This window comes from Antedon mediterranea, chromosome 4 (assembly GCF_964355755.1).
Source record: "Antedon mediterranea chromosome 4, ecAntMedi1.1, whole genome shotgun sequence".
In the NCBI taxonomy this organism is placed as follows: domain Eukaryota; kingdom Metazoa; phylum Echinodermata; class Crinoidea; order Comatulida; family Antedonidae; genus Antedon; species Antedon mediterranea.
The window spans coordinates 7,784,405-8,000,897 of record NC_092673.1 but is presented as its reverse complement, the minus strand read 5'-3'; the positions used below and the strand labels follow the sequence as shown (position 1 = coordinate 8,000,897).

The 216,493-nt window shown below is 33.1% G+C and overlaps 10 protein-coding genes across 18 annotated transcripts; 4 read left to right on the top strand and 6 right to left on the bottom strand.

The window, feature by feature from the left end:
• Positions 1-10,806: 10,806 nt before the first annotated feature.
• Positions 10,807-47,226, bottom strand: LOC140046527 (uncharacterized). Of its 3 annotated transcripts, none has more exons than XM_072091203.1 (37): positions 47,051-47,226; positions 39,950-40,044; positions 39,360-39,427; positions 38,553-38,651; positions 37,390-37,466; positions 36,669-36,938; positions 35,944-36,100; positions 35,560-35,622; positions 34,988-35,083; positions 34,369-34,410; positions 33,375-33,494; positions 32,294-32,386; positions 31,489-31,698; positions 30,862-31,032; positions 30,263-30,304; positions 29,157-29,231; positions 28,779-28,916; positions 28,568-28,651; positions 27,928-28,125; positions 27,387-27,578; positions 26,812-27,049; positions 26,395-26,494; positions 26,073-26,133; positions 25,777-25,884; positions 25,554-25,628; positions 24,999-25,269; positions 22,242-24,521; positions 21,918-22,095; positions 19,246-20,057; positions 18,443-18,581; positions 18,014-18,120; positions 17,400-17,699; positions 15,853-16,065; positions 15,387-15,535; positions 14,506-14,743; positions 14,276-14,322; positions 10,807-12,762 (listed from the first exon to the last, which is right to left on the bottom strand). In XM_072091203.1, the coding sequence occupies exons 1-37, from the start codon at positions 47,098-47,100 to the stop codon at positions 12,739-12,741; spliced, it is 7,680 nt and encodes a 2,559-aa protein (XP_071947304.1). In that variant the 5' UTR covers positions 47,101-47,226; the 3' UTR covers positions 10,807-12,738. The 3 variants fall into 3 exon arrangements, with proteins under 3 accessions (XP_071947304.1, XP_071947306.1, XP_071947305.1); XM_072091205.1 differs by lacking the exon at positions 47,051-47,226 and adding an exon at positions 41,188-41,201; XM_072091204.1 differs by lacking the exon at positions 30,263-30,304.
• Positions 47,227-54,316: 7,090 nt separating this feature from the next.
• On the top strand, positions 54,317-72,835 carry LOC140046526 (uncharacterized). The gene is made up of 11 exons (XM_072091202.1): positions 54,317-54,383; positions 55,082-55,357; positions 55,924-56,137; positions 56,641-56,753; positions 57,231-57,351; positions 57,954-58,033; positions 58,620-58,769; positions 59,470-59,653; positions 60,971-61,124; positions 66,846-66,937; positions 70,539-72,835. The coding sequence occupies exons 2-11, from the start codon at positions 55,122-55,124 to the stop codon at positions 70,575-70,577; spliced, it is 1,383 nt and encodes a 460-aa protein (XP_071947303.1). The 5' UTR covers positions 54,317-54,383; positions 55,082-55,121; the 3' UTR covers positions 70,578-72,835.
• Positions 72,836-73,268: 433 nt separating this feature from the next.
• Positions 73,269-92,929, bottom strand: LOC140046525 (dynamin-1-like). Of its 3 annotated transcripts, none has more exons than XM_072091199.1 (18): positions 92,674-92,929; positions 89,839-89,912; positions 88,679-88,828; positions 88,112-88,315; positions 87,654-87,752; positions 86,484-86,644; positions 85,821-85,963; positions 84,847-85,050; positions 83,874-84,012; positions 82,797-82,954; positions 82,194-82,260; positions 79,233-79,346; positions 78,732-78,841; positions 77,932-78,073; positions 77,573-77,719; positions 76,710-76,942; positions 76,120-76,248; positions 73,269-75,929 (listed from the first exon to the last, which is right to left on the bottom strand). In XM_072091199.1, exons 1-18 carry the CDS (start codon positions 92,832-92,834, stop codon positions 75,878-75,880), a joined length of 2,487 nt encoding a protein of 828 aa, XP_071947300.1. In that variant the 5' UTR covers positions 92,835-92,929; the 3' UTR covers positions 73,269-75,877. The 3 variants fall into 3 exon arrangements, with proteins under 3 accessions (XP_071947300.1, XP_071947301.1, XP_071947302.1); XM_072091200.1 differs by having other exon boundaries at positions 82,194-82,245; XM_072091201.1 differs by lacking the exons at positions 73,269-75,929; positions 76,120-76,248 and having other exon boundaries at positions 76,706-76,942; positions 82,194-82,245.
• Positions 92,930-96,552: 3,623 nt separating this feature from the next.
• On the top strand, positions 96,553-121,552 carry LOC140046522 (centrosome-associated protein 350-like). 2 transcript variants are annotated; one of them, XM_072091195.1, is made up of 25 exons: positions 96,553-96,614; positions 99,032-99,131; positions 100,857-100,900; positions 101,372-101,527; positions 101,794-101,851; positions 102,072-103,567; positions 105,098-105,201; positions 105,682-105,860; positions 106,296-106,805; positions 107,034-107,233; positions 108,036-108,164; positions 108,314-108,467; positions 108,856-109,136; positions 109,554-109,666; positions 110,249-110,597; positions 110,914-111,345; positions 111,644-111,831; positions 111,992-112,072; positions 112,495-112,855; positions 113,176-113,792; positions 114,093-114,422; positions 114,928-115,175; positions 115,694-115,854; positions 115,998-116,274; positions 116,403-121,552. In XM_072091195.1, exons 2-25 carry the CDS (start codon positions 99,047-99,049, stop codon positions 118,937-118,939), a joined length of 9,090 nt encoding a protein of 3,029 aa, XP_071947296.1. In that variant the 5' UTR covers positions 96,553-96,614; positions 99,032-99,046; the 3' UTR covers positions 118,940-121,552. The 2 variants fall into 2 exon arrangements, with proteins under 2 accessions (XP_071947296.1, XP_071947295.1); XM_072091194.1 differs by having other exon boundaries at positions 110,911-111,345.
• A 419-nt stretch (positions 121,553-121,971) lies between these two features.
• On the top strand, positions 121,972-131,937 carry LOC140046521 (inosine triphosphate pyrophosphatase-like). Of its 2 annotated transcripts, XM_072091193.1 has the most exons (9): positions 122,001-122,029; positions 126,472-126,537; positions 127,845-127,896; positions 128,343-128,407; positions 128,616-128,689; positions 129,294-129,325; positions 129,765-129,877; positions 130,430-130,506; positions 131,308-131,937. In XM_072091193.1, the coding sequence occupies exons 2-9, from the start codon at positions 126,478-126,480 to the stop codon at positions 131,453-131,455; spliced, it is 621 nt and encodes a 206-aa protein (XP_071947294.1). In that variant the 5' UTR covers positions 122,001-122,029; positions 126,472-126,477; the 3' UTR covers positions 131,456-131,937. The 2 variants fall into 2 exon arrangements, with proteins under 2 accessions (XP_071947293.1, XP_071947294.1); XM_072091192.1 differs by lacking the exon at positions 126,472-126,537 and having other exon boundaries at positions 121,972-122,101.
• Positions 131,938-135,732: 3,795 nt separating this feature from the next.
• On the bottom strand, positions 135,733-137,427 carry LOC140047972 (uncharacterized). Its single transcript, XM_072093005.1, has one exon. It carries the CDS (start codon positions 137,329-137,331, stop codon positions 136,201-136,203), a length of 1,131 nt encoding a protein of 376 aa, XP_071949106.1. The 5' UTR covers positions 137,332-137,427; the 3' UTR covers positions 135,733-136,200.
• A 12,482-nt stretch (positions 137,428-149,909) lies between these two features.
• Positions 149,910-150,572, bottom strand: LOC140047531 (uncharacterized). Its single transcript, XM_072092573.1, has one exon. The coding sequence runs from the start codon at positions 150,570-150,572 to the stop codon at positions 149,910-149,912; it is 663 nt and encodes a 220-aa protein (XP_071948674.1).
• Positions 150,573-151,299: 727 nt separating this feature from the next.
• LOC140047530 (uncharacterized) lies at positions 151,300-151,809 on the bottom strand. Its single transcript, XM_072092572.1, has one exon. The coding sequence runs from the start codon at positions 151,807-151,809 to the stop codon at positions 151,300-151,302; it is 510 nt and encodes a 169-aa protein (XP_071948673.1).
• An 8,033-nt stretch (positions 151,810-159,842) lies between these two features.
• LOC140046520 (multivesicular body subunit 12B-like) lies at positions 159,843-170,333 on the bottom strand. Of its 2 annotated transcripts, none has more exons than XM_072091190.1 (9): positions 170,206-170,333; positions 168,030-168,182; positions 167,519-167,623; positions 166,606-166,702; positions 166,064-166,193; positions 165,480-165,593; positions 164,494-164,573; positions 163,105-163,166; positions 159,843-162,060 (listed from the first exon to the last, which is right to left on the bottom strand). In XM_072091190.1, the coding sequence occupies exons 2-9, from the start codon at positions 168,117-168,119 to the stop codon at positions 161,953-161,955; spliced, it is 786 nt and encodes a 261-aa protein (XP_071947291.1). In that variant the 5' UTR covers positions 168,120-168,182; positions 170,206-170,333; the 3' UTR covers positions 159,843-161,952. The 2 variants fall into 2 exon arrangements, with proteins under 2 accessions (XP_071947291.1, XP_071947292.1); XM_072091191.1 differs by lacking the exon at positions 170,206-170,333 and adding an exon at positions 169,539-170,163.
• A 273-nt stretch (positions 170,334-170,606) lies between these two features.
• On the top strand, positions 170,607-197,333 carry LOC140047971 (uncharacterized). Of its 2 annotated transcripts, none has more exons than XM_072093003.1 (10): positions 170,607-170,684; positions 173,852-173,909; positions 174,546-174,651; positions 174,950-175,023; positions 175,234-175,300; positions 176,231-176,309; positions 179,766-179,909; positions 181,498-181,630; positions 190,131-190,218; positions 197,002-197,333. In XM_072093003.1, the coding sequence occupies exons 1-10, from the start codon at positions 170,680-170,682 to the stop codon at positions 197,082-197,084; spliced, it is 837 nt and encodes a 278-aa protein (XP_071949104.1). In that variant the 5' UTR covers positions 170,607-170,679; the 3' UTR covers positions 197,085-197,333. The 2 variants fall into 2 exon arrangements, with proteins under 2 accessions (XP_071949104.1, XP_071949105.1); XM_072093004.1 differs by having other exon boundaries at positions 190,131-190,288; positions 197,002-197,064.
• The last annotated feature ends 19,160 nt before the right edge of the window (positions 197,334-216,493 follow it).

Sequence of the window (216,493 nt, the reverse complement as noted above, 5' to 3'; positions counted from 1 at the left end):
AATGCTTCAAAATCAATTATTACTAAAATTTTATTAATCCAGAAACGAGCTGTCAGAATTATCTCAGGGGTAACTTTTCGTGCTTACACCAAAGATTTCTTTCAAAAAAATAAAATATTAAAAATTGAGGATCTCTATAGATTTAATGTTGGTGTCATCATGTTTCAATTAACCGCCGGACACTTACCACCTATAATATCCAGTAAATATTCACTCAAAATAAACAATACCACACTCACCAAACAAGACAAAAAGATCAGTATCACCTGCCATTTACTCGAACTAGTCTTAAAATGAATACCCTTGTATACACTGGACCTAAACTCTGGAATTCTCTTCCTTTATCTCTTAAAAAATCTCATAACTGTGCTTTATTTAAACGTCAATTTAAACTATTATTGGTTGAAGGTTCTTTGTAAATTCTTTTATTATTGATATATTTGATATTTCTTAAATAATTTATATAATCTATTTTTTACTTGTTTTTTTAGTTTTAAACATTTTAAACTTATGTGTTAGAGAAAAGATATTAGTTTAATTGTTGTTTTTTTGGAGTTTCTAATTGTGTTATATTATTTATATTTTATTTGTTTTGTTTTGAGGAGCCTATTCACCACAAGCTTTGCTTTCTTTTAGGCCCCTCCACTTTATATTTATATATTTGTAAAGTGAAATAAATAAATGAAATGAAATGAAATGAATGTCTCTGGCAAAATTAATGTTTAAAACATCTAAATTGTACATTTATGCCGGTAGGGGCAAGAGTGCCAAGCTTTACAATTATTCTTTCTTCTATAATTCTACGAGATGTCTCAGAACCATTACATACCTTAACACCAGAAATTGTAATATCCGAAAGGGAATGCTCATTATTACAAACAAGGCCAACAGCCATTAAGTCGCGTGCTACAATGCATAGTGATACCGGACCGACAGACAGACGGACTGACCGACATAGTGAACTATACTGACCGAAATTACTGAACATGTTTAAAAATGTTGAAATCTTTAAAAACATTTATATTTTTTTAATTTACACGTGCGTAGCCTGTCACTTTTGATGTGCTCGTATAACGTAATTTCGAGTTGAAAAGTAAGTAAAGAAAACAGAAATCGGGCAAAAAGAGTGCGCAATAACATTTAACGCGCAGTGCGCGCGCAAAAATTTGCGCACTCATGGCAATTTTGTAAACACTTAAAATTGTCTGAAACGTACTCTTATTTCATCGAAAATAAATTTTGAAAATTTTAGGCGCGCGTACGCATGCGTTACATGCGCTACGCACGTAATTGTATTGCCATATGATGATTTATGCCCTGAAATTTATGAGTACCAAATTTTATTTAATTGTGATTCATGGCTGTTAAGATATTACAAACGTGATTTCATTAAATCGTGCGTAGACCGCGTAATTTTTTATTGCGCACCGTGAAATCATAACCACATCGATTCCTGGCCATAAGGAATATTCTGTGAAAAATTGATTTAGCTAGATTAAACTGATATCAAGATAAGGTCATAAAGCGATAAAACGCATAGTGATACCGGACCGACAGACAGACAGACCGACAGACAGACCGACAGACCGACAGACAGACAGACAGACCGACCGACCGACATAGTGAACTATAGAGTCGCTTCCACGCGACTAAAAATGGGTGGCTACAGGTAATCCGGGAGTCTTTAGTTTAATAGACCTTAAATGTTCTACAAACCTATCACCTAACCTGCGTTTAGTTTCACCAATATAAAGCATATTACATTTAGTACACGAAATGCAATAAACTAGATTTCTAGTGGTGCACGTAATACGATCTGTGATAACATAATTACCAGAAGGTCCTACTATTTGGTTTGAACATGAAACGTAATTACATGTCGAACATCTATTTCTATTACATTTGAATGTTCCAGTTGATTCATTACCTTTGTTTTGTAATTTAGATTTAACTAAAGTGTCTTTAATGCTTTGATCACGTCTGTAAGCTATCATGGGTGGTTTTTGAAAAGTTTGCCAGTTAACGCACGAGGACACATTGCAACCTACACATACAAATGCTTGTGTCCTCACGTGTCATCCTATGAATAAGAAGGTTATTAACATTGTCCGCGATAACTTTTAAATTTTGACTGAAGATAAATCCGCTACAAAAGATATTTTTTAAGAACCTCCCATGATAGTTTACAGACGTGATCAAAGCATTAAAGACACTTTAGTTAAATCTAAATTACAAAACAAAGGTAATGAATCAACTGGAACATTCAAATGTAATAGATTTAATTTGAAAACATTTTAAGCATCGGTGATCAAATCAATTAGAAGCCTCAATTTTTTTTTTCATTTCAGTTTAAGTTATCAATTACCTTTAGTTTGGTTATACGAAAATTTTAAAACATTTTAAGCATCGGTGATCAAATCAATTAGAAGCCTCAAGTTATTTTTTCATTTCAGTTCAAGTTATCAATTACCTTTTAGTTTGATTAATACGAAGATATTTAATTGTCTCTGTAAGCTTGTACCTTACAGAAAACCCAATGCCTACGCTTAATACGATTTTATAAGAATTGTGTTCCTTTGTTAACTCCACCCACATATTGGTTGGTTTCACAATCGAATACGTTTTTTTTTTGTTATTTCTTAAATTATAGGTTTAAAATTCAAAAATCTGTAATCTCTAAATTAATAAAAGTAGTTAATAGTTGTTTGTATAAACTGAGATAAAGTAAATGTGTAAAACTCATTTCAACCGATAATAAACTTCTTTCTAATTTCATTCCTTTTAAAATCTTCACTTTTTCACGTAGTAGGCATAGATCTAATCATAATGTTGGTAGATATTTTCTCAATCGGAGATCGTCTAATCAATGTTTAGGAAGATAGTAAAAATCAATGGAACCAATAAATGTACAAACATTTTTTTTTCAAAATCTGATTTCTGACCATGATTTTATTCAATAAGTTTAGTACAATACATTATTACAAAATTATTCAGAACCCCATATAAATATTGACGTTATATTTATTTATTAGTATTTATTCAAATTCAATAATATTAAAACATAGCAGCAAAAATGCTGAATCGAGATTTAATTTGAATCAAAAATTGAGTGAAAAAATATCAAAAGTTTAAACAGTTCAAAAGTTATTATAAAATTCATTCATAAAATTAGATATATGAATATACAAAACGTTCATTTATAGCAAAATATATATATTATTGTACAAAAAAAACATACTTAAAAATCAAACTTTAATTTAAATGTATAAGCATTGTTTGTTTATCAATCAAAACCATCTACGGAACAGGTGGCGTTTAGATGCACAATGCGATTCAAGAAGAGGTAGTGTCTATGCCAGGTGTGATAAGGGGAAGGGTTTTTAGAAAAGAAGAGTTGGCACAAAGGCTTGTCAAATGAAAAACAGAGCCCACGACGTCGATCACTAATTGTACCCAACCCAAGGTAGATAGTAAAAAGACGCCATGACGTAAGGGTACGTAAATAATGGAGTTTATGATTTTTTACTTTTTTTATTTTAATAATGTAATTAACATGGGAATCCCACATTTTAAAAAAATGATCCTAAAAAATCAAAAAGAGAGCGTCACTGTGATGTATCCATCTTGTACAAGTATTGTGAAATATATTTCACAAGAAAAAGTATAAGATATAAAAGTACAAGATATAAAAGTACAAGATTAAAAAGTACAAGATATAATAGTACAAGGTATAAAAGTATAAGATATAATAGTATAAGATATAAAAGTATAAGATATAAAAGCACAAGGAAAGTGCAAGAGTGTCGACTTACCGAGATATGTATTACAGGTTACAGGTTGTCTTATCTTTACATGTACGTGTCCGGTTGTCAGCTTTATTCAACTAAATTTCAAGTACAACCATCGGATAAATAATACTAAAAGCATACTTGACAAAAGGTATTATAATTTTTTTTTAACCAAAATAATTCAACCATTACCAGTGTGTGTACGAGATTGTTCTTCAGCACTTTGAAAGCATTCAACAACAAGGCCATATGCATCGCTGCAGTCGCGTGCTCAAGCTAGTGTTTATTGCCCAACCGACCGACCGACCGACCGACATAGTGAGCTGTAGAATCGTGTTGTATGCGACTACACGCGATTAATAAGAGCATTGAACTTTCTCCAAACTGCTGGCTTAATCACTTTAACAAGTAACATGTGTTCTTCTCCTGTTTTCTATCACATTATTGCATCTGTCACCAACATTAGTTTTAGACCAGTTCCAAATGTGTAGTCTATTACAAACAAGTATGCGATGTAAACGTTAAATGTAAAATTGAATTGCGCAACTTTTACCATATTATGCTTTATATCTTTTACTTTATTATTCCATATTTTATCCCATACCATAGTCTTATTTAAAAACTCTATTTCCCATTTTACTTGGGAGATTGGCACTGTCGTTAATTTATTTATAAACTTCATAAAAACATGTTTTAACATTTGATTGAAATAATGCATTTTTAATTTCAACATTAACTTGTTATTTTTCTAGGTTGTGCCAATACTTCCTTCCATTCAATAGAAATATCATTAGCTTGAAGTATTCTATTATCCCATTATGCTTTACTAATAACGTGGGAATCAAACCTCTAAGACTTAAAATTATGTTATTGACCAAAATGTCACGAATTGTCCCGACTTTAACCAATCTTTGAAGTATAAAGATTTTCCGTCTGCCAGTATACGTTTATTTTCCCACACGGAGATTTAATTTCCTGTACATTTTGAGGATCTAAAAGTTCAATATTATTTATTTTCACAATCACATTAATCCTAATTATTTAAATAAAATTCAGGCATAATTTGTAATTGTTTATGCTCTTCAAAATTAAACTTACTCATCTCTAATGTACTTTCTATAGGGTACATGTCATATTTTGGAATACATGTCCACTTTCCTGGGTCTGGGCTTAGTAATCTCTTAACCCAGTTTACCTTTAATGAGTTCACAAATACATAAAAATCAATCATAATAACCCCTCACTCTTCTATTCTATTTATAAGTGTTTCCTCTTAATATTTTCTCTTTATTTCCCCATAAGAATCTATACAGTAACTTTTCTACCATTGGAAATATATGTTTCGGTACATCAATAATACTAGCATTGTATATTAATTTTGAAATTGCTAGACTTTTAATTATGATGATTTTTCCAAAGAAAGTAAGGTGTAGTTTTTTCCCATAGCCTCAAAGTATTCTCTAAGTCCCTAATTTTATCATCCCATTTTTTTTTCACAAATACCTTTTTCATAACCAGCATAAATTCCAAGAAATGTTACTGGCTTTTTCGTCAAAGTGACACAAGAGGGGTTGCTAGTTTATTCTGAATTTATTTAGCTTTAACCTCGAAATATTACAAAAAAGCATTAATTTCAATGGCAAACTATTTTAAGCTATTTTCACTAAGCTAAAATCACTGTCATCAACGAGCTGTGGTATTTTCCCAATTTTATCAATAACCTTATTCTCAGGTAATTCAATTCCCTTTCACAATAAATTACTTATATTCATTGCCATTATCTCTACTACAAGAGTAAATAATAGTGCAGACAACGGGCAACCTTGACATACTCCACATTCCATATTTACACTTTTTGAAACCCATCCGTTATTTTTAACCATACATCTAGAGCCTATGTATATTACTTTTATCCAATGTACAAAAGATAAACCACCAACCACCACCACACTTAACATTATGTTTTTATCTATTGAGTCGAAAGCCTTAGCAAAGTCTACAAAAATCATGGCTCCTGGTATTTGCTTTTCTTTCGTATAAGACAACACATTTTCAACCAGTTTAATATTTTCTCCTCCAAATCTCCCATTAATATATCCTATTTGATCATTACTAATAATAGACCTTAATGGATTTTTTAGTCTGTTTGAAAGAGCATGTGCCATTATTTTGTAATCTAAATTTAACAATGTAATTTGTCTCCAAAATATCTCTCTTCATTCTTGAATTAAAGATTTTTTACGCCTAACTTCTGTGAGTTACTTAAACTATTATTGTTATCTATATATAAATTTACGTAAGGGCAAAATTCGGTAAATCGCGCCTTACTTCTAGAATTTTCACTCGATGGTATGTAAAGTTGGTTCGTACTTTCGGTACTGATTTTAACCGCCTGATGTAACCCTGTTTACTAATTAAATTGAGTTAGATAATTAGTTATTGACGATTAAAACGAATTTAGGTTCAACGATTTGCCCCAAATAGGGGTGTTTTCCGATCGTGGTATACACTGTCTAATGGATGTCCATCTTGAAAAATACCCGCCAAAAAAATGCGAGGAGGCTTCGCATTTTTCTATCTCCTCCTACGATAATTGTTTTTAATAGCTGAAAACCGGTTGAACAGCTAGAGTACACCATCATAATGTTGAAGACAGGCCGATTTTCTTTAAAAAATACTATTTTGATAGATTTAATATACGATTATACAAATGTATTGATTTGCGATGAATGGAACATCCCAATCTCTCAGTCTGCCAGAGTTTGGTTTAACACAAGTACTGTAGGTAAATTTATGAGCCCTTGGTTTAACACATACGGTAGGTAAATATATGGGCCCTTTGAGAATAAACTTGCAATACTTTGACAATACTGTAAATACCTATTAACTATTTTTCATTTGAATCGAACATTTCTTACTGTGAATGTTCGTACTGTTAGATGTAATATAAAAATATATACAAATAAACTTTATTACTGAGACTGTGGATAGGCTCTACTGTTAGATATACAAATAAACTTTATACTGACAGTTCCTTCTCAACGTTTGTATTAATTAATAATTACCAAAAATATAAACGTCGTAGTGGTGTATCGTGACATGTACTTTAATATTTCAATCGATTATGACAGTGACAGTTTTAACAAAGTATTAAATCGCAAATGTTTTAGGCCTACTGTATTTAGAGGTATATTATTTATAGGCCTATAAAACATGAACAAAATATTTCGTTACTCAGTGGATAAAGAATATATTTAAAAATTGTTCCTCTTTGTACCTATCCGCTTTCCCATCCCTCAACCCTAATGTTACATAGCGAGGAGGCTTCGCATTTTCCTATCTCCTCCTACGATAATTGTTTTTAATAGCTGAAAACCGGTTGAACAGCTAGAGTACACCATCATAATGTTGAAGACAGGCCGATTTTCTTTAAAAAATACTATTTTGATAGATTGCTAGAGTACACCATCATAATGTTGAAGACAGGCCGATTTTCTTTAAAAAATACTATTTTGATAGATTTAATATACGATTATACAAATGTATTGATTTGCGATGAATGGAACATCCCAATCTCTCAGTCTGCCAGAGTTTGGTTTAACACAAGTACTGTAGGTAAATTTATGCGCCCTTGGTTTAACACATACGGTAGGTAAATATATGGGCCCTTTGAGAATAAACTTGCAATAGGTTCGGAAAATGTTAAAAACCAATTTCTATTATTTGAATCGGTAAACAGTTTCCATTTATTATACATTGATAATGAAACATGAAATATTCCTATTTATGTCCCTCGAGGTTCATTACAATTTATATTTAGTAGTCCCACGGACTTCCTCTTAGCCACTCCCCCGAGTGCTAAGGCCAAATTTATGATACCCTACTTTCTATGTAAGTTTAGTTACAGTTAGTTTTTGACGATAATACAACGAATTTAGGTTACACCCTTCGGCCGCGAAAACGTTTCTGTACAAATATGATACCGATTGGCTTTATTTCATTCAACAGCGACCATAATCTCGCCAATTACAGGATAGATAAACTATTTTATTATTGATGTGCTTATAAATTAAGACTCATGTAAACAGCTTGATTACATCATTTTACAGACAAACGAAACTTTTTTTTAAACATACTGTTTCAATAACTGAGTATAATACTGTATACGTTTTCATAAGTAAGTGCATATACATTTTCGTGTTTTCATTGACGAGATTGTAATAGTAACTTCAGTAACTATTACAGTACTTATTTATTATACGACACAAGACAATTGTATCTGACAGGTACGTACATTATTCTAAAAAATAAGTCTAGATAGATCCCTTAGGCGTCATAAATCACAGGCCAACAAATCAGTACTCATGACAGAAATTCGACCCAGTTTGGTTCACACAAATGTTTACAGGAATTTCAACACCACAACCGATGATTTGCCCTAAATATTTAGGTAGACTACAGTTTAATTTTTCACTGAATAGGAGCTTGAATTTCCGATTTCCATTTCGCAGAATGTCTAGGTCTATTTATTTAGTTTGGTTCTTATAATATATAAATACAATCAACTTTATTACTGCGGTTCCATCACCACCACCACGTGCCGCCCAATTCCCGTACATACATTTCCATTTCTCCCTAATTTCTTTAATCCACATAAATTAATTGTCCTTTATGGAATCCAGTATTGGTTTTGTTGTCTCTATTTCTGAATACCCCAATTAGGGGGACACTTCCGTTTTTGTTTAGTGTCCCAAAAAAGTCCCCGTCCGTGGATTCTACTGTATTCGAGAACCATCTGTGAGCACCCCTAGATGGTACGCGAGCGAAGCGAGCGTGCCATCTAGTAAGTGTAATTTAAAGAATTACACAAAATATCTTTTAGATATTCCCACAAATGACGATAGAATTCGACACTTAGTCCATCAAAACCTGGACTTTTATTCAACTTTATGTTAGATATTGCGTTTGTTAGTTCTCCTTCTGTTAATATTCCTCACATTTTATTTAATCTTTCTCCAAGAGTTTTTTAACTGTAGTATTTTGTAAATATTTATTTATTTCATTTTCTGTTTTTATTATCTTTGGATACAGATGTTCATAGAATTTAATTTGTTCCTCTATAGTATCTCGTGAACATCCGAAGTATGTTTTCTGTTCCTTTTTAAAATCATAGTAATGTGTTTTCTTTTTGCATTATTTTTATCTAATGCTAAAAAGTATTTGTTATTTCTTTCCTCTTTTTCAAACCATTTAACTCTTGATCACAGTGATAGATTTGTTTTGTGTATGTTTAATATTTTGATCGTTATTAGGTTTGCTCGTTAATGTGTTGACGTCCATAGTTAGGTTTAACTTATTACCATTCATCTTTTTTTTTTACTTGCACAGAATTTAGCTGAAAATTCTTTTATTTTTATTTTAAGTAGTTCCCACAATACGTCTGGTGTAAGATTATTTTTTTTTATTACGCGAGATTTACTGAATTTTGCCCTTACGTAAAATATAGATTCTTTTTATTTTTATGTTGTATTCTTCATCTTTAAAAACACTACAGTTAATTTTCCATATTCCTGGACCAGCTTTTTGTTGAATATTTAATATTTGTATAATTATATTTTTGTATAATATGTTATTCGACCGCATCAGATAATTTTATTTTATTTTTCTGTGTTATTTTTGGGGATTTTTCGTTTAACTCGATAGTTAATTTGCAATTAGATTTCTAACTCGAGTACAAGAGTTAAAGAAGACTTAACGAGCCTAGTGAAAGACAAGCTCATAAAGCTTTCATGTACCACTTGAGTGAGAGAGTAAACATTTACAAATGAATTGTTCACTTCAGCTAATCAGTACGAAGAGAAGATGCCACTTAAAATATATAATCCAAAATAATTCGAGCGTTACAAGTATGGTACTTGGGTTTTCCACTCGAACTTTTATTAATTTTTGTTATTGATCTCCGCCTACAATCGTGTACATGATCCTGTACAAAACAAACTTAAAAGTAATTATTCCATTAAAAAAAACAATAGACCTATAATATTAAAATTAATAATATTTATAATAGTGCACTTTTTATAATATGCTACCAAAATATATTTGCATATTAGCACAATCAATATCTATTACAATGCGAAAACAGAAATAGGCTTACCATCGGAAAACCTTTCCAAAATTCCACAGAGTAGAAATTCGTTTTTCCTGAGTTCTTTCTTTTCTCTTTCATGAATACGTTTATGGCATGCTATTATCATGGAGTTGTTATTATTATTATCTAATAACAACTCCCTGCTATTATAATATTATAAACTAGTGAAAATTTAACCAAAATATTTATTTATAATTAATTCTTTATTCACATGCCTTTCAGATGACACGACGGATAGAAGCCAATATTAAGATGATGGACGCAGCATTTTAGGTAAAAAGATAATCTGTACGACTCTTACAGGTATTTAAAATCCTCCCAAACATTCTCACATAACAACTGTCATGTATTTTAATAGAAGAAAGTACATTTAATGTATTTGTAACATATCTTTGAATCTCTTTTATTTTATTTGGTTGATCTAGATAAATGTATAATTTTTGTCTTTCTTTTTTGTATTATCCCCTAGAAACATGAAAAATGAAGATTAATAAAATCAGACTTTGAATAGGCCATTTTGCAGTTTTAACTGACAATTTAAGTATTTTTTGCTTGAAATTACATTTTAGGTAAATACATTTTTTTTTTCGATCTTGTTTTTGGTCAAAGTGAATAAATATTATCTGACATTAAAATGGCATATTCAACAAAATATAGAATAAAACGTTTTTATGGGGACAATATATCTTTAATATGTAATCAAAATAAAATTATTATTATTAAATTGTTTTTTGTTTGGTCTTGTAATAATACAACTAGATTTAGACATTTGTCACTATCAGAAGTTATATTTTAGATTTTTCATTATTTTTGCATGTCAATTTTTACTTTTTTTTTTTTTTTATTTATATTTTTTTTTTTTCTGACTGTTTGTGCTAATTATACAGTAGTAGATGGACTTTTGGAATCAGTGAATCTGTATCTTATAATCCTTTATTATCTTTTGGTATAGCAATTGACTCCATTAAGCCATTCTGGGTTTTTTATGCAAATTGTTTCAGTTTTATACCAATAGTATAACTTTGTTTTATAGTAAATTATAATTGTTTTTGGTTATCTTCAAATCACTACAATTACTAGTGGTTGCACTCACTTGTCAAGCGTTAAAATATATTATTCAGAGGTCATCAATCATTCACAAATTTTGACAAACCTTAATAATAATAATAATCTTAAAATAATACAGCCTACATGTAAATTGATTTCAAAGCATCTCTTTTACTTTATTGCAAAAAAATCACTAGAGTTGCAAAAATATACAGATTTATTATAGTACACTGCAGAGACATTTGATCACAATAACCTATTTAAATTTTTAAAAAAAACTACACCTCTGCATTATTTAAAAATCCATTCCCATAATTAAGCTCATCATATAAGAATTATTAAACATCAAGAACAAACACAACATTATATTACTAAGAAATTTTCATTGGTCGATACATCAATCTGATTAAATTAAGTAAATAAATATGTAAATAACAAAGTGTATGTATTCGATACAATATTTTAAACATAAAAATACCATTAGCAATTACTAAAAAAGTTGGTTATACATTACAAAGATTGTAAAATGTTGTTGATAATCGGCCAACAGTAGACACTACTAAATAAAGGTACTACATATGAACTAAAACAACAAAAATCTCAATAACAAGAAATAATGTGAATGAAACCATAACCGAATAAAACTACAGTAAAATGACATAAAATTATTAATAGAAAACTAAAATTATCCTGTCACCAAAACAATTATTAAATTAAAATTGTTTATAAAATTGCAGAAACCTTGGTGGTATAGAAACATAGAACCCTACATTTGAGAACTATTGAATTTACATTTGTTGTCATTAAATTATTCATTATTAGTAAAATTATCCTGGTACAGTTACAGATTACCAGCATTTAACATAGATAGTAATACAATATTTAGTGCTTTTTATGTAAATTATTATAAAATTATTAGTCTATAATGCACCCATTTTACCAGAATATGAAACTAGTCTTTATTACTAAATTAACAATACCCCACATCCCTATAAATTGAAAAATACAAAAACATGTTTGTTAAAATTCCTTTTTAAAACGGAGACATTTTTAGTACACTGTAACAAAAGCTATAAAATAAAACCAGGCTGTCAATCAAGTTCCACTCATTGCATTCTATTTTGTAACAACAAAAAGAGGGAACTCTATTTCACCATAGATTAAAGATTGCTTTATGATTCCACGTTCAATTGTAAATGAGTTACTTAGGGAGATTCATTCTATAGAATTGATGCTGCATACTCAAAAAAATCACTATTGTGATGAATATAACCTTTTAATCATTTTGGCCAAATTTTATATTAAATTACATTTAGTACTGAAGCTATATTTGTATTTATACAATAATTATACATGCACATATTTATCAGGGGTTAATTGTAGGATTGGGTAGTTTACATTGGAATGCACACACAAAATCAAGGTAAAAGCGAATTTATATTCATGTAAAGTTAATGGCTTTCAATGCAGATATGAAAACACTGATGTACTGTATATGTCATTGTCATCAGTGGATACAAATTCACTTTTAAAACTTACCATTAAAATCTATTTTATTATTAATATAAAACATAGGTAAACCATAACCTAAACTAATTGTATGCACAAAATCATTTACATAATATTAATTCTTTTCTATTCTATTACTATTATTGGTGGGTGCTCAAGGTGTTCAATCTCTTTCTTTTGGTCAATTTCAGAATACTTAGTTTCCAATTTCACTCTTTTTTCTACTTTATTAGACATCATCTGTTCTCATATCATGCTATTGTGGTCAGCCTGAAAAATTGAATAAAAAACTGTAAATATAAATAACTTGCAATTATAAGGTCATGTAACAATAATGATAAATTGGAATCATATTGCTGTGTTTTTGTAATGAATTTACATTAGATTGCCATACTTTATTATTGTGGCAACCGCACCCTTGTTTGAACACAACCTGAATGTGTTTTTTTCATTTGTTTTCAAAATGTAATGAAATAAATCAATGTTAAATTGAATAAAAAAGAATAGGGAAGACAGAAAATGGGATTTATGTATACAAAATGTCATTCTAAAGCATGGTGGGATTCAAACGCCTTTAAATCACAAACTCTTTGAGAACCTTGGCATCAGAGTATGAAAAATTGATTCAAAGTGACATCAAATTTATAAATTTCAATGGTTAATAGGTTTAAACACACCCGATTGTATTCCTGCAATTTGATTGGTTAATTACTCATGTCATTTTGAATTAGCCCTACCTAACGAAAAAGTGATATCTAATGGTGATAATTACCGTATATTTCAGTGTATAAGTCGCACCTGTGTATAAGACGCACCCCCAACTGAGAGTAAAATATCGGTATTTTTTATATCGTCGATGTATAAGACGCACCTTATATTTCATCAAAACAATGTTTTTTTAAATTGTAATCAATATTATTGTAATAATATATTTTGTGATATCTACAACGGCGTCCTTTATTTAGGTTTTTTCTTACCTAGGCTCGGCCGCGTCCAGCCTCAACAAGTTCTTTCTAACTTGTTATTCATGAGTTTCGCCGCAACATCGAGTGCATGACCGTGTGTGTAACACGCACGTGTGTGGGCTAGCCTCGCTCGATCATTTCGAGAGGCCGCACGTTTTCACGGACAATCGTATTCGATTAGTATCTATGTATCTGAGAAGTGTGTACGCTAGGTCCATGCTATAATCACTTGGAGAATATACTAGTCGAATACCGTACACCATGTGGCCACCAAAAGAAGGGCTTGCGCTTGGGGTACGGCGATCGTGCGTATAACTACTGTATAAATAAATACTATTCCAATCGTACGTAAACGTTTACAAATGAAATTTTATCGGAGCGCCATAATGAACAAATCTTTTCATCATATTTAGTATAACATCATGCTAAAATGACTTGAAAACTAGGCCTAGGCAGAAGCAGGTTGCTGTTACGTTAGTTAGTTACTGTAGCTAGGCCTAGCCTACTCAGGCCTAGAAAACGAGGTGACGATAGCCTAGGCCTAGGCCCTATGTACAATCTGTGTGGTGAGGCATTTATGTTCGGTGTATAAGACGCACCCTTAATTTAGAGGTCAAATTTGCGTGTCAAAAGTGCGACTTATACACCGAAATATACGGTAACACGCTTTAATGCACGTTCAGCTTTCTGTAACAATTTGAGAATTTTAGCCATGCGACGTTGTTGACTGATCTTGTTCGAAAATCAATACAATACTACTTATAGTACACCGAAGTATAATTTTATATTTTCTTTAAAAAATTAATGAATGAACTTACCTGCAGGTTACCACGAGCCTGTTTCAGAACATCATGCGTTTTTGCTACTATGGATACAAACAAGAAAAACTTATTTATTTATGCTTTAGATTTAGGTATTGGTGTTTCATTTTACAAATGTAAAATAGATAAAGTGTTTTAACACTTCCTCTATTTTATTTTAAAAAATAAATAAAAAGCATGATGACATAATTATGATTGTTTGAAATTAAAAATCATTTGAATATTACATTGATTGTAAATGGCAGATTCCATTCCTTCCTTCATTCGATTGGTGGATTCTAATGTCTTCAACGTTGACTTCATCACTTTGTCTTGGTACAGTAATTTCTTTCTCAACCTGCTCAACTCATCTTTAGGTGGTAGGCTTGCACTCCAGAATAAAGACAGATAATGAACACACTCTTCTAAGTGTCTGCGAAGAGTCTGTGTACCATGTGACCATCCAGACAGAGAAGTTTGAGTTCCCTAGAAAATATAACAGCATAGATGATCTTTCAACTATTGCTAATTCCTTACTTGAGGAACGAAGAGATATGCTTACACTTGCATATAGCAATAGGTTGATTTTAGGAATTTGCTTCCCCAATACTACAAACTTTGAGAACTTTAAGGTCTAATCATTGCTTAAAATTCTAAAATTTAAGACGCAAAGATACAGGATGTCACCTGTACCCAGTTTGGTGCAAATGTTTAAATAAGCATCACAGTTAGATAATAAATGTTATATAAGCATAATAGTTAAAAGTATGGTTTTAAATGAATTTTATATCAGCATCTTATTTATCTTAATCTTTAAAAAAAACAAATTGTAAAATAAGCATTAAAATACTTAATTTATAATTAATTATTTAGCAATATTACCGTCTGTACTTTTAAAGGCATTTTTGTATGTTTTTATTGCTATAATATTGTATTGTGTCTTTATGTTGGATTTTTTAGTTCTGCCCATATTTTGTATACTTTTATATTTTGCTATATTTTGCAATGCTTTCAGCCTATGCTGCCTTTTTATACCACAAAAAATAAAAAAGTAAATGTCAAGTTGAAATTAGTAAAATATCTAATAACTTATACCAATAAAGAATTATGAGAATAAACTGATCTGTACCTCTTTTGTCAATTTTTCTTTCAAATGCAACTCAAGAGCATTTAACGATATGCGAGATTCATTCAGAAACGCCCTCAAAGACTCGTAGGTTGGCAAAGTTCCAATAGCGTACATTTTGTCCGTGCTTCGTTCATGATTACTAGCTGTACCTTAAAACCAAAAAATGTTTTCAAAATTAATGTTAGTAACTCCACTTCCTCGAATGATTGTAAAAAATGTAGAATTTCTGCTCCCAACCAGTCTTCCAAAAAGAATTGTTGATCAAGAAAGTCTATAAGTGCAAACATAGTTTAATCATTTATATTGTTAGAGTATATGTTACATTGCTAACAAGAATTTTTGCATGCTAATACCTATTTAAAATTTTAAAAAAAATTTAACAATTCGTTATAGGTACGATATTTCATAGTACAAAAATGGAACAAAAATGGATACTTCATCAAGAATAAATTTAGTTTTTTTTTACCTTCTGACCCAATTAATGTTGGATCAACCATGATATCAGCATCAAATGGATGCATACCAAAAGATTTTTGTGGACTCCTAAAACTGGCACCCTTTTTCCTTGATGAACCCGACGTTTTTTCTCTGATATCGTCTGTTGATCTGTACAATGCTGGATTTGAGTTTCTCAGTGGGTCTGTAGACCTTGAGGGAGATCCTTCTGAAGCATTTTCACCTTCAATTAAAGTAAAAATATATAAATATAGACATTCTCGGATAAGTACTATGAATGCGTGAATAAAATACTTGGGTGTACACTTTAAAGAAGCCAGTACATCTTTTAAAACGAGTAGGGGGTTACCCAATTGTTCAGTTCATACGCGGTTACTCTCTTGAACAGAATGAAGAGCATCGAAGGTGGCTGCATTGATATGAACGCCTGGGATAAAAAAAAACCTAAAAATCATTAAAATTTGTGATTCTTTGTCTTTATGATCGTTAAAACTGACCAATCAAATGGTTTACAAATTACGTTATCATAGTTTGTGAACAAAATACATACCAATAATAGTTCTTTTAATTAACCTAATTTTACAACACGATGATGTTTTTCACCTTTTAAGCTCTTATACTTCAAAATGTGTGCAAGTCATACTGAACTATATAAGATATTAATATATTAGTATAAGCATAGATTAAGATATCAGCGAAAACATGTTCTATGGTAGGTTGCAGCATCAAAAACATGTTCTATGGTAGGTTGCAGCATCAAAAACATGTTCTATGGTAGGTTGCAGCATCAAAAACATGTTCTATGGTAGGTTGCAGCATCAAAAACATGTTCTATGGTTGGTTGCAGCATCAAAAACATGTTCTATGGTAGGTTGCAGCATTAAAAACATGTTCTATGGTAGGTTGCAGCATCAAAAACATGTTCTATGGTAGGTTGCAGCATCAAAAACATGTTCTATGGTAGGTTGCAGCATCAAAAACATGTTCTATGGTAGGTTGCAGCATCAAAAACATGTTCTATGGTAAAACATGCTGGTAGGTTGCAGCATAAAAAATCCAGGACAATTTCTTCGGTTTGCAACACTTCACGTGAGCATGTCCCAGCAACGCTCATTAGAACCAAGAAAACCATGAACGATTTTTAAACTCAACGTAACTCAATGTTGACTGGAAAACAGGCTTTAGGGAGAAACATTGTTGAAAAGTGCAAGTCCAGGTATGAACTCAATATGTTTATTCATATTCTATAAATGTGGTATTATTATAACCATTGGCAAAGTACAAGACAATGGAAAAAATTATAGTTGTTCCAATTCCTTATGAATGGAATGTGAGTATAAGTTATTATCAATAGTTAGACAGTTTATATGCTGATGATATTATTAGGTTACATCATGGAGGAAAAAATTATCTTTTCTTCCATGAATATACACTGCAGTGCCTGCAGGATGTCAAGTTGTTACTATTGTATAGTATAGAAATGTATAAATACAGTTGTTTACACATTTTTGGTGGATGTTTATACATTTTTCCAAAAATAGAATTAAGATCTATTACCATTGAACAACTGCCTTGTTACATGCCTCCTGTTGCCGGTCAATTCGTCTATAAGCATTTTATCACTCTGCTTTTTATCCTTACTGTTGATGGTTACCGAGGTAACAGATGTTTTGCTACTTGGTGACCATTTTTCCCGCATCACCTCCTCCAGTTTTTGTCTTAAAGCATTATTCGTCTCGATGCTCCGTTCTAATTGGACACGGAGACGACGTATTTCATGCAGTAGTTCTGAGAGATCTAAACCGGAAGCATCTTTTATGTGGATGTAACCTGGACCAGCAGAAGAGCTTTTTGCATCTGAAAAATGAAAGTTCAAATCAAATCAACTTGTTTGATCCATGACTAAACGTACATGGAAAAAATGTGTTTTGGACAGAATATAAAAAATAGTATTAATAAAAAAATTGATGTATAGACAAATTTGATATATGATGGTGTACTCCCATATTAAACTTTGGCGTGGAAATGGAGGGAATCTTTTTAACAAATAAAATTTGTATAATACATAAAAAATACCAACATTTAAACACAATTTTTTGTTTACCCAACCCCAAGCCTATACCAAGTTTGTAATTGTTGGGTTATAACACTTTCCAAGAATTGGTACTTACCTTTCTGATGCAGTTGTTCAAGAATGTTAAGTTCAAATTTAAGTGAGCCAACAAGGTCGATATTCTCTTGTAGCTGTTCCGTCAGATGTTGATTTTGTGCTTTTAACCTAATAAATAAAATAGAATATTATTGCACTACTAATAAAATAGCAAGTAGCAGTAAAATCATAGTTTTGGGCTTGATGCAAATGTCTGCAGGATTTTGAGTTTATCATAGAACATATTAGACATATTTTAAGAACAAGTGTTTTTTTAATGATTTACACAGTTGTCGTTATGCATGTTTCTTTAAATGTATAAACTAAACCTAATTTGTGTTCAAATTTATCCAATATTACTCGGCCTTTTAAAGGAAAAATTAACATTTTATTGGATATAAAAAGTTTTACTACGTTAAGAGAAAAATTACATGGCTAAAAATGATCTTACTTTTGTAATTGTCGTTTGTTTTTCTTCAGTTCTTCAACAATATCGTGAAAAGCAGAATCTTTTTCATTTAAACGTTCTTTAAGTAACTTATTCTCTTCCGTTAATTCTACATTACTCTGATATATAAATATATCAGTATCTAAAAATAAAAACAACCAATCATAAACACTTGGTTTGCTCGTGTTTGATTTTGAGACTTCATTCATTCATTGTATATGTGTCTTGTGAGTCCTTTAATCATTATCATCACTAGTTGCAGTTTTTGGCCTAAAACTTGGTTGACTGCACTAGAGAAGCAACGCAAGGATGTAGATGCAACAAAAGCAAGTTGACCAATGACAACATTGATATATAACTAATTATAGTAAACATTGCATAACTGTCAAACTGCGATTGGTCAAATCACTTACGTTGCGCTCTACGTCCTTGCATTGTGTATGAAAGCAAGCATTAAAGCTGAATATCAAACAAATAACATTTGATACAGTTGGCATACACCTGTTGCAGCATAGATTATTTGTCTTTCAAAGGAGTGTCTATAATTGTTCTACTCTGCGTTCAATTTGATAACTGCCTTTTCAAATGGTTTAGGCCTTGTCTCGTCTCTCTTTATAATAAAAATAATGAATATTTCATATTCATGCAATGGGGAAAATAATTAATTCTGTGAAAGATGAAAATATAACCTTCCACCTCATGGAATTATTTCCCCATTGCACTCATAAACATTCATTATTTGTATACTAGTATCTACTTTAAAATTACTAATTCTAATCTAAACTCATCAAGAATACTATACATACCTCCACCACCGTTGCTTAACTCTGCTAGTTTGGTCTCCAATTGTTCTCGTAACCTATCATTGACGGTAATCGACTCCTCCAGTCGTTTACGTAAGGCTCTTATCTCTTCAAGGTGTTGCTTAAGGATGGCACTGTCACTCATTCCAGAGATTTTCGGTGAATCGGCAAGCAAGTGCTTATAAAGATCCAGTTCAGAATTTAAAGTTTCAACTTGTTTTTCACTCTGATGCAGCCTTGCTTGTAATCGTGACATATCTGGTTGTGAGGTTATCATTTGTGAGGTTTGTGTAGATGCAGTTGTTGCATCCTTGTGCGCCCAAGTGACACGTGTTTGAACTGCTGCTTCTGAACTATCATCCTCATTCGTTCTACCAATGGTTGTTCCTCTTTTCAATCTGGATGAAGCGGACATCTTTGGTAGATGACCTCCCTGAATGTCTATTGAGTCACTCAATTGCTCAAATTGATCTTTAACAGTGTCTTGACTTTCTCCCCCATCACTTGAAGCATGTGCACTGCCCACCAAATGCTGTAAACCGCTGCCAACAAAATGCTGGTGACTTCTGCCAACTCTCTCCTGATGACTGATGTCAAATGGAAGATCAAGCTCTGTATCAGTGGCGTCGCCATCATCTCCAGGTTGCATAGACTCTGTATTTGCTGTTGTCTGGAATTGCATGGATGAAGTGTCCTCAGTTTCAGATATAGGCCTACTGTTGGTGGAGCTAAAGCTTCCCATGGCCTGAAGATGCCTTACTTGGCGACGTAATTTTGTAATCGTCTCATTCTTTTCGTGAACTTCCTTTGCTATTCTAAAAAATAAAAATATTATTTGTCTCAACATTTAATCTAAAAAGATTATATAAATTAAAACAGGGGTGTTTAATAATGAAACCAGAGTAATAATGAATATTATGCCTGCAGGAGTAAATAGATAAAGAAGCTTATGCCACATTGACACAGAGAAATAATTTCTTAACTAGATTTAATTCGTCACTATGACGAATTATAGGTTATATGCATTGATTTAAATAAAGATAATTGATTTTTAAAAGATATATTGATTGATTGATTTTCTCAGAATCTTTAATTATTTATAATATATGATAGGACCTTGCTAACGCGACCACCATAGCCGGTATCACAATCCGATCAAAGATCCATATGCGTATAATGTCATAAACCACATTTGTTGTTACATAATAATAAAGACATAAGTTAATTTTTATCTAGATTTCATTATAAATCATGTGTATAATCTATACACTAAGAAATAAATTTGAACAAACAATACGGATAATAAAAAAAAAATCTTATTTCGTTTCCCAAGGTGAGACTCGATCTCGGTACCTTGAATGCCATAGACACGAGCACAGACCATCGAGCCATACACAACTGACTACAAGTTGTAGAAAAATTCCTCCGTGTATTTACTATGCAGTAACCAGTTTGGTGCAAATAGATTATTACATACCGCAATGGCTTATAATTTTTTACTATGATGACATCTTTAAAATGTAAACAAATGATGCACTGTCAAACTATATACTTTTAACTTTAATATATGAACTTTGGAAGGAAGAAAGTTAATGTTAAGTTTGTTATTTTGGCCTAAGAAAATGTCATAATTTGTTTGATTGTCGAAATTATTTTTTTTAAATTTAATATGCAATTAATGACTTAATCAACTTTTGTTCTCTTAATTTGATAATAAATCATACATATGATACATACACTTCAAGAAAATGAAATAAAAAATAGGTGTTCCCCTGCATTCTGACGATATATATTAATTTTAAAATTTAGCATATTTTCACCATTTTGTTAACTTATACGTGCGTAGCCAGTCACTTTTGACGTGCTCGTATAACGCAATTTCGAGTTGAAACGTGAATCAAATATGATGATATTATTAAAGAAAGATTGTAAAACAGAAATCGGGCAAAAAGAGTGCGCATTAACGTTTAACGTGCAAAAATCGGCGCACTCATGGAAATTTTTTAAACGCTTAAAAATGCCTGAAACGTACTCTAATTTCATCGAAAATAAATGTTGACAATTTTGAACATTTTAAGCAAGCGTTATATATGCGCTACGCACGTAATTGTATTGCCATATGATGAAATATGACCTGAAATTTATGAGTACCAAATTTTGTTTAATTGTGATTCATGCTTGTGAAGATATGATTACAAACGCGATTTCTTAAAATCGCGCGTAGACCGCGTAATTTTTGATTGCGCATCGTGAAAATATAACCACATCGATTCCTGGCCATAAGGAATATACTCTGAAAACTTGACTTAGCTAGATGAAACTGATGCCAAGATAATTCACGGACAAAATAGTGCTAAGGAAAGAATAAATAAATAAATAAATAAATAAATAAATAAAGATTTTGACAGAATGAAGAGGTTATATGCATTAATGCATATAACCTAATTACTGAAAAGAAATGACAATTCTGTTGGTATACAGTGGCTGGATATCAATGGAGCTTTCGGTAGCACTAAAGCTTCCTCAGTTCAAGAGAAAAAATATATTTATATGAAAGGAAATTTGAGTCAGAGCTCTTAATAAAAGACTGAAGTAGTGGTTTGAAATCTTGGTAGTTGCTTTTAAAGAAAAGGAGCAATTTGCTGTAAAAATGGCTACCCTCGCACTGTATTTACCTTTCAAGCTCTTTTCGTGTTTCATCAGCAGATTTCTTGTTCTCCCCCAACAAATCTCTTAATTTCTGATTTAGTTCCTTCCTCTGTTTTATTTCCTTTTTCAATTGTTGTATTTCAGCCTTACGTCTGTTTTCCAAAATGTCTCCTCTGCTTTGATCAGATGTTCTGCTCATATGTTCTGCATCAAAAGGTAGACAAAGGTACAATGTACATTTCATGTTTTATAACACACAGAAAATAATGTTAGTTAGTGATTTCTAAAACTGAGAAGGAAATTTTAAAATTTAGAATAGTAAAAAATAGCATATATAAATATCATTTTACCTCCTAAAACTTTTCCCAAGTCTTCAGCCATAATTTTGCTCTTTTTTACCTTCTGTCTAGCCTTCTCCATTTCACTGGGTGAGTTATCCTTCTCCTCTTCTCTCTTCTGTGAAATCTCTTCCATGGCAGACAGAGCCTCATCAATCAATCCACGCAAAGTGCTACATAGTTGTTGGGAATCTTCTAATTGCTGCTTCAGAAGCACTATTTCTGCCTCATTTTCCTTGATCAGTTGTTCATTGTGGGCCAATAAACCAGGAGGAACAGGAATATTGGAATTAACCTTCTCAACAAGATCATTATTATGTTCTTGTAATGTCATGTTCACATTACTTGCTTCTTCAACTTGATCTCTTAGACTTTCAACCTCCTGCTGAAGTTTTTCAAATGCTTGTTGATTTGCAACAAGTTCAAACCATGCTCCACCGCCATCAAGGCTGGAGCTATCTGTCCTGCTTGGGCTTGCAACTCGGGCTGGACTAGATGTATTGCTACGATTGCGTAAACGGCTTTGCAGACTTCTTAGAGCTCTACGACTACGCTGTAGATGGAGCTTAAGAGTGTCTACCTGACTTTTAAGTTCACTAACATCATTAGTCTGGCCAAACTCACTTAAAGAAATGTCTACCATGTGACTTCTTTCAGAAGGCGATGGGCTGGTAGAACCAGACCGATCATCTGGAGACAGCAAACTAGCACCCGATAATTTGCGAGAAATATTATCAAAGTGTGCTCTCAGTAAGTTTGAATCACTGTGATACCTCTTTGGTGTTCTTGGCACCTGAATACCAGCATCCTGCATTTCTTGGCGGTAGCGTCGAATACGATCAGACTGCTGCCTTACAGTACCTTCTGTGGCTTGTAATTTTGAGTTCAGTTGTTTGTACCGTTTTTTTAAGTCATTAAGATCACAATGAGCTTGCTCCAGCTGTTTTGTCAGAGTACCATAAGCAGTGTCATCCAAAGCCTTGACTCTTGTTCCAACCCTAGTCTTTAATGGTGAATCTGTTGATAATTCCTTCTGAGTTTCATCCAAGGTGTCTTTCAGTCGTTCAATCTCTTTTGCCATATCAACAATTAGCTCTGGATTAAAGCTTGGTTGCTCTCCTTCGCTAGAACTGTTAAGGTCAATATGTCTCTTTAAAAGTTCATTTAGGTTTTCAGCATTTCTCAATTGCTTTTGTAAACGTTCAATTTCAATGTGAGCACTAGGTGGTGGTCTTGAGTTTTGCACTTCTTCCAATTCTTTTTCTAAAGTTTGGAATTGAGATTTCATATTTTGTAGTTCCTTATTGTACCCAATAAGCTGTGACTTCAATTGCTCATTCTCTGCCTGCAGTTGTCCTAATTGGTTCTTATCTGGAGACCTTTTCTTTAAAGCTTGTTGAAGAGCTTTATTCTGGGTTTCTCGTTCCTGAATGATTTCTTTGGCTTGTATTAGTTTTTGCTTTAATATTGGAACAAGGTTAGCTGAGTCTGTATTAGCTGAAGCACTTTTTAATTGTTTTTGCATTGCACTGCTCATTTTTTCCGCTTCTCTTAATTGGGATTCCAATCCATCTAGCTCATCCTGGAGTTCTTTCTTCTGGTGTTGAGCCTTGTGAAGTTGTGATGCCAGCTGCGAATTTTCTCTTTGAAGAGTTGTCATGACATTTCTTCCAGGCTGTATAGGAGACTCCGGTCCAATTCCTAAGTGATGCCGTAAAGCCTGATTCTGTTGTTCCTTTTCTTGTAGTAATGTATCTTTGTCTTGTAAAAGAGATTTAGCCTGATCAAGTTGCTGCTTCAGAACTGGAACAACATGGCTGTCAGTCTCATCAAGACCATCTCCTCTACCTGGACTAGAAGCAAGTCGTTGTTCTAAGATTTTAATTTCTTGCTCCAATTCTTTGTTCTTATCTTTCAGTTTTTCGATTTCTTTCTTTGATTGTTTAGCTCCACCAGTAAGTGTCTCTTCTTGTCCTGGAATACTCCTAAGATCATCATCCAAACTTCTTCTGTTTGCTTCAAGAAGTTGCAACTGAAGTTTCATAACTTCCTCTTTCAGTTCTTTTGGTGACATGACATCAACATTACGAACGCTAATGATCTCCTCCACTGGTGGTGGTCTTGAAGATGCTTGAGATTGTGCAGTATTTATTCTGATGACATCAGAATCAGCATCACTACCAACGCCGCCACCTCTTTGTTGCAGGTCTTTAACACGTGACTGAAGGTCAGCATTCCATCGCTGGCTTTCTTCCAATCTGTCTCGCAATGCCTGCAGCTCATTTTCATTGCCTAGATTTCAAATATAAAAAAATAGTTTTTTAAAGAAATATTCATATTGATTTACTTTATTATAAAGAGATTTTAATATTTTGTTTTTTGGTAAGATTCTAAAAAAATTATCAAGTGAAAAAGAGAATTGTATGATGATGGTTTTCATTGAAAATGTATAGACATCAGAAGAGCACTTATATATTTTTATTTATTTATTAATTTATTTAGACTAACTAAAAGCGTATGCTGGCAATCAAGGGGCCTTTTTTATGAGTTATGCCAGTGACTATGTATGACAGTGGCTGTGTGTATACTAGTACACCAGGGTAATATATATCTACTGAAGATATACTCAAGACAATCTGTCAGGTAATCATGGAAGATGTAATATCACAGATTAGCAGAGTAGATTTCAATTTCATTGAACTTTCTTAGTCTTTATTGCCACAATTAGTACCATCCTTTAAATATTAAATTGATACTTATTGAACTCACTAGTAGTATGTTCACTATCCAAATCACTTAAAGTTTGTGAGCTGACTTGTCTTTCCAAGTTCTCCCTCATTCTATTGTTCCGCTTAAGTGCTTGTTCCAGCTGTTTTCTAAGTGACTGAACAGCAGCAAGTTCAATCTCAAATGCATCATTGTGCGTTGTATTCTTTGAGTCACCGTTGTGGGTTATATTCACATACAGTTGTCTTTCAGCTTTAAGTGCCTTGTTTAAGTTCTCCATCTCTCGCACTTGAGCTGCCAACGCTTGGTAAAGCTATAATCAAAAATATGCATTACAAACTTATATCTTAATTCAGTCAAATGTTTAATCAATTAACTTATCTTACTAAATTGTTAATGGCAGTCAGCTTAGATATTTCAGAATTTATCAATCAGGAAACATCTATTGGCTGTTATCGAATGATATCACATGATTAAAAATGGAACCATGAGTAGTTCATTTCAAAAATAGGGTTTTAGCTAATCAAGGAGTATTCATTTTCATTTGGGGAGAACCACCATATTTGGAAATCACTGACTGAGCTGTGTGTTTCTTACTTGATCATTTGGTGCCTGTCCATCAATAGTGTCATGTGATGACATTGTATGCTTTGGTTGTTGAAGGCGTAGCTCCTATAAAAAGAAAGCAAGCATTATGGCAAACAAGGTTTGTTTTAATCACTCTAAAGCCATTAATATATTTTCACACCTGGTTGAAAGCCTAACACACAATGTTACTTGGGCTACAAATTTGCTGAATCAGTCAAATATTTCACTGTACCTTAATAATATTGTCTTTAACTTTCCCAGCATGCACCAACGCATCAATATGATCTTGTTTAGCTTCAAGCTCACTTTCAAGTTCAATAACTTTACGACGCAGTTTGGCCTAAAATAAAGCAAAAGAATAGATTAAATAAAATCAATTAAATATTTTAAAAAAAATTAAATAAAAAATATTTACATGTTAAGTGGACACAAATCTATAGAGTTTTGCTATCTTGTATCTTCATTCATTTAATTTAATAATAGGGTATAAATAAATCATGATCATATACGGATAACTAATTTACTTACCAATTCTAATTTAGCCTGCTTATGATCTCTCTGATTCTGTTGCAGAGCATTTATGGTTTCCCTGAAAGAAATTCATTATCCATAAAATACCACATAGATTGAATGGCCTATTAAGTCGAAAGTTGGCTTATAAACCATGAGTAACAATCAGTTAATGTTTATATATTGTATGTTGTGATGATGTATGTATTTTAATTTTAGTAAAGAGGGTCCCTGAAAATCAGTTAACACACTGGGCTAAACTGTTGAAATAAGAACAAATTAAAGGGTATTCAGACTGACTAAATCAGAGTTAGCAAAACATCTGACTGATATTGTTTACCTTGCTTTCTCTAGCAGGTCATTCTTGGTTTCCAGGTCATTCTCTAGCGCCTTCAAGTGATCTTTACTGACACAGTTAGCTCTTAGCTCATTTAAAACAGCTATAAATAAACAATAAATAGCATTATAAAATAGGCTGTCTATACTATCACAGCTTCATTCAATGCACTGGAAGTTACAGATAAAAATCTCCATGCAAGATGTGTAACAAAGACAAATTTTATATACTGTTGCTCTTGAAAACTGTTTTAATAGAGATTGCTATTTCTCATTTATAAACTTATTTATCTACAAATATAAATCAGATGGAAAGTTGACAGTACATTAAAAATAAATTACGACAAAGCTTTTTCATTTCTTTGTCTATGAAACGTCTTTATTGGACAATGTTTTAGGAAAAATAATTATTCTTTCCTACCATCTCTTGCCTTGATCTCGCGTCGCAATCGACCAATCTCATTCTTCATCGCATTCAGGTCTGGACTAGCTGATGGAGGTGGTGTAGAGCGTTGCATATCTTGGAAGAGTTTGTCTTTCTCTTGTCCACTTTCCACCAGCCTTTCAATAGTTTTATCTTTCTCTGCCATAGCAGCACGCATCTTACCCAGTAAAATACTTTGATCTTGTTGAGAGCGCGCCAAAGTATCTTCCACAGACTATGCAAAAAAGAAATCATAAAAAATATTGAAGTTATGATTAAGTTTCATTTCACTTTATAACTTTATTCAAAGAATTAAGTAACAATTTTCTAGCTGAATCGAAACAGAAAAATGGAATGAGCTTTTGTTTTTTTAGTTAAGTCAACCTAAATGTTGTCAGATTTTTTAGTAACTTTGTTTATTTTGTTAATTCTATGGATATGACGTTCGAAATAAAGAGAAATGAATGAATGAATTATTATCCACAGTGACCATCTTGTATGCTTACACACTTAAGGGTGGGAATTTACATCCATCTGTAAAAGGTTCTAGTATAAAATAAATCCAATTGTACCTGAATATCCATATTTTTGTTAGCAATCTCCCTTTGTAATGCTTTGATGATTTCATTCTTATCTGCAATCAGTTTATTATGGCGATCATGCAGTGCTTTGATCTGTCTGTCTTTGTCTTGCAGACTGCCTAACAGGTCCCGTGTTGCTTTTTCGTTTGCTTCAGCAGCTTCTGCTCTCTCTGCCACCATTTCCTACAAGAGAACGTCTTATTGTAAGTATGACGCGGCTATAAAGTTGAAAACCATAATGTTTTGCGATAATACTTGTAGTAATCATCTATTCCTGGCTTAAGGAAATAAACTACATCAATTTGATCACTGATGTTTTAATTGTATTTTTACCATACTAAAAGACTTTATTGATTGATTGATTTGGTGATACCATCATATCAAGTCAGTGTTATAACATCAGAGGCACTCACCAATTCAACTTTTAACACAAAAATCATGTTGTTACAAAAGATCTTGAAGAAGTAGTCTGGTTTATATCCTCCTAATTTTTCAGACTTTTTAAATTACAATAATAACAAACCATACATACCTCTATCAGTTTGTCTTTGTTTTTTAGTCTCTGACTCAGTTGTTTTATGATGGCATTAGTTTCATCTTCCCTTGGCGACCCATTTCCTAAACTCTTCATTTCTTCTGATAGCCTATCTTTATCAGCAAGGGCATGTTGCAATTTGCGCAAAATACTGTCTTTTTCAGCAATTGCACGTTGGTGAACTTCGTCAGCATTCTAAAATAAAACACAAATATCAAAAATGTTTTGAAAGTTGTGAAATTAGCATTTCCCGGTTAATTTGTAAAACACATTCAGTAGAATTTCTTTCTAACCTTGCATAAGTAGTGTGGGGAAATGGCGGATCAGGAAGGAGCAGGAATATTTATTGCAATTTCTTTAGACCTAAAGTAATATTTTATCAGTGTGTTTTTTTTAACCTCCTGATTTGCACTATATTCAGTTTTCAGATTTCAAATTTTGCTTTTTAACATGAGGCATACTAGATACATATGTCTATGCAATCATAGCAACAGGGTTTCACCCAGTGTGGTTTTTCCTTGGGTTGTTTTTTCCCAGTTTTCGACATGAATGCACTTTTTAATGAACGCAGCATCAAGAACTACCAGATATATTCTATTATACTCTTATAATTGACATGTTTATATTACAAACTTACATTCATAGCATCATTCTTTGCCTTTAGTGAGTTTGCCAGTTGTCTCGTTTTAGCATCCTTTTCTTTTACCTCACTTTCAAGTTCCTGAAAAAAGACAAAATGCATTGTCAGTCTCTGTATTGAACATAGAAAAAATAGAAAACGAAATAAAAAGTTAGAAATCACAGTAATAATAATTATCATGCTGTAGAATTATTTGTGTACAACTTACATTAATTCTGTCATTGCTATGTAGAAGGTCGTTGTTTAACCGTTCCAACTCCTTAACTCGTTCTCTCAATGCTTGCCGTATTTGACGAATCTCATCTTCCTTTGCTTGTACTGCTATAAATTTATCTTCTAATGCATCCTGTATTAGAGAATAGTAATAGTAGTATTAATAAAACACATCTTTATTCACAAACTTTTATATTCTATTGTAAAGCTAGTTTGACATGAAAAGTGCGAAATATGGAAGTGTGATGTGCCCAAATATGGTAGTGGGCACATCACATTTTGTTGTCACATAAAGTTTGATAGTGTAGACAGAGCCTAAGAGATGCACGATTATACTATAAATAGTACATTTTAATAAGAACATTTTGTTTACCTCTAATTCTTTGTCCCTTTGTTGTAAAATTGCTTTCAACTTGTCTACTGTTTTATCTTTGCTTTCTTTTCCATCCTATACAATAAAATACCAATTTGGAATATTATAGTAATTATCTTAAGTCGAAGCATAAAACAAACTTGTTTGAAGTTAAACAAACAAAACATTGAAAATATTGTACAAGAAAGAATTGTTAAATAAATTCTCCCGATTTTCTTATTATAGTGACAGCATTCTTGTCTGTTAAAGTCATTTCCAAAACTCAGTTTTATTGGCCCTAGAATTACATGACCCTACTCAAACATAATACACTTTTTTAGACTCTGAGCAAAGTAAATGCTGGGGAATAGTCCTGCGTGGACAACAGGGGCTGAGACGGACCAGTACACCGGGGGTAACCCCTACATTTCCTAATGATGAACACATGATTCTTTAAATGTGCACATGAGCCAGATGTGTGCACTGGACCTCCAGTTTTAAGTCCTTATCAAAGAACACTTGTTCTATCAAATAATCTCACATGCGCATTATAAAATACTTCTATGCAGTATAGCATGCTACTTCTGTGCAAAAAAACAATACTACATTGCTAATTCTAGTTCATGCCTCACTAAGGCTATCTATGAGCGATCATGTTAAACAATGTTATTGGCATCTTTCTGAACAAACACATGAATTAAAAATATGTGAAAATCAAAGTTACTTTAAAGAGTTTTAAAAGCTGTGCAATATAAATCAAATTATACAAAACAAATCAATTTAAACAAAAATAAATCTTTATTAGAAAACAAATATATAGGAAAACAAATGTTACAGCGTTTCCATTAAAATCGCTACACGCGCAGATGTCGCGGACGCAATCGGGAAGGCTCCCCGATTCATCGCAGTCAAATCGGCAAAGTTCAACCATGTTCAACTTTGCCGATTTTGTCGGCGATGAATCGTATACGCGTACCAAAGAATATTTAGCGCTCGCTTACTAGATCCCCGATAAATTCTAGCGTTTCCATAGAATCGCTACGCTCTGTCGTGTAGCGATTTTAATGGAAACCAGGCTTAAACTCTATACAATCCTCTAGATATAATTGTTTTTGAAAGACACTTACTGGAGGAGATGATTTTGCAGACTTGGCAAAGTCCACGTACTCCTAAAAACAGAAACACATTGTAACAACGCATGTTAGTCAAAGCTAGCTACACATATTCTATTACAGGTAAAATGAATACTATTACTTTAAACAAATAATAAAATCAAAATAATTTAAATATCATGAGTAGTGTCTGTAGTCGCATTAGTGGCACTTTGTGGTGTCATTAAAAAATTGTTACTTTGCAAATTCCAGGATCATGCTTAAAATAAAATGATTTAATTTTCACAGAAATGTCACAGTTGTGTTGCTACTAACAAGTCAACCATGTAACATTAACCATCTCACTGCTCTTCAATATGTTTTACTATACTGGAATTAGTAGGATTTGAGGTAATAATAAAATCTAAATATGTTAATCCTCATAATAGTTTATTTCAAAACAAAAATAGCACTATGTTAAAAAATGATAAACAAATAGCAACAGTTCATTATTAATAAAGCATCTATTATAGTTGTTATTAGCGTGATAATATTAGAAAACAAAATTCTAAACATGTTTTTAAAAAAATGTACTCAATTTGCAGTCAATGAAATGACATTCAAGTTTTACTGACCTTAATGACCTGATCTTTCTTCTGAAGAGCATCAGTCAATCTTTGATTTGTGTGCTCTTTGTTCTGTAGTTGCTGCTGGGCATCTTCCAATAGATCTTGGTAATGCTCCTCTGTTAATCCAACTCTTCCTGATATCTGATCTTTAGCATTTTGAAGTTGGTCTTTCAAATCCTAAAACATTAACACAAACTGGTTAACAAAAATGTTAGTAATTGTTGAATTACCTAAGTGAATTAGTAAACTTTATAGTGACATAATGTATCCATTATCTAGTGGTCAAGTAATTAAGGCCTGGCCATCACAAAAATGCCATATCTCCACAGGTACAAAGCTCTCCTTGACCATTAGTAAAAGTAGGGGTTACCTTTGGTCCATCTCAGCTCCTGTCGTTGTGAAAGACAAATGAGCATTGTTTGGTGGCTATGATGGTTATTTATCATATTGTGCACTGAGCATACTTTCTGCATGGTTTGTGAATGATACGCACATGTATTATTTAAATGGCAGACTGAATGCGGAGAAGTGCTGACAAAAATAAGACACTACTTCATTATGTCAGAGTTGGGAAGCATGCATTACACAATAGAAAACAAAACCACTTAAGTAAAGTAAATTATTTCTACATACCTGAATTGTTTTGTCTTTACTAGCCAACAGATTATCCATCTGTGAATCTCCACTTCCTTGTTCTTCTCGTAGACGAGCAATTTCATCCTGTCGTCTGCCCAAAGCTTTCTGAAGTCTCTCGTTCTCAAGATCTTTTGCTCGTAGTTTGCCACGCATTTCAGCCATATTAGTTTCTAAATCATCTATGGTACTTCGTTGGCCATCGATACTCTGATGTATGTAATCAAATTAAATAATGATGGATGCTATCACAAGTACATCACATTATTGTTGGTGCAGTACCCTCATTTACATTGAATCTAACCCTAGCCATCAGTGCAAGTTCAGTGGTCTGCAGGTATGAATGCCAAGCTAGTGATCTGGAGGTGATGGGTTTCACACTATAATATTACAAATACATACAGGGCCGTAGCTGCCAGTATGGTTGGTAAGGTTTTAACATGACCTCATTTTCTCAGAGGCCTTTGAAAAACCACAGAGATTGTTCTCTTTTCTTGCGATCAATGAACCACTTTATTTCTTATGGCTACAGCACTGCAAATTTGTTGCTTGCTTGTTGTGGCATATTCAGTACACTTACATCAATAATTACATCATAATATCACTATTCCATTACAATGTATGGAGCCTATGTAAAAGATTATTTCCTCTGTAAACCTCTGTCTACGCAATCAAACAAAAAACTGTGATGTGCCCATATATGGACATGTCATATCACTACCACATTCGGGATTATCACACTCATACAAACTAGTTTGATAGTGTAGACAGTGCTTAACTTGATCCTCTATCCCATCATACCTACCTCATGTCTTGATCTTTCTGCTTGGTGTAATTTTTCTCTTGCTTTTGCTAAGGCATCCTCTTGGTCTTCAATTTGATCACACAGATGTTTTATCTATAATTTCAATAATATTTATGTTATAGAAGTAATGAAAGCTTGTCAAGAAAAAGAGACAGAGGGGTTTATTTTCTAAAATGACACAATAGTTTACATGTAGTTGGATATTAACAGGAAACAGGATTCAACCATGTATTGACAGGACAAATATTGAATGTAGAAGAAATGAAATAGTGATGATGTTGATAGTGATGATAATTATGGACTGCGGGTGGTAATGTTTGACAACATTACTAATGACGACCTACAATGTGACATTAATTTCATTTCAGTTCATTACATTTTACAGACAAACATTTTTTTAAATAAGAAAAACAATATTAACTGAATGAACTGAGGATAACCCAAGAAAGTTTAATAAAAAAACTTATTTTTATTGGGGTCCCCAAATACAAAAAGAAATCATGAATTACATTAGCAATGATGATGCAATCTTTATGATGAAAAAAAGGATGATGGCAGAATTGTAATAACGTGATATAGACAATTGTGAAATTAATACAGATAAGGACTTATAATAATATGAATTATGATTTCTATAATTATGAACATGAAGAGAATAAACAATTCAACAACACTTACTATTTACATTGAAAAAATAATTTGGTGATCATGATGTTGGGATAATAATAATGATGACATAATTAATGATGATAATTATGACATCTATACTGATAATGACAGTGTTAATGATTGTGGGGTGTTGTATTCTATTTTAACTATTTTAAATAAATACTCACTCATGTAGAGTTCACTTTTGTTACTTTTACTTTTTATTTCTATTTGTACTTTTATTGTTTTATTTGCTAATTAGATATCTGTATTATAGGGTAACGCGTTTAAGAGCTTCGGCTCATTGCATACCCGTTTTGTATCAAATAAGTTTATAGAAATATTCTTGTGAAAGAAATACTGTATTATTTTGTTGATACAAATAAATGGTACGTATATAGTACCGCGAATGATGATGTTAACCTGTTTGTACCTCTTCATCCTTGCCCTTAACAGCTGCAGTCAGGCCTTGGATGGCACGATCTCGCTTATTAGCATTGCCCTCCTGTTTTTGTAACTCCCTTTCATTCTCTCGTAGTTTACCATTAGCCTCCTGTCAATTTTGAATCAAACATAAACATTTTTACAAATAATTTTATATGACATATGTAATATCACCGAATGTATTCACATATTATTACGTAAACTAAAGCTCTTTCTACACTATCAAACTAGCTTGACAAAAAAAAAAGCCAAAATATGGTAGTGATATGGTCAAATAAGGTAGTGATATGACATCATCATGTCTATATATGGGCACATCACACTGTTTTGTCACATAAAGTTTGATAGTGTGACAGAGCTTTAAATAAAATAGAATCCTCATCTATAGTGAATTCCTTAAGTAAATGGGTATTACCGGCACTGTTGACTGGTTTTGGGTGATAATTTTATTTTATTATGTTATATAAATTCCTCTATATTTTCAGTTTTCTGGTCTGTATGTATGATTGAATCCAAACTGATAAGCAACCCTTTATTGTTGGTGACTCTATCATATAGTAGGTTGTGAATAGATTGTTAATTTGTGTCAATAAATAATAGTTATGATTGTGGAAGTTGAGACCATATGATGTTTCCCATGTTCAACACAAGACTTAGTTTAGAGAGCATAGTTTATTTCACATCCTGTATGTGGCAAGTCATGTGCTCGCTGGTGTATATTGTGGCTATGAATGAGTTATAAGTATAATTCAAATCATAACAAATTCATAATAAATCAATTAGTTTATTATGTATATCATTAAGCCATTTTTTTTACACACCCTTAGTTCTTTAAATCAGGTCTTTTGCAACAATAACAAATATTATTGGCAAAGTTATTACACAATACAAATTAAATATGATCTAATTTAGCAGAAAATTGTGAATTGTATTCAATTATAGATAATCAATTGAATTGGCCTAGTAACAATAATTTATTGTACCTTGACTTCTTGTTGAGCTTTCTTCAATTTATTTTGCATATCCTATAAATAATAATAATAAAAATTATGTAAATATTATATACAAACACAGTTCTGAAAATTGTTAACTACCTCCACCAGAATGATGAGAGATAATGAGTGTTTTTTTCTATATATGTTATTTAGCAGGATTATTTAAAAAGTTTTTAAATGATGGTTTCATAGCTCTAAGGAACATGTGATTCAATTTTCATATGCCTCATATTGATTTATTGATGTGGCATTGGTGGAGGTTTGCGCTCTCTGAGTGCCTGTTAGTTTTGTCTGTGATATTTATTTGTTTGTTAACAGGATAACGTTAAAACTACAAGACGGATCTTTACCACATTTAAACTACAAGTAGATATGGCTATGGAAGACTCTATTCAATTTTGGAGGCAATCCTGAACAGGATACCAGTTCTACAGGACGGATCTTTACCAATTTCAATCCACTGTTTGAACTACACTTATAGTTCAGTATTTTAAACAATAGACATTTTTAATTCAGGTATGTAATTTCTCTTATAATATTGAGTTAAAATTAATAGAATTGATTTATTTTTAAAGACACAATTAAACAAAAATGTAAAAATTAATACCTTTATAGCTTTATCTTTATCTTTTAATTTATCTTGTAAGGCCTCAGTTGCAGTTTCTAAGTCATGCAGTCGTTTCTCTTGTTCAAGATATAGCTCCTTTAAAAAAATGTACAAATTGATTTGTGATTATTTACATTTATGTTAACCACATAAACGTACATATTTACCGTAAAAGGCATTTCTTCGACAACTTGTCACAAATAATATTGATTGGAACCAGATGAATTTATTAAAGTAATGTATTATTATTATTACTAGTATTATAGAATAAAATTGTTCTTTATAACATTTTATCCTATTATTTTATCACATAAACCAAACAAGATGAACACAATTTCTACTGCTTGGTTTCCACTAGAAATGCAACATAAGGAAGTGATTTGACCAATCACATGCGATAGGTTATTTGAACTGCCGCTTTTCATTGGTCAACTTGTTCGCATTTCGGCTACGTCCTTGTGTTGCGTCTCTAGTGGGAATCAAGCCTAAATATGGAATCTGCATCTGTAAAGGACATATTATCAAAGGATATATGAATCCATGGGTTACTATTATATTATCAAATACAATACCTTATAATGTGTTTTGGTGGCATCTTTATCAGATTGTTCTCGTTCCATGTTATCCTGTAGAGCCTAATATAAAATGTGAAGATAGATTAATAATTATTTGTATTTGCCATAAACCAAGATATAACTACAGTAATTAAGTATTACTTTGAAAAAAAATACCTAGCATACCTACTACACATATATTGCCTGCTTAGAGGTGAAATATAAAATTTCATATAGTCCCAAAGTTTTACTGGATTTCACTGTTTAAAGACAGGAACACAAAAATTATTCAATCAATATAAACAGTCCTGAGAATCTATAACATTTACTATCCTTAGAGCAGTAGTCAATTTTTCAATTCGCGTTTACATAGGCTATGTAACAAAAAAACAAGTTTCTTACCTCCAGTTCATCTTCAGTTTCTTTTAGTTTGTCTTGTAATTCTTTCAATTCATCTTCTCTTGGTTTCAGCTCAGCTTGTGCCTCAGATTTCTCTTTGTTAATTTGATCAATAACATCATCTTTGTTTTTCAATGCATTGTTTAATTGGTCAATTACCCTGTGTAAAAAAGAAAAGATAAAGCAATGAACATGCATTCATATAACTAAATGCAACAGCCATATAATGTATATGTTTTAAAGAAGTAGTGAATATATAACACTGAAATAAATTTGATTGGATGATTGTGTGTCACATGGCATGCAATAGTACGTACTATATAACAATCAGGCAATAGTACTTTTTTTTTGTGTACAGAAAATCTTCTCGCGTACTAATCATACTCTGTGTGAAATCCAAAAGCAGCATTGTCTGTTCTGTGCGAATGGAAGCATTGACGCACACAATGCGATCTCTCTAAACAAATAATTAATACTTTTTCATTCATGCAATGGTACAAAATAATTTCATTCTGGTACAAATCTCATTCAGTGAAATAGGCCCGGGCATTGCCATGGAAAATGGAATTTTATCTTCCACCTCATGAAATTACTTACTTACAATCTCACTCATAAACATCCATTATTTGTTTATTATGTGACCCACAGTCCTCCAATCAAATAACAAGAATCTACTTAGTGTATTATAACAGGCTTTAGATTGAAGAAAAGAAAACAGGATGCCTAACCTGTCTTTTTCAGCCAGTGCTTCTTTATTATTAACCTGAGCAGATTGTGTTTGAAGGTTCTTATCTGATAGCTGTTGTTGAAGCTTTTGAGCTTCCTCAAGTTTCTTGCAAAGCTCCTCATTTGCTGACTTTAACGTTTCAGCTTCTTCTAATGCTTGCCTTAAATCTTCATGCAACTTGTTACCATTCACCTGAGCTTCTTGTTTCTTCTCTTTTGTCATTTTTTCAACTATAGAGTCTTTTTCGTGTGCTAAACTTTCTACAGCATTTCTGGGGGGAAAAATATTATTTTTAATAAGATTGGTGGACTACAATATGAAAATACGAGACTGGGGCTTTCTGAGGCAATATGCATTGTTTGAATATCAGCATTTAAGAAAAAATGCACCTTTTATGGGAGATCATTTAAAATGATATGGAAACTCCTGTGATTACCAGATCTATAGCCTAATAACGAGAGAAAAAAATAACACTGCTCGACACACTTACTAACCAAGTGATCTAGTTTAAAGTAATTGTTTGTTAAAAGTTTTGAATCCGGCTCTCATCATCTTAAAATCACTTTACAATAAGAGATAATATTTCACTAGCACAGACTACAAAATAGGGTTAGCCCCCTTTAGGTAAAGCAACTTTAAGATGGTAATGAAGGCTACACCTGATTAATTCCAGGTGGTCTTTTATTAAAATCAACATCCACATTACTTGTAAATATACTTACGAGGCTTTAATAAGAAGTTGCTGCTTTTCTCTTAAGTCATTCTTCAAACTTTCCACTTCTACTCTCAATTCAATATTCTAAAATAAAAGTAACAATATAAAATTACAACAACACTATTATAAATTTCTGAAGCATAAAATTATTCATGGTTTGACAGGTAATTACAATTGGTTAAGGAAATTAAAACGTAGCCAGTAGAAAATGATACGTGATGGGGGTTTAATACTTCTTATCTCAGGTGAGGTGTAAAGGTATTACATGACCTGGCCAATGCACTAATGTATAAAGATACCTGTTATGTAAAAACTTGGTGCCATTGATAAAATTTACAACTTTATGTTTAACATAACGGCCTCCCACATTCTCTAATTTTGTCATGTATCGCTTATCTTTTAATATGTAAGAAGGGTGATGAATATTGTAATTTTAATTCTATTCTAACCCAATTTATCATACTTTTTAAAATCATTTACCCATAAGGAAATAAAATGAATACTGAATATTATTTGCACTTCACAGCATGTGTTGTATTGTAAATTTAACACAGAATCTTCAGAAAAACTGCATATTAACCAAGAATATCAATTTAACACAGAATCTTCAGAAAAACTGCATATTAACCAAGAATATCAGCCAGTATTTTAGTTACTTTTGAAATATTTAGGATTGTTATCAAGAAGACTTTGTTAGTAATAATTAGACAATAAATTACATATTTACATAGCATTTCTACATACTGTAATTCTAGATATTTTTGCTGAATGTAAATGCTACAGTATGTTCATGAAAAATCTGTATAAGGCATATTTCGACCAAATGTTGGACATAAGCTTGATAACAAGTTTGGCCTTCCATCGGACAAAGAGGGTCACTTTTCCCATACACAAGAGGTCTGCTTAAGGACTGTACTGTGTGTGTTGAATATATTTAGGTTTTTCTCTATCTTAATATGTGGTTATTATCTAATTCGCATGGGGGGAGTAATAAGTATAATAAAAGGGTTGATGCAAGTAAAACAAACTTTTTAATGGTGGAATGTCTTATGTATCTGAATGGAAAACAGATTGGCACAGCAATATATATTATATTTTGTATTCTTTGAATTAAGGTGCATGCACAAGACTATAAAACGACAACAAATGCTTTATTGATAATCACTTAACTGTTTTTGCATCATCATTAAAATTTTGTTGAAGGCGTTCTTCCATAAAGTAGATCCTAAGTTTGAGGCTGAAGTTCTCTTTCTTTAGCTCGGCTATTTGCTGTATAAAATGAAGATAGTTGTTAATTAACAGCTAAATAGATTCCTGTCATTTATTGTTAATATTGACGATTTTGAGTGACATGATAAAAAAGTAAGTGCCTAATCAATCTTGTCACTAGAGCACCGGCCGATAAAGCCTGGACAGAATGACAGTATAACAACAATGCTTTGCGTATGCTCCAGCAGCTTTGCGCATTCTTAAGCGTGCAGTGGCTGCCGCCTTTTTTCTGCCTTTTATCTGTTTACAAATTAATGAAGGATTTCAAAGTTGTTCCAATATGGTACAATTTTACAAAAAATACCAAATCACCACAAAAGAAATTATAATTCTAAATGTCAAATTTAAATAAAACTCATAAACATTATGCCATGGGAAATGAATTAGAATTGGTTTGGCCTTGCATCTTTTAACTTTGTTTATTTTAAGAAATTTATTATAAGAAATAAAGACTGAGACTGATGATAAAAATATAAAAAACTGGTGATGACTTTAAGAACATTATATTTGATTCATTTTGCAGTGTTAACCCTAATCCCTCCCACACACTCAGAAAAATCAAGCAGCTACATGGTACAGTAATGAATGTCACTAACAAGAACATACTATCACTGTCAATGTTAATTTTTTATCACTAGCATAAGTGTTTATTTTATCACAAATATTCTAATTTGTATCATTTATTAAAATAATGTAATAGTAAGGTACCTGTTCATAGTCTTTCATTGTGTGTGCTCTTACAGGTGATATCCGACCACTACCAATTTTTTGAAAGCCTACAATACAAAAGAAAGAAAGAAATATAATACCATTTTAAAACAAATAATACATTTTATCATTTCCTTGATCATCCATTATCAATAAATGCAAATACATACAGAGCAACAGCATTTAAATATTTCATTAATTATTCATGAATTAACTAACCATAACCTTCCCTAATTTTCCTATACAATTCCACTTACACAGTGTCTGGCAAAATACCCGTTTTTAGTTTAATTTTCAACAGCACTGAGAGACACTTTAAAAGTAAATTATCATCTCCATATACTACTGTACAATATTAATCCAATTTTAAAATTAAGGTTATTTTTTTCTTTTAATAAAATTGCAGGTACAGCAAGCCACTGTAAGTATGAAGATTAATGCAATGTACCTATTAAAATACATGAAGTACCGACCAAAACAGTCTTGTTACAAAACCACTTTTGAATGCTAGACTGTGTTTTGTTTCATTGAAGAATTCTCTAAAAGAGGGAACAAACATTGCTGGGCAGTAATAATATAAGCCTCCTTACCTGGACCGCCATTCGATTCTGAAAAGTGTTCGCCAAAATTTGACATGTTGAAATCAGGTCCAGTGGTTACATCTGGAAGTCTTGACAAGTTAGTACTGAAAAACATAACAGTAATATTTTGTTAAGTAGTAGGGATATGTTTCTCTTCTTACTATACGGTAAATGGTTTTACCATTAATAGTACTAATGTATTAAAAAGGATAAAGGCTGCTACAACTGTATGTAAATGCTATTATCAATTACTTTTTCCATACCTATTGCAAATCTTCCCTGCAATTTCTATGTATGAAATCTCTATTATAAAAATATAGTTGACAATCAATCCAATATCACATGATGTTATGTTTATGAATGTGCTCCATTTAATGCAATAAATAATAAAAGGGTCATATAATATATAGTCTTATTTTTGTTTTTAGATATAATCTCAAAAATATTGTAAATATTTATGATTATAATTAATCACATTTGTGGACTTTCAGTTTCAATTTGTTCATCTATTTTTTTGTTATGTTATTGAAAACCCTTTTATATTTAAAACGCATCATGCGCTCAATAAGTCCAAAAATATTAATTATAATTTTAACAAAATTAGTAAACATGTAATTGATGCACACACATGTACACGTTTTAGTATATATCAATTCATTTTTGCAAAATCATGTATGATATTTTCATAAACAACATGTATAGTATAATCCCTCTCTGTACAGTATGCACTTAACATTACTAAATCTGTCACATCACTACTTAAAATAACTCAATGCTATCTCATCAACTGACTTCAATTAGTCACAAGTAATTCTATCTAAACATTGAACAATGTACAAAAACATTTAATTAATTCATATGACATCATAACAATAAAAAAGGGAACATGTTTGTTCAAAATTGAATACAGTACAGTAGTATCAGTCAGCTCTTTCAAACAGGACTTGCTACAGTAAGGTACTGTAATTCTTGAACTACTTTCTTTGGACCAAATACTTTTCTGCTATAAATTGTATTTAAAATATATTAAATTTTTTAAAAAAACCTACTAAACACCACACTCAACAACACTACACAGTAGTACCATGCATCTAAACCTACAGACCCGATCCTAGGTGCATTTCACTGTGTACATGTGTGGCGTATGGTATTTGAAGGACCAAAAACAAGAGATTATAGAAACAATATACTTTTGGGCTAGCCAAAATAATTGTATGTATTTTACGTCTTCGGAGAGTCAAACTTACACAATTAAATTCGATTACAGAAATTCCAATCATGTTTAATGACACAAATCACTTTTCTTGATGATTTAAAACAACACAGTTTGTCATTTCAATTAATAACATGACGTACAATACTCGCAGCTAAGAAGAAACAATATTTCATATACTGTAGGTCTAGAGCACAGAATAGCAAATAGTTAATGTAGAATAGACAATTTCTATTCAATCTTGTTCTGTACTGTAGATGATGGCAGAAATTACAATAACTGTAGATATCTGTATTAATACAGTATTATTACTCTTTAATAATCTATATTCTGCCTTCTGTGTACAAAGAGACAACAAGCTGCTTTAAATCCAAGTAAATATTATCTCCAAAATTAAAGGATGCATTTCATTCTGAGATTCCACACAAACATAATTTTAAACACATGCTCCAATTAAAAAACATAAAAAATTGTCTCATCTACAGACAGATTTGTTTCTTGTTCCATCACTACAAAGCAATACATGTTGTAAACAGTAGGATGTGGTCAACACTATTATACAGAAACGTGATTCAACATCTAAACTCCTATTGATTGATTTTTCTTTCTAATTAGTAGACTGTGTATGCTTCGAATCGCTGGTGCATGACTGGTGTAAGCCTACACAGTATCTAGCATTGATTAACATTAATAAGTGGTATATTATTGACAGACGGAGGTTGGGCGACAAGGTATGACAGTGGATGAGTCACCTTCAAGATGCTACAATGATGAGAACAATGATGAGTAGGCCTAGTAGATAGACCACACCTATATAAATGTATACCAGCCTTCATCTCATCAAAAATATAATTTGAATATAATAATTTTATTCATTTGTCTGGTGCTGTTCATCTTACAACAGTATTTCCAAAAAATTAGATACCGTATGAGCTAGGCCAGTGTGGGTTCAACTTTGCGAGAGATCACATAAATTACATAAAGAATATAACATCATCCTTTGTAATTGTACAACCAGAATGAATACGCACTAACACAACAGTATTGTACAGTGTATGATTGGTTTTAGCATATAATTAAAAAAATATACAGCAATTTACTGTGATAGTACAATGTTTACATTATGATCTTATTCAACTTGCAAATGTTCAGCCAGTTACTATGATTATATAAACAAAATGTGAAAGTTTGAGAATACAATAAGAGACATTTTTCAATATGATTTAAATTTAATTTATTACGGATCTAGAAAGTATTTTCTTTAATTAAGTTCATCAAGGAAGCGTGTAGGAAAGATAATAACCTACTGTATCTATGCTGATTAATTCAGGTAATACAGTAATCATCAACTTGTTAATGCACAACAGGAAATAGTATGATACTTCAATGTAGCAATGAGTGTTAACTTTGACCCTCTAGGCATGGTTTGTCAAGTAGGATTCTCTATTAAAGTATACACTACTGTATATACTGACATTCATTATTTGTTTCGAATACTGTTTTTCTTATTCTGTAATAATACGTTAATATTTGGGAAGATATCTTTCACCCACACCTACTCCTTCATTTATAAATGCTAACATTGTGTACAACATTACACCTTAATCGAAGTATACTCCAGGGTCTTGGTACTAACATTTGGTGTATGGAATTGACCACTTGTGTCCATATGATATTCACCCTAAATTAGGAGATACTGTAGGTTTTATGTAAATTTAAATGGGAGAATATAACCTGCAACTTGCAGCCTACTGGCCTGAATTGTGCACAGGTGTAGACGACACATCCACAACTTTCTACTCCCCTAAGGGTGTCAAGTGCTGCCACCAAACGGTGCCCGTTCGTCTGTCCACAATGACAAGGGCTGAATGGACCAGTATAGTTTTTAAATTTTTCAAATATAACTTTACTTACATTTAAGATTTTGACATCTGAACTTGCATACAGTACATGTACAGTAGTACAAATGTACGTACAGAAGTGGCCCACTATTCAGAAAGTACATGAAACTGTATAATTGCTGTACCATCAATATTTTACCAGCTATACTGCAACTATTGTACTAGTCTGACTATAATTCCCAAGTACAGTAGTGTGTGAAACATGGTAGTAGTGTGTAAAACATGGTTTTATGCTCAAAAATTTAAAAAATGAACACAAACTTACATTCAAAATATCAATATTGACAACAGCTGGTCGCCTTATTACAAACGTGACCTTCCATTTTACAACCCAACCATAACAGACAGCTCAACAAATATTACTTGAAACTCAAAACTCGCGTTTCACTTTCCACAGGCAATTTAGAAACGAACCACAATAAACCACTAACTAGAGCAATCAAAATTAAGTACCTTTACTAATTATGTTAATTTATGTTAATCTTTTATAAGAATTTGTTAATCATTGTAGATTTGTTTATAGATTTGAGTACATCTTATGCTTGTCAAAGTTTAGAGGTTACTCATCAGTGTATCTTCCAAGTGAATTCAGCTATGTAATCAGTATTAGAATGCATTGTGGTTCAATACAATAGGATTCCCCTGTGGTGTGGAAGATTCAGGGAATTCCTCGCACATGATGCATCATTTGTAAACAAAGCCAATTAAATCACCTGTATATTTGTTATTAATCTAATTAAAATTTAATTGCATAAACAAGATGACACAATTGTCAAACTATCATCATATCATATTTTTTATTAATATTAAACTCATATAATCATGTTAAGTTTCCAAGCAAACACTCTCCAAGACCTGGTATAATAAGACTTACTGTACTGTAATACCTAGCATACAGTTACAGATAGTCATTTGAGTAAATGATCAATATACTGTAACTGAAATCATTACTATTATTATTATCTAATAAATTCTATAAACAGGCTCACTCACTCCATGGTTCTGGTGGTAGAACGAGTCTTCTCGGATAAGGACTATAAACTGTAAGTCCAGTGTACACATCTAGCTCATGTGCACTTTAAAGAACCTAGTACATCTTTCGAGACGAGTAGGGGGTTACCCCGGTGTATTAGTACTAGTACATCACAGCCACTGATCACCAACTGGGCCCTCTGGGAGACCAGTCTTTGAATAATATTTCAATTAATCAATCAATTGACATACATTGTCAATCTAAGTGTTTTATACAGACTTTACAAATTGTAAAATTAGCAAAAATGTTTTGTATTTTCATATAATTTATTGTACTGTTTGTAATTTATAAAATAGTCCAGTTTGTAATTTTATTTTCATAATTTTTTTGAAAACTTATTTTTATTGCTAAGTGCATAGATGTTTAAGCATTATGGGCTTAATAAGTCAACATTTATTATCATAAAATAATTTGTAATAAATGAGTGACTATTTACTTTAACAACATTTACAGGTAAGCTATTGTATTGTACAGTACTTATTTTTGTAAAATAATTTTAAAGTTATAGCAGACCCATATTCTATGTTTATGTTTAAATACCAGGGAAAAAAATTATTAGCAATATTGCTAATAAAACTGATGTTTGAGTCAAGAAACATAGATTTCTATAGTATATTTTGAAGGTTGTTTTGTATAGCTTTTTGCTATGCTACACTGGCGAAATTATTCCCTGAATACTGTTATAAATTATAAATAAAATTTACAATAGTATTTCATTTTGAATCAACATGATATTTTCATTTTCAAAATCTAAATTTGAAAAAAAAAAGCTTTAAAAAATGTTATGTTGACATTTAACTTTATTTAAATGTTAATTTTAAAAATATTATGTCATTCCAGTAAAGCTTAAAAGCAATGTACAATAAAAATCACGAAAAAATGAAGCAGGTGAAAACATTTGAAACAGATTATAAATAATTAAAAAATAGTAAACAAAAATTGAGTTAAAAGCTGCTGAATTGACATGTAGGTCTACAACTAAATAATACAGTGTGATAAATCAATTTCTAATTAACGTTAAAAACGTTCATTCATATAAAGTTGCAAAGAAAGCTGTAAAGTTGTAAAAAGAAAACACAACTGCTGCGCTGCGACAAACAGGAAAACACAGGCTGCTATACAGGAAATCACCCTATCCTCATTTCATTCGCGTCTAACATTTAGTTTAGTAAATTCAACAGCCAATCAGGAGGCTAGAAACTATGTGTAATTTCATTCAGTTAGCTTTCACCTCGCAGATAAATTTGATAACAATAAGTTTAAAATGAATCATGCCAAAGTTGAAAAAAAAAATGACAAACAAAACAAAAGGGAAAAATGTTTTCATTTACGCATTCAGAGTTTTATATTTTATTTTAAAACCCTTATTTAGATCAATTGTAGGACAAAATCAGAAAAAAATGAATTTGAAAATTGGAATAGAAACCCTCCTTAGGACCTATTAAGGCGATACATTTCAGTAAAATGAACAAAAAAAATAAGTTTTAACACTATGGTCAGGGAATTCTTAAGGTGTCCCCATAACAGGGTCTATTGTGTATATTATTATTTTTTTTTTTCATACGCATCCAACATTGCAGCAAGTAACAATACAGTAGCTTCCCAGCCTAGCATTCATCAATGGTTTACGATCTGAATAAATTAAAGAAAAGTACTTAGGTGTGTTAAACAAATAATAGAATGTGTTGTTTCATTGAATGGAGAAAATATTTCATTCAAAGAAAAATTGACTGTTCTATTGATAATATTCATTATTTGTATACTGATACTAAAGTAAGTACTAAAAGTATTATATCTGTGGCTAGAAATCATTTGAGCTATATTAATGGCAAACCTTTAAAAAACTACAACTGTACTGAATTTGTAAATTATTTTTGTACTGAGATTTAACAATACAATGATATTTCAACGGCTCTTTTGTTTGTTACTTTTTGAACCACAATAGATAGTCATTCAGATGTGACAACAACAAGAAGTCTATTCAATCAATGAGGTGTTAACAGTTAAATACCAAGTACAACTATTGATGACAATAATAATAATATCTTAACTATGTAGTTTTAACAGTTCCAACAGCAGAATGAAACTGGCCAATGTTTAAGCTCCAACACACGCATTTGCTACTGTATACACTGAGAAGATTAGGTCATAACAAAAAAAAAACCATTAGTAAAAAAGCCAATGAGTCAAAGACGATGTTGAGAAAAAAATCATTCGGGAATCAAACGTACAAAATCAATTCCTAGCAACAATGCTGGCCTACCAACAACCCATCAAAATGAATCGATATTAAACTTTATATCATGAGTTTGTGAAAAAGTGCATGCTTTATTTAGCAAATTTTAATTGCTCAATGAACTGCGTTCCACTGACAGAACTCTACTAGTACTAAACCTGGCAAATATTTAAACCATATTGATAGTTATGTAGGAGTGTGTTAGATGTTTCTACTTTATTGGAAAAAAAAATAGACTAATCACTAGTTTAGTTATAATAGGCCTAGTATATCCTAGTAGGCCTAAATAAAATAGGCCTAGCTAACTAGGCCTAGGGTCTACTGGCTGTTTTCATTCATTACAACAATTGAATCTTGGATACAACAGGTGAGGTGGCAATTAAATAATAATATTATCATTACATTATGATGAATGAATGTGAAAAGATGGGATGTGTTAATACTACTTAAGAACAGACCCACACGCTTATTATTAATATTATACCTTACTTAAATACTAACTAAAAAGATCCTCGACCTAGCCCTCCTTCCTATGCCTAGAGCAGGATCGCCTAGCCTATACAATAGATAGTATGGCCTATAGTTAGGCATAGTCTACTACTAGACTAGCTAGCTTAACATAGGCCTACAGTAGGATAGGGCCAGGCCTAGGCCTAGTAGGCCTACTACTAGCAAAGGCTAGACTTTTTGAATTATCATGCATCATTGTGATTATTTTTAGACATACCTTTCATCAAAATTGATAGGAAGGGTTGGATCTTCTGCTGTTGAATCCATTGTTATGAGTTCTTGTGTGATCCTATGGTCAAATAATTAACATTTCAATATTTTAAAAACATAGCCCTAGCTTACGAAAAAGTTACGGACAGATCAGAACGGTTTGATTTTCCCCACCTCCTCAGCTCCGCCGCCGGTCGGTACACAGCGCCATCCTAAGTATACAATTTCTAAAATTTATAGAGGGGGTAGTTCGGTTTTTGACGGTCAACACACACGAGAACAGTTTCCAAATATAGATAGAATATATTTGTTTATTTTGATGAAAACATTAATTTAAGCAATATAGTAACATATCCGACTGCTGACACAACTGATAATTGTTCTATTGTTAATTACATCTGGTGTTCTGAGGAAGAAGATTTTGTATACAGTTCTTTTTTCTTAAATGGGGATCGAATAAATGAATACTACGCCTGGCTGCCATTCACTTTTTCCTAATTGAATAATCAAAAATATTTTATAGAATATCCCGTATTACTATTAATGTATGTGTATTAGGAAATGCATTAGAAATAATGAAAAAATAGCTAGAACTAAACGAAAATGGGGAATAGAGTTGAGCCTAGCAATTAGAACATTAATTATCATTTTATTATTTTGATAATAATTATATTATTTCCAAAGCAAATCGTATGTTAGGCCTGGTTAAACGTGTTAGTTTCCATTGTTACATGTAAAACGGTCTCTTAATTAAAGTATTGTTCGTAGTTACCTTGAATACTGATCTACTGTCTGGTCTCCCAATTACAAAACTTATATAAGACAACTTGAGGGAGTTCAGCGTAGAGCAACTAATTATTTTAAATAATTTTTAAAGCTGATTATAAATGCAGACTTCAAACATGCAATTTATTGCCATTATGTTATAGGCGTCACTTTACTGATATCATTTTTATTTTTAAGTTATACAATTCTAATATAATTAATACTGACAATTTATTTAATATTCGTAATCCACAACGTAGCTCTTTTTCTGTTGGTACTCTTTTCGATATTCGTTGCTGCAGAACTGAATCTTCTTTTCAATCATATATCCCACGTGTTACCAGAATTTGGAATAACTTACCCGGTGAAATTGTTAGTTCTTTTAAAACCAAATTACTAAATTATCTCAATATTTATTTTTTAAATAATTTTGATATTTAAAATGTGTGTAGTTGGTCGCTTTCTTGTAGATGCTTTAATTGTAGAAAGTAATTATTTTTATTTCTTTCTTTCTGTGCTCTGTTCTGGGTTGACCAACTAACATAGGTGTTTAGCACCTGTTTGGACTTTAGGCTTGCCCCCCCCCCCCCCTCTCTTTATAATGGTTTTGTCTTCTTTGTAATGTGTATGGCAGAAATAAACAAGAAATATTTCTTACAAAAACGCCGCGTAACTTTTTGCCTGGACAGTTGTAAGAACAGTCTTCATTAATCTAATATAATAGGTCGGCCAATCAAAACGCAAGTGAACAATTGGGACTTTACTTGTGATTTATGTCATTGGCCTGTCAGCACAGTCGTTTCTTTCTAGAATTAAACGCACAAACTTGTATTGGGAATAATGTATGTGGTTATTACTATCGCATTTAGGTATTGATAATAATAATAATATGGCTTTTGAATATATAATTACTGTCTGTAGAATAACATTTATACATTTTCGGTTCGCGATGAAAAATTATACGAATGGATTTGTAATAGGTATTTATAATAATAGTATATGGGTTGTATTATTGCTAAGCTATCACCAAATCGCGTTATAACATTATTTCTCAGGGTTTTTTTACCATTGACCAATACCAAACGCGTATCGGTATTATAGTTTTTAATGAATCATTACATTAATAAAAATACCCAATCAAATCAATCGCGTCAGTGCAATTCCGACTTATGTTTCGATCACATAGTTCTGTGTCTACACTGTCCCAACTAGTTTAACAAAAAAAGTGTGATGTGCCCAAATATGGTAGTGATATGCCCGATTATCGTAGTGATATGACATCGTCATGTCTATATAATATGGGCACATCATATTTAGTTTGATAGTATAGACAGAGCTTAAGGATTATATTTAAAAAATGTTTTCTTACATTTTGAACGGAAGTATTTATTTGTTTATAAGCCCAATTTTCCAGTCTTAATTTTACATTTTGAAAAAAAGTATTTATTTGTTTATAAGCACAATTTTCCACCAGTCTTAATTTTACATTTTGAAAAAAAAGTATTTTATTTGTTGATAAGCCCAATTGTGCAGTCTTATTTTACATTTTGAACAAAAGTATTTATTTGTTGATAAGCCCAATTTTGCGGTCTTATTTTACATTTTAAACGAAATTATTTATTTGTTGATAAGCCGAATTTTCCAGTTTAATAATAATGACCCCTTCCACAGTGCTTATACCATATACATTTTACATGATATTGACCGTGGGTTCTTTACGCCTCTGATGCATTTGTTTTTATTGTACCTTTTTAATAAATTATTATATGTTTAGGCCTAATCACACCCAATTTAATGAAACGGTCAGATTTCGATTTCAATTGAACGAAAGTAGTACTGTATTTATTATTCATTGATAAGCCAAGGGTCCCATGGCGTTAGCCGATATCTTGAGCATTTGACTCTTGTGTCAACCTGTAACACAAATCATTCTTCAAAATCTAAAGAAAGAACCTCACACGTGTTTTTTGTGAGTGTTACACTATGCTCACGGAAATAATATGTGGACATTGCAAACAATCATAGGCCTACAGTAACTAGTGGATTTTTATTTACTTTAGCATGTAGAATAAAACTAGTAACAGTGGCTATATTAATAATTATACTGATTATCCTTGATGTTATCGCGTTTAATAATAAAATATTTTGTTGTTGATAAGCCCAATTTTTCACAGTGCATTTTACATGATATTGACCGAGGGTTTTTACGCCTCTATAGACACTGATCAATACCATAATTAATGTACTTTTTTAAATGAATATTGAAATGTTTCAACATACCCAATTCAAAAAAACGGTCCGTTTTCGAGTTCAATCTTTTGATTAGAGAGGTTGGAGTTTCATTTTGAACGAAAGTATTTATTTGATTGATAAGCTAAATTTCTAGTCCTAATGATTTGAGATTCAACGGGTTTTGCTTTCAATTGTATAATAATATGATTATATATATAATAAATATAATATTAAGTATAATTATGAATTCACCAACACTTTCCGGCCCAATAACAATGATCCCGGGCCCGAGTTTTTGTAGACCGGACTTACATGCACAGCCACATGTTAAGGAATATGAATCTCTTTATGATTTTAATATGGTTCGAAATGATATTACACAACAACGATTAGACAGCAACTGTGCAAGAGTCCAACTAATAAAATCGGAATGATCAATTAATTGAACATTTACAGCATAAGGCCCATACACTAGGACGATAACGATCGACGATAAATAGACAAATGTGCATTTTTAATACATAAACCAAAAGAAATATAAACAATTCCTTTGATGAAAATTATATTTTCACACGTCCAATCAAATGACGTCATGATTAGTAAGACCAATAATATCGTGACAATACAGCGATTTTATTGTTTTTATTTATCATGACGTCATTTGATTGGAATTTGAAAAACATTATTTTTATCAAAGACAGCATAAATGATTATCCTATAGGTCTAGAACGAAAACCTTTCTAATTTATTTTGGTTTATGTAAAAAAAAATGCATGCTATGTATTTATCGTCCGTCGTTATCGTCATAGTGTAATTGGGCCTTTATACAAAAAAAATAAATTGATTACGAAGTTACATGTCATTTTCACCTATCACCAAAAAACTAACCTTTTCAAAACTAATTAATTGTTACGAAGCCAATTTATATTATATATTTCATTAAAACTGAACTTTACGGTAAATGAAGAGTATGTATCAGTTAATATGAATAATATAACTAGTAGGTCTATGAACTTGCGTCCAGACACAGAACTGTGACATTACTATCATAAATGTTGAAACCACTTATAAAACCTTTTTTTAAAATAAAATATAATTGTGTTAGGGCCTGTTTCTGCTGCATAGAAAATAACCGGTTAAAATCGGTGTGAATAAATTAAAATCAGTGTGAATAAATTAACTCCATTTTCTTGGCAGCAGAAACAGGACACATTTGTGGTAACCGGTTAAAAGGCAGCGCAAAATAACCGGTTAAAAACACCAATTTAAATCGGTGTTAGAACGCCGTTTAACCGGTTATCGCTGAGCAATTCTTAGCTGCAACACGAAATAACGGTTATTTGATTGACAGTTGTGACCCCGGGTCAGATACCGTCGCATACGATGTGTGTGTTTTCCTCGTGGTTTTGACAGTCGAACGAAGAAGTGAACATGTATGTGGATGAATGAAATCACAAGATATGTTATTCAGTTGTGGGGGGAGAGAAAGTACGGGGAAGGATGGCAGGGAATAGAAAAGAATCACAGATAATAAATAAGAGCATTTTTGCGAAAGTAAAAGAGGAGTTTGGGGTGGAGTTCCGGGGACTACCCAAGCTAAGCAATTTGAGGCGTTAGTACACGCTCGCGAAAGGTATGGATGGTCCCCTATATAAACACCAAAACGGAAACAAAAGGAACTCAGAATGTTGCAAATACCTACCAAACGATAGTAGATAATGGTTAATTAATTATGAAAACCCAAATTTTATAGCAAAAATCATCCGAATTTATGTTATAAACGATGAATTTAGCAACAAAAACTTAATCCAAACGAGCGTATTTATGGCATGCCCTTAGTGCCTTTAATAGGAGAACAATGAACATTCTTACTTTGATCGTTTTACATACTATAATTTTTTAGAAAAACATCACATCGACCGAAAACAAAGGTAATCAGAGCCTTTGATAATATATTAAATATGATTTTATTAAGCATAGAAATGTGTTATTATTTATGTTAGTACATAAATATACGAAATAATGTTCAATACTCATTATTTTATTAAAGGCACTATATGCGTGCGATATTCTATGACTTGGATACTCTCGTTTGATTTAAGTTTTTGTGGCTAAACTCATCGTTTTTAACATAAATTCGGACGATTTTTGCTATAAAAGTTGGGTTTTCATAATTATTTAACAATTATCTACTTTCGTTTGGTAAGTATTGCAACATTCTGAGTCTCGTTTTTGTTTCCGTTTGGTGTTTTGTAGGACCGCGCTCGCGAAAGACAACAGTCGTTCACGTGGGAAGGGCCGTATGTCATCGCCTTTGTTGAGGATAAAAATTATCCTAGTTTAGGCGATCGGGCGCTGCACGACCTCCCCATCATGTTATTGAAGGCGCCATGAGAATTAATTTTATTAGCGATGTAAGTAGGCTTTACAAAAAACAAAACTTGTAGACCTGGAGACAACATTTTATTTTTTTAACATGTTTGAGTGAGATGTTCGGCAATATAATACACACGTGTGTACTCACGACGTCGATGTAAACAAACAGCCAACTTCTACTTCCGTCTGAGTGTATTGCATTTTGGGTAATGATGACGTTTTGCTCGACGACCACCCATAGATTTAACCGGTTATTTCGGAGCACAAATTGAGCAGAAACGCGGTCTTGTTATTGTTATCTATTTTTAATCTATTTTAAAATAACCGGTTAAATTGCGTTATGCAGCAGAAACAGACCCTTAGAAGAAGGCTAATAAACAAATAGATAATGTACAAACCTTTTTCTGGATTAATTAATGGAGCAGGCGTTCCTAATAATCTGCTGCTGCTACCTAGACTGATTGTTCACCTTCTGACGATAATTGATTGGACCCCCCACGGCACCTGATAACCAACAAAAAATTTACGAGGACTGTTTCAAATGATTTAATATCTGACGGCGTATTATTATAACATTGGCCTAGATTGACAGTCAAAGAAAGTCATTGTAAATACCTCCCTTTATGTTGACAGAGCCAAAATAAAGTTTTGACCATTATCGAATGATTATTTGACAGTGACTTATTATAATACCGGCCTGGTTGACAGCAAAAACGAAGTTATTATTTATTGATCAAGATTTTACAGATTTCCGTCTACATCTCAATAATACTGTATTATCAGCAAAGGCTTTCATATAGACTCTCTTCTCCCAGACGTTTTTTGGGTCCAGCAGCTACCTATAAATTATAGTCGAGTTTCCAAATTCACAAAACTGTCAGCCTTAGATACTAAAGCTACCGCTATGAAACAGCTTATTAATGAATGTGTCCTCCTGGGACATAGCTGGCTAGAGCCGCGGCGCGAAAAAATAAAAAGAAACAAAATATAAAATCTGTATTTGCAATAAGTAACAGGACTGATTTAGTAGCCTATTGTTGCGCCGTGGTTTATGTGTCCAAATAAATAACGGATTTGTTAAACAATCAATAATGTTTTTGTATATATAATTGTGATGGCACATCATATGATATTGCAGAATATCATTAAGTTCATTCTTGCTTCTTCAACTCCTAAAAGGTCACGGTAAGATTCAAACATTTTATTAGAATCATCAATTAGATTAATTAATTAATTTCAGCCCATCTTGAGTCTAAAACACAGAAAGTTAGTGTAAATCGATTTTTTACTATGTTTTAATAACACATTATAGTAATTATTCACGTTAACTAATAAATAACTGGATCGAAACAAAATGATTTACCTGAAAAAAAAAACTGTATAGGCCTAAAAGGCCCTAAAAATAGTCAAATTGTCTGAAAGACAACGATTCTTTTTTTTATAATTTAACCGTTGTCTTTTTATATAAGCGATTTTAAATATTTTTTCTACGAAAAGTGGATTAAAAGCTGAAATGCTTAATGCACAATGTCATTTTAGAAAAAATCGCGGTTTGGTCTTTTTAATCTTTTTTTAAACTAAAGGAAAAGAGAAAATATTGCTTTGAAATTGCTTTTTGAGTAATCCTGCTAACAAACAGACAAACACAATCGACTACATTATACCTCATTTCCTTGGCGGAGGTAAATAATTGCATACACGTAATAAAAGTATGCCATCTGCATTTTATGCAATAGTATACAAATAATAAATGTAATAATCAAAACAAGCGGCCAATGAAAAAGCGTTTTAACTAAATATCACGTGAATGGAGGTCGCGGATTGGCTAAGTCTTCGCTCAGCAACAGTAGCCAAGTTCAAGTTTAGGTCTTGGAGTTTTCCAGGCGAGGCGCGAGGTTCCCTTTAAATCGTTTGTGGCTGCATGTTGTTAATACACTGTACAGCTACAAATATTGTTTAAAAAACAGGTAGGGTATAATAAAGCAATAATGAGCTATTTAATGCGTAGACTATATGCAGAATTTTGCTACCGCCATGAAGTCATTCCGTAGCCTGTGGGCTAGTGGCAGTGTGTCTCATTCATTGGTCAGACTATATTATACAAACATGTACAAGCTCCATATTGAGTCGCTTAGGTCAAGTGTCGGTTTTTTTTAACCAGCTGTAGTTAGTGAGTAGGCTTAAATTATATATAGGTCAGTATATAGGTTTATAGGTTAAACCTGTCATTTGTTGTTGTTTAATTAAATGCATTGCAATCATAAATTAATGTATTATTATGTAGTACCAATGCTCTTTGTAGACATTTACAACAAATATTATGAATGCCGTATATCAAATACTTAGAGTTAGACTGATTATAACATTGTTTGATTATAATTAGAGGGGCTGAAATAGTGCCTACTATATTGCATAACTACAATCCATCTGACAAAACAAGAGCTAGCAAGAAAACAGTATTTATTGGTTCTTGATAATGTTGATTATCTTTATTATTATTACTACGATTCAATTCAATGAAAATTGAAGAGTGCACAGTCATAGTTTCGTCAAGTAATTATGTTTATATAAACCATGGAGTAAAGTATAAACCCTTGACCAGATGAAGATTAAACATAGGCATACAAACATCCACGTTTCTAAATGAATTAGTTTGTATTTATAGGTATATCAATGTGTATATAATATTATAACTGCTGTTAATCATGCTTCGTAACTCATTCCGTCTACTCAAGAAGGTCCGGACAACCGAACAATGTCGATCAAACGTCAAGTTATTGCGTCCGTTAAGCAACAGTGCGGGACTACAGACTAAAAAAGACGGAAACCGGATCAGTACCCCTTCATCAAAAAGCTACCATGGGGCTTTACCACAACTTGAAGTACCTGATGCAAATGCGTTTAAAGGTTTGCAAACCGAATTTCCATGTCTTTCGAAAAAGTAGGTACAAAAGAATGGAAAAGTAAATTATACTTTTATTATATCTGAAATATTTTATTACTGTAGTTTTATTAGTTTGCTTATACAAGTCTAAATAAATTGTTTATTTATTTAGTTAAGATCATATGGGACTGTTGACTGATTTTATTTTATTATTTCACCTTATTTATAGAGGGTGACCCTAAACAGTGTATGCTGACAATCAAGGGGCCCTCATGATGAGTTTATGATAAAGTGTCTGTGTGTAGACTAGTACACCGGGGTAACCCCCTACTCGTCTCAAAAGACACCAGATGTGTACACTGGACCTACGGTTTATAGTCCTTTGTTGGTCAAATGAAATGAAGTGCACAAAATTCTGGTGCATCTGGCCTTTAGATTTGTTATATCATATGTTAGTATAGGAAAAAGGAAAATTGTAGTGTGTACATTCTACCAGAATACTATGCATACAAAATAACCAATCTCATTAAATATTCACCCCATTTAACTCATAAACATTATCATTAATTTGTATACAAACTTTCTCAAACCTTTTTTTTAAATCTTGAATTATAATTGTATAGTGATACCAGTGGTCCCGAACCTGAATATCACAAAGTCGTGTCTGGTTTCAAGAAATTTCACTATAAGGAACCATATTACCTGAAGTACAACAATGCAGTGCTGCCCGACTTGCAGGTTGCCTATGAGACATGGGGAGAGCTAAATGAAGACAAGTCAAATGCTGTTATTATACATGCCGGACTATCTGCTAGTTCACATGCTAAAAGTCACAAGGTAAGATAGTGTTCAAGACAATGTTGTCAGAGTTGTATTTTAAACATAAAATGAGAAATCAGTGGTATAATGTTTGCATAAAAAAAAGAGACTTCGAGTTTTATTGCATATGTTCTTTATCTTTGGTTTCCATACGTGATGCATAGTTGGAAACAAATTGAATTATGTACCATGCCATACAGGACCATGTTGTCCTATGTAAAGTAAGGTTTACAGATAACCGTGTAATCAAACCTAAAATTAACTTACTTGAAACTAACATTATTAGGAAGAGACGACTTATTACTTTTTTTATTTACTATATCTTCAATTTCTGCTAATGGATTACTTTAGAGGATGGAACTAGTGGGAGAGTGTTTAGGGAACGCGCTCCCCATTTTAGACAGCCTAAATGAAACTACTTTTTGGCAGGCTAATAATAATTATATGTTAGTGTTCCCCATTTTAAAAATCAGAATGTAATAAATATCTAATAAAATTGTTTTATTTTTGTTTTGATAAAGGATAACCCTAAACCAGGATGGTGGGAGAAGTTTGTAGGACCTGGCTGTTCAGTTGATACAAATCAGTTCTTTGTTATTTGCACCAACACAATTGGAGGCTGCTATGGTACCTCGTAAGTTCTGCACAATCATGAAGAATTCACAAAAACAAAACAAAATTCATCTGGTTTCACATAATTTATGTTTGTATTTTTTTCCTTTTTGTAAACCATAAAAAATAAACTTAATATTTTGCAAACGTTTCAGCGTTTTGTTCATGCGATGCTAGTAGCCGAAACAAAAAAGTAAGTCTATTTTTTATGGTTTACCAAAAGGCAAAAAATATTTCGTATTTATTTAAACTTAAATTTAAATTAAAATGTTATAGAAGAATGTTAACCCAATTCAGTTTGTAAAGACAATCAAACTACTTTGACAAAAAAAGTGTGATGTGCCCAAATATGGTAGTGATATGATGTCATATGTTCAAATGGACACATCACATTTTGTTGTCACATGAAATTTGATAATGTACATTGTTATGGACATTATTGAATGATGATCATCATCACATTGATAACGTTTAATCACAAGTGTATTTTTTCTGCTAGTGGCCCATCATCAGTGAATCCACTGACTGGTAAATGTTACGCCACAACATTCCCACTGCCATCATTAGACGACATGGTTCATATTCAATTTCTATTACTGGATCATTTAGGCATAGATAAGGTAAGAGAGTATAAAGGTATAACAGCATAATGACAAAGTTTGTCAGTAGGTGATGTCGGGTACACTAGCATTTCCACGGATCGTTCAATTGGTCAGCCTTTTCATGATGTTGTTCATCAGTTCTGGTGATTTCTCCGTTGCCACTATAATAATAATAATATAATAAATACTTTATTTTAACACGGAAAAGCTTGTCACCATAAAGGTGTTCTTCTACAAGGCCGTGATCAACTAACAGTAATACATTACAAATTTAGAAATAACACATTTTAAAAATAACAAATTAGAGAACAAAAATATATGAACAGAAACCTTAATTACATTAAGAGTACAAAAGAAATAATAAATCACACCAATAATTTTTTTAAAGTATTTAAATTAGTACCTATTCCGATACTCTATGCCACCAAAACCACAAGGTGTTGCCTAAAAATGTTTAATAAACAACTATTGAGTACAGGTGAGTATGCATATAAAGAAACCTTAAAGACATAACCAAGTGTCTCCTTAATAGAGCTGTCGCCTGTACTGTAGTGTTGAAACATACGTTGCTTCTTGTTCATTTCATGGGTAAATGAATTTTGAATTATTATATATTTCAGCTACATGCATCTGTTGGTTCTTCACTTGGTGGCATGTGTTCTTTGAATGCTGCTGCTCTTTATCCAGACAGAGTTAATAGGTTGGTTTATTTGTTAATTCAGGCAGTTTGCGCATATGTGATGTCCTTGATTTAATATTTCATCTATATTTGGCCTTTGTTTAGTGTTCCGACAAATTGTTTTTTGTCAATTAATTTTTATTACAAGCCTATAGCTAGAATTGTTGCAGTGGGTAATCAAAGCTTATATTAAATAAAAATGTAGTGGAGCTGTAGCTTGGTGGTTAATGTGCTTGCCTTCCAATCCTAGGGTCTGAGGTTCAATCCTGACCTAATGCCAGGGTCATGACTCTTTCAACTCCACTCCCTCAAGCCTCAATTGAGACTTAATTTATAAGCATGATAATTATTAAATAGTTTAACCATCCTGTAATTGTTAGTCGCTGTTTGATGCGTAAAAGGGACAAAGATAGAAAAACAATTTGTGTGCCTGGTAGATGGAATTTGTCAGTGCTGGCTAGGATGATAAATAAAATAGTCATTGTTGCTTTTACTAGCACTTTTGTAAAATCTTAAAAGGGCACTTCATGAAACACCATTGCTATGGCCTTGAATGTGTATTACTAATATGACAATTATAATAATAATAACGTTATTTATTTTAAAGGGTTATTTCTATATCTGGATGTGCCAGATCTCATCCATCATCAATCGCTATGCGGTATCTCCAAAGACGTTGCATAATGACCGATCCTGCTTGGATGAAGGGCCAATACTACGGAAAGTCGTACCCTAAAATGGGTATGAAGCTAGCTAGGTAAGATTTATGGCATTCCATTCTCTGGAATGAAATATGGCACATGGCTTTCGTTATTTAGGCTATAAACAAAGTCTACATTAAATTTTGTTATACATGTACTCAGAAGAACATTCACTTTGACACCTGTAAATACCTGTATTAACCAACTGGTTTTAACTGCTGGTTGACTTTTATGAGAATCAACTGGTAATTAATACCAATTAAAAGCAATTATTGTACCAGTAAACCAGTTACTACAACCAAATTACAGTTAAACCAGTGGATTTAACTATTTTAAAACTAGTTTTTCAACTGGAATTTGTCCTGGTTTTTTTTACATACTGTAATCTGGGAACCATATTCTTTAGACATGCAGACAGTACTGCTTCGATCTTATTAGATCTTGTCAGTGCAGCTCAAGTTTTTAAAAATAAACATTAACCAACACGAACTGGAAAAATATATATATGAGTTGGTTATGTTGTTTTAAATATGGTGGAGTCATGCTTGTTATGATATTCAACTAACTTAGGAAAATATGATTCAATCATTAACAGCACATGTCTTGTTTTACTGAAGGTCATACACCCTCTATGCATCAAAGATAGTCAGTATAACACCATAAACTCCTTTTTTTTATTATTTGATAGGAAATAAATCATATATATCCCACCACTTATTTCTACTTAAAATTCTCCTTTTTCAAAACTATTTTTAGAGAGATTGCCACAATTACCTACCGAAGTGGCCCAGAGTGGGAACAACGATTCGGTAATAAAAGAATTAATGAGAGTGATGAACCAAGTTTGTGTCCAAGCTTTTTAATTGAAAGCTACATTGAACATCAAGGAGAGACGTTTTGTAACAAATATGATCCAAACTCTTTACTATATATCTCAAAGGTAATTAATACATCTATTTATTTATATCTTTAACCTACTGGTGTATCTTCTCTGTGCCCTCAATACGCATTATGTAATATAGCTGGTTCAAATGAGTTAAAAGGCATATGTTTTGTAGGAAATGGTCATTCTAAACACTTTCAGGAAATTAGAATGTATTCATGCAGAGTGGTGCTATTTTCTGCACTACATGGTTCAGGAGATAATAGTATGGCTTTAGTTCTAGAGGTATCATAGTTAGATAGACTTGAACTAATACAGTCAAAAAAACTACAGTAGTTAGATATACTTATACCACACAGTTTGTCTCATGAGTACATCCCCAACCATATACTCCATATCAAAGTGACAACTTCAGACCCATTAAAGTGTCCCCTTAATAGGGGTTTCCCCTGAATAGGGATTGATTGTGGTGTATATTTTCCTTGTTCATTTCACAGTAAAGTGTCCCCTGAATAGTAGTAAGGAGGGGTTTTGCGATATATATATATATACCCTTTTACACCGCCGAGCTTAAAAAAAAGCTGCGTCGTGTCCAGATAAATTTTCTTTTCACACCTGATTTATTAGTCCGTGTAAAATATCTCCCACTCGCACATATATACCTCCTACAATATTTTTTAGAACAATATGGTATCACATTTATAGTAAATAACAAAGTATGCCAATTATTTACTTTTATTGAAGGATGACCCAAACAGCAAACGTTGACACATTCAAAGTTCACTTTGTGGTATAAGCCAGTATGAAACATAAACTTAACAGACTTGTTTTGTCATAGAATGTACACATCAATGACTTGTAAAAAAATCCTTGTTTGTATTGAACTCCTGAATTGAATCTAAATAAATATGAATGCAGTCTATTTACACTATTATTGCACACGTTAGCCTGAAATATACAGTAGATTATCTTTATTTTGCAATAGCTATAGGTACAGTGAGCTATCTTTGATAGAGAATCAAGGTCATGTTTAGAGGGTTGGCCTACTTTGCTTGGTTTATAGGGTTGAGATTAGATAAGATACATTTATTTGACTAAGTTTAATACACATACACTGTTCCTTTTGCTCTAATCCACATCCAAAATCTAAGTGCTGCCTAGCCTTGTTTCCACTACTGTAGTACCAAAGCCATGCATTCTCTACAAACAGAAATCTCTGAAAACAACAAACTTTCTACCCCTAAACCTATAATCAATCCCAGAGATTATTCAGGGTTTAATGTTCTTTAGTTTATTATTTTGAAATGCTATTTAGTACTGTACATATGTCCTATATGTTTTGTTTTATTATACTTTATTAATTTTTATTTGAAGGCAATGGATCTATTTGATATGAGTGAAGGATTTGACTCTCTTCAAGAGGGCTTGGCTAGGATCACTTGTCCAGTTATGATCATCGGTGTCCAGACTGATATACTCTTTCCAGTATGGCAGCAGAGAGATCTCTTTGAACTCCTTAAGAAATCAGGTGAGTCTACTAGTAATAAAATCATGAAAATTTAAGAAAAAAAATCTTGCGATTTGAATAACTTTTGAAATAACTAACTAACTAATAACCAATCAATATCTAAAGCTCTGTCTACACTACCAAATATGATAGCGATATGACATCATCATGTCCATATTGTGCACATCACATTTTTTTGTCACATAATAAAGTTTCATAGTGTAGACTGAGTTTAAGAACATGTTCAGGCTTATTAATTTACCTGGATAAAGTCTTAAGCTCCTGTCTACACTATTAAACTTTATGTGACAAACCAATTGTAATATTGTTTACGATGACTTTAATGACGATTCGGTAGACACTATAAATGCAGTTCTATCTTTTTATTACATGCTGTTTGGTACTACAGCGTGTCCTGCACGCATGCGTATTCTACACGAGTTTGGCGTTGCCAGGATGTGTTTACTAAATAACCCATTTATAAACTGTACGACACTACATCTCCCTTCTACTGGATTTAAAATGCACACTGTGATATTGAAATAAGAGTTATTGTTTTAACATTTTTTTTACAAACTGCCAACTACTATATACAAACAACTTAACGCTTTCACTTTCTGAACTAATGCATAGCATTATTCCTCAACTAGCCTTTGAGGCCGTCTTGCTTGTCTACAAGATCTGCGTGTCTGTTGTGGGATCGGATCTTGTCCCACTACAACAGTATCATCATTATAAACCGGTTTTGGATTTACATGTGCCCTATTTGGCAGATTCACCTTTTTAAAATGTGACCAGTTTCTGGTTATCTTATTACCATCTGGGTGTTTAGCTGTAATTAGATCATGATTTCTATGTACAATGATTAAAGGTGTTTTACAGAAAGGTGTGGTGAACTTGTTCTTTTTTTCTTGCTTTACTAACACAGTGTCACCTACGTTGAGATTACATTCTGATATGCATCTCCTTTTTTCAGCATCATGCTTCATCTTAATTTTGTTTCGATTGTCAGTTTGTCGTAGTGACTCATCATTACTACTCTCCTCCCTTTTAAGAGATGGAAACCGAATATTAAGGTCCATACCCAAGAGGGCCATTGCTGGTGAAACACCCGTTGTACAATGTGGGGTCGCCCTATAATTTCTTAAAAAGACGTACATGTCTTGTTTCCAGTGTTCAGAGGTATATAATACTTTCTTGAACGTGCGCATAAAGCGCTCGACTTCACCGTTGGCCTCGGGCCACAATGGAGTTACTTTCCTGTGATGGAAACCAAGATATTTTGAAAATTTATCAAATGCATCACTGTTGAAGGGTGGGCCATTATCTGACCGAACAACCTTGGGAACCCCTAGCATGCTGAAAATTTTGTCAATTTTCGGAATCACAGCATTTGCTGAGGTTGAAGTTAGGAGCTCGACAACAGGGAACCGTGAGTAATCATCGATTACAACCATTACATATTCATTGTTAACATGACAAAAATCTATGCTAACCTGCTCCCATCTGTTTTGTGGTAAACCAGACATTTTGAGTGGGGCTCGTACTGACTGAGGAGTTGCAGCCTGACACAACATACACTCCTTTACAACTATTTCACTAAGTTTGTCTAACTTAGGGAACCAGACCTTAGAACGCAATAAATTCTTTGTCTTAACTATCCCCTGGTGCCCTTCGTGAGCGAGGTCAACAACTTTACGTCTTAAGCTAAGGGGGATAATGATATTTTTGCCTCTTAATAATATTTTGCCATCATCAGAACAAATTATTTCATCTTTTACATTCATATATGATTTGAGGTCTTCTAGATCAACATCAGTTAGGTCTTCTGGCTTCAACTTGGCCATATCCCAATTATCATTTAGCATAAACTTAAAAACACATTGAATCGTTTTATCAGACTAACTGAATGTCGGCAATAGTCATTGCATTAGGTTTAGCTTGTTCAATACACATATTTACATATGCAGTGGCACTGTCAGTCACACAGTTATTTACTTCATTACACTTATCTAATGTGTACCGTGACATATAGTCGGCAGGATTAGTCGAACCTTTTTGGAAACATACTTCAAACTGAAACATTTGCAACCTTAGTATCCAATTTTCTATTCTGAGAGATGGTTGGACCGTGGGTTGTTAAACAGTGAAAGTAGCGGTTTGTGGTCAGTAAAGACTCTAAATGGTTTGCCAACTAGAAACAGTCGAAAATATTGGCACGCCCATGCGATGGCCAATGCCTCCCGTTCAATTTGGGAATACCTTTTTTCAGTGGCCGTTAATGACCTATTACCACAGAAAACGACTTTGTCATCTTGCATTAAGATTCCAGCTAGACCCACTGAACTAGCGTCTACATAAACATCGGTGGTTTGTGTGTGGTCGAAATATGCCATAACACGATCAGAATTGAGCTTATCCTTGAGCATTTCTAGAGCTTTGTTTTGCTCTTCACCCCATTCAAATTTGGTGTCACTTTAGCCCCTTTCTCACAGAGTTGTGTGCCAGGAATATTGCGGGAATATACCATTACCATGCCGGTATGGTTTTCTGTGAGAACGGGTCGTCTTGGCATCATGCCGGCACCATGCCGGCATCGACATGACCTGCTTTAGACCTAGTAATATTCTAGGGATATTCCCCGCAATGCCAGACGGGCATTCTGTGAGAACGTATTGCCGTTATATTCCGGGGTTCCCCGTCGAGGCTTTGACACCTTGCGCAGTCAAGTGTATAACTTTGGCGCCTATTCAATTCAATTAACAATAATAATGTGGAACTGGAGGGATAATGAGATAAGAGAGCTGCTTAAAATAAGGGGACAAGAAGAAATTTGTAGCATAATCTATATAGGCCGCTAGGCTAGGCCATTAGCTCTTTGTTTGTTGGTGCCTGACCTTTCGTCGCCTTGTAAATTGTAGGCCTACAGCCTTCTAAGGTGTTTTACAGATTGCCGATGACGGCAAATTAATTGCTATACCTGTATAATATATGCACAATATACTGTACATAGCATGTATTGTATAAATATGCTATAAAGGAAGATAATAATCTGTAACTTAACATTCGCCGCCATATCATCGCTAGACAAAAATAATAACAATAAAGGACGCCCTCAATAATTATTTTGTCAGAGACTTTTTATTGGCCGAATATGTCCGACTCCTTTCTCACAGAAAGCCGGTATATACCGGTTATATTTCCGGCACGATAGTCCGATGAGAATGGGTATATGCCGGTAACGATACCGGCACGACGCCAGCACTGTACCGGTATATTGCAGGCACATCTGTGAGAAAGGGGCTTTTGTAGCAACTTACGCATAGGTGCTGTAATAGTGGCATAATTTGGAATGAACCGACTGAGAAAATTAACCATACCAAAAAGGGAACGCAATTCTGTAATGCATTCTGGGGCCTTTAATGCTTTGATCGCAGTAACTTTCCTAGGATCTGGGGAAATTCCCTCCTTGGAAAAAACATGCCAAAAAACGTGATATTTGACTTGTAAAATTCACATTTATCTTTGTTTACTGTAACATTAGAATCACGCAAACATTCAAATACAGCATTTAAAGCTTCATCATGTTCCTTAGTATCTTTACCAAAAATTATAATGTCATCACTTATGTTGAGTTGGTTCTGTACTCCGCTCTGCATGTTTTTGACTTTTTCATTGAAGATCTCGTGCGCAGCGTTGACACCGTAAAATAATCGCTTGTAACGATACAGTCCTTTGTGCGTAGAGAATGTACTTATGTTGCGCGAATCAGGATGCAGAAGTAGTTGTTGGTACCCGCTGTTCATGTCGATTTTGCTAAACACGGTAGCGCCTGTTAGCTTGCAAATTATATCATCTAGCGTTGGCGTTAAGTACCTCTCGCGTCCTATCGCTTTGTTTGCCTCACGCATGTCCACAACCATTCGCGTTTTACCATTGCTTTTGGGTACAAGTACGATCGGATTGATCCAGGTGTGTGGTCCAGGTGCTGGCTCTATAACTTCATCTTGCAGCATTCTGTCAAGGCATTCTTCCACTACGTTGGTGGAATGGTATTCTGCGGTGAATTTGATTAACAGGCTTGGCGTCGGGGTTGATGTGCAATTTGATTGTTGCATCTTTCATCTTACCCAGTCCTTTGAACACATTCTCGTATTTTGCGGTTATGTCCGTCATGGGTTGTTGTGGGATGCTACATGTTATGTCAATGATTCCAAGCTCTACCCCTGTGCTGTATCCGATAATTGGAGTGGGGCCACGTTTTACAACAACAAAATCCGCGAGGACAACCTTTTTGCTCGATTCCACCATCGCGTTGAATCCACCCAAAACTTTAAGGGGGGTGTCGGCAGCATAAGGATATATCTTCGTGTTCGCTTTACCTATTTTCGCCTTAAGCTTTTTGGCTACGTCTTCAGTCACAATGTTGACTGTCGATCCGCTGTCGATTAGCAATTGTAAACTAACATTGTTTACCTTCAGTGTTGCTTTTGGTAGCTTCGCTTTGGTTTCATTTTTTTAACGAGAAAAGATACTCATCCTCTGATGATTCAGCTTTTCGATCATCGCTATTCATAGCATTAACTGCCCTTTTGGAAGGGGGCCTACTTGACTTGGCTGCTACATTACTACCACTAGATCTACATACGCTTGCAAAATGATTAGGTTTGCTGCACAAATTACAAGACTTGCCCATGGCTGGACAGGAACCAGTGTGTGGGTAGTTACCTCCACATCTACGACAGGTATTGTTAGTTTTGGTTTGCTTGGAAGTGTAGCTATGCCTACTACTACTACCAGTATGCTTAGCCTGTGTCCTCTGCTTGCTGGTCGTCGTCGCCGCTGCAGAATAATTGACGTACTGGGGATTTCCCTGTTTGCTTTTAATCTCAGACGCTTGTTTTTGCGATGCCTCGAGTGCGCGCGCGTACTCCAAGATCTTGTCTAGCGTTAGCGTAGGATCTCGTAGAGCCGCACGTCTAAGCTTTGGCGAGCAACAGTGAGATATTATTTGCATTTTTATTTCACCATCAACGTCCGCAAACGAGCATGTCCTAGCATTTTGGCTTAACTGACGGAAGGTGTAGATGGCGAATGGAATATTCTTCTTGGGCTCAAAGTAGTTTTTCATTGCTAGTTTGGCCTCATCATAAGTATTGCCTGTATTTTGCAAAGTTCCAAAAATATCGTATACCTTCTCACCTGCATAGTGAAGCAACAGTGCTCTCTTCCTCTTGTCGTCCCGGATGTTCATAGCCGTGAAAAAATTCTCGAGTCGGCCTGCGTATTTTTCGAATTCTTGCGCATCGTCGCCGGAATTTCGTATTTTGAAGTTCGGGAAGTTTGCCAGTGTGGATTCCATTTTTACTTGATCCCATCCTCGTCGCCAGTGTAATATTGTTTACGATGACTTTAATGACGATTCGGTAGACACTATAAATGCAGTTCTATCTTTTTATTACATGCTGTTTGGTACTACAGCGTGTCCTGCACGCATGCGTATTCTACACGAGTTTGGCGTTGCCCGGATGTGTTTACTAAATAACCCATTTATAAACTGTACGACACTACACCAATGTGAGGTGCCCGTATATGGGCATGATGATGTCATATCACTACCATATTTGTGCATATCACACTTTTTAGACAGAACCCACTTCTAGGATATATATACCACATTGAAATTATACTTGTTTAATGCAGCCTTAATTCATGCCCGATTCATTATTTCTTCCTTATTAGGTAATGAAGCTGTTACATATTATGAATTGAATTCCATATATGGGCATGATACATTTCTATTGGATGTTAACAATGTTGGAGCAGCTGTGAAGGTAATATATGTGTATATATCTTTAATTGAGGTGGTGTTGGAGAATTAAAACAGAATGTTATGATTAATTATATTATACAGTAGGCATAAACCTCTCTTTAGGACACTCCTATTTACACAGGGACATTCCTGTGAAACAAACTAGGGAAATATATGCTGACACTCCGGCCAACCCCTATTCAGGGACACTTCTATTAAGTGGGCACATTTTTTGGTCCTAAAGGTATCACCTTATAGACTAGTCCAGATAGTCATATTTCTACTCTAATAAGATGCAGGGAATAATTTCGCCAGTGTAGCATAGCAAAAAGCTATACAAAACAACCTTTTTGCTACACATTTCTACAATTGTCAGGCCCGTAGCCAGGGGGGGTTTTTATGGTTCGGGCGAACCCCCCCTTTACAGCGAACCCCCCTTAACCGACTGCGAACCCCCATCCCCGACATGCCCAATACCTCACCCTCATCTCCAAAAATCCTCCAAATACGTGCCCCACAGTACAAAAAGTTGTTTGTAAATTAAAAAATTCGTAAACTTGTTCGTGAACCTTAATAATAATAATAATAATAATAAGATTTTTATAGCGCACATACCACTCCAGAGTGCTCAAGGCGCATTTAAAAATAGAAAGAAATAAATCATACAAATTCCTGACAAATAAAATGCAATTTCTTTGGAGGGTCCCCATCCGTTGTCGTTCTGTCGCGGTCCCGGACCCCTACCTAGGTGACCAAACAAAGGAGCAGGATACACATTTGACAACAACCAAGACAGAGGCACCCCAAAGATAATGCTGGCCAGGAAAAGGTATACAAAACAATTCTAAGTCTAAAAAACTTTAAGAAACCTCATGATTTCCATATGCCTTAATGAATAAATGTGTTTTTAATAATTTTTTTAAAGTATCAACAGTTTTGCAAAATCTTATAGAGCTCGGTAGAGCATTCCACAGACGAGGAGCAGTAACGGAGAATGCTCTGTCACCCCATGAGTGGTGAGACTTAGGCTGATGTAGAAGCAGCGAGTCACTAGAACGCAGATTACGTCCGGGAACATATGGCCTAAGCATGTCAGAAATATACTCAGGAGCCATGCCATTTATAGACTTAAAAACAAAGAGTAATATTTTAAAAACAATGCGGTACCTAACAGGGAGCCAATGCAATATTTCCAAAGTATTTGATATGTGTCCATATCTTGGTAATTTTTTAACAACTCGTGCCGCTGTATTTTGAATCAGTTGGAGCCTGTGGAGTTGTTTTTGTGGTAGCCCGTATAGCAAAGAGTTTCCCATATCTAGTCGTGAAGTGACAAAAGCATGAACAAGTTGTTTAGCTGCTGTCTCATTTATAAACTTGCGAATCCTTCGAATGTTTCGCAAGTGAAAAGACGACGCAGAAATAGTTTTTGAGATATGAGAAATCATAGTCATACCCACATCCATTTCAACCCCAAGATTTCTAACCTGCCTAGCCGGGTCAATTTGGGTTTCACCAATGTGAATAAAGCTTGGTGGCAGTTTTTCCAACTGCTGTTTTGATCCAAAGAGAACAAATTCTGTTTTTTCATCATTTAATTTAAGAAAGTTGTTTTTCATCCAGACACGCAATTCATAGATACAATGTTGGAGCAATTCCAAAGAAATGTCACTGTGTTTCATAGTAGGTTTAAAAGAAATATAAATCTGAGTATCATCAGCATAAACATGATAGCACAGATCATATTTACTTATGATATCCCGTATCGGGTGTAAATAAATAGTAAACCATTGCGGCCCAAGAACAGATCCTTGTGGTACCGAAAAGTTTAGAAAAGAAGCTTTTGAAATAGCATCACCAATACATACGTGTTGAGGTCGTTTTTCCAAATATGACCGACACCAATCAAGTGCATTTCCTTCAATACCAATATAAGTACTGGGTCTATTTAGCAACACAGAATGATCAACCGTATCAAATGCTGCACTTAAATCTAATAATACTAGAGCAGTTAGCTTTCCATCATCCATCCCACGTAGGATGTCATTATTTACACGAAGTAATGCCGTTTCAGTACTGTGATGCGCTTTGTAGGCAGATTGATACGGATCAAGTAGGCCATGTTTTTGTACATGCGACAAAATCCGTTTAGAAACAACCTTCTCAATTATTTTTCCTAAAAAACTAAGATTCGAGATAGGTCTGTAGTTTTTCAGAATCTCGGGATCTGAGACCTGTTTTTTTCAATGTGGGTCGAACATGGGTGACTTCTCTGTATGAGCGTCAACTAGCGATACGTGTCTGTAAATTTCTAAAAGCTGCAAATGAATTGCCGATTTTAACCTGAAAAATAAATGTTTGGTCCCTGCATGTAACATGATATTGACGCGTCTCATAGCGAACTGGGGCACGAACGATTCGTACAAAGGACACCGCCAGACAACTGCGTACCTATAATTGTTTAGATCACTGGCAGTCAGGCAGCATGCATAAAGTATATAGCCTTCCGACGTACATCAGTATTTATGTGTGACTATGAAGTATAATGTATCATAGAGGATTAATATAATGAATATTAATATTTTACACTATAATATCTATGGTATCAAGTACTGTAGTTCACATTATGGCATCCGATTATTTTTTTCTAGACCACCAGCCGATACGTACTAAAATGTATCAATATCACCTATTTACATATTTATATTCCTCAACAAATTGCTGTAAATAAATATTATAGATAGAGCTAGCAAATAGCATTTGCCTTCAACCAGTGTGCTTTTTTCGGGGCTGCTCCTAGATGTACGTTCACATTGAACTTGAACGCAAAACAAAATACGGAGTAAATGATCAAACAATCGGCGGTTCCGCACAGAGCACGCGCATCTAACATACGGCAACAAATAGTTATCGTCCTTTAAATTATCGACGTGTTTGAGAAGGAGGAAAAAAGTACGATCTTTTTGCTCATTGGTAGCATGCTGCACGAGAGTGTATTTTCCGGCAATCTAGGGGTGTCATTGAACAAAATTCGCTTCGCATCAGGCCCCACCCCCAAGGGGGGGGGGGGTTTACCCAAATATTTAGTGTCCGAACCCCCCCTTGACAGATCCTGGCTACGGCCCTGATTGTGTAGCAAAAAATACAATACAAAACTATGTTTCTTGACTAAAAAATCAGTTTGATTAGCAATTTTGCTAAACAAAATTTTCAAATGAAATTTTTCCCTGAGATGCTGTAGGCATTTCGTGTTAAAAGCGAAAAAACATGTGTTTTAGGGTAATTTTGGGGTGCTGAATTCAAATCTGCTGTTTACCCGGCTCAATTTTTAGATCTTCACCCTTAAAATGTGAAAAAGAAAAAGGCCGCCATTTCAGACTTAATTTGGCTTATAACTTAACTTTTAAGTGACGTAGCATGTTAAAAATGGTGTCTATATACCCATCTTTGATACTGAAGATTCCAAATATATTGTTATTAAAGTTGTAAATATTCTATTTCAGCCGTTTATAATTAATCAGGGTTGAACTCGTATAATCAATTCTTGCATTCCTAGTTGCAGTGAATGTGCTGTTGAATTTGCTGAACCATGTCAAAGTTAAAATTTACTTCTTATTTTTCAGGGACATTTGGAAACTGGCCTACCATCATCATCATCTTGAACACCTATTGCTAAATCTACTACCTTAAAGGTTGAAATATGCATGATATCCAATTTCCAATTGGATAGCTTTCTAAATGCTAGCATTGAGCATTGATGTCCTGCACACACTCGCACATCGAAATTGTTTGATAGCAAATGCTTACAGAGACAAACTGGTCACTCGTTCTTTCAAATCAAAATCATAACATTTTTTTTTCCACTGATAAAAAATGTTAAGATGAAGACCGACTTTCAATTTAGATAATGCAAGTGCTTTTTAATACTGTTTAAATCTTTTTCTAATGAACCTTATGGAGCGTTTTGTATTTTGGATCACCAAGACTAGAAACTATAGAGTATAAATATACAGCCATCCGCCCTGCAGTGGATTATGGTTAATTGTGGTAACTCTCGTGAATATGCCAATGGAATAATTACAGAATTTTATTAGCCAGTAGTTGAGAGCATTGTGTGTTTTATTGGACTAATGCTTTCATATACAGTTTAAAAGGGTTTGATATTTTTCTTAAGCACTATGATATTAATTTTAAAAAGAGTTAAAACTAACGGTCACATAATATTAAATAATTAGTACTGTACTGGTAAATACTTTACAATGAAATAGGTATGTTATGGATGAGCAACATTCTTGGGAACCAGGGAAGTTGGTGAAAAATTATTAAGAAATTTCATATCAATAATATTTTTAGGCCTATTGTAGGCATATAAGTATTATTTTAAGAACAAGGAAGCATTAAGAGTGAGGTTAGGCAATTGTAAAATAGAATACTCGTGCCTTATTAAGACCCACCTAATCAAAAAGTACATTTTTTAACATTGTGTATAAGCAACTGTAATTTATAGATTTATACTGTTTGTAAAAGCAATTAATTATATAAAATCATGTTGTTTTAGGTTTAATTGAGTAAAAGAGAGACAGTAATGTTGTTTAATCATTATAACATATTTATTTGTTTTTAGATAGTTGTATAAAACACCTAGAATGCTAACAATTATAGAAATTATAATAAATGTATGAACAATTTTGCAATAGTTTTTACATAGGTATTTCACAAAAATGTAATTATCATGAGATATGTTAGTTATAAGCCTCATCACTTATTCTGCTGGTATCTAGGTTTAAAAGTTTTCCTGGTCACAGACTTGATAAATACAATGGGTTTATCCAACGTTTATGTGTATCATACACGTCAAGACTCACTCGCGCATCTGGTGCGTGCTTCACTCTGGCCTCGCACTTTTCTTTTATTACACGAAAAATGTTTTTGTATTATTAAGAACATTAACATTCTAGAATGACTGATCCTAGGCCACAACAACAATCAAAGCAACATAAAAACCCAATTGGCCAGGTCATTGGAGGCCACTTTTGAGTGTTAAGGATGGGGTTTAGGGATCATCTCAAGCCACAGCAGCAACCTCAAAATGTATAATGGTACCGTGCATATATTCTAAAATAAATAGTACTAATTGTGTATAAAAATTAATATTTTCTCCTGCATTATTCAGGAACTCAGATTTGTTTGTGTACAGTAACTGTTTGCATAACTACATACAGAATCTATTGAAATGTAAATAGTAAAAAAAATGTTATTGCCCAGAAATAGTTTTTGGTTATAAAGAAATGGGTTTTGTCCAAGAAATTAATGGTGTACTGTGTAAACTAAAAATAACAGTATTAATTGTGTATGTTCTAAAGAAAATCATTGAATTTTTCTTATGATTATGAAGAAGCTTGCAGGTTTAATATTATATAATAATTATTTTGTTATTAAATAAGTGCAGCAGGAGTTGAAAGTTAAAAATATATATCAAAACGTGTGTATAGTGTGTTGGTATCTACAGTGCATAAGCAGAATATGTGAAGATATTGCTGTCTATGTACATCAAAGACATCGTCAAAGACATCATCAAAGACCTTTTATTGCTAGACCTCTACCCTAGTCAGATTGCTGCAATCATCAACTTGCAGAAAAATCGGCATTTGTATATCAAAAATTTGAAAAAAACATGAAAATCATTTTAATATTTTAATTATTCATTAAAAAAATTAAAGTAGCTGTAGCATTGAAACATAATGAATGGTTAATTTCACTACTACAGAAACAAATTTTCATAAATAGATTTTTTTTATTAAAATGATTTTCCATGTAATGATAGTTTTTGCCTGCTATGCTCTGCTTGGACCAACATTGTAAGCTACTGAGAATTTGTAGAGCAAAATTTGCACAAAGAGAATAAATATATATATACATATTTTAAATTTACTTTGTTTACTCATTTTATATTCTTTCCATGTGTCCTTAAATGTAAAACTTTTAGGAAGAAGAATGGTGACAGGCCAACTATGTAAGGGGACACTTTCCCATGAAATGAAAGAGGAAACAATGCAACACTATGGACTCTATGTAGAGCAGCAGATGCGAATCCAGGTTTATTATTAAACGGGGGAGCACTGAGATAAAATGTTAATAGTCTATTAAAAAATAGATATATATTAAAAGGTAGTTCACAATGTTATTTTAGCTGTCAGAAGAGATTATTGAAGTAGAAAAGGCAACAACTATTTAAAAGAAACCCCTATTAAGGAGACACTGTTGGGTTCTAAAATGTAAAAATAATAGATTTTATAATGACTAATAATATTAACAAAGATTTGTATATTTTTTATATATTTATTATTCACTTATCAAGTCTTATATAATTCACACTAATTTATTTACATCATCATACAAATAAACATATTCTTTATTTAAATTCAGATATTTTTAACTTTTAATTAGGGAATAAGTACTGTTACACCCTATATAAAACATGATCACATATACAATGGTTATATCCCTCAGATATAAATAAAATAACTCATTTCTAATCCAGATAATAATATTCTTAAAGGTTTTATATATATATCCTTGTTATTTGATTGGTTGATTATGTATCATTATTTTGATCCATCCTCACAAGTGGGTGGTACATTGCACGTTCGGAGAATGTTGGTGACTGAAAACCATTCTGTATACACTGTAGTACCTTGTTCCGAGCACTACTGATATATTGATTAATGGGCCTAGGGCCTTTCAACACTAAAAATTAATTATGTGTAATAATTAATGTTTTTCCTTTGTGAAAATCATAAACGTTCATTATTTAATGGTTAACATATACTTATATATAATTAATTCTACAATTTAATCAGAAGTAATATTTTAGAAGACTAGGACGCGAATTTGTAAAAAGGGTACATAAAACATATACACATATGTTAAAGGGTACATTAAACATATACACATATGTAAAAGGCTACATTAAACATATACACATATGTAAAAGGGTACATTAAACATATACACATATGTTAAAGGGTACATTAAACATATACACATAATTATGTTAAAGGGTACATTAAACATATACACATATGTTAAAGGGTACATTAAACATATACACATATGTTAAAGGGTACATTAAACATATACACATATGTTAAAGGGTACATTAAACATACACACATATGTTAAAGGGTACATTAAACATATACACATATGTTTTATAGTTATAATGTAATGCATTTAGGACTTTTGAGATATATCTATGTATATATTTTCTACAAATTACAATTGAGGAATGTATAAAAGCAAACTAGTACAGTATAACGCATTTCTTTTGTTTGCATTTTAAATGAAAGCTAGGATAAATAAAAAGTAATGAAAAAAAATTATAGAAAATCAGTATCAATCATGTACGCCAACATTTTGCAGTAAAACATGTACCAATACCCTCTACAGATGTTCATCTATGTAGGTTATATTTTGACAATATATATCGTAAATTCTGTTTAAGCTTCATCATTCATTCAAAATGTGTAATATGCAATGAATATAGGCTAAAATATCCATTCAAATAGCAATAATAAATTATAACATCTTTATAAATAATAATTTTTTATTTTGTATACTTGAAAATTTTAAATTTACAATGTACTCAAATGGATTAAAAAATCATAATAACGCCTTCTTTCTTCTAAACAAATTTGGACTTTGACCAGATTAATATTTATAATTGTACAGACTTGGAACATTAAAATTTGTAAACAAAACATTATTCACATATCTTTATATTTATAATTTAATATATCTATAAAACAAATATTTCAATATACATACTACGGCAACATAATTTTATTTTCAGTAAATGGCAGTTGCAAATTTTTCCACAAAAAAAAATTATTGCTAAAAATTCAGGGATGGGTTAAGGAATTTTGTGAATGGCCAGTTGGTTAAGAGGGGAAAGGGGGTTGTACAGTTTTCATTAGGGTCTTGCACAGTGGCCATTACAAAATATTTTAAGGTGTGAATATAGTCTTACCTAATAATCAGTAAATAGTAAAAGAGGGAATTATGACTCTGGGCCTCCTCCATCCACCCCTGGAACTGTAAATGAAACTAACAAATCACTTTATTCTTAATTTTTTTTCTACTTAACATAAAAACAATTTTGTTTGTGTATACTTTACCGATTCATTTAAAATATGGAACCATCCTCGTAAGCCCTGTTTAAGAATTTGATTAGGTTTTTTTAGTTAATCCTTCTAAACTTTGCTAACCTAAGATCTATCCTGGCTAACGCAAAACCTACTGAGCCCTTCACAAGGTCTACGGCCTAGGATGAAGCTTATCATCATCGGTTGTACAAAATGCATTTAATAAATAGGACCGCTCCTTTCGCTTGGTGCCCTAATGCAAAAACGCACTATTCGATGACCTCCTGTGTGTTTGATGTTGTTACAAAAAGGAGGAAAGGCAATCAAGTCATGTATTGAAGGAATAGGCTTATTAGTCATGTATGGATAAACACTATTGCATATTTATTATCTAAGAAGGTGTGACTGGTGCTGTTTAGTGGGCCTAGGATAACATGTTTTCTTATAAACGATGGACTGAAGTCACATCTTTGCATTTCTGAACATTGTTTATTTATACAGGATTATTTAAACATACTATTGTTTGGTATTCATAAAAAAATCATTTCACTTATCTTTGATGGCTTTTGATATGTAAAACATCATCTACAGAAAATTTATTAAACCATTTGGAAATGGCGCATATTCACTATTAGAAATAATATTATATTAGCACAATTATTGTATGACCTTTGACACAATACTGCTAGTATTAATTAGTATTAGGAAGGGTGTACTACTTTACATTCCTTCCTAATATGTAAATACATGGAAGTAAATGATTTATTGGGGCATGACCATCATCAGTTCAAGGTCTGTATTAATGTTCTTCAAATATTTTATCGAGGTCGTCCAGGAACTGCTGGTGGCATTGATTTATTGTCAGGTCGCCTGAAATTAAAATAAAAAATCAGTTTTTAACTTACATTTTATCAAATTTGCGGAAACAAAAGACAGCATAATACATAATTGTTTACTTCCTTTTTAGCATCCACATGTTATAAATGGAACACTGGATTTTATTGAGAGTATTTAGAGAACAAACAAGGGTTTAGTTTTTCTAAAGCCTGAGTGTGCTTACTTTGGTATACCAGGAGCTGGTCTATTTGGAACATCTGGCCTTGCTGGTACTGGTCTTGGAGGCTGCTGTTGTCCAGTGGGCCTAGGAGGTGGCCTCCTGCTTACTTGAGGTTGTGGTTGTGACGATGGACTGAAATACATAAAAAGCATATATCAGTTGTCAGTTTTCTACCATGGGCCAGATTGTAATTTATAAATTATCTTGCAGGCCAGACATAGAGCATGCATAGACTTTAAACCACTTGTTTTAACATTATTTTATTTATATTGGTTTTTTTACCAGTAGCTTTTTGCAGGTCATTTGAAATTGTGTATCCCTGTAGTATATGTCTGTTTTTAATATATTGATTGTTTTAAATAATATAAATATTGTATAATAATTTTATTAATATACATTTTAAAAATTTACTCATATTATTTCCATATTTTAAGTGGCAAAATAAAATTGAATCTGACTCAAACAGAATTTATCCCACAGATCCTTTTATACAGCAAAATCAATTGTGTTTATGCTGTGTAGGTATGACTAAATCCTTCTGACATGATTTTGGGCTTTTGATTTACTATTCGGAAGGTGTAGCTACTATTTACCCATTTGAGAATGGTTTAATGAGGTCGTCATTCTTAACTGGTGGTGGAAGCGGTGTTGAGATTGTCTTCATACTGACATCACCAATAATTTGTAGTGCCTCCTTTGTTGCCTGATACATCCGGACCATCTCATCCCGACGTTCAGCCTCTTCCGCTGACTCTTCCATCAGGCCGTTCTGGTCGCCAGAGGAATACAGATGAGCCAACAACTCTGATGTTATGAATTCTTTTGTCTAGAAAAAAATAAATTTGAATTACTTTCACTTTCTAGGTAATACACAATGAGATGAGCTTTAAAGCTTGGTTCCCACTAAGACAATATGCATGCAACCCAAGTAAATCAATGAATCACAACAAACAGTTTGGATGATCTGTCAATTATGATTGGTCAAGCATGCTCTGTCCCATGTCATTGTTGAACCAAGACTAAGGAACAAAAAATGAACTACAAAGATGTTATTATATCTTTATTCCATTATGTTTTAATAAGACCAAAACCAAAAAAAATTATTATCAATCAGCAACGTCTGTATACTAGTTTTATTGTGGTATATAATTATGCTAAAAATAATAACTACTTATTGAGTTTAATTTAACAAAATAATTTGTTTCAAAATAATTAAAAAGATAATAACTGCAAAGTCAGACACTAAAAAAAAATATTTTAAAATACATACAGAAATGCTATATAAACGAAAAATATCATAAAATGATATTGAACCCTCAACCAGAAGATGTTTTGTGTGCAATGCCTATGTTTTAAAATCTATATAGCTCTATTTGAATACATAAGGATAAGGACATACATGAAGGAGCACAAATGCTTAAAGAGATTAAATAGTTCAGAATCCCAAAAAACTTACATCATTAATCATAAGGAACATAAGAGTTTTGGGCACAAGATCTCGAACCTGTTTGCTGACAATTTTCATGTATGATTCCACTAAATTCCGTATTGTTTCCACCTGTCTCTCTAAGATAGGATCCATTGAACCGATGTCACCTACTTGCTATAAAAAGAGAATGAATATAAAATTGCATTTTTGGTTATTATACTACAGGACTAAGAAAGTCAAAATGTCTCTGAATAGTGGTTGGCTGTAGTGTTATTAACAAATATTTCCCTTATTTATATTTCAATGAATTTGAGGTTTCCCCTGAATAGGGGGTGGGGGAGGGGGTTTAATATTAAATATGTTGATTATGAATTTAAAGTACTTACTGCTGAAGTTTGTGTATCGTCATCATCATCTTTTATGGTTTCTGGATAAACACCTGCTCTTAAGAACGATGCCTTCCAACTATCAACCTCTTCTTGACTTTCGCATGATAATTCTAATTGTTTATAATCCTTATATACATTCCTAAAACAAATAAAATGTAAGCATATAGTAACTCTATTAAGAGCAAGCCAAGGCAGGGGCGCCGTTTACCGTGCCTAAATAGCAATATCGACATGGGTTCAAGGCCAACTCGCTCCACGTTCTGGTGGTGGAACAGGACTTCTTGGATAAGGACTAATATACAGCGTAGGTCAGGTGTACACAGTTTGTCCGTGTGCATTTTAAAGAACCCAGTTCATTACTCGAGACAAGTAGGGGGTTCACAAAATAGCCCCTGTTCAGGGAGATCACCACCTACCTGATAGGACAGCGATTAATTTACTAGTCTATAAAAATCACTGGATCAAGGATAAATTACCACTTGATAAAGGATAGTGGTCATACAGTATGAGAGGCTTTATAACTTCTTGAAGGACCATGGTTTATTTGACAATGCCAGTTAGTTTATTAAACCAGGACATGTTGCTTAAGGAATAGGAAATCAAATCTGTCAAATTGTGAATACAAACACAATATTTCAATTGAACCATTCTTCATCGGGAAATCCTGGAATCACCACTAATTCTTACAACCACAATAATTGTTCAGAAATATAACAAAATACTGTAAGGCTAGATAAAATATAACTTATAGAAAAGTATATTGTTAATGTAGAATTTAAATAAAAACAACTGAATACCTTTGATCTGGGTTGAACAGTGCAAATGCATGTTTCTTTGATAAAAATCCTTGTTCTAAATCTTTTAACTTTAAATTTTCCAATGGAAGATAAAATTTCTTTTCTTTTTCCTAAAAAAATATAAGATTTTTCATTAGAAAATGAACAGCAGTTTAACAGTGCCACTTAAGATTGGTGCTTTTATACCTATTCCAAGGGTATTGGTTCTAATCTAGACTATGTACCAGAATTTTCCAGATTCAAATTTATTAGGTGTGAATGTACACTATATGAAGGTTTTGTGATGACTTTAATTGTTCAACAATCACACTTAGGTTAGGGAAGTGCGAACTCAAAATTCTCCTACCAGAATAAATACCACTTTTAAAGTGAAATACAGGATTTTATAATACAGCTACAGTATATTATACAATGACTGCAATTATATTGGAATGGTTTTAAACTACAGTACATTTAAAACCCTTGCTTGTGCATACAAAAACGTATAAATAAGCAACTTACTTCATCATCCTTAAACCACATGACATTTTCGGCAGTGAGGACAAACCAGTAGTCACGTGAACCACCTTTCATAAAACTGATGTTGTGTAAACTAATCCATCCTTTACGAATAACCTAGTAAAAATCAAATTTAAAAACAAAATCAGTTTTGGTAATTACACAGATAATATATAAGATAATAAACTGTATCTGTTAAAAATATATCAGTTGACCTCCTTAGTTATACATTTTTTTCCCCAATATGTTAAGGCAGAAATCATGATTAGTGCACGAACATAACTATTTTAATTTGTTAAAGAATTACTAGATATACCCTAAATATAACTTACACTAAATAGGTGAATTAATAGACAACTTGCAATTTTTATTTATATATTGTTTATCTAATTATTAAGAATTAGATATAGTGCAAAGCAGTTTAAAAGCAAAATAAAAAAATCATGCAATATAAAGTGTAAGTGAAGAGGTAGTAAAAAGAGTCCACACAATTAACAAGTGAAAACAAGGGTGCCACAACCAGCCTCCATTAGGAGAAAACATTTAATCAAGTCTTAGTAGATGGAATTTAAGGTTTAATCGTGAAATAATTGCATACAAATTTTGTAATACATTTTTTACTTCTACTTCTAAAAAAAGCCCCGAAAAATCTGACCTTGCAAAGAGGTCACATTAGGTAAAATTGCTGATAAGGCCTGAACCCCACTTTCCTGACAACTAATTTTAGGTTTTATAATATAGCCTAAGAGATTTCAACAAAATATTTAAATTTTTACCTATATTATAAATATATAAAGCGTCTGCTTTATCTACGCTAACAATTTGGTCAAAATCTGATAATTTGGCTGACAAATAAATAAAGGTAATTTTGTAAAATAATAATGCAGAAAAGAATAATAATTAGAGAATAATTGAAACTCAAGTGTTTATATTATGATTCACTGATCCCGTCGTAAGATACCAATAACAAGTTTAATACACCAGCAGGCGTGGCAAACGACACATGGGGTCTGGCAATTTTGTTAAAAGCAATAACTGCTCAATTACGCATTAATCAGTGCTAGTACAGTAGTAATAATTGGAATTAGGCACATATACAATATAATATTATTATTTGTTAAATCTATCAAAATAGTTTTATATATACAGTACAACCCCTATTAAGGGAACACTTTTGGAACCTTACAAATTGTTTCCTTAAAATAGGGTCAGCAGTATATATTTCTCCTTGAGTTCCCTTAATAGGGGTGTCCCATGAAATACGATGAGTTCTGCTTTTTAAAAAAACCTGAACATTCTGAGACTTATTAATTTGTTTAGTTTAAGTAAAATTATTATCAGGTTTTTTATTTTATTCATATAAGTCATGGTACATAAATTACAAAATATTGCCTTAAAAAATAGCACAAACCATTTTATACAAACAAATAATATTTTTCAAAGCAAATAAATTACATTGCTATAGCAATTGTAATATGAAAAGCTAAATAGAAAAGGCTATAAAGCCAGAAAATTCAATTCTTGTAAAAATAAGTAGTTATTTCAAAATACACAGTAAGACACAATTATTGTTTTACCAATTTTCCTCTGTCTTCTTTACATTTCTTGAATTAAAAATGAATAATCAATTTAAGAGTTTTTCAAATATATCGGATTGTATGGAAGTGTATTTTGCAAAAACAAAAAATTAAATTACAAACCACATGAAAAAATAAAGATTAATAAAATAAGACTTTGAATAGGTCATTTTGCAGTTTAAAAAAAGTTATTCCCTTCCATAGAAAAATAATGATTTCATTTATTAAAAAAAACAAAAATTAACATTTAAATTTATAGTTTTTTCATGTAAATTATCAAATTCATTTAGTCAAAGTGAATAACTATAAATATGACATTAAAATGGCATATTGAATATTTCTGGGGGCCAATATACCTTTAAACTATCTGAGTTATGAATCAAATAATTAGGGATTTATGTGATGATATGACTCAGTAAATTTAACCGACCTTTGTTGCTCAGTTAAACCACCCCTACCATAGCAAACTTCGCTCATTAAAACTAACATTCGAGTTAAAATAACTATAGCGAGACATTTAATGAATGTCTAACATAGACATGTTTCGAAAAACTATTCTCATCATCAGAACAGAAAACATCGCTAGAGTACTTATATTTCTGGTGATGAGAATAGTTTCTCGAAACATGTCACATTTTAAGGCAGTTTGCCTATACATTAAATGTCTCACTATAGTTATTTTAACTCGAAAGTTTGGTGGAATCAATCATGATTTTATATCTAAAAAACTAACATTATAGCTCGGATAAGTGAGAGGAATTTGCAAAAGTGTTTGCACTAGACTTTTTCTGCTTAGTTTGTTGACCGAACAAAGCTTTAGGTATACTGTATTGTAAATTTGTTTTCTATTTTTTGTTAAGAATGAAATGATACCAGCATGGAAATACGACGTGTAGAATATACCTGAGTGAGTGAGTGAGATGCCTGTAGACCCTTCTTGGTTGTAGGTCTCTTTCTCACGGCTTGTGCGCTGTGTGTAACAGGTTAATAAACCAAACAAAAACGAAAATAAAGCATAGAAAGTGCAAAAGGGTGAAGTTATTAACTTTTGGTTTTGTTGGATTGAATGAGAAAAAACCTATTTTAAAGTTATGTTTTACTTGAATTTAATCCAGTGTAGTGTTGTTAAGGAATAAAGGACTGTCAACAACTCTGGAAGGGGGTAAAAGTTGCCCCATGTAATTAATTAAAATCAGGACACAAATTGAAATAAATTTATGAAATAAAACCTGAATTCTCAGAACTGCCGATGAATGGTAGTTTGGACAGCCAAAGGTAGGAATTATTCAATCAATCCAACAATCCCCGAAAAAAAGAAGAAATTAGTTATGAATAATCATTTGCAGTGTAAAAATCCATAACATTATTACAGCCATGCTTAATATACCTGATTTCCAACACCCTTCTTCTCGCCTGAAGCTTTTTTTTTACCTTGTGCACTGAAAAAGTCATTTCTGAATGAAGATACATTTAAACATAACAAATATGAATTGTTTCTGACATTATTCTCAGTTGATGTTATTGCAAAAGAACCTGTAACACAACAATCTATTGTTTGTCCAAAATGTGTAACATTTTATTTTTTATAACATTGTGGGATAGAATAGAGCCAATGGGCAAGGCCATTCTGTATCAATAAAGTAGCATGCCTTTAATATGATGGGCTAATTAGCCCAATGGTTGATAAATAAATAAAAAGATAAACAAACATTTTAGTAATTGATTGAATTGATAATAAAAAACAGAGAATTTTGGTTTATATGGCCAAGTGGTTTAATGATAAAATTTGTAACAATTAAGGTTTTCATGTAATAAGATGTGGTTCAGAAGTCCTCTTTTTTCCTTTCTTAAATTATTTATTTATTATGTTATTGATCAGAAGTAAAGATTGAATTGAAAAAAACACCTTAACAATCACTGTGAGTAGTCAAATGTTGGGAATTATATAGCAATTTTTAAAGCTTTTAAAGTTTAAATTAAATGAACATACTTGGCAAACCCAATAAAATCTTCATGATTTGTATTCATGTAGGAGAGTTGGATGTCCAGAAGAACCAGTACATTATCTTTCGTCCGCTGTTCTCGTTCACGTACGTGTGTTGTTATAATGCGTTCTGTTTCTTCTCGTAGCCTTGGGTATCTTGCCATCTACAATCAACAAAAATATAAGATAAAATTAAAAGCTGAATTTACAAGACATTATTGAAAAAACCATGAGAAAATTATGTTTGCAATAATACAGTGTAGTGTAGAGTTTACTTCTGGCCCATGGTTGCTTAGTTTTAAATTTTGAGGATCAGAAGTTTCTTCAGTTTTTAGTATACAATATTAAACTTTATAATTTAATCAAATAATTTCACAAGTCTGATATGGCATGGTAAGGGATCAGACCAGAATGTGAGAGCATGGGACCTGTAATATTGACTGTATCCATTGGTAAGTTAATTTACTCATTGCTTTCATCTAATCCTTCGAATGAGACATAAAGCTGTTTACATACAGTGTACGTATTATTTCACAGTGTGCTGATCATGATAGGCGCTGCACTGCCAGCTATCCCAAAATTTCGGCAGTTTCCAGTACAGCATGAAGATGATTACTGTAAAACCAGAAACTTTTGCGACATGAAACACAAAACGGTTACATCGCCCATTTCAATAAAACTTTCACAAATTTGAAAAATTAGGTACAAGTAAATACTGTATCAATTCATTGTGAGCGCGACCTTCGTGTTACAAAACATGTACACTCTACTAATACAGTGATTTGTGTTGTTTGGATGACCACGCCCAGGTTTCATTGTACAGTACTTTATTCTAACTTAGCAATAAGAATGCGACATCCTTTGTGTTTACTGACGGTACACAATAAAGCAAACAAAAAAGCTTTGGTTTTATCAGTAGTAGGCACGTGTGTACGTGTAACTGCTTGTACTGTAGTACTGTATTTTGCATACTCAATATTATCCTGAAAATTATTCGCAGCATGAAACTATCGCGAATTTCAGTCAAAAATTCACAAAAGTTTCTGGTTGAGCTTATGGTAATAATATTAAAGATTTAAATACCCTTTCTCCACAGGACCTGACAACATTATTTAGTTCTGTAACTACCATATCCACACACTTGAGGGCAGGCTCTTTTAACCTTGAAATTTGTTTCTTTGTGATGGCTTCAAATGCACTGTCTGGAGTAAAAAGGCCAACTCTGAGGATGAGAACGTCACAATTATAACTATTTATATAACATGCAATAAAATTTGGAACTACAGTACTACAAATTTGTTTAAATGTTTTACCTATTATACTTATTTAACAAGCTTTTTTGGGTTTATTTTATACAAACAATTTATTGTCATTGAAACAAACTGAAATCATACATTGTTGAAGTTAAACAAAAGTTACTGCAGTGAGAAACAGTTTGGCATGATTACTAACTCTCTCAAAACCTGAAACCCTGGGCTAACACAAAATAATTACTTTTCCATAAATTCTGGTATTCCGGTTTTGAAAATTAATTTTAATCAATTGTTAATGGCAATTTATGAAGCGACACACCCAAAAATCAAAATGTGGTAATGGCTTCTTAGAGAATTTGAGCGTTAGAGTTGGTCTGCAGCAGTCACCACAGTGTTTGATGTTCTGGCAGAAGCAGTAAAGAAAGATGTGGAATGGAAAGATATGTTAAGAAAGGATGAAAATCAGTTGGAAGGAGCATGATACAACATGAATTGATTGATTGTTTGACCACTTGGAAAAAGAAGAAAATAGGCTTCAATATATTGAGGATCATTTGGCCCTTTCAGAAGATTTTTAGAGAGAATTTTCCGGAAGTACAGCTTTGGAGAGTTATGATGGTGTTTTCGGTATAGATGATGATGTCATTGTTCTTTTAATTTGCATGATAGCAAACACAGTTAAGTTAACATACATGTTTTGATTTTCATTAAATTATGAAAGCTTAGAATGCAACATCTGGTATATGTAAATATATGTAAATACAGTATAGGCAATATAAGGTTGAACTTGAAAAGAATCTTACTTTACACCATGAATATTTTTAATAGTGATGCTGATTTCTCGTCGTAGTGCTTTTTCATCGTATTCCATTTTAGCAATTTCAAAAGGGAAACGTTTATGGAAGATATGGTTGATTTTTGCACCGGCAGATAACTCATCTGTGTCCACTTTATCACCTGACCCTTCAATAATCTTCTCAAAGCCAACACCAAACCCTTGTACCATTCTAATAAAAAAGAATAAACATAATCATGTATTCAGACTCTACTCGAAATTTGTTGTTTTTTATTATTTGTCAATACACATTACACATTATTTGATACATATATCATAATTTGTTGTTGGGTTAATTAATTTATTGGCCGAAGATTCTAAAAGTAATTCCTTTTTCAAATTTAGGTTTATTGTCCATTATAGAGAACTATCATAATTAAATGTCTTTGTGAAAGAGTGCAGCCAATATTTACATTGTTGTATTTCTTCGGCTCTTGCTATTTAAAATAATCAGAGAGTTACAACCTCCGTTCAACTTACAGCCAATTTTTGTACGGTATTACGTCTAGCAACGTTAAACGTTCTGCAGTTCTGTATTATAGAATCTAACTCTTAATATAAACTATACTAAGTGTCCCACATGGGATGAAGATTGCCATTAGCAGTACTCGTTCAAGCACCAGCAATTATAACCTGACAATCCCACGAACTAAACGAAAGACATTTGCTGACAGTTCGTTCGCCGTAGCAGGACCCAAAATTTGGAACAGATTACCAAGTCACATTAAACACTTAAGACGACTATAATCAGTTTAAAAAACATTTAAAAGCACTATATTTCAAACAATGTTACGATACTAATTGATGTGAAGCGCCGCTGATTATAATTAAATGTTGTATAAATGTGCGCTATACAAGTAATAATAATAATAATAATAATGATACTGCAGGATGTTTAACATCACTACACATGATACTGCTCATGTATCAGGTACAACTTACTGTAGCATTGCTTTTGTTTTCCTTGCTGGATCATCAACATTCATATTCTTAAATTCTGCAACCTCTTTTTCCAGTGATAGCTGCTGTGACTGTAACTTGCTTCGTAGTTGTGGTAACGTGTCACGTATGTGATTTGTTAATTGCTAAACAAAATTCAAATAATATATATTACTTGAATCGTTAATAAGCATAAATCACACTTTTCAATTGAATCAAATACAAATATGTTCATCACAAATTCAATAAAAATAGTACTAATGTACAGAAATGATGAAATGGGGTCTCAACAAACCAGGAAGGGTTGTATGTACGAGACTCCAGATTACATGAATAAAATTGGATTTCATATTACAGTACTCTGTATATAAGGTAAGACAAAAGTAAAAAAATCATATAGTACAGTAAAATGCGATGTTTAAAGAACAACACATAGTTGCAAGCTTAAAGAATAATGGAAGGTATTCATGTTTAATGCTATCTGGGATAGGATTCTAATTTAATTTATACAACTGTCTCCGAGGGGAAAAGGCCTATGTCGGTTTATCCAGGTAATATACTAGTGAAATTATTATCACTGTGGCAATGATATGGCATATTGTACATTATATGGAATACATTTTTTAATATGAATGGTTTCATAAAGAGAATTGTAGCTCTTTATACCTGGTTCAGTACTTTCTGTAGATATGGAGTTCCCATCTTATCTGCCAGGTGTCTGTATGAAGCGTGACTTAAAAAAAACTTCCTTTCAGCTGCAAGTGCTGCTTTGATGTCCTTCTGGCCATCGATGTCTTTCTGACTTCTGTTTACAACACCAATGTAACCTTAGGAAAATAAAAATGTAATTGCTACAAATAACATGAAAAGAGATTGTAAGTAATACAGTAATACCCTGTAATAATAATAATAATGGTAGTCTAGTCTTATATACAGCCTAATACAATGTTTCTAAGTGCTTTACACACAAAAATGATCTATACAATATCCTAAAATAACCACAGAAGTAAGATGAAGCAGAGGAAACATTTTCATTAGGCGAATAGCTTTTTTTTGGAGAATAACAATTTTGTTGAGGTTTGAAACATAGTTGTTTGCCCAGACAATATTACAGTAAGAAATAAAAGGTAAAACAAGTGAACAATAAATCATGCGAAGGACTTCTTTGGGCAAGTAAAATGAAAGACGATATAAAATTCCAATATTTTTCGAAATTTTAGTTTCGATCTCTTTAATGTGATGTTTGAAGTTTAGTTCTTCGTCTATTTCTACTCCAAGAAATTTAGTATGCTTAACAAGAGGAATTTTGTGGGCAGCAAGGTAAACATTATGAGTGTCGTTAATCAAATCTTGGTGTCGAAAACCAAAAAGTATAAAATGGCATTTGTTAATATTTATTGAAAGTTTGTTTGCATTGAAATAATCGTTCACGTTCTTCAATTCCCTATTAAAAGTATTGAAAATGAAATCAAAATTAGTGTGTGAATAAACAATGGTTGTGTCATCAGCATAAAGATAAAAAGAAAGGATGTCAGATGCATTTGGTAAATCATTGATATACAATAAAAAAAGAAGAGGGCCTAATAGAGACCCTTGAGGAACACCACAAACAATAGGTTTAAAATAGGAAGAAACATTGTTGATATAGGTGCATTGAAGTCGTGAGCAGCTATCCGGATTTAAATAAGATAAACTCATAAAGTCATATGTAGGAGGCAGCAGCTACCCGTAGACTCTGTTTTAGGTTTTCAGTCTATTTTTGTTTGCTCCCTCTTGGCCTTTTCCAGACATAACCTATGACATAAAACAGGTCACTGTAATAGAAAAATACAATACCTCTTCGTAGTGGAAGTAGTCTGTTTTCTAAAATGTCCCTGGCATCAGTTCCATCATCCATCAAGTCCAGTTTTGTTATTACACCAATTGTACGAGCACCTAAATTAAAGACATTAATTACATTACAAACAACTTCATTTTTTATACTTTATAAATAAAATATTATTAATGTAAATAACTTGGTGGATTGAAATAACTATGGATTTACCAAAGTCCTGTGTCCAAATTTAGTCTAACTTAGGGGGTGGGATTATTCTCGAGCATAGGATTACACACGGTCAAATGCGGTATTAGTTATAAATACCAGCATATTAAAAATTGGTTGGTGACTTTTATACATATGCCTCATAGAACTTTAAATTTAATGTGCATAGCCAAAAAAATGTGGTATAGCCCACAAGTACTGAATTCATTTCTTTCAAAATTTCCTAAAATGGTGTAAATATATGAGTGCCCACCTGAAGGATCAACCTCTTTAGATAGCTTGAGCGCATCCGAGTTTGCGAGATCTGAATTTGCTGGTGATACAGCAAGTATCAATGTGTTATCTTTTGTAATGAACTCCATCAGCATTCCACGGATCTGCATCTCAATATCTACAGGTTGATCGCCGACAGGAACCTTTGTCATGCCAGGTAAATCAATCAATGTGAGATTTAACACTAAGGAGAAAACAAAGTTTAAAATAATTAGTACTGTATTACCATAAGATGAACTACAAACTTTCTGTTATTTGCACTTTGATGATGTTCTGAAACTATTAGGAACAAGTCAACATTGTTCATGTTTTCCCTAACAAGTACTGTAATAGTGAAACATATACAACATAATCCAAAAACAAGTTTCACATCACTATAGTACAGATAACCTCCAGATCATTTCTTTTTTTACACTTTGGATCATCTTTGCCAATTTCTCCACAATATCCACCAGTAAAATTTTGTTCATAGATGAAAAGAAAAACACAACCTAACAATTTAATAAATATTTTATATCTTATGACAAATTTAAAAAGGAAAATTTACCATTAGGAGAATAAACTCTGAGATTAATTGGTACATTTGATATGCCTTTGTTGGAGCCTGTGATTCGGTCTGTCTCTGCCTCTATTTCTTTTCTCACTTCACCAAAATCTGTAAACTTCTTTCCTTTACAGTGTAGAAACTCAGCATATTCTATAACAATAATAATATGGATTAAATAAATCTCAATTAATGTAGTCCCTTTGACCGCACTGGTTAGACTAAAGGCTGACAGATTTTTCGGTATTGCATATATTGGTGAATATATCCACTATATTTTGGCCCTTGTGGTAAATTCAATTATTTTTATACTCAACTCACATAACATCCCCTACAATACATAAGCAAAGATATGAAATATAATTGCAAAGTTAACAGCACTGAAAAATTGTACATTATTTTAAACAATATTGTATTTTTCATATGAATGCATTTTTAAATTAACAGCTTGGGATGTGGAATGTTTTCATCTACTTAACATATTTGCTAAAACCCCTTAGAAAGTCAATGACATAATGACATCAACGGCAGTAATTGCAATCTTAATGATGATCATATTAACATAATTGATTATTTATGATCAATGATGAGAGAAAGCATTGAAGTAGCAAAGGTTACATATAAACATAGATGAGGTTCATTGTACAGTATCCTGATTTATAATAATTTTAACTGTTAAAATGATTTCAAATTGGTATATTTTATTTAAAGATACTGTATTGTCTCCTGAAAAAAAAATGTTTAAATGTTTTTGCTGAATATTTTATTTGTCACATATACAGTAGTTATTCACTTTTACCAAAAATTAGATGCAAAAAAAATTATTTACCTTAAAACAACTGTAGTCCCTCTTTAAATATTTTAAACAAATAGGTTACTTAATAATACAGTACAGTACAAACATTGAGTAAAGTTTTTTAACTAAATACAGGTAATAATGTATACTGTCATGTGATAAGTTTTAAGTTGACTGTAAAGCCTGTTTTCCACTAGGTGAATATTTGCGAATTGAACATTTCTAACTTCTGATTGTTGTGAATTTTAACATAAAACACCTTTCCTATTCATGTGAAAAAATTTGCCAAAGTGCTATGTTGAGCTACTGTACTTAGTACAGTTTATGACAAGAACAGGGAAGGTAAAGATAGAGGCTTGATGCTTACCTGCTTTGTTATTGATGAGCTGTAAAATCAGAGGTCGTCTTGTCACAATTCCTGATCCTCGAGGAAGAAAATCCCTACAAAAAATAAAAAATCTATAAATGTAACAGCTGTAGAAATTAGTAAGGTTTGCAATAAAACCATGTTTAATATTAATATAGTCCTTTCCTTTATCAATATCAGTATGGTAGAAAAGGTACAGTAAAATTGGTTTTTAATCATTTACTTTTTTAAGATTGATTCTAGACTACTCACATTTTCTGATGGAAAATTTCATTGGGAAAAAATTGGTCAATGTTTTACTGTATGCCAGCTTTTAATGCGAATTAAATTCTGATGTTCTTTTTAAATATTTGTATTGTATTTATTTCAAAGGATCTAATAAAATCAATCATTCACTCGACCAAATACAGACATGATAATAAACATAGGCTCTGCTAGCTTAGCACAGTTAATGTATCTTTTGTGTACTGTGAATCCCAAAACCCTACTTGCTAGATGACATCATTGCAGTTAAATAAGTAAGTGTCACCATAATTTAATTATTGAACTATATTTCATGAGGATACCCCTTTTCAGCAAAGTTGATCATTCGGGCCCTAGATCTGTATATTTAAAGCTAAGGTACAGGCATGAATTTTAAACATAAAATCTGGTTAATTATACATAAATCAAATATTTGTAATTGAAATCTAGACGAAAAAACATTAATTTCCCTTAAAATGGTCAAATACAAAATTTGACAAAATTCTGCTATGAAAACCAGGAAGAACCACTTTTTAAATGAGTATGTTCACAGAAATCCTCAATGGACAACCAGAATTTATGCAGCACAGTATATCTGTTATAATATGCAAGTTTTAAACTTAAATCAAACATTGTACATTCCATAAATATTTATTATTTAAAATTAATATTTATTACAATTTATGAAGAATATTCTGAAACATCCCATTTTTATGTTGTAGAAATAATTTACCATACCAAAGTACTGTAGCTTAAAATAAGAATACTTACAGAAAATTAAGAAAACAAATGAATACATATTTTTTAATTAGATTCTTGTATAAAGCTCTGTCTACACTACTTTGTAAACAAAAATATGATTTGCCCATAGTGTATATGGACATGATGATGTCATATACCATATTTAAGCACATCACTACCATACCTAGGCACATCACACTTTTTTGTAAAATTTGTTTGATAGTGAAGACAGAGCTTTAGAGCTAGCCTATTGGTACAGCAGTACTACTTAGTGTACTTTCCAACTTTCCAATTGAAAAATCTTAATACATGTTTTTGAATAATATATTAAAGTACTGTATTGTAATTTTATAATGAAGGAATTACTGCAGTTTTGGTACAATCAGTGGCATAACGAACAGGGCAAAGGCCCCTGGTTTTACTCACTCCTAAGGGGCCATCCAACACTGGGTAGTTGTATTGGACTGCTATGCTCTGGGGCCCTTGGGTTTAGCCAGTGAACGCTCACTGGGTACAATCATGTAAGCTTACAACTTTACTTGAGAAAGAAAGTCTGTCATTTTAAAGAAAGTTAATTTATTAACAGTACTAGACTTCATTAATACTATAAAAAAAACACATCGGTAAATCATATCAAAGAATGTGACTGTCAGTACTTTATCATTAAAATTAAATAAATCTAAAGTACAGTAATTTAAGTAGGTAAATTTGTAAATTCTATTTTAAAACAAGGTCTGTACAAAATTATAATGTTTTGAGATTTTGGAATCACATACACATACTGTGTAGATTAAAATATATTTAAAAACTTTTACTCATTGAAATCATTTTCTTTAACAGGAAATGAAGACTCCAAATTGGCATTGACGACAAATAAAAGTTCAAACGACAAACACAATATCTGCCGTGATGACTGATAAAACCATTGATCTGACGGTAAATTACATCCAACAGCAAGATGATTTTAGTACAGAATATAATAAATAAAATTCAAATGATTAACAATATATAAAATTAGAAAAAATTCTTCTTGAATTAAGCAAAATTTTTTATAAAATGTGAAAATTACATTAAGGAATTAATTTGCTTAATTTAATTTTAAAATGCACTTTGTTTTAATTATAAAATAAAATATATTTCATTCAAGAGAGAAATGCTAATGTGTCTACGCTATCAAACTAGTTTGACAAAAAAAGTGTGATATGCCCAAATGAAGTAGATGCTCAAATATGGTAGTGATATGAAATCATCATATCCATATATGGGTACATCACATTTTTTTCACATAAAGTTTGATAGTGTAGACAGAGCTTTAAATTAGGATATATCATTATCAATGCAAAAGATTTTCTTTGCAGCAAGAGAACCTGGTCTTTTTATCTTAATAAAATGAAAATACATTCATGACATAAATGTGTGTCATACTTTTAATTTTATAGTTATGAACTCAAACATTTATTAGGAGCATGATCACAGATTTGTCTAATAGTACCTATTCTAGGGTTCCTGGACGATTCGGCCCTGAGACGATTCGGCCCGGGACTATTCGGCCCACTTTTGGTGAGACGATTTGGCCCACTTTTGGGCCGAAACATCCCACTTGGTGGGCGGCCGAAACGTCTCACTTTAGACCAAATTCATATTCATTTTTTGGGTATTTATCAAGTTTTTAAAGGTATTTCACAATCTGTATTTTATTGATATTGACAATTTTGATATAATCTATATAATAAATTACTAAAAAAACGTAATTTGATGTTCAAAAACAGAAATCGATGCAAAGCTAAGCCAGACATCCAGGGTCCTATTTCATGTAATCAAGTTCAAGTGACGGGAAAAACGGTGTCTTACCTGCCTACAAAATTCTCAAGTACGCTACTTTTCCCGGCGCTTTGGCCTCCGACGACAGCTATTTGAGGCAAGTCCATAAACGATGTCATCCCAACCGCCGAAAATGCATCGTGAAGTTTATTCACGATGGGAATAAGGTCTTCCATTCCCCGGTTACCCATCTTTAATCAAACAGGCCAGATGCAACTTTATTTGAATCAAAATTAAAGTAAATACAAAATATCCAAATTCGGAAGCAATCTATGTTTTGTGTACGCCTTGCACACTTCCTGATTTTTTTTTACTTACGAGCATGCGCAGTCCCGAGTACTAAACAATGACGTAATGACAAAATCTTCAGCGACTGATTCTCTGATTCATGATCACATTCCAATACCGAGAAAAACTTAATTTTAAATACTTTTTATGTAACCAAATTTACTAAATTATTATTATAGTATTACTGTTTCTGTAATAATTTAGATATAAATATATACAATATAATGTATATTCCGTTGTATTAAAAAAAAATATTATTATTATTATATAAGAATAATCAGCCAGACTTACAAATCGAATGTGATGGCGAATTATCAAATGATCCAATTAAAATTTCAAATTCTTTTAATCAGTTTTTTGGACAGATTGGACCTACCCTTGCAAGTCAAATACCATCACATGCAACAAATTATAAAGACTACTTACAGAACCCTACTCTCAATTCCCTATTTCTTATCCCTGTTGACGATAATGAAATACTCAACACAGTCAAATATTTCAAGAATAATAAGGCTCCAGGTTTTGACGATATTAGTACTAATATAGTTAAGCAAACATGTAGCCTTATCTCTCACCCACTTTGCTATATTTTTAACCTGTCTATGTCTAAAGGAGTGTTTCCAAACAAATTAAAACTTGCAAAAGTAACCCCCATCTATAAATCTGGAGTCAAGTCTGATGTTAGCAATTATCGTCCCATCTCCATTCTGTCAATTTTCTCCAAAATGTTTGAACGCATCATTTATGATCGGACATACAAATTTATGTTAAAACACAATATTCTTTCTGACCATCAATATGGCTTTCGAAAAGGATATGATACTTCGATGGCTCTTTTACAACTTACTAATAGTATTGTGGATGCATTTGAAAAAAACCATTTTGCTATTGGAACATTCATTGATCTCTCAAAAGCTTTTGATACTATCAATCATAACATTCTCTTATCCAAACTTTTCATTTATGGAATCCGTGGACCTGCACATGATCTACTTAAAAGTTATCTGTCAAATAGATTTCAATGTACTAAATATAGCAATGTTACCTCTCATTTTACACCTATATCATGTGGAGTCCCCCAAGGTTCACTGCTTGGCCCACTTTTATTTTCTTTATATATAAATGACATTTGTTCATCCTCTAAATTATTTTCTTTCTGTCTCTATGCTGACGATACTACCCTCCTTTATACAAATCCAAATATTCAGTCACTTTTTGCGGTTGTCAACCAGGAACTGACTAAAGTGTGTGAATATTTCCGAGCAAACAAACTTTCCGTAAACGTTAAGAAATGCTGTTCTATTTTGTTTCGAAACACTCGCAAAACTGTAAATCTTGATGATAGACATATTAAAATTAATGAACATATTGTTCCACTCGTTGAAAATACAAAATTTCTTGGTGTTACCATTGATTCAGGTCTCACTTGGAAGCAACATATGAAATAAATTGAAAATAAAATATCCAAAAATACTGGTATCATTTTTAGACTGTCTTTTTTTCTTCCCAAAAACATTCTTCATACCTTGTATTGTACTCTTATTTTACCATATTTAAACTATTGCAATGTAGTTTGGTGCAACACGTATGAGTCCAACACTAGCAGATTATTTAGCAAACAGAAGAAAGTAGTTCGAATAATTTCAGGTGCACCACCACTAGCTCACTCAGATCCCTTATTTTCCTCCCTAAACCTTTTAAAGTTGAAAGATCTTAACTATCATCAATAGTGTACTTTTCTCTACTCATCGATTAACTCCCTAAACCCACCTCAATTTACAAATTTATTCCAACCAAACGCATCTTTTCACAATTATAGAACTCGAACTGTACAGGATATGCATATCCCTCTTCATAAAAAAACTTCATTTCAATATAACATAAGATTTAGTGGACCTAAACTATGGAATAAACTACCTTCAAATATTAAAGATGCTGTATCTAAGAAAAGCTTTTCAATTAAACTTAAAAGATATATCACATCCAAGTATTAATTTTTATTATATTACATTTTATGATAATAATTTTAATGATGAGTAACAAGAAGAAGACGAATCAATTCTTTATTTATACCAAAATTGTTTTTTTTTTGTTATTTTACTTATTTAGTTTAACCCATGTTATGTAAATTTTTTATATTGTTATTTCTTTATTTTTTTTATTTATTTATTTATTTTCTTTTTTCGTGTTGTTCTTATCTAATCTTTGTTTAGGCATGTCTGTCACAAGCTTTTTGCTTTTTTGATCATGCCTTCTTCAATCATATTACCTTTCTTTACACCATTTTGTTGACTGTTTTATTTTGAAGAAAATAAATGTTACTTTGAATTGAATTGAATTGAATATATTTGCAGACGATTAGGCCTACTATTAATCAATTATCTTAATTTTGTCCTCGAGTCTATACTCATTCATACTGAATCCTTTTTTAGTATTTTCAAAACAATTTTAAATGTAACTGTATAAACATTGTAATTATATAACTCAACATAAGCTTTTATCTTTGATTGTTTTCATCTTTCAATTGATTTGTATTTATGAAATATAAACGAATAACTTTTTGTTTTTTTGATATATACCGTATATTTATTCGAATAAACGACCCACTTTGAAACGCGTTTATTTATTTCCGAAATTCCTCATAAACGCCCCATCATACACAATACGGTAGAGTACAAACTCCAGGACAACACATTGTAGTAGAATTCAATTGATTGACATGATCTACAATTTACCAAACATTCCGATACAATTTTAACTGTATCTATCAGTTGATATTAATTGCGTCATTATTATCATCATATCTAGCGGATATTTATGCATTTTACCCCCGATTAAAAGCTAAAATGTTCATATTCTAAAAATTATTGTCTCAGCAATGATCAGGACCGGCGGAACCAGGGGTAGGGGGCGAGTGGCAAAGTTAAACAAAATGTAAAGAATTAGAGATACTCGAGTTAGAATTGAGGAGAGGTGGTGTCGAACACGCACCGCTCAGAAACAAGTTTCATTTCACATTGCACACTCCATATAATTCCTAAAATGTCCTCACCACAAAAATAACATTGCACTCCCCCCCCCAAAAAAAGTGGGATGTTTCGGCCCAAAAGTGGGCCAACCAAATAAAAACCACTTTAAAACAGGCAAATTATTAACTGTTCATGAATGAGACAATAATATAAAGATAACAAAAATAATACAGTTGGCCATGGAGGTATCCCCTCCATGAGTTGGCTATGAACAGGCAACAAATCAGAGTGTGTCCTCTATATTATCATTTTTAAGAGAGGGCGTCAACAGAATCTATAATCTTAACCGCCATTTTGAATTCTCACATTTTAGAAAAAGCTTTTATTTTACAAAATATAATATCCATGTCAAAAAAATATCAAGTAAACCCCTGTGTATAGTTTATTATTGGTTTCTTATTAAATATTTATATAAGTGAATATTATATGCTAAATATTTATTGATAATTTAATTTATTTAAAGAAAGTCCTAGCTCTAGCCGCCTCCTAGGCTAGAATTTCGTTTAAATTTAGGCCCTCAATCGGTACTCTCAGCTCTCCCTTATACTTCCGTACACACCATCGACTTTTCGATATTTTAACTATAAACAAACGGAGGATTTCGGCAAAATGGTCAGGTGATTGATGATAAATATTTACCAATGTAATATCTAGGTATTTTAAAAACATTGTTTATTTAATTCCGTTTTCTTAGTGACCATACTACAAGCATAAGGCTCACATTTTTCAATCATATCATTGTGGTTTTATTTATCTCTGCTCTGGGATGAGGAGAAGGCTTGGGCCTAGCTAGGACTAGCCTGACTTCGTTGATGGAAGGCCAGGGAGGTTAAGACGGCTGTCATCGCGTCACCATCATTATCGTAGCTTGGCCTAGGACTATTCTTGATACCCGCTTTATGTTGATAGTAGGCTGCCTACTGTAGGCCTAGATTCACCACAACATTATCATCGGATCTGTTTTTTAATGAATATTCATTCGAAACAACTTTCAAAACAAAACAACAACAACATTTCAATTTAGGGCCTCTAGGCTAGTAGGCCTAGCCTAGTAGTACTAGTAGGCCTCCTACCTAGGCCTATACAAATTTAAAGATGCATTGCAAAAACAACAATTAATAAAAAAATACCATGAATAGGCCTAGGCCATTTCATTGTTGTAATATAATAATAAATTTAATCAATTTCATAGAAAAAAAAATTATGTTTTCATTTTATAAAAAGACAAATTAATAGTTAAATACAACCAAAAACCCATTGACTATGAAATTACAATTTTTTCAAGTAAATCATTTTTTTTATCCAATTCTTGGTAAATAATGTGATATTAGAATGGCATATTCAACAAAAACATTTTAAAAAGTGTTTTTTTTCAGGGGCCACAATATATCTTTAAGAAGATAATATTAATGCACTTGTCAATTACATGACCCACTATACGACCCCCGGGAGAGGTGCGTTATTTGTCCGATGTGCGTCATACCTTACGAATACCATGACGCACCCCATTTTTACGTACTATATGACCTTGTTTTTTATGATATTTTAGTGGTAAAGTGACAGACATTGACACACCATCGTTCATTGATGTGACGTACCTTCTAGGTTTTTTGACGCACCCTGCATCAGTAATTATTTGTAAATGACGCACCTCTCCTGGAGGTCGTATAGTGGGTCATACAATTGACAGTGCATAAATTTCAAGGAAACTTCAGGATCTAAATCTCTTTTTGGGATTCAGAGTGCTATCATTAGTAACAAGGCCAACAGCCATTAAGTCGCGTGCTACAATGCATAGTGATACCGGACCGACAGACAAACAGACCGACAGACAGACGGACCGACCGACATAGTGAACTATTCTGACCGAAATTACTGAACATGTTTAAAAATGTTGAAATGTTTAAAAACATTTATATTTTTTTAATTTACACGTGCGTAGCCTGTCACATTTGACGTGCTCGTATAACGTAATTTCGAGTTGAAAAGTAATTCAAGAAAACAGAAATCGGGCAAAAAGTGTGCGCAATAACATTTAATGCGCAGTGCGCGCGCAAAAATCTGCGCACTCATGGCAATTTTGTAAACGCTTAAAATTGCCTGAAAGGTACTCTTATTTCATCGAAAATAAATTTTGAAAATTTTAAGCGCGCGTACGCATGCGTTACATGCGCTACGCACGTAATTGTATTGCCATATGATGATTTATGCCCTGAAATTTATGAGTACCAAATTTTATTTAATTGTGATTCATGGTTGTTAAGATATGATTACAAACGTGATTTCGTTAAATCGTGCGTAGACCGCGTAATTTTTTATTGCGCACCGTGAAAACATAACCACATCGATTCCTGGCCATAAGGAATATTCTGTGAAAAATTTACTTAGCTAGATTAAACTGATATCAAGATAAGGTCATAAAGCGATAAAACGCATAGTGATACCGGACCGACAGACAGACAGACAGACCGACCGACCGACTTAGTGAACTATAGAGTCGCTTCCACGCGACTAAAATGGTTCATCTGGATCACTGTATAGTATTTTAAGTAAATTTTCTTTTGGATGATCCAAAGTCGAATAAAATTCGTAAACTTACGTTTTTTACTCTAGCTTTCACTGGTCAACGACGCAGCTTAATCATGAGTGAGTCTCTGTGACTTGGACTTGTTACCATTAGATCTCGTATATGGTATAGCGCCATCTGTAGATCGTTCAGGTTTTCCCAAATGGGATTGTCGGGGCCTCCTCTTTAGTAAGTTGTTGTACAATTTTGGGAGTTCCAAACCGCCGTCGTCTCTGTTCATAGTGTTACCATGTTTTCTTATTTTTATTGATTCTTTTATTTTTCTGTCTTTCCATGATGATTCTGTGCCTAGTATTTTTACGTTCCAATTTGGTAAATGAGTGTGAGTGGACATGTGATCGGTGATGGCTGAGTGCTATCCCTGTTTTTTTTTCTTATCCTATAATAAAAAACTTCTTCTTAAAGAAAGTTTGTACATTATGTACTTCAGGCTACGTACACAGTAGTACTTACCACTAATTAAATGTGTTTTTTATTTGTTTAGTAACTTTGCTCTATAATGTCTGGTAGTATACACCTGAGACCTGTACAAGAACCAGTGCTTGTATTGCCAAGGGGATCATCATCAGGGTCTTCATTAAGAGGTAACCAAATTCCTAATTAAATCATAATCTGTAATGTTGGTGGTTGATAATTTAACAGTATGATAGTTGATATCAACATTGACAGTGTCAAGCAATCAAGATACATTTGATTTTTTATCAATTGTTTTGTGTTATTTTATATTAACAACAGTAATCTAGCAAAATATGGGTTAGTGGTAAATAAGTAAATGACTGTATATTGTATACTGTATATATTTATATTTTTAAAAATTATTCTGTACTTGTGTACGTAAGTAAGCTCTGTCTACACTATCAAACTTTATGTGATAAAAAAAATGTGATGTGCCCATATTATATACTGTATGGACACAATGATGTCATACTGTATCACTACCATATTTGGGCATATCGCTATCATATTTGGGCACATCACACATTTTTTGTCAAACAAGTTTGATAGTGTAGACAGAGCTTAAAGTAGTGTATCATTCAAACAACAAATTTCAATTTTTTTTACTGTTTTATGCATATGGAATAATAAATGTTTTCAATTTTTTTAATTGAGAATAGAAAATTAAATTCAAATATAAACTTATAACTATTTTGTTTTTATTCAACATGACAACTAATTTGAAATTAATTTATTTTATATTGCACACATCCTGTATACATTAGTAGTTCTATGAAAAATAAATTTTTATCAGTTTAATATTGGACAGAAAAAACTACTGTACTGTAGCATATCACAAATCACATAGATTTATATAGGCCTAAATTCAATAGCTTAGCTTTTTGTTGAATATTCACTTTGACCAAATATTAGACTTTAAAAAAAAACTTTTAAAATCGTAATTTAAAGATAAATTGAATTTGTTTTTTCTTGGCAAAATTTAATGACTTTAATTAAGAATAACAGTACAAAATATGACCTATTCAAAGTTTGATTTATTTTATAAGATTTTGGATTTTGGAAATACACAGTCTTTATAGTGTACTGTTAGTGAAGAACAGTTTTAATACTGACTAACTAAAAAGTTATGAATTAAATTACTGTAGTGGAAAATAAAAAGACACAAATAATGGCAGTTAAAACTGGCTGACTCACATGACAATATGGGTCAACTGACTGAGTCAGCTGCCAATTTATAAGTTCACAACCAAGACCACAGTTAACTTTTATAAGGTTACCGATTGCCTGATGTTGACGACTTTTTAAACTTTTTGATATGCAATTTTAATATGCAATATTTGTTTTATATATTTAGTTTTACACTTTACTGTACCAATTTGATTTTTGTTATTCAGTATTTACATTCTACTGTATTGAAACCTGTTGAATATTCTATAGTATTGGTTTTCTAATTAGCATTGAATACGATTCTTAATATTTAGTGTACAGTAAGCATCCGGACATCTCCCTTGATAATTATCGACAGAACAGTATCCTCAAAGGACTAACCTTAGTTTTTAGTTAAGCATTTGGGGTGCAGTACTGTAGTTAATCCGAGTAGTTGTTCTGGGTGGTATTATCCAGGGGGTACAGTAATTTTTGGAGAGTTGTTCTCTTGGAGTAATAGGCCACTGTACAGTTAGTTTACTAGGTAAGGGTAGAGATAGGTAGCGGAGTGTTAATACATTAGATACTCTAGAGATGGTCATCCTAGAATATTTTTTTTTCCAATTTTGAATAATAGTTTGCATTCTTAATCTGTACTGTATCGTGCATGTTACTGTTAAATATAACTCATTGTTATTTATTTGTAGAACTGAACTCAGCATGGGAAAGTGTTGACAGGGCCAAACATGCTGTAAGTATTTTAAAATTATTTCAAAATTGTTCTTATAGTTTTTGATAGTGATAGTGATATTTTGCCCAGACACAGCCTACTGTAATTGGGGCCCCAATTAATCAAGAGATTTCGTAATTCATAAAAGGACTTTCTGATCATTAGAAATTCAAACAATCGGTGTATTGTTTGCAGTGGCGTAACAGCTATGAACGCTCACTGGCTATACCCAGGGGCCCTGGAACTTATTGGGGGCCCCTGAGCAGTGCCTAGAGGAAAAACAGTGCATTAAAATATGTCGAAAAAGGCTGAAAACGCCTGAGGCCACCAGCATTGGGGGGGGGGGGGGGCACCACTGAGGATTCTTAAACCAAGGGCCTCAAGCCTCTGCGTTATGCCACTGAGTTTTATCAAGAATTGGCAACAACTTAATTAGTTAATTTTACCTTTTTATTAAGAGGAAAATTAATTTTTTTGTTGTGTTGACTGTAGCTTGAAAGAGCTGAAGCAAGGCTAAATGAGGCTGAAGGTCCATATGGGACTCTGACTGCAATGGATTCCACCATCATGAATGATAGTAGGTCAGAAACAAGGGTTCCAGTTGATAGGGTGCCAAAATGGCAACTACACTCGCCCCCTCCAATACAGGTAAGCAAGCATGATGAAGAGTTATTTGTCTTCTAATCAAATCCACTCGTTTATGACTAGTTTTCTTTTTCTTTTTTTAATCTCCTTTTTAATAAGCTGCCCCTTTCTGCCATAAAGAAGTAATCCACTTAAATGTTACTGAGTAATTTACCTAACCATGAACTTGCATCAATTATAAAGTGGAAAAAAATAATACCAACGATGGATTTCCATCTTTTAATTACTAACTTAATTAATAATTAAATTAATAATTTATTTTTATTTAGAACACAATAGCTGACAAGTACAATGGTAGGAATAAAAATAAACGAGTAACAATACAAGGTATGAAAATTAATTTTAATTTAATTTTTTGTTGTTTATTCACACCACCATTTTTTTGTGTGGAGAGTGAAATGGTAAATTTTGCTTTCCTTTGCATCCTAATATGTGCCCTTAGTAAAAATATGGTGGTACAAAAATGTGCAGATATATGTTGTAAACATGTTTTACTGATGCTATTCCAACCAAGCATTAATTTGGCAAATAATGTTGTACTTTATAGAAGAATCACCAAGTAGAGATTGGCGGAAGATTGGCCTTAGTAATGGCACTTATCGAAGTCCGCTTACCTCCCCATCTGGAACTCGCTCACCCATTGGGGAAAGATCCTTCCTTCAGCAGAACAATTCAGGCTCAGCCAATCAAAGCTTTACTACTGTTCGGACACCAACTAAGATGCTTTACCTAAATGAACCAGTTCCTCCACACACTGTTGGATATACATCCACTTACGAGAAACTGTATGGGTCTCGAAAAAATGATTTAAAGAAGTCAAGAGAAATTCAGAATGGCAGTATAAATGCAGAATTTAATAGCCTTGACAAACTAAGATCACGAATACAAGAACAGAAAGAAGAATTTTTAAATGGAAGTAGGACTAACGATTTTAATAATCCTAGGCACCATCATCATGAAGTAGATCCAGTGCTTACCTCGGATAATTATGGCTATGATTGGCCAAAGGAATCATCTTCAAGGTTAACTGTCAGGAAGGTCGCTGCAGCTCCTCCTCCACCATCATATAAAGGATTCAGTGCAGCAGAATCAAGATATGCTCTTCCTGATGGTAGTATTGTTAGTGGAAGACAACGTTCCACAAAGAGCAATGGTCCAGACAGAAAAAGAACAACGAAATTAAATAAAACAACAGGTACTAATAATAAAGCAGACATAGAAAGTCATAGGAATGTGGTAGAAATTGGCACATATGGAAGACCTTCAACTGGAAGTATGGTACGCAAACGTGCTCATGGAGACCCTAAAAAATCAAGTAGGAAACCTGTTCGCAAAGTACATCACCTCAAAGGCGATATTAAAGTATCCAAGCCTGAGAAACATGGTAGTGTTTCGGTTAATGCGTGGCGTGATAGCCACAAAACTGCAATAAAGGTTCTCGGACCAGCTCCTAAATTACGCAAAGTAAGCACCGCACATTCTGCCACTGATTCAAAACATAAACATTCAGAATTTGAGCATGACACAGAAAAAAATGATATCGAAGATGCTGACATATCTGATCATCCAATTGAATCAGATGATGACAAAGATACTGCCACACATTTACCGACAGATGCCAAGGATGTTTTGAAGGACCTCCATTTGGAGTCTGATGAAGAAGAGATGACAAAATTAAATGATGGTACAAGAGATCAAACAACATTTCACACAAGTCAACCAACCAAGAAAAGCCGAAAAAGTCGCAAGTCGAAAACTTCACAAAGTAAAAAATCTACTGATCCGTATGATGTACCGAAGATACGTAGTTACGACACAAGTGAGGTGCGGCAGTATATGGCAAAGCAAAAAGCAGAGAGAAAGAAAAGGGAGAAAGAGGAAAAAGAAAAGAAAAACTTAGCCGAAAAGAAAAAGCAAGAGCAACTGGATGCAATAGACCGGAAACGACTTGAAAGTTTTAAAACTAAGCCAACTGGTGGTCGTGTGTTACAACCCCGACTGGATCAGACTTACCTTACAGAGACCAAACCAAGTCATACACAGGTAATGATTGCAATTGTACATTCTTTTTAGCACTAATATCTATATAGTCAATTTAGTTTAACCACTGACTGACTAATTGACAAACATGATACAATAATCTTGTTTATAAAAAGAAACTAGACTATGAACAACTTGTGTACAGTGTACAATCTAGTAAATTGATTTCAGTTTATATCTTATACATTTTATATGAATCTTTTTTCCTTTCTAAAAACCAACACTGATTATATTTAAATAACATGATTTGATGTTTCAATCGAATCATGGCTTTTCTCTCGTTATTTGTCAGTTTTATACTACGTTCTTTAGTTCTTGCAAATTTAAGATGTTCACATTTTGGGAATACTAACAATAACATTTGATAAAGTTGTTTGATGTTTATCCCTATCATTAGTCTAGGTTCTCCCTATCATTAGTCTAGGTTCTCCCTATCATTAGTCTAGGTTCTCCCTATCATTAGTCTAGGTTCTCCCTATCATTAGTCTAGGTTCTCCCTATCATTAGTCTAGGTTCTCCCTATCATTAGTCTAGGTTCTCCCTATCATTAGTCTAGGTTCTCCCTATCATTAGTCTAGGTTCTCCCTATCATTAGTCTAGGTTCTCCCTATCATTAGTCTAGGTTCTCCCTATCATTAGTCTAGGTTCTCCCTATCATTAGTCTAGGTTCTCCCTATCATTAGTCTAGGTTCTCCCTATCATTAGTCTAGGTTCTCCCTATCATTAGTCTAGGTTCTCCCTATCATTAGTCTAGGTTCTCCCTATCATTAGTCTAGGTTCTCCCTATCATTAGTCTAGGTTCTCCCTATCATTAGTCTAGGTTCTCCCTGTCATTAGTCTAGGTTCTCCCTATCATTAGTCTAGGTTCTCCCTATCATTAGTCTAGGTTCTCCCTATCATTAGTCTAGGTTCTCCCTATCATTAGTCTAGGTTCTCCCTATCATTAGTCTAGGTTCTCCCTATCATTAGTCTAGGTTCTCCCTATCATTAGTCTAGGTTCTCCCTATCATTAGTCTAGGTTCTCCCTGTCATTAGTCTAGGTTCTCCCTATCATTAGTCTAGGTTCTCCCTGTCATTAGTCTAGGTTCTCCCTATCATTAGTCTAGGTTCTCCCTATCATTAGTCTAGGTTCTCCCTATCATTAGTCTAGGTTCTCCCTATCATTAGTCTAGGTTCTCCCTATCATTAGTCTAGGTTCTCCCTATCATTAGTCTAGGTTCTAGACTGTGATTCTTATTAATATTCCTAAAAAAGGGAAAGCATTTTGGCACACATATCATGCCTTACCTATACTTCATTACTAGAATCAAACTTTGGCTAGAAATAACTAGATACATGTATAAAGCTCTGTCTACATGTGAAAAAAAATGTGATGTGCCCATATATGGACATGATGATGTCACTATCACTATTTGGGCATATCACTACCATATTCGGGCACATCACATTTTTTTGCTGAACTAGTTTAATAGTGTAGACATAGCTTTACACTACAGGCACACACATTAATTTCTGCAATGTTTTCACATTTAGATTGTTACAGAGATGAGTGGTTCAGACAAGGAAAATAAAAATGCATGGAGTCCTTCAAGTAGTAGTGATACACAGCATTCATTTCCAGGTGTTACATCCAGAAGGTAGCATCTATATTGAAATTCATTATCTCTGTATCATATAAGCCAACTACTGGACACCTACATATGAAAGAATTACTAGATAGCTGACCTTGCTAAATATAACCGGACCTAACCCTCTAAATAATCTCTCTCAACTAAAAAGAAAAACATTAAAAGTGCTGATACAACATATTTGATCTATGACCATTCTTTAGTGCCCCTATTATTAAGTATTCCTCATTTCTGACCCAGACGTCCAGCAAATAATATTTGCTAGGCTAGCCAAATGTTTTGTTTTCCAAATGAAATTTTAATCGTATTGATGGATTTGGGATCTTAATAAATAAAATACTGGTTTTATGTTTTCCAGTTTTCAGAGACCCTGGTTGTTAGGAGAATTGACTAGACACATCTCCCTCAGAATAAAGACCGCCTTTGGCCAGATGCAGTTTTAGTCAGTCAATCATATGTAATTTTTATAAACAATGTATTTTTTCTCAGACTTGACCTACTTGGTATAATTACAAATGACCTTCCAAAGCAACAGACATCACTATTTACAACTGCTACAGCTACTGCTACCACAATAAGCCGTCCAACTAGCCTGACAGTATCCACTCAAGCAAATCCCTCTTCGAATTACCATGTATCAACGAATGTAGCGCTGTACCCTCATAATGGTTAGTACATGTACTATACAAAATCACTATTAAATAGGCCTAAATAAAAAAGTAATACATTTATATTCTATCCTCTTTAATTGCATGTTTCGTTTTCATTACATTAGTTTTCAATATTTATGTTAAAGGATCGCTGAATCAATAAATTGATTATATTAAATTTAAAGGCAAGTTACTAAAAAAATGATAACGCTGTGGTTATCAGTAGCTGAATCTCAATGGAGATATTAAAAAAAATAAGCAAAAATCTAAATCAAAACGATAAATTAAAACAGCCATAAAAGTTGCAGAGCTTTGGGCTAACACTAAACCTTCCTCAGTGCAAGTGTGTAATAATAATAAAAACATCTTTTCATTTATTATACAAATAAGTTGCAAGAATAACATAAAGCAGCCAATAATGTTGATTTTTGTTACACTTTTTTACACCTAAAGAAAGAGGTAAAGCACCAAGTCATTCCATGCGTATAGAGTCTTTAAAGGCAACGGCAGCAGCTCTACAAGGCAGGCTGGAGAAAGAAACCCGCCGCTTTACATCACACTTTGACAATTCAGATGCTAATACTGCAAACCCTGCAGTGAATGTACCTACATCACGGTGGGCCTACCCAACAAGTACTTCAAGTTACGCTGCAGAACCTAGTCTGACCTTGAATGTAGACTCCAGACCTGGTTATACGTCATACGGTGCACTTCCTACGCAAGACTGGCGTTCAAAGACTAATCCCAGTACAGCATCTAGGCGGTTAGAATTTAAAGATGATGCTAGTCGTAAAGCTGGGTATACAGACTGGCAAATACCTTCTAATTCTCCATATAAAGCATCAATTTTTGAATCAGAGGATAAATCACAATTTAACAGGCCGGATAATAATGACTTACGAACAAGACATGAGCAAATTGTTGGTGAAACATATCGCAGTGAATTTTCGGGTAATTTACCTGGTAAGTTGCACCACTATTACATAATAATTTTAGTGTCATTTTATCGTATTCACTTTAAAATAATAGTAATTGTATACACATGCTTCCTCAAAATGTACAGAGTGGCAAAAACAAGTGAGATGCACGATGTCAAACGGCAAAGAAGAAAATTTAAGAAAAATTCATAATTAAAGCGTGTGTTAACCATAATTGTTATGAATTAATGATAATTTTCATATTTTATCTCAGGAATGTCAAACCTAAAAGTAGGTGCAAAGAAAGCTGAGCAATTTTCAATAGAAACTGATGCAGCTACTCGCATCCAAGCAGTTTACCGTGGACATTCTGTACGTCAAAAGCTTAACTCTTGGTTGTCAGATAAAAACTCTGAGGACTTCAATGTTGAAGATATTGGCCTGGATGATGATGAGCCACCCTCTGAATACAAGGTAAGTCTATTAGTAATGAAAATGCGAAATGAGTATTCCATTTTACCTTTTTAAAGCTCTGTCTACACTATCAAACTAGTTTGAAAAAAAATGTGTTCAAATATGGTAGTGATATAGTCAAATTTGGTTTGTCCATATATGGGCACATCTGTTTTTTGTCACATATAGTTTGATAGTGTAGACAAGGCCTGTTATTGTGTCTTAAAATGTTTTTATAATGGCAATTGAAATAATTAAGGATTGTAAGGTCATTATTAGTGATATAACACAATCATACATTTCTATTCCTTGACATTCAAATACAGTCGATCTTGAAAAGAAGCCCAGTAGACCTCCCACTGTTGGTTTGTGTAATTTTTAGATGTGCTTCTTTTCGAGATTACTTTTGCAAACCACAGAGTGAGATTCTTTTTGAGAAAAGTGGATAATCCTGATTCTTTCTAATACTGTACTATTGATGCAGTACTGCTAGTGAGTGAGTGGCCGAGCGGCTAAGACAGTGAAACCGTAATTACGTAGCCATAACATCGGCAAGGGTTCGAGGCTCACTCACTCCATGGTTCTGGTGGTAGAACGAGTCTTCTCAGATAAGGACTATAAACCTCCATATAAGGTCCAGTGTACACATCTAGCTCATGGGCGCTTTAATGAACCTAGTATATCTTTTGAGATGAGATGAGGGTTACCCCGGTGTACTAATACATCACAGCCACATAAGTGGGCCCCCTGAAGAGGTTGTCCAGTGTAAATAAAATATTTCAATTCATGTAGACAAGGTACTATTCCAATCACTGTTTTTTAGGATCTTCCACATTCAAATAATCTGCAGTACTCTGGGAAAAAGAAAGAGAAGACTCCTAAGACATCAGCACATAAAGAATATCAAAGTTGGCAAAGTCGTTATAGCCGATATGATCAACAAGATCCAAAAGTAAGTTGAAAAGGATGAAAAAAATAAATTGGCAGTAAGAAAATATTATACAATTTGATCCATCTTTTATTTAATAAGTTTGTGTATCATATTTTAGCTTATTATATGTACCAATGATGTACTAATGATATATATCAAATTGTTTACAGAAATCTGATTTGTACAAGAAGAGTCCATCTTATAGCCAGTCTCATGCATACACTTCAAGACCACACACGTTAGGACACAGCGCACTCAACATCTCTGACGATGGACACAGTGTGATAGACATTTACACACGTCGTCTCAAGTCACTCACTCAAGGTATTGTAAACATATCATAATATAAACACAGTTGTACAATTTTACGCTCAATGTGCATTTTACCACTAGATGGATTTGAAAGTAGCAGTTTACACATATTTTCACTGTTTTAGTTCTTTCACCCTTTTTATTTCTAATGTACTTTTGAAAATGTATGGCTATTTGTCGTTCATACCTGTTCCATAATGAGGTGTGGCCACTGTTGTAATTGTTAATAAAATGAGGTATGATGAAAATGATCTACTTTAGTGTAACAACACCAATATTTGTTAGTCCTAGTCTGTATACATACAAATACTGTACACTTCTTGTTAGCTAGTAATAATAATTAGCCCATTTTAATTAAAGTATTTGTTCCAAAAAAAACAATAATACTATTTTTTTAAAGATTCTTCTGAACAATATTCAACAAGGCTATCACGTAAGTCACCAAAGCATGAAGATGATTTTCGATGGTTGCCAAGTAAATCACCTGTTTATGAAGACGATTTCACCAGCGAGAGCCTGTCTCAAGGCTCTATATCTGAAAAGAAAGAGAATGTTGGAAGTCGAGGCTCACCAATGTCTAAAGAATCTCGCTTGCAGACCTCACCACCTGGTGGCAGTACCACAAGTCAAATCAGTGATGTGCTGGGCAGTTCACACAGTGTTGGACCTTCACTAGAAAAGGTATTGTTGAGTAAGATGTTTTCAGTAACTGGACTGATATGACCTGGTAGGCGCTGCACTGCTGGCTGCCGTGGTCTGTGAAGGGCCTAATCCAAGTTTCCTCAGTTTCCAGTTAAGCTTGAGGACCAAAATAAATACATTTACATTTTTTTACATTTGACTGCTATAAGGAAAACCTAAATAGTCTGTGGAAAATGCCATTTTCTTGCCACCAGGACCAACATCCTATCTATTGAACTGATTTAGTATTTCACAAAAATATATAAGATGAACATTTTTTGTTTTGTTAGTGTTTTAACAAATTTGATGTCAAGAATCCTAACCACTAGCTTCAATTCAACAGTATGTGATGAAATATTGATAATTTTTGCTTTTTAATACGATATAAATTGTTTTTATTTTGCTTTATTTTCACAGCCTGTGTCAAATAGCACCTACAGTAGTCCAATCCAATCATCAGGCCTCAAGAAGGCACTGAGTGGTAATCATAGTGATGAGGAATATCGTGGCAGTCCAAGGTCTTCTAAAGGGTATGTCTTGCAATTTAACAGAAATATGCCTAAAGGGTAGATTACAGCAAAATATAAAAAAATAAATAAAATTGTTTTCTGTCAACTGTGGCCCCTTAACTTGTTTACATTCAAATGCCATCAGTTTTAGTTTTTACTATGGACTAAGAAAATAAACAAATAAAATTGCATGAATTCCTCCCAATTCATTCACAAGATGATAATAAGATATTTTGGCCTCCCCACTAAAGAAATATTTTTCACAATTTGTTGTTGGATAAGCCATTTTAATGTCGCATAATAGGTATTCACTTTGACCAAATATGTGATCAAAACAAAAATTATTTAACTGTTAAAACTCTAATTTATTTTTATGGAATTGATTATAACTTTAATAATGTGGGAAATCTTAAGCTAGTAAAACCTCAAACTTTACATTTACAGTATGGAATAAGATGATTTCATTTCATTTCATTTATTATTTATTTGGTCTATTTGAGTATATACATAACAAAAAAAAACTGAAATTGGGGAGACCAGGGTCAACCTAAGTGAACTGAATCACTGTAGCTGAGCCGGTTAATTTTAATTTTGTCTTTACAGAAGCCCTTCATCAACTTTGTCACGGACTTCATCGCCCCACTCATCCGCAGGCAGCTTCTCTAAACTATCTGATCATTACATTGACCGATCAGCTATGGAGCGCCCTCAACCACGTGGGCAAGCAGCAATAGACAACCATCTTACCAGTGGACAATCTTCTAAATCCGTTGACCAAGTGTACCAACCTAAGAGTTTGTCCAGTGCAGCCAGTAGGGCAAAGTCTGACCAAGTACAATCTTTACTTATTGGTGGAGGGTCGGCTAGAGACACCGCACAACCAGTTATTGATCAGTCATCACCTATAGGTTACCAGTCTAGAGGTCATGATAGTCGACCACGAGAGCATGAGGTATGATGAATCTTTAGTGGAGAGATTAATGCTGTCCCAAAACAAATTCACAAAGAAAGTTAGGATAATTTCTCTAGAAATATTATCAGGAAGGATGGTTTACAGATATTTCATAGTGCTGTTGCTGCTAGTTGAAACAGTGGGTTCTATTCCTACCAATGGATTCTTGCATATAAGCATTCTCACATGTTAAAATATTTTACATCAGGTTGAAGTAACTACTACAATACTTTATTTTACTTATGCTAAAATCAAGCTAATTCATTTTGTTTCTACGCATGATATTAATTGTTATATTTTATCATTTATCCAGCAGTTTGATAGACGATACCCATCTGCTTTCCTTCCAAGCCAGCGTTACTTCTCTCCATCAGCTCTTGAAATCAAGATGGCAGCTGAATTAAATCGTTTAGATACGGTTGAAGAATCGTATCGACAATTAACAGAGCTAGAGAAAACGAGAGCCGTTTCCCTTGCACAGCAAGAGTCTGTCTCCATCGCTCAAATCTTGAAAACACGGCAGCAAGGGCACGAAAGAGAACTTCAGATTCTTTCATCAAAAGCACGTCAAGAAGTTGATGATGCACATCGTCAGTTACAGCAGCTTAAGCAACAGGCAAGAGATGCAACATTGACTGCTGAAAAAACACTAGCTCAGACAAAGAAAGATGCAACAGATTCAAAGGTGCTGGAGTCACAGGCAGAAGTGGCCAAAGCCACTGCTGAAGCTGCTAAGCAGCTGGCTCAAGTAAGCAACTCATAATAATTGAAATGTTACTGTGTATGCCATATTTCTTACTTCAGAGTAGTATGGCAACAGTCAATTTGTATATTCTTGTGTATTTGTTAAACAAGATTACAATACTACAGTACTATAAATCATTTTATTTGTCTACAAATGTTTCAATTTGATTACTACCATGAACAAAGGAATTTCCTTCTTGAAGATAATAAGGTTTGTTGAATCTAAATTTGAATCTTTTTTATGATGATGCTTTTAAATTTGAGTTATCTTAATTTGATTAACATTTTTGTTTAAATTACAGGCACAACAATCAACTCTTGATCAAAATACCCAACGTCGTGACTACGATATGGGACAGATGGCAACACAGACAGCTTCAGCTGCGGCTGCAGCTGCAGTCACAGCTGCAATGGAGCAACAACGTACACAGCAGGAAATGTGGTTAAATCAAATCAAGTCTACTTTCAGAGAATCTAAACCTGTTTCTAGGTAAATTTATTTATTTCTATTCTTTTTAGAATTTCTTAATTGCCTTAGCTAATAAGCCAAGGCATAAAATAACTTTTGGTGGATTTAGACACGACAATAAATAAATTTACCTACTGTTTGCCACAAAAACTATTTGAAAATCTTTTATTTTAACATTTAGTTCAACAAGTGAATCAAGCAAACATAAAGCGAGTTCAGATTACAGTGAAGATTTTACTGGGAAAGATATTCACAAAAGCAGGTAATGTATATAAATGAAGTTAATAAATTTCCTGTTGTTTGAAGTGGAGCTGTAGCTTGGTGGTTAATTTGCTTGCTTTCAATCCCAAGTTTTAGCGTTCAATCCTGTTAGGGTTGTAACTCTTTCAACTCCACTGCCTAACTTAAATGAGACTTAGTTTATAAACATGATAAATTATAAAACAGTTTATCTATCCTGTAATTGGTTAGTTGCTCACTGTGGTATGCTATGAAATAAAGAAATAAAATAGTTTTTATAGTTACATAAGTTTACCTTTTGATTGTATATTTTATGAATCAAAGACTGTAAAATTAAAAAATTTGATTTTAGTAATAACTACAGTCATTAGATTTCAAGTATTTAGTTTTTGTACAGTGACAATCATTTGTTAAACTGTTGCATTCCTTTTATTTTTACTGCAGGGATTCAACCACCAGCCCAAGTCCTTCAAAAACATCAGCTTCAATATCTAGCATCTCAAGCCACCTTGGAAGCACAGCAAGCGATACTGCTAAATCAAACTCTTCAGATGCCATCTCTGAGGATCTACCAACAGTAAAGAGTGCGACATCATCAATAGCTACGGAATCTGGGGTAAATGCACATGTTTCCGGTGAAAGCAAAACTATAGCAGAAGAAGTACCAGAGAGTTACTCTGAGGATTTTGATCAAACAATTAGCGAGGTTGATATGCTGGAAGAAGATCACTCTGATAACTCAATAGAAGAAGTCACACCAATCAAATCAGAAAAGGAAGTTGCTGCATCTGGTGAGAAAAGAAAGGTGAGTTTACTACATATAATATTAAAAGAAATTTTTTACATGTATTTATTATTTCTTTATACTGGGTAACCTCTTCAGGCAAAGACTGGTCTCCCAAAGGGATCAGTGTGTGTAGTAGTACACTGAGGTAACTCCCCCTACCCGTCTCGAAAGATGTACTAGGTTCTTTGAAGTGCACATGATCTAGATGTGTACACTGGACCTCGAATCCTTGCCGATGTTATGGCTACATATTACATTTCCACTTTCTTAACACTCGGCAAATAACTTACCTTGTATTAAAATAAAGAAAACATGAAATACATTATATCATTTTTTAGAGTCCAACAACAACCAAGCAATCTCCTGACAGAGAAAGTCTTAACAAACTATCATCAAAGCTTCTTAGTCAACAACTAAAAGATGAGGAACTCCGATCCCAACAGCAGTTGGATCTTCTAAGATTACGAGAGAAAGCCATCAAAGAAAAGACACGTGCAGAAATGGCATGGCTTGAGCATCAGAGGAAAAAACATGTTGAGAACCAGAATGAGGAAGGAGTCACTGCCGTAAAAAAGAAACAGCGATCACTCAGCGCCCGTCTTCAGACTGAACTAATGGAGATCAAACGTTTGCAAAAAGCTCAAGAGCTGGCACAAAAAGACAGACAGCTTCTTATTTACCAACAGCAGGAAATTTTACGGATACGTCAATCAACCAAAGAGTTTAAAGGTCGCATGGGTGATATTTCAATTAGTTCCATGTCAGAGATGTCATCAAATGATGGACTGGCTCTTGATGAAGATCCAAGTAATCTAACCATTGATTCGTCAGTTGGGTTGGACTCTACCAGACTCTCTAGTCCTGGGGGAGAGAATGAAGATAGAGAGATGGCAGCACACAAACAGGCTAAAGTTTTACAGAAACTGAAGTTGATGCAAGCTCCATTAAATTCAAGGTAAGTTTTTGAAAGCTCAACATATCATAAAAACAATATAATTTAGCTTCAATGTTTACTAAATTGATATTTGGTTATTTATTTTTCCTTTCTTCTTCATAAAACATTGGATTTCTACCAATTTTATTATTTATTCATTATTTGAATAATAGATAATATACATGTGTATAATGTAAATTCTACCTTCACTACTACAACATCTTTAACAAAAACAATAGTATAGGTTTATACTTTTAAAAATATTCATCACACTGTACTATTCATTAGCTTTTACTTACAACTTTTGATCCTTTTGTATAGACATTTGATGAAAAGACAGCAAAAGTTGAACAGAAGAAGAAAGACTGCAGAGGAACTCTTAGCATGGAAGCAAAAGCTTGATGAAGAGGAAGCAAAGGTTGTTAGGATAGAGAAGCAAGCACTCAATCTTCTGGAGGATGGCGAAACCAAGAAAGAGAAGACACCTCCTAAACCTAGGCTTACACGTAGTATATCTCATGAGAGTGACACAACCATTGGTGAGATGGTAGAAGAAGAAAAGGCTGGTGAGACTTCTATTGCTGAGGAAATTAGCATGGCAAGCAGTATAGCAGAAGAAGGTATGACTGATCATGGCACAAGTAAACATAGGTAAGAAAGAGTAATTGATGATTATTTTATAGCTTCTACATTCACACTTAAGTGAAATGCTAAGTGTAATTTCACCTACAATCAACATTCAGCTTTTGTAAACACTTTGAGAATTTTCTGCCTGGCGAATTTGTTGACGGATTTGTGATTGAAAATCAACCTGTAGTATTTGCAGTTGTTTACTCAACATAAAAGATTAGCCTAGCCTTTGATATTGATTTAAGATGAAAGCAGTCGATTAATTGAATAAAAGTTTACTTTAGAAACAAATAATAAATATTGTGTATTCATTGAATGGTAAATATTTCATTATTTGGAAAAATTAACTGTTCTGTTTAGCTCCTCGTAAATCTTGAAACTCATGAAATATTCTCCCGATTCAACTCATAAACATTCTGCATTTGTATGCTTTTTATCTTAGAAAGACAACTGTATTAGATTTGTAAATTTCAGTTGAATATATTTATTGAGTGTTATAATAGTAATAATTTTCTTTTTATATCAGTTCGATACCAAGTGAAATAGACGATGTCCTCTCTCGTAGTTCCATGGCAGATTATAGTCAGGATCAATTTGACACAGCTGATACTTCCATTACCCCAAAATCCACAAGCACCAGGAAGGGTGTCATCAAATCTCCAATTGGTTCATTAATGTCGCTTGAATCTCTAAGGTCACCAATGGCACCTTGGAAACGAAGAGAGTCTGAAAGTGGGTCTGAATCAGAAAGGTCGTTCTCACAGACAATGTCAGGTAAATTTTAAATTTATACCCATGATTATAATGCATTATGTGTGTTTTCATTGAAAAAAAAAATTTTGTAAAGTTATCTCAATCTAAGTTTCATACTGACAAATTTTGGAAATCTAAAGAACAATTAGCACTGTTTTTTATGATCGTCACCCATTATATATATATATAAATATACACATCAGGTAATGAACATTAATTCTAAACCGCCCGGTGACTGAAATTTAATTAATTAATTTGAATCGATAAAGATGAGGAAATCTGTGAGAATGAGAAAAAGTCGCCCCAACCGAGACTCGAACTCGGATCGCCTGCTTGATATGCAGATGTCCTAACCATTAATTGGTATTGGTCAAACTCGATTGGATAGCGACTCTTTAACATTCTTGCCGTGGTACGGCGGAACAAAAGACAAATTACTGAAAAAATTACAATGCTGTGGGTATCAGTGGCTGGATCTCAATGGAGATACAAAAAAAAAAGCTAAATCTAACTTCTTCTTTTTTTACTCTTTTACTTAGAAACTGCATCTGATCAGAGTGATGTTGAAGGAAGACTTAGAGCACTGAATGACCAGCTAAAACGTCGTAAATCTGAGGCTGAACGACTCCGCAAGCAGCAAAAGCGGAAATACCGTGAAAAATTGAAAGTTCAAGAGGCTAGTTTACGAAAACAATTAGAGGTAAGTCAACCTAATAAGGTGGGAATTAAATCATTTTGTCTAGAGCATTGGCTATATAGGGGTCAGAGGTTACAAACCTTGCAGTGTCTTACATGCAGTCTTACCACTCCCATAATTGGCTAATTTTTTATACTATTTTATAGGCCTATGAAAAATTCATTGAGAAAACCAAGAGGGAATTAAACGCAGATGCTGAGCTGGCAAAAGGAGCCGTCAAGCCTCAGATCAAGCAACCAGGCCAAGGTAAAGATCGTACTGTTCCTGGCCTGACAAGACAGCGTACAAAGTCCGAGAGTAGTATAACTCTTGACACTACACCAACCAGGCAGGCTAGAGAGTCGGAAAGTAGCCATTCAAGTCTTGATGAAGACCACAGTCCAAACCCATCAGCTACTCCATCATCTACAGCATCTTATAGAGGTACAGTTTTTTATTAATTATTACCAATTTTGAATTTCTAAATATATATATATGTATATATTTGTTTGTATTAAATTAATCGATATGATGAGTATTATTACTATTATTTTTATCTCGTTGTGTTTCAGGATTTGGTTTGACGTTTACTCCAAGTCCAAAGCATGATGATCTCATTATCAAAACAGAAGAATCTCCATCAAGCCGACAAGACAATAAAGCAAATGAGAAAGTGACAGACTTGTTAAAAACAGAAACTAAAACTGTTAAAGACAATACTTTTAATGAAGAAGATGGTGAAGAAATCGAAGAAAACATCTCTGAAGCAATTTCTTCTCAGGGGTCTTATGCTGTTGTCATTTCAACTGGTGGTGTAAAAGAGAATATGCCAATTCAGAAATCACCAGCTAGGGAAGACAGCATCAAAGATGACAATTTATCAGAGAATGAAGGACAAAATTCAAATAATTCTGCAGTGTCAGAACTGCATAGAATTTTGTCAGCAAACTCATCTAAAGGTGTGGTATCTTATAAAAGTCATTACAGTGAAGAATTTGAGTCTGAAAGCAAGGCTGCAGCAACAGAAGAAGACATTAGTGAACACTTGAGCTTCAGCAGTGATGTCGCGGATGAGGAACCAGAGGTCCCAACAGAGATTATTGTTAGTCCAAAAGATGACCAACCAAAGGTGTTAAACACTGAAGCTTCTGATCAACCAAAAACAAGTCCTAGAAGGCAGTTGTCGGGGTCAGAATCTGAAATAAGCATCGCTGAAGAGCTGCAGAGTGCAGCAAGTGAACACACAGTAACAGAAGATCAACCACAAAATAAAGTCACAACTCCACTTGTCGATGTGCCCACTCCAAAACCACAAACAGATTCTGGAATATTAGAAGAAGCAGAGTTAAGTCGAACAGATACATCAGAGTCAAATTCCAGGTTGGACAGTCTTCAAGAAAACATAGAAGATGAAAATTCAATGGCAGAGGAGTTCTCTGGTCCAATTACAGATGATGCTGCTTTAGACATGATTATCAGGTCTGCTGCATCTGCAGTTGAATCATTTAATTTTGAAGATGATGATGAAAAATCAAGTGATGATATTTTTAGTCCAAAAAATAAGGAGGTGTTCAAATTAGATGATACACCAAGAAACATTGAAGACATACCGAAAGATGAGGTTGGTCTTGTAACAGTTGGTATGGAAGCTGTTGTAGAAAAGATTACTGATAACTTCACAAGGAGTCTGGTAGACATTTCAAAAGATCGAATTGCAGATGTGTTGAAGTATGAAGATGATGAACATGAAATTCCTGATGTAGATGAGTTTTCTGAGGCTAAAGAAGAATTTGATAGAGAGATTGAAATAGAATTTGAGAAAACAGCTGATAAAAAATCAGAAACAATGATGCAGAATATTGTTGGAGATGCAATAGGAATGATGATTGCTATACGAAAGAAAAGAGATAGTAAAATAGTTGAACAATCCATTGCTTTGCATTCTGAAAGAAAAGATGATATTGATGAAGATATAGAAGGTGCAAAGGTGATTGATGTTAGTGTAGGTGAGTTTCTAGAGAAAGACTTTAATAATCAGAGAACAATACAAACCAACAATGATGAATTTGAAAAAGTAAAATCAGATATACCTGAAGAAATCCATACTGAAAAGAAAGAACCAACTAATGATAATGATGCAATAAATAGTATATATTCACTTCCACCGTTGTCACCAACAAAGTCTCTTACATCAGATCCAAAAGATGTAGACCATGATGTCTTTGCGCCTCCAGATTCCCCAAAGATTGATGATTCTCGTAGTAGCAGTCCTGACATTAGTGATCGAATGGAGCAAATGCAACTATTGGATCAGCATCTAATGGATAAAGACATATTTGGTGAGCAAGAGTGGTTTGATGATGACTTTAGTTCAATGCCAAAAACAAAATCACTGGTTGAAGTGCCTAAGCGTAACAAAGATGATCAGAAAAAACAAGAGACTAGTTCTACCATTGAACTGAGTAAACTGAAAGAGATTCAAAAGATTACAGAAGAACTGTTCTTTGCTGTACCACATAACAAAGAAGATGTTAGCACAATTGTGTCAAAAAGTGTAAATGAACTTATTCATAAAAAAGCTCTTGAAGAATCTCTTGACGATGTCGTTCCTTCAGCATCAATATTGGGAGATGACACAAAAGACAGTGATATCGAAAGTGTTAGCAAGAAATCTTACAAAACGTTACTATTTGATTTGTCGAATGAAGTTTACAAAGATGTTCTGTCTGAGCAAATGTCAGTAACACATCCACCATGGATCAAACAAAAGAGGCGACCAAGAAAGTACAATGTAGGAAAGGGATCTAATCAGAATGAGGAGTTAAACGATATGATAAATGGTCATGTTAAACTTTTATTAGGTCTTGAAAAGAAAAAGAAAACAGATGGATTTTCATTGAAATATAGTAAAAAGAAAAAGGATCATGTTGATGAGATTTTAATCCAGGAATTGAGGGAAGAAGAACCAGAATGGGTGAACTATGACGATGATGAGGTTACGGTCAAGATGCAGCTGGCAGATGGCATCATGGAGTCTCTTCTAACAGAAACTGCCATGGTATTGACTCATATAAATGATAAAAGAAAATTAAGAGAACAAAATTCATGACATAAATTTAAAGATACTTTCCTGTACAAATGAACAAAATAATATTTAAGAATTAATATTGATAGCATAGAAACATCTCCACAGTATGTCAGGGATCAGTCTCCTTCTTGTGTGGTGCTTGCATGAAATATTCTTCCAAATGTCTTGGAGCTTTGTGAATTTGATGCCTGGTTTTCATAAAGCGTTCACCCTGACAATGGCAGTAAAATGTGTGTAACGATAATTGAATTACGTCATTTAAATTTATACCACTTTATTTTCAGCTTATTATTATGTATTGAGATTACTTCACAGTGACTCATTTGGCTGTTGTCATTCCAATTTAAGTGCGTATGAGTGGTGTTAAATACTAGGCCTATTGATGAAAACCAGGCTACAATTATGCAATCTGTTCTCCACTTTTAAAAGGTGCAGTATAAAGTGTGCAGTAAAACTGTAATGTTTTAATAATCTATTATATATTATATATGTATATGAGTACTTGAAATTAAGAGGTGTCAAGCTTTCTGTATGTATGTTTATTTTTGCAAAACAAATTGAGAATGTATTGAGATTTATACCTCTTTGGTTGAGGAAGTGTATGGAGTATTAGGTGCTAATATGTACACATTCCAGAGGTTTGAAGAAGTTATTGGTAGGGTGTGCAATTTGATTTTTAGATAAATTAAGTGCTAGGTTGATGTGCTACTAGAGAACATGCGTCAATCGTGTCCTGATTGGTTTGTTATAAGGCTCAAGCATGCACGTTTTGTTAGTACTGTAATCACAAAATAGAAAGCTGGGTTCAATTCTTAATCTGTCCGAGGGCCAAATGCAATGTGGTTGATGCATGTTCTCTAACTGCAATTGCTAGATCAAATCAAAATGTGTACAGATACTTTGGGAACGTTCACATGGATTATACATATCAATTAGAATTGTATAGCCGTTAACTGTAGTCTACTTCAACATTGGATTATAATAAATACAGATACGTAAGAGCTTAGTGTGCTGTTAAATAAATATGCCATTAGGAAAATGTTGCAGAGGTTTTTTAGAAATCTCTTCCTTAAAGTGTCCTTGGATATTATCCCAAATATGGTTAGCGATACAAAATGCCTAAATAATTGTACTATTAGAAAACATGCAAAGTGTCGAAAACCAAGGTAGATTTTTGAATGACTGATGTAGTAAGTTGTACAACGGCAACATAGTTGCAAAGTTAGATGCCTTTATCTAGTAAAGCCACCAAAGATGGACATATTTATTCTGATTATGAATATTTTTGCTTGTCCTCACTGATACTGAAGAATCCATGTACAATTGTATCTCCTTTATATACAGTTGTATGTTTTAAGTAATATAATTATTTACTTCCGAATTGTGTGTGCTAGTAAGAGACTTTTAGAGATTTGAAATTTGTGTGTAAATGATATGCATACGATTTAGAATGTATTTATGTTGATGTATAAAATATTTGATAGGTTGAAAGGTCAGATGCCGAAAGTCTTGAAAATAAACTTATATCTACAATGCTATCATTATTATAAAAGTGAAAATCTATTGGGTCTATTATATTTTAGTAAGTGTTTTTATTTCGATATTTATTTACATTGTTTAAGTTCATTCAGTTGAGTGGCGTTTCAATTTCAATGGGCTTACTTTAACTATGGCAAGCAAAAATAAAGGTTAGTTCTGAGTTAATGTGTTAGGCCGGCAGTGTCCTGATGAGCTCTCGATCTGATGCGCAATGTCCGTCCAATACACGTCCATGTCTTATTTGCGTTGTGTCTCATTAGTATACTATATTAAGCAGGCTCAATAAGATTTAATTTGTTTTTATTTACTATCTTTACTTTAAAATTACTGTACATTGATTATTAAAGGGTGTTTAGGAACTGATTTATAAAATATTAGTTTGGTTGATTTTGGTTATAAAATCAAATGTTTTCTTGATTTCGGAAGTTTTATTTTCTTTACCCAGTTATTATTTCATTATCTTATAAAATAATACACAACCCATTTTACATACTAGGCATATATGCACGTGATTTCTTCCACATAATACTTGTAATATATTACATTTTCATTTCTTTATTTAAGATTCGTTTCGTTATAACTTAACCTATTTAGGTTGAATAGAAATGCGTAACATTGGTACTAAAGTAATTATTGTATATAATATATATAAATATTGGAAGAATACCTCCAATTAATGACCATTTTTGTCTGTGATTACAATACATGCATTAGAACTGGATGGGGATATGGAGAAACAGTGCTTTTTGTTTAATATCATATGGCAACATTATTGTTTTCCATGACCTTTCGAACATGTCAAATTGAACGTTCTTCCGTTTTTGTTATTCTGTCTTGCTATAGTTTTAAAATTTATGTGAAACTTGTAAATATAACAGCAGCTGTAATATAGTTGTATATGAGGAAATAAATGTGAAATTTGATTGCCTGCTAATTACTGTATAATTATATGTTTATTGTGGGTCTTTTCAAAATAAAAATATGTGGCTATAGGATCGGAGTATAGGACTATATACCGTAACAGTTTCCAAATTGTATTCATATTTTAGTACAGTATTTTAGATACATCCACCAGAAACAATTAAGATTAAAACATCGGACTTAATATACAGGCTATTTTATATAGTTTTAATCAAGTTATTCACTTAGAAATAAAATGAAGAAAAGTAATAGATATGACATCATCATGTCCATATATGGGCACATCACATTTTTTGTCACATCAAGTTTGATAATGTAGACAAAGCTTTAGTGGCAGTTTACACATCCAGATTTGTTTATAACATTTTAAATTCTTTCTTGTATACTTTGTGAGAGAATCAAAGTTGCTTTTAAAGCAGTCTACCTTGTGACGACACATACACCAATTAATTTGTTGTTTAATTTTTAAATTTTAAAATGAATATGTTCTAAAGAATTATATTCTGTTCAGTAATAAATGTTTTTGTGAAAAGTTTAATTGTCAGAAAGACACAAATGGCGTTCCATAGTGTATAACAATTTCCAGAGAGAGCAACACGTGCGTAGGCCTAGCAGTTTGTGAGTGTGTGAGAAGTGTGAACAGCCGAAAAACAAAAATTGAAAATGTCGAAAGAGATTAGAAAATTAATATTTGTTACAGGAAATGCCAATAAATTAAGAGAGGTAACACTGTATATTATAGCAATATTTAATAAATAATTAGCCTAGGCCTAGCTAGGGCTATTTAGCCCCTTCTTCTTCTTCCAATTTATTTAGTGCAAACTTCAGACTTGAAGACTAGGCCTATATAGCACCTAACTAGGTAGGTAGCTCCTAGAGGGCTAGGTAGGTAGCTCCTAGAGGGCTAGGCCTAGCCTAGCTAGGGGGCCTGGGCCTAGCAAGGCCAGAGCTAGCCTCACCTAGGCCTCGATAGCCTACTATCTCCTTCCTATGGATTAGGCCAAGTTGAGCCGCCGGCGATTTTTTGGGGTAGTACAAAGTGCGAGGCAGGGAAGGCATGCGAGGCAAGTCAGAAATTTATGCGAGGCATCGTTTTACCATCATCAAAAAATGCGAGGCATCATTTTATCATTTCTCAAAATTGCAAGGCAGGAAATCACCGAAATTGAAGTAGCCTAGGCCTAGGCCCGCTAGGCTAGTTTCCTTTTGCACCTGCCTTGTATTTTAACCAACTTTATCCTGAATACCACAGCTTAGAATTAGTAGGCCTACTTTAATGAAGAAAAATCACATAAAAGTAACAATAAATCCATTAAATTGGTGATTTTACAGACGTTGTTTTTCTCGCATTTCGCACACTCAATGTTCAATATTTTGGTTTCTATGGAACGACAAAAGAGCAAAATTAATTAGAGGGCTAAAAACTCTGTGGAATCCATTTATATTTAACGCATTATTTGGTGAAAATCAAGTACAATTTCAATAGATTTTGTCACTGTCAGTAAGGAAAAATTTTACTGTTGATAATGTACACGGTTTCGTTAACCTTTTTTTAAAGAATAAAATAGAAAAATTCATCATAATATCCTTAGTAGAATGTCCTAGGTCTAGACTAGGTAGTGATGTTGATTTAGGATCGATTATTATTCTTTGAAAACAGAACAGTATCAGCAGTAACATATTACAACATTTTTATTGACAAATTAACAAATATATTGAAATAAAACGTGTTTTTCACCAATAAATGCATGAGAAATTGACGCATTCCACTGAGTTTTAGTCCTCTATTATCGTTGCTCTTTTGGCGCTCCATAGAAACAAAAATATTGAACATTGAATAAGTGAAATTCGCGAACAGTGTGCGAGAAACACGCCTGTAAAATCATTAATTTAAGGATTTATTTGTTACTTTTTATGTGATTCTTTCATTAACCCATTGACCCCTAAGTTTATTTTGCTCCCCTGGGACCCAAAAAGCATATGTCATATAATTAACCCTAACTTTTTTTCTAAACACAGACATTAAAAAAATTAAAAAACAAAAATAATGCAAAGGACATTTTATTTCCAAATATGTTATCAAATTTGTGTTACAACTTATTTTGGCGGAGTATGGATTATGCAAATTTTAGAAATATTTTAGGAAAATTATTAAAAATTTGTAATTTATCTTTGACTACCAAATGCACAAAAATTAATAAATATTTCATAATAAAACTCATCTCTTCATCAGAACCTATTTCTTCTCTTCAAAATAAGACCAAACTTGACCATTATGAATGACCGGTTTCGAAATTATGAAGAAATTAGTAGACTGACTCATCCGACGATGACCATATGGGGCCTAGGCCTATCGGGAGCCGCCCCGAGAGCGTCGTCGCCGCTGTTTGTTCACCGGGAATGTTAAAAAAAACATCCCGAAAGCGACTTGGAATTCGGGATTCTCACGCGCACCGGCATCCCTCGGGAGCTTAGTCCGCTGTTTTAGACGTGTAGCTTGCAGAAAATTTGACGAAAATGCGTCGAAAACTTATGAAATTAAAACAAGTTTGGTATCAAAATGTTTGTCAAAAGTTATGCTTCAATAAACTGACCTTTGCGCAGAGTTTGAACAAATATTTCATGCCCATAATGCATCTGACATGTCAGGGTTCATATTACAATCAAAGGTAAACAATATGGCGCGGCCCTAGTGAGGACATCTTCACGACTTTTCTCCGGTAGAAAAATCACATTTTTACATGGAAATATGACGATTTAGACACTGTAACTGATACATAATCTTTATTTATTATACATTTATTGTATACAAGCTTCAAAATAGTGATTATCAGAAATAAAGATGGATTTTAGACGATTTTACGTTGTATGTTTAGGCCTAGATTCATTCAACGCGCCTGTCGCGTTTCGAACAGCGTGCTTCGAAAAACGGTTATATTTTCGAATTTTATTTTCAAACTAACTTCAACAATTGTTTTTATATATTTAGAAGCATATTTTTAAAAAAGAAGTTGTGAGTATTTTGTATAATTTGTTGTTACGATTCATGCACAGCAAACTGCGCATGTAAATTCGATTTACTTTTTTGTTGTTGATAATTTGTTTACAATGACCTTGACTTTTAACCTTTTGAGCGCTTTAAGCGCTTATCGTGGTGAATCGGTTAAAGTACTCATGAGGTATACTTCTAAGGTGTGGTATTCACACGATAAAGTTAGTTATCAAATTTGGAGTAAAAATACAAGCGAAGGAAACTAGCGCCAGGTTTATTAGTACGTACATGGACAACAATAAATACAACGCCGTGGTTAGGATTCCGGCACCGGAACTCAACTGCCCAGCGTTGGGGAATCCGGCACGCGATTGCGCATGCCCAGAGTGAGGTAATCGGCGACTCTATACTCGATCCATCCATCTACAGCAGACTATAAACAGCGATGGATTATAGCTGCGCCACGGCGAACTAGCCTAGATGCCTACCAGCTAAATGTGACCAGGGGCCTATTTATTTCGTAATTAAAAAAATGGTTGCTTCCTGACTAGTTTTATGATTTTTCAAGTACAAAATAAAAGATTTCATATAACGCATTATACTGTAATAACATGCGTATACAAGTTGATTTGTTGACGGCAGCCGCCACGCAGATATGATGTGAAAAAAACAGAACCGTTCGGGAAGTCGGGGTCGCTACGCTATTCACTCTGTCTAATAAAATTACAGCCTTACGATTCTTAGATAGATAGGCTGATTCTTATCAATATCATAATAATTATTTTAACGCGTGGCGTAGTGGTATTTTAATTATTAATTCATATGGCCTAGGCTAGGCTAGGCCAAGGAAGTTTCATCCATCGCTCTCTCGCTCGCGCAACGACTAACTATAGGCAGCAATAGGCTACAGTAAATCCCTAACACTCTCCGACTCTCGCCGGTGGTGTGGTGGTGCGCGGTAAAGTGCAAAGCTATAATTACTTCGCTCTGGGCATGCGCAATAGCGTGTCGGATTCCCTAACGCTGGGCAGTTGAGTTCCGGTGCCGGAATCCTAACCACGGCGTAAATACAAATCGTTCGCAATATACCTAGCTTACTAAAACAGGAATAGTGTATCATTATTAAATATTACACCAATTATTATTATATCAAAATTGATTAAATTATTTTCTACATAGGCCTCTTATCTAGGTTAGGGCTAAGCATATTAGCTAAAGTTTAATTTTAGGCCTAGTATTACAATTGTCGGACGTAAGTCTTTTTTCACACGCGCTCCAGAATTCTGTCGCAATTTGTTTTTCTTTGCGGCATGTTATTGGATCGGCATATCAGTTACCTTTTATTCACCGCCAGTTATTGAACTTGTCCTGGCAATCGCTGTTCACCTTATTTGCGAGAGAGGTACACGTGTTGTTCCTAGAGAATGGAATGTCAAAAATGTCTTTGGCACGCCGCTCAGAGAGAAGCCTGTGCGTTGCTGCTGAAACCACGTGCTATAGGAGGGGAATGCACCACAATCCTCTGAGCTGAGGGCTGAATCATTCCGCTACTGCTATATAGTAAAGAGGGATTTTCCATCTCTCGGGTCTACCGGATCTAGGCGCAGGGGTGTGACAACATATTATTTTCACTCTGCTATGTTCGAGAGCCATGTGAGTGAACACGCTCGAAATGCCAACAAACATTGCAGTCATTTGATGAGTGTGTCGCTATAACAATTATTGTTTATCGAAAGTTGAAGACTGTCGTTCAGATTTTTGAACCGTAGTTTGGGCACTTTTGTAAAAGTAAAATTTGACACGATATGACTTGAATTAAAAAACAATCGTTACATAAAAATAAACAACATGATGAGTGTATACACGAATCTATTTAGATACGCTTGTATCGATTGATTATTAGGCCTATAATATAGCATAATAGCACGTTAAGATATGCCTCGCACCTTTTTGAAATTGTAAACTATATGCCTTGCATGCCTCGCACTTTTGGAAATGATAAAATGATGCCTCGCACAAATATTTGGCATGCCTTGCTTGCCTCGCTGCCTCGCACTTTGTCAACACTCGATTTTTTGTGTGAACAGCCGAAAAACAAAAATTGAAAATGTCGAAAGAGATTAGAAAATTAATATTTGTTACAGGAAATGTCAATAAATTAAGAGAGGTAACACTGTATATTATAGCAATATTTAATAAATAATTAGCCTAGGGTTATTTAGCCCTTTCTTTTTCTTCCAATTTAGTGCAAACTTCAGACTTGAAGAACTATAGCCTAGGTGGGTAGCTCCTAGAGGGCTAGGCCTAGCCTGCTAGTGGGCCTGGGCCTAGCAAGGCCAGAGCTAGCCTCACCTAGGCCTCGATAGCCTACTATCTCCTTCCTATGGATTAGGCCAAGTTGAGCCGCCGGCGATTTTTTTTTTCGTACATAAGTTGGGTACCCCTCGTGAAAGTCACAAAATAAACATGAATAATTCATCAGTTAAATGTTCTTGTTTCGTGTGCACCCAAGCGTATAGCAACAAGAAGTGATTACACAACTGCGATACAATTCTAGGCCTATCCTCTCCGCTGTGGGTTGCGGCATGCGATTTCATAAAAGAATAGCGGCGTTTTGTGTGGATTGTCAAAATAATCAGCCTTTAGTAGTATTAATGGTGTTTTTTGATAGAATTTATTACTAAAGAATAACGCGTGTTAAAATTATAGTTTCTATTAATACTATTTATTAGGCCTAATTATTGGTCTCTAAAGCCCATGTCTATTCTAGTATTCCGTGTGTGTGTGTTAGGTATGACACAGTCCGAGTAATAAGTCAGCAAAATTAAACAATTACATTACACTAAAATACATTTTTTATTCCATCTCATGTGTTTATATATGCGCATTTTTAAAGTTCCTTTGAGTAAATGCATTATTTAAAAAATACAGTACAAAAATTTTACACATTCTTTATTCTCGTGGGTTTTTTTGAGCTATGTCCAATTACTACTTAGTTGAATGTGTCTTGCCACATTTTGCATAGTGGTGTGTGTGAAGAAGAGTGCGCGAAGGCAATCACATGAATTGACCTAGAATCCTAGGCCTAGAAAGAATCGTATTGCAGTTGTAATCACTTGTTGCTAAATACGCTTGGGTGCACACGGAACAACAAATTTAACTGATGAATTATTCATGTTTATTTTGTGACGTTTCATGAGAGGTCCCCAACTTATGTACGAAAAAACAAATTGCGAGCCGCCGCCAGAAAAACGTTATTTTCTATGAAACGCCAAATGCTAACTTTCGCCGGTGCTCGTTTCTTTTTAATAGGCCTAGCCTATTATAGATAGAAGCTCTTTCTATGTATATTATTTTAGGGATAACAATGTATATTCAAAAGTAAATATTACAATTAAAGATATAATAATGAAAATCTGACTTAGTTTCTGAAATATAAGGTCACGTTTTTTTTCTTTTTTTTGGCATAAAAAGGTTAAAGCTATTTTAGGTGAACAAATACAAGTTGTATCACAGAAAATTGACTGTAAGTTACCACATATTCGTTTTATCAATTTTATTTTTGTGATTTCATGAATGAAAATAAAATGGTAAAGAGATGGATAGTGTACTTTGTAGATTACCGGTATATTAGAACCCCTCAATTTGTTAGATTTGTAATGGAGCTGTAGCTGAGCTGTAGTTTGATGGTTAATGCTTGCCTTCCAACCCCGAGGTTCAGACTCTTTCAACTCCACTCCTAAGCCTTTATAAATGAGACTTACTTTTATAAGCACGATAAATTATTAAATAAGTAGTTTATCCATCCTGTAATTAGTGGGTTACTCGCTGTTGGATGTGTATGATGAAATAAAGAAAAATATATTGATCTTTAAAATCACAATTGTAAAATATGCCCAGGTACAGTATATAAATGAAACAAGACTGTTGATGATTTTATTATTTACCGTATCTGATATTTGCTTTTTCCAGTGCCAGAGTTTCAAGGAGAACCAGATGATATATGCATTAACAAGTGCAAAGAGGCAACAAAAGAGGTAACAAATCTTATATTATTTTGAAACATGACAATATTTGCGATAATGAAATAAGTTGCCCAAACCAGAACCAAAATTATTTATTGTACGCATGTGCAATAGAGATCAAGCATTTACAAATTAGAGTTTCTGAAGCGATACTGGCCAGAAATAAAAACATTGGAAAATAAAAATATACTATAGTATTTATTTGATTTGTTTTTTATAGGTGAAAGGGTCACTGATTGTTGAGGACACTTGTTTATGTTTCAATGCTCTTGGTGGTTTGCCGGGTCCATATATGTAAGTATTTTAAAATTAAAATTGTTTAGGAAATTTCCCCCCAAAACCAGTTAACTGTCCCATCTTGATCATGCATTCCAATTATTAATCTATAGTTTCCCATGTGTTTCATAATTTTTTATATTTATTATTTTTAAAATTGATGGCTGTACCTGAGCTTTAAATCTAAAAAGCATCTTTGTTGATACAATGGTAATGCTTATTACATGTTTCATAATTTTAAGGTTTTATTTATGTTATTAAGCTTTTTGAAAATTAGCACTTATAACCATGGGGAGAAATTACACAATCAAATCTAAAAAACAATTATCCACCTTATACCCACCATCTTTTTTCCCCTTTCTAGGGAGTCACCAGACATGTAATACCTTAGGTTAAACTACCTAACTACTGAAAAAAAGTATGTCTGAATTTTGCCAAATTTTTTATTTAACCATTTTAAGGGAAATTCATGTTTATACATATTTGATTTATTGACAAATTCATGCCTGTACCTAAGTTTTAAATATAAAAAGCATCTTTGTTGATCACAATGGTAATGCTTATTACAAGTACAGTACAGAATTTTTAAATTTAAGTCATACATATGTTACATTGTTTTCAGAAAATGGTTTTTAGAAAAATTAGGTCCAGAAGGTAAGCCATCCTTATTGTGTAATATAATAGTTTTTTTAATTTCAGTGTGTGTAATTGACCCTTTTTCTGGGGTAGCGTTTGGATGGACTTTTATTAGCAAATGGCACCCTAATGTCAAGCACAGAACATGTCTTGTTATTTTTAAGAACATGTGAAATAATTATAGAAAGAAAGATAAGCTTTTATTCCAGGTAGTATATTTTTTAGGTATGTTCAGATGTTGCAGCTTTTGAATAAAAACTAAACATCAGTGTTGTAGGTGGTTTACACTAATCTTTTGTGGTTGATGCCAATAAACTTTAAACATACTTCCATAAGTCTGAACAAACCCTTTATAATTATCACTTTTATTTTCGTTCATTGTATTAATATACAATACAGCATATTTTATTATTTAAACATACTAACTTTTAGGGAGTTACTTTCTTTATCTACCAAGGACTTCATCGTATGCTTACTGGATGGGAAGATAAATCTGCATATGCATTATGTACATTTGCATATTGTTCTGGACCAGGTGAAGAAGTTCAATTGTTTCATGGTAAAACCCCGGTAAGTTGATTGAAAAATTACTGTTTGTACATGATATTCCTATCAGGGGATGGGACATGTCCATGAAGAATAAAAGTTTCTAGATTCATTGGTTTAGGGGGGTCATGGAGGTCAAGAGTTCAGTACTAGATATTTTAATAGGCATTTGCTTTGATGCATACCGTATTTATTGTATAAACGCCCAGCTTTGATGAATGCCTCCCTCCAATAAATGCCCCCATAGAACATTATTTGGAATAAATAATAAACGTTTTCCTCAAATAAAGGCCCCACCACATGCATACACACAATATTTTATTACAACACATTTCTATTTTTAGTAGAATTCATTGTTTGGCATGATCTACAATTTACAAAGCATTTTGATGTATTTTATCACTTCTTGATATTAATTGTGTTTTTTTCATATAGCCCTGGGTATTTATTTGATTATACAACAATGTTACATCCCAAAAAATAAACGCCTCCCTCAAATAAACGGCCCCTAAAAACCCTCAAATAAATGGGGTATTCATATTCCAGTTTACAGGATTTCTATTGTATATTCCTCAGGGTAAAATTGTAGAACCAAGAGGCAAGACAACATTTGGATGGGATCCATGTTTTCAACCTGATGGATTTGATGAAACGTAAGTTACCAATGTTTTGATTTGTAAACTATACTAATTATTCATGTTGCTACGTGTTAAACATTTTTTTTTTAATGGTTTTGTTTACGTCAAAATATTTTGTGTCAATTATAGTAGAATATGGGGGAAACCAGTCTGGAAATTAAATATTAAAATTTTTTTGTCCACATATTTGCTTAAATCTGGTCGGTTTCTTAATGTTAACGTAGACAACAACAAAAGATGTGCGTAGTGTTGATGTTTGCTATGATGATTAAGAAATCCATTATAAATGTAAAGATGAGTGTGCTAGTAACCCCCTTCACCACTGTAATTAGCGGGCTGACCTCGGGAAAATCATTTTTCATTCAACAATTATCGGAATACAATTATTTTGATAAACGGTTCGATGATATAATGTGGGGTTATGGAGAATATTAACCACTTTCCACTGAACTTAGTGGGTCTATTAACAATATTCAATTTTTATAGGGATTCGATAGAAACGATGGAACCATTTAGTATTATCATCAATGATTTGATGACCGAATGTAGCCGCGATAAGAGTGTAGTCAATATGTTTACAAATGAAAGATTTCGGGTATTATATGTTCATTATGCAAAGCTCATGCCAACAATAAGTAATTAAAATAATAATAAAGCCAAAAAAAGAAAGACCTTGCAATAAATATGAATTAATTACAAAAACTCAAATAATTATTTAAATATGAAATTTAAAGCCTGGACTTCTCTCCATATTCTACTCATATTGGGAACTCATTCCAATTTGTTGATAAGATTTTATTTTATTTTGTTTAACAGTTATGCAGAGATGACTGATGCTGTCAAGAACTCGATATCTCATCGAAGTAAAGCACTGACAAAACTTGCAGCCTTTCTGACTAAGGAGTCTACAGTCAGTAAAGACACAGAAGAACCTGAATCAAAGAAATCAAAAACAGAATCATGAATGAGAATCTATTTAAAAAGTGTAAATTTGATTTTCCATATTATATTTTTAGGGTATGGTGGTTTTGTATATACAGTATACAGTATATATTTCATTTTCCTGATGAAGTAGAGACACCAGTATACGTGGGTGAATACAAGGTCTTTTAAAAGAGTTGTCACAATAGATTGCCGTCTGTCATCATTCAATCAATCTTTATTTTAATCATAATCACACAAAAAAACAAATACAATATTAAGATGGAGGACGTACAACAAAGAACAAAATGACATTTAAATAAAATTGCATTGCCTATTAGTATTAGTTCCATATTCATGGTTGGAGTAGGTTAGAGTTCATGCTTCGGCAGCCATCTCTATCCAATGCTTGCCTCACACATTTGTCATAACTTTTGGTGTTGCTCCATTCTTTGAGATCATCAGTCCATTTCCTACTAGGTCTGTCTCTTTCTCTTTTACCTTCTATTTGTCTCTCAAGAAGGGGTCGCTGCAACATTTTCAGCCTTATCATATGTCTGTAGAATCGTATACTCTTTCTTTTCATAATAAGAAATAACTCTTTCTTTTTCAACAATACATTTCTATTCGAGATCATCCTTTACCATGTTATTTTTAACAATCTTCTATATAGCACCACATCTCAAATGCTTCCATTCTGTCTGAGACAGGTTGCTAGAGAGTCCAGGTGTCGCATCAGAGCTTATCAGAAAGAGTTGATTTTGCAATGCCTATCTTAGTCTTTTTGGCATTGATCTTTGTGCCATACTCTTTGCCCACTCTATTTCATCTCTGCAAATCATTCTCACTACTTGCAAAGAGGACCGTATCGTCTGCATGTCTGAGGTTATTGATATTCACGCCTCCTATATTTACACCTTTCAGATGTATATATATCTGTTCTGAGTAGAGATTGAACAAGGATGGGAACAGAAGGAGATGCAATAGTCGATCTTTAAGCGAACAACATCGAAGAGATGGGAGAGCCTCTTCATGTAACAATCCAAAGAGGATACATTGCATAGCTCTTTTTTTTTCAATAAGTTGTTGCCTTGTATAATTATTTTATTGCATTTTACCTAATTATCCTTTATGTCAGAGTCTGTAAATAAATGTTTTGAAACTAGAAGTCCCTGTAAACCAGAGTGGACAGGCATATTCAATCAAACTTCCTTTTATGCTTAATACCCTATCTTGCATGTGTTAGTCCATGCACGTTGAACTCCATCATAATGTCTCTCCTTCCAGAAGTGAATGACATTTGATTTTAAAAATTGGCATCCAGTTTGGATGCAAGCACATTGTTACACAGCCTGATTGAAATCGAACAATTATTGGCTTGTCAGTAATAGCACTTAAATTCGATGAGATACTTAAATATTGTCAGACTTGAAACTCATTTTGTCACGAGTAACCTCAGCCAGCAAATTGTCAATTGATATCGTCGTGTGCCGTTGAATCTAACGTTATTACAAATGTAACGTAATTATACTTCTTGGTCTTCAACGTTGTCTTCCACACATGTCTCTGAGTACCTTATTCGAATTTGATCTACATGTATTAAGCAAAGTTGACTTCCTACTTTTAATTAGTAGTGGTCTAAATTTATTTTCGATTACATTATCCACTTTATCCACCTGTTATCTCTCACTCAGAAATTACAGAACTTTGTTAACACTATGTGTAGATCTAGACTTTTGCATCTCATTATCTAACTTCTCTCACCGATTCATATAGATCAATCTAACCATAGAGATATTATAATATATCTATGATCTAAGCATCAATCGAGAAAATGGATGTTTTCTGATTAACTTTGCAGTTTGCTTAGTTGAATTGTACTCAAGAGGAGTGATAGCACAGCAGAAACAAATCTAGTATGAGCATCATTTCTAGATGTTTCAATGTTTGGACAAACTTTTTGGCTAACCATTTTTTACCGGTTGTCCCGGAAACACAAACTTTGTCTATTGTCTGATAATACAACTTTGAAAACCTATCTAAATAATGATCTTAATTATGATCTTAATTCTTCAATGGTTCCCTCTGATATATTCAAATTAATAATAATAACCTCCGGCCATCAACAATCAAACAATAAAGATGGTAACCGTGGGTGTAATGGCGCTAAGGCAGATTTACCGTAAATTTACTGACGAGAATCGCGTTTTTAGCGATCTCTTAAATTGTCCTGTTAATAACCGGCCACCGGCAATAAGACCGTGAAAAACTATCCCCATATATAAGGCACTAAGGATCTGGTCTTTAATTTTGGTGCATATTCCGATAATCATCTCATCTCTACGCTGGTAGTAAGCAACCATACTATAGCGCCACAATAATTATAATCTGTGTGCTAAACAAATGTGCTCGATACAAATCTAAGCAACTGAAGTTAAAACTTCATGTAGTGTTTCTTATACTGTACAACAATACTTGTACGTGACAAAGCAGGTATACCAAATGTCATAACCAATAATATCGGCATTTATCTGCAAGTATTTACTGTAGTGATAAGCCCTTTGTATACTGCACATTATGTTTACAAAACCCAACTTTCCAGACAATAAAATGGATAACAGTATACTTGACCATAGAACCGGATTACTTGCAGTAAAACATATGGAAATTACTAAACAAATATAAAATCCAAAAAATTATGCTAAAATATCTAATGTTGTGAGTCAAACACAAACGCCAAGGATGAACCATAGACTGTGTACGTTATTAGAACGTTTATTTGGAAAACAACTTTATGAGTTATAACTCGCAAATATATGTGTAAAACATTCGAGATGTCTCCAGCGATCTCATCAAGCAATCAGGAAGTTCTCGTCCTAAAACAGGTTTTCTCTTTCTGCCAAGACACGTCTTGTCTCACTCGAGGCAGATTCTCAACTCCCCGCGTGGTAGAACAATGCGCCAATCGTTAGATCTCTCACCTTCTTGAACCAGAATTTGAAATAGGGCGAGCTTAAACATCAGCTCAACAACTTAGTTCGGGCCGAACTTTAGGATTTAAAACGCTTTTGTTTTCTAATCAACGGAACATCCATGTAGGCCTATCCAACCCCCATAATTACCGACAATTACAATGCAGTAGATTTTACATACCACCACTGATCTCTATTATTCTATAATCGGAAGATACAACAATACTTAATAGAGTTTATTGCAACTATTGATTACTTTGTGTAATTGATTGCAATGTCTGTGGTATGTCACTTTCAAAAAAATAAAAATATCTTTCGGGCATGAATCATTTTTGCAGATTTTATTCAAGCTCATTTGCTTTTATTATTTTTTCATCTCGAAGTTATTACAATTACTCATATCAACATTTGTAAATTAGTTCTAGACTTAGACTTCCAAGTTGGTTTAGCGTCTCAAGTGAGTGACCGGTTACTTACCATACCTGAAAGAGCCAACAATATTGGATATTCATCGCGTCATCGTTGCGTTGCTAAATGTCTTACACGACTGTATTTCCTTAGAAGGCTTAATCATTTCCATGTTAATCCAACAATCATGAAGCTTTTTTATTCTTTCGTTGTTAAAAGTGAGATCCTTTTTGTTCTATTGTATGGTTTAGTAGTTTAAGAAAATAGGATGTTGGAAAACTGATAGCAATTGTTAAAAAGGCCTGTCGAATTATTAAGGAAAGTACCTCAATTGATGTAATAACATGTACCGCAAGAATCCTAGAAAAGACAAGGTGCATTATACTAAATGATAAACAATACACCAAGATTATGTATGGTTAAGGTCAGGAAAGCGACTACGTAGAACTAACTAGCAACAGATATCTACATTCATTCGTCCATTTTTCCATCCGTGCTTTCAATGACAAATACTGTTGAATAATCTTGTAGTTTATTTTGTATAGTGTATCTTTATTACAAGTCTTTACTTGTTTATATTTATTTTACTTGTATATATTTTGTCTGTTATTGTAATGTTATGGAGTGATTGTGTCTGTCATGAATTTCCGCAAAGACCAAATAAATCTGAATCTGGAATCAAGCTTTACAAATCAGTTGCAACATGGATTAATTCATGGTTGCAATAAGCTTATATCCAAACGAGTTATAAAGCTTATCAAGATTCATAGAGAAATCTTTGATCATGTATCAATTTTGTTGCATTTCGTTTGTTTTTTAACAATCGAGAATAAAGAATAGAAATAGCGCTATTTATTGTAAACATGAAAAAAACAAATATAACTCCCTTGACACAATTTATTCTACATATTTTTTATTTACTATTTTGATAATTCTGCAGCACACGTATATCATGCCGAATAATCTGTCTTATAATAATAGAACATATATATGCATTTTTTAAATAGCACAAAGTTCAATAATGTCCACCCATTGCATTTTTTTTACGCTGAAGGACAATTTACACAGACGAGCGGTAACGGTTAGCGGAAAACCAGATCTCAATTAAATTGCCTGTAAAAAGCCTATTTTTCTAACAAACTGCATGCGTTCCAACTCCCAACCATAATCTTACTGAAATTTGGATTGATATGATCGCGTGTTTACATATTGTCCCAGTGGTTAAAATAAACCTGCCTATTGCCCAAATCGATACAATTAACAGAGAGCACAGAATTCTCTGTTTTCTTTCTCATTTACGTAATATAAAGTAAGTCTTCGTCGTTAATTTCAAAATTAGGTATACTCAAAAGAAAATGTTGACCGCCGTCAGATGAGTTGAGGTCCATGGTCACTGTTTACCATCCTACTATTCATGTATAGCATGGATGTTAGACTGTCGCCTAGTTTTCTTTTTAGGAGAAAAAACTTCGGTAACTGAAAGTTCTTTGTTAATCGTCTGCGGGTCCTTCCATCGCAAATAACGCGCTTTTTTAGCCTCATGAAAAGTATCGTCAGAATTTGGCAACAGGTGAATGGTTCGTAAACCGCCATCGGGAGCATATTTATTTTGATCAAACCATAAGGTTGGATTGGCTACTATGTCCGCTACATTTGTGTTCTGAATATTATTATGCGGTTCGGACATGATGTTTAAATTGGTCTGAGTATTCTCAGTAACACCGTTATTAGTATGCGCAGCATTGTCTATTGGTGCTCGAGAAGGTTCATTTACCAACGGTGATGCGTCATTTCTCCGTGAAGAATATGGAGAAGTGGCTGTGTTATTAGGAATGGGTACACTAAAAATCGACGGTAATGTCTTCAAGTTGTTTGAGACTTTTTCCTGATGTGACATTCTTCGTTTACTATCATGATTGTTTGATATTCCTTTATAAGTAGAAGGTGCATTGCTAGAAGTCGTGGTGTTTTTCAGACCTTCTGTCAAATCTGCGACACGAGCTACTAACTTCTGTTGCTTCCGTGACATTTCTTTTAATCGCCGTTGGCTAATTGTCTGCTCGCGGCTACTTTCTTTTTTAATAAGTTGCATCTTTTGGTCATATTCCCTCTGCAGGGGTGTTGATTTTTGTGATAATTGCCTTGAATTGAAATGAATAGATGGCAATGAAGAGTCCGTGGTTGTAACAAGTTCTTCCGACATATTATCATTGTCTGCATCTTGAGGCTTACCGGCGGCACGTCTTCCATGCGTATAACGACCAAACCGATGATGCTGCGAGCGACGAACGATTGCCCGATTTCCATTCATATATTGTCCTTTCGTTCGTACTTTTTGGAGCTCTTTTTGAAGCAACATCTGTTCTCTACGAATTGTATCTAAGTGCATTTTTTCTATTCCTCGCTCTCTGTCTAAATCATTCTGCAAATTTCGATTAGCAAACGAATTTTTTGTTTTCGCTTTGTCTTGGTTTCTAAAGATGCTAGAGGAAATATCCGACTCTTTGTTGTATCGATTCATTGTATACGCGGTCGTCATATTAATAAGATAGCTATAATTTGATTTTCATAAATACAAATCCGATTTCTTCGTATTTCTAGGCATGTATTATCTGAAAGATATAAACAAAAAATATTATATTTGAGTACATTATGCAGCCTATTACGGCACAAACTAAAAGCCTAACATTAGCAAATTAATACCATCATTCAATTTGATTCAAGACCAAATGGCGTTGCAGAAAAAAAATTGCAATACGTATATACTTTAAATATATAATTCCATTTAAGTTCATTTTAATACTAGAGAGTACATACCTCCGCCTACTGTTAAATTCGCATACATAAGATTTCACCGGAACATTTTGTTTTTTAATATGTGTGTTCACTACAACCATGTGTATGCGAATCTGGTGTAATGGTTATGTAACCAGCTTTTCAACTAACAATAGTTTCAGTTGACTAATAATAGAACAGCAATGACAAAAACAAACGGATGAAATAGGTTTTTGAAAAAATACTCGTATGAAAAACCTGGGCATTAAATCAAATTATGTTTTAAATATACAAATCACAAATTATAACTCTTGCCTCTTATACAAAAATGAAGTTTTTTGGAACAAGTAGTTTTCGATAAAATGCATTTCAGTTTACTTTAAGACTGCTCGCCAGCTTTTGAAAATTATCTCCTATCTTTTAACATTAGCAGGTCTGAAAATAATACTAAAAATTGGTTCGGAATTAGGAGCTTGGTCTGGATTGCCTCCAAAATGTAATAGAGTGGTCCTTGACCACATATTCATCTCTATATTCATTTTGGTAAAGATCTTGCAATAACTGTTTGAGTATAGGCATAATCTTGCTAACACTAACAGACAAACAGACACACGCGATCGATACCGTAGGCCTACATATACCTCCTTGGCGGAGGTAAATAAATTAATAACAATAAAATTCCATTGAAAAATTTAAATACAGTACAAATAAACATACATTCATATTATATCATTGCTAAAGCTTCTGACAAATACATTTAAATACGTCAAAACAAAAAGGAAAAACACCTTCAGTTCTGAATATCTGAGTGAGTTTAGTGTTCGACACATCACATCATGTGCTTTTATATATTGAGTTGTTGAAAAAGAAGAGGGTATTTAGTTGGAAGAAAACAGCGGATTGTAATGTCTGTGGTGTCGAATATGGTTTAATGGTTAGGCCTATGTGACTAGTGGCCAGTGATGATAGACGAATTGTGCCCCAAGTATCCAGAGTATATTTAATATACTCTGGATACGATACTTCCCAATGTAGTGCATAGAAGTAAGAAGGATAACAACGATACATAGTTATCTGTGTCAGAAAAAACTTTTGCTAATAATGTAAGTTACCTTATTGTTTCTAGTTCTATTCGCTATTTCCGCATAATGTGCAATCTACATTGACAGAGTAGATCAAAACTTTGTGATCGTCGGAGAAGAGATTTAGAAACAGTTGTTCGAAAGGTTTACATTAACTAAATGTAAACATTTCATAATCGTAAATTAGGGCTAAAACGCAGTTATTTTATAATAATATGGTCACCCTCACCTGTGTTTTCAAATTCTTCGCGATCCACCTCTGGAATGAAGATGTACCGTACCGTTCTACATACCGCTGACATTGTAAAATAATACAATTATTTATCTAATCTTAATTCGCGAGTAACTTATCTTTTTGTACATATTTTAATTACTTTACTTTTTAATGTTAGTATAAAAAATTCCTATATGTCTAAGTAACGAGAACCTAGTCGCCGACTTATCTGTGTTCATTACTTTGCTTATCAACCTACGTGCCATATTATCCAAGAACTTAAAAACGCTTCCTTTGACTCCCAAAAATCTGTTCACATGAAACAAACACTCAAAAGGGCCTAAACACACACCTTTCAGAGATTTTCTGTTAGGGTGTTAGGTTATCCTATTCATTAAGCATAACCAAACAACCTTTGGATTCTATTTATCATGGTCGTAATCTTAATTGACGTTTTATTGACGATGTCCTTATATACAATGAGTATGGGGGTTTACCTTAGTAGGCCGATACCATGTCTTTCCGTATTTGAATGGTGGGCTAATATACGAACTTACGCAAAAAATAACGTTGCAGTTAGAGAACAGGCGTCAACCATATTGTGATTTGTCCACTGAGATTTTAAGAATCACAAGATAGACTTACCCTCAGTAACTATGTCCTATGATAATTACTGGTATTGTCAAATGTAGTAATTTGTCATGTTCTTAATGCCAGCCCTAAAACAAAATGTAGTAAACCAAATCATAGCACCGGTAGCCCGTCTAATAGTGGAATAATGGTGAAGTTTGTGTTCGTAACTTTCAGTTACATTACAATAAACATAAAGGCTAAATATACTAAGGCCTACTTACGTCAGAAGTCTACAAAATAGTAAGTCACGCACGTATAGCCTACCAGTAATAAAGTCGGTTGTAAATTCATTTTCCCTGCTAAAATGAACGGACTTGCAAATAGATACATCTTATATCCGTTTATAAGTCAATAAATTATACGTTTTATTCTTAGGCCAATATCTTTTGTATTGGCCTAACTATTTTTTATCGACTTTATGAGCCTTGAACAACTTACGTCAGTGAGCTACAGTAGTGCTGCGCGTAAAGAGATTGTTTTATGATGGGTGTCTCGGAAACAGAGACCCGAGACCCAGGGTCTCTGTTTTCGAGAAAATCTCGAAAACAGAGACCCCCTATATAATGTAATATTGAGACGCTTTAGTGGGGGTCTCTCTTTTCAAGATTTTCCCCCACTAAAACGTCTCAATATTAAGTCAATATTACATTATATAGGGGGTCTCTGTTTTCGAGATTTTCTCGAAACCAGAGACCCCCACTATAGATTTTCTCGAAAACAGAGACCCCCACTAAAACGTCTCAATATTAAGTCAATATTACGTTATATAGGGGGTCTCTGTTTTCGAGATTTTCTCGAAACCAGAGACCCCCACTATAGATTTTCTCGAAAACATAGACCCCCACTAAAACGTCTCAATATTACTTTTTTTAATTGAATATGCTTTATTACTATATGTTATAATGTTTATTCATTATTTACTTTTACCAAAATTGAATCAAAAACAAATATTATTTTGTTTTTTAAACGGAAGTGTACAACTTGATTAAAACTCCAAACTGGCCTATTCGATGCTTTTTTTTTCATGTTCTTGAATTATTTTACTTGAGATTGATAATTATCATCAAATAATCTGTATTATTCTGTTGCACATTGATTGACATAAACGTATACTTCACAAAATCATACATTATATATTATATGATTAGGTTTATTGATATAGTTATCAATTATCATTATGAATCAATTGTATTTAGCACCTGTTATCTAAAGTAGAGAATTGTGTTTATGATTACATTATTAAGATGTTTGAGACACGAATTCGTAACCCACGCTTGGTTACCCTACCTTGTTGTAAGCGCAGCTTGTTGACCAATTACAAGCAACAATTCGACTAATTCACCGCTTGTGATTGGTCATATTGTATTCAGCTCTTGTTATCTAAAGGGGAGAATTGTGTTCACGACTACTTATCAAAATGGATAGTTTAAGACCCCGTTTAAGACACGAATTCATTTTACTCAAAATCCTGAAAACTTTAAAACGATAATAAATATAAATCCGGTTGTAATATTGTTAATATCATTCAAGGCAGCACAGAATCGGACTCTTTTTTAACCTCTTTGTTTGTCCAATAAGCTACTGGGGTTTAATCATTTGCCAACATTAACATAATAAAATGTTATCCACCTCAGTTCTTATATTATATAGAAGGAATAAAATATACACCAGAAGGTGGCAATTAGATTATGAAGATGGCACAACCTCAACAGGCGTTTAGCATTATAAAGAATAGCTTAAAAACCACCATAAGAATACAACTGTATTTCTTTATATTTTATTTAATGATTTTTTCTTTATATATACAGTAACCCTATTAAGTTTCTATAGAAAAAAAACATTTCAGAAATTGATATGTATGTGAATATTCTCTTTAGGATAAAGTGTCCTTATGAATATCAAATAGGCTTTTCATACACGAGTAACCATGACATCATGACGCTATCAGAAATCAGAGCTTTTGTTATAGATGTTTATAATAAAAGGTATTAATTCATTGTAATTTATAGAACGGTGTTTGATTACTGCAAACATAAAAGGTCTAGCAACGATTGATAAAACAATTATTTAAAAAAGGTGGAATTTTCTTGGTATTCTTTTATTACAATAGTGTAGGCCTATGGGGGGAATCAGAACTAGTTTACGGTCTTGAGTAAAAGCATGGATTAAAGAATAGAAGGATATGCATCGACGGTGACATCAAACGATTTTACAACGCGCTTGCCTATACTAAAGCACTGCTGCCAATCAAACAAACACGTTCATTGAACTCCGTGTCTCTAACCGCGGCCCTCTGTAAAACGCTGCGAATCAACTGTTACATTTTTTGAGACCAAAACGTAACCATGTAGAAATCGTATGCGCAGTCTGAATGTTCTATTGACATGTCTGCGTCGATGATTAATTGATAACAAACATATATTGCTGAATAATTCTGTTTTAGTTTCATCACAATCGGACTACGAAAAGTTCACTTTCTTACGACTGGTAATTTTAGGTAGTTGGTAATATTAATAAAATATGCCATTTTTATATTTGAATTATCATTATTTGCCTGCCATCTTCTGTCATTAAAAATTGCGTTAATCTATAGAATATTAAATTATGCATTTGACCATGTATGTTGTTAGCGTGGCCGGTGTTCAGACATACAACAATCGTGTTTTTTAATATATGGCTAAGCAGTGGTTTCTTCATAAATCTCCTTAATTATCGATGTGATTATATTTAAACTGTAGTGCCTGGTGATTGGCTAGTGGTTATGTCATCCACATCACATCCAATCACCGGGCCTAATTGAATGAAAACAGCGATCCCTGATCCGGGATTGGCTGGCTATGTATAGTTGCGATTCGTTACCTAGCGGTCGTTTTGAAAAGTACACGCAGGGCAAACTTGATCACGAACAAACGAAGTAGGCCTACCTATTATTATTATTCACACAAGAAGTAAGACAACGGTGAGTATTTAAGATTAGCCTAGGCCTACCTAGGCAGTATCAATGTCGGCAAATCATAGGGTTTACTAGCCCAGTTTAGCCTAGTTAGTACAAGGCCTGGGCCTAGCTAGGCTAGCATTCTTGCTGATTTTGTAATTTTACAACAAATGAGACAACTAATAGTTATTGTCTCAGATGTAGGGCTACTACAGGTCATAAAATGCTACTTTAATCATCATAAAAAAATCATTAGCGTAGATCAATCGCGGCAGAAACCAACATAGTCAATAGTTGACCATCTACAAACATCATGCCACCAAAGAACGCGCGAAAGAAGCGTAGTAGCCAACAAGGTTAAATGTCGTTGCACATGTGCAGTAAACAATATATTAGGCACGCGACCGTTTCGTTGTTACCATGCGGTTAATTAAACTGTAACATTATGGGCGGTCCGCGGTCTGTCGGCGAGAGTCAAGGAACCCTTGATCTCACGTCGATGCATATCCTTCTATTCTTTAATCCATGGTAAAAGATACACTCTTACCCTAGCCTATGCGGCCTTGTGAACCGCTTTTGATGAGATATGCCAATAAGATTTCTAAAATATCAAATAAAAAAGTACACTGATCCTTAATACACAAGCCTAAGCGATTATCAATCGCTTAAGATTGGTCAAATTACTTACATTGCGCTTATGTCCTATTATAATGTTAACCAAGCTGAAACTCTCATCTACAGACGCAACGCAGGATATAGCTTGGTTTCCACTCGGCCGTAAAGCAAGCACGTATCGCAACGCAAGTGAGTTAAACCAATGACAAAGCGTCAGTTAGTATAATAATTTGCTTGTGATTAGGCCTAGTCAAATCATTTGCATTACGCTACGTCCATGTGGTAAGTCCGAGTGTTAACCAAGCTTAAAGGCCGACCTGAACCAGTGTTTGGAACTGCTTTGGTAACCAAAATGGGAAACTAATATTTACGAACGCTATTTCATTGTTTACTTCTCAAATTTGTGTAGCCGTGTAAATGGATCTAAAGATAATAATTACTAGTAGTCTCAATTGTATTTCAAACAATGTATTTATTGTTGGTACTGCTCATTTGGCGCATGTATGTGACATAGATAGAAATGTTTTGTTAGAAAGAAGAGCATGGAACAAGCAATCAGTGGATGTGCGGCCTATCGAAATGTGGTGACCCTCATGATTTAGATACTATATTTGGGTCAGGAAGGTCTGTTGGTATAGGTTTTGACTGACAACCTCTGTGTTGATATTCTAAAAAAAGCTATAAACATCGACACTTATAAGCCCTCAAACAACACCCATTAACACTACATGTCAACTGCGAGCCATTGTTTACCCATGAAAGGCGGTATTTACCAAGGGATTTAAGCTAACTGTAGGCATACCGTACCCCATCAATCCAAATATCAATCCCCACTTTACGTCAAACCCCCATAGGCTACAATTAATACACAGGCTTTATGACAACCGCACGATGCCTGAATTAACGTATAAAGTACACGCACTTATACTGCTCAAAGTGATTTATGAATTGATAATGCTTTTAACTATCAAAGACATTTTAGTTATTGATTGTTATGTTGTCCTTCCACCTTTGCCTTCAGTGTATTGTGTTCGCCAAATAAGCGTAATTATTCATGACTACACGTTCTACATTAGTAATTACCTGTTATAATAAATAAAATGATTATTGAATGCACACACCTGGTAAGTTTACCGTTAGTCCAACGTGAAACAAGCCCGTAGTCTTTCTCAAGCGCTAATTATTGAGCCTTTCTTATTTTTGCACTGTGATGTGACACGGACATAGGCCTAAAAAGTACGGTTAGTTCACGCCATTAAAAACACTGTGTGCAAGAACTAACGACATACTCTTTAATTAACAGTTACACGCGGCCTTTTCGTGCAAGGACTATATAATGTGACTACCGAAATGCCATTGTCCGAAATTCTACCAGAATTTGCCATTGTCCGAAATTCTACCAGAAAGCGTGCTTTCGAGAATTACATTTTGTCATCGACTCCATTCTATCATAATTGATCCATTCATTTTAAGGACTGTATTTTATATATCTGGTCAGCTGGTTTCACACTTTCTACGATTCAAGTAAATTATAGGCCTACTGTATATAAAAGAAATAGATTCATTTCCTGTCAAATTTGATTAAAAGTTTCAAACGAACTATAACCAGAGAAAAGTAAAATTATTACAATCTTCCCTGCTGTAACCATGAACTTATCTAATGTATAGGTCCATATAACGTTCGATTATATGATAATTTTTAAAATACGCAGATTGTCAGTAATCTATTCTATGTTGTGTCTTTCAATCTCGGATTTTCGTTCCAAATTTCCCGGCGATATGATCATGAGATTCTTATAGGCCTAAATACCTAGCAGGCCCACCGTACTTGTAACTTGTGTTATTATTACTACTGAATATGGACAGTGTATCTATCTTTCAAAAATAAAATAACCCCGTACTGAACGGGCCAAGTTTACTTTGTGATTGTTCCAATCACATTAAATGGAATAGGCCTGAAGAGATTTATTTATACATTTTATCACTCTGAATGCCAGACAAATCGATGTACTTCCACAATGAAATAATAATAATAGGCCGCAAACTGTAATAATAATAATTACAGTGTAAACACATAATGTAATGTTAAATAACTCACCGTAGGTCCAAGAGGTTCATGGACACATGTTTGCTACAATAATCGATCGTCATACAATGAACTGCTAAACTTAACATTCAGTCTCTGACAAAGATCATGGAGTAAGATTAACCCAAATTCCCAATGGACAGTTTAGACTTCGATTTCGAAAATATTCTTGTATTATAACAACAGTGACACAATCTTCTATCTGCGGCCTACTATGAAGCCTGATAGCAACAATGGAACTAAATTGCTCTTGTGTTTGATTATACTGTAATACCGATCGCGACGGTTGCCAAAGTGAAGTTTTTACTCGGTGATAAAATAGATAGTAGCCAAGGCTTAAAGTCTATTGAACTCGTTCAGTCTGCCGTAACGAGCGCCATCTGCGGTATAACAATAGAGTCAAACCAATGAGGCTAAATAGGCACGATATAGACTGCAAACTTGAAATGTATGATCATAATAATAATATTTTACTATAAATGATTTTATAATAATGTTGTATATGCATGTTTCATTTTATGTTATAAAAGCAATTCCGTTTTCCATCTGGTATAGGTACATTCACACTTGTTCTCTTTCACGGAACGGAAAGTCATAATAATACAGTAAATATACAGAATTTAACGGCGCGCCTTCCGTTTGGTGAACCGCAACAAGTGTGTTTTTACAGCTTTATCCAAGAATGACACACGGATGCGTGTATTTACGTCTGAATTAAATTTGTTGGGTTACATAATTCTTCCAGACCAGCATCATTGTTTGCTGGCAGTATAAAAGAGGTATAACCAAAAGTATTTAAAGAGTAATAAAGTACGTATGTCTAAGTTTCAATGTTAATATAATATTATCAGATAATCACAATCACGTATAAACTAAGATATTGACAAGTATTTGAAACTAGCCACATAGGGGAATCCCCTATATTTTTAGGGAAAACATTGTAATCTTTGAGTTTGTAGTGGTCAAGTTGTCAATAATAAGAAGATAAGATAAGATATTTTGTCCTTGATTCAACATAAGTGCCATATTTACGTGTGGGGAATTACAATGGTTGGAATGTAGGCCTATATGTCTTTTATGAGGGACCGGACAATAAATGATAAATTCATTGAATTAATTAGGTATATAATTAACTTGTTGACAAATATTGACAGTAATATAGCCAGCCCGTCCGCCTGGGAAATCCCCATCGAATGTAAAAAACATTGTAATCGCCGTTCGAGTTTATAGTGGTCAAGTTGATGATACCACTGGAGTATTTTGCCCTTGATTCAACATACAAGTGATAGTGGCATATTTACATGTTGGATTCAATGGTTGGAATGTATGTTTACTATGCTGATAGGCCTACAGGGACCGGACAGGATAAATCCATTGACTTGAATAATTATATGTATTGTATAAAGTTGTTGTAGTTAGTATAAATATTGACAGTTTGCTCATCCGCTTGGGAAATATCCGCGGAATTTTTAGTTTAGTTGAGTCAATAACTAATTGAGATAGTGACTTCTGTATAGTATGCCAACAGTACTCTGAACCATAGTGGCCAAATCTAGCATATTAATTATGCTATCTGGCATAATTTTTACCCATCTGGCATTTATGCTAGGCATAATTTTAGAAAATCTAGCATAATTTTACAGCATATTTACCACGATTTGGCATATTATCTGGCATAATAAAAAAACAAAACTAGCATAATTTGTACTAAATCTAGCATAATTTAGCCGAAAACCCGAATACCTTTTTTTTTTGCTTCTGACTTTTGTGGTACATAAAACATAAACATACATCGCCCTCAGACACGTTGTTTTTGTGCTATTTTGGCCGTATTTGTGTCTCATTTCAACCGCTGACCACACTGCTCTGAACGACCCAGAAAACAGCAGACTAATACAATAATATGAGGATTTTTATATGCGATTTTACACACTGTTTCTTTTATTATCGGGAAAGTACAGCATTTGTCGATGTAACATTCGTCCTTCATCTCTACCGTCCCTAACTAAACTATTATTGCATTTAGGTTCCTGTGTTGTAAACATTATGAATTTTGAAAGATATGAAAAATAATTAAATTATCATTTAAAAAGAAATAAAAAAATTAAAACACCATAAAAAATATTAAAATATAATACTGTATAATTGTTAACTCTCCAAGGTAGGTCTATCTCATAATAAATATTTCCTCTTCCTATATGATTTCTGAAACAAACAAAAAACTTAATTATATTTTTCTATCATTTAATTTTGCTGAAAATTGTTGTAGAAGTCAAACTGTTATAAATTAGAACGTTCATTATAATTGATATATTAATTAACATATTAATTTACAAGTGCACACGTTTAAATGTAAATATTCTGGTAAAAGAGCCAGTACTAGGTACCCGAGTCGTAATAAAATTGTAATTGATCCTTAAAATATGTTGTTGCTAACATCATCTTAAAGATGATGATATAAATAACATAATCAATATACAGTATACCTTTTGGTTGATATAGTTGTACGGTACATTGTAATTCTTGTTCTTACCTAAAATGTTGAAAAATGTTTGCTAACATTATCTTCTTGGTAAGTTGTCGTAGTAGTGCCCTCCCCGATAAATATTAATGAAAAAGAAATAAATTCAGAGTTATCACTGTACACAAAGTGGCCCACTTGATTTGGAAAATCATTATATTTGTTAAATCAGTATTAAGGTTACACATAAAACTATATTTAAAGAAATAAATAATGTTAACTACTAAGCTAATATCTAATAATTATATTTAATTTATTAAAATAAATAAAAATTGTGATTGAATGTTTTGACCTGAAATCATCTGAGATACCAGTTGTGGCAGTTGTTTATGAAAAATAAAAACAAGACCATATAGATGGCTGCAGTCGCGTGCCCAACCTACCAACTGACCGAAATTGCTGAACATGTTTAAAAATGTTGAAATGTTTAAAAACATTTATATTTTTTTAATTTACACGTGCGTAGCCTGTCACTTTTTACGTGCTCGTTAACGTAATTTCGAGTTGAAAAGTAAGTAAAGAAAACAGAAATCGGGCGAAAAGAGTGCGTAATAACATTTAACGCGCAGTGCGCGCGCAAAAATATGCGCACTCATGGCAATTTTGTAAACGCTTAATTGCCTGAAACGTACTCTAATTATTTCATCGAAAAAAAAATTGAAAATTTTAAGAGCGCGTACGCATGCGTTACATGCGCTACGCATGTAATTGTATTGCCATATGATGATTTATGCTCTGGAATTTATGAGTACCAAATTTTATTTAATTGTGATTCATGGTTGTGAAGATATGATTACAAACGTGATTTCGTTAAATCGTGCGTAGACCGCGTAATTTTTTATTGCGCACCGTGAAAACATAACCACATCGATTCCTGGCCATATGGAATATACTGTGAAAAATTGACTTAGCTAGATTAAACTGATATCAAGATAAGGTCATATACAAGTTAGTGTTTACCGACCGACCAACCGACTGACATAGTGAGCTGTAAAGTTAAACTTACAAATATGTGGCGATCTACCTTAACTTAATCTAAATTATAAACAAGTATTTTTATCGTAAGTACAATACAGTAGTAATTTACCTTTAATGTATTAAAGGATTGTCTTGAATAATCATCGTGAATAGGCCTACTGTAGTTGTTGTTTCGTTGGCAACCTATAGAGAAAAACACATAACTAAGTAATAATCAAAGATCTTATATACTAGTATATAAGATCTTTGGTAATAATAAACAAATATAATAATTGGTTCAGTAAACGCGAGGGTGCTCTTTATGTTTCTCAATAGAATAACTATCATTTCTCATTATATGATTAAAGCCTGATTTCCATTCAAATCGCTACAGCGTTTCCATTAAAATCGCTACACCGTTTCCATTAAAATCGCTACACGCGCAGATGTCGCCGACGCAATCGGGAAGGCTCACCGATTCATCGCAGTCAAATCGGCAAAGTTCAACAACTCCCTGGTTCAACCATGTTCAACTTTGCCGATTTTGTCGGCGATGAATCGTAATAACAAAGAATATGAATTTTGATAAATAATCATCGTTTGCATTTTTATAGATATTTACAATAAAAGTTTTACCTTACCCACGCCTGAAGGTGGCGCACTTCTTCTAGTGAAAAGGAAATGCGCCACCTTCAGGCGTAGGCAAATAGTAACCCGGATGTGGTTTACACCGCCAACGGAACTGTTGTATCTTCTCCTTTTATTATCTTTGGTAATACTTGGTAATACGCGTACCAAAGAATATTTAGCACTCGCGTAGTAGATCCCCGATAAATTCTAGCGTTTCCATAGAATCGCTACGCTCTGTCGTGCGATTTTATGGCAACCAGGCTTATCATTATAGTGAACATCAAATCTACCTTTTAACTAAATATTTTTGTTAGTATTAATTCATTAACTTTATGAATTATACATTACTTAATAACAAAATTGTGTGTAGGCCTACTTACTTTAATGCAATACTTACCAATAGCAACATAACATTTTCGTTTTTAAAATATTGTTGTTAAATATTATTATGCGAGGTTTGGTCTGTTTTATAAAATTTATTATTAAATTTAAGTATCAAGACAAGAAACATATGTAGAGAAACAAACATTCATGAAAATATATTTTTTACTATTTTTTTTAAATATTACTATTATTCGATATTTAATGATTTTTATATTACTATATTAATACTGTATTACAGGTTTTATTGGTTATGTGTATTACTATTATAATAATTAAAAACTACGTTTAAATCAAACGCTCGTTAAAACCTCGGCATGTTGGATTTATCTTTTCATTTTCTATAATGGTTTTCAAGATGTTGATTACACAATCTAGAGATAATCGATCATCCGCATCGAATGCTGCACTCACCTCTCTAAGGTCAACCATCTCCCTGCTTCTAATTGATAATGCTAAAATCTTCATAACATGACCGACGGAATACACATCACCCTTGACTGAGTCGCAAGCACCATCAAGGTATTTTTCTGGTGCTACGTCTGGATAATCTTGGTGGAACTGTAGGCCCTCGTCTAGCGATGCAAACTTTATCTGCCTATTTCCTCTTGGGTACTGTTGGCTGCAGGCCATCCCGAAGTCTGTAAGCTTTGCTCTATACTTGGTTCCATTATGGTGGACAAGGATGTTTCTAAGCGCTACGTCATTGTGAAGCAGTCCTCTTTGGTGGATTGCATTGAGGGCGATGACAACTTCTAATGTCATAGACATACATTTAAGCGCACTTAAAGATGGCCGCCCAGTTTGCAATGTTGTACTGGACATGTTGTGAGTGTTTCCAATAAACTGCTGTACCATACAACATACTTGACCTTGACGAAAAACGCCAAAGACACGAGGAACAGAAGGCAGATCATCTAAGAACTCCATGACACGTGCTTCTACCACCATATTGTCTCATGTTTCATCAGGATTGCTGTAACTGTTCAAAAAAGCCGTCTTGACTGCGACGAGGTGTTGATGACCTGGAAAAAGATTGGATAATATCAGGTAAACACGACCAAAACTTCCCTGTCCAAGACGTACAGGATTACCAAGGTCGGAGACACTTCCGCTATCCAGTAACCTCACAGGCGGCAGCATTTCCGAAGGTTTTGATGTAGGATCATATTATTACGGACGGATGTTGGTGAAGTGGTGGTGGTGTTACTTGTCGATGAAGTCGAAGAACCATTTACGCTACTGGCAGATGATAATGCCCATTGTGATGACGAAGATGATGGCACACTACAAAAACGTTTCTTTTCTGATGGTATCTCACCGACTGATATTAATGTTGATGTTGGTAGTTTTAAAATGCAATGAGCTGGAGAAACGGTAGCTGATGACGACGACACGCTACGAACATGTTGTCTTCTTGGTGGGAGAATGACCTCTCCTCTGGGTGTTACTATCTGGCCAGGAGAATGTGCGAATGTCGATGACCGTGGCCACAAAGACGATTGTGATGATGATACTGATGATGATGACGAACTTAAGTTGCTATCCGTTGATTCATCACTTCTGATACAAAGATGAAGCACTGCTGTCCAAATCCTTCTAAATACTGATTTTCTTCTTGTTTGCTGGGGTGCATCTTGTTGAGATCTCGTCGTCGTCGTCGTCGTGGTCCTGTGAGTCATGACTGACCCTTTGTGCTCCTGCTTATGATGACATTCAACCCATCTCTATCCTGAGCATAGCGAGAAGCTGTGCACACATCCAATCCTGTGATCTCTCTAATACCATCAGCCCATCTTATCTTCTGTCTACCACGTTTTCGCTTGCCTTCTACATGACCTTGTGCAATTATCTTTTCCATGTTGTCACCTTCTCTCCTGGCAATGTGACCAAAGTACTGAAGTTTGATCTTATCAACCTTCTGGCATAGGTTGACTCTGCATCCAATCTGGTTGTTAACAAATTCATTTGACTTATGCTCCTTCCACGATATCCTCAACAATCTCCTCCAACACCACATTTCAAAAGCTTTGATCTTCTTTCTATCTGCAGCTCCAAGAGCCCATGTCTCAGATCCATAAGTGGCAATCGGAAATACCAATGCATTCATGATATGAATCTTTGTGTTTCTTGAGATCCCTCTATCCTTCCAAATGTTGGTAAGACCTATTGTGGATGTTCTAGCCATAGCGAGACGACGTTTTATTTCCTCTGAGCTTCCTCCAGTGTCAACAATCAGGGAGCCAAGAAAGTTGAAGGTGTTGACTACTTCTATGTCCTCTCCATCTGCTTGAATTCATTCCTCCTTCCACTTATCATTACTTTCGTCTTCTTGACATTGAGGTTAAGACCATATTCCTCACTGGATTGCTTTGCTCTTTCAGATCTTGGAGCTCTGTCGCAGTTCTTGCAAGTAAGGTTGTGTCATCTGCATATCTCTAGGTTTTTTTTTTAGGTTAGGCCTAGTTTGGCTGCTAAATAAGGCCTAGACTAGGCCTACCTATGCCTAGTAATAAATAAGCTTTACTAGCCTAGATACAGTCTTCTAGGCGCGCCTAGAATAGAGGCTAGGGCATTATCCTTAGTAGTAGTACGCTGTACGGCTGTACCTTTTTGCTAGACATGCCGGGGCGCGCCACCACCATCCATCATGCCTATTAGTATTATAGGCCTGCCTAGCTAGTAGTAGTAGGCCTAGTAGTAGGAGATAGGAGGTACTAGCCTATTATTAATAGAATTATTAATACTAGGCTATTAATTAGGGCCTAGACTAGAGGCCCTAGGCCTAGTGGGCCTAACCCTAACTAATAATAGATAGGCCTAGCTAGCCTACTACTTACTACTAGTAGGCAAGCAGGCTACCTAGCCTAGCCTATAGCTACTATTTTAGGGACTGGTCCAGAAGGAAGGGATGGCTAACATATTAATTAGGCCTCTACTACTAGGCCTACTAGGCTGGCTAACTTTAAACTAGGCTAGGCCTCGAATTTTTGCCTAGCAACACATTATGTGAATACTATATCAAAGAACTTCGAGTTGTTAATGAAGGCTTGTTTGACCATTCCAACATTATCTAGAACTTGTTTGAATAACGTGTTCGTATTTCTACCACGCGAAGAGCATTTGTCATCTTGGAAGAATATTCGTCATTCGATCATTATTGGATAAGAAGTTCTGAATCTGACGAATCCACACGACACTCAAGTCTTTTTCCATCAAACTTCTCCAATTTGTAGTACAATTTGAATACAACAGTAAAAATAATGTGGAAACAATAAGATGTGCAGCATAATGTCGTTGCTGGGTTTTGATGAATGTAAATAAATCAAATGTCTTACATATATTGTTTATGTCGATGTTGGTATAATACAGTTTATAACATTCATCATCTAAAGTGTTTTTTCGCCGATAACCATTACGGATCATTCGTCTTAAAAACGTACCCCAGGCGAATCAAGTTTATTTGATTGTACAATTGAATGTCAATCGACTTCGAATATATTAAGAAAATCAAACGAGTTTGGAGAAGAATATTGTGATTTAATAAAACATTCTTCTTTGACGAAAATTTGTTTTTGGCAGGTTCGATGCGACTATTAAATTCCCAGCAGTCTCCTGTGGTATTCTGGTCATGGACGATTTGAGAGCCAAGATAGCGAAACTTGTCAGTGTTTTGGATAGGTTTTCCATCAAGAGATCACTCTTGGGATAAACATCTTCTCCATATGTGAATTTACGATTGGTATTCATGGTTTCTGTTTTAGTCGCATTATTTTCAGTTTGAATTGTTTGAAAATGGAATCGATCAGGGAAAGTGATGATTTGAGAGAAGCAAACGAAAATAGATATAACACAATATCATCGGCGTAACCTGCCCAATCGAGTTGCGGTTGCGGTGTGCCAACAGTTGGTCAACGTTTAATAGTTGCACGTTCTTCGCGAGTAGTAAGTATTCGATATTTGAATTGAAATAAATCTAATCTCTGATTGGTTGCGTGATGCATGACATTCTCATTACAGTCAATATATACGGTAAATCAAACAATGGAGGTGATTCGGGACCTCCTTGACGAACACCAGCGGTTGTTGGTACGTTTCGTCCTTTAACATCTATTGTAGTGTTTTAGTAAAAATTTGAAGAATATCAATAAGGGTAGTGTTTTCGAGTTCTGGTGGTAAACGAAGGCGTATAGATGTCAAGAGCCAGCGGATCTAGCGATATCATAAAAAACGCGGCAGATAGATCGACAAAAAGAAGATATCCTGTCTCGTTGTTGATTGATCGTTCGTGATTTGCTGAAAACGTTTGGTCATAAAGGTGGCATCATTGGTGCCACGAATGGGGTGTAGTTGTTGAGACTTGAGAGTATCGGTGAGGTTGTAAGTTGTCTTGGGAGTATCGTCTGAACGTGTAGTTGTCTCTGGAATCGTCTGAGAATACGTGTAGGCCTAGTTGTCTTGGGAGTATCATCTGAGTATACGTGTAGTTATTAATGTGGGGATACGTACGTTTACGGTAGTTGTCTTGGGAGTATCGTCTGAGGGTGTAGTTATTAATGTTTGGGGCGTATCGTCTCCCGAAGGTACGTGTAGGCCTACTTGTTGGGAGTATTTTCTAGGGTAAGTTTTCTGGGAGTAGGCCTATCTTCTGCTATATTTGTCTTCGGAGTACCATGGATTAATTAATCCATATGGGAGTGTTTAGTTGTCTTGGAAGATCGTCTGAGGGTATTTATTTTTTTATTTTAACCACATCCAACAACGAAAAATTACAGGATGCCTTAAAACTCTTAAGATATAAATATAAAATTAAAAGCACATAAAAATACAAAACAGGAAACATACAAATTAGCAAACTTAAATCGATTTTTAAAAAAACTTTAGACTTAAATTTGGACAAAGTGTCAACAAAATATCGATAGTCTTATCGTTAATAGATATGGAATTAAAAAGCTTTGATAATCTTTGAATGAAACCATTTTTGGTTACGTTGACTCGACAACGGGCTAGGGAAAATAAGTCGGTGTTGCGAGAGTTTGGTCGATTAATTTTGAGAGAAAAAAATGACAAAATATTACATTTAAAAAGGGAGTTGAAGAATTTAAAAAGAAAAACCGAGTATAAAGCGGAGGAAAATGAATTAAAGGACCAGGATTGTTATGGTTAATAAAGTAAATAAATTTGGATTGAACCCGTTCGATACGATTTGATTGGGAGATCGAAATGGAATTGTAAATTGTTGAGGAAAAGTCAAAAATAGGTCGGCCAAGAAAGACATAAAGTTTAAGTAACACTGTCGATATTTTTTATTATGACGCCAAAGCATACCTAACATTCTATTACTCTTAGCAACAATATGATAAACATGTTTAGTAATCAATCAATATAAATGCCAAGATCCTTTTTGAAAGTTAACCCTATCAATAGAAAGTCCGTTAATAGTGTAATTAAAATTAATAATTTGTTTTTTAAGTGATAAAGTAAGAATCAGACATTTTCCATGTGTCAGACCAATTACATAGCCTAACAAGATCTTGCTGAATAAGAAGAGAATCAATAATAGTATTAACTATCCGATACAATTTAATATCCAAAATATACAAAAATGAGGCATTGCGAGTGAACACAAATTTCGGAAACATCGTTGACAAACAGAGAAGAGCAAAGGTCCCAATATGGAACCCTGCGGAACTCCGGATATAACGGGCAACCACGTAGATGTGCAACCATTAAAGTTAACACGTTGGAAACGATTGTCAAAATAGTTACGAATCCAAGATAAAAGAGGATCGCAAATGCCAAATTTTTAAGAAGAGGTTAAAATGGTTAAGAATTTGATCAGAAAAACAAACATTAATAGCAGAGTTGGATTTAAAAGTATGACTACTGTCGTCGTTCCACTGAAATTCGGGTAGGTTAAAATCACCGACTAAGCACAATTAAGCCTTAGAGGATTCATATATAAGCTTGAGAGATTAATGAAGAAGCTCCATATAGGGCAGTCCAACAATACACGTTTTTCTATTTGAAGCCTTTAGTTCAATGCAATCCACATAGTTTCACTGCCAGTAATTTCGTATTGAACCAGTCTGGTTGACTTAAACCGATTGCTAACAAGAATCAAACGTCCTCCAACCTCGCTTATTTATACGATCCAAACGGTATAACTTGTAACCCGGGAAGCTAAGTTCACCGTCGTTAACGTAGATATTAAGCCATGTTTCACATAAGGTATATTTTGGAGAGTATCGTCTAAAGGTGAGGTTGTACAAAGGTGTAATACTAATTTGTTTGGGAGTATCGTCCTAGGGTCACGTGTATTGGTGTCTTGGAAGTATGTATGCCTATTAAGGGTGTTGTCTTACTCTTAGGAGTATTCTCTAGTGGGGTTTAGTTGTTGAGAGTATCGATGAGGTTGTATTTGTCTTTGAAATACCGTCTGATGATACGTGTAGTTGTCTTCTTTGGTATCGTCTGAGGATACATGTAGTTGTCTTGGGAGTATCGTCTGAGGATACGTGTAGTTTTCTTGAGAGTATCGGCTGAGGATCCGTGTAGTTGTCTTGAGAGTATCGTCTGAGGATACTGGTAGTTGTCTGGGGAGTATTGTCTGAGGATACGTGTAGTTTTCTTGAGAGTATTGTCTGAGGATACGTGTAGTTTTCTTGAGAGTATCGTCTGAGGATACGTGTAGTTGATTTGAGAGTATCGTCTGAGGATACGTGTAGTTGTCTTGGGAGTCTGAGGATATTGGTAGTTGTCTGGAAAGTATTGTCTGAGGATACGTGTAGTTGTCTTGAGAGTAATAATAATAATAATTTATTTGGAGATTACACTTTTACAACAGTGGCACTCGACCAAATGGAAGGTGCATCCAAGAGAAATATACAAAAAAAAAAAAAAAAACATGATATAGAAAATAACAATTACAATAAAAAGTCGACGTAGGTCAACATGTCAAAACAATTCAACTACAGTAACTACAATACCATTGAACTGACACCTAAAAATACAAAATTACAAGAAATAAACATATAGAATAGGTAGGAACTGTACAATATAAAATGAATTGGGCAACAACAATGTAGACCTAACACTATAATGAGATAGATATCAATCATTTAGTGAGATAGATATCAATCATTTAGTTTGATTGATATGAACATTACTCGCCTAGAACAATACATCTGTGTGCCCAAGCTCTTTTAACATAGTGCTTACAGTAACAATCAAAGATATTTGATATGGAATCGACGTCATACATATAATGATAGTAGTTATCAGTTCCACCTAATACAAGATTTAATTTGGTGTTCAGGTCACCAGAGATAAAATTTTCCCATACATCTAAATGATTGATATCGATTAACATATATTCTAATTTGGTATATTCTTCAATCCTTATGCCATTGAGTTGGTTACATGTGAATAGAAAATGTTGAATGTCTTCTAAACCATTCTTACACATTTTACAGATACCATCATATTCAGGAAGCCACTTACAACTCCTGTGACCTAAAGGAAGGGTGTTAGAACGTAGTTTGAATTTGAGGCTAGATCCTAGAAAGTCTGTACAATCCAATAAATATTTTTCAAGGCACGGATTAGACTTAATAAGAGAGTATGTCTGAAGTGACGATTTTCTTAGCATTTCACTTTTCCAAAATGCAATGTTTGTGTTATGCATCAACTCTTTAAATCTCTTAACCCAATGACTATCAGGGTCATTGCCAAGGTAGGAAGTTTCGAAAATTGAGTCAATGTCCATATTAATAGACGCACACGTCTTAGCAAAACTGGGAATCAGTTTATAGCGTGGTCTACATTTGTAGTTGAACTTAGACACGTATTAAGCATAAAGTTAGGCCAACGGTGTTTATCCATGTTCATTACATAATTAATAAATTTGGCTCTAGATATATCTTGAATAACTTTAATTGGAACCCACCCTAAATCCCCATACAAGGCCTCTTTAGGTGTATTTCTACTAGCTTTTAAGATGTACCGCGCCATTTGTAATTGAAGTGACTCAATTTTATCAATATCTTTCCTGCTTTGGCTAACCCACACTGAACAAGCATAATTTATTGTAGGAAGAGCAATTGTTTTCCATAGAATGTCACCATAGAAAATTCTACTAAAATTATCAAATCGGTCTATAATTGACTTAATATAAGCAATGACTCTATTGCCTTTATTGATGATTATCGTCTGATGATACGTGTAGTTGTCTTGAGAGTATCGTCTGAGGATACGTGTAGTTGATTTGAGAGTATCGTCTGAGGATACGTGTAGTTGTCTTGGGAGTATTGTCTGAGGATATGTGTAGTTGTCTTAAGAGTATCGTCTGAGGAGACGTGTAGTTGTCTTGGAAGTATCGTCTGAGGATACGTGTAGTTGACTTGAGAGTATCGTCTGAGGATACGTGTAGTTGTCTTGAGAGTATCGTCTGAGGATACGTTTAGTTGTCTTGGGAGTATCGTCTGAGGATACGTGTAGTTGTCTTGGGAGTATCGTCTGAGGATACGTGTAGTTGTCTTGGGAGGGAGTATCATTTGAAGATAAGTGTATTGTCTTGGGAGTATCGTCTGAGGATACGTGTAGTTGTCTTGCAAGTATCGTCTGAGGATGATACGTGTATTTCTTGGGAGATCGCATGAAGATACGTGATATAGTTGTTTTCCTTGGAATCGTCTGAGGATAGTCTACTTGTAGTTCATGTCTTGGGAGTATCGTCTAAGAATACGTGTAGTATTGCTTCATGGAAGTACAGTATTATCGTCTGAGGGTTGCCTTGGCCGGAGTATCGTCTAGACGGTGTTTGTTTGTCTTGGGAGTATCGTTTGAGGGTACATGACATTGTAGTTGTCTTGGGAGTCTGCCTTAGGAGTCGTCCGAGTGTTCATGCCTTGGTCGGAAATATCGTCTAGGGTGTGATAGTTGTCTTTACGGAAGTATCGTCTGAGGGTACGTGATGTCGTCTTTGAGAATATCGTCCGAGTGTGTGGTGGTCTTTGAAATATTGTCTGAGGATGTAGTTGTTTGGTGAGTATCATCTAGGGTAGTTATATCCAGAGAATATCGTCTAGGGTATTGTATAAATGGTCTAGTTATCTGGATGGGGACGTATCTGAGATTGCAGTCGTCTTCGGAGTATCATCTTACAGTGTAGCTAGTTACGTCTCTGGTATAGTTATCGATAGAAAATCGTTTATTTAGAATATTATTTATATATCTCTCTCTCTCTCTCTCGAAGTGCCATATCATGAGACTAGGAGGCGATCATGTTGTGCCACAATTCTCTGTCTATTGACATGTTCAGCAACTCCACTTCTTTGGTATTCTCGCCTCTATTCCGAATCCATTTAGCTATGCTGCCCAACCAAGTAACTCTTTTTCTCCCCCTTCGTCCTTCTATCTTTCCAGTTAATGCCAAGTTCTCCAGACCTCCCTTCCTCAACACATGTCCCATGAATCTCATCTGTCTAATCCTAATATCCTTCAGTAGTTTCCTGCACACTCCAGCTCTTATCAATACATCTTCAATACTAACTCTATCTGTCCATGGAATTCTCATCATTCTCCTTAGAAACCACATCTCACAGCTTTCATACATCATACATATTTTTAAAAACAGATCGATACATAAATAACAGTCAAATGATAAAACATCAGGAAAAACAAAGGAGAAATAATTATATGAAGATGAATAGATTCAGGACAACCCAATTAGTTTCCATTGGGAGTCCAAATTTTGTATTGAGAGCCGTGTCATCTAGTTAGGATGTATACTAGTAGTTTTCTGGGAGTATACTGTAGACGACGGGTGTAATCCAGGAAGTATCGCGTTATTCTAATTGTATAACCTTTTACCTAAATTACAGTTAGGCCTATAGCATAGAAAATTGATGACGTTAGGGAGAACATTAATGACGTTAGAGAAAATTAATATAGAACAATTAGAATTGTATCAAAGCTCTGTCTACACTTTCAAACTAGTTTGACAAAAAAAAGTAATGTGGCCAATTATGGTAGTAATATGCCCAAATATAGTAGTGCTATGACATCACCATGTCCATATATGGGCACATCACATTTTCTTGTCCCATAAAATTTGATAATGTAGACAGAGCTTTAACAGTAGGAAATAAGGGTATGTATAAACTTAGCATTTTCTTTTTACGCTTAGAAATTTAAATGAGCGATATCATCAGTCCTGGATATCATTTGCCATTAGGCCAAATTAAATTTTAATATTGTCATCCGGAATAACATACATAGGTATTTGAAAAAATAATAACATTCAAATTCAGCCTTAACGTAAAAACAAACAAATTCAGGGACGTTCCTCTGATTAGGGGTGATTAGGGTTTGGCTGGAGTAAACATATATTGCTCCCTCGTTCATTTCATTGGAACGTTGTCTTGAAAGAAGGGGTCTTACGTACGGTAACGCTGTACATCAATCAAACCCATAGGTTTTTTGATGGTACACAAATTACAACTCAAATTGAACCCGAAACTAATAAATAAGTCAGATTTCTATTTACAGTTTTCAGTTTAGTTAACAACGATCCTATTAAACAATTCTTTTGAAAATACTGTAAAGTAAACCGTATAGGTCCATTAATAAATTATTAAATAAATGCACTCATTATAATCTATTTTTATATATATTACAACAATTTTTTGTTAAAAAGTTATGTTGTTAATGATGATTTTACAGTTGAACCCCTATTAGGAGACACCTTCGGGACCCAGCAAAATGCTGCAAAGATAAAACATACATTGCCCCTCATTCGTTTCACGAGAAAGAGTACACTTATATAATTTCCAAAAAAAGAGAGGTTTTTCTACTACTATTTGTATATCTAATTGCCAAGGCAATAGATGCATTTAAACGGTCCTATCAAGTTAGGTAGGCCTATATGCCCACATATTTACATTTGGATTAACATAATTATGTACTGTAGATTAGTTGAAGGTTATATAGCCGAAATTCGGCACATGGTGGCACAATCTATCTTGACTATTACCAAACTAATGTTTAAATAGTGCATTCCTGAGTACATAATTATAATTATATATATAATTGACTACACTACGCTTTTGGTTTATGTAAATTTACAGTGTGTATACAGTGCATGGGACCTACCAACAAACTTAAATAGTTTGGTGAATTATACATATTGATAGTAAACTGAATTTTCTCAGCCTACATATGGTAATATCAAAAACTAAACAAGGAGTTATCCGCCAAGGTGCGGATAACTAAGTATTGAGAATATAGATTTAAGCTTAATGTGACAACAAAATGTGCTGTATCCATATGTAAATATGATGATGTCACATCAATACCATATTTGGGAATATCACCACCATATTTGGCACAACATAAAAAAAGATTATTATTTACATACAATGGAACAACACTGGAAAACATATTTTGATAAAGTTTCGACAAGTTTAAAATGCAAAATAGCACATTCCAAGTACAATTCCATTAATAAAGAAATACACCTTTCACATGTTCTTTCGGAGTTTACACACACTGGGGCGCACATCGAACAAAACGCCAGTATGTATCAACTTCTGAGATCTGCTAAGCAATATGAAAGGGTAAACAATTGTACCATCATGTCCAGTGGTCATCATATTAAACGTACAATGTCTACCAATCATAAAATTTGACAAAACCGGGTATTTCGGTGTAAAATGAATTACTGATCATTTGGTATTGATCAAATAAATTAATAATACAATAGCATTTCTCCTATACCTTCTTGTCAAACTGATTTTTTTAATATGCTATAAAGAAACTTGATGTTTATATTGATTGATTGAATATATATTTATACTGGGTAACCTCTTCAGTCAAAGACTGGTCTCCCAGAGGGCCCAGTTGGTGATCAGTGGCTGTAATGTACTAATACACCGGGGTAACCCCCTACTCGTCTCGAAAGATGTACTAGGTTCTTTAAAGTGCACACAAGCTAGATGTGTACACTGGACCTACGGTTTATAGTCCTTATCCGAGAAGACTCGTTCTACCACCAGAACCATGGAGTGAGTGAGCCTCGAACCCCTGCCGATGTTATGGCTACGTAATTACGGTTCCACTGTCTTAACCGCTCGGCCACTCACTCCCCTAATTTTATAGTTTATATATAAACTGAAACTGAAAACAAGAGTTACTTATATAAAATGTCCAGGCTTTCTATTGAGGCAATCAGCACTGTGAGTAGACAAGTGTAAAGAAGACACAGACTTAGCTTGTTAAAAAAGTTACAGACGCAATCCTGCCTTTTTGCAATCTAATTTTCAGATTGTTTCTAAGGATTTACAATTCTTCTCTCCGCAATTCTCTCTGTTTGGAAATCATATTTATATTTTTCTTCTATCTGTTCAGGTGTTAAGTACGGAATTTTCGGTACATAGTACTGTAAGAGAAAATTAATTGATTTTATATAACACCTATATAAATTCCTGTCATTTGATTGGACGAATGTGGGTCACATGGCGTGCAATAGTACGCACTATTCAACGATCGTTAAATAGTACTTTTTGAAACATTTTTGTGTACGAAAAAAAAACGTCTAGATGTTATATAAAACAAATAATGAATGTTTTGTATTCGTGTAATGGTACAAATAATGGCACTTGGTGAATGATGAAAGGTTATATCAACTCGGCTTTGCCTCGTTGATATAACCTTTCATCATTCACCTCGTGCCATTATTTGTACCATTGCACTCATAAACATTCATTATTTGTATAATAATCATCCTGGAATCTATCAATAATTATTCATTGATTCAATAAGACAGAAAAAATTCACACAACCTGTACAAGAAACTACTTTATGAGTCAAAATAATATTATCTAATTTCAAATACAAGGGGACACTTAATATTTAAAGTTCTAAAGCCTAAAGTTACAGATTCAAAGACTAAAGCCTGTAGATTTCTAGCTAGAAAATTAGAACCCTCAACTAGCACAGGAATAAACCAATTTATATCAGGGAATGAAAATAGTTGGTCTACACACAAATTTAAAAATTTCAGAAGAATTGAGCAAAAAGCTTTAAGTCTAATACTTTTTTCACAACTACATAAATTGTAAAAAAAACAGGTTTGATCTTACGATTTATTACACATTTTCATACACGCATATTCGAACCGTGAAAAATATTGGCAAACGAAAGCAAAGTTGCGAGCTATACGATTATTATGATTGGTCAGTTTAATACCATGGGCAATACACACATGCGCAGTAAAAACTCAGAACAAATGGATCCCTGTGAAATCTCGAAATTTTCCTCAAAATTGTCTTCACATTATGCAAACCTGGTTATTTTTTGCAGGTGTTAAAAGGGCACTAGTTTAACTTTACGTAGACACCGGCGACTGATTAGAATACTGTATAAATAAATAAATACTGTATAAATACTGTATAAATACTGTATAAATACTGTATAAACTTACACTAGACATTGAATTTAAACTTTTGAAAGTACTATTGATTTGAAATGTCACACCATCTAGAGCTGAAAAAAATCAAAGAAAATAGTTGCTTGTTATGGTAGGTATTGCATGATGTAGCTATAGAATAGTTGCTTGTTATTGTTATGGTAGGTATTGCATGATGTAGCTATAGAATAGTTGCTTGTTATGGTAGGTATTGCATGATGTAGCTATAGAATAGTTGCTTGTTATGGTAGGTATTGCATGATGTAGCTATAGAATAGTTGCTTGTTATGGTAAGTATTGCATGATGTAGCTATAGAATAGTTGCTTGTTATGGTAGGTATTGCATGATGTAGCTATAGAATAGTTGCTTGTTATGGTAGGTATTGCATGATGTAGCTATAGAATAGTTGCTTGTTATGGTAAGTATTGCATGATGTAGCTATAGAATAGTTGCTTGTTATGGTAGGTATTGCATGATGTAGCTATAGAATAGTTGCTTGTTATGGTAGGTATTGCATGATGTAGCTATAGAATAGTTGCTTGTTATGGTAGGTATTGCATGATGTAGCTATAGAATAGTTGCTTGTTATGGTAGGTATTGCATGATGTAGCTATAGAATAGTTGCTTGTTATGGTAGGTATTGCATGATGTAGCTATAGAATAGTTGCTTGTTATGGTAGGTATTGCATGATGTAGCTATAGAATAGTTGCTTGTTATGGTAGGTATTGCATGATGTAGCTATAGAATAGTTGCTTGTTATGGTAGGTATTGCATGATGTAGCTATAGAATAGTTGCTTGTTATGGTAGGCATTGCATGATGTAGCTATAGAATCATGCAAAGAGGAAATACAAATAATAATTAGAAAACTGAAAAGGAAAACATTGATTTATTTTTGACATCAAAACATGTAACATTCCTACTGTGTTTTATTTTATTTCCTTATTCTTATGGATCAAAAAAGATATACAGAAATTAAATATATAATCACAGTGACAAAATAAATGTATACAAATTTGGGAAACAAAATTTTATAAATGTAAAAGATTTGAAAAACTGTGGTTTTTAACATTTGGTTTTTATTTATTTATGCAAAATTGAGGAGAAATGAATTGAAAGAAAATATGTTTTTCATTAAAATACTAAATGTCAATGACAACTTTCCTGAACTCTGTTTCACTGCAAAAATACTGTAAGTTATCAATTTGGCTGCAAATATTTTTCTTTAAAAAATTATAATAAACAAAATAAAATAGAATTTTGAAATGCAGAGCTGTATTTTTTTTTAAACACCAAATTGACAAAAAAATTCCAAAATCTACTTAAATTGACTGCCTAATAAATACAGTAGTTGATTAAAGGGCTGAAAAACACTATATTTCTTCTTACATGAAAATACTTACGTTGATAATGTAACTGATGAGCTCTCATTGTTCCACTTCTAGTGATGGGTGCACTCTGGGTATTTGGCGTTAACTGTGTTCTGGTTAAAAGAAGTACGATAAATTTGGAAAACTTTGAAAAATGAGTTAACAATGTGAAGCCTTCTAAAGCACTCTCTACACTATCAAACTTTATGTGCTGTGACGTGCCCATATATAGACATGATAGTGTCATAATACTACCATATTTAGGCATATCACTACCATATGGGCACATCACACTTTTTTTGTCAAACTAGTTTGATAGTGTAGACAGATCTTTAGGCAGCACTACAGGGAATAATTTCGCCAGTGTAGCATAGCAAAAAGCTATACAAAACAACCTTTTTGCTACACATTTCTACAATTGTGTAGCAAAAAATACAATACAAAACATGTTTCTTGACTCAAAAATCAGTTTGATTAGCAATTTTGCTAAACAAAATTTTCAAATGAAATTTTTCCCTGCACTATATGTAGAAAGTTAAAGATCAATTTTGTGTTACATGTCATTTCCTGTTATGAGGATACTTTCTATGAAACAAACTAGGGGGAAATATAACGTTTTTTTTTTACTACAATCAACCTTTATCCAGGGCCCACTTGTTGTTTGAGGATGTTCCCTTCAGTGGGACCAGAGCAGGGCCCATAAAAAATATAATAGTACAATACTAGGCCCCTATTTATGAAACAGTAAGTGAAACAAGTTTATGTCAAGCGGCTGGGTCTGCCTTTTGATTTATCACAATTTCAGAAATGTTGACGCACAAAAGTCAGAATTAGAAGTTTACAGTATTTACAGAAAATCTGAATTTAAAAACAAGCATTCAAATATGCTGAAAAAAGTGTCGGAGGGCCCCTTAACGTTAAGGCACTGGTTCGCATAGAGTCTATATACCATAAATATAACAAGGCTGAAACCAAACATGTTGGTCACATGTTAGTGTGTTTGGTTGAATGTCTCTTACCTTGGGGCGGGTACAGGCCTAGGCCTAGGTGTTGGCTCGGGTACTGCTGTTAATATTGGTGCTGGTTTGGGTCCTGTTCCATACCTTATTGATAATGTTAAACCATTTATTTCTCTGTGAACAGCACAAATAAAAAAAAAATTAAATTTGGTTTTACAAAAATACAATGTCTCTATTTGAGATTGGAACTTGCGATATAATGTTTACAGAGAGTATCATACCATTAGACCACAGGGTCATATTACTGACCTTTTATCACCCAGTTTTCCCCACTGTATCTAGCATACTAATTTGTGTAGTAGGATAATTTGAAATTCATATATACATACATGTATGTAATATAGGATAGGATATTTTTAAAATTAGGGTAAAAAAAGTGTTCCTTTGATACCTGCTCACATACAGTACATAGTTAGTACAAAAGGGAGAATTGGAAGCTATTTTAAAAAATTGTTTTACAATATGAAGAACAATAATATTTTAACATTTTTACTCACCATGTGATTCTGCAATAGGATATTTTGTATTTTTACTTACCCCCTACCATGTGATTCTGCAATAGGATATTTTGTATTTTTACTTACCCCCTACCATGTGATTCTGCAATAGGATATTTTGTATTTTTAGTCAAGAACACTTCACAAATTGCTGGCCCTGATGTTACTCTATTAGCATATTGTACCATTATTTGCTTCTTTTTTAAACTTGGTTCAGCTGGTTAAAGAAAAATTGTTGAAAATAATATAATATAACAATAAATAATACTTGGTCAGATGTTTTGCCCTACTCTGACGTAAATAAATAATACTGTATAATTATAATCATGGACAGAAGAACACAATGACTGAATTGGTGGTGAAATCAAACAATTATCCAACCCATTTACCTATATGCTAAAGCACTGCTTCAAATCAAACTGGTTCACAAAAAAAGCCCCAGTATCAGGGGGATTACCACCTATGGGATAGGACAGTGATTAATTTACAGTACTATTCAATCAGGAGACTTTTTGTTTTGTTTCCATTGATTCCAGGCCCTCCAAAATGAAATAGTTTGTATAGTAGAACCCCTCCTTTGGGACACCCCTATTAAACAACAACACACTGACATTATCTAAAAGCCATACCTGTGTCTTTTGTTACATTCAGCGCTGTGTACCTCTCAGGCGTTTGTCCATTTTCTTTTATTATTGCTAAGTCTTTTAGCACCATAGTATTAGAGCCCTGAAAATACAAACATTTTTCAACCAATCCATCTTTTAAATTAAAATATTTAAAACCATTAACAACTATGAATGCATTAAGTTGTCATGACAATTCACAAAAGCCATCCTGGTCACTGGCCTAAGTTTGAGTGTGGCCACGTATGTAAATGAGATGGTTTTTATCAGCTGCCCTCGTGCAAAATTTGACCTGTTCATGAAACATCTTCATCTTTTATGTTTTTTTTCTTAAAGAAATACTGGAATTGATTGTCTAAAACAAGAATCTAGACACTTTTAAGCCAAGTGTATGTGTATGCGAATAGAGTTCTGTGGTAATGATGTCACGACAGTACTGTAGGTGGCGCTGCGTGGTTCCTAGCCAACCAAAAAATGCATTCAACCTGCCTGAGTGACTCCTAGTTCACCAATGGTTTGGAATAGGCTTATTGAAGTAGTCATTTTAAAACTTAATCATTTTCAATAAAAACAAACTAAAATTTCAAAAGATCACTAAACATTTGTTTTTTATTAATCTATTTATTCTTCAACTACAGTTTAAGTTAAAAAAAATCAAGCTAAGATACATAATTTGATAGAAACACAAATCTATAGTGGTTATTACAAAATCGCACTTTTGGTTGTGCTAGCGTCACACTGAAGAACTCTATAGAATCTAGTGATGGAAGGTGTGAGCTGAGATTAATCATAATGTATTTCCCTTAATTTCTAAATAATAATAGTTATGCTTTATTTTAATCCTGGAATTGGAAAGGTACAGTACAATACAGGGTTCATTTAGTCATCTTATGAGAAATTGAAATAAAATTGTTCTTACATCTGGTGTTGGTAGCTTCCTAGTGAAACATAAATATCTCTTTGTCTTTTTGAGGAAAGAATCTTTCCACAAGTCTGCATCTTGTCCATCTGTAGTTAAATCAATCTGAAGCAAAGAAATTACAAAGATAATATTAAAACTTATAAATAAAGCAACAGTAGAACTCTTTCCTGGTAAGACCTACTGTAAGAAGTGTCTCCTCCCCCAAGTGTTAGCCATTTAAAAGAAAGTGATCTAAAAAACAAATACCTGTACTGTACTACCAAAATCTCCAAAATTATAACAGTAAGGTTCTCCTACACCTATGGTATTAGTATTCATGATATTAAACATTTTAAACCCCAAAATATACATAAAATATATATTGGTTGGAGCAGCTTTTTCATATTCTCACAGATTTCCTTATCTTATTAAGAAAATACCATTCTTTCAGACTACGATATTCTCTGGTCAATAGAAACAGGCCCTAAGTCTGATACAAGGCTCTGTCATGATATGCTACACAACTTACCACCTGGTATCCCGATGGACAATATGATTTTTCTGAAACTATAAAAATGTCTGTGATTGGATAATCTGGTGGAAGAATTTTTTCAACCATGGTGTTGACCAATCAGCTTAACTGTATTATGTGGGTCTTCCTGCAATTTGTCTTTTTTTTTCACTGCCAAAAAAAAAAACCACACACTACATAGTTTATGTAAAAATAAATACTATATGGACCTATTGTGATAATTGTTTTTGTCTTTATATGGACCTATAATAATTTTTTCTTCTTCTTTAAATGGTTAAAAATGTGAAAAATAAGTCTAATCTAATAATTTAAGTGGCCCGCTATAAATACCAGAATGCGCAGATTGATATTTTCATATTGTGATGTGATGCACCTGTCACACCAAAATCAGTCCGGACCAAAATCGGTCCGGTGGACCAGTTTTGGCTGCCAAAATCAGTCCGGGGGACCATTTTTGGCTGCCAAAACCTTTCCGGCCTGGATAAAATCGGTCCGGGGAGTAGGACTGTTTTTGGCCGCCAAATATGGTCCGGTCTTACAAATATATGGTGCGCAAAATGAGTCATAATGTATAATATATCATTTTGAAAAAAGGGCCATGATTTTCATTATATTGAAAACTACAGGGTTTTATTTGTTATTTTAATATTATAAATTAAGTCTGTTTTTTTATTATCATTATTAATAGTAACGCATCAGTAATTAGTACTAATTGTTAGGCTTTTTGTGTACAATGTATTTCTGCCTGTTTTTAATCCATTTTGTTCTTTTGTTCGTTTCCTCATGTTAAAAACAATTTAATTTATTACTTATTTATGGTTAATATGGTCAATACAATTATTATAAAACAATTATCCCATATTGATTAGGCTGAGGAAGGAAAAGGGCCTCGATCATAAATAAAATCTCATACCCGTTCATGTGAGTGTGTGGCAGGCTGAAATATCAGTGAACACCTAAGTCATGTTTTTAGATAAAATACATTTATTTATCATATCTATCCGACAAGATAACTTACTTATATATATCATGGGATATTTTTCTAGCCATAAACAACTTAAACCAGCATCATAGGCCTAGTAATTCAATTAAAATCGGCAGAAGAAAAACCCGGACCGATTTTTGCAGTGGCGGACTGCTTTTGGCCACAAACTTTGGAGCCAAAACTGGTCCGGCCGGACCGATTTTGGCCCCGGACCATATTTGTCGTGAAACCCCAACACTTCGATCGTTTGTCAAAAGAATAAACAAATAAAAGAACCGAATTGTATTAACGGATTGTGCAAAAAAAGGAAAGACAATTAATTCAGCAACGAGACAAAGCCAGGCTAGGCCTCTAGCTACTCTAGCGTACAATGTCCGTATGTTACCACTCTTTACCAACTAGGCCTACAAAACTTAACCTATCTAAGATAGGCCTAGAGAAGTCTACGAGAGAGACGATACTTAGGTATTCCCTTTTCATCATAATTAACAATAGAACACACATTTAAGACAAGAAATTACCTGGTTTAATGTTTTTAAAGTTATATATATATCCATTACATCAACAATTGCCGGTATATAGTATCTATAAATTATCTCCCATCATATATCAAATTTAATTAAATTCTCTCACATTCGTAGTTTACAAACACTAGGTAACCAGTAATATGACTTTCAAATATTTTGTTCATGGGTGGATTATATACTAAGTGAGAGTGTACAGTATTTTTTTGTATAACAATTAAACAGGATGGATCAGTATGACTCACATCACTATTGTACAGTATTAATGATTCATCATTGTTCGTTGAAACTCAAACAATTCACACTTCACTTCATTCATTCAATTTCATTGACTGATTATATTATAACAAAATATCACACAATTAGTTTTACTTTTACACAATTATTGTTGTTACTGTGTAGCAAATACCATTTAAGCGTAATATACTGTGTACAGAAAATGCCAATTAAAAAAAAACTAGGCTAGGCCCTTCTTATTTTGGTTTTCTAGTATCTTGAGAGCATCTTTCCCGGCTTACACTACACAAGAGAGTTAGACTAACAACACAGTTTGTAAACATTGTCATTATTTAGAGGCCTAGCCTGGGCTAAATTGTTTAGGAATTTTGAATTAAAAATAACAATTTATTTAATATTTGTATTCTACTATAAATATATACCTTACCTAAAGTAACATTAGATAAAATGAAAAGTGCTATTTGTTTAGAGGTTTTGTCACTTTCATACAGCAATACAAATGACGACTACCTTTTTTAACAAGCACTTTTATTTTTTATAGTCATAGCCGGCAAGAAGAGAGAGCCAATCGTAAATGGGGGTTTCCCCGATTTTTTTTTACGTGGGCTTTATCAATTAACATTATTTTATTTGCAGCTGAAATTAACGTACGTGATATTTAAAAATATTTTTTTTACAAAATAAATAATATTTCGTGTGCTTTATAGTTTAATAAAAATATGAAAAGGTTAAGGAACTGAGAATAGATACTGGATTCTTTACTTACTTTTCAGCATTTTTAAGAGACTTCGAGTAAATAGATTATTGTTGAGGGCGCATTTCTTGAGCGGCAGATTTTCAATTATTATCAAAAACACAAAACATACGAAAGCTAAGATAGACAGCATATAAATCATACAAAATGAGGTTTGTTATAGAATAGAATACTTTTAGAAACATATTGTTTCATATATAGTTGTTATAGGATCTCCGTTGTTATGTATTTATTTAGGCTAGTCTATTTTTTTTTCAAAAACTTTCTTTTCTCTAGGCCTAGGGCTAGGCCTCTAGCTAGGCCTAGCTAGGTAGGATATGACCGTTTCGGCCACAGACAGTTTCGGCCACAGACAGTTTCGGCCACAACAGATTTCTATGGCGCGCCATTCACGCATATATTAGACCGTGCTATTGTTTTTGCTATTAGTTATCGCATCTCATGCTTTGTTGTATACAGTAGTATTTTTTATGACTATTACTACCATTACAGTGTTATCATTCTTAACGTTATTCCACTACAATTTGCATTTACGGTATTAGATTTGTTGTTTCCATTCCAGTTTAGTTGTATCTTGGCGAAAAACAAATTCAACTGTCAGTGACACAGTTAAATACTCTCTTAGTACAGACGTATTAATAGTTGGGCTATGAAAAAAGAAATTTAATTAAAACGTTTTTCCTTCCATTGCTTAGGTGACCTAAGGAACAAGGAGGAATATCAGGAACTCACACATCAATACAAGCAGAATCAAGAAAAAAATTAGTGATAAAAAAAAATAAATTTAATAAAACTTTGTCATCTTCATTTGATTGGTTTTTAATACAGAAAGAAGCAATCAAACACTGTTATTTCAAAGTTCGGAACATCCGTAATTACTACGGAAATTCGGCCCAATATTTCGGACGTAGGGAAATGAAGATACTGTAAATAGGCTACTACGGAAATGATGGGGAATCCCCGGCAAAATGCAATGACTACGGACAAATCAACGACCCATATGACGGGGTTTTCGACGTACCTTCTCATGACGCACACAGTCAGAAATTTATTCCGAGCCTGTTCAGAAATTCTTCAATGCCTTCGCATAATTCCTCTTGGGTAGTTGGTGTTTTACTAATATTTCAAGTTCATTTTATTAGGTAAAATTTTACACGCAAAAACAACGCACGCATTTCTATTAACATTTATTTACCAGTGTTTCATTTACATCTTACAACATATTAATTCTTAATAATTATATACTTTCTTCAATTGTTTCTTCCGATAAAATAAATCGTATTCTTAACCACTTTGTTCTTCCGTTTCTTATTCCTTCAAAGTTATATTTATTGTACACAATACAAATAGTATATATCCCTACATACTTCAATTCGTTTTATATTTATAGAAAAATGTACATACAATTAGTATCACTTAGGCCTCATTCAATTCATTTCTTTTATTTGTAAAAACTATACATTTTAATTTCAACCGTATTGTATTTGTTGTACTCTGAAATATCGGTATCTACGTAATTCTTCGTTTCTTATCTCATCATGCCACCTAGCTACAAAATACGTGTTCGTATTTTATTTTCATTATTAATTAATTGCCAAGTTTGTCTGTGTCCGTGTTTTCCTGTGTAAAAACAAAAAACAAAAGTAAAACGCAATGAAATCGATAATCCTGTATTACATTGTCGTGTCTCATTGTTCCCCTATCAATGGCACTATGGGTGTTCCATAGCTATGGTAGTAATATTGTCTGTGGCCGAAATTGTCTTTGGCCGAAGTTGGCCTAATCCGACTAGGCTAGCCCTAGATAGGGCTAGGCCCTAGCTAGTAGTAGCTAGTTAGGTAGGAGGCCTAGCTAGTACAGACAGTAGAGGCTAGGCCTACCCTCTAGGTCTCATTCAACAGGAAGGTAATTCAACACAAAATGACTTAGTTAGGATAGGCCTACCTAGGGCCTAGGCCTCTACTAGGCCTATATTTTAGTACTAGCCTAGGCCTCCTACCTAGCTTACCCTAGTACTAGTAGATATACCGGACCTAGCCTAACTAATAGGTACTTGATTTACAGATATTCCATGTTCAATTCAACTACAGTGGATTATAGCAGATTTATTAAATTTATTGGTATTGATGCTCCTAAAGATGGATGGTGGGTTACCGGTTTTACCAGAACCATGTGTAGCAAGTGAGCCTCGAACCCACGCCAATGTTATGGCTACTGCCTTAACTGCTATGCCAATGTTGTGGCTACTGCCTTAACTGCTCGGCCACTCACCCATGCCAATGTTGTGGCTACTGCCTTAACTGCTATGCCAATGTTATGGCTACTGCCTTAACTGCTCGGCCACTCACCCATGCCAATGTTATGGCTACTGCCTTAACTGCTATGCCAATGTTGTGGCTACTGCCTTAACTGCTCGGCCACTCACTCATGCCAATGTTATGGCTACTGCCTTAACTGCTATGCCAATGTTGTGGCTACTGCCTTAACTGCTCGGCCACTCACCCATGCCAATGTTATGGCTACTGCCTTAACTGCTATGCCAATGTTGTGGCTACTGCCTTAACTGCTCGGCCACTCACCCATGCCAATGTTATGGCTACTGCCTTAACTGCTCGGCCACTCACCCATGCCAATGTTATGGCTACTGCCTTAACTGCTCGGCCACTCACCCATGCCAATGTTATGGCTACTGCCTTAACTGCTATGCCAATGTTGTGGCTACTGCCTTAACTGCTCGGCCACTCACCCATGCCAATGTTATGGCTACTGCCTTAACTGCTCGGCCACTCACCCATGCCAATGTTATGGCTACTGCCTTAACTGCTCGGCCACTCACCCATGCCAATGTTATGGCTACTGCCTTAACTGCTATGCCAATGTTATGGCTACTGCCTTAACTGCTCGGCCACTCACCCATGCCAATGTTATGGCTACTGCCTTAACTGCTCGGCCACTCACCCATGCCAATGTTATGGCTACTGCCTTAACTGCTATGCCAATGTTGTGGCTACTGCCTTAACTGCTCGGCCACTCACCCATGCCAATGTTATGGCTACTGCCTTAACTGCTATGCCAATGTTATGGCTACTGCCTTAACTGCTCGGCCACTCACCCATGCCAATGTTATGGCTACTGCCTTAACTGCTATGCCAATGTTATGGCTACTGCCTTAACTGCTCGGCCACTTACCCATGCCAATGTTGTGGCTACTGCCTTAACTGCTATGCCAATGTTATGGCTACTGCCTTAACTGCTCGGCCACTCACTCGCTTTTTTATTGCTTTATTATAATTGTACTCACTCATTTTTTTTGTTTCAGTTGTACAACAAGAAGGCAGAAGAAGAGAAGTTTAGATCAAACTGATCATAATCAGGAGGTAAAGTAATTTTTTAATAAATACCTATTGGCACAGTCAACCGTGCATGTAAATTATTGTTTCCTATCAGCATGGTTGACTGTACATGGTTGACTGTGCATCTAGTGAAAATCATCACGGTCAACCTAGTTTTCTGTGCCCATCACAACATAGACATAGACATCGCTTTATTCATCCATAAATTTGGAAATTACAGACAGAATAAAGGTTGACCTTACATAAAAAAAACAAAGGATACGAACGACCGTTTGTATAATAGAATATCTCTATGATAATAGTAAACAATGAATTTCCGGCAAAGTCCAACATGCTAATATTTTCCTCCACACCAAGTATTGTCTATTTGGCCTTATTATTTTTTGTACACAGATTGAACTTGAAACTTTAATATTACAATTCCTTATACAAATAAATTGAACATAAACATAAACTATTGCATATAAAATACAAAACAGGTATACATTATTTGCAGGGCTTTGTAGGCAATATTTTACCACTTCATGAAAACCTTTTGTGAAAAAGATTTCTATAATTGTCTATAATTACTTAAGACAAATGTAAACATATTTGATGTTTTAGTAGGTTTGTCTCAGAAATAATCCATACATTTAATTTTGTAAACTTTATTTTAAATAGCTGCCACTCTCCTTGGGAAAATGCAAAGAAAAAAAGAGAAGACGTTCAAGCTTCATGAGGGGTCGAAATCAAAGGTCACTTCCACCAGCTAACCTTGATGTCTCAGGTAAATGAAGCCTATAAACTTGGAGATATAAAAGAAATATTTGTTTCTTGTTTGAATATAATGTTTACAGTACGCTAAATGTATATTTAGTTTATATATGGACCAGTTTCCTTGATTTTCCGCATTCTCAATCCTGAGGAGGATCAAAGTATATTGATCAAAACGTTGAGAAACTCAACAGTTCTTTTCAAAACTAAATATATGTGGTGTACCGCAAAATTTATATCAACAAATATTTGTTTCCTAATGACATTGCCTGCAATTTATTTTGATTGTGTTTAATAAATTTAAATTTTAGAATTGCACAAGAAGATACCACCTGATGAAACAGAAGAGAAACGTCTAGCTCTTCTACAACAAGTCAGCTTTGAGGTATCCTTATGCTGCCCTCTGTGGTTTATTTTAGAAATCTTTTTCTTTCAAACAAAATTTGAATATCTTCATATCTTCAAATTCCACTGACATTTTATTTCCGCATTGTTAAAATTAAATTTATACTTTGGCATCCAATTAATTTAATTGATGATGATGATAATATAAAATGAATACAGTAAACACTGATTTATGTTTAACTTTTAATAGTATACAATGAATCGACTTGAAGAGGAAATGCCACATGTTAGAGGGTTTGAAGAGTTAAAGAATAAAGGTATGATAAACAAGAGCATTTAGAGATGTGCAACCTTCGTTAGGAGTTTTGACGCACGGCCTAAAATTAGTAAAATAATAAAAAATGGTCCAGAATTAGGATCCAGGTTCAGATTGTCTCCAATCCAGAGTTTTCTGTGACTACATACATATCTATCTGGTTTAAATTTAGAAAAGTTCCATCTTTTAGTTTTGGCGTTATCTTGCTAGCAGACAAACACGTGCACAAATATCTCCAGACAAAAATATAACCTACTAGGTGGAGTTAATAATGCCTAATTACAATATAATTTTTACTTTAAAGTTTCTGTAGGCAAAGTTGACCAGTGTGTGTAAATTAACATCTTCTATTGGCATGAACAGCCATGATGTCAATAGTTGGTGTGGAATCTAGGTACTATAGACTGTGCATCAAATTCTTTTCAGCATGGGCAACCATGCACCTTAATTATTTTTTCTATCAGCATAGAGAACTAAGTGCATAGTCAATTGTGTTTTTATAGAAAACTATGCAATAGACACATGGTCAACTGTGCAGATAAAATATAAATTACATACACAGTTGACCTTGCTTTCCATAGAATGAAGCATATATGGGAAGCCCCTATTTGGCGATAGTTATCTTTGACAGCTTTGGCTCTTCTTAATGCTCCCTCTTTTATGCATCACTGAAAGGAATAATTAAAAGAAATATCAACTTTCTGACCATGCTGATCGTCAATTTCATTTAATTAAATCTCAAACTTTTTTTAGTTGTGTTTTGAACTCAAAATGATTGCTATTTGCACTAGAAAACAGTTGACTAATTTAAAACCATGCTACTTTTAATATCATGTTTTTGGATGTCTGAAAAACTGTGGCCTAGAATTAAATAGAAACATATTAGTCGTATTTGAAATTGCAATTTGACTTGTGTTCGTTAACTTCGCAGCCAGGAGTGCTTTTAATGAGACGTTAGACAAGTTGGAGAAAGACAACTGCCTGAGAGAATCGTGCAGCATGCAGAAAAAGTGAGTGATGACGCCTCTAGCGTTAAGATACATTAACTTAAGAAAAAATCTTTGACACTTTCATGTCAAAAAAATTAAAGATACACTTTCATTAAATCTGATAATTGTTGCTTATTTTCCAAATATACTTTCAAAAACTCATATGAGAAAATAACTACTTTTCAAGGTAAAAAAACAGATAATTGTTCTTTATAATGTGTTTGTGTTTGACATTAATATCCAAATTGATTTAATTTTTACTAATTAGTCATTTAATTAAAAAGATTTATTTGTCTTAACCCTCTTAGTACCGAATTCCCTAGAGAGAGCCATTTCCCCTCAACCGAATTCTTTTCAGAACAGCATTTTTATAGTACTCCAGGGAGTTGACATTTTTAAAACAGTAATTTCATCATTTTATTATAAATGTAGGAAATATGTTTCTAAAAACAAATATTCCTTATTAAATTTCCTGTAAAATGATGTATAATGAATATTTGTATGATTTATTTTTATTTATGAAATGTATGAATTAAAAAAAATAAAATTTTTAAATAAAATTTCTTTAAAAAAATCGTATAAAAACGATAATAAAATGATATTTAGAAAACCCCAAGAAACAAATATTTATAATACATACCTATAAATGTACATTTACTTGAACAAAAGTAATAATAGGAGAGTTAGATACGAGTTATTTTATTCAAATAAACCGCCGTCGTATAATTTTAGCCTAGGCCCAATCAAACCATCCTATCACCATCGTTAGTCTGAGCATGCCCACTACAAGCAAGTTGCTCAGGCGAGTAAATTCTGACAACGTGCTGCATGGGCCTACAAAAAATCCTTCTCGCGTTGCACATTTTTCAACAAAGGAATCAGTATTTCCGGTTGTCTGACTAGATACGGGAAACGTGTAGTCCACAAACAACGTAATTTTGATTAATTAATCAGTTTTTAATTAATAATTCCAAAAGATTTTCCAATAGCGAAAATGTTGTCGTTGACATTTTTGGAAAGTAAATTTTACGCTTGATCGAATAAAAGCTATCCCAGAATCCTCAGACAAGCAGAAGTTAGTGATTATCGCCCTCAAACACAGAAGGTACGTTTGGTGTCTAACGCCGACCATGGGTGTTCAACGCATGTCCCTTGGGGTTTCAAACGCCGCCCGTGGCACTAAGAGGGTTAATAGAAAAAAATTTACAAACAGTGTAAAGGTCTAGTTAAATAATAAACTAATAAAAGCGTAACATCAACTAAGATAAACTATTAAACAATTAATGATTGTAGAGAAGAGTTGTTGAAATTGTTTGGAACGTAGCATGCAAGTAATAAAACACAAATATACAAAAAAACAACAAAATTAGACATAAATTGTTTTAAACAATTTTTAACTTCTGAAACAGAATAACTAAAATCATTCCATAATTTTTATCAGTAAATGAAATTTGAATTTACCTAAATTAATTATTACAATATAATAACTTTAAGTAGTGGTACTATGATAGTTTACTTTGGTTGCTTACTAATAGATCCTTAGTTCAGATCATGGTTGCAGCACCAGGTGTGTTCTCATTGCCAACATAGCAACAAAAGTCTCCTACAAGACTCGGTTTAGGCTTTAAAGTGTTAAGTTGCCCAATCAATGCTTCAATTGAAAAAAAGGGTTGGTCAGATTTTTCTTTAATTTCTGATTTTAATTGTGTGTCTTGCCAAAATCTAAAATAGTTGTAGAACGCTATGGAAAATTCACACATATGTGTAATTTTGATGGTTTTAATTACATAAAAAGAGATGAAATATTTTATTTGGTAGGTCTCGCAACATACAATTTTGTCTAGTTTTTTTTTATAGCCAAGAAATGAAAATGCATCTTTAAAGAAAAAAACAATTTTGATGTCTCATGTCAGAATAAGTTTTGCCATGCGAAACTAAAATAGTGAAGTAAATGGCTTTCAATGTCTGTGTGACTAAAGCTGAATTTAAATTCACTATGAAAACTTTGTTTGAGTTCACTTACCTGTATATGATATATTGATATTCAAATCAAGTGAAAAAGATAAGAAAATATATAAATATTTCATACCGTTCTTATTTTCATGATAAACAACTAAATTCCATAGATGAAATCTGTCATCTTTCAAAACCTAAGATTAAAAATTATTCCTTAAAAGTTATCATTTGATGTTTAATGTAATTTTATTGTCAAATATAACTTGTCATTTGAAGTGTATACATGCTTTTATTCTAAATGACAAACAAATTTCAAATCTATAACTTTGATTTTAAATCTTTAGAGTTGATTCAAAAAGCTGTTTTAAAAGGTATAAGATCCACTATATTTATCTCATGAATATATTTAAAGTGTTACATAACAATACATTGTTTAGTGTTCATTATCATAAGGTACATTGAAATAACTTCATTATTGTTTGGTACCAATATTTCATTTATATTTAACTATTACATAAAATATCAGTTAACAGTTACTCTCATGTTTTCATTGTTTAGTGAAGTTTGGTAGTAGCTTATACCTCTTTCAAATCAGCTAGCAAAACAATCAAGTTTACATACACATCAGGGTGCACACAATACTACTACTGGTGTTGACACTCCAGTCTGTGTAAACTCCACAGTGTTTTGCAAGCTATGTGAAAAGATATATTGGTATACCACTGTCATGATGAGCGTTGTGCACAGCATTTTGAGAAATATGCATTCAATAGAGAGCTTTTGCTTTGCGATGAAAACTGACGACCAACCTAGGTCAGGTCAGTGTCGACCTAGAAACATCAAACATGTGTCATTCAAATATTCCCACATGCGCAAAATGAACTAACATGATGTAGTTTTATCATCAGCCGTCGCAAATCAAAAGCTTCCTAATAGATGTTGCATTCACCACCTTATCCAAAATGAATATGAACATGAATATATTTTATTTATTCGTTTATAAAATAATAAATATTGCCATATCTTTAATTGGTTTCTTAACTTACCATCAGTATGTGTCTAATCTAAATTTAAATCATCACAATCATCATCGTTAATTGTTACTGCATTTCAATATATCATCTAAATGTATAAAAGTAAATGGCTAAAGATAACATTTAATATTCTTCTATGTTAATGTTATTAAATTTATATAGTGCTTTTAATATTCAGCAGATTATTCCGAAGGTCTTCAAATACAAAATAAGGTTGAAAGAAAAACCTTGCTTTCTGTATTACTTCCACGACATTTATTACAATCGTTTAGTTTATTTTAAGTATTATAAAGCCATGTCTACACTATGAAACTAGTTTGACAAAAACTGTGTGATGTGCCCAAATATGGTAGTGATATGCTCAAATATGGTAGTGATATGCTCAAATATGGTAGTGATATGCTCAAATATGGTAGTGATGCTTTAGAGTACTGTACACTTAAAATGCTGTTTCCATAAAATAATCATTTAAAACAAATTTATTTAGCCTTCCAAACCCTATAAATGTCAAGATGGAAGAATCTGCCACAATGATACAGGAACACTGCAATGGACTGGTGGAAGAATCCAACAAATGGGAAGAGTTATTGACCTCTGCAACAGATGCGGCTACTCAAGCTGAAGAAAGAAGGTATCAAAACAATTTTGCAATTTGCACTTCAGTCTGAACTCTCAAAAGCTCTTCTAAAACCAGAATTTCTTTTGTCCAAAAGATCCCAAATTGACCAGTAGGCCTACATCTTAAAATGGCAATGTATTTTTCGACTTAGTTAACAAACTATAGTACATAAATAAATAAATACTGCAACTTCTTCTACAAAATGATTTTGGAATAAAAAGAAAAGTACTACTACAAAATCAAAATGCTGCTGCTAAAGAAAATGCAATTTATAATCGAAATGTTAAATGCTCAATTACAAGGGAAAAAAGTGTACTGTAGATTTGATCAAATTTTAGGTCCGGTGTCATATTTATGTCGTTAACTATTTCTTCTATGCAATAAAAATAGGTAGAATTTACTTTTTTCATATAAATAATAATATATAGTAATACTCCTAAATCTTACTATAAATTCCAAATGGTATAAAAACATTACTGTCTAAAATATGAAATAATCCTAACGCTCTGTCTTTTTACTTGAATTAGTTTTATCAGAGTCATTAAATGATGCATTATAACTCTTTATAATCTTGTTAATGAAACCAAACACCGTACTAAATGTCTCCTCCTATTAGTAAGCCCTCCCATAAAAAGATGAAATTGATGAAATTCAACATGATCTGATTCGTTGTAAGCTGGTTAATCTACCCTGACTGGTGTATCTGCGGCGAGTTTGCAATTGACAGCATTTGTGTTGTCGTGTAGAAACCAAAAACAGTTTTCTGTCGATTATGGTTATTTAATTATTCTATTCTACATAGTATGAATTTATTTTAAAATTTAAATTGAATAAAAGTTTACAGTTTACTAAACAATTGGTGTGTTTAAATATAAAACGAATAATGAATGTTTGTTTACGTTGAATGGGAAGAATAATTTCATTAGTTGAAAGAGTTCTGTTCTATTCAATGGGGCAGTGGCAGTTTAAATAGAACACTCAGTTACACCAAATTTATAAAACACCTACTGTACAGTACTGTACTGTACTGTAGATTTATTTTTTTCAATTTATCAGCCACTTACATCTAATGTCAAAGGTTAGGTCGTTTAAAAATATTTTGGCCTTTTTAAACGTTATAAACTGCAAATGCTATAGGTTAGTTTTCATTCATTCATTATTCCCCATCCTACTGCGGTCACCATTTTGCCCACAAAATTATCCAGAGCAAAAAATGTTATGAAAGTGTAGACAAAAAGAATCTTGCACCATCTAAAACGATCGCTAATGAGACCAAGAAAGTCCAATCAAAACACTGGCTACGATTCCTACATGGTTAAATTAACCAAGTGTAATGGTTACTTTTACCAACCACTGCCTACCCAGTATAACTCACCATGGTGTCTGTAAAAATAACCACGCTTGCTAAAAAGTCCAATGCGAACAAACATCTCAGGTTAACACATGAAATTCACCATGCGAGACAATCATTGGTTTTAACATCACGGTTAGTGCGAACATTGATCACATTTTTTTATGATAAATTCACAGTTTTTAAATTTACCATTTTTCAAGTTCAAGGCTTTAATTTAATGTCATTGCATTCTGTTTCTTTTTTAAGGCTACAGAAAGGTACAGATTCAAAAGCTCCTGATACACTAAGCAAGCAAGATAAAAGATACCTTGCTGAACTTCCTGATTTGAACCAGATATTGTCTTCAACAAAGAATTCTCTACAGGAACTTGAAATGCATGTAAGTAAACAACTCTGATTGAAGATTCCCTCTTCTGATTAATTTACTTTCTCTGATTAAAGGTGCACTCCAAATTCAAGACTCCATCAAATCAATGGCTCCCTACAATTAAAGACTCAATCAAATTAAAGACTCACTCAAATAAAAAACTCCTCCCTTAATATAAAAAATCCTCCCTCAAACTAAAGACTTCTCCCTCAAATTAAAGACTCCTCCCTTAATGTAAAGAAATTGAATCCTTCCCAAATTAAAGACTCTCCAACTAAGGCCAATTTACACTGGCAAGCGGTAACAGTTGTAAAAATATAGAATCTATGTTATTCCTTAAGACTGTTTACACGGAGTGGGTGGACAGTTTCTGTTCATGATAGATACATGCAGTATTCTACTTGGGAAAATATACTCTGATTTCCGCTTACCGTTACTGCTCACCCATGTAAATTGCCAGCTTTCTCCAATCAATCCATCCATCCATATTATTGTCCTCTTTTCTGTGTCCCTTTTATCAAAACTCAATACAACACAAAAAACACAATAGTTACATTCTTACATTACATCCGAGTTCAAGTTATGTCAAACATGAAAACACGATGCTTAATACAAGGTGCATTTACCTATGAGCTTTAAAGTAATTTATCTACACATCACTACATCCCTTTTTACGTGGAAGTAGCACATTTACTCTTTGAGTCTAGGGCTTAAAACAAAAAAAAACTGCTACTACAGAGATTACTTCCCACTCGTCTGAACGTTATATTCAAATACAGTATTTCAAAGTTCAACTATAGACTGTATCTTTTTAGACAGTTTACAGAACATACAGTAAGTAACCCTCATTATTTTAATTTTAATTAAGATACTTAAAAGGTAGTATTTATATAATTAAATTTACAAGTTCTTTTTTTTTTCTAACTGTATCTTTTATTATTCATACTATTCTTTTTACCAATATATAAAGAATTATTATACAATAAATTGTTATGATGGGTTTTTTTTTTGTTTTTTTAGTAGACTAGTAGTAGATAATGTTTCATCATGCTAAAAATATGTAATTTTCGTTTTATCTGCAACAACGGATATTCAACATAAGTTGTCCATACAGTACATATATATATCTACATATTTATATTATATTGCATACTAAAATCATCTTTCCTGGGTTGAGATTGGACAAGTAATAACTCTCTTCAACTATCACCTTCCCACCGCTCAACAGTTTTGTTTATGACGCTATTAAAACCCATAATCTCCGCGATTTAATGTATAAATTTGATTTACGTTGCACAGACGAATTGGCGAGGTTATTTCCTCGATTTTCAAGGAGACGGGAGAATGCTTGGGTCACAGTGGCAACACTTTTTCAAAATGTGTACATTTATAAAATTGATGTGTCATTAAATGTTGTGGTTTACTCTTTAGAGCAGCTCATTTGAAATAGGAAGGAAGGAAATGAAATACATAACATACTGTAAAAAAGAGTATGTTTTATTATCACTGAATGTAAATTTGAGAAAGTAAAGACTTGCTCAAATAAAAAACTCCTTCCTCAAAATAAAGATTCATCCCTCAATATAAAGAATCCTCCCTCAAATTAAAAAGACTCCTCCATCAATATAGACTCCTCCCTTAATATAAAGAAATTGAATCCTCCCTTAATATAAAGAAATTGAATCCTCCCTCATAGTAAAGACTCCTCCCTCAAAGTAAAGACTGCTTCCTTAATATAAAGAGATTGAATCGTCCCCAAATTAAAGAATCTTCAATTAAAAGCTTTCTCTCCAATCCACAATATCTCCTATTATTGTCCTCTTTTCTGTTTAGTTCAAAAAACAAATGATTTATAGTGAACATATCCTTAATATTCAAATGGCGCTACAGTTCTAGAACCCTCTACTCAAGAAATACTCTCTACTCAGGAAATACCCTCTACTCAAGAAATACCCTCTACTCAGGAAATACCCTCTACTCAAGAAATACCCTCTACTCAAGAAATACCCTCTACTCAAGAAATACCCTCTACTCAAGAAATACCCTCTACTCAAGAAATACCCTCTACTCAAGAAATACCCCCTACTCAAGAAATACCCTCTACTCAAGAAATACCCTCTACTCAAGAAATACCCTCTACTCAAGAAATACCCTCTACTCAAGAAATACCCTCTACTCAAGAAATACCCTCTACTCAAGAAATACCCTCTACTCAAGAAATACCCTCTACTCAAGAATACCCTCTACTCAAGAAATACCCTCTACTCAAGAAATACCCTCTACTCAAGAAATACCCTCTACTCAAGAAATACCCTCTACTCAAGAAATACCCTCTACTCAAGAATACCCTCTACTCAAGAAATACCCTCTACTCAAGAAATACCCTCATTAAGGAGACACTTTGTTGTATCCTGAGGTGCATAATTATCAAAATTCTTGAAAGTGTACAAAACTTACGCTGCTGTTTTTTATTGAAATGTTTTTGACTGTTGTTTTAAATTTCAATCTTTGGTTGATCAACAACATTTCACACTTTGTCAACAACACCAAAAATCAGATGTTTAAATATATCTTATATAATATGACCGAATACAGTAAATTGTATAAAATCAAACCTTAAATAAGCCATTCCAAGTTCACTTTAAAAAAAAAAATATCAAACATAATGATTTCAAGACAAAAGAAAGAGTTAAATTTAGCTAAACTTCCAGAAAATAGGCTTCCGGTTTTCAGTTTTATTCTTTAAATGATGGTCCTGGTAGATATTTTTGTTTACTATTGTGAAATTAAAATGGCCTTTTCAACAAACAATTTTGTTTCTTGAATTTTTGTTCAGTGAAACCTTTTATCATGATAATTAAATTTAGTTTTTAAAAGAAATTTCTGAAGGGTTAATGTAAAGTGAGGCATCAATGTGCAATTCAATTTTATAATATTTTGTTCGTGTTTGTCTATGTTGTTGTAGGTTTTAATAGGTTGCTATATGTCTTCAAATCCAATAATATTAATTTAAACTTTGTACAAATCCTCATAAACGTAAAATGACAGTAGGATTAGAGATTGTTTAAGCCTGAAGTAACATCTGCCCAGATATGATGGCCACTGAACTAAGCTTGAACCCATGTCTGCTAAGGCCAGTAGATTTACAATTAGATCCCCTCTAGTTACGATAGATAGCCCAGCTTAAGGTTAAGATGTACGCGTCATCCGACTGAGGATTTAGGCCAAAATCTGTCAAAAATAAAATCAAACACAGCTGAACTCCTCTGGTGAAATTGGAAATTTGTAAAAAAGATTTGTTCATTAGCATTGAGTCACATTAATCAAACAAAGTCTGTAAGCGCACAATAATAACATGATGTGTCCTGAAGGTAAAGACATGACATGCCCTGAAGCTGAATTACCTCTAAATATGACATATCTCTGTGCCGTATTACCTCTAATTGCTGTTATAAACCAAACTACGTCTCGAAAATTAGATTTTGTAATTTTATGAGGGGTTTAATCATAACTTCAAATTTTTTTTTTCGTTGTACATTGGTGACGTTGTTCGGAAGGTTTTTAACCTTCCCCTTTCCTAGAAGACAAAAAACTAAATATGCTATCATTTAGGGCTATAATTAGGGTACTATGACAGTTACAGTTTTTTTAATTGTTTTATTTCATTTGTATTTGGCATTTCTCTTGTATTTACATTAAGCTGGAACTTCAAAGCCACTTGGAGGTAATACCCTGCTCTTTTCGAATAGTGTACCAAGTTCTTTAACGTGCAGTATATATACACACAACCAACTGCTTTACTTCCCATTTGAAGGACGAGGCACGAGAGTCTAGAGATAGACGACACTAAAGCCTGGCGCACACTTTAGCTATCAGCTAGGCCAACTGGCTTTAACCCTTTCACTGCGGAGCATTATTCCCACCTCTGTGCGTAATGTATATTTAAGAAAAACATATGGTATTTTAATAAATTGCAAAAAAATACTAATTGAGATAATTGTGTAATTATTTTTGTGGTGTGTGATGGGCAAAGGGTTAGTCTACAGTTAGGTATAAAAAAAAAAGTAATTTGCATATTGATGACGTCATGTGACGTCATTACAGGTATTTTGGATTTCGTGTTTTTTATCGAATCAATGATAAAAACTATATTTTCTATAAGAAATTCTGATGGAATACGTTTTTCCAACTGGATATTGATGAAGATACGTATAACAAATAAAAATATAAAAAAAAATTGAATTATTTTTATTGTTTTATAAAAATTATGCACAAATCAAAGTTTTGGGGCAAAATCGTGAAAATAATGACATTTTCCAAAAATTCACTATAGTACAAAACTAACTATTGTTTCAGAATTTTTTTTTTTGCGTGTTGTGATAAATACAATGTTGCCCTATTGGGGCTGGTAAATTTTGGTTACTTTCAAAATGGCCGCCATTACGCTACTCAAAACAACTTTCCAAGATAGAATACTATTATATACACTATACTATATATAATATAACTATAGAGGGCGCATGATTTTCAAGACAATAATACAGCTATAGAGGGCCGTGTTTTTTTGCTGGAAAAATTTTTTAATGACTTGGAAAAATATTCAAGTTCATCGAACAAATATAGAGGGTGCTATATATTATAGGCAAATACGATTAAATCATTGTTTTGCCCATACCCGGTATTACCGGGTATACGCACTTCAACGACATTTGTTTATACCCGGTAGTACCGGGTATACGCAGTGAAAGGGTTAAGCATCTTGCTAAAGGATGCAATCAGTATAGGAAGCAAACCTACGCCTATCTTATGCTAGCCCAATATTATCATTACTCTCTGGTTTATACTGCATATATATACGCGATTCAAAGACAGTCTCCCATCCAGAATGCAACCGGGTCTAACATTACTTAACTTTGCTGATCTGTACTAACTACAGAATTGTGGGCAACTAAAATTTTACTCTGCCTATCTGCAATTTCATTATACGTGATTCCCAGACAGTCTCCCATCCATAATGCAACTGGGTCCAAAATTAATAAACTTTTACTCTGTATCTGCAATTTCATTTTGAAATTATATTGCTCTATAAAAAAAATATGTTCTTTAAATAATCAATATAATTTCAGATTTGTTACCACTAAAAAATAAAAATTTATCAATAGGCCTAATGTTCTGTTTTCTATTTTTAAATGAAACATCTCAGTTTTGAATGGCGTCATAATATTGTGATTGTATGTGACTAGTATCTATAGGAAGTTGTTTTAGAATGTTATATAGCTTCTAGCTGTTATGTTTTCTAAATTAATCCTTTGGGTGGAGTCATATTAATGACATAGCATTAATGCTTAATCCGTCTTAAGGTTTTGATACGTTGCTCTTAAAAGCCAAATGTAACAGGAAAAAATTGAATCGTTTCTCAACAGACATAAAATTACAAGTCGTTAGAACAAACCAACAAATGCTCGCATAATCCTATCTCTACTTTACATTTTATTACTATAAATTCACTGATGAGATTTATATTATTATACAATATTGATGCTAACTGTTCATATTAGTTGAACATCTAAATCAAGTCGGCCACTGTCCGGTGCGTGCGCTGAATGTCGTAGAGAATTTACCTCAAAGCGAGGGTAACGTCCTCATTGATCGTTGGATTTATTCTCAAAACTCTAAATAGATAGAAAATTAGTTATTTCGTAAAGACAACAATGTTGAGACGTTTTACCCGTACCCAGCTTATGAAGATGAAAACCTCTAAGCTATTGCTACCTAAGTGTGACGTCTCTGGCCTGGGTTTGAACTGCATTAGCATGGATATATCGTATCTGTAATCAATCCAAAAATAAATCATCTATGAGGCTTAGTAAAATGGATTGGAATGCTTTAATGTTTATGCTTTGTGTGCTCCGAATAGAAACTTTCAAACTCTTACACTTTAAAATGGTTCATCTGTCAAATGACTAGTGTAATTTACAAGATATGTTGTTTTTGAGAAAGTTAGACATTTTCAGTATAAAAAGTAAATGACATGACAGAGATAACTTTTACTACTTTATACTTTCAAATGACTAAATTATTCAATTGGTTATTTAATTATACTAAGCTTTCACTTATATGGAAAATATTTATTTTAATTCATTTAAATAAATATGAAAATTATTATCAAGTTTAAAATTATGTAGAAAAGGTCCATCAAACAGGTAAAAGAGCTAATTAATTAATAAAAGGATTACTTTGATAAATATTGAGTAGTAAGTGTGGTGTCCCTTGAACAGATGTGTCCCCTTCATAGTGTAGTTCACAAATAGTATTTCTTAAGTACAGTATGTTTACCTACACAGAAAAATGTTACCAAACTGTTAATGAATATTCAAATATCAAGTAACTTTCTCTAGCCAATTAGAGGATAGCAGAGCAAGTGCAAGATCATAATGTTACTAACTAACAATGACTTAATTTGCATGTGATCAATAGAAACACAGGTGTGCATATTCACTTGCTACTTGGACATAGGTGTGTGATGAATAGTTATCAGAAAGGCCTCAATTTACTACAGTAGGATATATTATTAGGCTTCTTATGTCATTGCAACATATATTATCACACAGTATTTATTGGAGATATTTTAAGGAATTTATGATATTAAACAAAGGTGTGCCAATATTTATTTGTTAGAGCCCATGAAGTGTAAATAATTTCACTGAATTGTTATTATACAATCTTATCAACTCATTTATGAGTATAATATTCATGGCAGTCATTGGGATCCCAGTTTTCTAATTTATACCATATCAACTTTTGTATGTATTTCTGTCAGTTTATTGTTTCACTTTTTGCATGCAGTCAGTATTTTTATATTACCATGTGTGCGTATGACAATATATAGGATCTCAATACTTAAGTTTGATGTTTTTTCCATATTATTTTATTGCCAAATGTAGACATTAATTAAGAAAACTAAAATTACAATCATATACAGTAGAAAATAAATAAAAATACGAGAGTTGGGGATACAAATGTGAACTGAATGAAAATTCAAATTCAGTATTGCAACAAAGTAAACATTGTTGAATTACATTATTAAAATAACAATTAATAACAATACCAGAAGTCAATGATTTCTGGAGAAAATAAACTTGTTATTTGAAATACACAGTATAATGTTTTTAGGCCTGATCACCATCACTCTCATAGGTTAGTGGCCAACACACAGGCTTAAATAAAAAAAAACCTTTTACAGGAAACATTAATATTATACATATAAAGGGTGGAGTTGTGGCTTGGTAGTTATGATGCTTGACTACCACTACAAGAGTCCAGGGTTCGAGTCCCGTCATATGTCAGGATAAAGTTACAACTCCACTCCCAAAGACTTGTAATTAGACTTTGTTTATGTAGAGCATCTTGTGTATATGTTTGTCTTGTGAACCTCTGAGGGTCCCTAATGATGGATCACCCTCATTAAATAAAAATCGCAGACACTGAATAAATTCTAAATCCCCATTTGATATACTGAAAATGAATTAATTTGAAACAATAAAAATAAGTAAATCTGTGAGAATGAGAAAACGTCCCCCCAACCGAGATTTGAACCCAGAACCTTCTGCTTGATATGCAGATGTCCTAACCATTAGACCACTGGGGCTTTCATAGTACTTGATTTGATAGCGATATATACTGTATATTTGTAGACATAGAATTCCAATTTATTATTCTCCTTTTATTTTGTATACAATTTAATTTATAATTCAATTTACAATGTTAAAAGTTAATGGCTTATCAATTTAAGTACATTTGCATTTCGTTTTAAAACGGAAGACCAGGCTCCAACACCTGTTGGTCGCCCTCAGGCGATTTTTTCTGGGGTTGGCTTCATTAAATATTGAAATTGAAACCAGGCTGTAAAACAAATTTTTAAAAAGATTTTATTTCTTTTAAATAATGTTATAGAAATCCATTCACTCATAAGTTCAGAACTGATGAATCTTTTTTATCTAAAAGAGTGATAAATAAATATAATATAATAAGAAATGGTGTTAAAGAGTCTCTATCCAGTTGAAAAATGAAAGTCCTAGTGGTCTATTGGTTAGGCATATCAAGCAGAAGGTTCTGAGTTTGAATCTCAAGAAAGACTTAATTATTTCAGTAATATAATTAGACAATGTCAGGTCTATAGCTACCGTACTATGTTCATACGTTGCCGCTGTTTTACCAGCTATGCCTACAAAACTACTGTAACAGCAGGCTACAGTAGGCCTAATATATGATGCAAGCTACTTAGCATTGTTTGTCCTTTTTTATCATAATTAAGCATAGAAATTTAAGACAAGGAATGATATGGTTTAATGTTTTTTGAAGTAATATGCATTATTTTTACAAAATACCAAACAATGCTGGGAAGTACGTCTTTAACCACTCGCAATTTGCGACCACTTTTCTGTGTATCATATGAACAGAAGATTTACAAAATATTTTTACTACTAAAAAATATGTTTGTTTCCCTCTATAGGTTGATACTATTTTACAAACTTCTAAAGGATTGAAGGAACTTGAAGCTAATACGGATTTGTATCTAACACAGCAAATCAAACTTATAGGTAAGACTAGTAGCAGATTGGCCAGTATCGTAGTAAAGTTCCTTAATACAGCATCACGTGTGTTTCACAGGTATCATAGACCATAACATACTGTAATAAGCTTGGTTTGCACTGAAGACGCAACTCAAGGATGTATTCAATGCAAGAGAGTTGACCAATGACAAGTGAAAGTTTGAATAATCCATTGCTTGTGATTGGTCATATCATGTTGCGCTTACATCCTTGCGTTGCGTTTGTACTGGGAACCAAGCATTAACCTAATCTAATACATGATAAACAAACCATATGAGATGAGGTACAGAGTTTTACTATGGTACCGGGGAAATATTGTTGTTTGTGGAGATACAGCACTGAGAATCTGGTATTCATTTCAATTGAGATAATATAATAATCCCTCATTAAATATGTAATAGTAGGCCTGTTAAGTGACCCAATCCTTCAAATTGTGATAACATTCTGAAACTTTGCACAGTTATTCACTAGGGTGTCAAAAATATGAAATGGAAGGGTTGCACAAAATTTGGTCAGGGGAAAGCCGCCATTTTGGATTTCAAAATGGCGGACCCAAATTTTTCACTTTTCAGGTATATCTCTGCTAAATAGGCACCTAGAGTTCTGAATTTAGGTGCAAATTATATGGTAATGGGGTCAACAAAGATATTGGTATAACTAACATTTTAATTGCATGGCGGCCATTTTAGATTTCAAAATGGCGGACTTCAAATTTTCACTTTTTAGGTATATCTCTGCTAAAGAGGCACCTAGAGTTCTGATTTTAGGGGCAAATTATATGGTAGTGGGGTCACCAAACATACTGGTATAACTAACATTTTGATTCCATGGCGGCCATGTTGGATTTCAAAATGGCAGATTTCAAATTTTCATTTTTCAGGCATATCTCTGCTAAAAAGGCACCTAGAGTTCTGATTTTAGGTGCAAATTATATGTTAATGGGGTCACCAAACATATTGGTATAACTAACATTTTGAGTGCATGGCGGCCATTTTGGATTTCAGAATGGCGGACTTCAAATTTTCACTTTTCAGGTATCTCTGCTAAAAAGGTACACAGAGTTTTGATTTTAGGTGCCAATTATATGGTAATGGGTAACCAAACATATTGGTATTTAACTGACATTTTTATTGCATGGCGGCCATTTTGAATTTCAAAATGGCGAACTCAAAATGTTTCAGTACGGTACCTACAGTTATAATTTTAGGTACAAAGTATAATATAGTATTGAGGTCAACAAACATATTGGTATAACGTCTTTGATTGCATGGCGGCCATTTTGAATGTAGCTCTACAGTCCAGTACAATGCGTGGAAAATTTCAGCGGCAAGTTTAACGTGAACAAACATACGTTCATCTGCCTCTTCTATGTTACATGGCATCAGCGATTGTATATTTACTGGTTTGTTACAGCTCTGTCTCCCCAAAGACCCTACAAACATTCCGTGATTTGTGCCAATGTTCTCTACTACTTCAGTTACAATAAATGAAAACAACTCTGATTTGTTGTCATCAAATCTAAAAAATGTGGTCCAATTGTTGGGCAAGCTCCCGCTGGCTTTAACGACCCTCCTTACACCAGAGACGCGGTTTGAACGCGTACCAGACTTTAAACTGTCGTTAAAGTATCTATCGAAAAACAAATCTAGTCGTGTCACTGATCGAAGTTGATGGTTGTATGACACTTGATATATACTCAATGAATGTCTTCGAATCATTGGGCCTTAACATATTGATTATTGCTGGTCCATCTAACACCTTGGCAGCAACTAATGGTGCTTCATTTTGTCGTACAACCATATATAGACCATCAACTTCGATCAGTGACGTGACCAGATTTGGTTTTCGATAGATACTTTAACGACGGTTTAAAGTCTAGTACGCGTTCAAACCGCGGCTCTGGTGTAAGGAGGGGCGTCAAAGCCAGTGGGAGCATGCCCAACAATTTGACCACATATTCGAGATATGATGACAACAAATCAGAGTTGTTTCATTAATTGTAACTGAAGTAGTAGAGAACATTGACACAAATCACGGAATGTTTGTAGGGTCTCTGAGAGACAGAGCTGTAACAAACCAGTCTGTAAATATAAAACCGCTGATGCCATGTAACATAGAAGAGGCAGATGAACGTATGTTTGTTCATGTTAAACATGCCGCTAAAATTTGTCCGCGCATTCTTGTCAAGACTGTAGACAGTGATGTTGTGGTTATTTCATTGTCAACTTTCCACAGAATACCTGGCATCCACGAGGTTTGGATCGAGTTTGGAGTGGGGAAGCACTTGAAGTATATCTCAATACACAAGATTACTTCTCTTGGATCACAAGCATCAGCCGCTTACTTGTTCTTTCATTCCTTTAGCAGTTGTGATACAACTTCATCTGTTCAAGGAAAGGAATTTGAGACGATGTCATTGTCTGTAGGGGATGTTAGTGACACAGATTATCTAGAACAGTTTGTTGTAACTATGTAGAAAGAAGGTAAATGATGCAAGACGATATCTTTTCACTACAAACTATTGAAAATATCCCCCCAACATCTGCGGCATTAAGAGAACATGTGAAACGGTCTTTTCTACAAGCCAGAAAGTGGTACAACTGTCTAGATGCATTCAGGGTTGAACAGGACCCAGCAAACTGGGGATGGAGGAAGGACGGCAACAAATTTAGTCCAGTTTGGAGTTCATTGCCGGAACTTTCAGATGTCACAAATCGCTGTGACACAACGACTGTGATCTTGGACGCTGTAAATGCAGAAAGAGTGATTTATGACGTACAGAGCTGTGTGGTTACCAGGTTTGAGCTACATTCAAAATGGCCGACATGCAATCAAAGACGTTATACCAATATGTTTATTGACCTCAATACCATATTATACTTTGTACCTAAAATTATAACTGTAGGTACCGTACTGAAACATTTTGAGCTTGCCATTTTGAAATTCAAAATGGCCGCCATGCAATCAAAATGTTAGTTAAATAGCAATATATTTGGTGACCCATTACCATATAATTTGCACCTAAAATCAGAGCACTGTGTACCTTTTTAGCAGAGATATACCTGAAAAGTTATTGGGGTCCGCCATTTTGAAATCCAACATGGCCGCCATGCAATTAAAATGTTAGTTATACCAATATGTTTGGTGACCCCATTACCATAATTATAATTTGCACCTAAAATCACAATTCTAGGTGCCTTTTTAGCAGAGATATACCTGAAAAGTGAAAATTTGAAGTCCGCCATTTTGAAATCCAACATGGCCGCCATGCAATCAAATGTTAATTATACCAATATGTTTGGTGACCCATTATCATATAATTTGCATCTAAAATCAGAGCACTGTGTACCTTTTTAGCAGAGATATACCTGAAAAGTTATTGGGGTCCGCCATTTTGAAATCCAACATGGCCGCCATGCAATTAAAATGTTAGTTATACCAATATGTTTGGTGACCCCATTACCATAATTATAATTTGCACCTAAAATCACAATTCTAGGTGCCTTTTTAGCAGAGATATACCTGAAAAGTGAAAATTTGAAGTCCGCCATTTTGAAATCCAACATGGCCGCCATGCAATCAAATGTTAATTATACCAATATGTTTGGTGACCCCACTACCATATATTTTGCAGGTAAAATCAGAACTCTAGGTGCCTCTTTAGCAGAGATATACCTGACAAGTGAAAATTTGAGGTCAGCCATTTTGAAATCCAAAATGGCGGCTTTCCCCTGACCAAATTTTGTGCAACCCTTCCATTTCATATTTTTGACACCCTAATGAATAACTGTGCAAAGTTTCAAAATGTTATCACAATTTGAAGGATTTGCCTAAAATATGCTCCTTAACATGCCTACTATAATTCTTAAGGCAAAATCAGATGTTACGTTACATCTTGTTATATTACGTAGCCAAAATGTTTCTGTATAAAACTAGAAGTTAGAAAATCAAACCAGCGAGTAGTTAAATTAATTCTTCTCTGATCAAACCTACTACTGTACCAAAAGAATCGTTGTAAGCTAGAGACCCATTCTATCTTTTTGATGGTGGAAACTAAATGACATAAACTTGCATTTAAAAAAACATAATATACAGATATTGCCTGCTTGCAGCTGTAAATAGGGATGTACAGTATGCCATTAAAACAAATATGATTACAAAATAAGAAAAAGGAGAGAAAAGAAACAAATTATTTAAAAGGAGAAAGAATGTGGTATCTTAAAATATAGGACTAAAATAAGTAATAATGAAAGGAAGTCAATTTCTAAATAATAGTTTTGTTTGTTTTGGGTTTCATCCCAGATTTATCTGCACAATGTTTTTATTTTATTTTTCTATCTCTAGTCTTTCTTTTGTTTTTTAAAATCATCTATAATAGGATACAGGTATACAAACATATTTTTAACCTTTAATATGTTTTTTTTTATAAATCATCTATTCACAACATTCCCATATTTTAACAAGGCTGTTTCATTTCTACTTCATAGGAGATAAATTAACAAAACTTGAAAAAAACATTCATTACAGTAAAAAAAAATATAAGAAAAACAATTAATGTCATCTTATGGCTATATATAATTAATAATTATAATGTTTGCCTTCATTTTCCTAAGAAACTTCTATAATTATCAAAGCATTTCTTAACATTACCCTGGGGAAGCACTTGTAAACAGAATGAACAGCTATTATTATGGGATATAACAGCATCTAACTACAGTAATCAGTCACTCTTAATTGTTTAAATAAATTGATTGCGAGTGTAATGAGTGAATCACAAGTTTTTGTGGTAGCTTGCGTCAATTTGTGTCTGACATTTGTAATAAATGTCCTATGAGTTGAAAAGGTTCCAGATATGACTTGAGATCTGGGTAAAACAACTCCGGCTGTATTTTTAATCAAATAAATTTCCCATGCCTAACTTGTCTCGTGTGTTAGACTGTAACAATCATTCATTGAAATTACATAATAAAAAAATGATTAGAATAATTTGAGACTGACATTTTTTTGGAAATTATAAAGAATAGGGGTGAATTTTATAATTATCATCTTTTTGCCTAACAGTATGTTTAGATCAAGTGCCCAAGTGACAATAATATTTTTAAAAAACATACATTTTGAAGAACTTAACTTAACAAATTAATTTGTAAATTATTAGAGAGCTACAAAAATATTTTTGATTGTCACTTGATTTACATTATACAGACCTGAAAAGTAAATTATATAAATTACACCAAAAAAAAAAGGCAATTACATTACTGTATAAAAAAATGAAAATAGAATAAAAATTGCTTATATTTAATTTACTTTAATGATAAAGACTGTAACTGTAAGGAATATGTCAATTCATCTGTTTTACTGATTGAAGATCCCGAGTTAATATAAAAGAAATGCCTCTCTTCAATAAATGCACCCCTCCCCAATTGAACATCGTTTAGAATAAACGTATAGGACTTTTTTTTTCTTTGAATAATGAATAAACGCCCTACCACAAGCATTACACAATCTTGTATTGTAACAATTTTTACTGTATTTTATCACTTCTTGATTAATTTTTATTTGATTATACTACACATTAACATCTAACACCTCACACCAAATTTAACACCTCCCTCAAATAAATGTAGGGCATTTAATCGAATAAATATGGTATATTTTTGCAACATTACTGTTTATAGTAGTTCCTAAAAAACTAATGTAAACCTTACTACAACAAATTGTTTTATTTAACTTAAGCGCCATCGTTTCTATTTTGTCTCTACACTAATATTCATCAACGTTTGTTGATCGCTACTTAAAATATACTTTGATAAAAGATGAATTGGCGTGCAACGAGCATTACAGTCTCCTACACGGAAAATGGATTGGGGAAAATGCCATGTCATTTGTTTATTGAGTCTTCCTGGGTCTCCATGTCGGCTAACTAACAGCGCTCATATTAAATATATTTCTTTTAGCATTTACCTAATCTATCAGGTTTTGGAAGCATATTTGCGTTTGTTTCTGCATTTTTTTACAAACATTTCAATAATATTATATACACATTTTTTATTTCACTTATTCATTTCAAAACAAGGACAGCACAAATGTATAAACAAAATAAACGGGTTTCAAAAACAACACAGAAAAATAAGACAGGGCATACTGAAAGTTAAAATAAACTATTGCTTGTAATAATGATTGACACAACAACCAACTTTAATTTAGTTCAGTTATAATTATCTTTTAACAAATATCCCTAATTTATAATTTTGAAAAGTAACTTTTGTTGATTTGTTTTTTGTTTTTTATTTTATATTTTTTATCTTAGCACCTCTTGTGTTTATAGAAACAATAAGTAAATAATATATACATTTTTGTAAACAAAATACATAATCAACTTAATTTTAGCATCTTTGTGTTTATATAGAAATAATAAATAAATAATAAATCAACATAATTGACTTACTTTGTGTTTAAACAGAAATAATAAATAAATAAGAACTATTGAGTGTCTTGATGTTTTGATCATTCTCACTCCTGAGGACAATCAAAGCATATTGATTGAAATGCCGAGAAACTCAACAGTTCTTTTCAGAACTAATATACTGTACTTGGTGTACCGCAAATTTTATATCAATAGTATATTTATGTGTTTATACAGAAATAAGAAATAATTAATTAAAATAAATAAATGTTATAAACACCACCATGGGTTATTATATCATTTATCGTGTTTATCCATGTTCAATGGAAATATTTTTAATTGGGGATGTTTTTTTTTCTGATTTGCAGCTAAAAATTCTGAGACAGAGGAGAAAGTCAATACACTATCTCTCATTGGTGGATTGGTTGGTGGTACGTCATCAGATTTGTAATAATTTACCTTAGATTCTGCGCATTTACTGACTTAATCATTGAGAACAAGGTTAAAACGATTTTTTTGCTAAGCAAGTTTGATCAATATAAACCCCACTAACTTAAATTTGGAATGTACAGTAATAGAAAACAATGACATTTTTCTTTTCAAAATAAATGTTATGCAACATAAATGAAGAGATTTATACATATCGGTCGCAAACATTAAATTAAGGTTTAATACTGTTCTACGACACTCACACTAAAATAATTTCTGTAATATTTTTTGAAATTATTACGGAAATTATTTTAGTGCGAGTCGTAGAACAGTATTAAACCTTAATTTAATGTTATGTAACACATTTTATAATAAAATTATATGTACTGTACAACATTATTTTACACATGTGGAAATCAAATGGATCAAATTTGATCTTATAGAAAACATGCTTTCCTTCCAATTTGTAGTAGATGCTAAAATACAAAAGCAGGTTTGACAAATTTAGTATAAAGTGTATGGGTGACTACATACTAAAAAGGCTGTTGTAAATATTTAGGGTATGTCATAACATTTGATTTCATATTTATGCATTGGCATATGTTTAGTACATTCTCATTAAATGTAATTGTAGTCATATTATTGAAGAGTGGTTGGAGTGTAACATTTTATCAGTACACAACGAATTATGGAAAAAGTGCAAGTTATCTGAAAATATGTGAATATTACATTATTTACCATGAAAAATAATATTTTGTTTCCTAGTGAATGATGTAAATCAAATTACGTTAATTTGCACACAGGTGTTTATGTAATTTTATTTTAACCGAACATAGCTTTTATTGTGAGCAAATCAAACAGTTCGAAGCTCTGATTGGTTGTACAAAAAATAAATGAAAATATAAATATGCATGATTTTATTCACCTACAGTAGTAAAAAGGGGGTTCTTTTTCAATAGAAAAAACTGACAATTTTGAAATTTTTTTTAAATTACTTTTACTTAAATTACTTAATTAATTACTCAAATAGCCATGGCAAAAAGAAAACTAAATATAAATAACAGTTTAGAAATACAGAGAACCTCTATCAAGGGGCCAGCTAACCTCTATCAAGGGGCCAGCTAACCTCTATCAAGGGGCCAGCTAACCTCTATCTAGGGGCCAGCTAACCTCTATCAAGGGGCCAGCTAACCTCTATCAAGGGGCCAGCTAACCTCTATCAAGGGGCCAGCTAACCTCTATCAAGGGGCCAGCTAACCTCTATCAAGGGTCCAGCTAACCTCTATCAAGGGTCCAGCTAACCTCTATCAAGGGGCCAGCTAACCTCTATCAAGGCGCCAGCTAACCTCTATCAAGGGGCCAGCTAACCTCTATCAAGGGGACAGCTAAACTCTATCAAGGGGCCAGTTAACCTCTATCAAGGGGCCAGCTTTAAGACCTCAAAAGAGGGTTTCTATTATAGTTGCATTCAAGTCATTGTCTTCTGTGGTCTCTAGAATCATGACCCAATATCACGTAGATATAATATGAAATATGATCAACAAATAATGAATCTTTAAATTTAGTTATTATTATCTTCAATATTCATAAATGGTTTTTGTGTAACATAGGAAGAGTACATTATGACTTATACTGATGAAAGTCAATGAGTTTAATATTTTTTAAACTGAAAACGAAACTTGAGTCGATACAACGAAACAGTTCAATTGAGAATGTGAATAAATATATACTAGTCAATTATAAATTGTAATTTATTTCACTAATACAAAAATACAGAAATAAATCTGAGATTTCTTGTAATGAAAAAATGATGAAATTTAACAAACTAGATATTGCTATAAGAGGTATTTTTTAAATACTTAGACCTCATCAGAAAAGGAGACATTTTGACGAAGAACAATTTTGTTGATTGACAAATAATATTTGTAGCAGAAATACTCAATATTAAATGGTTTTTGTTATCAAGCCAAAATGTCTGTATGTTTATTTTTCTTGATACCCATTCCACACCCAATACACAAGCAGTATCATGTCAAGTGACATCTTGCAGTCTCCCCACTTCTGACCGCAATCTTCATCCCATCTGTAGTGAGTGAAAATGTGGACCGAGATGTTATTTAGATGGGTAAAAGATTAAAGTATTATTCTTAATTTATTAACTAAATACAATATTGTTATTCCTTTGTAAAAAGACAAAATCCATATTTACATTTTAATCTTGCTTTTTGTGGTGTCACTTAAATTAAACAATACTCTCCATTATCAAAAATATAAAAAAAGTGGCTTTGAATCTGTATATATTGTTTGTACAGTTTTATTTATTTATTTGATTTATTTAGGCACAATACTGCCAATTAATTCCTTTTTTAAATGTGCACTTTGTTTTTCTGCTAATGGACTTACAGTATATTAAAAGCTGAAAAATACATAATCTAAAAAAGCCTACTTTATAAAGATATACTTAAACATACTACTTCTTAAAAGTAGTTGTTACGACTCTTCCAAGTTGTGCCAAAACATAGCACCAATTATTAAAAATTAAATGTCAGACACAATACGTTGACATTTATCGCTATACATCACTAATTGATAAAAATATGATAACCCTGACTCGTACAGTCACCGAACAAGGTTGTAGAAAGTTGGAACAACTCGGAGGGCAAACGTTGACATCAATTCTTTAAAAATTGTAAAAAATTTGGAGATAATGTAAACAAACACATCTAAAGATGGCTACTTGATGACCATGGGATGCATTCAGACAACAATGTAAGTAAAACGTTTCAGAAACCATTGCTGCTATGCTGAACTGTATAAAATCAAATTATATAAAAACATGAAATGAAATATAAATATTAAAACAATTTACCTATTAAAAATGTATGGGTGATTCTAGTTAGTTTTTAACTTTTATTGAATCAGTTTTGTGGACCACAACATGAATATATTTAACAGGGCCTTATCCTGTATAATAAGGTCATAATTTAATTATTGATAATTTAATTTTAGTTCATGATGCCTTAAAGGATCTTATTAGGGAATAGAGCATCTTTAGTATGTTTGTATGTATGTACTACAGTATATCCTTTGTAAATACAGTAATTTTTTTTTTATTTATCTTCATTTTTCATGTTTTTGGGTGATGAAACATCTTCAAATATTACCACTGTAGTGTACTGTATTTTGTCTCAAAATCACATGATTTTAGGGTTTTGACATTCTCACAAGAATCAGAAGACTTATCAATAATAATATTATATCTTTACAAGGAATGTGTTCTGATGCATTTTGCCAAGTATCTTTGTCTGTGAAGTGTTTTTATATCTATGTACATCTTTGCAATAAATAACTTATACAAATATAAGGGCATGTTTGAAAAAAAGCACTCAATATATTCTTCAATTTAATCGCCAAAGATAGCGGTATTGTGGTATCGTTATCAGACTAGCTTGTGTAAGGCTTGGGTTCAATGCATGCCGTAACATATTGTTGTAATCTTAGGCAATACTCCTCTACTGTCATTGCTTCTTCAGATAGGACAAAGCTGTGTACATTTATTGTACATGGTAAAGAACTTGGTACCATAATTATTCAAAAAGAATAGGGGATCGCAGTATGCTGTTCATTGTCTTGTACACTTCCTCTCTCGGAAAAAAGGCTTGTACTGATGAAATCTCCCAGTATAAAGAAGAAAAAAATCAAAATGAAACCCTTCAAAAAGTTTGTATAAAGTTATGTATGTTGTTTTATGTTTGTAGGCCTATTATCATCTGTGTTTAATTTTAGGCAAGATCTTCCGCTTACTCACAGCCTAACCGCCTCACAGCTTATTCACTCTATATCTGTTGATTCACAAACACATTTTTCTCATTGTGTTTCTGGCAATTGATCTTCTATATTCAAATGATGTTTAAAAAATTGTTATGTTCACAGATACATGACTTTGGTGTGTGTCCACATACAATGCTGTAATAGATTTAGATATTAATTTGTTAAAGAAAGTTGAGTTAAAGTGAGTAAAAACTCGTAAAATTAATGCTATGTTGTCCAAGCACACATCATCATTTGATAAACAGTGTAATAATGTAATCTTTAATTTAAAACATAAAAATAAATAGCCTTATAGACAATTCATTCATGCAATTTCAATAAAAAATATTTAATTCTCATTTTTATAAAAGTTTGATTTATTATGAATAAATTAATCTCTATATGAGGATGCATCTATGTACATACTTGAGGTCGAGAGGTCTGTCTATACCTGCATATTTTACTTGAAGAAGGGCCATTTCGGGGGCCATTTATAACCAGAGAGTCCATCTGGGATACAGCCACACCAGAGCAGGGTCATCTATGGTACGTTCTGTAACTGTGGAGTGTTAAACCAAGACAATCTAACAACAGGACACTGAACTTGCCAAGATAGGACCGTCCTTTGATCTTGATGTCTGGCTCCAACAACACTGTACAATTTACAGGAGTTTGTATCAGAGCCTCAGATAAACACTTTGATCTCCGGAGCTCAGCATCCTGTTCCTGTTGGTCAAACTACTCATATAGATAAATGATATTAGTATACTATCATTGCTCTTTTGCGTGAACCATCAATTTATCCAAATGTAATTTAATTTGTAAACAGCTTGATAATGTTTATTTTTTATTTAATTTTTTCAGTTTTTGTTTTATTTTTAGATGTTCAAATCTTATATACGGTATTACACAGTTTCATATTTTATTATCTCTTTGTTTCTAGTGCACCTGCACTATTTAAAAAGTTTTTTTGCTTGTTCTGTGGTTGCCCTGTTCCTCTCTTCAACTTCTACTTTATAACTTTGCTTTTTTATGTCTTTACATGAATTGGAATTATACATACATAGATATCACTCAACCAACCATGTCTGGGATGAGTTCTAAATTTAAATGGTGATAAATATTTACAACTGAAGTTGAATGTATTTTAATGTATGTGTACTGTACTTTATAAAGTACAAAACATTTCTATAAATATTATGTATCATGATGTTTAGCAAAATTAAAATTATTGTATATTTTTTGTTTAATTACACATTTTAGTATACTAAAAGTAAGTTTCAGTTGTTTGTTTTTATTTATTGTTATTCTTCATTTTCTTTTTTTCTTATCTTTTTCAATTGAAAGAATAAATGTTAAATTTAATTTACCCTATAATTTGGCAAATAGTATGGGGTGGTAATACTGTATAAATTGGTGTCTCCACCATTTTTTTCTTATAGCATGGAACTTAAAGCAACATAAGTACTCCAAACAATTGAACACACAAAATATTTTGATACTAAAACATTTTAATTGAGTTTGTTTTTTATATTCCAAGATCAAAATAAAACATACAGTACATGCTTTTTCGAAACTGCTTTTGGTAAATTTAACTGAAATCTTTGAATCTCATCATGCATGTGATATGGGGAACCTCAACCATAAGCACACTCATCATGCATGTGATATGGGGAACCTCAACCATAAGCACACTCGTCATGCATGTGATATGGGGAACCTCAACCATAAACACACTCATCATGCAGGTGATATGGGGAACCTCAACCATAAGCACACTCATCATGCATGTGATATGAGGAACCTCAACCATAAGCACACTCATCATGCATGTGATATGGGGAACCTCAACCATAAGCACACTCATCATGCCTGTGATATGGGGAACCTCAACCATAAGCACACTCATCATGCCTGTGATATGGGGAACCTCAACCATAAGCACACTCATCATGCATGTGATATGGGGAACCTCAACCATAAGCACACTCATCATGCATTTGATAAGCACACTCATCATGCATGTGATATGGGGAACCTCAACCATAAGCACACTCAATCTTTTTAGTTATGTTCAGTTGTTGAAAGTCGTTCCGTCGTTTTATTTTGCAACATAAAATAATTCCCAGGACAAAGCAGCGCCCCCAGGTGACCAACGTAATGAAGCTAATGTAAAAGTCTGCCACCTCAGCCCCACGATGGTTTTATTTGTTGCGTCAAGTAAGACAATTTTTTTATTTTTCTAGGTCTCAATTGCATTGTAATTTTGTTATGGAGGGTAAAAATTGCGGTAATGATCCACCGGCCAATCAAGAAAAAATCAGCAGATTTCCCCTTTATATTATACACAACAAATGTCACTCTGTATGACAGTTCACACAGGATTTTACAACCATGTATATCAATGGAGTTTTGTTGTTTTCAAATTTCTCAAGCCACCCTGCATCCCTCCAAAAAACGTTTCATTGTTTGCTCTAGTCAACTTGTTATTTTCAGTTGAGTTGCTTTTAGTTACTTTCCCCAGCCTACCTTTAAATTCCATTGTAAATATTATATGTACTGTATTAAAATCATAGAAGAGTGGGTGCCTGCTAAAATTATACATCATGAGAAAACACCAGTAAAGTTTAAAGATGTATTGTCTCTTGAAACACAAAAAAATGAAGGTCAAAATATTCTAAATTTAAAGTGGCCATATCAAAGTAATATTAAAGTTATTCACTTTAAGTCGAAAATTCGAGCCAAAAACAACAAGTTTACGTAATTAACAGGTAAATTAGTTTGATTACATTTCATCTGGAAAATCGTCACGAGCAAAAGTAAACAAAGATTTCAAACCATTAGTACGCATTATGCATGTGCTAAATTAGGATTGTATACAACTCGTCACGGTTAAGAAGGTATTTTCACACAGATCATGAGGAAGTTTTATGATTATGCATACAGAGTAGCCAAACAAGCGCGTTTCATTATGGGATATGTTTTGATTGAAAACTTTGACTGGAAGTCAAAGTAATTTTTTTAACGAAAAAATGTCTGTTAAATTTTTTTTTTTTCTAAAAATTTTTGGTGATAGTTAATAACTATTATGATACTTCAAAATGACCCACGTTTTTTCGAAATCTTTTATTTTTTTTTTTTTTGGAATTAGTCAAAGGGACAATACATCTTTATGGAGAATTGCTCTAGATATAGTAATCCCAAACTAAACAAAGAGTGTGTTCCAATTTGAAACAAAAGCAAACATAATTTGAGGTAGTTTTTATAGTTACATAATTCAGTTACATCAATATGTGAAATTAGCCAGCTTATGGCTCTTTCCCAAGTCAAAGAAAACAGAAAAAGTAGAAAGAAGAAAATTGATCAGTTATGTTTGAGCCGCGATTTAAATGCTGCCAGAATTTCTACGGATCGTATATATGAGTGGAGCTGTGGCTTGGTGGTTATGATGCGGAGTGGAGCTGTGGCTTGGTGGTTATGATGCTTGGCTACCAATCTAAGGCTCCTGGGTTCAAGTCCTGTCATATGTCAGGGTTTTTTTCTCATGAAAATTTACAACTCCACTCCCAAAGACTTAATAATAAGTCTTGTTTATGTAGAGCATCTTGTGTATATGTTTGTCTTGTGAAATTTTAAATAGTTTATCCATCCTGTAATTGGCGGGTTACTCGCTGTTGGATGAGTATGAAATAAAAAAAAAAAAAAAAAAAAAAACATATATTGTGGTAGGCCATTCCAGATTTTAGCAGCAACGGTAGAAACATCTCCATTGGTTTCGTGGTCGTTGTTGTTTAAGAAGATGTCAGATAAACGCAATTTACAAGATGCTACCTATATATGTTTAACATATACTGGAAATGGACCATAGGTTCTATACTGTTATTAAAAGTGAGCAGAGCTCTTTTATAATTTATGCAAAGTTGATGAAAGCCAGTAAATTCAGAATTAGTGTAAGCATGCTTTTTTCAATTTTGTAATAAATCCACTGTGTACACTAGTCAAATAATCGTGGATCTATGGAATGAGTGAATATCTGTCAAAGTATTAATTTTAATAAAGAACTTTGCTCTTTGGTAAAGGCACTATTGAATAATATAAACACCTTCTACCCTTTGTTTCATATAGCAAGCAAACCTAGCACCTGAAGATTGGAGTACTCATTATGAGATTGCATTAAAATGTTTAAGTTATAACTAGAGTCTTTCTATTCTGCTCTGCTTTGCATTGAGCACTTTTGCCTACATGGCCTGGTTCAAGCTTACAACATATTATGTTAAAAAGTATGTTGTGTATTTTATACTTATTTTTATGGCCTTTTTTGGCCTTACGCAATAGGAACGAGCCGAAGAGAAAAAAACATTGATTGCTCTTCTATTAATAAACAGATACTACATATAGCCATATGATGTCTGGATTCTCAAGAGGCTAACTGTTTAATGTCTATGTCATTTACACCTAAAGTTTATGGGAAGCACCATAAAAATACTTAATAAATAAATTAATATAACAAGTGGCATATTGGTATCCATCAGTCATGCAGTGGTGCATTTTATTCCTCCCTACCCTGTCATAAATTCTATAGACCCAGGTCTTTCTATCTTACAACAGTTTTATTACTATTGTTATAACTTGAAGTAATGTTTACCATCACTAGGTACAAATCCCAATTGATTTATATCGTAAATCAGTGACTTCACTGTCTGTTTTTCTTTCAAGATGTAAAATAAAAAAGATAAGTGTTGTAAGTATTAATAATTCATTTGGGGTCTCTCCACAAAATGCAGAAACATTTTAAATATTTAAAACAATTCTTTAAATGACTAATTGCTAAGTACAGTACAGTATATCTAGTTGTTTAAGAATTGTTAAAATATTGGTAAATTTCCAGGATTTTACCTATAAAAGAATAAAAAAATGTATGGCAGTTAAATTTAACAAATTATTTTATGTTGTTCCTATCATATTTTACTACTTTATATAGGTTTATCTATGTTAAATTGCGTTTTATATACAGTATTCAATATTGTTATATATAATGCTTATTATATAACAAAATTATTTTATTTAACATAAAATTAATTATATATCAAAATTGTATAAATAAAATAAGTTAATAATTTATATCAACATTATTTTAGAGTTTATATGAAAAAAAACCATAAATTGTTAAAATAATAAATATAATATATAATTGTTTTATATAATAAAAAAATTGTTTTATATAATATAAAAATTGTTTGTATAATATCAAAATTGTTTTATATAAAATCAGAATTGCTTATATAATATATTATTTGTTTATTTAAGATCAAATATTTTGTATATAATATAAAAATTGTTTTAATATATAATATAGAATTATTTATATAATATCAAATGTGTTTTATATAATATCAAAATTGTTTGCATGATATAAATTTGTTTTTTATAATTATTTAAAATATTTGTTGTAATCGTTTTATAAATCCAAATGTACCTAGAAACATTTAATACAGAGTAGGTTTTTGTATCCACCCATTGAGATCCTTACTATACAGTATTTCCTAAACTATGTTCATCACTATTTTAATACCAGTTTGGTATGTACAGTATATTAATATTGTTTAATATAATCGTCGTTTCTTTTATTTTATATATATATCTTATACAATCAACTTTCTTTTATGCAATATAAGCATTAATTTATAGAAATAAAAAATGTTCCCAAATATTATAAAAAGTTTTATTTATAACATTAGAATTTGTTTACATTAGAATGCCAACATTGTTGTAATATTGACAATATTTGAATTGTTATCTACATGTTTGGTATTAATTTTTTTATTCTTTATTGAAAAACATGTTTTTTTAAACATTATTTTAATGTCGAAAATGCTTTTTTTTATATCGATTAAATTTCAACAAATTAAATTAAAAATCAAATTGTAAAGGCTTTATTATTAAGTATAACATTTCTTTATGGGTGTCATTCTTGGAAATGACAATCTTTTTAACAGATTTGACTGAATTCAATGTGATATAAACAAACTGTAATGTAATCTTTCATCAAGTATACCTATGTTTGACCCTTTTGTAAACATTCTTGCCAATTACCTTTCTAGCATTGTTTCCTTCAATATTATAACTTTAAGAAACCATCAATTTTCCTCCACTTGCTCAAGTTTTGAGATCATCCCTGTAGAGAGTAAATCTAAACAAACAGAAGACCCATCTGTCATCTTGTGCCAGTGATGGTGACCCCATGCAATAAACTCACCGACAGGTTATAACATACTCCCCCAAGTTAATTTCAAACAAGGCGTCTAATGGTCTGTACTCTACTTTAGAAAAATTCAAACCCAAAATGCATAGAAAACATCAATGAATGACCTTTTAACTATTCAGGCACAACACAATAATCAAAACAAATACAATTTTATAAAGTCTGTTTGTCTGTTATGCCGAATTAAATCAATTTTCACTTCCATTTGTATTTGTGAGAATATATTTCTTGTTTAAGATTATTTTATTATTTTAAGAAAAAAAAATGTGTTATAATGTTAAAACATTTATCAATTAATATGATAATTTTAGAATAAGTCTTTAATTCTTTTTCTGTGATAAAAAATACAATTTAATAGATATTTATAGCCCCTCCCCCACCCTCCCTATATTTTTAATTCTCTATCTAAACCTATTAATTTAATTCATTCACTAGCTAATTCATTTGTTAATTTATTCGTTTCTTTTTTTCATGCATTTATTAGTTCATTATTGTTCAGTCATTAATATATTAGTTCATTTCTCCATTTATTTATTTATATATTTATTTATTTAGTAGTTATTCATTCATTAGTTCATTCATTCAGTAGTTCAGTTTTCATTCATTTATTAGTTAATTTATCCATTTGTTCATTTATTAGTTAATTTTTTCATGCATTCCATTCATTCATTAGTTCATTCCTTTATTCAGTAGTTCATCATTCATTTATTAGTTAATTCATCCATTTGTTCATTTATTCATTCATTCATTAGTTTATTTTTTCATGCATTCATTTTTTCTTTCACTAGTTCATTTGTTCATGCAGTCCATTCATTCATTCATTCATTTGTTACTTCATTTATTTTGTTATGCATTTGTTAGTTCATTCATTGTTTAGTTATTCATTCATATAGTTCATTCATTCATTTGTTTATTTATTACTACACTCTTTCATCCATTTGTTCATTCATCCATTCATTCCTCATTCTTGTAGTTAATCTTTTTTCTATCAATTATTTTTCTTTCATTCGTTCATTTATTAATTGATTATTCCATTTTTCGTTCTTCATTCATTCTTTCATTCTCTCAGTGTATTTTCATTCCGTCTCTTCAGTGTAAACTACAAATAGTGTGAAAAAAAATCAAATTAAATGAACTAGTTAAAAATCTAGAACTTTAATCAGAAAGGGAAAATCCTGATGAACTTTACGTCTGTGGTACACTTTAAACGAGAAAACTTCAATATGTGAAAAACACGCCTTTTCAAAGCAAGGTAATTAAATTGAATGATTGTCCCAATTTCTCATTGAAATGATGTACATTGACTAAAGTTCACTTACAAAGCACTTTAAGTGATTTTAAGGTAAAATTCAAACTGTGTTTCCAGTCTTTAAATTCCATACTTGACATTTAAGCTTAAACCCGTACAAAGCATTAGTAATATTTTTCACATCAAAACATCTGAAAGCTGGGATGCTTAGGCTAAACATACACATTATCTCAGTTAAGTCACATACCGTACATTTCCTTTTGTCAATAAATATTGTACCTTTCTCTTTTAAAAATCAACCGTTAATTATTTGATTTTTTGCAAGATTTCACATTTTTTTTAAATTTTAGTTTCGTATTTGTCATTAAGTTCTTGTATTCATTAAAAATAACACAGATTTGGATTAATATAACAAAAAATATAAACAAAAATTTAAGTAATGAGATGTGTACCGTATTCAGTGATTAACAACAATTATTGTATTAAAGCATCCTCGTATTATTGTGTGTGGGTATGTTTCAGCATCAACAACCACAGACGGTGTGTACCACATTCGGAAACACCCCTATTCAGGAACAATTGTTTAACCTAAATTTGCTTTAATCGTCGAAACGAAATGTAATTAGTAAAAAGTTGGGTGCGATTTACCAACATTTCTGCTTACGTAAATTTATAAATAGATGATGTTAGTATTACATCTATATAAGAAGTATGGGGGCATTGATAAATGAAAAAAAAATTAATGGAAACCAAGATATAAATTGATGTAGACGCCAATTAAATAAATTATTGTCGATTGACAGCAACTTTTCAAGTTGAAATATCTATTTTTTAAGAGATTCAAGTACTATTTTTTTCAAAATGAAACTTGAAAGATTTTTTCTTAAGAAGAATTAGGTCAAATAGAATGTTTGTGACACAGATTGTGTTGTTTTTAGTTACTGTAAACTTTCTATACAGTATGTTATTTTAATGGCATGTTCAATTATTTGTTTTATTACCAGGCTAGCTGTGTGGCATGATTTATTGAGTACTGGTTCCTAAAATAAATAAATTCAAGATTATTAAATTGTCATTCAACCGTTTTGTAAATAAATTGGCATCTGAAATTTATTTTCACATTAAAATTTATAATTCAAATGTAGTTTTCAAATAAAACCATTTATTTTTTTTATTCTCCCCAGTCAATTGACACATTTTCTTAATCAAAATAAATAAATAAATAAAATATATCATAAACATTTTGCTTTAGGGCCCACATTAAATGAAAGTTACATTTTTAAACAATTAGATAAGATTATGCTTCATTGTAAAATTTACAATTTGAAAAGGCTAATAATTGTGAAATGGGTTAATTAACAAATTGATTAATTAATTAATTGAGGATGATCAAATTAGCAGGAAATTGTTGTATACTTGTTTAGCCTATCAATGTAAATATTTACAAACCACATCAATCAAGCTAATTAGTTATTCAATTATTCTATTATGCTCTATCCAGGTTTGCTACAATTTGCCTTATCCAATTACTTGTGTACTACTGTTTCAAATTGACAAAAAAAATCTTACAATGTGTAAACAAATTTAATGATTTATTAAATTTATTACACACGTTATATATAGTTATAATTGTACATTGTCTTTGAACATTTTCTATTTTTTAACTTTTTTAAAATTTTATATATTGCAATGCAGTAGAGTATCTATATTAGGTGGACATTTTGTTGGCCTAACTCTTATATAAATTGTTACAGGTAATTGTTTGTAGTGTTAAAACATAGATTGACTCTTGATCATTTCATGAGAAAGTGTCGCTTGAAAAGTCCAAAGGAGAGTTCCATCTATTGTATATTATTTATTAGTGTTGTTTTACCTTTTGTGGGTCACATGATAAATTCTCTATTGCACTCTTAATTATGTCATCAAGAGTGCGAAGATGATAATATGAGAGTATTGCAATTTTGTTTTGCGTGTTCATTTTTGTTATACAGTACAAGCAACAACACGCACAGACTAGGCTGTTATAATTCACTAATCATTTTCAACCTGTAGTGTGCGCTATTCTACTCCGCATCCAACATTTGAGTGCTGCCTTTTGGAGTGGTTTAGCCTTGGTGGCCTAGCTTCTCTCTAAAGTACAGTAGATGTGTTAAAATAATGAATGTTTTGTATTCGTGCAATGGAACAAGTATTTAATTCGGTGACAATGAAAAACAATTTTTACTCTGCCTCACTTTGTGAAAATAATCTTTCACCCCATGAAATTATTTGTACCATTTACTAATAAACATTCATTATACTGATGTTAATAGACATATGCATATCTTCCTCCAACCCCCAATGATATAATGTACTATCTCTTTAATAGGAAGTTTAGCAAATTTTAAAATTAGACTAATTAATTATTCAATTATTGAATTAAAATGTTGATCATCATCAATATAAATGACATGACTGTAAACCACAAGGTTTAAGTTTCATGATAAACATTTTGAACATGCTCATTATTTTAACATAAGACTAATTTCCCCCTACCCTTAAATCAAAATGAACGAGGTTTTTAACTGTACAATGACTGCGCTTAAAAGGTCTTGGCTGTCACTCACTGTCATGGCGCCGACTATACCACCACAAATACTGACATCAAGTTTATTCATGTAAACTTCTAATTTGAAATCTTTTTTTTAATCCATTAACTTTTATATAAACTTTGTTAATGTAAATTTGATGATTTATGAAGAAACATAATAATTTTAATTAAATAAGTCATGATTATTAACTTTGGTAATCATTATAAATCATTTTATTGATATTTTTATTAATTAAAATTTAAACACAGAAATGATAAACTTCACATATAATATCTTAAAATTTTTATGTACTTTTTTTTTAAATTAATTTTTTAATTCAAATTATATAATACTAATACATTTTACACTTGTTTGTTGATATGCAGTGTGTAATCTTTTAAAATCAAAATTTCTTTGTATTTTAATGAAGATAACTGAAATTTAAAAGTTTTTTATGAAGATAACTGAAATTTAAAAGTTTTTTATGAAGATAACTGAAATTTAAAAGTTTTTTTACAATAAAGTTTAAATCTCTTCAATTCACATCATGTCCCAAAAACTAGTTAATTTGGGTTTTGCTGATGCACCCAACATATAAATTTGTCTGTAACCTATGGGGGAGTCATACACCTGGTTTGCATATATACGAGAATATACGTCAAATATTTATCTGAAAATATCGAGTACTAAAATAAAAAATTGTTACGCACTAGATTGGCGTAGTTCATCAATCAACATTTTTATACACTTGCTACTTAGAGAACAAAATGACAGACGTACATAGACTACTACAGATATCCAATCTAGAGGTGACTAATTATAGGAATATTGACACCTTTTAAGCAGGAGTAGGAATGGGGCCGGTCACAATGTAACCAGAAGAAATAGGCTTGATGTGACAGGTAGATGGATGAACAACAGAGGTGATGGAAAAAAGTAATCAACTTAATGAAACTTGGAAATATGCCAAAGATAATATTTAGTTGAAGTAGAAAAAAAAATATAATGAGAATGAATCAGTTGAGGTGAAATTGACTGATTATTAAATATTAGTGTGTTTTACTTGTAAACATTAGACAGAATGGACTGGACTTGCAAGATTTAAAGTTTTTAACAGTAGATATCGGAAGAAACAAGCAAAATGTTCATGTAAAGGCCCATTTACGCTAGGATGATAACGTTCGACGATAAATATACATAAAAAATCTAAAAAGTTTTCATCACAGAACTATAGGATAACCATCTATAGGCTGCCTTTGATGAAAATGATATTTTCACACGTCCAATCAATAAAGTCATGATTTGTAAGAGCAAATAATAATATGATGATACAACAATTGTATTGATCATGACGACTTGATTGGCTTAAAAATATTATTTTAATCAAAGACAGCATTTATGGTCACTATAATTCTAGAATGGAAACTTTTCAAATTTATTTTGTTTTATGAAGAAAAATTGTATCCATTTATTGTCGATCGTTATCATCCTAGTGTGTCGCAACCTTAACACTAATGGTTTCATGGAGTAGGGTGCTGCGTATGTCAGTATATATCAGGCCTTTCCTTTTGAAAATTGCACTCCTCAACATTCAGGTGTTCTGTAGGTGTGTTGTTTGTATCTTGGCGTAGAAGTGAAAAATAAAATGATAAACAAACGTATTGCGGCTAAAAATTATTTCAAAACCGGTATTTGTGAATTGAGACTAAATAGTGGTTTTAAAAACCTTATCTAAAATGGTTCTTTTCATATGGACCCGTTTCTCTTGGCAAGAAAATACCATTATTATTATTTGAAAATACAGTAATTTGAAAATACGTATTCTCTTGCTCACTATAAATGGTAGAAGTCAAACAAACCTGTTATGTCTGCAGGACTGGCTAGCATCTAGCTCTACACAACTTTTACATCTAATATTTTCTATGTAAAAATTGTGAATTTTGTTTTTTCTGGTTATAATCTTTGCTTAATGTATTATTAATTGTTTATGCTTAAACATGGTAATCATTATCCAACCAAAAATTATATCTGGAGACTTTTTGAAAGCTATACTAACTTGTGTTAAATACATCCAAACAAAAAGCACTATTTTAACTAAACTATTCAAAAAATTATTATTATTTTTTTTTTATGAAGTCAAATATGTTTCTAGCATCTTTATATTATATTTAGGCAACACTAAGGAGCAGTGAAAAAGCAAGCGAGAAACATATATAATTGAAAGGGAAATATTAAAACTGTAACATTGACAGTTAAGCTTCTGTCAATAAACATGAGAACATCATTACTAATTAAGGTCTATGAGTTTCATTTTGATGAATCAGAAATGTCCCTGTTCATATGTTCACTCGTTAAATTTAGACATTTATCTATATTGATCAACTGCCATTTTGGCTAATTTATAGGTCACTATGGTACTTCTAATGCTGAACGTATTGCAGATGTTTTTTTATTTATTAATTTAATTTTATTAAAGTTAATATAAAAGAAATTAAACATAAAGAGGTTTCTAGTGTGTTTATGGTTCTGATATAAGCAAATAATAACTTATAAATAAATTGTACTTCCAATTTCTTGACTGGGAACACATTTGAAATAAATTTTATTCATTTAAGCAACATTAAAACAGTGGGAGTGTGCCACGAAGCGGCAAGTTTAGAGGATGACTGTCCCCAAGGCGTGCCACACCAACACTCAAAGCATACAATACAAAAACATGAATCAATCAACAAGATTAAACACACCCAAACCAAAAAGTACCTACAGAATTTTAAATTAAATTCTTAATAGAATATTTAATTTTTAAGCAAACTTTTTTTTTAAAGATAAACATCCAGGAGCGCTCTCTTCGATTCATAACGTCATCTGTTGCAAAATTGAGTAGACATACTTTATGTAATTTTCAATTTGGTAACTTTCAAATAAATTTAGGTGGCAAATTACAAAATGTTAAATAATCCATTTAATACGTTGTGATAGCGGAAAAGTGATTCAACCTCTGGAGTAAAAAAAAATGGCACTTAACTGCAACGTCATTACTGCACCCTGGCATTAACCGTTCGGCCATTTGACTGTACGTGTCTGATTTAATCTGTCAAAAGATTTAGCAGCAGATATCTGAAGACTACAATGACCGTATTACTGTTGTTGCGATGTTTACAGCTTGTCACATGGACAGTAATAAATCTACATCAATATGATTTAGATAAATGTGCATCTTTACTGTACAGACAATCAAAAGGTATTAGCTTAATGAAGACGATGGCGGTGATGTGCACTAACGATTAGTACCGCTTGGCTGTGAATGCCTCGTGTATATAATAAGCAATTACCAGTATCATTAACTGTACTAAATAATGAAGCGAGTATTATAGCCAGGCTTCACGTTTTAAGCTAGGCAATAACTGGCCTGTTTTACCCAATTTCCAAACCTATTAGAACAGGAAGTGTTTGCAAGTCTTTACTACAAGTTGCATTAATGCTTCATTAGAAACTAATATTCTATAACCATTGTTAAAGCGCAAATTGCCTTATACCAAAATGGTACGAGTACTTGGTAATAGCTGAACTGTATCCCAAAAATTTTGTTTACTTTGCGTACATCCTATTTAATTCCTGGTCAAGTTTACTAGTTTTGCTTGTCTATGTCAGCAGCGTAATGATGTTTTTGTATTAAGTAATATACTAACTCTCAAGATTTAAACCCATGACCTTAGATTTGGAATAAGAACAACTTGGCATCAACTCCACCATAGTAAATTATACTAATAATGAATGTTTATGAGTGGAATGGAAAGTATATTTCATGAGTTGAAAGATGGACTGGTATATTGAATTAGGAGGAACTATTACATCTTTCAATGAATTATTCCGTTCAAAAACATGAAATATATGTTTATGACGCGCCTAACATGAATGTAAAAACTAAGTGCTAGACCAATTTAACAGGCTTCTGTTAATTTTCAATAGAACCATTAATTAGAACATGGCTTGTGGTACAAAATTAACCAATTATCATTCAGTAAAGGTACAATACTCAGGTCTGTTAAATGCAATAAATGATAGAATTCTTCTTCTATGATACAAACATTCACTTTTAATCAAAACTTAAAACTTACATTCACTGTAATTACTTTCTCATATATACTGTATATACATATTCCTTTGGTAGTTTTATAATAATAATAATAATGATAATAAATTAATGACAATAATAATATAAATCAGGTGCATTCACATGTATTATTAAATAGCACAAGTAAATTAAAATAATTATCTCAATAATATTATTAAAACAATTATTAATACTTAATAATATAACAAGCAAGAATTTGATGGAAAATACTAATATATTAATTATTGTCTATATAAATCATAATCTATAATATTCTCTTTTATATTAAAAGAAATTTTATGATTTATGTGAATCGTACAGCATCATTTAGTATTTTTAATTATTTAATAATGTACAAGTTGGCATAGATTGACCATTCACGTAGAGATATACGCAAACTAAACATGAGTTATGTGCAACATATGAAATCGTTCAATACAGTGACGCCGTTTGATAAATTACGCGAGTCAAACTTACATACCAATATATGCATTTGTTAAATTGTAACATAATAGATATAGCAGATGTTTTTAGGTTCAAGTTTAAATCGTTATTTACAATTGAATGCTTGATGGTTGCATCGACCTGTTGTGATTCGTAAATGATATTAGAACTCTCTCTCTCTTTTTTTTGCCCATAACGTAACTCATTCGTTCTCGTGTTACTTCTGTTGCATGATTGAAGATTACCTTTCAGTTACCCCTTTCAAAACATTTTATTTTATTCATATTGCAACATTGGTGTCATCTGCAAATGTTTATTTGAAAATTAATAAGTATTATTTCCGAGCAAGAATTGATTAAGTGCATATGGCTATACAACATTATTTTAATACATGAGGTCAGATAAGTCTAATTGATGGCATATTTTGTCTTTCTCTTCTGAATTAAAATTCGCAAAGTTTGTACTTAACATTACTTAGAGACGATCGATGATCAAATTTTTCCGGTTATAATCTACAATTTGTTTAGCAAGACAATGCTGTGATGTATGTCTAGTGTAAAAAGAAAATAAAGGTCTTAGATCGATTAGACTTTGTTTCTGAATGTTTCCAACCCAAATTGAAAGGTCTCAATCCATCTATTAAAACAACATTAAGATATTTATAAACTATTCCAGATCATCAAAAAACTTTTTGCAACATTTTTCTAAACTATTAAGAAAATGATCTATGGAAATGTTGCTCAAGAAATTGCTCAAGGTCGGAAACAATATTGAAGTTTACAGAAATAGCATGTGTACAAGAGTAAACTTATTGATTATTATGTTGTTTATAGTAATACAGTATTAAAACTTTTTTTTAACAAAACTTTGTACTATGCTGTATTTGAGCAAATTGTCAAGCAATTTCTGAAAACATACGCCTGTCAGAAAATTAAGTACTATTTAGACTGTACTACATGATTCTACATAATTAAGTTAATCT

What these genes read in the sequence shown, in the direction of transcription:
- LOC140046527 (XM_072091203.1), bottom strand. Translation starts at nt 47,100, where the DNA reads ATGGATTCAACAGCAGAAGATCCAACCCTTCCTATCAATTTTGATGAA. An exon ending in ATAAAGATAAAGCTATAAAG is followed by an intron (nt 34,411 to 34,987) that starts GTATTAATTTTT and finishes TATTATTTATAG; the next exon opens with GATATGCAAAATAAATTGAA. An exon ending in CTTGGGAAAAGTTTTAGGAG is followed by an intron (nt 22,096 to 22,241) that starts GTAAAATGATAT and finishes CTTTTGATGCAG; the next exon opens with AACATATGAGCAGAACATCT.
- LOC140046526 (XM_072091202.1), top strand. Translation starts at nt 55,122, where the DNA reads ATGCTTCGTAACTCATTCCGTCTACTCAAGAAGGTCCGGACAACCGAA. An exon ending in GGAGGCTGCTATGGTACCTC is followed by an intron (nt 56,754 to 57,230) that starts GTAAGTTCTGCA and finishes TTTTTCTGCTAG; the next exon opens with TGGCCCATCATCAGTGAATC. An exon ending in ATCATTTAGGCATAGATAAG is followed by an intron (nt 57,352 to 57,953) that starts GTAAGAGAGTAT and finishes TATATATTTCAG; the next exon opens with CTACATGCATCTGTTGGTTC.
- LOC140046525 (XM_072091199.1), bottom strand. Translation starts at nt 92,834, where the DNA reads ATGGGTAACCGGGGAATGGAAGACCTTATTCCCATCGTGAATAAACTT. An exon ending in CAGAGTTTATTCTCCTAATG is followed by an intron (nt 88,316 to 88,678) that starts GTAAATTTTCCT and finishes TTTTCTCCTTAG; the next exon opens with TGTTAAATCTCACATTGATT. An exon ending in TCAGGTCCTGTGGAGAAAGG is followed by an intron (nt 82,955 to 83,873) that starts GTATTTAAATCT and finishes TGTTGATTGTAG; the next exon opens with ATGGCAAGATACCCAAGGCT.
- LOC140046522 (XM_072091194.1), top strand. Translation starts at nt 99,047, where the DNA reads ATGTCTGGTAGTATACACCTGAGACCTGTACAAGAACCAGTGCTTGTA. An exon ending in CCAAACCAAGTCATACACAG is followed by an intron (nt 103,568 to 105,097) that starts GTAATGATTGCA and finishes TTTCACATTTAG; the next exon opens with ATTGTTACAGAGATGAGTGG. An exon ending in TCTCAAGTCACTCACTCAAG is followed by an intron (nt 108,468 to 108,855) that starts GTATTGTAAACA and finishes ATTTTTTTAAAG; the next exon opens with ATTCTTCTGAACAATATTCA.
- LOC140046521 (XM_072091192.1), top strand. Translation starts at nt 122,042, where the DNA reads ATGTCGAAAGAGATTAGAAAATTAATATTTGTTACAGGAAATGCCAAT. An exon ending in TGTTTCATGGTAAAACCCCG is followed by an intron (nt 129,878 to 130,429) that starts GTAAGTTGATTG and finishes TATATTCCTCAG; the next exon opens with GGTAAAATTGTAGAACCAAG. An exon ending in CCTGATGGATTTGATGAAAC is followed by an intron (nt 130,507 to 131,307) that starts GTAAGTTACCAA and finishes TTTGTTTAACAG; the next exon opens with TTATGCAGAGATGACTGATG.
- LOC140047972 (XM_072093005.1), bottom strand. Translation starts at nt 137,331, where the DNA reads ATGACGACCGCGTATACAATGAATCGATACAACAAAGAGTCGGATATT.
- LOC140047531 (XM_072092573.1), bottom strand. Translation starts at nt 150,572, where the DNA reads ATGGTGGTAGAAGCACGTGTCATGGAGTTCTTAGATGATCTGCCTTCT.
- LOC140047530 (XM_072092572.1), bottom strand. Translation starts at nt 151,809, where the DNA reads ATGGCTAGAACATCCACAATAGGTCTTACCAACATTTGGAAGGATAGA.
- LOC140046520 (XM_072091190.1), bottom strand. Translation starts at nt 168,119, where the DNA reads ATGGTTGAAAAAATTCTTCCACCAGATTATCCAATCACAGACATTTTT. An exon ending in GAATGTAACAAAAGACACAG is followed by an intron (nt 166,194 to 166,605) that starts GTATGGCTTTTA and finishes TTCTTTAACCAG; the next exon opens with CTGAACCAAGTTTAAAAAAG. An exon ending in GTTTAAATTCAATGTCTAGT is followed by an intron (nt 162,061 to 163,104) that starts GTAAGTTTATAC and finishes TTTCTCTTACAG; the next exon opens with TACTATGTACCGAAAATTCC.
- LOC140047971 (XM_072093003.1), top strand. An exon ending in TACAACAAGTCAGCTTTGAG is followed by an intron (nt 175,024 to 175,233) that starts GTATCCTTATGC and finishes AACTTTTAATAG; the next exon opens with TATACAATGAATCGACTTGA. An exon ending in ACAGCAAATCAAACTTATAG is followed by an intron (nt 190,219 to 197,001) that starts GTAAGACTAGTA and finishes TCTGATTTGCAG; the next exon opens with CTAAAAATTCTGAGACAGAG.